At 42.6% G+C, this 221,659-nt stretch overlaps 10 protein-coding genes across 13 annotated transcripts in view; 6 read left to right on the plus strand and 4 right to left on the minus strand.

The window, feature by feature from the left end:
• LOC142398399 (uncharacterized) overlaps positions 1 to 1,836 on the plus strand; it is a 4,834-nt gene extending 2,998 nt beyond the window's left edge. For both annotated transcript variants that reach the window (XM_075482376.1, XM_075482377.1), the window contains exon 12: positions 80 to 1,836. In XM_075482376.1, coding sequence (XP_075338491.1) covers positions 80 to 315 — 236 coding nt within the window. In that variant the 3' untranslated portion in view covers positions 316 to 1,836. The remainder of the gene's footprint in view (positions 1 to 79) is intronic.
• Positions 1,837 to 4,275: 2,439 nt separating this feature from the next.
• LOC142399301 (glutamate decarboxylase 1-like) lies at positions 4,276 to 19,404 on the plus strand. Its single transcript, XM_075483893.1, has 17 exons — positions 4,276 to 4,453; positions 5,352 to 5,455; positions 7,334 to 7,390; positions 8,808 to 8,939; positions 9,791 to 10,033; positions 11,176 to 11,266; positions 14,627 to 14,739; positions 14,923 to 15,038; positions 15,338 to 15,417; positions 15,535 to 15,589; positions 15,682 to 15,798; positions 15,887 to 15,951; positions 16,050 to 16,128; positions 16,383 to 16,532; positions 16,639 to 16,746; positions 17,341 to 17,430; positions 17,557 to 19,404. The coding sequence occupies exons 2-17, from the start codon at positions 5,380 to 5,382 to the stop codon at positions 17,728 to 17,730; spliced, it is 1,746 nt and encodes a 581-aa protein (XP_075340008.1). The 5' UTR covers positions 4,276 to 4,453; positions 5,352 to 5,379; the 3' UTR covers positions 17,731 to 19,404.
• A 2,843-nt stretch (positions 19,405 to 22,247) lies between these two features.
• Positions 22,248 to 27,351, plus strand: LOC142399303 (Golgi reassembly-stacking protein 2-like). The gene is made up of 10 exons (XM_075483896.1): positions 22,248 to 22,423; positions 23,154 to 23,234; positions 23,340 to 23,543; positions 23,627 to 23,713; positions 23,820 to 23,950; positions 24,060 to 24,192; positions 25,304 to 25,427; positions 25,518 to 25,625; positions 25,801 to 25,938; positions 26,143 to 27,351. The coding sequence occupies exons 1-10, from the start codon at positions 22,361 to 22,363 to the stop codon at positions 26,373 to 26,375; spliced, it is 1,302 nt and encodes a 433-aa protein (XP_075340011.1). The 5' UTR covers positions 22,248 to 22,360; the 3' UTR covers positions 26,376 to 27,351.
• Positions 27,352 to 28,507: 1,156 nt separating this feature from the next.
• LOC142399302 (serine/threonine-protein kinase tousled-like 1-B) lies at positions 28,508 to 40,128 on the minus strand. Of its 2 annotated transcripts, XM_075483894.1 has the most exons (22): positions 39,731 to 40,128; positions 37,949 to 38,070; positions 37,289 to 37,357; positions 37,079 to 37,117; positions 36,882 to 36,957; positions 36,740 to 36,783; positions 36,571 to 36,660; positions 36,381 to 36,461; positions 36,189 to 36,281; positions 35,946 to 36,056; positions 34,806 to 34,942; positions 34,500 to 34,691; positions 34,337 to 34,403; positions 34,065 to 34,162; positions 33,459 to 33,540; positions 33,266 to 33,357; positions 32,852 to 32,941; positions 32,093 to 32,262; positions 31,868 to 32,003; positions 31,558 to 31,669; positions 31,343 to 31,450; positions 28,508 to 30,708 (listed from the first exon to the last, which is right to left on the minus strand). In XM_075483894.1, exons 1-22 carry the CDS (start codon positions 39,855 to 39,857, stop codon positions 30,559 to 30,561), a joined length of 2,286 nt encoding a protein of 761 aa, XP_075340009.1. In that variant the 5' UTR covers positions 39,858 to 40,128; the 3' UTR covers positions 28,508 to 30,558. The 2 variants fall into 2 exon arrangements, with proteins under 2 accessions (XP_075340009.1, XP_075340010.1); XM_075483895.1 differs by lacking the exon at positions 37,079 to 37,117.
• A 2,996-nt stretch (positions 40,129 to 43,124) lies between these two features.
• On the minus strand, positions 43,125 to 64,860 carry LOC142399536 (unconventional myosin-VIIb-like). The gene is made up of 49 exons (XM_075484261.1): positions 64,849 to 64,860; positions 64,516 to 64,617; positions 64,272 to 64,424; positions 64,010 to 64,078; positions 63,800 to 63,915; positions 63,577 to 63,704; positions 63,345 to 63,487; positions 62,933 to 63,046; positions 62,666 to 62,819; positions 62,087 to 62,163; positions 61,860 to 61,979; positions 61,495 to 61,634; positions 61,188 to 61,398; positions 60,959 to 61,094; positions 60,709 to 60,875; positions 58,109 to 58,249; positions 57,694 to 57,852; positions 57,437 to 57,529; positions 56,465 to 56,559; positions 56,180 to 56,264; positions 55,988 to 56,089; positions 55,763 to 55,876; positions 55,211 to 55,399; positions 54,854 to 55,120; positions 54,601 to 54,756; positions 54,450 to 54,512; positions 54,227 to 54,351; positions 53,990 to 54,116; positions 52,817 to 52,936; positions 52,549 to 52,722; positions 52,192 to 52,419; positions 51,119 to 51,286; positions 50,776 to 50,893; positions 49,960 to 50,086; positions 49,695 to 49,861; positions 49,420 to 49,601; positions 48,029 to 48,135; positions 47,800 to 47,954; positions 47,373 to 47,526; positions 47,067 to 47,222; positions 46,096 to 46,201; positions 45,553 to 45,666; positions 45,229 to 45,316; positions 45,041 to 45,147; positions 44,764 to 44,949; positions 44,523 to 44,639; positions 44,365 to 44,448; positions 43,389 to 43,508; positions 43,125 to 43,250 (listed from the first exon to the last, which is right to left on the minus strand). The coding sequence occupies exons 1-49, from the start codon at positions 64,858 to 64,860 to the stop codon at positions 43,125 to 43,127; spliced, it is 6,462 nt and encodes a 2,153-aa protein (XP_075340376.1).
• Positions 64,861 to 66,403: 1,543 nt separating this feature from the next.
• dis3l2 (DIS3 like 3'-5' exoribonuclease 2) lies at positions 66,404 to 77,744 on the minus strand. 2 transcript variants are annotated; one of them, XM_075483898.1, is made up of 22 exons: positions 77,660 to 77,744; positions 76,335 to 76,483; positions 75,696 to 76,148; positions 75,457 to 75,587; positions 75,206 to 75,259; positions 74,966 to 75,067; positions 74,661 to 74,844; positions 73,850 to 73,914; positions 73,271 to 73,500; positions 73,014 to 73,187; positions 72,853 to 72,932; positions 72,657 to 72,769; positions 72,415 to 72,522; positions 72,085 to 72,318; positions 70,467 to 70,546; positions 70,175 to 70,358; positions 69,878 to 69,964; positions 69,649 to 69,796; positions 69,307 to 69,437; positions 68,861 to 68,965; positions 68,493 to 68,597; positions 66,404 to 68,349 (listed from the first exon to the last, which is right to left on the minus strand). In XM_075483898.1, exons 2-22 carry the CDS (start codon positions 76,456 to 76,458, stop codon positions 68,248 to 68,250), a joined length of 2,994 nt encoding a protein of 997 aa, XP_075340013.1. In that variant the 5' UTR covers positions 76,459 to 76,483; positions 77,660 to 77,744; the 3' UTR covers positions 66,404 to 68,247. The 2 variants fall into 2 exon arrangements, with proteins under 2 accessions (XP_075340013.1, XP_075340012.1); XM_075483897.1 differs by having other exon boundaries at positions 75,696 to 76,483.
• An 8,601-nt stretch (positions 77,745 to 86,345) lies between these two features.
• On the plus strand, positions 86,346 to 178,282 carry gpr158b (G protein-coupled receptor 158b). The gene is made up of 13 exons (XM_075483899.1): positions 86,346 to 87,758; positions 94,758 to 94,863; positions 133,222 to 133,324; positions 140,618 to 140,835; positions 142,906 to 142,974; positions 149,510 to 149,619; positions 152,403 to 152,641; positions 158,932 to 159,070; positions 164,849 to 164,954; positions 169,422 to 169,568; positions 169,860 to 170,103; positions 170,615 to 171,171; positions 174,330 to 178,282. Exons 1-13 carry the CDS (start codon positions 86,899 to 86,901, stop codon positions 175,302 to 175,304), a joined length of 3,873 nt encoding a protein of 1,290 aa, XP_075340014.1. The 5' UTR covers positions 86,346 to 86,898; the 3' UTR covers positions 175,305 to 178,282.
• Positions 178,283 to 181,529: 3,247 nt separating this feature from the next.
• Positions 181,530 to 191,342, plus strand: LOC142399306 (annexin A13-like). The gene is made up of 11 exons (XM_075483900.1): positions 181,530 to 181,655; positions 182,404 to 182,479; positions 183,110 to 183,204; positions 183,295 to 183,465; positions 185,142 to 185,175; positions 185,467 to 185,546; positions 186,028 to 186,096; positions 187,363 to 187,464; positions 187,610 to 187,685; positions 187,783 to 187,895; positions 190,101 to 191,342. Exons 1-11 carry the CDS (start codon positions 181,641 to 181,643, stop codon positions 190,218 to 190,220), a joined length of 951 nt encoding a protein of 316 aa, XP_075340015.1. The 5' UTR covers positions 181,530 to 181,640; the 3' UTR covers positions 190,221 to 191,342.
• Positions 191,343 to 195,534: 4,192 nt separating this feature from the next.
• Positions 195,535 to 199,490, minus strand: LOC142399537 (uncharacterized). The gene is made up of 6 exons (XM_075484263.1): positions 198,659 to 199,490; positions 198,350 to 198,555; positions 197,884 to 198,054; positions 197,599 to 197,751; positions 197,248 to 197,314; positions 195,535 to 197,108 (listed from the first exon to the last, which is right to left on the minus strand). Exons 1-6 carry the CDS (start codon positions 199,320 to 199,322, stop codon positions 195,535 to 195,537), a joined length of 2,835 nt encoding a protein of 944 aa, XP_075340378.1. The 5' UTR covers positions 199,323 to 199,490.
• A 6,324-nt stretch (positions 199,491 to 205,814) lies between these two features.
• Positions 205,815 to 221,236, plus strand: LOC142399309 (amyloid beta A4 precursor protein-binding family B member 1-interacting protein-like). Its single transcript, XM_075483903.1, has 13 exons — positions 205,815 to 205,851; positions 208,293 to 208,352; positions 211,475 to 211,559; positions 215,382 to 215,587; positions 215,682 to 215,753; positions 215,841 to 216,000; positions 216,082 to 216,203; positions 216,300 to 216,374; positions 216,459 to 216,602; positions 218,456 to 218,566; positions 220,063 to 220,161; positions 220,256 to 220,331; positions 220,460 to 221,236. The coding sequence occupies exons 2-13, from the start codon at positions 208,293 to 208,295 to the stop codon at positions 220,597 to 220,599; spliced, it is 1,350 nt and encodes a 449-aa protein (XP_075340018.1). The 5' UTR covers positions 205,815 to 205,851; the 3' UTR covers positions 220,600 to 221,236.
• The last annotated feature ends 423 nt before the right edge of the window (positions 221,237 to 221,659 follow it).

The raw sequence follows: 221,659 nt of genomic DNA on the forward strand, positions 1-221,659 counted from the left end.
ACAAGAGGTTTTCCCAAAAACATTTCTGCTGCCTTTTTCTGCCGGTGCCCTGAGTTTTTCCCCGTGTCCTTTACATTAGAACAAGAGTCAGAGCAGAGCGGCGAGGAGGCTGAAGATGAAGAAGAAGACGACGACTCTGAAAGTGATGAGAAGTCATCTTGTACCTCAAACTCCTCCTCTTCGTCTTGCTCCTCTTCTTCATCAGATGATGATGATGATGATAAGGAGGATGATGATGATGATGATGATGATGGTGATGGTGAAAAGCATATGAGTAGACACAAGCCATGCCCTCCTTCTCACATATCCCCCTAAAACTGTTGTATCAGTGCAACAGGGGCAGTGTTACTTCTGATCTGTTTATATGTGGAAAATTGTATTTATTTGTATCCATAAAGCCATTAAACACAACTGCAGTACTTACAATTAGATCTCAAATAAATTTTCTCTTACGAAAGAAGAAGAATGAGTGCAGTATGAAAACATCTTCTTCCTCTTTCAATTTTGAAGTTTTAAGTATGAGGACATAAGACAACATACCAGCCATGTTGTGTAAGGTTGTAAGTTAAAATCCAGAAGCAGTGTGTGGAAAACTAGGTGCAGCTCATGACTCAGGAGCTCGTTGAATCATTAATCATTTTCTCTCACATTGCTGTGTAAGAAATTTGGTCCACTCTTCTTTACAACGTTGCTTCAGTTCATTGAGGTTTGCAGACATTCGTTGACATATTTGATCAAACAGTCAGATTAAATCTGACTTTTTCAGACATTCTGTTGTAGATCTGCTGCTGTGTTTGGGATCATTGTCCTGTTGATGACCCAGTTTCAGCCAAACTTTAGCTGTCAGACAGATGGCCTCACGTTTGACTCTAGAACACTTTGGTATCCAGAGGAGTTCATGGTGGACTCCATGACTGCAAGGTGTCCAGGTCCTGTACCTGCAGAACAAGCCCAAATCATCAGCCCTCCACCACCGTGCTTGACAGTTGATATGAGGTGTTTGTGCTGATATGCTGTGTTTGGTTTTCTCCAAACGTGCTGCTGTGCATTATGACCAAACATCTCCACTTTGGTCTGCTCTGTCCAAAGGACATTGTTCCATGAGAGAAGAGGACATTGTTTCTTTTTAGAGAGAAGAGGCTTTCTCCTGCAACCCTTCCAAACAAGCCATACTTGCTCAGTCTTCTTTTAATTGTACTAGAATAGAATAGAACAGAATAGAATAGAAAAATACTTTATTCATCCCCCAATGGGGGAAATCGAAACAAAATACTGTCATGAACTTTGTGAACTTTAACATTTCACATGCTAATTAAGGCCTGTAGAGTCTAAGATGTAGCTCTTGGGTTTTTTGCAGTTTTCTCTGAGCATTGCACAGTCTGACCTGAACGTGCTGGGACGTCCACCTCTGGGAAGATTGACAGCTGTCTTGAATGTTTTCCACTTCTCTCTGTAGAATAATGGACTCTAACCTTTCCCAGACTGATAGGCAGCAACAATTGCTCCTCTAAGATCATTGCTGATCATTGCATTGCTGATGTCTTTCCTCCTTGGCATCGTGTTAACACACACCTGAATGCTCCAGCTCAGCAAACTGACAAAACCTCTGCTTTTATAGAGGCGTTCACACTTGATGATGATCAGTTAATCAACTGTATTTTACTATAATACTTACCCTCTTAATCCCTCTGGAAGCAGTGAGAGTGAACTTAGTATTTTACACATCATTTTAGCTATTTTACCTATTTTTTGTTAAACAATTACACAGTGTAACATGTCATGTGTTGCTGTGCATCTAAAGTTGTATTTACTTAAATTTTAAAACCTGTTGAGGACCAGATGATTTTGTCATTACGTTCTGTTATATAAAACCAGAATTGCAAGAGAGTGGACCTTCTTTTCTGTTTGTTCTGTTCTGTAAAGCATTTGGCAGACGCTTTTATCCAAAGCGACTTACAGGCAGGTAGGGTAAGGGGGTCTTGCCTAAGGACCCCTACTGGAGGTAGTACCTTTCATGCAAGGGATAATTTTCACTGTGGACAATGCTGTTGTTCTTGTCTACAGGAAACGTACATTGTTGAAGTGTGAAATTGAATGTTTGTTTGCATGAACCTGCCATCTGCGGAAGAAAATGTTACGAAAGTGACTTCAACCCTTACTCATCTAGTTCTTTGGAAAAACAGTCTGCTAGACAATGTCGATCCTTAGAGCACTGAGAGAGCTGAATTAAAAAAGAATCAGTATCGAGTCGCTAACATCGAGGCCAACACTTTACTCAATAACAAATGCAAATATTTGAGTTATTTTTTTTAAACCAAAATGAACTGACGCTATAATATCGATGCCTTCTAAAATATAGTTTACACTTCAAGTTCTTGGATGTAAGAATAAACACCTCAGGTTAAATATGTAAAAAATGTGCCTCAGAACACAATTTTTTTGCTTTTTAATTATAATAAACCAAAAAAATTCACAACGTAAAAAAATATTGCATTGGCAAGACAATACAAGCAGAGCATGTTGTCAATAAAGACAATGTATAAGAGCTTTGCCAGCATGTAAGGACGCCACGAAACAATGTCTGCCCTCTGTTGTACTGATATCATGTGTCGGTGGGTTGTGACTGGGCTGTGCTTGGGTTATCTAATATATAAGAAAGAAATAATCGTTTAGATGGGTAAGAAATTAGGAAATGGAAAAAAAAAAAAGAGCAACTTAAATACCTGAACAGATTGATAAAAAGATAAACAGGCCACTGACAAAAGAACACTAACCATTCAGCTCCTAAAACACCAGATATGTCAGTTATTAGGTGGTGGAAGCGGCTAAAGGAGAGATGACCGCAAATACAAACGATCGTTTTCAACTGCTTTTCTATACCGTCTAATGCTTCATTTCTGCTTTGAGTGGATGATCTGTGAACGCTGTGTTAACGGTTTCCACTGACCCAACACCCGTTATTGTGTGTACAAATACTATGGGACACATTGTTATTCTAAGTTTTTACCATCAGCAGATTTTACTCTCGGAACCTGGCTCATCTACTCAATTCTTAAGTTACGTGAACTCAGTGTCTGCAGGGATATCAGCCAATGTGCAAAGCGAGGCTGGGTACTGGGGACATTTGCTCTGTTCGTTCACGACGGTTTTTGGAAACTAATATTTAATAAACTAGTGCAGGAATGTTGCGTGCATGCTCATAACAAGGATTTCCGCCATCGCAGGTTTGACGGGTGCTCTCTAATCACTTCATGTCACCGGATCCTGCTCCCCTGCAACAGATTAGTGGCATAACAGCAGAACGGGAGAATCCGCTGCAACACATTTCTCAGCGCTCAGAGTTCATGTTATAGTTGTGAAATTTCACAGAAGAATGGAATTTTCAGCAGGAATTTTTGTTTTACCAGACCCACCTACACAAAGTGGCTGAAACCTAACTTACCGATGAAATGTCTCTGGCAGTTTAACAAGTGCAACTTGTTTCAGTGCACCTGTTCATACAGTCTTTTGAATTCACTCGTGAATTGTGAAACAAATGCAAAGCACACTTTAAAGGTTGTATAATCTCCAGCAGCTGAATGAACATAATGGCTGATCTTCCACTGAATGCACCGGGACACAAGCATGAGGATGATGGGAGGACGCTGAGTAAACACCCACGAGGCTGGATTCCCTTTGATATCTCAGCCTTATTATCTGTGTCACGGCCACAAGGGTGTAGATCATAAAGTATGATGATGTCTCAACCAAAGGTGAACATTAGAGGCCGTATTTATGTGCAGTCCACATGGATGGTACATCTCTCTCTTTCTATTCATGCATTCATCCAAAATGCCTCTGTTTTGAGCCAAACAAAAAGCCCTTACAGAGTTTCCACAGGTCCTTAGGCAGAAGATAAAGAGATGGGTTGATACTCTTGAGTGTGAAGCTGTGGTTACAAAACCTCATGATTCAACTGTCATTTTCTCAAGGTCAGTGTCTATGGCAGCAAATCAGAGCTTGTTTCACATTCTGGTCCACAGCCACCATCCTGTGACGCCCACCCACACCTGGAGGCACACATGTGCACACAGTCAAGGGGTGGATATACGTCACTGGCGCTTTTCTCAGCCTTTTTTTTTCTCCCCTTCCTTTTCTTTTTTTAAACGTTGGCTTCTTAAAGTGAATTGTGGCTGTCAGTGGATAACAGGGAGGAGTCGTCAGGAAAGCAACGCTGTGACTCATGCCTGCGTGAAGTGACCAATGGGCTGCCAGAGCCTGAGATATAAATAACGACTAAAAAATATTCTTGAGGGAGAAAGGGTCACTTGCGCACCGCTGGATGAGGATTTTTCTTTTCTAAGTGCGCTCTGCTGGTATTCCGCCATCGCCGCCACTGGACTATTTCTTGTCGCACCTTTGGGTGGCAATTGTAGCATTTAGAGTTTCTCTGAATCCGACAACCTGTGCGCCGGTAAGGTTTTTCCTCCTTTCATTTCAGCTGCACGTCTTCATTGATTGGCCTCTTATTTCTTCACAGTCAATCGATTAAAGCGCTTGCCTTTCTGGGGGCTGTTTTAAAGGATGCTAAATATAGATATATTATGATCATTTGTGTAGTTTTGATAGATGAGTGGCAGATGAGTGAGAGAACGAATTCATACCATTCAAACCACGATCAGTACTTTGGGATACGTTGCTCAAAAAAAGAACTTAACTGAAATGTTTACTGCTGAAAGTTATTTATGGACATTTTAACTGATTTGAATCAACTTGTAAAACGGCCCCGTGTATCTTTGCGATCTCTTTGCTTTTGTTCCTTAGAAATATCAACTGTTGCGAGAGCCGTGGATTATCACGCCTCAAAGAGCATTTCGGTCAGACGACGCTCTGCTGAAAACTGATAGTTTGGTTAAAATATCACATAGGCCTACATTGTGTTTATTCTCGCAGAATAAACACAATGTCCTACGTATCCGGCTCCACAACAAATTCTGAATATCAACCAATTCATGTTCATGTGTGGAATAGCACCAGGTTCTTTGGGCACTGTGGGGTGTTTAAAGTCTAAATGGCAGAGACGTTTTTAAAAAGGCATTTACATTATCTCCGCAATTGTAAATTCTGATACGCGTCTTAGTTGTGCGTCGTGCTCAATTCGCTGCAAATTGCGCGGCTTAATCCTCTGCCCACCCGCCTGTCCTTTGGAAACGAGTGGACGGGCGACGCGCAGCGACCAAACGTCACTCTCTGATCAAACTGAATGCAGTTATTCAAAATGTTTGTTTTTGGTCTGAATTTGATGCGCTGACACAGAGCCTCCCATGACGCTGGACCTTTTTTGTTGTTGTTGTTGTTGTTGTTGTTCGCAGCTGGAGATAAAAAAAAAACAGAGGAGCTATGGCCACGTCTGAACCGACAGCCACCGGCGGGGACCAGGACCCCAACTCTGCGAATTTAAGACCTCCGTCATCAAGTAGGTCCTCACACTCATCTTGTTGTTAATGACACTGCGATGCTGTTATCGATCCCCAAGAGAAATCCTCGTCTACAGAGCGGATCTCCGTTTCTGTCACTTGGTGCCTTGCTCAAAGACACTTCTGCAGTTTGATCCAGTGCCAGCACAAAGGGCTTAAACCCAGTTTCACCCCCACACGCCCCTCTTTTAGCCTCTGTCTGCCTCTCTCTCTCTCTGTCTCTCTCTCTCTCTCCGTCTGCCCCCTCCCTCTGTGTTTGATAGCAGCAGTCTAGCCCGGGCCATTTGCTGCGTGGACTCCGTCGTTAATCATTCCGGTTAAAAACAGAGCCATCACAGCTGCCTGCCGCTGTCTGGCGGATCAGCAGCGCGCGCCACGCAGCGGAACCTGGCTCCCAAAGATGCGCCAATAAAGCATTAGTATTTAAAAGGCTTTCCCTATGTTTCTTTTTTTTTTTTTTTTTTAATTCTAAACCACCCTTTGAAAATACCTTCTCGATTCGAATGTTTCGGGGATCGAGATCCTTAGAATATTTCAGTCGTTTAAAAAAAACAAAAAAACATCTATATTTATTCACGTTTACTTCCGTGAATATTTTCAGAATGATTTCTTGATCTTCAATTTTAGGCATATGTTTTTTTTAAAGCTTCTCTTCAAAAAATTGCCATCCCTCCCTTTTTTAAAATTCTTTTTAGAAATAATGACTAAGCCATTAAGGCTAAACGAACCTGCGGGTTAATCAGTCATTTTGGGCCTTTGTCGCATACTCAAAATCGACTCCATCAGAGCTCACTTGAGCAGCCATCTGCACTGCAACGCAGGGAAATAATAACAGGGTGTTGTCCTCTAACGTCAAAAGAAAACACCCCTCGGGGCCAGTGTGATGTATGTATTCCTTTTTTATCGAATAAAGTGTATTTGGGGTCTTTTATTTGTCTCTTGTATGTCTCTAAAGATTCTTTTTTTTTTTAAATAATCATTTCAAAGTTGAATTTGTACCATGAAGGTTTCCATTAAAAGAAATGTTTGTTTTGTCTGACTTGCCGGAGTATCTGCCGCTGCTGTTGCCATTATCTCTCTGCCACGCTCCATCTCTCCACGCCTGCAGGCTTGTTCTGTCTGTGCGTGCGTGTTCGTGCGTGTTCGTCTGAGTGGGTTTCTGTGTTGGCCTCGGTACCTCGAGCTGTCTCTCTCAGAATGAGATTGCTTCAGTAGATTTAAATACTTGTTGTTTTTGTTTTTATGAGTTCTCCATCACCTGCATTCGCCGCCTCGCCTCCGACTCCGCCGCCTTGGGCTCTGCACCGTGTTCCCGCCGGCTGCTGCTTCATCTCTGCTGTCGCATGTCCACGCTCGCGTCTTGTCCGTGTATGCATGATGCGTATGTGAGAGCGAGAGATGTGCTTTATAATACGTTTCTGCTTCCAGACCACAGACATTACCAGCACGGTGCAGTCACATAACCTACTGTGTTTCACTCAATTAATTCTTGCCTTCCTCCGTGAGCTCATTTCACGGGTGTTAATTCCAGTCCGCCCCTTGGCTGGGTGTGTGTGAGCCGGCGTGGATTTGGCTCGTGGGCCACAGTCGGTCCCTATTGATTAAACTCAAATCGGAAATGTGATAAGAATCATCTCCCCATAATCAGAAGTAGTGATGGTACAGTGGATGAATTATTGGAGGGAGGTAAAAAAAAATTAAATGTAATAAAAATCTGGTTTAAAGAAAAACAAAAACGAGTTTTCTGACGCGCTCACCTGGCCAAGAGCCGTCCGCTTCCATCACGCTTCCACCGCTCAGTGTGCTCCATCATCCGCCTCTCCACCCTGTTCCGCGACCTCAAACACAGACAACTCAAACGTTCATTCTGTTTTTAGCCTACGAATATGCGTGGATGCACGGATGCACGCGGAAACTGGGGATGAAGATCTGTGGTAAGTTTCTTTTGGTTTTGGACACATTTCTCATTTTCCGGACACAATCTCGCCGCTTTGCAGGGTGGCACACCGTCACCTGTGTGAGAACTCATCGCGGCTGTGACGTTCATTTGACCATTTTTTTTTCTTTTTCTGTAACCATTATCGTCCCTATCTCGGGGCCTTCTGGAACAGGCCGTGATGTGAACAGAGCTGGCCCATCCCCAACTGTCACAATGCGTTTCCATCCTCTAAAGGTCAGCGGACATTAGACCGTGGGTGTAGTGATGAGAGCCCTCCAGACTGCCCCCTAACCCCCCCACGTCCTTTCCCATTTCAGCACCAAGACAGAAAAATCTTCAGGACAAGCCTGGAAAAAAATGAAATTCATTTGAAATATTTGACCTCGTATTTTTTTTCCCCCCATTTTAAAGAATCCTGTTTCAGTGCCTCGGAAAATAAAAGCCAAGCCCGTGTTTGACAGCATATGGATTTGGAGCTGCACGTGGAGATGAATGTCATGTAGATACTGTATCCACCGGCGTGTTATTGACCCGTTTGTCCCGGCACAAATCACTTTAAAGGCCCGAAGAAGTCTGATATTGCCGCTTTTAGAGAACGAGCTTCAGCCTTTGATTGGTTAAATGACATTTTAATGGCCGGGGGGGTGGAAGTGGAGTGGAAAATGTTATGGAGGATACGGCGGGTGGAGAGTCTCAAATATCGATTATGAATATGTCTATTGCATGTAATGAGCAAGAGGTTATTGGCTTATTTTCCCTTCGAAAATATGAGGCATGACATTTCACAGCTGATCAGGGTTTCTGACTTCTATGATGTTGCGCATGATTAGGCCCAATGGCGTTGTTCTGCAGATATCCAGACGGATAAGTTGTGGATTATAAAACATTTTGACCTTCCAGAGGCGGGACCGCTTCGGGGCTCTGTGCATCCTTCATTAAATCTTCTTTATAGGATGTATATTTAGCGGCTGTGTGGCTCTGTCACCGCAGGCTGTTCTGGTCACTGAGGCGATCAGAGCGTTCCGGGACAACAGGGACTGGGTGTTCCCTGACAGGGGGTCTGGGGTTGTGATGTCACAGGGTGAGGAGAGCCCCCCGCTCACATGGGCCCTGGTATTTGGCCTATTTAAGTTTGGCCCCCTCACCAGAGAGCATTTCAGATGTATTAAGTATTCAGGGCATTATGATAGGATAACAGACCTTTTTGTTTTTGTTTTCGAACACTGTCTGTAGGTCACTCAGCACGAAATATTTAGGCATATAGCCTAGCTCTCAATACCTCTTTTATTTCCCCAGCGAACGTTATTATTATTATAATTTTTTTTAGATCCATATTTTTCTTTTTCTTTTTGTGTGAGAGGGGATGGAAGTGTTTGGCGGTAATTCGTTCTCTTCGCCCTGTAACACCTTAGGGTTCCTGCAGAAGAACAACAGCCTGGACGACAAAGGGAGGCTCGCGGGCCAGAAGAACCTGCTCTCGTGCGACAACAGCGACCCGCGCTTCCGCCACACCGAGACCGACTTCTCCAACCTGTTCGCCCGAGGTGAGAACTGAATTCTTGGCCGACTCAAACGAGGCCTATAGGCTACGCTGCCGAGGAATGAGCTTGTGGTCGTTTTCGCAAATCATTTGGCCTCCTTGCGATAGTAGAGTTGTGCACTGTGGACGCCATTAACTATAAGGTCCTCATTTCTAATTAAATATGGCTGACTTTGATCTAAAAGACCTCACAGAAATAGAAAAGCAGTGCTATTTTTTTGTAATTGTCACGTTAATTGGTAAAATTCTGCTCAATAACGAAGCTACATGAAGCAGTAAATAAACATGTGTTACGAATCAGTTTTATAAAGTTTTATATGCTATATATATTAATTATTCTTGTGTGTAAAGATGAACCTTAGTTAATTTCAGTAATAACAGTCGTGTTTCACGTCAAAATGGCGACTGTGAAAACTGTCTGCTCAATGAAACTCAGCCTTCTGGAAGATTCCGGCTTTGCACTTAGCCTACAGCTAATTGACTGTAATTATATCAAAGAGACAGGGAACGGAGAATTGAAAGGAAAAACAGTTGTATTTGATTTGATTATCTATTTAAATTTAACAATGCTGCAATTTTGCTGCCAAAATCTGCCATAGGAAGAAAAAGCTAAATGTAGCTTGTAGGCTAACTATTCTAGGTGGAATATTTCATTGTTCGACGCAAATGAAGAAAATTTTGAAGAAAAATTGTTGAGGAAAAAAAAATTAAAAAAGGAAAGTGGACTTATTATTGTCTAAATCCCTAAACATCTGATAAACAGTATCAAAAGTAAGCCATACACGCAGAAGGACGCCAACATTTTTTACTTCCTTACTAAGCTTCATTTCAACTTCCTTTCCCCTCGCGCTTTAGACCTGCTGCCGGCCAAAAATGGAGAAGAGCCTACCATTCAGTTTTTGCTGGAGGTGGTTGACATTCTCACCAACTACGTCAAGAAAACTTTCGAACGCTCCACCAAGGTGCTGGACTTCCACCACCCTCACCAGCTCCTGGAGGGCATGGAGGGATTCAACCTGGAGCTGTCCGATCAACCCGAGTCGCTAGAGCAGATCCTGGTGGACTGCAGGGACACGCTGAAATATGGCGTCCGGACAGGTAAGCATGCAGCGACACCCCGCTGAGCCGGCAGTATCATTTTCAAAGGTGTTACCTGAATTACCCCCGGGGGGGGGGGGCGGACGGACGGGACGGGTCAGACACAGGCTATTATGATATTGGGATTCAATAATTGAACATATTAACATTTGCAATTACATTTCTATTTGCTCACGCAAATATAGAATAGAAATATAGAGACGCACGCTATTCTTAAAAATTGTAGTGCGCCTATGTAAATGCAACAATATCAAATAAGCCCCCCCCCCCCCCCTCGGAGAGCGCAGGCTACAGCCTATTAAGATGACCACCTTATTTATTACCCCCTGGTAATTCAGTTGACATCCTCCTCTTCTCCCCCCCACGACTTATTAAACCAAGTGTCGCCTGAGGGGATCTGATCAAGGGGCTGTTTCAAGCTGTTAAAAACGACAACGCTCAAACTGTCCCCTGGGTTTACAGAGCCCTCGTTTGCCAGAGGTGTCTTCATCCCCAAACCATTTTCTTCTCTACTTTAAAAAATAAATAAAAAAAAACAAAACATTTCGAGGTTTCATTTCATTATTGTCAGGAATGACCGGAGGAGCTGTCCGTGGTGCTGAAAGAGTGAAAAACTTTCCTCTGGCTTGTTAGAAACGCTGTCGGCTTGTTCAACGGAATCGCACTAATAGATTTCGTTGTTACGGTAGTTTTATATCTTATGCGCACAAGACATCTGTTTATCATGGAAAGAATTACTGTATAATACTAGATCCACAGATTACATATATCCATGACTGTATCTTGGCTCCAGGCTCACTGTGGCTGCTTGTGCACGCACCTTAGAGTCTAAATGGCTGTCATATAGCTGTTACAAATGTAATTATGGCATAGCGAGCCTGCTATGTCAGATCCCTCAGGTACCATGACTGACCGAAGAAATACAGAATGAAATGTGCAGTGAAATGAAGAGCATTTTTACTCTGTATTTTTATTTATTTATTCTATCATAACCACAATCACATTCAGGAGGTCACATTTAGTGTCCAGGGCATTATGGTCATTGTGTCATTAAAAAAAAGAAAAAGTACTTTTTTGTACTCAGGACAAACAACTGTATAAAATGTGATACACTCTTTGAATATAGCCTTTTATTTCTTTAGGCCACCCTCGCTTCTTCAACCAACTATCTTCTGGTTTGGACATCATTGGTCTGGCTGGCGAGTGGCTCACCTCAACCGCAAACACCAACATGTAAGTAATGCAGTTCGCAGGTCACATGTTTGCTTGAGCAGGACACAGTGATCCATACATATGTCTGGAGGGGACAATTTAGATTTCCTGTTTGTAGGCCACCGGAAATAGCCTCCAGTCAAAATAATATTTGGGTACATCGGCAAGTGTTTGTCTTGTTCCCCTGAGCTCCATTCACTCTGGTCCCAACAATCACAGAGGCCAGTTATATAAAGTGCTTCGTTTGTCCTGTAAGGACCGTGTATTGACAGATGCTGGACTGCCACTGTGCTGTACTGTAAATCGGAGCCAGCCAAGCCCCCAGGGGTGGTTAGATTGCATATTGATCTCAGGTCACACTTACACGGTGGCCCAGTCTGATAGAGGGCATGAAACCACCTCTGCTTCACACACTCTCAACACAAAAGTACATCCACACAAATTCTGCAGGCACATACTGTAAATAAGCAGTTACTCTGTGTTAAGATCACCAAAACAGAATCAGGAACATCAGGGCAGTAGTCGTGTATGACATCACAGTAGTGACTGCAAGTACATGCGTCAATTCGTCACTCTCGGTGGATAGATTAATTAATATGTCATTTAATTTAGTAATTGTCAAAAACCCAAGAAAATCATGTGATTGTTGGTCTTCAGGTACCTAAAAACATTTTTTTGTATAAACAACCAGCCTACCACTAATGTGCAACTAATAATAATTGAATCTGATGTAAATTTTTGTAATGACATGATTGTCGTATGATGTAATCTAATTTATAATAAAATAGAAAATAGAGAAAATAAAATCCCCCAAATACTTTCCTAAAAAGCAGACTAACAACCCAAAGCCAATTTACTTTATGTCAAATAAAGACATGCAGCATTATCTATTTGACACATGGATCAACTTACTGTGTTTTATGGTAAAGAGATGAATAAAGACAAGACATCAAACAGCAGGAGTCAAAATTGTCGGGACAGATTAGCTTTTGATAGACGGCACAGAAATTGGCTCAGTGGTAATCTGTTTCAGACACCAGGTTACTTAACTGGATATCTGAGTAAAAATTATGTAGCAAAATGCAAATGTGCTGTACAAAAGGGTAAAACAGAACAAACAGTGGACAGCTGAGGGAAAGATTAGCTGTGAGGATAATAAACGAAAAAACTGAAAAGAACTCAGACACTTAATCTGTCCCGTTTCATACACTTTAGCTTGAGAAACCACTCCCTCTCAGATAAACTTTCCCATCTCATCTCCTGGTTGGAAGAAAGCCCCAAGAGACAGGACCATTGACTTCCCACACTCGAACACACTTCCATAAAGACACTCACACATTCACACACCAGCTCTGGCTGTCCCAGATACTGAAGCAAAGGTTTCCAGTCCATTGACTGCAGCCTCATTGTGAGCTGGTCTTAGCAGATAGGCCAGCTGGGCCCCACACTGACACACAATGTCTTCGGGCTGCGCAGAAAACCCTGTTACATCGGGGAAACTGGCTGCTGCAGATCCCCGCAGAGTGCTCATTCTGTCTCTATTGTCCCCCGAGGGTACGGACTGACTCAGAGGTCTTTTGAGGGGCTGAAAGCGGAGTGTGGTTTAGGGTCAGAGGGTTAGTCATATACAGACACACTAACACACACACACACACACACACACACACACACACACACACACACTGAGTGCCCTTGATGATGATAATAAGGGCATTTAGGGGCCTACTCTGGAGACAGGCAGGTGACTGAGGGGTAATTTTCACCCTGAAAAGACCAATGATTGGCTCTGATTGTGATAATGATCACCATTATTGTCATTACAGCGTGAAATGACTTGGGGAAAAAGGAGAATTTTAAAAAGGCTCACTGGTTTTGTCCTTTTTTTTTCCTGCTGTGGCTCAGTTTTTAGAGGAAAAAAAAGCGAGATAAACATGTTAGATATATCCGTCTGCTTTATGTGGAACACAATTCCAAAATATCAAAGAACACTAGCCCGATAAGAGCCTCAAAACGGAGATGTTTTGTCTTTTATTTTTATATATTTTTCCCTTTGTTGTTGTAGATCATAGTCAAAGCCCAGAAGTCATCATTAGCTCTGGTGCATTGAGTAAAGCCAATGGTCTAAATCACATCGAGCTCATGTTTTAGCCATCACAACGACCAATTATACAAGAAAATGTCACTCATTTTTCTGAATCCCCTCCTTTTTAATTCAATTTCCTGTCTTCGTTTACGGCTTTTTTTTCTTTTCTTTTCTCTGCCTTCTTTCAGCTGCTATTTATTCCATTTCTTGTCCTGTTTCTGTACACTTTGCTCTGTACGCACTGCATCCGTATCACCCAGTCCTCTTCCTTTGTTGTCCTCTGTCACAGCTTTCTACAGCACAGTGTTTCCCTGCACATCCCCCCTCCTCAGAGCTTTTGCTTTCCTCCCTTTCTGCCCCAAAAAAAAAGTGCTGCAGTCCTTGTTCAGATATTTATCTGCGAGTAAAACAGGGAGGAATCAAAGTGGAGCAGAGAGTATTCTGTCATTGATTTAGGCGTTGACGGAGCTCCAGTGGTGGAAGTGGATGAGTGTTGTGTAACTGGCCTCATTGCAGGCAGGGTAAACAGGAATCAGTCCTAAGGGTGCATGTAGGAGATGGCTTGTCAGTTAGCAAAGACTTAACTATAGCTGTCTCTCTGTTTAACCTACTTTAGCCTCTCCTGGAGTTTAGCTCTTTTGTTTTCTGTGGAGCTGTCTGTCATCTTATATTTTACTAACTGACAGAGAGGTGCACACATCAAGCATTAAAATCACCAGCTCTTCTTTGGGATTATTCTTCTTGTGTCACAAAGACAATCTCTTTTTTTTTTGTCTTTTAATCTTCCCTTTTTCAGTCTTTTAATGAGATAATGACATTCACTGATACTGACTCCACATTTTCTGTACTTTGGGGCCAACAGAAGCTGCTATCTCTGTAAAAACCTCCTTTCTGACTCTTTCTTCCACACATCCGCACACACTCCACACATTCAAGTCCTCTAAGCCATCACATCGGCCCCATTCAGACTCACCGCTGAGATTGGCAGGATTGACAGATAGCCATCAGGGCTTTGTGTGCTTTAATTAAACTACTCAGTGATTTTTAGAAGGCATTTGAATATGAATGTTTGCTGGTTGACTCCTATCGGGCACTTTTTAATTAGCCCCGTCAGCTCCGTGTTCTGTGGATGGAATTACAGGAAGGCTAATGAAAAGAAATCATTGACTGTTTATGTGTGCACTGCTGTGTCCGCGTTTCTGCCGTTTGATAGGCTGCCTAAAAGTTTTTGTGTGCCTTCATTCGTCGAATGTGGGAATGACGAGCTGTACTCATAAACTGAAAATATGATTTGGCAGGTTCACCTATGAGATTGCTCCAGTGTTTGTGTTGATGGAGCAGCTGACTCTGAAGAAGATGAGAGAGATGATTGGCTGGCCAGGCGGAGAAGGAGACGGCCTCTTTTCACCCGGTCAGTTCCCAGAAAATCACTGAATCGGTGAAAGCCGAACGTGTCTGTTTATAATGGATGCTGCCAACGTCACCAGCATAATGATGAGTTGTTTTTGGGATTGTGATGATAACATATGGGTGAACGCTGCCATGAGGTGGTGATGATGTGTGTGGTGATGATGTGTCTCTGTCTGCTTGATAGGGGGCGCTATCTCCAACATGTACAGCGTGATGATCGCACGCTACAAGTATTTCCCTGAAGTCAAGACCAAGGGCATGTCTGCTGCTCCCCGTCTTGTCCTTTTCACATCCGAACATGTAAATGACTACGAACACCCACACTCAAACACACACGTCAGGATATTCTGATTAAATAAATGCCACGTTTTTACTGGCTATTGATTCATTAAAAGTCTATCATCTAACTGTAAGTCTATTCAAATCAGTACAATGGCCATCTTCACAGCTACTTTTGTTTTATGAGAATTGCACACTTGGCAACTTTACAGCTAACAAGACTAAACTCAATTAGCAATTATCTCACAAAATGTTCACCCTCTTTGAACGTAGCCGTTCAATTAGAGATCAAATATTTATGAAATGTGTTTTCCCCGCAGAGCCATTACTCTATAAAAAAGGCCGGTGCTGCTCTGGGCTTCGGGAGTGACAACGTGATCTTGCTCAGCACAGATGAAAGGTTTGTAAGGGATTCCTCGATTAACCTTAAAGCCTGAATCAGAGCAGAAAGCATATGAAAATACTGTGCGGAAAACATGAAAAAAATTGTGAGTTCTCGCTGTACTTCACGTTTTAGAGGGAGAGTCATACCTGCAGATCTGGAGGCTAAAATCATTGATGCGAAACAGAAGGTCGGTGTCTGTTTTTCTCTTACTTGTTTTTGTATCTCAGTATTTTTCTCTTTAACTAAGATTTCTCCCTTCTGTTGTGTGTGATTCTGCAGGGTTATGTGCCATTATTTGTCAATGCCACAGGTGGTTCCACTGTTTACGGTGCATTTGATCCCATCAATGAGATCGCCGACATCTGTGAGAAGTACAACCTATGGCTCCATGTTGATGTGAGTAGACACTGCTTGGTTGTAGTAGTGGCTATTCTGTGTCGCTCCGTGCAGAGCCCTTTCTAAGAGTTCTCCATTCTCTCCTCAGGGTGCCTGGGGCGGTGGACTTCTGATGTCTAGGAAGCATCGCCATAAGCTTAATGGAATTGAGAGGTAAGCGCATGAGAACACATGACACGGAGTGTGGGGTCACTCTGAAGAAGCTTTCCGTTGAACTACATCAGGGTATCAACATGTTTTAAACCTCGCAGGGCCAACTCTGTCACATGGAACCCTCACAAGATGATGGGCGTCCCTCTGCAGTGTTCAGCAATCCTGGTCAGAGAGAAGGTACAAGAAAACTCCTTTAACTTTAACCTAAACTTACCCTTATCTGTAGCCAAGCTATTCGGTTATAGACTTACATCAGGGGGGTTCTCCTTAGCTCTGTTTATATCTACATTATGGTATGATTAAATCCTCATATCCATTCCAGTTTTTATGGTACCTGCAGTCAGTGAAATATTCAAATAAAACTAGACCACTGTATAAGAAAGGAGTTGAAAGTAAATGTTAAAAAGGTTGTAATTCATGTCTTTCTGTAGGGAATCCTGGCGGGCTGTAACTCAATGTGCGCCGGCTACCTGTTCCAACCAGACAAACAGTATGACACCACTTATGACACAGGTGACAAGGCAATCCAGTGTGGCCGGCATGTTGACATATTTAAGTTCTGGCTCATGTGGAAAGCCAAGGTGAGATTGGCAGAGAGTTCTCAAGATCACATGATTAAACAAGGCTGGGTCTGCTTACAGTGTTTTTCTGTCATTAACACTATCTGACTGACTGTTTGTCCTGCAGGGCACCATTGGATTTGAGCAGCACATTGACAAGTGTTTGGACCTCTCTCAGTACCTGTACAACAAGATTAAGAACAGGGAGGGATATGAGATGGTGTTTGATGGAGTGGTAAGCTTTCCTAATTTTTCTGAAGTTAATTGAATATGGTCCTTAATGGAAACTATCTTTAAAGGCTAGTTAAAGCAACTCTAGCAGTTTGTGAAACGTTAAAACTATGTGCTTCTGACTCGTTTTGAAGCACACTGACCTTTCTTATGCACATGCCCAGGCCTGAAACTGCTCTAAAGGACCTGAGGCCTGAGATTTATGACTCTGGTTTCCAGCCCTGCACCTCACCGATTTACTTTATGCTCTCTTAAAATTGTTGTGGGCTTTTGAGGCCATCTTTGTAGCCTCTACAACATGACAATAAACTCATGTGTATGGCTGTACATGTGCAGGGCTCATACAGAGATTTGTTTTTAATGACAGTGGTGTTGCATCTCACAACTGTAGGAGGCAACCAAAGAGCAGAAAATCTGCCAAATTGTTGAGTGTTACTTTAACAAATTTAATGCTCCAGCCCCCCCGCGACCCGACAGTTGGATTAAGCGGTATAGAAAATGGATGGATGGATACTTTTTATCTTTCTCTGTTTTTGGTGAAGATGAAAAAACAATCGCACAATACCCGTGTGTTGACTGTGTTTGTTTGCACCTGCAGCCTCAGCACACCAACGTTTGCTTCTGGTACATTCCACCCAGCTTGAGGGGAATGCCTGACGGCGATGAGAGGCGAGAAAAACTCCACAGGGTATGACTTGCAGCTTTCAAGCTATTTTATTTAAATTTTTTTTTTTTTTTAACAAATTATCGTTATTCATAGCAGGCCACCTTTAGGAACGCTCGACTCTGAGTTGTTGCTTTTTTATACCATCAGGTGGCACCAAAGATCAAGGCCATGATGATGGAGACAGGGACCACCATGGTGGGCTACCAGCCCCAGGGCAACAAAGTAAACTTCTTCCGTATGGTCGTGTCCAATCTTGCCGCCACCCAGTCTGACATTGACTTCCTCATTGATGAGATTGAGAGGCTGGGTCAGGACCTGTAGAGGTCTTCGCCATCATCGCTCTGAAGACCAGACATAACTAATAAAGTCTTACATCTCTTATATTTTACTGGTTAATGCCACTGAGGCGAAACATTCACAGTGCTGCGGACAGAGAGATGATACATTTGAATTCCTTTCCATCCAGCAGGTCTTTGCCTGAAGCATTCTAAATGTTTCTGTAGAGCTCCTTCTGTAGACAAAATATAAAAAGAGTATCGGAATACTCCAGGTACAACAAACATTCTCTAATGTGTGTGCATGTTGTGAAATACGTGTGTCTGTCTGTGTGTGCGTGTGATCCAGTTTCTCGTCTGATGATGTTTGTCTTTTAATGTCACTGTGTGTGCCAGAGTGAGCGGGTATGAATACGCTAAATCACAGAAATGGGAAAAAAGCACAGAATAGCACAAAATATTTAGAGTATCAAGTTATTCTGCTTTATCATACATTTGCTACTCACAATTGAATCACTGGTGCTTTTTAGATGTACATACATATATTTAATCTCAGTCAACCAACCTATTTGTGCTAAATCAGTGTCCAAAACCCTGAAGCAGTGTGTGTGCAGGTGTGCATGTAACACACTGACTGTGTCCTGTCATATATTTAAGGCTAGTGCACCCAGTGTAGATTACAAACGAGTTAAGCTGAGAGGATTTAGAATCCTCTGCCAACAGAGCTTCAGTCTGCGACATTTTTCCTCATAGAAGATTATTTGTAAGATTCAGACTGATGAAGTCTTCAGATATCCGGAGCCTGTGACAACCTTTGACTTGTGAAACGCTGGTTCGTTGTCTGTTCCACGCAATCATGCAGTACCTATAAGTTAGTATAAGATAGATTGAATATTAATATTTGAATATAGATGAACAAATATTTATTGCATTTCCACTGTTTGCGGATTCAGGTATTTTACTGTAAATGTATCTTTATGTGTATTACATAGTAATACATTTGTAAATGTAGTCACAAGAATGGAGTTGAATTTATTTAGTGATTTTTGACTGCCAAAGAAAGAGAGTCGGGAACAGAGCAATCCATTGTCTTTTGAGTAAAACTTCTTATAGATTCTAGGTGTTTGTAAACTGTTACTATTGAACTTCGAACACGATGCAATTTCTACAGTTTGTTTATTTCTGTGGTTGTGAGTCTTTTTGACTGAATGTTTGGAGATGACCGATTGGCCTTCTGGTGAGATTAATTAAGAGTGAATCTATATAATGCTCTGGCTGTTGTGCCGGTCTTTTATTTTAGCAAGAAGCACAAGGATGTGAGAATGTACTCTCCTCTGGGGACTGAGAAGAAAGTAATGTATCCGTGTGAATCCTAACTGTAATATAGTATATTCATTGTAATACATATTACTTGTATTCTCAGTGTTACAGGGACCCAGTGGATATCTTGTATAAAGGTTCCTGTATGTGTCTTTGCACAGTGTTCACCTTTCTTTCTTCCATTGTAAATGGATGTGTATTAAGATAAATCTGTGGTAATTAGGGACCATATGTGAATGGCACAACTACATAGATTATATTTAAGGTTATCTGTATACTATATGTGACCAGTCTGGGTTTTGATGAGGCTAATTCTAAGTAGCTTCATTCAGTAGGCACTTTAACAGAATTATACCATCATGAAAAAAATATTGAATAAAGTCTATTAAAGGGGAAAAAACGAGTCTGAATTATTGACACATTCACACACACTCTCAGAGAAATGTCCTGCTTTGGCTGCTCAAAAAGTCCATATGAAAAATTAAAATTTTCATTTTTCTCTATTGACTGAACACACACATATACATATATTATGGCCCTCAGCCTTATAATCCTTAAAGGCTTTGCTAGGCCCCCCATCTGTGTGGCAGAGTGGCCTGACACCTTGCTCTCCATGTCCTCTCATTTTCCCCAGGCTCATTTGCACTTGTCTTCCCGAGAAGCTTGAGGCATTTTGGCACCATTATGTGTCACCAGCTCCACCTGGTGGTGACTCTGTGCCCTCACAATCCAGGAAGATGATAAATCTTTAGGAAAAAGGCTTGAGAAGAGGGTTCCATAAACCTACAAATACATAGAAGCAAGTCTCCTCTGGATTCCACCTGTGCATAGAAATTTGCCGGTCACTGAGCATTCATTCATTCATCTGGTAAAAGTGGCCCTGGAGGCGTTAAGAGTTAATCACTTGATCATGAGAAATGGTGCATGGAAGTGAAGTGCACATGAAAAATATGAATTTAAAGATGCTTATTTTACTTTGTTTTAGTGTCTTTTGCTTACCACTGAAATGACGATATTGTTTTGCATTTGGTTTGAATTACTAGATCGCATAAGTAATGCTACTGATTCGGCCTGTGTCTGTATATGTGGAAACACTCATTTGTAAAGATTTTTCTCTTTAAGTTTTGAATGAATGAACTGCGGACAGATGACTCCAACACAGTTGTGTTTTAGCAGGCTGTTATGGGGAGAGTTAGAATAACTTGACGTAATTGTTTATTTTTTTAAACCTTTTTTATGGTGTAAAAATCTCACAAAACTTTTATGACTTTTGGCCCACTCTTCTAAACAACGTTGCTTCAGTTCATTGAAGTTTGCAGGCACATGTTTATGCACTGCCCTGTTAAGGTCCCACCACAGCACTTCAGTCAGGCTGAGGTCTGGACTCTGACTGGACCACTGAAACACCTTGATTCTTTTCTTTTTCAGACATTCTGTTGAAGATCGGCTGCTGTGTTTGGGATCATCGTCCTGTTGATGACCCAGTTTCAGCCAAGCTTTATCTGTCAGACTGATGGCCTCACATTTGACTCTAGAATACTTTGGTCTGCAGAGGAGTTCATGGTGGACTCCATTACTGCAAGGTGTCCAGGTCCTGTACCTGCAGAACAAGCCCAAATCATCAGCCCTCCACCACCGTGCTTGACAGTTGGTATGAGGTGTTTGTGCTGATATGCTGTGTTTGGTTTTCTCCAAACGTGCTGCTGTGCATTATGATCAAACATCTCCACTTTGGTCTGCTCTGTCCAAAGGACATTGTTCCAGAAGTCTTGTGGTTTGTTCAGATGTAACTTTACAAACCTAAGCTGTGCTGCCATGTTGTTTTTAGAGACAAAAGGCTTTGTCCTGCAGCCCTTCCAAACAAGCCATCCATGTTCAGTCTTTTTCTAACTGTACTTTTGTGAACTTTAACATTTAACATGCTAACTGAGGCCTGTCATTAACACTGTCTGACTGACTCTTTGTCCTGCAGGGCACTATTGGATTTGAGCAGCACATTGACAAGTGCTCGATTCTTTCATTGGAAGCTCAAGAACAAGCTGGAGAAATCTCAAGTTAAATATGCATTTATTGGTGGTCACATGTGAAGTATAGCAGCGCTGGGCTCGGAGGGACAGAGCTCTCGCAGGAAATCCGTCAGACCGAACCCCGATTCCCGGAAACATTTCATATTTATATGAACCTTTATTTCCCAGAGGTTGGACTTACACTCAACAGAGTATAATTGGACATGAGCAGGTTAAACACCGTCTTAGTCATGTTCTTTGGATAAGCCAAACAATGTGTGTGTGAATGTTGCTTTAAGCGTGCATCTGCTTTCCCAGACTCTTTATCTGACCCAGTTATTTAGTCCCGCTATGTCACCTTGAAGAAAAACCCAAGAGACGTAGCTCTTGTTTTGTTTTTTTTTTGCAGTTTCTCTGGGCATTGCACAGTCTGACCTTGGGGTGAACTTGCTGGGATGTCCACTCCTGAGAAGATTGACTACTGCCTTCAATGTGTTCCACTTGTGAGTAATATTTCACCATGTAGAATGATGGCCTCCACTGTTTGAAAATGGGCTTCCCAGATTGATGGACAGCAACAATTGCTTATCTAACATCATTGCTGGTGTCTTTCCTCCTTGGCATTGTGTTAACACACACCTGAATGCTCCAGACCAGCAAACTGACAAAACCAGTTCATCAAGTGTATTTAATGGCTGCTACTTATCCTCTTTATTCTTCTGGAAACAGTAAGGGTTGACTTAGTTGTTCACAAACTTCTTCTGCATAACAGTTTAGTAATCAATAATCATCAATAATCACACAGTGTGAGCCTAACATGGCAAGTAGCCTACTCGTTAAACGAGTTATTTGTCTTAATGGGTTTTTGTTTCCCTTCACTGTCAGTGGTAACCATAGTGTTAATAGTAGTTAATAGTATATTTCACCAGCGGAGGACACAAATTGGTCCCCTGAACTTGTTAAAAGCTTCGTGAAGAGAACCATATCTCAACAGAAAATGAGGGTAAGGTGCTTAAACGACGATTCTAACGAGCAACTTCATAAAAGTGAGCGCAGTTCACTCACATTAGGTTTAGTGTGTTATTTCAGAGTGGAAGAATATTATTCTACAATTTCATGCCTCGTTTTGAAATAATAGTGTTACTTCTTTGACGTTAATGAACCATCGAAAACCAACAGGAATTCGAAAACTTCGAATAGGCGTTATTTCCTGCCACGTAATGGCGCATGCGCATCGCAAGGCTAGTCATTTGGCGACGTGTACCCGGTGTGTGGAAGTGCTCAGGTATCTGACTTCTGCCGGGTAACAGGCTGCCAGAACATCCTCAAAAGCCTCAGAAGAGCAAAACCATGGGAGGATCACAAAGCGTGGAGATACCGGGTGGAGGCTCAGAGGGCTACCACGTTCTGCGGGTGAGTTTTTAAAGCATCTCTAGCCTGCTGTTAGCTTAGCATCAGGTCAGAGGCGGAGGAGTCCCAGCTCGGTTTGTTGACGAGAGGCCGGGGATGAGTCTTGCGGCCTCCGGGTGGAAAACAAACGCAATGCCAGGGAACTGCTGTGAACTTTGGAAATATGTCAGTGCCCCGTACCTTTTCAAATGTCCGCTTGTGTTAAGTGTTTGCCACTTGTCAGCATCAGTGGTGCTAAAGCTACGTAGCTGTAGCCTGCTGAATGACAGCTGCCGTGCTGAGTGTAGTAATACATCCATTATCGGACGCTTACACTATATACACCCTGCTGCTTTTAGTTTATTTTGTGGAATATGAGGGCTCTGGTGTGAGGCCAACTCTTTGTAATTGATGTCTCTGGTATAGTCTATCAAATTTGAATTATAGGCAAATTTAAGCTACGTTAAAGCTAAACGGGGCAACAGTGAAGACGTATGTATCTGTAAGCGGACTGATCCTGTCAGTTTTACAGTAACGTTCACCAGTGACACTCGAATGCGTTTGTAAGACTAAAACCTATAAGGGTTTTAGTTAAAGGTTTTTTAAAACCTAAAACTAAGGTAAGGCTCAGTTATTTCTGCCTGTCAACACATCCTGTTTACAAGAAATTTACAAGAGATGTGTAAGAAGTTGTTAAGGGCAACGGTTTGTGTTGGAGTCCAGCAGCTCAGGGTGTCTCTCACCTTTGTTTCAGGTTCAGGAGAACTCACCTGGACACCGCGCAGGACTGGAGCCTTTCTTTGACTTCATCGTCTCCATAAATAACACCAGGCTGGTAAGAAATGGGAGCAAGTTCATGGAGTGGGACTAATTCTGAGCCGTGTGGAGTTCTCCATCCGAGGTTAGCGCGCTCTTTCATCTCTGTCCCGTTTCCCTGCAGAACAAGGACAACGACACCTTGAAGGACTTGCTCAAAGCCAGCGTGGAGAAACCAGTCAAGATGCTGGTTTACTCTTCAAAAACCCTGGAGCTGCGTGAGTGCACGGTGACCCCCAGCAACTTGTGGGGTGGTCAGGGCTTGCTCGGCGTCTCAATTCGCTTCTGCAGCTTCGAAGGAGCCAATGAGAACGTGTGGCATGTGCTGGTAGGTAGCCACACAGGCCCATTTGTACTTTTATTGTCTCCGTCCGTGTCGTACGACAGCAGTTTGTTTCCGCTTCGCAACAGGAAGTGGAGCCCAACTCCCCGGCGGCCCTCGCTGGCCTGCGGCCGCACACCGACTACATCATCGGAGCCGATACCGTCATGAATGAGGTTGGTTATCCTCAGCGTTCGTCTCCTTTTTGCCTCCCAGTTGTGGCCACGATCACGTGTCTGATGCTTTTTCCAACTTCTACGCCTCTCTTTTGACAATCTGCAGTCGGAGGACTTGTTCTCTCTGATCGAGAGCCACGAGGGAAAGGGCCTGAAGCTCTACGTGTACAACACAGACACCGACAACTGCAGAGAGGTGGTCATCACGCCACACAGTGCGTGGGGAGGGGAGGGCAGGTAGTGACACACTTAATTCTCCTTCGAATAGCATGTACTTCGAGAAATAAATGCTCTTAACTGTTTTCAGTTGGTAATATCTTAAATGGGCTTTCCCTCCACTTCTCAGCCTCGGATGTGGGATTGGCTACGGATACCTCCACAGAATTCCCACTCGGCCTTTTGAGGAGGGGAAGAAGATAAGCTTCCCCGGAGGTTCTCCCAGCGAGCCCATCTGTCCGCTCAAAGATGGATTCACCGAGGTCAGGACAGACACACTGCACACGCTCTTTACCTGTCATCCTGGCGGTACGATAACCTTTGGGGAAAAATATCCCAGTTTAGTGGTCCTGCAAATCCCGGGTTTCTAGAATGCGTTTCTTTGAGAAGTCTGAGTAAGAAACAAAAAGCTTTTCCCCATTGAACACGATCGGTTTAATTTTATGATATAAAGGAACGCATGAAAAGTTTAAAATAAAAAGAGGGGATTACGATCAAGTAAATGATTGAATTCTTCTAAATGGATTTAAAGTCCTGTAAGTGAGCTTTTAGTCGAGGTCTTTTGGAGACATGTTCCATACGCTCCTCTTTCAGACCAAGTTCTGATTTGATTTTAACTGTTATTTCATTGCTGATTCATACGAGAAGCAGGAGCACAGGCTCATGTCTTTACCAACACACACATACACACACACACTGTGCTTTTCCTCCCTACAGCCACGGAACACCAGAAAGCCAGAAGTAGGCTAAATCTAATTCGAACACTGAAAAAGTTGGATTTTGCAGAAAATTAGTACTTCTCTGCTCTGCTAATGTTAGGAGGCTAACTAGCTGATGATCGCTAGTTAGTTAGCGATGCTATCTGCCTTGATAGAATATTCATTTGACCAATGCTAGCTACAGATGTTCATTTTAGGACAAAGTTACCTTGAATTTGGTGTAGAGTGATGGGTGGCAGCCGCTGTTCCGGGCACGTCTTGCGTGTGGGTTTAACTTCCTTCTACAAAACATGTTGTTTTATTCCATTGTTATCCCAAAAAAACCCCACTTGTTTTGACACGTCGTGTTCCTCTGCTCTTTCACACTACCTGTTGGAATCGTGCACTTTCTGCCTTTGACAAATCATGGAGAGAAAAACGGCTTGTACCACAGGAACGGTGTGATAAATTATTTTAGTGGTTTTGAAACTGTGACTTTTTAAAAAAAACAATCAAAACAAAACAAAAATCTCTTTACTCCACTGCTAAATAAGTGTGTCCTCATTCTGAATGCAGCACATCGGACCGGTACACAGACAAAGAGCTTGAAGTCACATCTGAGTGGATATGACATTAACAGCATCTTGCGCTCCTTCTTCATACTTTCCCTCTCCAGGTCCAGCTTTCGGCCGTGACCCCTCCTTCCTCTGCACCAGCCGTTCCCTCCGGCCTTGAAGATTCACTTTCCAGCCTGTCAATCAGCTCGGCTCCGCCCCCCATGCCCAGTGAGCTGCAGACAGGTACCACTGTGCATTTATTACAGTAATCCCATCTTTTGTGTACTTTGCATCTTCCCTGCTAACGTGTTTTGCTCCTCCCCTCCCCTCCAGGATTGCCCACTGTCCCTCTCCTGCCCACCACCACCAACCCCTCGCTCAGCCCGCTCACCCCCCTGAATCCTGCTGCCACCAGCTTCAACCCAGCCACCACGCTACCAGGTGAGACATTTCTCAAACAATTGGACAGTTTTGTGTCTCTGTGTACCTGCTACGCATTGGTATTCAGCTTCTTTCTTTTCTATAATCCCACACTCTGATTACATGGTTCCTGTTATTGCCACTCTTTCCTGTCTCCAGTTTTGATCGACCTTCACTTTGTGTTGCATAATTCCAGGTCTGATCCCCCTCCCAGCTGGATTACCGCCACTCCCTAACCTTCCCAACCTTCCCAACCTGAACCTGCCACTCCCAGACCTCAGCGCAGTGTCACTAGCAGGCATCACCCTCCCACCAGTAGCAGCAGGGACGACAGGTGAGTAACCAGCCCAGCTGTGCCACCTCCATTCTGCTAACTTTGTGCAAGAGCTTTTTGAGACGGTCAGCAGGATCTGGGCGCAGCCACAGATTCCGCCCGACATTTTTCTCCAAGGCGTATAAATTGTGTGTGAATGTTGCATCACTGCAAAGTTTGTTCGGAATGAGTCTTAGTAAAAATAAATAAATGTGTCTTCTTCAGTGCCATCTCTGGCTTCACTGCCGCCCCTGAACCTGCCGGGTCTTACCCCGTTTGCCTCCCTGCCCACCACGATGCCCTCCCAGCTGCCTCCTCTGCTCTCTCAGGGCGTGGCGCCCCTCTTGCCCACCGCCGCTCCAGCCTCGGTCACAGTCACCGCAGCCTCCACAGAAGCCGACTCCTCGAAGGCCACGGAACCGCCAGCCGCCACGGAAACAACGCTAGCGTCATCGTAACGTGGGGAGGAAGGTTCCCCCCACCCATCAAACTTAAACACACCTGGTTTCTCTCTTTCTCCCATCTGTCTTTCTGTGTTTTTCTATTTATTTGGCCAAGAAAGAGCACGCAGACAGATGCAACACTTCAGACACGGTTACGAGAGATGAAGGATATGAAGAAAGGAGGACGGTTGGAGATTGGTCTGTCCGGATTGTCACAAAGCAGAGGAACCGCACTGCAGCTCGTCTAAGCTGCTGTATGACGGAGACGAGGTGACGTCTTCACTTTGTAGTTAGCTTCGCACTTCTGCAGTCACAACGAGGCAGAACTTTCTTAGGATTTTCTCTTTTCTGATCTGACAAACCTGTTTTTTTTTTTTTTTTTTTTGTTTAGTTTTTTTTTTATTAAACACATAACCAGTGTATCTTAATGGTTCTGGACAATAAACAGAATTTACTGATTCGCCTCCATCATGAAATTGTACACAAGCAAAGAAAACTCCTGCACTGCTGTATCAAACAAAGGAAACTGTAGATTCTGTCTTATTGTCCAGCTCCAACGTGTAACTTCTTGGTTTTTTTTTTTTATTAGCTGATAGACCCTCTGACCAGTAGACCGATTGGATTAACATGTAATAATTTTTGTTCACGTCTAAGTACGTCTCCTCCCCAGTGAATGAATCCGCATTATTTTGCACCACATTTGTGTTGAAATGATTACTCCCTTTGTATGTCGCCATGTATACGCAGAACTCTATAATACACCAGTTCCAACAGCCAGAGGTTTATATGTACTCGAGACACTGAGCAGTGTGTGCTTGCTGTTGGGTGAAATGTGGGTGATCTGTTACTTTATGCACACCTTTCCCCCCCAGGCATGGCCAAAGTGAAATGGTTGGCAGACTTGCGGTATGGCCACAAGGTGTCTCTGTAAAACTTCCTGAAAAACAACTACAGGCTGCACAGTGCGAGCAATAAAGCCAAATGAATTTTACAGGTTGTGTCGGTGTGCTGTCTACTGTTTGTTTCTTTTGTACTCTTGAACTGTGCTTTATTATTTTAGTTTACACCGGAAAAAGAACAGGGAGGAAAAGCACACCACAGCTTAAAAAAAGAAAAGAAAAAAAAGTTGGTAAATCTTGTTCAAACTTAATTGGGAGCTTTAATAAATATACCAGTGAAGACATTTGTTTAATATAGCAGAAGGGGCTGAAAACATGACTGGCTCTGGGTGTTTCAAACTACGTCCAATTATGGTTTCACATGACATGACAAATACAAAAAAGTCATTTGGGGTTTACCGTGTCTTTAAATCTGGTAAATACATAACATGACATATTATATTGTGTCGTTCGACAAAAACAAAGCCTAAGTGCAGAAGAAGGGTGTGCAAAGTCCAGCCTCACAGCTTCCATGGGACTTAAGAGGGTAAGCAGCAGCCAGGAGCTGTTGATCAAATCCTCTTAAATGATCTGATCATCATCAGTGTGAGGATCTCTGTAAAAGAAAAAGTTTGGGCAGTTTGCCGGTCTGGAGCATTCAGGTGTGTGTTAACACGATGCCAAGGTGGAAGGACATCAGCAATGATCTTAGAGGAGCAACTGTTGCTGCCCATCAATCTGGGAAGGGTTATAAGACCATTTCCAAACTATTTGGACAGCTCTTTATTTTCCCAGGAGTGGACGTCCCACCATAGTTTAACCCCCGAGGTCCGACTGTGCAACGCTCAGAGAACCTGCAATAAAAACCCCAAGAGCTGCATCTCAGACGCTCCAGGCCTCAGCATGTTAAAGTTCATGATGGTACAATTAGAAAAAGACAGAACAAGTATGGCTTGTTCAACAGGATGTCTGAAAAAGAAAAGAATCAAGGTGACCCAGTCAGAGCCCAGACCTCAGCCTGACTGATGCTGATGTGAGACCTGAGGGGAACTGTATGGGCAGACCAATGACCTGAAGCAACATTGTAAAGAAGAGCAGATCACACTGACAACATAATGAAAATAATTACTTCAAGTGGTTGCAGCTAAAGCAGGTTTTACAAGCTGTAGAATAAACGACACGGTGTAATACGTTGGATGCATTTCCCTCCTGAGACCTGGTGAGGGTCAAATGGATGCTTTATTTTGACACATAAAGCCTCAGAATGAATAAGTGTACTTATTAACTTTATTTTTCAGTAGCGCTCCAATATGTTGCAACAAAGAGCCTAAGACTAAGAGGTGTATAAATGATTTAGGCATGTCTTCTCATGTTTCTGTTCACCAACACGAGTGTCATCAGCTTCCTCTGCCCTCCACCTCGTTTCAGTGAGGTTGCATAACACTCCGAAGGAAGTGCGGCTCGCGCTGCGGGAGTTTCAGCCTGTAAGGCGGCCTTTATTGCATGCAAATGACACAGCCGACATGGGGGGGGGGGGCAGCTGTGCTCCAGTCGTTGTCAATGGTGTGATCGGTGTGCTCTACACTAGCTCCGAGTTCTACCACCAAAAAAAAAAAAAAAAAAAAAAAAAAAAAAAAAAAAAAAAAAAAATCAGCTGGGATGTTTATTTTACGCCTCAGTGGATCAGAGTTCACCGCAGGGCAATTTCTCTGAGTGGTGCCATACTTCAGCTGTTTCAGGCCGGTCTGTCGTGCAGTTAGTTCATCTGATGAGCAAACTAAATGTGCAAAAGGGGAAAATAAACTGTGAAACGCTCCTACTTGTCTTTTTTTTTTTTTTTGTTTGTTTCTCCCCCGACCTCCCACCACAGAATATTTGTTTCTTTTCACGGGTGTGCTTCGGGCGGAGCGTTTCAAACGGCTTCAAACGTCACAACATCATACAGGTAAGTGTTTTATTTACAGGATGACAACATTTGGATATGTCCACTTGAAATCCAGAGGGTTAAATTACGTAGCAAACTCAGCTAACCTGAAGCATGCCCCTTTCTCTGCTGGCATCAGCGAAGCACGGTGGGACTTTTACACGTCTGTCGGACTTTTCCCACTTGAGTAAACAAAAAATGTGTGTCGGCGTTGGGTGAAGGTTGCCGGGGGGGACGCATCGCATCCCTCCCCTTGGAAGTGGGGCAGGCTCCGGAGATGTCCTCTTGACACAGTTCAAGTATGCACAGACACAGGATGAGAATCATTCACGTTTACAAACTAAAAGCAACATTTATAGCAGCAAACTGACAGCTTTCGGGAGGAAACAAATCAAACGGAGCAAACTGAGACTCAGGAAAAGCTGCATTATTATATATTTGCTTGTGAGTAATGTCTCCTGCACATGAAATGTACAATGGATTTGGTGCCCCACCCCCCACGACAGGTTTTGCAATACAGTAACAGCGTTTCGAGCCGGTACTTATACGTCCAACATCAGCGCGTCGGATTGCAACACGCTGCTCTCAAACCTTCTGACTCTTGCCAGAAGCAACAGCAGAAGCGTCGAGACAGGCCCGCAGACCTGAAATGCTTTCCATTTGAACGGCGAGGCCACTGTGGTACTTCAAGCCAAATCTGAGACCAGACCAACATGACCTGGATCGGAAGTGCAAGTCCAGCGAGTCGAGTCCCATCGCGGTTACGTCACTTTTGAATGAATCCCTCCGGCGTGCAGAGTTGAGTTCGAAATGCCAATGAGATGCAAAACCATTATTTTCTGCCTCATGTGACATACAGACACTCATCTCCTCACCCCCCTGCTGGCCTTAGTTCTACTAAGTAAAAAGAGTGCGATGGTGACTTTGTGTTGACACAGCATGAAGTATATCATGACTTGTGTTCGTGTGTGTTTGTGGAGCTACAAGGAGTGGGTTTGGACAGTGCATCTATGCTGCTGTGGTGTCTGCTAAGGGCTCATTTCACTTTCATTGCCTTTTCTTACTCCAAACAAAGCCGTGTCTCTTTTATCGTCCCGTGTCCCCTTCTTCTTTTCAGTCCTTAAATTTTCGCCACGTCCCTTCTTTCACTCGGTCGAGTTCGAGGGCATAACTCGGTAAACGCAGTGGGAGCATCCTCCTTCCACTTCCTCTCTCTTCCATCTAATTTTCTTTCCATTTTATCCTCTTTTTTTTTTCTTTTTGTTAAGCCATTTGATCCATTTTTGGGGAACAGCTTGGGTGAAAAAACAAACCAAAAAGACATCCACGTTCGTTATCCTTCCATTCCGTTTATCCTGCTTAAATATTGACCTGAGGGTCCCGTCGGTGTCGTGAGTCAGAAGGAGGGGAGCGAGGAGGTGGAGGACTGCAGGGAGCCGGAAGAGTTTGTACGTCTCATGTGAGGGAGGAGGTAGGAGTCCGAACACAGCTGGTGAACGTCGAACCGGTCCTCCTTACGATAGGCCAGACACCGGCGGATGAACGCCTGCGGGACACAGTCGATATCTTAGGTACAAACATCTTTTAAAACCGCTAACAACCAACTATGTATGCTATTATGTTGCCAATTATCTGCCAGAAGGTAAGTAACCGTTTTTTTTTGAGCAGGCCGGTCAGATTTCTTTGCTCGGCCATCATGTGCCTCTGTTATGAGCAACCTGCAGGCTGTCCGGCAGCTTCACCTCCGCGCTCTAAACGTTCCATCTTCTATGTTCCGTCCACACGACCCCATGGACCGACATACTAAAAAACCCGTTCATGACATTTTCCGAATCATTTCAGAAATGACACCACCCCTATTTACGTCTAGTTTTACTCAAACTAACGCAGTCGTTTTTTAACCAATGTAAACGCACTGAAAGTTTAATCTCCCCAAAGATACAACATCCTTCACGCCTCTAAACACAGGCATCTAGAACTAGGTTTTGTGGATTTTTCTTAGAATGGTCAGTAAATCCATTTCAGCACAGTTATTCTGTTTATTTAATATAGGTGCATTTTTTCTTTTTTACTTTTTACATCATTGATAAATGACATGTAGAACACGTCAGATCCCATTTGCATCCCAGCGCAGCAGCTGAATACAGTAAAACTGTCGTCTGGCTGCGAGTGAATGTTACCTTGGCCTCGGTGCTGGCCTGTGGCTTCGCTGGAAACTGGACCTCTGTGGCTTTAAGGATGGTGTTTTCCTGGAGGATGTCCTGCTGTGACTGATTGTGACCAAACGGCTGCAAAAACAAAACATAAAGTCATCCACGGGTCTGAGTCTTTCACAAAGAGAGAGAAAAAAAACCTGAACACAGATGGGACGGCACACGCAGTCCTACTGTTGTACCTTGCGTCCATAGAGGCATTGGAAGAAGATCACTCCCACAGACCAGACGTCCACCTTGTTGGAGATTTTGGGTGGTTCCTTCCCAACGACAAAACACTCTGGAGGGAGGTACCTGAGCACGCACACACACAGAAAACGCCATCCATGTTACTCCTTCTACGTTATAAAAAGTAACTCAGACTTTTTCCTTTGTGTGCAGAGAAAGGGAAGGAAGTTGGCGCCAACAGATTTAGATAATAATACCTTTACTACAGGAGATTTACTGCTAAGATGGCTTTAGCCGGCAAGAAAGGTGTTTTGTGTGTCTCACCAGTAGGTGCCTGCCCCCTGGGACGTGAGGTCCATCCCGTCCACACCGTAGTTGTCGTCGTCCATTATCTTCGACAAGCCAAAATCTGTGATTTTGATCTCTCCGCATGCGGTGCCATCCACCAACAAGATGTTACCTGAGCCACACGGGGGAGTCAGAGTCAGTGAGCGCTTCGACAGACAGGGAGACCGACTCGAGAAAACTCTGGTGGAACGTGTGACACACCTGGTTTGAGGTCATAGTGGATGATGGGAGGTTTGATTTCGTTGAGGTAGCGCAGCGCGCTGACGATCTGCATGACAATGGAGCGCGCCTCCTTCTCAGACATCAGCTTGTTTTGCTTCAGGTAGAAGTCCAGGTCGTTTCCTTCACAGAACTCCAAGACTGTACAGAACCTGATGAAAAAAACGGGCACGTTGGCGGTTACGTACGGGGGCAAAAAGATCGACTGGAGGAGCTGAAAGCAGACAATCTGAGTTGGGGGGTGTTTGCGTGAGTGTGCGGGCTTTTCCAACTCGCCTTCAGTGCTGGAAAGACTCGCTGGTTAGTCATGTTCTGTATGTGAGCTGCTCACAGGCAAACTCAACATACTCAAAAAATGACTAGATCCATGCAATTATGTTGACGAATATAAAGTCTTTTCAAACTGGGCGTGTAAAATTGTTTGACTCGTCCTTTACTTTCTTTAGACCGTTCGTGTTTAGTTTGAACTAAGAGACAACTCACACTGTCAGGACTAAATGAGACATTCCTCTGTGAACTGCTTTTGTAAATCCAATAACCTAGCCACAAGTCTCGAGTTGAAGCACAAACATATCACGCTGGATGTGAGCATTCAACTGGGTCGGGCCTTTGCGGAGCTTTGACACCTACAGATGTGTACCGAGCCAATTCAAACCCAACACCCGTGAAGCCTTTCAGCTCGGTGCTGGGAGAGGAACAACCTCAGGATGTGCAAGCTGGCAGAGGTCAGAAGTGACTCACGTGTCGGTATCCAGGGAGAAGTAGTCGTACAGTTTGACTATTCTGGGATGGTCCAGCTGCTTGTGTATCCGGTACTCTCTGCATGCATGCCTGCAAAGGAAGAAGAGTCAACTCAGTGTGTGTGTGAGGAAAGAAACATTTCATCCCGACATCAACGTGCGTCTTGGGTGATCCGATCAAAAGTGGACAGCTGGAAGTGTGTCAGTTCGTACCAGGGATTAGTATGCATCTCACCCTTCTGCTGATTGCAGACACACGCTTAATAAAAGCGATTAGAAAGACCAAACAAAGAAAAAAGTCCAGCCCAGGTCCAACAGCACAAAGAAATGTGGCCTGAGCGACCGGCTCTCAAATATGTCCACTTGTGATGGAGTTACCCAGGACCTGCGACCTCTGTGTGTGCTTAAGACCTACTTGTGGTAGTTCTCCTTTTTCTCCTCTCTCCAGTTCTTGTTGAGCTGGTGGATTTTAACAGCTGCGTAGCGCTGCTCAAACAGGTCAAAAGCCTAAAGGGGGGGGAAAGAAAGCACACAATGCACACTCCGTCTTCAAATGTGCTCCGTGCACAGCGAAAGGGCAAAAGTAAGTCTGGGCATGCGCACAATACCTTATAGACTTCACTGAAGCCGCCCCTGCCCAGCAAGTGCAGCAGCAGGTACCTCTCATTCAGAGTCGGATGGTCTTTGAAACTGTGAGGAGGACATTTTGGTGAAAATCCAAACCGCTGTACGTTACGGGGACATAAGTTGACCTGGTGATGCATTTAAACCCACATTAGGTGCGGCGTGCAGCTTAAAACAAAGTGTTGTGGGGCATCGTGCACTAATGCTCAACAACTGACTGTAAACTTGCAGAATAAGTTTATTTGAAGTCTGTTGAGTCCTGTTAAAACTGAGTTTAAAAAATAAAATTAAAAATCAAAAATGTATTTCTCCAGTCAGCTTGTGCTTGTTCAGGGCGGGGGACTGGATCAAAGAGAAGTTTCAGCGCAAGCTTTTTATTTATTTATTTTTTTTAATTAAAATGAGTTGAAAATGAAAAATCCATCATCCACAGTCCCGTCGACTCCTGATCGGCTCTCTTGGTAGAAAAAAAAAAAGTGTCTCATCAAGGCCTAAAATATCAGCTTTCTCTAAATAATTTTTCTGAAAACTATATATAAAAAAAAAACAAAAAAAAAAACGTGCTTATAGCTTGACTAACGTGCACTTACGCTGAGCTGTCCTCGTTGTTTATCCTCTTCAGCTCTCTGATGTGGAGGTTCCTGACCCGCTCCAACCGCTCCAGCTCTGCTTGGATCTCAGCTTCCTCCTGGAATCATATGAATTCTAGTCAAATATCTGCAGAGATTCAAGACTCCAAATGATTGTAATAAAAGGAAAAGCATGAGCGTGTACGTCTTTGCTTTGATCAGTGATAATTCACGAGTTAATTCGATAATGAGATAATTCGCTCATTTACTGGTTTAAGTTTTAAGCCACTGACCTTTTTCAAGTGTCCAAGGCGAAGCTTGAAGATTTCTTCCTGCTCGTGGTACTCGGCGAGGGTCAGTCTGTCAAAACGTGGAAATCAAAGTCTCCTGACTGAACAAAAAACGAGCATTTTGGAGGGACCCACTGACGACGTGCAGTTATTGGACTTTACTCACAGCTGAGGCAGGGAAGGCTTCAGGAAGGGGTCGGAATCGTTGCCGTTGACCACCTTAGCTTTGCGCTGCTTGGGTTCAGATGTGGAGGCCACAGAGAGGGAGGGAGACGCGGGGTTCGGAGGCTTCCTCTTCGCAAGCAGCTTCCTCTGCCGCTCGATGTCCTCCCTCTGCTGGTTGATGCTCTCCTGTTGCCTACGTGGTGGAAATCACACGGAAGGAGAATGACGGGGGTCAGCTGGTCGTATGCAAAAGCGGACAAACAGCCAATCCAAACAAAAAATAAACACACTGCTCATGGGTACCGACTTGATCAGGTTCTGGAATGCATATCCGTCTGTCCACTGCTCCGTGTAGGATGCACCATGTCTGACGGTGGTGAAGTGACCCAGACGGAGGCGATCCTGCATGCTCTTCTCACGACACGACTGCTTCTCCTGTGTGCTCTGAGGAGGAAACCAGGCAGGCACAATAAGGAGGAAGGTTCATCAGCAGCACGAGACAGGAGAAGATGTTTCCCTTTCAGCGGGAGAGAAACAGTATCGCCTGATATTACTGAACCGGGTTAGGTAGCTAATACGCTAAGTTCTACCACCGTGTCTCTGTGTGCAACTTCAACCCAAAGCCTGGAGACCTGAGGTCGACAGATGGCTGAGGTGAGGAGGGTCAGAAACGCGGACTCTTTCAGCAACAGTGGCTCAAAGCCAAGAAAGATATGCCCGTGAATCTCAACATACCGTCTACTTTGGAATCGAGTGTAACACATACTGTACTGTGCCAAAGTTGTGAGCCATCTTTGTTTCTTTATATCTTCCAATCAAGCAGCCAGGTGTTTTTTTAAATGTTCTCCAGGCTTTTTGAAGGTTTTTCAGCTTCACTTTGGACATTTCACTCACTCACTTTCATTTCAGTACTCGTACTTGAGCATTTCTAAGCCACTTAACACCGACGCTCAATCATCAAAAAGGCACCAAACTCAAGAGAGGAACCGGTGTTGTGTCAACACGTACAAGGAAACATCATTAAATGAATAAATCTTTATTACTTTGTTACTAGCAGCCTGATGCAAAGGAACATAATTTGTTCCCACTTCTTCAGTTGCATCTACAAAAAATACCAAAGATAAAGTTTGACAGGATTCCTTCGAGAAGCCTGGAGAACTATCCCAGGGTTCAGACTGTGCTGAAGAATAAAAGGTGCTTAAACCAAATATTGACTTTCAGGCTTGTTTGAATTGTATGAACTGAAAAAGCATCCATCTTTCCACGTTTTTTTTTTTTTTTTTTTTTTAATGGATCACAGCAACTCTTTTCGGTTTTCGTGGCAAATCTATAAAGAAATGAGGGGCAGCTCGAGACTTCGGCGCAGTACTGCAAGCTGTGTGACACCAAATATAAGAAATACACCTACCGAATGCGAAAGAGTTGTGCAGAAATACAAAATACACACCTTCTCTATGAGCAGCTTCTTGCTCATGGTGATGCACTTGTTCAGTCTCTCCTTGTATTTCTCCAGAAGTTTCTGCTGTTCATCGATCTGCCTCCGCAGGTCACAGTTAGCCTGTTTAAAAAAAAAAAAAAACAACTGAAACTTATATGCATCGATTTAAACTGAACACAAACTTAGCCTGACAACCTGCAGAGCAGCTAACCGCTGTCCTCGCCCGCTGAAGGACACAGAAGCAGAACTCACCCTGAGGAGGTCATCTATTCGTCCTTCCTTCTTTTCCAGGTCCAAGCTCTTGTTGCTCTCCAGCGCAGCGAGTTTCAGGCCCGTCAGATCCGTCTACGACAGCAACACAGACAATTTACGCTAACAGCTTTTTCTCACCAACGTGTAAAAACGGTGCCCTGAGTGTGCGATTTCTCTGCGGGGACCCAGTACCTGCACGAGTTTGCTTAAGGAGGCTTTGAGGTTGTGCTCCCCGAAACACAGACTGGTGGGAGAGGAGCTGTTCTGCCGGATCTGCAGACACAAAACGGTTCAATTAAACCTCATCGGAAACATTCAGAGACTCTCTCGCCCACTCGTCGGAAACCCCAGCGCGAGGATCAGTCCTCGCCGAAATACTTACGATTGAGCCTGGAGCGGAGTGCGAGCTCTGCGGAGAGCGGCGAGCTGATGGGAGGCCTCGAACCGGACTGGAACCATTTCCACCCTGGAACTTTGCAGAGAGGGTAAACTTAATAATCTCAGTTAAAAAGATCAGAGTCGTAACGAGGAGCAGTAGCAGCGGTACTCACGTCAAAATAGTCGCTGATCTTTGGCCCACGTGTTGAAGTCTTCCCTGCAGAAAGGAAAACAACATATATATATATATATATTTCAGAATGCGATATAAGGGATTGATATGTACCTGAATCGCACTGGTTTAATCCAACACACCTTGACTGCTCTCAGAATAGGTGTCAGCTTTCCTTTTCCTCCCCCTGGACGACTCGGAGTGCTTCTTCTCTGGGGTCTGGGAATCGATAGGAAATAAGAGGAGGGAAAAAAACACAAAAACAAGCATGAATCCCTGGTGTTTTATCTAACAGAGCAGAAAGCAGCGCTAGTGTTCAGCAGGAAGAAAGAGTACATACTGAGTAGGCAGGGGAGCTCCCTCTTTTCAAATCAGAGTTCTAGGATGGGAGGAAGAGGAAGAGGTGGAGGCAGTGGGAGAGACAGAAAGAAGAGTGGGCAGAGAAAGAAAGAAACACTGATAATATGTTCAAGAGCCTGACAACACTTTCCTGCAAGTATATGTGCTGTAAACGCTTTTATATTCTAATTTGTCTGGATGTGCGTTTTACCTCCGACTCCTTGTCACTAGATGAGCCCAGACTTCCGTAGCTGTGGTTAGAGGATTCATTGGCCAGACCCTACACAAAGAATGCAAACATGAGTGAGAGAATAAAACAGGTAAAGAGGCAGCGCAGGTGAGCCGAGCCGAACCAGTAACCTCATTACACTCAGGTAAACCAACACTGGATAAAGGCTGGAAGTGTGTCAGGAATGCAGATCCTCAGTTCATAGGCGTGCCACTTGGCCCGTTTCCAACGCATGAACATTTCCAGGAACACAGAATCCTTTTTTAGGAAAACAGGAACCTTAACCTGCTTTTCCAATCACGGGAAGCAGGGGTCGTTTTTTTTTTTTAAACTTTTCGGCATAAAGGAGCTCCACCTTGGGAGTAGTACTTTCAGACAAGTACCTATAGCAATGGAACTAATTACTCATGAACATGATCTTCAAGGCTTCTTGGTTGTTTCTGGTCTCGGTGCTGATTAGAGCTTGAGATTGGCATCTCTCGTTACAGACATCTGAACCAATCTGTCAAGCAGCTCCGGTTGAGAGTGATAATGAAGAGACACGAATGCATAAATGGACGTTTTCACTCACGAGGCTCTTTGGGTTTTGCATGCATGTCGCACCTCAAAATGGAGGCTTTTGTTTTTCTGTGCTGCCGTTACCTTAGCACCTCCACTGGTGCTCCCAGTGCTTCCTACTGTGTTGCCGCTGACAGCTCCTGTGAACCTGGCCTCCAGCAGCTCCTGTCTCCTGGGGTCCAGGCTGTGCAGCTCGTCCATGGGGCCTGGCACGAGGACAGGAGTATTGTAAGATAAGACACCAGCTAGAGAAGTGCAAGGGGTCAGAGTGAAATAGATTCCCCGTCACCAAAATTACTAGAAAATAATGAGACCACTAATAAATAAATAAATAAAAATAGGGTATTTTAACAGAGAAGTAGAGGGTTGATCAAATAATTGGCTTTGAGAATTTAGTGGAAGATGCAGCAGATTAGCGACACGGTATTTCCAAACTAAGCACATAGTCACTTTCCCACAGAGGAGCCAGAAAGAGACAGTCGTGGCCGGATGAAGAGAGCCTACCGGTTTGCCTGCACAAAAATCTTCACTACCTACAGTATTACTTCGAGGTCATTGCTGCCACAATGACCTCACCGCACAACGCTGCTCAAGTCTAAAACATTCTGAGAGATAAAGGGAGAAGAAACCCCAAGGACGGGAAACAGTAACACAAGATTTTTTATTTTCTTTAGCAAAGCCAAAATTTGCCCTACCACAGATTCGGGCATTTCGGGCAACTGTGTCTAAAGCAAAAGCTGCATCAGTGATTTTTACACTCCTCAAAAAGGCTATTCAGGCCGGGCAAGAGCCTTGTTTTACATCTAAACAACATTCAGACACCTCCGTGGCAAACCTTGGAGCTGAAAATCAGACCACTGACACCCGTGACTCTCAGACATGAGGAAGATTACTCATATGTGCTGTCCGACTGGGCCTTTTTCTAAAGCCAACACAGGTCTCCCTCTGCTCCCCACTGACTGTTGTGAGTGGTTGTGTCCTTATCGGACATTTCCTGGCTGTCATCTTTACATAGCCTCTGGCAACGGGGGGGGGGGGGGGGGGGGGGGCAGGCCTTAAAAGGCAGAATGGGCATTATGAAACCCTTGAGCAGAAAAAAACCCAGAACAGTGAGGTTAAACCAGGACAAAGGACAGATTGATTTGTAAGAGACAGAGCTTAATACTGCAATATTAGTGTCAGAGCACAGTGATCACGTGCGTTCTGAGTTGCATTGTTGAAAGAAATTCTCGTTATGGTACTTGCTGCGCAGATTTCGTTTGAAACCACCCTTCCATCACCATCGGGACCTGAATACTCTAACAGATCATGTCCTGTTACTAGTGGATCACAACCAGCTGCTGCCCATTATCACTGTTTAGCCACACCACAACTCACTGCCAGTTACTTTATGTCAACATGCCGAAAAACAGGATGCATCCAAACTCGTAAAAAGTCGAATTCACGGCCTATTTTCAAGTTTATAAGAGCGGGGGAATGTGCTGTAATGCGTCCATGAATGCATGCAGAGCTACGTTGTTTATCTGTTAGATGTCAGGAGGCGAATGTTACAAACTGCTACAAAAACAGTCTTATCGCATCACCGGGCGCTGGCAAACAGAAATCGAGTCGCCCGACAGTCGCTCAAACACAACAACAAGCTAGCGCAGCCTTTGTGCAAACATGATAGCTTTCTGCTACTTAGTCTGGCCGTAAACTGAACTGACAGCTGACGTTTGGTTTCCAATTCACGGCATCAGTGAACTTGACATCCATTTTTACTTAAACAAGCGTTAGCTCGAGAAGGCCAAGATGGTCCCTTTCTTCTAAAAAGGACACACTTTAAGGTGAACGGGAGTAGGTCGCGCACTTGGTGGGCTGATGTACCTTCCTTGCTCTTTGCGGTCGCCGTTATATGTTGTTGAGAAATCGTTGGGGACGAGGAGAGCTGCGACCAAGATGGCGTCGCCTCCAAACTTCCACCACCACTTCCACTGTTACTTTGGACACTCATGAAGCCACTTTACCGCCGAGAGGAGCCAGCGTACATAGTGCCTGCCGCGGAAATCCCAAACTTGCGTCCATCGTTTGACACCTGCTGTAGTCAAACAGGCCTGTAGACGTGAGTTAGTCCGTTTTTCTGTTCCTAGACGTCTCGCATTTTGTGACCCGTGCGAGCCCTGCGGAGGAGCGGCTTCTTGAAACGGATCCAACGTAACCTTTGCATGATGACCGCACCGCGCGCCTGTCAGCATCCAGTTCGCGAGCGGAGCTTTGATTCTAGTTGTAGGCGAGGCTATCGCGAGGCTGGCGCTCACCTAGCAGCGCGAAGGGGGAGGGGGAGGGGAGGGGAGGGGAGTGGAGGGCAGGGGGCGGGGGCTTCTTTTCGAAACAGACGAAGCAGACACTGATCTGGGATCATTTTACCCTCCTCTAAAGTAGCTTTGGGTTCACCGAGAGGCACCACTCTGCGTCGAACTGAGAACAGCCCGAAAAAACAACAAACAACAAACACCCCGAAAAAAAATGGCCGAAAGTTCATGTCTGCACGAGGAGAGCGAAGGAATAAGCAAGCACACATTTATATTTAAATCCACAAACACTTCTGGATACGCCGACACATTCATGTACAGTAAACAGACTTGCACACTCCTGCAAGTTTATAACGCATAGTTAATCTATATGTTATTGAACTTCGACAGAATAGCGCGTGCTTGTACGCGTGCACTAACGCGTGTGGAAACGTGTGTTTGGTTGGGCTGTCGACTTGATGTGCTGTTTTGCTTTTGGGCTTTTTTGTGTGTGTGTCTTGAAATACAAGTTGCAGGGAGGGGGTGCAGGTGGGAGGATAGTGATGTGGTCTGGGCTATAGGGTCTTTTGTTCCAAATTTGGTGCAGTGCATCAAAATGTCTTTGCCATCTTGTAGGGCACCGCACGCACAAAAGTCTCTCCCTCACTTGAACATTCAACTTGGCCTACATCTTACATGCATCCCCGTCTTATTTTGCTTTTTTTTAAAAAACAAAAAACATTGTAACTTACAAGCTTTGTGAAGAGTCAACTATTTTTTTTTTAATCTCTATGAAGGGAATATTTTTATTGTCATAGTTGTAAACTTAATTGCTGCTGTAGTCTAACTGTTTCAGATAAATGTCCAAATCGATGGTAAACACAAAGTAAAAAAAGCTTTTTGTCTGGCAAACCTTTCACATCTCTTGCAGTCAAAATGCATCAGGGGAACAGACAGAGGTGCAAACGATCACACTGCATCTCGTGTGCACCTGCCCATGGTAACCTGATTTTTTTTTTTTTTTTTTGGTGGCAGGGTTTCCATGGTAACAGAGCAATAGTCCTGACAGGCAGCAAGAAATATTGTATAAGCAGTCTACTACGGTACACTGCGATACAACACACCGTGCACACACACGCGCTCTCACTGTCACAGTCAACCCGAGTTTGTGACGTAACCTCAGACACGAAACTGGAGTTGTGTTGTGAGGAAAATGGGTGATGGGTAACTGATATTTAAGAAGCAGTCGGGACATTCCAGTTGTGTCAAACGCCTGATGGAAAACTGGAAGTGTTGGCTGACATTTTGGAAAACAGCCTCCGGCCAAGAGACGGCTGCAGTCAACAGCCACAATGTCCTTTTATATAATAATAAAAGTTTTGAAAGACCGTGGTACAGTTGCAGGGCTGCAAGCCAGCATTCAGCAACGTACAGTAGCCTAAGTGGCAGAGAGGGACACATGCTTTCTTATAAGTGTATCTTTTTGGTGTCACAGGAAAATCATTCATTTATTTTGCATAGTGTACTGATGTCAGCTTCTTTGAACTTGAAAGAAAAAAAGACTGACTTCTTGGAATTTTTCAGATGGAAAATGCATGTTCACTTGTAATATTGACATTTAAAGAATGCTTGGTGACATTTGACAAAATCTCTTATTCATGAATGAATTTTTCTGAACATATATAATGTTGGAAAGACAAATCAATTTAATGACTAACTGCTTTGAAAAAAAGAAAACCCATATTGCGTCATTTAATTTTCAGTGAGTATTTGCGTCACAAAGAAACACTAGCAACAGTAAACCTGCACACTAAATATACCTGCTACTGAAAAATATAATCAGTGACATCTAGTATTTAACGGGCTGAACAGGAAAAAAAAAAAAGGGAAACGGGCATTTTGACATGAATAAGAATCCCAGTGGTGCATAGATCTTATTGTATTTACTGCAGATGCATGCTGTACTTGATGTAATAACCATGACAGGAAAAACCACCTCTGGGAAGTGTAACTCAAGACCAAAGGTAACACTGTGACATTTAACCACATTGTGTCCAGATATCACAAAACTACATCAGCTTAAGTGACTGTGGAACAAAAGCAACATTAAAAAAAAAAAAAAAAACTGGAATCGACCAGAACAGTTTGATGAGAGCTCATTGCAGCTGGCCTCCGCCACCAAACCCTCTTTCCATTTCCCATCACCGACGCCATCATCATCTTACAAACAGCAAGAACAAGTTCTGCTTGAGGAACACATAGCTATTTCCTTGCTTATTTGTTAATATTATTGAATATGAACTGCTAATATTACTGGAGTCGTAGGCCCACCCTCAGAGGGGAAAATCTAAAAGAAATGTCAGTCGAAATAGTTGAAAACCTATTTTATTTTCAGGAAAAACCCGAGCATCAGTGTGAGTGGGGTATTTGGCTTATTTTAGGGCAGAGTCATATCATTTTCCAGTTGATTTGGTCTTCGTCTGTGCAGCGTATAGATGACTGCAACAACAAACGTTGCAAAGGGTCACCATGTCGACATCATGTGGAGGAGCAATTAAAACACAATTTCATGCACACCTTGAAAAACACCACAAAGACTGCAGATGTCCTGAGTTGAGACATGCTGAACTCTTCATTTCGAGATCGAAGGGACTTGACATACTTTTTCAGAATCAGTAAAATCAGAAACAGAAATATAATCAGTGTTTTTAAGTGTAGCAGCTACTGATGCTCACTTTTGAACACCTTAAGAAAAATGACGTGGAGCTAGACACTGAAGTTTAATATGGACAGCAGATGAATCTCAGTATGGGTTCTCGCAAAGGTAAAAGGTAACAACTGTAAATCGAGACACAAAATAACGAAAATATTGCACTTACAACTTTGGATACAACTATTATTTTAATAGGAGGAACTTAATTTAATCCTTACAAACGCATTAATGCAAAGATACTGAGCAAGAGTGCACGTAAATCAGAACAGTTTGTAAATCAGAATGGCATGGTCCGTATTTTGCTGAAGCCCCTGGAAAACATCTGGTTCTTTGGTCGAAAGGCCTGCTTGTGGCCCTCATACATCTTAACATACGATCTAATGAGGTCCTCCATCGCGTGAGCCTGCGGAGAAAGAAATAGTTGTTATTGCAAATCAGTTTTCTCAAATGATCCAACTTAAATGTATGAACGTGGACGGGAATGGTCTGAAAGAAACGCTTGGACTTCACACGGAGCCACACGAAGGAGGAAGCCACCCACCTGTGTGGTTTCACAAACAAAGATGAAGCCCTTCACCAGGGTGCGGATGGTCATCTGGAAGAAGTTACCTTCACTGAGGTACTCTGTGATGCGGCTGAATTCGTGCAACACCAGCAGCTCCTGCATGGTTTTCAGTACAATACAGTAACGTTCCATTAGGATACAATCATTTGTTACCAGTAACAGGAATAAATTAACAGCCAAAATGGAACTGTTTACGTCCAGAGAACACAATAAGAGTGCTCATACATTCATATGAATAAGACGGTAAACTGTCTCATTCTTAACAGCTCATAAAATGAGGTTAATACAACCCCAGATGAACAATAACATGTCATTATTTATCTATTTAACAAAAACTAAATGAAATATGCAGAAGCAGTGTGTGAAAAACCGAGTACAGCCCTTGATTCACAAGCTTGTTGAACCACTGCTCAAAGCAATATTTTGAAGTAACCGTTGTAAGTGTCACTTTGTAGAGGAGGATGTTTGGCCTACTCTTCTTTACAATGTTGTTTTGGTTCATCGATCAGTTTGAGGTCTGGGCAACACCTTAATTATTTTCGTCTTTTTTTTTTAGCCATCCTGCCCTCCACAGGTCCGGGGGCTTGTGGCCTGGGCAGCAACAGTTGCTGCTCTGAGACCGATCAGTTATTCACATGCGTTTGATTAGAGGCACCTGGCTGTTTCTAACAACCCTAATTCCTCTGACAGCAGTCAGATGGGTACTTGTGTTTTCACACATGGTGTAGTTTTGTTGGTGTAATACGTCATATGGTTTTTGTTCATCTGGCCTTGCATTTATATAATCTTAAAACCTTGTAAGGATCGGGTCATTTTTTTAATCGCATGTAAAACTTTAAATCTGACAGAAGGTGTACTTTTGTTTTTCACAAGCCTTTACACCTCCCACCGATAAAGAACAGAGCAAGCTATGTAATGGAAAAAGAAAATGGAAGGTTAATTATTATCATACCTTTGTTCCTGGATCTATAAAGGTGACACCTTTCTTGCTGATGGCAATCAAAACTGGATTTGGGTAGCTGGAGTCACATGTTTGCTGCAAATGAAATGAGATTATGAATGAGTGTTGTTAGTTTCCAACGTGGCCATCCCTTCAGCCAGGTAACTCACTTTGACTTCGAAGAAGGCGCAGCCGAAAGTTGGCCAGCTTGAAATGGTTCTCAGGAAGGCGATCTTGGCCTCTTGCACTGTGATGCCACTCTGCTTGTTGTATGAGGAGATGATGTGCTGCACGGAGAGGAATGAACACGGGGAGAAAAACGCTCAGCGGAGCTACTTACTCCTCATTTCAATTCTCTGAAATCAGGAATTAAACGTTTCCGTTGAACCTCCCTACAGTTCCCTCTGTTACCTTCTTCCACTCTTCAGGAGACATGCTGTTTAGCTCGTCGGCAGGAACCAGATTATCCAGCATTCTGGGGATCATGACAAACTGCGACCTGTCGGAGTCCACCGCGACTCTGAAAAGCAGGCCGCCCAGGTGGAACATGTCCTCTCTGGTGCAATTGTGGAATCCCCGCAGGTACCTGGGCAGCTCCTGCGTGGAAGCAAATCAAAGGCGTCGTGACCATTGTGCATCTCAAATATCCAGCAGAAGAGAGAGCATGATTGTGAGCCCTGGCAGATACCTGTGGGAAATGGAAAGTGAGATCTGCGACGTGGTCTTTTCCCGGAGTCACATTGAACCACAGCTTCCTTTTAAACATCACCAGGCTCGGCACGTTGGCCTGAATGACTGCCATTAAAGATTTGAATTAGAAATATGGACAGCACAGACTTTGAAAAATAATCAGGAGTGCCAGCATAGTTGTATTACCTTCCTTCCCTTTTTTTGTTTTTTTAGGCACTTCTGAAGGCTGCCTTACATTGTCAAAGAAATACTGCTGCTCATCCAGGCTCATCATCTACAACATATGACACAGGACAGAAGTTTATCATCTCTATGTGGCTTCGAATATCCCAGTCAGTAACAAACTCGAATCCTTCGGATACTTTGGGCCTTCGTGTTTACGGTATCCGAACCAAACTAGAAAATGTCCCCTCATTCCTCAGAAAGCAATGCATCGAACTACATGTTCACGCAACAATACAACAACCGACTTAAGAATGTGGAAACGAGAGAAACTTGACATGGCCGCACCTTCTGTAGTGTTTTCACATACAGGCCGTATCCTTCAGGTGAGGTGAGACTGAGCTGAGAGGCAATGCTGCAGCGCAGGTCTTTGACTGTGGTTGTGGATGTCACCTCGAACAACTGCAAGGTCAAGAAAATCACAAGATAACGTCTCATAATATGTGACTCAAAGGAACCGTGTGACTGTCATGTGACAATTCACTAATTAGCTTCTGTGAAGAATGTTGAATAAGACGATGGAGTCTCCTGCGAGTGTGGTTAAATGTGTAGCTGAACACACAGTCAGACCTGCCAGCTTCGTATTTAGGATATGAGATCATAAACAGCCATGTGGAAAGGACAGTAAGCCCTCTTTCAGTTCTAAGGTTTCACACATCAGGACGTGATATTCAAAAAGACTTGATTTAATATGAAGTAAAGGAAAAACAAAAACAGACAGAAACTGTTTGGTTTGGTTCAAACACCCACCTATTACTAAACAAAACTGAGCTGACAAAGCGCTAACTTACTACTCAGCATAGAATAATGATTTAAAGTGTTGTTTCTTACATCATCCGTGTCATTTGGGAAATGGACTTTATAGAAGATCTGAGTGCTGTTCTGTTGGATGGCGTCCACTTCTGCTTGATAGGGAGGAAACTTCCTGGGTTCCCGACTGAGGAGGCAAAGTACTCAGATTCATTTTTTTGGACAACCACACTCACAAAAGATATAACCCTGAGGTAAAGTTTTGGGACATCCGAAATATCAGACCACATCGATTAAGATGATTTAGGAAAAATAAATAAATAAATAAAAAAAAAAGTAAAACCATGTTTCCAAAACTAAATGCACTAATCTGTAAGACATCAAGCCCTGTTTCTAACTGAAAGGAGCAGAAAAGCAAGACCATTAATGTTGATTCTGAGACCGTCACGTTTTTTTTATGGCTTGCATTGCCAACATTTTACAACCTCAGAGCAAAGAAGTTGCAGTGGTACAGAAAATACATACAGTATATTTAGTTGGACTTTTTGGACTATTCTTTCAGGGAGTCTGTTTGGACCCAGTACATTTAATGTTTTGCTTCGTAAAGATCATTTCATTTGTTAATATTCACCCATTTATGCATTTTAGGCCTGCAACACATTCCATAAATAAAAGATGGGACAACGAATCTTCTGTAATGTGGCCATTTTTCTCGAAACACTTAAAAAGCCTTGAAGATACCGACTGATGAATGGTTTCAGGTGTTATTTTTATCTCGTTTTAAGAAATAACAACCTGTGGAATGAGTTGCATTCCGTTTTTTTTTTGTTTGTTTTTTTACTGGTGACCAAAGGAAAGCCCAATTAATCTACACCAACTTAATGGTGCACCTGGAATACCCAACAAACCTACATACAACCACTAATGCCATCACTCATCACTGTCTGATAATCAGCATCATCATCAGCCATAAATGAACAAACCTCTTTTTCAAACTCGTCCCATGCGCTCTGTTATTTCTCCTCACTTCTTATTTCTGTCTCCGGCCTTACCTGCAAATCTCCTGCATCCTCTGCAGGCATTCGGCTGAGAGCGTGCCTCTCGGCCGCGATTCCAGGAAGCGCTGAAAGTGTATCTTCAAATTGGGACTGGGTGGGAACAAGCCCGTACACAGCCACATCAGCTGCCACCCACGCTCCAAACTCAACCTGAGGGATAGGGATGAGGAGCGGAAAAGAAATAATTTAAAAAAAAAAAAAAAAAAAAAAAAAAAGGATGGAAGGTTAGATGTGCCAGCCACTGATTTAGTGTGAGTTTAATTTTCATCTTTCAGTACAGCTGCGCAGACTAAAGAGCACCTGTTGCCGTTGCTGGTCATCTGTCTCATAATCTGACAGTAGATTTCATCCTGCAGGACTGGGTGCTTGGTGGGAGGACCAAAGATCTGGTTAGTCAGCTCTATCGGGCTGCGAGCCTGTTTGATGGGGTAGTCACCCATGTACTTCAGGATAGGTGGCAGCCATGGTCAAGCACTCACAACAGATGTGTGAAAATTAGGCCCGAGTCTGTGGAAGGGCTCTTTCTTCTAAAACTTACATTTAACAGAATTAACTGGAGGACAACACAGCATCTTTTGAGACGGTGAGACCCTTTTCCTCTAAAGTATCTTTGTCAATCTGAGGCAACAGAATTCACAGTAGCTCATTTCTCTGTGCAAAAATCAATCCTCGAATGCAAGTAATACTTTACAAAGTGACTCAAAGCAGCATTATTTTAAAAGGATATCGGTGAAGGCGTTGCAGGCCAGTAAGCTGAGTTCCGGGTTCTCTACCACGGTCTTGAGGAGTGGCTGTTTGAGAGGTTCCCTGGAACAAGCCCACAGCTTCTCCCTGTTGCCCCCTCTGCTTGCACCCTGTCGACCACCTTCTTTACCAGGAGGCCTAAGACACATATTATTAGATAGATATTCAATATTTGAGAAGTTCCATGTTTTCACAAAGAGTTTAGTTTTTACCTGAAATACTCAAGTGCAAACTCTTTCAAGGAAACGGGAGCCATTGTCTCCTCCGTGGGGAGATTACTCGTGAGTGCGGTTTTCTTCTGCCTCGGACTGAGCAGTTCCTGAAGGACGAGAAGCACTGTATCAGTTTCACCACAAGGGAGAGCTCGTGTAAACCAACAGAAACACCTGAGCATCTGACGGTGGAGTACTTTGGTGTTTGTTCATATCTGCAGCTCTCTGTGGAACTGAGTGAAGTCACAACATCGTAAGCTGATAAGGGACGTTTTCATCTGATCCTCACCAGGTCTTAAAATGAGGTAAATACAACCTTAGATAAACAAGATGTGTCATTTTTCATGGAACAAAAACTAATAAATACAGAACAGTGTAAGCACACCCCATGATTCAGAAGGATATACAGTAGAACCACCGTTAGCAGCAATAATTCAAAGTAATAATTTTTTTGTATGAAGTTCAAGTCTCTCACATCACTGTGGAGGATTTTTGGTCTACTCTAATTTCATTTCAGCTAATTGAGCATTGCAGACATCCGTTAATGCAAGGTGTTCAAGTCCTGTGGCTGCAGAACAAGCCCAAATCATCAGCCCTCCACCACCGTGCTTGACAGTTGGTATGAGGTGTTTGTGCTGATATGCTGTGTTTGGGTTTCTCCAAACGTGCTGCTGTGCATTATGACCAAACATCTCCACTTTGGTCTGCTCTGTCCAAAGGACATTGTTCCAGAAGTCTTGTGGTTTGTTCAGATATTAATTTTCAAACCCAAGCTGTGCTGCCATGTTGTTTTTAGAGAGAAGAGGCCTTCTCCTGCAACTCTTCCAAACAAGCCATACTTGTTCAGTCTTTTTCTAACTGTGCTGTCAAGAACTTTAACATTTAACATGCAAACTGTGGCCTGGAGAGTCTGAGATGTAGCTTTTTGCAGTCTCTCTGAGCGTTGCACAGTCTGACCTCGGGGTGAACTTTCTGGGATTTCCACTTCTGGGAAGACTGAAAACAATATTGAATGTTTTCCACTTGTGGATAATCTTTCTCACTGTAGAATGATGGACTTGAAATAGTCTGGAAATGGCCTAGAGGTGCTCACACTGATGATGATCAGATAATTAAGAGTATTTGATTAGCAGCTCCTGGCTGCTTCTTATCCTCTTTATTCCTATGGGGGCTGTCAGGGTTGACTTAGTTTTTCACACACTGCTTCTGTATTTTCAGCTTAGGTTTTGTCACCTAATGACAGTGTAATTTGTCCTGCATTGTTCATGTGACAGGATGGCTTTTTATGTCCTGACATGTAAAAGCTGAGGGTGTACTTGCTTTTGTCAGATGACTGCATCTTCTAGAGGAAATAAAACGTAAATCTATAAGACATTTAAATGTAACGCTACCAGCATTTCCTCAGTGGGCATGCTAAGAGTTGGCAGAAACTGCAATACGCTCTTATCGACTGCGCCGCTGCTCCCGCTTCGCCAGTTCATTGCTCTGATCCACTTGGCATCTGGCGAGTATTCATCATCTTTCTCCATCACCAGCAATTCACCTCGTTTACAAATGAGGTACATCGGGTCCTCTGTGGCAGGAAAGAGAGGAAGGAGTGCTTTAGCTTGTGAGAGTTTACTACAGGTGTATACAGGAGTATACTACAGGTGCTACAGGCACTTACCGGGTTTACTGAAATCATGCTGAGCCACTGCATACACTGAGCGTCGCATGAGCCCTTTCAAATTACTCTCAATCCGATCTGCCATGTCCACAGCTTCCGTACACTTCAGGTCAAACTCTCCTCGGACTGTGGTCAAACTCACATACTGGGCACTGAAATGGCCGTCACTAGACAGATGACAAACGGTTCATATGTATGGGACTCTTGAAAACATGATCAAATTGGTTTGACCAAAAAAAAAAAAAAGAAAAAAAACTACCCTTACCTCACTAGTCGGACGTTCTTTACCTCCAGGTAAGGAATCTCCAGGAGGCTCCTGTCTTTTCTTTCCATGAAGACAATACTGCTCCAGTTAACAGCCACAACAAACCTGCTTTTGGGCAAAGGCGGTCCTGTGGACAAATGGGATAATGAAAGTGTTTTATTGGCCGCTCTGTGTGGTTTAAAACCCATTCATTCATTTCCTGCCACTTATTTCCAGGCCTGGGTTGCAGGGGCAACAATCTGAGTGGAGATAACCAGAGTTTCCTCTCCCCAGCCAGCTCTTCTGAGCGAGCACTGAGGCTTTCCCAAGTCAAACGAGAGATATCTATTCTCTCAAGCGAGTCCTGGGTCTGCCCTGAAGATCAGGCAATCAACCCTAAGTCTATCCGGAGTGACCGAGCTGCTCAGCCTAAGGGTGAAGCTGGCTAATCTTAAGAGAAAGCTCATTTTGGTCTTTTTGTCACTACCCACATGCTTGTACCCATAGGTGAAGACTGAAACATAGCTTGGCAGCTTTGCCTTTTGACTCGGCTCCGTTCACCACGACAGACTTGTACAGCATCCGCATCACTGCAGGCGCTGCCCAAATCCGCTTGTCATTCCTGAACAAAACCTCAAAGAAACTTCTCCATTTCATCTCGCTGCCAGCCCAAAGAAAGAAATCCTCCCTTTTCAGACTGAGGATCACGGTCTCCATTACAGTATATTTTTATGGTCTGACTGTATGTGGTATTCAGATGGACGAAAAAAAAGTCAGCAATTTTCCTTTGATAATGAGGAAAGAAAAAAATCCGAAAAAAGCCGTGTTTCGACTGACCTGATATCATTGTAACTTCGTAAAACTTTGAAAACTCGAGTGGCCACTTCTGTCGGGCGATGTCGACCAGTACTCCTTTCACCTTTTCCGCGCTCCGCTTCCCAGTGATATACTGCTCCTGCAAGAGCAAAATCTCCCAATAATCACCAGATACCTCAGTTTAGTACTACTCACATTGCACTGAAATTACGCAGGTAAACACGAGATCATGTTCACACACAGTTAGATATGCTCACTGGAACTGAAGGGATTCTGAGGAGTGTATTGTTTAAAACACCCCCAGCGTCCTTAGGCTCTAGCCATATTCATAACAGACAAACAGGGGCTCCTTTTTTTCCTTTACCTCTGCAAGTTCGTCTGTGACGAGTTGGATCCATTTCGACATAGATTTGTTCTCAATAAGTGTGGTGGCGATGCACTCCTGAACCACCATCCGGACGTTCTCCATGTTGTGCCCTGGGCCAAACTGGATGTAGTGGTGCATCGCTGCCAGCTGGACATAATCATCCTCCTGAGAGACACAGATCAGTCTGAATTCATTCATTTGTTTTGGATTACACATTGATATCATCCAAGATGCAGCATAAGAAAATGTGTGCTGGAACCTTTAAAGAAGCAAAATATCTGGGGAACATCCAGCTAAGGTGGAACATTAGCACCCGATGGATGTATTGCTAGCTTCTTTTTACCTTTTAAGAACATTTCTCGTCACTGCAACCAGGAATTCCCACCTCAAATTTCTCTAAAAGTCCATTTTTTCTAGGTTGAAATCTATACAATGGAGAAAAAGTCTTTTTGGAAATGATCAAGCTACGGCCAGTTTTTCAGAAAAACCTTTTTTTGACATTAAGATTATTTATTATTGATTACATAATGCCACTTTTGTGTGTAAATCGTTTGTTATCTTTTTTCTGAATTTCTTTGTTAAATGTATCTGTTGGATTTTATTATTTATTTATGTAAAGCACTTTGGTCAACCCAGGTTGTTATAAGGTGCTATATAGATAAACGTGACCTTGACCGTTACATAAGCTTTTGGTCGCAAAATCAACACACTCATGACACTTGCCAATGTTTGATACAAAAACTCTGATCGGGACACAGAAGAAGAGCTGCTTCAGGGACTTGAGCTGGGATGCATTTGCTTGGAGCAGATATGACAAGGAGAATGTGTTTTTCTGGGAGTGACAGTGCTTGAAAAAAGGCTATTGTCATGACCTTTGGGCTGTTTACATAAAGTGTTTAAGCATCTTTATTTGCGCCACATGCTATTCCACCAACAGTTTAAAGTAGCTGCCCCAACACCTCGGTCATAATGTTGGAAATGCTTATAAAAGCAACACCGAGTTTTGCAACAACGAAGACGTAGTTAACTTTTAACAAATCAAACAATGACATGTCGCTCCAGAGCCTCACCTTCTCACTGGTGTAATCTCCAGATTTGACCCCCTTGATAACCTGCTTGTAGATAAGATCTGTGCTGACGGGGTCTTTGGAGCAGTTGTGCCAGGGTGTAAACAGCTCCTTGCGGATGGAGAGTCTCCAAGGGGTGTCCTTCTCTTCATTGCCTTGCCTCCTCATCTCCTGCTCGCACTGAGACACAGCATCCAGCACGTGCTTCCCGCAGCTGCTCAGAGACCACATCTGGACACAAAAAGACCCGTCAAATTGGCAGCCTGTCAGTGCTGAACTTTAGCGCCGACCATCAGCAGTGAGAAACCGGACAGAATGACCAAAAAAAGATGTGATCTGAAATAGGAGGCCATTACTCACCTTGTCAAAGAGGCTGATGTACAGGGAGAACCCGTAGGTGTCTTTGAGTCCAATTTTGTCAGCCACAGCCTGGCAGACTTCGGCTGAGGTGGAGGCTGAATCCAGGGGTAAAGTGACTGTTCTGTCGTTGGTAAGTGTCACAGACACGTCTATGGGCTGTCTCTTACTGGCGGCCTGTCAGTAACGGGGATTTAAGGACTAGAGTTAATGATGATTGAAAATAATCTGTCTCCCAGCTAATATCCTCAACAAGAAACATCATCATTACCTGCAGCTCGACCCAACAGGGCAACTCTTTTCTCTCTCCGTTGGCTATTATCCGGTGGAAGCGCTCGACGCAATATTCTCTGTAACCTGCTTGGCCGTTGCGAAGAAAATTCTCCAAATACTGTGGAACAGACAAGAGCAGGACGGAGTCAAGATGATGGCCCTTAGCTTGATAACAAAGTGTGATATTTAGAGTGTCAGACTTGTTGGACAGCATTACTTTAGCAAAAAAGTTTAAAGATGGTGTATCTTTATGGTTTTCCAGAATCTTAAAAAAATAGCTATTGCTCTATAGTTGGTATTTTGGGATTTGACCAATAAAATTGTCGGTCATAGCTGATCAGTGGTGGGATACACTGCCGGACCACTGTAAAAGTAAGGGCATTTAGCAACACAGAGTCACAGGCGCCGTTTAGAAAGCAGTGAACAAGGAAATAAAAATCACTCTGTGTAGCATTCGCATATGAAATCTTTGAGGTTTCAGTTATTTAAAGGGATAGTTCGCCTCTTTTGACATGAAGTTGTATGACATCTTTTGTTGAACGATTTTTTGATGCAAATGTATTACTCTTTTGAACGCATATTGTTTTTAGAAGCAAAACGCTTTATTTTTGTGGCCCCAGCCAACTAGCTGGACTACCTTCGTCAACGCCAAAACGAGGCTGGAACTCGGCTCACAGGACGCAGCAGGGGGTAAGTTCATATGTTCATAAATGATGTTGCTATTATGGGATGTCATACAGCTTCATGTCAAAAGAGGCGAACTATCCCTTTAAGCTGGTGACAGTTTGCTCCTGTGGCCCTGCTCTGGGTAGTTCTTAGCTACACTCCCCCGTCAGAATCCCTGCACGATTCTCCAAACTAATAGCGCTCTAACTGCCTCCTGCACAACCTCCTTGCTCCTTTGCACAACTACACCTAAAAAGAAACAACCAAACAAAAACAAAAAGAAACTACACGTATCACGGCGCATGTTCTTTGGAGCGAATCTTGCCATCTACACCTTTAACAACATTCAGCCAGTGTGTTTGTTCTCATCTTTATCTTATTTTGATCATAGTGACGAATCAGGAGGGAGGGTTGCAGTAGAGAAGAAGAGTCAGTGTTTTTTTATCATGTCTCAATAATCACTTGTGATGAAAGCACCATTACTGATTGACTTCTTTAGGCTGACCTTCATGAAGAGGTCTGTTGGAGGGAAGATCCCCAGGCAGATGGAGAGCAGAGTCCAGCCTTGCAGGGAGCTCCTCCTGTTCTTGTTGTTCACCAGCTGCTTGCAGATCTGACAGTAGATCTCATCCCTGCACATTAAGAGAGGCGTGGAAGCAAGAGAAAAATAAATAAATATTACCCCTTCGTCGCAAGCAGACCGTTCATCCCTTTCTATGTTTGAGGAGACACTCATTGTTACCGTATGCCTCGTCTCGACAGAGCATGTCCGATAATGACGTGAAGTTTTTCCAGGGTCGTAAGGGGTCGGTCCAGCGTTGGACCCTCTCCAACCAAAATGTCCTCGTCCTCTGTCAAATTATCTGTCTGGTTAGGATGACAACAATAAAAAAACAATGAGAACATAGTGTGCACATTATGAATGAACAGAGAAATAATGACTGAATGAGGACTATTGTAGCAACCTCTTCGGGAATAGCTGAGGCTCTTCTGAGTCCACTGAGCCTTTTCTTGTTCTTCCTCATTTTCTGTTCGGAATTGACATGGCAATTAGAGGTTAAGTAAAGACAGTCACTTTGGCACAGGGCTTAAAATGATTACTTTCCAGTGGTTTACCTGGTCCAGTCCCACCAGGTGGCTCAGCCTCCGGCCCCGCCTGTGAGGCGCAGGACGGGAAATGGTGCTCGATTGCTGTGAGATAGAGTCCGGTGATTTTGGCTCCGGTAAGTCCCCCATGTAACGCAAAATGATCCAAAATACAGTCAGGCATGCCTGGAAGAGTGAGAGGAGACAGAAAATATGAAACACAAGTCTTTAGCACAGACAGTTTAAGAGCTGCTTCGCTGTGTCCGTCTCTCGGTCCTCTCACCAGTGCATCACCCTCGTCATCGTGGTGCAGGAGGGGCTCCCTGAGTCTCTGAGTGGTGTGCTTGTGGCTTTGCATGCCCTGGAAGTGCTTGATGCTGAACTGGTAGAATGAAAACTGGTCAGTCTCGTCATCAAACTCATCCTCATCCTCATCCTCATCCTCATCTTCATCCACTGAAGGGGTTGGGGTAGTTGACACAGAAGCCGGAGTAACGATAATCTTGTACTCTGAGGTTACAGGGATTTTCTTCTCTGGCTCTGGAGTAGTCTTAAGAGGTGAAAATAGACTTTGCATTAGAAATGATCATACGGTAGAAAAAATGTAAGACACAGGAAAACGGCAAAAATATCATCCTACCTTAAATGATGTTTCTTCTTCTACCACCTCCACAAAAGATGTGATTTCATGCGAATCACTTGCTGAATCCAGGCCATCGAGTGGCTCTGGTTCTTTAGCAGCTTGCTGGGCAACGACTGCTTCTAGTCGCCTCTGAAGTTCCAAGGCAATCTCATCCTCCTCTTCTGTCTCCACCTGATCAAGAAGGGCCTGCCGCGGGTTTCAAACAATAAAAAAAAGAAGGATGAAAAGGGTTGCATGTTCAGAAGAACCAGTTGTATTGTCCTTTTTTCCCCCCTCCTCTCAGCGCTTTTCATCAAAGGCCCCGACAGAACAGCAATCTGTGGGAATTTGTGGAAGCAACTGTTCTTATTTGTGCTCAAGGTTTTTGCGGAAGTGGACAGTCGGGAGCCTCGCAAATGAAAAAAAAAGAAGAAGGTGTATTATCAGGAAGATTTTTAGAGGAGTTGCCTCCATTTTGTCATTTTCGCTTTGATTGCTTTGGGCGGATTGCACCCGCTGTGTGTGAACATATTGCAAAAAGGTTTTGCATCATTGGAATTTAAGACTCACATCTGCGGTCATCGTTGCAGCTGCTGCGGTGGTCAGGACTCCGCTGGTGTAACCCCGAGGTTTAACTGCCCTCCTCTTTTGCTTCCAGTCTTTTCTTGCCAAGTAGCCTCGTACCTACATCCAGATGATCAATGGAATGTTGGAACATATCACATTGCAAGTTTACTGTTCTTTTTTTAGAGAAAACACTACGCAATGTTGAACAAGAATATCTGAAGATCATGCCTGGGTCTGTATGGTGAGTGCTGCCGCTCGCTGTCTCTGGTACTGTAACTGAAGCTTCCGACCACGGACCTTCGATACCAGCCGTTCAAAACACTGCTGAACCTAGATGGAGCAGGCGGGGAGAAACTTTATAGCAACTGAGACACCTTAAACATCAGTGTTTGTGTTACCAAAGCCTATAAAGCATCACACCTTTCTTTGATCTTTGTTCACTTTGTAAGCTCTCCAATTCCGCTGCAACACCGCAGCTGCCCTCCTCTTCTCCAGGAAAGACTTCCTGAAAAATGTATTAACACCATCAAACTATATCTATAGACCATCTCTTCCCTTTATGTGCACATGTGGCAATAAAACAACGCTATCTGCAGTTATGGTATCGTGATATGCGTATCAGTTATTACGTGGTGTGATAAGGTCTGAAATATTATATGGTTCCCATTCAAAACTATTCGACTCTTCTCACGGCAGAAACTGCACCTGTCTTTTTGTCCAAGCAGGACCCTCTGGATCACCATGGCAACCCTGCTCAGTTCTTCTTCCCGCAGCCATTCCAGAGCAGTGTCATGGGCTTCCTGATTAACACACACACACACAAAAAAAAGACCATTTTCTTTTTTAGTTTTTCTCTGAATTTTTACACCATAAAGTTCCAAGATTGGCACCTTCCAAATCAAAGCAACTACACCGGAGTAATAGTTCACTGCGTAAACTAACAGAGAGAAGATAACGTCGGCTTCCTTATATTGATTCCACTTCAGTAGTTCCAGTTTATGCAGTTTACCTCTGATTTACGGTAATGTTCTCATAACCATAACACTTTGTGCCTTAAAGGGATAGTTCGCCTCTTTTGACATGAAGCGGTATGACATCCCATACTAGCAATATCATTTATGAACATTGACTTACCCCCTGCTGCGTCCTGTGAGCCGAGTTCCGGCCTCGTTTTGGCGTTGACGAAGGTAGTCCAGCTAGTTGGCTGGGGCCACAAAAATAAAGCGTTTTGGTTCTCAAAATAATATGCGTTCAAAAGAGTAATACATTTGCATCACAAAATCGTTCATCCAGAAAAAGTCAGACCTCACAATCGCTTGGCGCTATTTTCTCTCTACCTTCGTATCACTGCGGAAAATAGCGATAAGCGATTGTGAGCTCTGACTTTTTCTGGATGAACGATTTTGTGATGCAAATGTATTACTCTTTTGAACGCATATTGTTTTGAGAACCAAAACGCTTTATTTTTGTGGCCCCAACCAGCTAGCCGGACTACCTTCGTCAACGCCAAAACGAGGCTGGAACTCGGCTCACAGGACGCAGCAGGGGGTAAGTCAAATTTAGTAAATGATATTGCTAGTATGGGATGTCATACAGCTTCATGTCAAAAGAGGCAAACTATCCCTTCAAGAGGAGCAAGAATACAAAAAGTGATGAAATTGTATGTGTATTTCGCACCCTCAGGAAAATTTGGGCCCTGCCTATCTTCCACTCGTCCTGTCCTTTGATCACAGCCTGGCAGATGGCTTCACAACAGTCCGCAGCTTTTTTCTGTGGGGACAGTAAAGTATTTTTTTCTGTCAGCATGTAGAGAGGCAAATAAAACTTCAGATCTTCAGTAATAGTACCAAATTGAGTATGAAACCAAATTAAATCAAATTGAAAAAAAAAAAAAAAAAAAAAAAAAGTCAAGAATTTTAAGATCAGGACTTAACAGTTTTGGGGTCGCAGTCGGTGGTCTTCAGGAGCACCCTGTACCGCTTCAGGAAGTCCTCGAAGGTGTGTCGGACAGGATATCCCAGCTTCCTGATGCGGATGGTGTCGATCATGCCGGAGTACCTCAGCTGGCGCATGCACAACTCTCTGTCAAACACCTGAAGGAGAACAGATCAATGTAGCTGGGAATATTCTTGTTCGGATCACGGCAACCAATCGAATTGATCAGTAATTTTCATTCTCATGAGGTTTTCTGGAACCCAAAAAGCTTTACGCAAACGCCACTGCGAATGCATGGAGCGAGGTTTCGCTTCAACTTTCACCTCCTTTGTTCACGGTACATGAATGCTCAACACACACAGCGACCACAGTTTGTTGCCGTAGCCTTCTGTGCTGCAGTGCTTGCTCATTCACCTCAGACTGCTTTTCACTGTTGGGTTTGAAGCAGCGGATGAAGAAGGGCTGGCAGGCCGATAGAGTCTTCATGAGGGAGTCCAGAGACATGCGGAACTGACCGCTCAGGGTTGGCAGTTGCTTTCGTTTGTCAATATTTACCTGCAGAGACGACAGGGAGAAGAAGGAGCTCGTGATGCCAAGTCAAAAGTAGAAGAACAGTTACCGGAGAATGAAACTAAATGAGATGTTACGGAGGCATTTGTGTTGAAATCAACAACTTTTGTAAAATTTCAAACTTTTCATTTCAATTTATTCTAATTCCAAAAGACTATTTAATGTCTTGTTCATAAATCTATCCATTGAATAACTGTTTAACCACATTTATGACAACTTTTGTGCTCTGACAAATATTATAAGCTAAATGAGACACAGTAAGTGAGACACTGAAACACATTTTTAGACATTTTTGAATCCACGTTAAAAACATTTCTTTTCTCATGTGTCTATGCATGAAATCTGCACGATATCTTTTAATTTATCTGGACTGTTGCTTGTTTTTAAATTCATTTAAATTATTTTCATTGTTTCTCTTTATATTCTTTTATGTATTTTTAATGCTTCTTACACTCCCTGCTGCAATGCTCTTATTTTATGTGAAGCACTTTGAATTGTTTTGTGCATGAAGTGTGCTATACAAATAAATTTGATTTGATTTGATTTGACATAACAGCTTTATCCAGGTTCAACACCCAGCTGGGGCCTTTCTGTGTGGAGTTTGCATGTTCTCCCCGTGTATGCGTGGGTTCTCTCCGGGTACTCCGGCTTCCTCCCACTGTCCAAAAAAGTCATGCATGTTAGGTTAATTGGCATCTCTAAATTGTCCTTAGGAGTGAGTGTGAGCGTGCATGGTTGTTTGTCTCGTTTGTCTCTATGTGGCCCTGCGATGGACTGGCGGCCTGTCCAGGGTGTACCCCGCCTCTCATCCATTGACTGCTGGGATAGGCTCCAGCCCCCCCGCGACCCGACCGATGGATTTAGCGGTATAGATAATGGATGGATGGATGGATAACAGGTTATTTCTGCAAGACTTTGTTTGGTGGACAGGACATTTCTTTATGAAAGTAAGGAAGGTTTCATGGTTTATATAATATTCAGCTGTTTTTATAAATGGAAGGATCGTTCCCTCCTCTGAGTGATGGACAAGTCTGCCAGCCCCAGTGAATGAGCAGAATAGGCTGGAAAAGCACAGACACTTACCATCTTTTAAATCTTTGCAAAAGTGATGACAAGCAGTAAAATATCCCACAAGTTTGACACATCTCCTGAAGGACTCGGCTAATCAGCAGCAGAATACAGTGCTGTGACAAAAGTCTTTATCCATCCCTCATTTCTTTATATTTTGCTTCCAGGGAACCAGATCTTATTGAAATGTTTTAAAATGGTGCTTTATGGTGCAATAGTTCCCCAAACTTTCTGAGATTCTTTCAAAGATTTTTTTCTTTTCTTTTGAACATTGGCTGCTTTTATTTTCGGTCCATTTCCCTGACCATTTTCATACCTATGAATCATTCAAACATAAAAAAGGGATGAATCAGTGTTGCATCCACACATAACAGACAACTTAGCAAAAAAACTATTTAAAATTGAACCATCAAGGCACTTTGTTACAAAGACACATAATTTGTTCCCATTTCTTTAGTTGCATCTTTGAAAAATACTAAAGACATTTGAAAGACATAAAATATATTTTTTTCCACCAACAAGGTGATTCCCAAAGAGCTATTAGCTGAAAACATGTCATATATCAGCATGGTGTGCATTGAGACCTTAATACATCTCAGAAAACTGAACAAGTGGAGGACAAAAAAAGAAATGTCAGGCCTAAAAAAAACTATCTACAGCAGATGTACAGTATCTGAAACATGTCCTTAAGAAAAAAAAAAAAAAGGGCCCTGAGATGATCCACCTGCTGTCAGAAATGGTCTCCATGGAAGGGTGGCTGTCAGGAAGCCATTCTTAAGGAAGGGAAGCAGGGAGAAAAGGCTGAGGTATGCCAAATGACACAAGAAGTGGACTGAAAATCAGTGGCAACAGGTCTGATGGAGGGATGAATCCTCCCCAGAGCCCAGACCTCAACATTACTGAAGCAGTGTGGGATCATTTTGACAGAGAAGGGAACAAAAGGCAGCCCACATCCAAAGAAGAGCTTTGAATGTCCTTCAAGAAGCCTGGAGAACTATTCCTGAAGACTGCTTAAAAGAAATGACAGAAAGCTTATCTAAGAGGGTTCAGGCTGTGTTGGAGAATAAAGGCCCTCGGACCAAATATCAACTTTCAAGCTTATTAGAATTGCACAAATCCTGCTCTTACCCTATACACTGTTAGATCGAAAACTTACGAAAATCCTAAATTCTATCATTTTTTATCTGTTCCAGTTGCTATTCTTTTTTTGTTTTTGAAAATGTTTTGAAAAAGATTTTCACATTTTTTGTCATAGAGCTGTCTTTACAGGCCGGTTTCTGCCCGTCACATCACATACAATCCATTCTTTAAGATCCCTGCATATCATAATGATAAGACAAGAGGAACAGGAGGTACAAGAGGATATACATTCATACCCGTAGAGAGCTCCTGGGCGTCATGATGATCCTGGTGTTCTGCGGGACACTCAGTCCATTGGTTGAATGGTTAGTCCCGAATATCTGACGCAGCAGCTTATTGGTGGACGTGTCGATCATCTTGATGATGTCATAACTGACGTCATCTCTGTTCTTTTCAAGGAATCCTTAGTAGTAAAAAAAAAGAGCAACATTATATTCCTGGCCACTTTTAGAAAAGATTCGTATGAATTGCAGGTTGTTTGTGTACCATTGGTGTTGTAGTAAACAATGCCGGCAAAGTGGCGGATTCCAAAATCTGTGTCGTGTTCACTCTTAGAGGCGATGTAGATCTCGTTTTCGGGGTGTTGATGGTTCATCTTGGTCAGCAGAGTGAGATCTGAACCCTGCAACACAGCAAAAGTGAAATTGGTAACAAAATTAAAAAAAAGAAAACTGCCTTCCAAGTCAGGCTTTGACGGGAAAAGTTGACAGCCCACCTTTGGAAAATGGGTCTCCTCATCGATCAGAGAGAGCAGGTTGCAGGGTATCCCAGCCAGGAGATCGAGGATGTTCTGGTTGTCACTGAACTTGATGTTATTCCACACGATGTCCTCTTTCAGGTACTCCTCTTGCTCAAGCTTGAAGATGTGGCTGACGAAGAACTGCTGCAGCTTTTCGTTGGCAAAATTAATGCACAGCTGCTCAAAACTGTAAAACAGAGAGCGACACGTATGCGCTGGAATCACTGCAGCTGTCTGGCTGTGACACAGTGAGCCTCAAGGATGTGAAGAGCAGTCCTCTGACCTGTTTGTGTAAAAGTTCTCAAAGCCGAAGATATCGAGCAGGCCGATGGACAGGAAGGACGATTTGTTGTTGGCCACCTTCTTGTAGATGACGCCGTTGATTCTCCCAACAATCCATATGAATAGCTTATTGTAGATCGCCTAAGAGAACAGTAAAAAAGCAACAGTTATTCACAGAAAACTGCAGAAAATCAAAGTAAACTGCTGGGTGACTGTGTCAAGTTTACAAGCACTAATCAGGGGCAACAAATGGCCTCAAGCTCTGAGATCGTTTCTTATGAAATGATTGCGTAGTTTAATCCCGGGTCAGAAACCAATAAGGAAACACTAAACATGGATTTCCTATCACTGGCTCGGCGTCATTACCTTAACGAAGGCGTCTCTGCAGTCAGCCGCCTGTTCTGAGTTCAGAGGTTTGGTCACTCTTTCTTTGTTGGTCATAAAGGAGCGATGGGTCAAACTTGTCGCCAAGGAAGACTTGTTAACCTGGGAAGTGGGACACATAAATAATGACAATCGTAAAAATAATTTAAAAAATAAATGATATTCAACGGAAGGTACATATTCTGTGCGGAATATCTGTGGACACCCACCTGCAAAAGTGACGCTGCGAAGGTGAAATGTTCCGACTTGCAGACGTCACTGGTTTCCAGGTTGTTTTGGGTGGAGGCTGATTGGAGCACAAGAACATAAACAACAGCAGATGCCGTGACCCAGAAAAATGTTCATTTTAAACGCAGCAGTGTACAATGTCACGTGGAGTTTTAGAATTAGGAGGAAAGTAGAAGCATCTGAGAGGTTAAAGGTTCAGGTGAATTGTGCTTGGGAGGTTTTGCTGAAAATGGTACAAAAACAGTGGAAAAGACACTGAAACTGGGAATTTTCATTTGTTTCATTCTTTCTCGTTTTGAATTGGATGCGAGCCACATTTCAGAGAAGACACGGGACAGGGTTTCTTCTTCTAACTGCACTCACGCACCAAGAAGATTATTGCTGATGTAGTTCTGAAACTGAAACGTTTTCCTGTCGGTCGTAAAGTATGATATGAGCTGTGCAATGGGGTTTCGCAATATACAACTGAAATAAGCAAAGTCTTCCCTGAAATCGGACACAGTCTGAAGAGCAGGACGTTTTGAAAACTGCTCCATTCATCGTAATCTTAATCCACTCACCCTCAAAGCTGACGTTTCCCAGGTGTAATAAAGCCGCAAGCAGTTGGAGGATCTCCTGAAACTGTACTTCTGAGAAAGTCAGGGTTTTCATCGCCGAACGAATCCGGCTGAAGTCTTTAGCATCGTCCCTTCCCTCACAGTCGATGCAGCCGCCCTTCAGCAAGACAACAGATCACATTTTGATCGTTTGCAACAGGTGAAGAATACATAACCTGCTTAGGTTTATAAATGTGCCAAAAATGTCTTGCAGATAGCCGCTCGTCATACTTTAACAAGGAAGTTATACTCCTTGGCATTCCCGACTCCCAGAACTCTCTTTTCCTCTTGTGGGATTCCTGCCAGCATGCAGTAAAATATGTGGTAGTTTCGCTCCTCCGGAGACTGAGGTTGTAGGAAAAAAAGAAAGGATTATGGTAAGAAAGAGATAAACCAAAGAAGTTTGAAACTCTTCTGTTGAGTGGATGTTAACAAACACAGTTTTGAGGGATGTTCCACACAGCCAGTATGCTCACCTCCTTTTATATTAATTGCATCGACAGTTACAAAACTGATAAAACACTAACTGTGTACCTCTTTAAATAAACCTGCAGCAGCTATTCTGGGATTTTCATAGGTTTAGAGTACAGACCACCCAGAGCAGAGAAAGGAACTCTGTTTTGTTTGGACAGGGTGGCCTCACCTGATGGCAGACGCGGGACTTCTCCAGAAGATACTGCTCCACGCGAGCACCTTCGATCACTCCACTTTTGTTGAAGAAGATCTCCAGATATTTCCCAAAACGGCTGGAGTTGTCGTTGCGGACCGTTTTGGCATTTCCAAAAGCTGCGAGGGGCAACGAATGGAGTCATTTTCACCAGAAATAAGTGCCAGTAGACTAGGTGAAGCATATTGAATGAACAGCTCTGTGGTACCTTCAAGAATGGGGTTGGACTCCAGGATCTGCTTTTCAATCTTCTGTTGAGAGAGCTCCCCGCTGATCGCTGCCAAGTACTGCAGGATCAGTTTGGTGCTCTCCGTTTTCCCCGCTCCTGACTCCCCACTGAAAAAGAGGAAAGAGGAAAAAATAAAGTCACCCAATGGCTCCACAGAATGGACCAGTGGGATGGATTTCATTCAAGCCGATGTAATTCTGACCTAATGATGCAGCACTGGTTTTTGAGTTGGCGTGTCATGTTAAAGTAGCAGGATTCAGCGATGGCAAAGATGTGAGGGGGGAGCTGTCCAAGCTTTCGACCGCGATATAACTTCATCTGTAGAACAGCAGGATGTATGCATGAACAGCTTGTTCAGAGACTCAGCTTCTGATGAACGCTGATACAAACCGTCGCTTCTGCAGAGGCTTACCTGTTCACCTGAATATATCGGATAGTCCTGGTATGGATTCATTGCCACCAGCACGGAGCCTGTGTAGGTCTACAGAACCAGCAAAGTTGTTGAGTTAGCTTTTCATGACTGTCTGTTTTCAATCTAATGCAGATAATACTGGGATAGGCAAACCAACTACAGCAACCCCGACAGTGGCAACATGAAATCAATAAAACGGCTGCTTGTCACATTCCAGCAGGACGAATGTCTACAGTATTTCCCTAAGTGAGAGTGGACTTACATAGATGCTCCCTTGTTTGTATCTGAGCAGCAGGTTCCTGAGGAGGGCAGCCTCCGTCATGTCCCCGAGTTTGATCATGTCGTCCACCCCCTCCACCGATGTGGGGTGCATGATCCTGAGAGAGGCCTCCTGCTCCGGGAACAGCGTCTGCTCCTGGGAAGAGTGGAGAAGGAAACACACTCAGCAGTGTAAGGCAGGCACCAACCATCTGCAGTTTTCTTAATGAACGGTTAGGGGCCTTTACATTTCCTTCATCGTCCACCAGCAGCCGCCGACCCGACTGCGTTTCTTTGACCCTGGCTCCAATGGGTACACCGATGTCTGAGTCCAGCCAAACCCACTCCCCCTAAGGACCCGGACACATATGACACATATTGTTCATAACTTCATTGACATCTTTTTCTTTATTAAATACTTCTCAAAGTCCATAAGTGATCATAGCACTTGGTATCATTTCATGCCAATTACCTAAAAGAATTACAGCAGAAAAACTACAGAATTTCCCCAAAAGCAATCTTCACGTCAAAAAATTCCACTCATAACTCAGTCAGTATTAAGACACTTATGTCAGTCTTACCTTTCTCAGCATCTCCAATTATTTTCTTTTCTTCTCGCTAAAAAGTCAATCTGAATGAGTTGCCGTATCAACCCCATAAAAAGAGAAAAGAGTGAGCTCAGTGTTTAGTATTTGCTTTGTAATGTAATTCCTTACAACTGACATAACCCACTGTTGTGTTGTCACAAAGGTAACATGTTTTAAGCAGCACCAATTCTAACCGTACATAGAACAACAGAATTACCCAACAATCTTTATGTCCGTGATCCTCATTTAGTCCTCTGACTTGGCTCTGTCTTGACGTCGAACAGTCTGACTCAGTGAGGCAGCAGAAAACTCACCTGTCCTATTGGTGAGATTTTATGGCGCTTTGACTTTGGACTCGCTGTGACGGAGAGGAAATTAAATGTGCTCAGAGGTGTAAGGCCACCTTATTTCTTTAAGGAGTTATCTTTCTGTAGGCATTCATTGGATTATGGCTTTTGGGAAATTTGCCAACTTGAAATGATCTCTTATGGAATTGGTTCCAATGTTTGAATCCCCCATCGTTTTTCACGGCAATGGACTGATGTGCAACCTGATCATCAAAAGCAATCCAGTACAGATGTTTAAGTAAATGGCTGAAACCATGTTAGAACATAAGCAGAACGCCACATCAGTAAATATTAAAGTTGAATAATACTTAATGTAAAAACCTTGACTCGAATTTACCCGGGTCAGAGTTTTGTAATGAATTTATGTGCAGCCTTTGGACCCAAATCGGAGGAGAGCTATATAAGAAAGCTGAGCGTCTCTCTGCCTCTGCAATAAAGATATAAACACGAGATTAGTTTACACGAAGGGTAGGAAGGCGACATTTCGCTCATAAAAGGCTTCATTATATGCGTGACAAGTTATGATTCAATCTGTTTTCCAATATGATATAAGGTAGTCGTGGATCCCTCAAGTTCGGCTTTGTTTGCTTTAACAGGAAATACCTGCACTACATTTAAAACAGCAGTAACCGTGTAGGTTTAAAGTCCTAACAGTGGACCTGGCCGGGATGGAAGACACTGCTGATTATTCATTTACATCAGCGTGTTCAGAGCTGATAAGGAAGTTACTGTAAGGTGGTCAAAGTGGAGAATGGAAAACCCTTCTAAACAAACACATCATCACCTCATCAGCACGCCACCACCGGGTGGTCCAAAGGGAGGGCGCCTCAGCGCCACTGTGGCGTGGTTAGATTCTCAAATAAATGACATCACAACGTGGCATCGACGTGAGTCTCCCGCTTACGCGTGAAAATGTGGATTCAGGGAGCATTAAACTGTGTTACCACTGTGGTCTGACGGGACCAGTGTTTTTTTTTTTTTTTAAATTAGTATTTATTATTGAAATATGACAATGTCCATTTCTAGAAAAATAATAACCCAGCAGTCATGTCAATTTAAATGATAAAATGTTTTCTAAACTAAGTCATAGTTGCAATCAGCTGATAAAACAGTGATTCAGTGTGTGTCATTATCAGTTTCAGCCTGCTGGGGGGGTTGGTTGGTTTATTACTAATAAATGAAAGACACTCCTTGGCAACAAAAACAGCTCATCTGTTTATTCGCCACATAAAGTAAACAGAAAAGGGCAGGTCACATAAGGAGGGTTAGAGCTTTTTTTTTTTTTTTTTTTCCCCCCCCATCCCTGTGACTCAATCAAAAAGGCAGATATGTGTGAAGCAGTTCTCAGGTGATAAAAAAACTAAACAAAACAACAACAATTTGGGTTATTACGTGTATTTTTCTTACAACAGCTGTTTGGGAGCTCTGAATGAATACAGTACAGCACGGACCGCCCATTACAGGTGACAATAACACTTTGCAAAATGAATTTTTTTCTTTTAAGAACTCAATTATACTCTTTTACCCCCCCAAACATATAACACGACCTGCTGTCCGTCACTACAGTTTTGTGCGATGGTTTAAAACCAATCAAAGATTGTGTCATTTCACAAAACCATGTGCTGTCCTTTAACTAGTAGGTGGGCGGGGCTTAAATGAAGTGACACAGTCTTGAAAACAGAGGCAAAAGAAGCCACCGTAGCACGGCAGAATCAGACAGGTGACATCGACTCATATTCAGCCCTGGTTTAATGCAGACACTTGGCTAAATAAAGGCTGGAATTCACTTCCAATTCTAATGAGGTCCATCGAGCCTTTATGCTGCACAAATCAAACCTGAAACCTGAGCATGAAAAAAAAAAACAAAAAAAAACAAGAACACACAAAAGGCAAGTGGAAGTACTCTGAAGCAAATTAGCAAAACCACAAAATTCATAACGACCTCAAGGCCTCCGACCATTTCGAGCAGCGGCTCACGCTCGTGTTTCACGTTTCGTATTAAAAACAACTCCAGCTGACAAGCACTTAAACTTTGGCATGACTTGTGCGATAAATACAGAAAACACGAAGCTTCGCTTGGACCGGGAGATTATGGCGGACTCACCAGACCTTCTGGTAAGAACGGAAGTAAAAGAAACCACCTGTGAGCTGCGCTGCAGAATGTTTGCCTGAAGAGGCAAACGCTCCGAAACACACCCACTTACGCCCCTAAGGTCAGGAGGTCGCTGTTACTTAGCCTCTCTGTGAGTGTTAATGCACCTGTTCAGAGTTCTACTGAAAGCTCCAGTGGGAAGCAGCTGGACTCCTCGGTGGTTGAAGGCGTCTCAGCTCTGCTCACGGCCTCGGAGGAGCTTCAGACGTCTTACAAATCAGAACCGAGGAAGAGCCGAGCATTAAAGTTCCAGATGCTTTCAACTGAAGCCGTTCAGGTCACACCGATGATTAAGAATCTCCAAACGTACGACTTGTTTTAAGCGTGTTGCATGTTAAAGTTACAGCAACTAAAGAGTAAAAGAGAAAAAACACAAGTCTTTTCTCGGTGTCATGTTAGGAATCCAGTCGCTAACATTAAATTAAAAAAAATGTTAAAAATCAGATTTACCGCATCTGGCGCAACAGTTATGTCACATCAAAACCGACCTCATCAGGTCAATAAATCAACAGCAAAAATCAAAACTCACTGCTGCTTTGAGTTTCTTCACCTTCAGACCAGAGTCGAAGCTCACACTGAATGACGGGCTGAGAAGTGACATTTTAAAACAACGTAACAGATCATTTATGTTTGGTTAGGTTTAGTAAAAGAATTAAAATAAGGTTTCTAATGTGTGTTTTGGTCATTTGCTGTGAATCTGTTAAGAATACGAAGAAGCAAACCTTCAACAGACTTCCACTCAGGATGGGAACTCGGTGAGGTGTGACTCTGATCTGACTGGTGATTCTCGCGATCATTCGGCACTACTCCTAAACTACGTGTCAGTTAGGATTCTAATCATCAACAAAAGAAAATGTGCAATTCCAAATATACATCAAAGCGTTTTTGTTTTTTTTAGGCTCTCCCGTCCTCGGGCTTCTTGAGCACCGCGCTGTATTTCATAGGAGCTTCGTCCGCTTTGAGCTGCACCTCCACCAGAGAAAAGATGCAGATCACCTGGGAACAGAAATGAGAAACTCGGATTATTTTGGTTTTGGAATAAATTTTTTTTTTTTTTTACTAGAAATGATACCTGAAATTCCATAATACCAGTCACCAAAAAAAAAAAAAAAAAAAGTGTCAGAGCTAGTGGGTCTCACCTGTTCTACAGGGGGATTCTCCAGGTCCTCTGGGAGCCAGACCAGAGTCAGCTCAGATTTCTTCCCCACTTTACGATGATGGAAAGAAGCCAGGCCTGATATAGACTGCAAGCAGAGACCAGTGTTTATTACACTTTCAGCAAAACGAAACATATCCCTCTGCTGGCGTTTTGGTTTTGTTTTGTACTGTAACAAAGTCTCTCCTCAGACGGGTCTTTTCACCCTCCTCAGTCAGGTTTTTGTGGCTGAACTGAAAGTAATCTACAGTCATGATCGCGGCTGAAACGAATGGAAGTCTAACCTGAAACTGATGCCTGTGGGTGTTCAGAAATCAATACCATCAATCAAACTGTTGAAGTGTAGCTGACCTTGCAGTAGATCCGTTTCTGCACTCCGTATCGGAGAACCAGCACATCGAAGGACTGATCCAGCACCCCCATCACCATGGCCTCAGAGTCCAGCGGGCCACACTCCTGCAGGGGCAGACCAACAAAGCGTCCATCCAACACTTAGAAAGTATTGCTTTGGCTCATATTGCATTTTAGGATTTCAGTTGACTAGAACTCTCAGTTTAAGTTCAGGATGCTGCTGGTTGAAATGCCCCTTTACGTTTGCTTTTTGAGATAAAAGTCTAAATAGGAGCCACAGCTTCTCTATACACCTGCATTTCAGAAATAGTGACTCGTTGAGCATATGGTGTAAAAATCCTTTGTTGAAATCATGGTCGAATGTGTCTTTTTTTTTTTTAAACATCGATTTCTCTTCTTTTTTTTTGGTTTTTAAGATGTTCGTGTTTGGTGACCGGCTTGCTCACCTTTACAAACACTCCAAAGAAGAGCTCCGAGCTGAGCTCCTGGACTCTCTTGGACACAGTCTTCCTGTCGTTACAGTGGGACGACTGTTTCTCAACTTTCCCCGAGGACAGCCCGATGTGAGGCCCACATTCTGCATACAGATATTCAGCCGACGCAAATGAGTAACCAGAACAACACCGAGGGGCGCGAACAATACGTCAGCTGAGAACTGAGGCCGCTTTGTTCTTTTCTTCATTTCTACTGTCAACGCACACGTCTCTCAGCACAACAGAAACTCTGTCCTTTGATTAAAAGGCATATCTTTGCATGTCCAAGAGCTCTTTGTGGAAAAAGGTACGTACTCAGCGAGGATGCCAGCAGCCGGTGCACTATGATGTCAGCATAGCGTCTGATGGGCGACGTGAAGTGTGTGTAGAGGGGAACGTTGAGGGCATAGTGCTTATAGTGCTGTTCGCCCTTCAGCGCGCCCGAACAGAAGTACAACGCCATCTGTAAAACAATGGTGATGCAGATTAAATATCCAAACTAAAACCATTCAAAGGGTTTCTGAACCGCGGAATCAGTCGTTACCTGCATGGGTCGGGAGCACATGTGGGTGAGCACCTCTTTCCTGGCACTGGAATACTCATCGTTACCGAGAAGCGTGTTGAGACTCGTCTGTTTGGTGAAGAAGCAGAAACGACATCAGCTCGTTAACAGCGGAGCTTCAGATGCATCCAGTGGAGAGAAATCACAGTGAATATTAATAATAACAGACTGCAGCGTTTGAAGAAACTCCTCAAAGCTTTAACAAAGTTAGCTCAAATCAAATTGAATCTTTAAATGCTTTATGACAGATTAGACACTCGCGGCCACATCTTCACTGACGTGCAACGTTCCCGCAGAAGACAAGTCGATGTCGATTCCCAGCTGGCTGCACAGCTCCTGCAGCTCATCCACCATCTTGGCTTTGGGTGGCGGGTGGCGCCGGAGCAGGGCCAGCTCGGGGAATTTGCGATATATGTGGTTCGCCGTGGCAATGTTAGCCAGCAACATGAACTCCTCCACCAATCTATGGAGCAGATTGAAGGACATGAAGAAGAGCGAGGGGGAATTCAGGAATACATTTCATTAGAAGAAGAAGAAAAAGAAAAGAACAGACTGAACAGAAATGACTCACTTGTTACTGTCTCTGTACTGGTAAACATAGCAGCCTTGAGGCATCATCGACTCTTTGTCCAGGGTGAAAGAAAGTTTAAGCTAAAAGAACAAACAAAGAAATAATTTAAGAAACTGGCCCAGGTAAGAAGATGTCAGATCACGTGGTCTTTTTACGTTGGGGCCATGATCGAAGTTAAACGGTGAAGAAATCTCAATTTAAAACTCGAGGTTAATTTGTCGTACTGTCCAGCTTTGTCCCGTTTTCCCCCTTTTGTTCAGACTTATCCCGTTTTTACAACAAACATAATTAACATAAAGTCGTGCGTTTACCCTCGGTGGCTACAGTGTATTCGGAGCCACTCTGTAACTATGACAACATGAAGAAGGGATGCCGATACACTATCCGGCAGGCTGGGTTGGATAACAATTTCTGATGACCTCAGATCATGCTCATGGAGGCTGTCGGGCACTGATTGGATAGTTTTAGTCTAACTGAGAAACAGTTCTTGAAGAGGTGAAGTAAAAGATGGAGTCCCACTTTGTCTTTCTCTTAAAGGACTTAAAAGCAAGAATTTCAGCTCGAACTAGGGGTGCGCGATCTGACGATATAAAATCGTGACTGGCGAGGAAGAGTGGAGAATCGCAGGCGATCTACCAAATTAGAGAAACCGTATAGATCGCCTTTGCCAATCAGCGCAATAATTATTATTATTTTTTTTAATGCTGGTGTATGGTGTGTGTCCCCGTTAAAAGACACGGATACAGATGTCCAGTTTGTGGTGGATTTATTTGGCTGTGGTTCTTCTGGCATTTACACACAATAAACCCAGGGTGTACAGGCTAATGTTAGGTGAAAACAGCAAAGGGAAAATTACAAGCTGTTCACTGCTGCATCGGGAGGAGAAACGAAACTTTACAGCAACATCGTCTCACGCACAGGTGCGGTACATTCAGGAACATCGGAACGTCTATGGTGCGTTCACGAACGTTGGACGTATGAAAACTCACCGTAAAACACAATATAAACTAGAAATGCACTCAGAGAGTGCAGACCTCCGCCAGGTCGCGCCACCTTGTGGCAGGTCGCAAGATTGCAGCACGAACAGACGAACATCCAGACAGACAACCAACAGACTCGGGCGATCACATAACCTCCTTGGCGGAGGTAATTAATGTATTTAACTGAAAATAACCAAACAACATGGGCTTTCTAACAGGTGGAGTCAAGTCGTCATCAGTGGTTCGTTTTTCTAGTTCCGGTTGCTTCACTCTCACTGTGTCAGATGTCATTAATTAGATCATTATTTTTCATCTTGAATTGGCTTACAGTTGAATTACAATGTGTTGATTGCCAAATTCTTTCTTTTACTCCTTAGCTCTTCTGTGGTTCAGCATGTCGACTTAACTCTACTGTAATTGGTCTTTCTTTTTTTTTTTTTTGGATGGAAGATCGTGATAAAAAATCGAAATCGTGATTTTATGCAAAAAAATCGTGATACAACATTTTTTCCATATCGCCCACCCCTAGCTCGAACTGACAAGAATTTTAACTGCAACAAAGTGCCTTTACAGAGTTTTACTCCCTGATTTGAACCGCAGGAAAAAACGTTGAACGTGGTTGTGGCAGCAGTTCTAACCTGGTCTAGCCGCAGGGCTCCTCCTGAGAAGCGCTGAGCTCGGAGGTGCTTGGCAATAGAGTGCAGATTGAGCACAGCTTGGTGGATCTCGTCAATAGGGTGCACGGGGTCCACAGGCGGAAGCTCCTCGGGGGAGAATAACTTCTCTGGGGCCTCGATCATGCTCTGAGCATGGTCGTAACTTAGCTTCACGCAGGAGCGGATGACTGAGCGGCCAAACCACTCGCTCAGGATCTGTGGGGTGGAGAGGAAACCAGGTCATTCCAACCGTGCTACATCACCCTTCGGAATCCACTCCGACACACCCACATGTGGCTTATGTGAACGTACCTTTCCCTCAGGCGTGATTTTCCAGATGACAGAGAAGGTGAGTCTGTCGGTGAGAGGGTTCAGGCTGCACAGCTCCTCACACAGCAGCCGGGGCAACATGGGAATCACCTGAAGAGGAACAGAACGCAACACATTCAGGACTAAAGAGATACAACTCAGAGGCTGATCTACAAAGACATCAACAGTTGATGAGCGCTGATATGATGAAACTCGCTTGACTTGAGGATTTCAGGATGACTCACCTTTTGAACCATGTACACACTGGTTGCTCTTTGGCTGGCAGTGGCATCCAGAAAGTTGCCTTCTTCCACAAAGTAACTCACATCAGCAATGTGAACTCCAACTTCAAAGTTACCTGTGTGGCAAATATACAGTTAGTCTTGTACATATGTTTCCATACATCAGAACCATTCATCTATACTTATTACAGCCATTTACCATCTGGGAACCGTTTGCAGGACAGGGCATCGTCCAGATCTCTGGCTGTCGCAGGATCAATTGTGAAGATACACTCTTTCCTAAACATCAGATAGAGAGCTACATATAAAAAACTGTTTGGAAATTAAATAGTAAGCAACTCAAAAGGGTTCAACTCGAACCTGAGATCTCTCCTCCGGCTCATCTCCTCGGGTGGAATGACCCAGGGCAGGTTCTTCGGAAGACAGTCCAACACTTCGTCAGAGAACTCAGAAAAATCAACGTCGTACTCTATCAGGATGCCATCAGTCTCTGGTTCAATCTCTCCGGCTTGGCCCAGCGTTTTAGCGAGCAAACTGAGGGAGAACGATCAGAGAATCAGCGCGGCTGTCCAACAACAACAAACGGTTTCCTCTAATGCTTCACATGTGACGCTCACCCTTCTGCAAAGTTGCTGTCGGCTGCCCAGTTGACGATCCGACAGATGAACAAGGTGTTGGTGTAGTCTCCGGGGCGGGAACAGAAATCTTCGGGACAGTCTGCGAGGGGAACATTAATGCGCGGCACCCGGTGGTCGACGGGGGAGAACATGGCAAAGGGTTTATCTGGTAGGAACTTCAGGAAGCCCGTCACAGCTCGCGAGTGTTTCTTCTCAACAATGTAAACCACCTGGAGGAAAAAACGAGGAGGGATTCAAAGTGAAATCTTTTTTTCTTTAGAGACAATTCGCCACTAAAGAACAAAACACAGCGCTGGTGATCTAAGGAAACAAGCCGGGAGCAGAAACGTGTTATGACCCATGAGGGCTTTATCTGGACTGAATCAAACGCTTTCTCTTAACGCTCACTGGACTGAAGAGGTCTTTATCGCTTGCTTGGTGAAGTGCAGCAAACCTTTTTTTTTTTTGCCTTTGCCTGTCGGCGCTTTACTTTGAGCAGAAAGCATGCAGCTCTGTGGTTATTTTCTGAGTAATACTTGAGGGAAAAAGAAAGAGAAGTGGGAAAGAAAAACAGCTCACTTTAGCAGTCTTTTGGAGAATTCCTCCACTGGAACGTGGTGTTGAGGAGTCTTCCAGATGTTCCGCTAATACCGCAAAGGGGAAGGAAAAGATTAAGATGTATCTATTGAGTTTCTGTGTATTGATAGATCTACAGAAGACCAAGTAGGAAAAACTCAAACGGACACTCAACTGATCTTTTTGAAATAGAGCAGCATCAAAAAGGTGTTATTTTTTACTATTTTTCCCCAAAACAGACACAAAATGTTTATTTGTCCTCATTGACGGCGCAGCCCCATCTCTGCCTGCCACAAGGTGAGCTGAAGACAGCTTACAACTTTTCCTCATTGTTGCCAACTTTGTCCTCATTAAAAACAAAGTTTGAAGCGGCATTGGACAAACCGCGGCCACATTTAGTTGGAGGGTGCTGAACGGCCCCGTGAGCACGAGCAACGAGCATCAAAACACAGATTTAATCCTCTGAGATTCAATCAGACGCCGCTGAATCTGTACGATAAGTGGGTGCTGGTGAACATGCAGCACTATCGCTTTTTATTCAGATTAACTGAGAGAACATGAACATGTACTGAAGCACACTGCAAGAGGGCAGAGATGGTAGCAAAGAAGCCGATTAACTGCACTAAGTCAGTTAAATGCCTGGTGACATCATCAACATCATAATCAGAAATTTGAAAGGAAAACACCGTTTCCTGCAGGCTACGATATATTTAGCTGAAAATCCTGGGATATAATATTTCGCCCCTATTGCCCCGCCCTAATTCCTGCGTTATGCTTTGCGCCGGCCGCTGCCGTCCCTCCATCTTCACAGTACCTGCGCTGGCAAGCGACATGCTCCGATATTTGCTGACGAGTTCCTCCTGGTCGCTGCACTGGTCCTCCGTGGCAACGCCGCGACGCGGCGCGTGGTTCGTCTTCTTCTGAGCCGTTTGCGCCGTGCGTTCCACCTGAGTGTCCGACCCGCTGGCGCCTTCACAGTCGGTGTCAGATCTCACCACCTACAGACACACGGCCTCGTCATTAACTGACGCATTTACCACGAATTTGGCTTCAGATTTCATTTTTCGTTAAAATGCATCTATAGTTTAATACTGAAGGTACAGACTGAAAAGTGTTTACCTTCCACTGCTCCCGAGGGAGTATCTGCACCACCACGACGTCTCCGTTCAGCGCTCTGTTGCGGGCCACAATGCCATCAAGGAATATGTCCCGCGCGTCATCCTGAGGGCGGAAAAAGAAAGAAAGCTCGTTTCCTGCCCGTTTTCGACTTTGGATACCAACATTTTTCGAGAGGGACACCATTTTGTAACGTGCCCGGGGAAGTTTTTGGACTGAGGCCATGAGGACAAACTAACTTACGGGAGATGGGATGAAAGCTTCGTGGTATTTCTTGGGGTTGATTCTCAACTGCCCCTGTAGAGGAAATACGTGAGAGTTACACTGACCCGACTGGCTCATAGTTGGGTGAAAAAGAAAGCACACCAAAGGTTGGCTATAAAACTGTTTATCTTAACACATGATGTCATGTAATCAGAGCTGACAAGAGCTAAAGACAAACTTCAGATTAAAGCGGAAAACTTCCAGCCATCAAAGAGCTCATTGGTTCATACCTGAACGAGCTCTCCTCTCTTGAGGCCATGGGACACCTCCTCGGAGGTCATGTAGGGTTCGAAAACTTGTTTCTTTGATCCTCTTCCTCCTTTGTTCTTGCTCTTGTCGGCAGGAGAATTGGCACTTGAAGCTGAAAAAGACACAACTCAGTGATGCACTGACCTCACGAAGCGTATTATCGTGTGTAGATTCTCTGAGATGAAAAAAAAAAAAAGAACAAAACGAACCAACAACTTACTTCTGGGCTGCTGTAGTTTTTTGTCTTTACCGTGAGGAGATTTGGGCCTTGCTATCTGCGTCTCGACGCCACATTTTAATACCCCCTCTCTGTTTTTTTCCTCATCGGGTTGCTTTGGCGGGACTTTTTTCTTTGACTTCTTCGACTTCTCCTCGCTTGAACTGGCTTTCTTTGGAGATTGCGGAAGCCCCGGAAGTAATTCGGCCTCTTTCAAGGCAACATCTCTGCTGGCGTCCTTGTTTTTCTTATGCGGCTTCTGGTGTTTCTTTGCAACATTAGGCTTTGTCGAACCAAGTTCCTCTCCCGATTCAATATCTCCATCCTGGCTGGTGGTGGTGTCCCTTCTCTGTCCATGCCGCTGCCTGTCAGACACACCTTGCTTCCTTTCGCACTCCTGCTGAGCATTGCGAGTGCTTAGTTTCTCCATGTATAATGACAGCGAACTCTCCCCTCCTTTATTTTTCACAGAGGACAGGGAGAAGTCAGTCGAATTGGAGAGATCATTAGGCACCTGGTCCCTCATTTGTTGTTGCATATTAAGCCCGTCGCTCTGGACTCCGAGCACTGGGCCGGGACCGTTTCCCTCTCTTTGGAACGACAAGTCCTTTGCATATTGCTCCAAATACACACTGAACTTACTGCTGTGGTGCTGGCTAAGAAGCCTGGCGTAGGCATCTTTCTGAGGAGGAGTGCTTGACTGACCCTGGCCGCGCCTCGGCTCTCGATTCAAGTTAGCCTTCGGGGACTGACGGGGGGGATCCATGAGGGAATCCTCAAAGGTGCCGTCCCTGTACCAGGACAAAGCAAACACAGTGAATGCTACCATTAAACAGCAGTGCAAAGGAGCCACCACTTCATGTTGCCGAGGACAAAAACACCTCAACAGGGAGAGAAACAAGCCAACCAACAACCTCGAAGACGTACTGTACTTGTGGTTGTTTTGCATCTCCAGTTTTAGCTCTTTTAATTTTCTTTGTATCACAATGTGGTCACTTTGCACTTCGTCTGGAATTTCTTTTTGTTGTTTTCGTGTGCTGGTTTGGTAATTGCTGCCCTCTTTGGTCATTTTGCACCTCATTATGTTCACTTTCTGGCCCAACTCCAGTTGTCATACAGCTGTGCTTCTTTTGTATCACACGTTTCTTAGTTTCAATCCTTTTACTTCTAATTTTTGTCCACTTAGTTTTTAACTTTGGTTAAATCCATTTTGGATACTTTGTGCCTCGTGTGTCATGCCATGGTTGCTGTCCTGTTGTTAATTTTTATGTCTCAGTTTTTTTTTTTTTCCACTTCTTCTATAACAAAAATCCTGCTCCCATTTTTAACTGCCTATTTCTCTCTGATATAAGACATGGGAGCCTCATGGGTACATGCTCAGTGTACCTGTTAAGTCATGTCATAGGACTCATAACTCTCCGGCCGGAAACGTAGTTTTATTGTAGTGACAAGGTTTATAATTCAAAGTATATAGGTATATAGATAGATATATAAAACAAAGTCATTGTCTAACGTTCGTTTCGAGAAAAATTAAAACTACACGTTTGCCGGTTTGGTTCAAAGTAGTCTTTAAGTGACATAATTTATTTTGAATAATATTCAGCTTTAAACTGTCTTAGAATCAAATACATGTCTGGATATTTTACCATATCAATTAAGCTTAAGTTCATTGTTGACCGAGTATCATTTCACGGGAACTCAAAGGTCACGTGATTACATCATCTTCACTTTTTACATTTCGCCAAGCTGTAAATACCTTTCGATGCTTTCCCCTGCTAGCAGTTAACGAACGTTTGCTAACAATTATTAGCAGCTCATGACAAAACACCCGCTAGCTACTTCCAACGGCAAGTGCAGGCTTAACGTTGACTAAAAAAAATATCCAGTCACACAGACCGCGGCACACTTCGTCATAAACTGTTCAAAAAGACTGTAAACACTGCCAACATAAAAAATTAAAATATCACCTGTTTCACTGAGATTCAAGTTGTGTAAGGCTATGTAATGTGTAGCTCACAGCAAACTGCAGCCATATACCTCCTTCGTTGTCATTGGCAGTTGCAAATATGCTGCCTTTGTGGACTGTCGGAATATGTAGTTTTACTGAAATCTCAGGAAAAAATGCAATTCAAGTGTAGATATGAGGTGACAATGGATTCAGGGTGGGGAAGTTCCGGACAACTTGTAATATGGGTTGTAATTATATCACAGTAAAAATACGTTTTTCATATCTAAAAAACAGACACGAAACTGATTGTGTGTATATCGTTGGACTCATGTATCTTTGTGTAAAGCAACACACCCAAACGGGTCAGTGAATCAGCATGGCTTCTGTCGTCACCTCAGTATCAGCAGCTGTAAGATTTTTCTGCACAACCAGTTGACACAGATCCACCGCTAGATGGCATCAGAGACAACGCTGTATTATTTGATTAGAGAGTGACGTCGTGCCGTGCAGGTCAGTTGGTGTAAACATGTCAACCTGTGCTCTGAAGAAAGCAAACATGTCGTAAGGAATATATTTGTGTGTGAGTGATGCCTTGGTGTGAGAGTGTGGAAGCACGTGTAACTTCACAAGATAGACATCTAAGTTTTCACCACTGTATCATAAGCTGGAAATCCCTTGTTTCTCTTGACAAGTTGATTCCACGCCTGGCTGTTCCTGTTGGCGTTGCTTCAAAAGTACAAGACAAATTCTGAAGGCTTTCCACTAGGAAGTGCTTTTTTGAGACAAAACAAACAAGGTGGTCTGCGTGCAGTCAGGTGTGACATTGCTCAACTTGATTGGATGTCTGAATTTCTTGCAGCACACACACACACACATATGTGCTCAGAGACTCAGACATCTTCAGTGATGGAGATATTTTGAAAGTTTACGTGATTTATAAGAATGCAGTATGTCTGTCATCTGTCATCTCACTCAAAGAGGACACAAGATAGCAAATAGTTAAAAAAAAAAGAAAAAAAAAGCATTACTTCAACATTACTTACTTTGAATTTTTTTTATTTTTTTTTCCCACAGGAGCCTGGACTGTTTGTGAAACAAAGAAGATGGGTCTGGATTATCATTATGAATTCATTAAGTTCCTCATTCTGTTTAGGTTTGAACAGCTGGGTGTCATCAGCATAAGAGACATGAAGAGCATGAAGAGACAAACTATTCATGACCAAAGGAGACTTACCCAGTCTAGAAGCCAGGCCCTGAGCTTTGAGGGAAGCTAGAGAAGATACACATTCACTAATGGAAGAATATTTCTCTTTGATGAACCAAAAGGAGTGCTGGGTCTGGCAGACTCAGCAGACTGGCAGAAATATACACTGACATTTCGTGCTATACTGGTACACTATACACTCCAATCGTCTGGTGCATTGTGCTGATATTTGTTGTTTTCATCCTCTTAACGTTAGCCTCTTGGGAAATGATTAAGTGACAGTTTTCGAGAGCCTTTCATGTTTATCACACAACTGCAGCTCATCTGGCAGACAAAACATTACATTGACTGAATATATATATATTGAACTTGTTGTTCAATTTGATTTTACAGATTTTGGTTCGGATGGGCAAAAGACTGTTTTGCACTCCAAGTGAAATAACGCTTAAATCATTCATCATCTTCCTTATTTTCCATTTCCTTTCCCACCTGTCCTCTTCCTCCTGGTCTGCATCATTCTTCAGTGCCTCTGATGCTTTACAGGCCATCCTGAGGCGACCGGGCAATGGAAGAAATGAAAATAGCCGTTTCTTTCACTGCATGAAACACAGCATGAGAATCTATACAAACCAAAGTAAAAAAAAAAACATATATTTCCCATTTGACAGCTTCTACATGTCCGTCAGCACAGATGGAGGGTGGTTTTAATACCAGGTGATACAGTTATAACAGTAAAATGCATCTGTGAAATCAGGACAAAAACTCCATGATTCACACCTTTAAAAATGTACATTCTCTACACCGTGTAGGTGTGAAATTGGATCGCGACGGATGGCTTGATATAATTTGAGGAACATTTCAAACATTGGAATTTAGATTCTCAGTTTTCTTCCTGAGATTTGGGGCTTCAAGCACATATTCTCTAATAAATGTCTTTTCAGTACATCTCCTTAATTAGGGGCGTTTCACGGTAAACACCCTCAAAACATATGTCGAGTCGGTCATTTTCAAATTTGATTACACCTTTCATCTTCACTAGTTTCAGCTACGGCTCGCTGCATGGGTTGCGGCAGTAAAGGCAGACTCCTGAATGTGGGGAAAAGAAAAAAAAAAGCACCACTGGAAATGCGCCTTTCCTCCAAAGCCTTTTTTTTTTTTTACCCCCCCTCTTTTACCCGGATCTGAAAAAACTAAAGCAACCTCTGGGAGAACAGAGAGCGTGGGTGAAAGAACGGCTGGTACACCAGCCTCCACCACTGTTGCAGATGTATGGACCCAAGTTGTAAACCATGCAGATGAAGCAGCAAACTCGTATCAAATATTCATCAGACCAGGGGAGGCAGTGCAGCTTGTAAGAGGAGATAGAATAGGGAGCGGGAGCAGTCACTTTGTACGCTCTTTTCGTCTCCTTTGCGCCGTTGCTGTGAACACCACACAGCATATACACCTTTCTTTTCATGTGGTTTGCCGGCTGCTGGGTTATTCAAGCAAATCTGCAGAGTGACTGCAAGTATTAATGATGATTTGTGTCACGTACCTGTACTTTCAATTCAGCATAGTCTATTCTGTCACCAGTTATCAATCTGTCCATTAACCCCTGCCTTTAAGCAACACTTTTTCGTGTGTTTTCTTTGTGTGTGTGTGTGAGTGTGTGAGTGGTGTAGCCTGTCACTCTTGATCTAGTTGTAGATTTGCAAGACCAGACAAGCTACCGTCCTCACCACTTTCTGAAGCACACAGCATGGTGAGATTTCTGCGTCGTCACCTTCCAGTGCCATGGCAACGGCCTGCGAGTCACCCCGTGCGAGCAGCACTCTTTAATGCCCATTTACAGTCAGGGGCTGACTCCTCATCAGCCCTACAGAATGTCAGAAGGACATGTGTGCACGAGGTGTTACGCACGGGTAGAAATGATCCTGTCATGGTCTTCGTGATCAACGGCAGATGTATCCATGATGTGCCTGGGCAGCAAAAGACAGCAGACAGGATTGGCTATCATCACTCATAGGAATGACTGACCATCACATTGACACATACTTTGTCATCGCTTTAAAGCTGCAGTCTGCAACTCTTTTTCAAGCACAATGCCTGGAACTGTCCGGGGATTCTGAAAGTAGTACATTAAATACCCCAATACAAAAAAAATGAGTTCTCTAGCTCCCCTATATGTCCCGCTAGGTCCCTCCAAAGCCAGCAGGTTTGTTTACAAAATTGCAGACCGGACCGGTAAAAGGTAACCAATCAGGTTTACAAGCTGGGCTCTGCTGCCTGTCAATCACCGATTGTGCACGCGCGATACAAGGTAGGCTCGTCCCCATGCTTATTTATCTAGACTATTGAACTTCATTACGGGCTTGTCTACTTACTGTGTCTTCCATGATCGCAAATGACAGGTGAGTTGATGAATGAGGAGTCGTGTAAGCGCATCTGGCGTGCACGTCTACGTGCACGAGTTCTCATGTGTTTTGATGAGGCGGGACAGGAAGTTGAATAACTTTTTATTTTTCGGTTAAAAAATAAGCATTTCTTGCATTTTGCGACTACGGAGGTCACCGTTTTCAACTTCAAACGTTCTGATAGATCATGTAAACTCTTAAAATGCCAAAAAGTAGGACTTTACGTATGACAACAACAAATCCTGCAGACTGCAGCTTTAACTCTGCCTACATGTGTAACATGTGCACTGTAAGGAAATTGTTCTCATACTCACTAGATTTTTTAATAAGAGACAATTCAATGGTTTGGGAAACAGGTCTGATAAAAGGAGAGCTTTTGTGAGCCATAGCAACATTTTTAGACCCCACTCTGCTCTTTCAAAGGTTCTAAGTCAAAAAGAGAATTCAGTGATTTGCGAAACTCTTAAACCGATATTTTATTGGAATGTGAAAATCATAGCTGTTGAAAGTGAGACGTTTACTTTGCTCATCTTGAATTCGACGGCAGCAACACGTCCCAAGAAAGTTGGGACGGGGAAAAAAACTGGACTGAAAAAGTAAGCCGGAGAAAAAAAAAAAAAAACAGCTGGAGGAACATCTTACAACTAAGTATTTTACCTGGCAACAGGTCAGCAACATGATTGGGTGTAAAAAGAGCATCTTAGAGAGGCAGAATCTCTCAGAAGTAAAGATAGGCAAAGGTGGAGCAATCTGCAAAAAACTGCATCTACACATTGTGGAGCAAATTAAAAAAAAAAGTCTCTCAATGTCAAAATGTAAAGACTCTGAATATCATATCCTCCACAGTACATAACATGAAAAGATTCAGAGAATTTGAAGGCATCTCTGTGTGTAAAGGACATGGGTGAGAATTAAAACTGGATGCCTGTGGTGTTCCGGCCCTCAGGCAGCACTGCATTAAACTCTGCATTGCCTGTGAACACACTTCACTGTGCCACCCACAAATGCACATTAAAGTTTGATCATGCAAAGCTAAAAGCTCATTTGATATAGACTCAGGCAAAGTGGAAAACTGTTCTGTGGTCACACAAATCACAATTATCAGTGCATTTGAGGTGTCTACTGGCATTATAGCTTATACAGTTACTTGTTCCACTGTTTCAAAAAAGCGAGAGCACACCATCTGTTACTTAGTGCTGGCTGAGTCCACGCCATTATTATGGCATTTTTAAATCAATCAACTGACACAGACAGTCTAATCAAACCAAAGTTAAACCCTCTTGGAATTAAAACATTTTACTCACACATCAGGACATGATAAAAAAAAAGAAAATCATCAGGTATTCACCAGGTCTTTAGATGAAGTAAACTCAACCTCAGGTGAACAACAACACTTTAGAAATGACACTGTGTCATTATTTATTGAACAAAAACTATGCCAAAATGTATGACAAACTAACTCAACCCTATGATTCATTCGCTTGTAGAAATACTACCAGCAGCGATAACTTGAATAAATTATTTTCTTTTTGATGTTGTCAGACTCACACATCATGGTGGAGGAATTTTGGCCCACTCCTCTGTACATCATTGCTGCAGTTCACTGAGGTTTGCAGCTTTCATCTTTGCACATCTCTCCTAAGGTCCTGCAGCAGCATCTCAGGCTGAGGTCTGGACTCAGACTGGGTCACTGCGACACCTTGATTCTTTTCTTTTTCAAACACTCTGTTGTAGATTTTCTGCTGTGTTTGGGATCATTGTTCTATTGATGACCCAGTTTCAGCCAAGCTTTATCTGTCAGACAGATGGCCTCACATTTGAGTCTAGAATACTTTGGTATCCAGAGGAGTTCATGGTGGACTCAGTGACTGCAAGGTGTCCAGGTCCTGTGGCTGCAGAACAAGCCCAAATCATCAACCCTCCACCACCGTGCTTGACAGTTGGTATGAGGTGTTTGTGCTGATATGCTGTGTTTGCTTTTCTTCAAACATGGTGCTGTGCATTATAACCAATAGAGTTATGAGATGCATCTCTTGGATGTTTACTGTGTTCGGAGCATTGTACGGTCGGAATTTCCTGGGATGTCCTCTCCCGAGTAAGGGGATCAGGTGGTCCCCTGTCCTTTTTCTCTGAAACTGAGATGATGTCCCACATTTTGGTTAAGGCTATTTTTCACAAGTTAACACAGCATAACTTATTTACTGTCATCCATTTGCCTTTATTTCCAGATTAATTTTCACATGGGTGAGAACACAACATGAAGCGACATAGCACATGCGAGTCACAGAAACGTAAGACTCAAAATGAAATGTGACAATCTATGGATGTCTTCCTGTTGAAACCCAGAGATGATTGTCAGACAAGGTAACAGCAGTTGAAATGACCTGCATTTACCACACTGTGCAGCACTCCAAATCATACAGGTCAGCAGAGAATAGTTCTAAACTTGGACCAGTCATTTTTTCAGATTAAGAGGTTGATTTAAAAAAAAGATACGGCACATTTAGAAAATAGGAATTTAGGAGTGCAACCAGACTGCTGGTGGGACTTTGGAAAGTTGCATTAAAATATATATATTTGTTGAATTCATACATTATTAAAGGTCTAATCTATAATATCCATATTCTCTTAAGTGTGTTTACATTTTAAGCTGGACATGATTTTAAAAAATTTGACTATCTCTCATTATTGGTAACATGTCCCACATTACCCAACACGGACATAATATTTGTTCCACATAGTTTTGTTGGGATCTAGTCATCTTACTCCTGAGAAGATTGACAACTGTTTTGAATGTTTTCCACTTGTGAATAATCGAATAATGGACTCCAAATAGTTTGGAAATGTCCTCATAACCGTTCCCAGATTGATGGGCAGCAACATTTGCTTCTCTAAGATCATTGCTGATGTCTTTGCTTCCTTGTCATTGTGTTAACACACCTGAATGCTCCAGACATAGGGTAACATCGAAGTTTTTGTTCATCTCAGGTTGTATTTACCTCATTCTAAGCCCTTGTAAGGACCAGATGATTTTTTCTGTGAATGTACAATAAACACATAGATAAATCCTAGGTAATTACATTACATGGTAAGGAAAATGATTTGAGACAAACATTTAGCCTGCACTTGTCTATTTTGGGAGTGTGAGCAAGACTCTGAATGCATGAGGCCACCTGAAGCTTTTAAATTCATCTTTCCTGTGACCACATCATAAGTGGGCTGTATAAAGAGGAGTATGGGTGGCTCTGTAAGGGAGAATTGAACTAAATTGAACTTACTTCCTGCTCTCGGTGAAGGAGGACGCATTTTCTCTCTGCTCCCAACCCTCCCTTTTTTTTCCCCTGCTTCAGTGTGTCTGGATCTTGTCTTTTTGTGTTTTTGGAGCATCTCTTTACATATCAGACGAACTCAAGAATGATGGATCTGGTCAGCTGGTCTCTCACTGTTATTGATCAAATTTTCTCTAATGCAAAGTTGGGGAAAGGAGAACCCTCATGCCCCGACGGGACATTCTTCGCTGGATACTCAATGGACTCCTGGGGGAAATGGAGAATTCTGTATCTAGCGATGCTGTACGCCGAGGACGTCGAAGATGTCTATATATTTGGATTTATGATACTCGGGTTCCTGCTATTTGGAGTTGGAGGATACCTGGTATTTCACAAAATTAAGAGAACGTGGAAAGCATTCGAGGGGGTCACAAGAGCAATAAACGCTCAGACTGAGATGCTACATGAGCTGAATCGGAAGCTGGATGCGCGCGCGCAGGCCGGCTGAGATTCCTGGGCTCAGAAGAGAAATGGATTAAAACTGGGAGTAAAGTTGATTGATTACTTGGACCGGGCGGAAATGGTCTACATTCCACAATTCGGCTGATCGGATTTCGCCATGAGACGCACCAGCAGAAACTTAAAGATAGACGGCACAATCAGTAGTCTGTCTGAACCAAAAACAAAAATTGTTTCCACAGGAGTCCCCTTCCTGAGACTCCTGTGGAAACTCTTTGGACTAGCTGACATACTCACATCACTGTCAAGGACAAATACCTGATAAAAGTTTAGCACAGACTTACGTGCACACACCCACATGCACACTGAATAACACACGCAACTCCTACACCACACCTCCTTCACTGTTTCCCAATTCTTGATATGAATGTTTTCCTTCTTTGTGCTGAGATTTCTCTCCTCCTCTCCCCAATGTGTTATTTCCTCTCTCATTCTACCCCTATCTCATTAACACTTCACTAAGAGGAAAACTTAGTTATATTCAAATGGTTTATCTTATTAATGAAAACTTAGTCATATTCAAATGGTTTATTAAGACCTATTATCACTGTATAAACCTTTATATTTCCTCTCAGATGAAAGTTTTTTACCCAAGTCCCCTTTAATTTAATTTATGGACAATTGAACGGCTTCTTAAATGCTCCCTCTAAAAAGAAAGCTTATCCATGTTTCTGATCTTATTAATGCTTCACTAGGAGGCGAACTTAGTCATATTCATATATTGAAGATCTGTTATCATTTATTATACCAACCGTTCTGTTATTAGCTATATTTTTTGAATGCTTCCTCTTAGAGGAAAGTTTATCCATGTTTGTTAGCTTTTGTTAGTTTACTCAAATTACCTGCTCTGTATTTCTGTGTTGTATTTTTTTTTCTGTGTTGTATTTTTTATGTCTTTATGTAAAGCACATTGAGTTGCCTGTGGTATGAAATGCGCTATATAAATAAAGATTGATTGATTGATAAATCTGTGCGCTTGTGAAATCCAGTCGCTTGCACATTTGCTTGAGCTTACAATTTACAGCAATGACGATGGACTTCACCATCCCAAAATCCTTCCTGATACGACCCAATTATGCATTCACCACCTTTAACATGTCTTGGGTTCTCCTTTCACTTGTTAGCCTGTCACTCCATGCCGTTCTACTTTATGCTTTCTTTTTTCTTTTTTTTTTTTGTAGATTGAGTCTAATCGCCAGCTTCCACCTCCTTCCTTGGTAAACACGTCTCTTCTTCATCACCAGCGCCGCCCTCGCTTTTCTTTCTCACAGGCGCTACTTTCAGCACCGGACAGCTCTCGTCGTTTCCCACGCTCCTCCCACCTCCTGCAGACAGGCAGTGAGAAACAACCACACACGCCGGTGGGCGACACTTCAAACGGCCTATTAGGGGTTTTATTGGGAGGGGCAGAACTTCAAGAACAATTTGCTCCGTTCCTCGTCATCTTACTCCTCTTTTATGGATTCTCCGTGCAGATGTAAGAAGAAACACTGCAGCTCTGGATTGTCGCTGTATTGGCTGTGAATGGAATGGAGAGGGAGACTGGAGAGGAGTCAGTGTAGCTTTCACCTGAGTTAGGTGGTTGGATGGGAGGGGGGGTTTCTGGGTAGCTTTTTTTTTTTTTGCATTTTCTGAAGCGAAACAGAGGTGAGTGCTCCCTCTGGCGCGGACGCAACATGTTCGGATGAAAAGTGGGGATCCCTATCCCTCTCAGCAACACCATGGCTATAAAATCCAGGACATTCTGTGGCGTGCGCTTTTTAAAGTGTTTCTAATCGCCTGCAGAAGCAGCTGAAAGAGAGCGGCTTTGGTAATGAGCGCCACACTTTGCCAAGTGCCCACGGTCTCCCCTCTGCGCCTGTGAGAAGGAATGATGGCTCTCATAGTCGTCCCCCTGCTTCTGCACACAGGGCTCGTTTTGGGATCAAACTACGGTTATGTGGAGTGGTCGGATAATGACCGAGACGAGAAGCACCCACCAGTGCTTAGCACCCAAAACATTCACAGGGAGCCGCCCCATCACCCGACCTACTACCCGGTACCAGCAACAGAGCGCACAGTGGTTGCGCACAAAATTGAGGAGGACTTGCCCAGGGTGGTGACCGCGTTCCTGCACACCGGGGACTCCTCTGCGCTGAGGCAGGTCAACTGTTCGCGGAGGTACGAGTTGAGCAGCCTGCGGGGCGGCCTCCACGTCGCCTCCCACTACTCGCTGCACAGCATTCTGGATACCGTGACGCATGCCACAAACTTCCTGAATATGATCCTGCAAGCCAACAGGTCCCGCGAGCAAACCGTTCGCAGGGACATCCATTGGTACCAAGCGCTGGTTCAGAGCATCCTCGAAGGGGACCCCAAAATCCACAAGGCGGTGGTGACCCTACACACGAACGCGCCAACGCTGGGCCCCCACGTTTTCCTCCAGGCGACGAGGACCGAGAATGAGGTGGTGTTGCAGGACTTCTCCAGCTCTGCGCACCGTCAGCTGAGCGGCAGGAGCCCGGAGACTGACTGGTTTAATGACTTCAGGGATGGCAGGAGGCCTCACCTGCATAGAAGAGTTCCGGAGGGATCGGATTCCAGTGGTGGAAACTACTTTCTGAACAAAAACCAAATCAAGTGGTCGGCACCGTTCCTGGAGTGTGAACACGGGGCGTTTGTGCCTTACTGGCTGCTCACCTTGTCGGCCGGCTTCTATGGACTGAGGAGCAACTCGGCGCCAGAGTTCAGGTGAGTGAGGAGGGAGTGAAACTGGAAGGAAGATGCTACTGTTCTCTCTCACAACACCTTTAAATGATGGAATCGCATGTGCTTTCTCAGCTGTTTTATTTGGTTAAAAAACAGAAACGACACTAAACGATTTTCAATAACAGTCTGGCTTTAAAACATTTTTTTTTTTTGTAATTTTGTAATCTTTTTTTCAGATGAAGTAGAGGAAAAGGTTATGAAGTCAAAAAACAATCCCAGTTCGTACTTATTTGCCCCTTTCATTTAGTTTAAATGTTTTGTCCTGATTGAAAGTTTTGAACACTCTCTGCTCTGTGGAGAGATACATTATCATCCTGTAAAATATCCCTCTGTGCATTTTACTGTGGAGGTAATGAGTGCCATCTCTGCTCGTCCTTTACCTGATATCAACTTCATATCACCAATGATTAATGATAAGCCCAAAGCTTGCTTTCTTCAGGCAGTCATCTTTGTATGTTTCATTGGACATGAACCAAACAAAACTTCCAGCATCATCTCCATGTTGAGTTCAGATTCACAATTCATCACTGAATATCCCTTTCCTCCAATCATCCACAGTCTATGATTGCTTCTCGCCCACCATAACCTTCTTTTCTGTGTAAGTCGATGGTTTAGGTTTAGTTTCCTCCACTTTGGTGACAGTAATAGGTTAATAATAGGTTGACCTGTATGTTTCCCTTTTATAATCTTCCCATTTTGTTTGTTCTTTTTGAGACACAGCTTATGTCATCTTTTGCCAAACTCCAACCTGAAATACTTTCATGGAGGAGTTTTATAATCCTTTCCATTGTTTCTACTGACAGCTCTCTTGTTTAGTGTCAGTCAGCCAAGTGCGACAGCTGGTTAACCTCTGCAAACACTCTCTTTTAGCTGCAGACCCATTTGTAAAGTCAGACTTGTGAAGTAACTTGTTTTAGAAATAACAATTGCAAGACTCATTCAATATATCTCTATATCTTGATCCAAAAAAGGCATACAATTAAAAAAATGTCATGGATTTTTTAGTATACAAAGCTAGAATGTCCATCTTTTAAGATTCTATTTATTTTACAAAATAAAAAAGCTGTATAAACATCCTCCAAGTGCGGTAATTACATCAGGGATGATTGATGAGGTTCAATAGAATAACTTAATAGAATAATAATAGCAATAAACAATAGAATAGCAGTAAAGGCATTTAATGAGTCATGAGACTTTATGAAACCCGCAGAACTGTAACCCATCTGTTGGAACCAGATGGAGTAAAAGCATCTTCCCAGCTATGAATATAGACCTTTCTCATTTATTAAGCGTGCCTGTCAAACACAGCTGTACATTTTTACTGCCGCAGCCTATAATCTAATGAATACTGCCAGCTTTACACAATGTGTTTCTGATGGGTTGTATGCAGGCTGGATGTGGTTGGAGGGTGGGGGTAGCACTTAGGTGCACAAAAACACCCAAGGATCTCATATTTCAAGCTCCCACTCAAAGAGTGTCTTGAAATGATCAATGCAGCCATGAATAAACAATGAAATATCAACTAAAGCCACTGCTGGTTGCACCAGTCTCAGTAAACTTGTTTCGCTCATGTGTCAGTTTCAGTTTCTGTTTATATTGATAGCATATAATTGAAAAATTCAAAGTTGTGTTTTCATCTTTTAAAAGAACATAACACAGTACTGTGCAAAAGTCTCCCCTCATTTCTTTATCCTTTGCTTCCAAGCAGCCAGACTTTCTTGTAATCTTTTAAAGTGGTCTTGAGCAATAGTTCTCCAGGCTTTCTGAAGCTCTTTTAAAGTTTTTCTTTGAACATTGACGGCTTTTTCACAAATTTTCCGTCCATGACTTGAACCTGATCCCTTCCAGGTGAAGCATTAAAAAAGGCCCCTAATTTAAGGGATGAACCAGTGTTGTGTCAGAAAACAGACAACATAGCAAAGAATGAAATTAAAATGATTCTCATAGCGGCCTGTTGCAAAGACATATAATTTGGTCCACTTTCTTTAGTTGCATCTATAACAAATATAGAAGATAACAGCAGATGAACTGTATCTGAAAGAGATGTTCTTAAGAAATAAGAAAGACCTGACACAGAACCTGAGAGATGCATCTGGACCTTCAGCGGATCCATCTACTGTTAACTGAAGCCTCATCAGAAATGGGCTCCATGGAAGGGTGGCTGTCAAGAAGCCATTCTTCAGGAAGGGAAACAGGGAGAAAAGGCTGAGGTATGCCAAATGACACAAGAAGTGGACTGAAAATCAGTGGCAACAGGTCTTATGGAGGGATGAATCCTCCCTTGTATATACTGTATTTCCATTATGTTTGCATGTTTTTCAATAAGTCACTTAATTTATTTTCCATTTTCCTGGAAATATGTAGAGAAATTAGGTGTGACTCAAGTCTTTTACACTGTACTGTGTGTTTTCTTCTTCTTTGAGACTTAAACTGACCTGAAATTAACGACTACTTGGCCTCTTACTATAACCTGTACCCTAACTTCATAAATATATATGTAATTTGGTGACTTGATTTTGCCCCAAAAGGGAGAGAGGTCACTACAATATGATAATTTTTGTCCCCACAACATGAGTGGTACAAGTCTACACACACTGTGTTTCACACTCACAGTGTGTAGTTGCAGCTCCAGTGACATGCTGAATAAAATCTTAACTGTAACCAGAGAATACCCAAGATAAACCGACTCTGGACACAATCAGACGTCTACAGGCTGCCTGCACTGTGTCATGTGTGTCATTTGCGATTCAGCCTGGCATCCGTCCACCTGGTGGATGTGTCCCCGAGCGAAGGGCTGCATCATTACTTGCTCCAGGGACGGTCACTGTTGGAGCCTCACGGCATGACCAAGAGCTGCTTTGGATTTTTAAGGGACTTAATTTGCTATAACTGCACAGCAACCAGATATGACAGAGATGGCTGACGATAGCAGGGTATCCGGTTGAATCAGTATCATCACAGTTTTAGTCTTCTGAGAAATCTGACACGCAAGTAATACAGCAGCTCAGAGGTCAAGCATCTCTCCTGTAGGGCACACACAGTTTCATTTTGCCATTCCAGCAGAATCTGTCTGCTTTACGTATTACAACAAATGATGGGTTATTACCCAAAGAAAACCAACGACATGATGGGGGTGTTTAACCAGCTGAGAGAAATCAAAGACCTGCTTATGTTTGTTGCTTGAGGCATCTGAAAATATTAAGTTTGATTAAGTTAATTAAATCGATAGCTTAAATGATTATGACATTTTACAACTCACAGTGAGTTTTTGGCATTCAGAAGCAAAGAAGTCATCTCATGCATTAAATCCAATTTGCGAAGTTGCATTCTGGTATAAATAAAGCGCAGAGCAGCAATAAATCAACTGAACTGTCAGTACGAAGCGACATTTTCATTGGCTAATTTTTAAGAATGAAAGCGTTTTGCCATATGTTAACAAATAAAAAGCCCCCCAAAAATTGTTTGCTTTTAGTGATGTTGTTTAGCATCTATCGGAATTGGCCGTGAGGTCAGCAGCCAGAGCCAAGTGCAGTCAGGTTGGGACAAAACACAACAAAGAGAGAGTGTACATTGTACACATTTAACCAAGTGTAAATACAGCTGCTGCTACAAAAGCAGATGCATGTAGCTCTCCTTCGCACTCCATTTTCTCTCACATCTGAAGTTTTGCTGCGTCCTCCACCAAACTCAGTCCTGTGAAGAGATTTGTAAGAATAGAAAGCTACCTGGCTCTGGCAAGAAAGCCCAAGTCAGTGGCGAGTTCCACCATGTACTTCTCCACCTTGCATCAGCCTGCCTCCACATCCTGTTTCTCATCTCTTTTTGTGCTACTCTCTCAGTCTCTTCAAGTTTGAAACATGAGGATTTTACATTGAGGTTTTGTGAGCCTCATCAGAATGTAAGTGACAGTTTCAGGTTTGAAGCCGAACGGGGAGGTAATGAGAAAGGAAGGGCGACTGCCTTGAGGCGCTGCGCCGAACAGATTACTTTGCATTCAGTAGGGAAATTCAAGCTGATATGACTGTTTCTTTTAGTCTGTCAGGGCAAGCTGTGCACTTGCTTTTGGGTGCAACAAGCAACAATTTAACATCTGTGAGAAACACAATAAGGCTGAGACAGATAGAACAAAAAAAATCATTGTGAAGGATACAGACACCTCACCCCAGGCTGGATTATGCAGAGAATAACATGGAGGTAATGATGGCAGTGGTGAACAGTAGTCAGAGGCGACTTGATGTCTGATCAAAAATTCATAACATGCTTATCCTGTTGCATACAGCATAGCTTCACTTTGCTTCTAGATACTTAAAACCCTTCTCTTGTGTCAGCTTGCAATTGATGGTTCCCAAACACAATATCTAACACATCTCTGTCACTTGAAGGAGTCAACGCATAGTCCTCCCTGTCTCTGTTTCTGTCTGTTTCTGTGTTTTATGAGAGGCAGTGGCCAAAGCTTCTCTCTGTGATTGTTTGTTCCACTTCCCAGCAGGCAGATGGAGGTAACAGGTGTCAGGCTCCAACAAAACAAAGGATAGACAGAATGTGTGTGAGTGCGCAGCCTTTCTTTTAGGGGAGAAATAGACAGGAGAGGGTAATCAAAAAAGGCTCTTTTACATGTATGTGTATGTGATGAGATAGAGAGAGAGAGAGAGACATGGACAGATATAGAAACCGGGCTGGGCTCCAATCACAGCAGGATAGCTGAAGTGAACTTAGTTCCGTCAGATTAATTCCTGGCCAGAGCTCCTCTCATGCTGTACTGGAGGAGCAACACTCAACAGTATTTAACCTTATCCACTTCCCAGCGTGGATCTGATGACTCACCACTGCATCGGACATCAACAAGAATTCATAAATTCACCTTCTTGTTTCAGTGTCCAAGCAGCATGAAAGCTAAAAGATAAAGTTCCACCAAACAGGACCGAGCTGCAGATAACAAACCACGCGTGTAAAAGCTGCAGAATCACCTGCTTATCTTGGGATTTTCTGAAGTTTCCTTTTTTGTCAACAAATCTAATGAAAAGACCCTAAAAAAACTATGCAGTACATATTTTTTTTTCTGTCTATCAGGTGAAAATATTTTCTCAAGGCATATACCAACATAAAAAAATCTGAGCCGTTGGCTGACATTTCTTTTGGCCTTCTGCGGGTTTTTGAAAGTTAGGATTGCTAACATACTTAACTAGTGACAGTGTCCTTAGTTTGGAAAATGCCATAATACAACATGTGAACAAAGCTTGCTTTGTGGGTACTTTTCAAACAGGTGGCTCTAACACGAATAAAGGCAAACACAACAGGTCGTGCACCTACTGGCAGTGCCAGCGACAACATTTGGCTACGACTGTAGCTCTACCTTTCAGAATTTGTGACATTCTGACCTCTGATATTACATACTACAGTGAAGGCAACAATTTTGTTTTTAAAACAAGCAATATCAATGCCAGATTAAAAAAAAAAAATAGAAACATTTAAAAAAAAATGCAGCTTCTAATAAGCTACCACTTCCACTACTAAGGGAAAGTGGTGTGCTGTATTCCACCCTCAACACCTGTCACACAGGTATTCATAGTATCCTGCATGTACTTTGATTTTGGAACTGTGAATGCACTAGAAAAACAGCACCATTTACCTTTTAACTGCTAAAATGTCTTTATAGTGACAGGAGGAGACAAATGAAATGAGGAAAAAAGGTATGGAAATTACTTTAAAGCATTATCATTTGCATTAGACGCTAAATGATTTGGCTACCATTGCACAAATTGTTTTAATTTGAGATTGTAAGATTTCCCTCAAGGAAATAGTAAATAGATATAATTACTGCCGATGGCTACAACAGAAACCTAACTGGCCCACTGAGATTGGTGTGCAACACAATAACATAAAGAAGACTACAAACCATGGGCTGTGCCCAATTTTCACTGTGAGTCTCATCTCCTGCCTTTTCCACCGCTGACTTAGGGGTTTTTATACTTATCGTTGTTGTTAAGTCCTGTTTTGAATAAATTAAGTAGAGAGTTAGTAGAAGCAGAACAGGCTCCAACAATCTAGTATATCCTCATTGGTTGAAACTGTTCCTTTTGCAAGGATTATCTATTAAAAAAATCAATCATGTGAAATTAAAGGAACTTTTACACATTTATATTACATTAGTACATAAACACATTCAATTTACATTAGATTTAGAGTGTACTGTTAGGGATAAAAACAGACAGATCAAACAGACGGCTCATCCTCAATCTTGAAGATTTTAAACTTCAACATGCTTATACTGTCATCGTCATTTTGGGGACTTTATCGATGGTTCGTTTGAATCCATTGGGATTTGGTATTTGAGTTGGGATTATCGAAGAGCAGAGAGGATTAAGTTCAACACAGATTTCTTGTTTGTGGCATAACCAAAACCTCAACAACAAGATGAAGCAACACACCGAACACATCTAATGTTGAGGCAGATTAATCAAGGAAAACATCCGCAGCACTTTTAAGAGTTTGCACCTTAGAGGCTACTGACGGCATTTTAATAGTGTGTCATACAATTACAAGCTTATTTCCACAAAAAGTAGAACTTACACAAAACACAACCTGCACATCCCACAACTGTTTCAAACACATTTGACCTGACTTCCCGTGAGCATTGTTCTGCATTCTGCTTCATTCTCTGCCTCTGTGTCATCCTCTGGCCTCTTCACTTTCACTTCCTTCCTGCCTCACTTTACTTCATCAACATGTTGGACCTTCATTTCATTAACTGACCCCCAACATCTTTTCATTTCCACTTTTCTCTTTCTTTTGAAAGGTAATTCATTTTCCTTTTATGACTGGTAACATTTGCCTGCTTCTGCACTGGTGATTTTTACCTTTTTGTTTTCTCCCCATAATTCAGTCACTTGATAATTTCCATGACCTTTTCCCTCTCTGCCTCCCTCTCCGTCCTTCTCTCCTACTGTTCTGCCTCTTACCCTCCATCTTCCCCTCTGACAGGGGTGTTGTTCGTGTCGATGTGAACCTGCAGGATGTGGACATTGATCAGTGCTCCAACACAGGCTGGTTTGCTGGGACTCATCGATGTAATCTCACAAGCATGGAGGTATGGTCTTACAACCATTACGAATCAGCAATAAAAAAAAAAAAGTATCATTATACTGCTTGTATGTATTTTGCAGTCGTGGTGTGATATGAGTGAAATGAGAGAACTATACTCAGTCAAATATTTAGATTCAGTAAGCCCCAACATGTATCTTTCAAACTAACTTGAGGCTTGAGGAGCACATTTGACTGAGGTCTTCCTGCTTCATAACAATTTGTTTCTCTCATTTTGTGGAGAGCATCAGTAAACTGTGAAAGTAAAGCTGTACAAAGTACAAAGTAAGGGGTACGAGTTAGATAAGGCTAAGCTGAAAAGTAACAATAGAAACAAAAAGAATTCAAACAAACGAAGTGAAAATGATGAAATTTTACCATACCAGACAGTAACAATGCTAACATGCTAATGTTAGCAACCCAGTCTGACAGCAAAACCTGCACAGAAACGGATTAGAGAGGGCCACAGCGTTAATGAAACAGTCATTTTGTGAAACAAACAAGTCACAAAACAACTGTTGCATAATGTTTAACAGGCAGATTTGATGTGGATGACAGTCAGAGGAGCCGAGTTCAAGTTCCACTCTGTGCACTGATGTTTTAACGTAGCTTCACTTTCGAATGTCATTTTTGCATTCAGTGGCTGTTTGGTTTTGCTTGCTGCTTTGCTTTGATTTTACACATTACAAACTTCTTGATGATGGTTGGCGTTCGAGATAAACGGTTAGAGTCTGGAAATGATCATTGCTTTAAACAAAGTACTGAAAACAGACACCACACTAATGTATTGTGCCAAAATGTCCTTTTCCTGGGCCTGTCGTGTTTTCATTACTATGGAAACAAAGTCTTCTGTTTCGTGACTTTTTCAAATTTTTTGGGGATTGTTCAGCAGACATGCTTTGCATGTTTGCCATCTTTTGCACACAAGCATTTATATAGTAAAACAGGATGGTTTTGCACATATTAAGTCACACCAAATTTTATGGCAATCCAGTAAAATGATGACACATGTCAGTCTCCAATGCACCTCTGGACTTGAGGCTGAAATATTTTATTACTTAATTATTCCTCTGCAAAAGTATGTTTTCTGGTGTGTGTGTGTGTAGCCATTTTTTATTTCAATCCATCCAATAGTTTTACTTAAAAGCTAAAATGGTATCCCCAGGATGTCACTGGAAGGAAAATCCTGGAACCCTCTCTGCCACTCATTTTACCAGTGTGGTCTTAAAAAGTCCGGCACAAAAATACATGACCATCAGCTCCACAATTCTTTCTTTTCCTCTCTGGACCATAATGGTGAACTGATCAACAGAATGACTGTGCTACACAAAGACCAACATTTCCTGCAGTTGGGATAATGTGTGGGAAAAGTAAACACACACCGCGCTAAACGTTTGTGGACTTTATCCTTCAGGGTTATTGTCTGAAATGATGAGGGTTGTTGTGGTGGTGTGCGTGAACAGTATTTGTTATCAGTGTGGTTACTTTGATGAAACTAGCCGCAGACATACACCATGCTTCCTAACTTTGAGTGATAGCTGCAGAGCGAGGAGATGGATGTGCGTTTTGTGTCAGTTAGAGTGCTGTTTGCATGTAAGATGGCTCTCCTGTGCCTTTCGCCCATGTCCTTGCCGATGTGTTAGTTTTTAATGGGATGTTTTGCAGGGAATCTCTGGGACTCCAGCAGGGGAGAGTGGCTGCTCAGGCTTGCGTGGCATGTTGTTGGCATTATTATGTATAATACATGCAGTGTAATGACTTGCAGCAGTATGACATGAATAATTGACCATGCTTTTTGTCTGTGGGCCTCCCCCTCTCTTACTATGTCATGGGGAGGGGTGGTGGGCTCCATGTTTGTCTGCATGTAACCCTCTGCATTGTTCCATTCTCTCCCATGGCTGCTGTCTGGTTCAATCTGATTGGTGTTGTTGAGTGTACTGTACGTCTGTTCAGATGTGTGCGCAGATGGCGTTGTGTCTTATGTTATCATCACCGTGATGGACAGAGATAGCCTTTTACATACCAAGACTATTCTAGGCCGTCCGTGTCTAAGCACTGGCAATGAAATGCTTTGAATAATCCTGTGTGTGTGTTCAGTCTGTACGTATTAGGATTCTGCACATGTGCAAGTTTGCCTTCTTCTCTCTGTGAAAACATTGTTTTTCTAAACCTTGTGAATAAACTTAGACCTAAAACAATCTGGACTCACACTTTGGGGATGATCATTATGGAGTTTACCACTAATTACCTTTCTCTGATTAAATTCTTTCACAGTCCATCTATGGTCAAGCACATCCAATGATTCACTGCTGTCTTCAGCCAGCAGTGTTATTTGTCTCTGGCCGTATGAAATGCAGCCGTGTGGGTAGCAGAAATGAAGGCACTGAAAAACAGCAGAGAATTAAAACTTTATTTCAAAGTAACAAAAATGGTTTGTTAGAGGAATGGAGTCATCGAATAGAGCAATACTTTTCTTGCTGGTATTTGAAGGCTTATATAGACCGTTCTACTAACAATCTCTTTTGAATCTAAGTCCATTTTAAAATGAGTGCAGTTCAGGAGAGAATGAACAATCTTTTAGTTGATCAAACAATAACCTCTAGGGCGGAGAAAATCGATAAGGGTCAGTCTGTGGACAGTAAGAATCAGGCGCGAGCTGAAGTAGTTCACAATAATTCAAAACGAAATGTTGAAGGTGAGATGGCAAGCTGTGCAGGGGCGTTAGAGCTAAGTGTAAATCGAGTGTAAATTTGAAATTCACAGTAGAATATGCCCTCTTTTGCATTTTAGTTTCCCTCAACCAATCAAAATGTGGTTAAAACACCATTAAAGGATAAAACCGTTTTATTGACATTGGGCCCTTGATTTCACATTATAGCATGATGTTCTACTCACCCCTGCTTGTTGTTGAACATTTGGAGCTGTTCCGAAGATATTCGAGAGTCGTCTGGCTGCTCTCTTGAGATATTCGGCCATGAAACGGTTTCCTATGGGCAACGTTATACAGGCACAAACTATGCTTTTTATAATTTATTAATTACTGTACACTAGCACTGATAACGTGGAGGTGCGTCGCTTACTTACTACTTAAATCCGGGTTATTGTAATTTTGATTTTTTTGTCGTAAAGTGGGTGTTACTGACGTCATCGTCGTGCTACTGCCACAGACAGCCCACAGACCTGCTGCCTATTTATTCATTCGGCTAAAATTCAAAATTAGTAACCCGGATTTTTTTAAGTAAGCGACGCACCTCCACCTTATCAGTGCTGGTGTAGAGTAATTAATAAATTATAAACAGCATAGTTTGTGCCTGTATAAGCTTGCCCATAGGAAACCGTTTCATGGCCGAATATCTCAAGAGAGCAGCCAGACGCCTCGCGAATATCTTTGGAACAGCTCCAAATGTTCAACAACAAGCAGGGGTGAGTAGAACATCATGTTATAATGTGAAATCAAGGGCCCAATGTCAAAAAACCGGTCTTATCCTTTAAGTCATTGCCTGGGAATTCACATGCTGCTTTGCGCGCGATTTCATTCACACTGCAAGGGCAGCATGGAAACCACCGCCCTTATTTTTGCCTGTGTTAGGGAACCAATCACAGAACGGGGGGGGGGGGGGGGGGGGGCAGCAAGACGATGACGATGTCAGCCTTAGAAAGTGTTTTAAGTAGCTTAGAACGCAAGTTTACTTTTATTTTTCTTCTTCTTCCTCGTCAAATTTCTGTCGTTCTACATACGTCATCTGGTATAAGTGATACAATTGGCTATGAATCGCGCGCAAAGCAGCATGGGAAGAACCAGACGCCATTTGATAGACATTCGTAGCGCCCAATAAACGACTCTAGGCATTCGTAAACCACGCCTCAAATACGAGAAAATGCACACCTAGTTCCCAGACCACCATCTCATCGAGATGTGGACGCGTCAGCCAGGCTAAGTATGTCACACAATTGAGTTGAATTCGGTTTTTTCTTTAGCGCTAGTGTCCAAAAATGAACAGTATCTTCAACCAGCAACGGGCCACAGACCGGAACTGGAATCCAGGCTGGCTCTGACAAGGACCTTAGCCTCCATATGTGGTTTAAATGAATACTTTATTCCCTTCAAAGATAGGGATAAAGATAAAAAATGAATTAAAGAAAATATTCTATGTACAAAATGCTGGACATCCATCCCTTGCATGTCACTTTGATCTCAAAATGGTAACTGCTTCAGGCTATATTTTAGGCCTTTAAACTTTTGTCCAAAAACGTTTTGGTTTGTGCAGAATCTGCATTCTTTTATATATCCACACTCTATGGTACTGATGCAAGCTACTAAAAACAGCAGTTAAAATAGCAACATAACCAATGCTAACAGATTCCCAATGGCAATCTGAACATTTAAGTTGGCCATCATGCTAGTTAACAGTGTTAGTAATGCGACTGTAGCATTTGCTGAATAGCATTAAGTGCAACATGGCTTCTCAGTGGAGCTTTGAAGCAGAAATCCTGTTCTGAGGTACCATCACTGTCATCACTAAAAACTGGAAGTAATAGAGCTGTCATCATTTTGATAAGGAAAAATATCATCTAGGGTGTAATCCAACAGCATGCTGTAAAACAAGCAGAAAAATAAGCTCTTTACCTTTGAGTTAATGTTTCATGAAGACGGCTGAATGCGACTGATAAACAGCAAGCGTGCGGCTGTATAAAACTGTCAAGTGGTTTGTCAATGTTTTTGTGAATGTGAAATGTTCCGTCTCTTGTTTCTGCCTCTGCCCTCCCATTTGTCATTTTGCGCCGACTCTTTCTTTGGCGCTCCACTGCTTTCATTCCTTTTCCCAGCTCGCTCACCGCTCGATGGGATCGGTTGCTTAGTTCTGCTGTTTAGCCAATCTATTGCCCGTACTTTAGTGGGGTTCTTTCGGGACCTTACCTCCATTTTCTCGTTCAAATCAAAGCTTGAACACATTGAAGTTTGGAAACGTTCAGGAGAAAAAAAAAAACAATATTTGGCTGAAAAAACGGTATCTCAGTACCTCACAGAGACAACATCAAGCAGGGGGAAAAAAGTGCTTTTGGTGCCAGTATCTTAAGTTTCTGAGTTTAGCTAAATGCAGTTTTTTGGGAAATGAGCTGTGAAAAGTCAATGTGAGGCTCATTGCTTTCTCTTCCCAGCACAAGCATACCCTGAGGCTTAGTCCTGGAGAAAGATAATAATAAGGCTCTTGTAACGTAATTGAGCATCATGTGATCTCCAGAACGAGTTGTGCTTCCCTTGACATCGTAACCGCCTCAGTTATCAGTTTGTAGTTTCTCAACCGTACTATTAAGACTGCATTTTTTTATGTGCATTTACATGGTGGAGAAATATGAATAAACATGCAATAGGTCCAAATATAAATACAAATCACAGTACTATGATTATCCGATTGCAGCAGGAATTCAAACCTCTTTTAGTCTGTTTGCTTGTGAGTATATAGATCTGCAATCTGCCCTCCTCAGAGAGGAGCTGGCTTACATCGGCCTCGACTGACTCGGCTGAAGCTCTGACCTTGTGTAGATTTATGAGACTCTTTTAAAGGCAACTTTGCTCATCTTTTGGTGTTGGGGAGGTAGTAAAACTGGGGCTTTATAAGAGATTTATTTCTTCATCCGACAGGAGACTGATGAGAGATCTGCAAGCTGTAAACAAAAACCGTGACTTATGTGTTGATGTTACATGATTTAAACTGTGAGGCAATCAGAAACTGTTCCTCCAGTTTGCCGTCCAGTTTTTTGGTTGCTTCTGGTTGCTTGTTATGCCTCAGATGTTATGAAGAACAAACGTGTCGACCAACTTGTAGTAAAATTGCTGCAAAACAATCCGTCCCACTGGCAGTTTGCAAAATTGTCACAGCACAAATTGAGATGGTAGTAATATTTCATATAAGTTTATTATTGTATTCATTTTCGAGGACAAGACTTATGTCTTTAATCTGCACTGACAAGAAGATAGTTGCGAAAAGGCCAACAGTCTCATTGCATTTCATGAAAACACATTTTATTGCCCAGGAGACATGAATTAATCTCCCATCAGACCCCTTACTTTGATATTTTTCTTCAATCTTTACTCATATTCTTACTTTGTCTTTCACTCATTGTTTGGTTCAATTTAGGCAGGTTACCTGGTCAGGGTTCGGAAAATATCACGGCTCGCCTTAACAGTTTCAGTATCTTAAACCTTGATACAGTTAACGAGGATTTGATTTGTAAAGATATAGTGGTGTGATGATGTTCTGAAGAGGCAGTTCAGGCTTGATTCCTCTGTGTGCTCCATTCTCTGGCTCTGTGTTTGGGTGACTCACATCTACTGTTTTTTTTTTTTTATCTTTTTTTCTACCATGCTGCCTTTATGTAGCAACTTGATCGATGAGCAGAAAGAATCCTCTGGAACTGCTCCTTGAAACCGTTCCTTGCAGCTCTTGTCTGGAGTTCTTGTCTCTGTTCTGTTTAGTATTTTTCAACTTTTGACTTCTTAGGGCGTGAAAATGTCTGCATTTGTGAATACTTTATATATTTCTATTTCTTATTTTCACATAGTGATGTGCTGTTAGCCTTTGAACACCTATGATGGTCCACTCGACATGGAGTGAGAGAAACCTATATGGATAGCTGCTTTCATGAAACCTGCTTAATCTGTACTCATGAACTCAGTGTTGTGGCAGCACAACCCTGTCATATTTCCAGCATGCAAGATGGGGCCATTTTCCCAAAGCCCGTGGCAAAGTCTCAGACTTTGGGGTTGATTTTCAGTCATATTGTTAATGGAAATCCTAAAAATATGAACAGAAGGGCTTCTTTTCGTTATTGAAGACAATTCACCCCTCATCCGAAAGACTTTTGGGGAGATTCAAGCTTAGTCACACATGCACAGGGGTGTCCTCTGGTGTTGGTGCCTGTACACACCGACTGCAATATGAGACTATGACAGCAAATGCAACAAATGTCACTCTGGTGGGTTTGGCCAGGTCCCCTGATGGGTCTGAAATACACAGAAGCATCCTTTGGTGTCTGTTCCTGATGTCGGCACGGCTGCACAGCAGCAGCAAAAGTCACAAACATGAAGTGTTTTCTTATGAAAAATCGACATGGTCCTCATACAGAGGTAGGAGAGGGCGGTAGAGAAAAGTCACACACAAAACACATGACTTGAGTCGGAGACCTTCAAGTTCAAGCTGTTTTTTTTTTTTTTTAAATGTCCTCGTTTTCATTCAACTCTCGTTATTGTTTGTTAGGTTTAAGCATCAATCAGTTAGGTCCAGTTTGAAATGAAGGTTGCTGTGGGCTTTGAATTATAATGTCCAACATGTCAATCCACTGCTTGACATACTGACAGCATATTCTAAACCGTTTCCTGATGTTTACTCGGCTCGTTGAAAACCGATGCTTAAAAAAAATGGCCACACATGAGAAGGGGCTCTGCAGCTGTGCATGTTAATACAAGTGATTCCGTGGTGTGTGGTACAAAGCGAGTGAACTGTGAGGGTTTTCTTTTTAAGAAAATAAATCACAGTTTCGAGGCTAAAAAGCATATCCCAAAGAGAAGGGATAATACTAGAGTCCACACTGCTTTGCTTTTCCCAAGATAAGAAGCTCTCTAAGAAGGTTAAAGGGCTCCAAGTCAAGGCTTACGTTTCACTTCTGTTTATTGTGATTAAAGTTTTTGCTACACCCAGTGGTTTTATAAGGTCTTAGAGTGGACTTTTAAAACCTATCTCACTGTGTGGACAACTTTTTGCTGTGCAATACTTTAAAAAATGACGCTGGGTGTCACAAAAACATTGATATTTTGTATCCATCCACAGAAATACCACTAAATTAGCTCATTTAAAAAGAACTTTAAACCTTTCTTTAATTTTTTTCTTCACATTCTCAGAGCACTCCATAGATTCATCACTTTATTACTTTTGTGTCCCACCGGATTTATTGCTAATGTTTTGGAATAGAGTACTGCAGCATCTCTCAGGTTAACTACGCTCATTATGTCTTGGTTTCAGTGAAGAGCACCATCAAAACACCAGCGTAAACCTTTAAGTTGTCAGTTCCACATGTGGCTGAGTGCGATTCTTCTCCTTCTTGGTCTTTTTCCTGGTCTGCCCAGATACAGTAAAGCTAGGATGTGTCACCATGAACCAAATACAAGACTTCATGCATTATGGATATTCAGACGTAGGGGAAGCATCTTACATAAGGATCCACTGCTTATATAATTAGATGAAGACTTGAGGATGATGATTTGTGTGGGTAATTTGCCACTGGATGCATCTAAGCAGGCTTATGGACTTTCATTATTTTATTTAGCTTGTTTTTTGTTTTTTTATAAGTAAAAAGGAGATGTATGCAGTTTCTTTGCATGTGTTGTTGCCTGTATGCATGTGTTTTTTTTAACCAGTCGTGTGAAACATGCTGCTGGAGATAAAGGGCTTCAAAGGCAGAGCTCTGCTAATGAGTGTAAACTGCTGTGACAGCCAAAGAGGGTTACCCCTTCTGTCTCTCCTCTGGGCTTTCTCTTCATTTTTCACAGCACTTCTTTGTCTCCCTTTCCCTACCTTGTCCTCACGCTCTATTAATGTCTCCACACATTCTCTCAAATTTCTCCATATCTTGGTTTCTCTTGTACTCCATTGTTTTCGATTTTCCTTCCTCTGACACCCCCACTTCTTATCTGTGTCTCCATTTCCTAGAACCCAATCGTCTCCTCAGAGAGATTATCACCCCATCTGCCAACATGCCATTCTCTTGTTTTTGTCGGCTTAACACATGAAATAATTGTATGAACTGCAAGCAGTAATTGAGGAGCTGCCTCTTCCCATGTGGACACTTAAAATCTCTGCAGTCTTTTATTTATGGGTTTACCTTTATGATGACAGGGGGTGCTCAGTTCTGAGTAATGGGAAGAGCATCACCACTCTGTCTGGCTGCAGCTCAATTTCGATTCAAAGGGTTGTTGGAGCCCCCGTATTCTGAAAAAGTAATTAGATGTGGCCCTTCTTTGCTCTGTTGCAGGGTAAAATAAACTGTAGGGGCTTAAGAAAAGCACATGAATATAAATCTTTATTTATGCCTCTGTGCGAGCACTTAGGAATCCTCATTGTAACTGGATTAGACGATGATTTAACCACAAGGCTGAAAGTCAGTATAAATACTGTATGTAAGTGAAGGAATACAGTATAAATGAATAAGACTGTTGTAGATGTTAATAGAGAAGGATGTTTAGTTGTGCTGGATATGGAGTTCGTCCAATGTCATACCATCTTTGTCAGGAAAAGCAGTAAGGCTCCTTTTTTAAGCTTATTTTTAGTGATTTTTAAAGGTTTACTTAATAATCAGAAGAGACAAACAAACTAAATAACCCTTTCTCTCTCTTTTCCTGTTTAACCATCCTTTCTGTGTTTTGTTCTGCCAGCGGCTCTCCATCTCTCCTTAGAGGAGTGAAGCTCTTCGGCTATAGACTGAAATGTTTTGTAGGTTTGGCTCATCTTTACACCATCTGGCAATGGATGTGTGCGTACTTATTTCGTAATCTAAGAGACCGTTGGTGTTTATATTCAAAGCTGCATGAAACAGTCAGTGAAAATGTAATCAAGCAATCCCACTAATTTAAAGTTCTCCTCTGCTAAAATTCAAGTTTAAAGACGCAGCTCTGATATTGCTGAAGGGGAAGTTGCATCAGCAGTATACGGCCACACGCTGGCTCATACGTTTCTGTTGTACTAAACACTCTGTTGAAGTATTTAGTTTAAAATAAATAAAGGAGTTTGTTCGACGTTGAAATGCTTTAAATCACGCGGGCTTTCTTAAACTAGCGTCACGGGTCTTTGGTGGATTGATCCAGAGCCTTCAGCAGAGCCTGCATAAATGTGCTACACCACTGTGAGCAACGGTAACTCCAGTTTTATGAGAAGGCAGGGAGCTAAATAACTAAATTACCTTTCCATGCTTTTAAATGAAATCACCGCTACAGATAGAAGAAAATGAGGACTGTGAGGGAGATGATGTGTACGACTGCTGAACACATTGAGTCCATACATGCACTGGCAGGGCTTTAAAAGCAAGGACAAGGCCCAAAACAGCAAGCATGACTACTGGTTGTGCTCGCATGAACAGGTCTGATACGGTTTACAGCCAGTTACATTTTACACTTGTGTTCCACAAGGATGTTATTTTTTAGAAAAGCACCATGCTTTGTAGATATAGAATCACAACTGTTCGGATCTGCATCTTTAATGGGATACTTGTTGGTGTGGTGGTTAGCACGGTCGCCTCACGGTAAAAAGGTTCCTGGTTTGAATCTCGGCTTGCAGTTGCAGTTTGGTATTTTCCCCTCACATGTGGGTTCTCTCTGGATACTCCTACCATACAAAAAAAATGCATGTTAGGTCAGTCGGTGATTCTAACTTGGCCCCAGGTGTGAGTGTGCATGGTTGTTTGTCTCTGTTGGTTCTGTGATGGATTGGCGACCCGTCCACGGTGCACCTTGCCTTTGGTGCTGTGGCGAAACAAAAATGGATGGTTGGAAAGCTTGTCAAAGACAAAAGATATCCGGCTACAGCATATACTCTACGTTAATCTGGCGTACAAGCAGATTTTTTTTCCATCACATACTTTCAGTCGTGTGCAGCACATATTGATTTAAGAAATCTGACAATGGATGTCACAAAGGAAATTCTTCAAATATTACTGCCTTACAACAACTTAACTGTTTGACTCTTAAAGCTTTATTGTATCTGTTGTACTTTACTTTCAGGTTTTAGCAGATGCTGGTGTTATATTCCATTGTAAAGGGACCTTTGTAAGGCTTTCATGCTTGAACTTTTAGATGTTTTTTAAATTTGAAACTCTTGACAATCTCGTTTTTTCCTGTTATCTTTTTATCCTGCACGCCCACCCTCAATTTTCTCTGCTGGTATTATTGTGCAAAAGATGAGCTTTCGAACAGATTTTGGATACATTTGGAAATATTTTTCACCATGTGAATATATGATTAGATCTATTTAAAAAAACAGGATTTAGGTGCCTCATGCATATCCACAAATGTACATTGATTATGTCAAGGTCTTCATATGTTTTCAATTTTGTAATTTAACTTGTGTCAAATTTGAATTAAGGAAGAATAAGAAGGACAAGGATGCCTCTAATTTGGAGAGGAGAATGATGACGGTGAGAATGAGTAGTGACAGCAGCGAGGGACAGTCATTGGGAAGGTTTCATTCTCGACAGACAAACACTATTCCCTCTCTAATCTACAGCCTGCAGCTTAGCAGCAATATGCAGGAGCCTGTCTAGTCGGCTACAGCAGTTGGATCTTAATTGACTGAGGCCTCCCAGTTGAGCCCATGTGGGGAGCTGGAGACCACCCACCCAGATGTCTGTGCGGGAGAACTGAGGGGTCCATCTCAAAAGTCTTAAAATGCCAGTTGAGACTTGCATTTCACTCCTGACACATTTCCTTCGGCTGCACATTAGTGGTGAATATTTTGCTCACGTAGCTAACTAAAATATAAATCACAACCTTGAATTCTATCATTGCTGTTTCCTCAGCTAATGTCCTTAAAGGAAACGAAAAAAAAAAAATCACTCACATCACTCAGCTCAGCCCTCCTGACGACTCTGCAACTGCGACAAGCCCTGAAATCAATAACTGGCTATATATCCCAGTTTTGCCTCAAAGACTGAAGGAGAAATTCCAGACATCCTTAAGCCCAAGTTCTCCTCTCCTCAAACATACAATGTTTCAGTGGTCGGTATAGTCTTCTGAAACAACAGCAGGCATCTTCCCTACCCCGGGGACAGAGTGATTGTAATGCTTTTAGGGTTTGATGCTTTCAGTGTATTTATAGCTCTCTGAGGGATGCTGAGTGCTCTCTCTATGCCTCTTTTTGTCTCTTGCCAACTCTCATCATGGTGTCGTGTTCACAGCTTTGTAGCAAACTGCACGGAGAGAAAACGGAAGCAGGTACCACAGGCTGCAGTCCAAACATGAGGGTGCTCTGTGGGAACGTTAAAAGATGATTCATTTTCAGATTTCAGGCTGCTTTTGTGAGAAGAAATTGCAATCACTTCCACGGGAAGTATGTTTTACGCCATCCAATCTATCAGGAGATATTGTTGCTGATGCTTCTGTCATGCTACATCTTAAGGTTTAGTTAGGAGAACAGATTTGATGATGAACAGGTAAGAGTATCATTTTGTCCATTAGTTTCTTGGAATTAGATCAGACAGTTACTCTGGGGGATTGGTTAGCTGCCATTGACTGAAAGCTGGAAGCATAGTTGACCTTATTTGTGTTAAGTTTGGCTCTGGTGTAAAGTTAGCTTTATGCAAATTAAGCTATACTCAAGATGTTTACATTGAGCTCTTTGATATGTATTTACATCGGTATAACATTCTATCAGTAGAAAAAGCAGTCAGTCAGTCAGACATTTACATGCACAGTTCACTATGATTACAGCTCAATATAGCCAGCTGAATATAGATTTTGCTGCCATTTGGGGACAGTCTCTGAGTTGCGGGCTGCTCTTGGCTCTTTACCTCTGCTCTGCTTTGGAAAAGACAGAAGTCAAAGTGGACAAAGGTCTGCTATATAGAGTCGTCAACTGTGCGTTGTTAACTTCCTGGAGGACTGTGATGTCTGTCCGTCCAAGTTGAAAAAATGGCCATATGCACGTGTTACACTTCCCCTTCCTTCAAAGGGGAATAGTGAAGAACAGACACAAGACACAATGTTACTGTCATCACGTCCAGTGTTGTAATGCAATTTTTCATAAGAACAATGGGCCTCATGCAAGAACCGTTCGTACGCACAGATTTGTTCTTAAATAGTCCGTACGAGTGATTTAAGAGAATTTGCGCATTCACCAATCTTTTCGTATTTTACGTTTTCTTTCAGGTACGAACAGAATTTACGAGTGATCCAGAGCTGTCGTAGGAGTTTCGTAAAATAGTCCACTGTTATTCAAATCACGTTTGCTTGACTAATGGATTGTATATTTTATTACTTTGAAGAAAACATAAATAAACATACATTATACCCCATACTGATGCTGACATTATTCTGTTTGACTTGAATTGTGCACTAATTGAAGGTTCATTTGAATCTGTATATAACAAGGTCAATGGGAAGCGTAACCAGCGGCTGTCTTGCTACTTTTGGATGCCTTAGCGCATCAGGCTCTTGGAAGAGACCGTGTGGAGAGACGAATGGCTGACATCGCGATTAAGATTGCCAAGTACTGTGCTGCTACAAATATGCAGCTTGCTAGAGCCAAAACTCCAGAGAAAAACACGCCGATCAAACCCAATTCCACCACACATCCAGGTCCTCACCCCCCTTGGATTTTTGGGGATACAGGTCGTTTAGGCCATTGGCGTTTAGGCCGCAGTTGTTTAGGCCGACAGAGGAGTCGTTTAGGCCACAGGGAGCAGTCGTTTAGGCCCCCCTGCAGTCGTTTAGGCCAGGCTACCTGAGCAGCTGAAATCTTTATTACATCTAGCAAGAAAACTATGGTGAGTAAAACTTAGGTGAAGCTGCACATACTCAAGCCAACATTGTTACTCTAAACAGATTTAACTTCAACCTTATTTCATAAAACAGAGAGAACATGAGTACAGACATAAAATATATGAATAAGCAAAGAGTTTACCTTCAAAGGGGAATAGTGAAGAACAGACACAAGACACGATGTTACTGTCGTCACGTCCAGTGGACGAGCAGCAGCAACACGTTTCCCCTTCGCTAACTCAGACATAATCAAATGAGACTCGATCAGCAGGTAAGACTCTCAAAACAAACTTTGAAGAAATTACTCTAAGAAAACAATGTACAATGAAAAAATAACTAAATAATATTCCAGTATTGGCATTTTAAACACGTTATTGTTTTAATGCATTTTTCTACCGCTCTGTCATTGCAAGACCGGAGTAGCTGATCATGGATCACTCGATTATGGCCCTGTCACACTGTTGCGTATGAGAGAAGCATATGAGTTGCGTATGAAAATTATCACTCATACGCTGGTATACGCTGACATACGCCAGGGGAACGTTAGGCATAGGTTGTATACGTTTCAAGCACGCTGGCATACGTTGGCATACGCTGAGGCAGAAATACATTTTTGAACATGCTCAAAACTTTTGTGCGTATGGTTAATACGCTAAACATACGCTAGGCATACGCTGAATACGCTAGAGGTACGACATAGGTACGTTACTGATAGGTCGAGAACGCTGGACATAAATTGCCATATGTTGGCATGAAGGTGTACCGTACAGCTAGCGTATTTATAGCCTCCGCCCGTCTGCCGCCTCCATCTCCGCCAGACGGGCGGAGATGGAGGCGGCAGGCAACCGACGATTCACGGGAGCGGTCAGGATGAGGAGTTGGGGATCTTGATCGCTCAGAAGCATGTAACTCATCAGCCGCAGGTGCATCAGGCATTTCAACAGGTTTGGGTGAGAATGATTCTTGTGTTTTTTTGCCTTTTCCTCAGCCCAGGGCCCGGGCAATCGACGATTGCTTCTTGGGAGGCATGATCAAGATGAATGTCTCGAGAGATGTTGATAGCGCGTCGTCTACTGCAATAATGGAGCAAATGTGGAAAGGCTGCTGATATAGGCGCGTTGAAACGTACGCTGGGCATGCGCAGTTCATATGCTACTCATACACTAGTCATTTTTTATTTTCAAGGACTTTTCGTGCATATGAAAATTATATTATTAATTTTCATACGCAACTCATACGCTTCTCTCATACGCAACAGTGTGACAGGGCCTTTAGCAAATCAGTGTGCTAATGCTATCACAAGTTCTCTTCTACTAAGACACACATAACAATGTGTTCTTGCTTCTCTCCAGGCACCACCATGAATGAAAACAAAACACTTTTTAACCAAGTAGTATATTCTTTCTTTGTGTTCAATAGTAAACATATTTATAACCATTACACACAGACTTTGCCTTGAAGTTACCTGAATAGTTATTTAAAGTTATAAAATTGGGATTTTATTAGCTCAGGAGGAAGAGCAGTCGCCTTCTAATTGGAAGGACGATGGTTTGACTCCCGGCTTCTCTGGGCCGCATGTCGAAGTGCCCTTGTGCAAGATGCTGAACCCCTACTGATGTGTGAATACATAGAACAAGTGTAGCGTGCTGTTGTTCTAGAATGCGCTGCTGAGGGTGGCAGCACGTTGGAGTAGCTCTGTACCTCACATAGAGATTTTTCTTTTTTTCTAAATTTCATTCCTGTTATTTCTTGGAAGAAATTGCATTTTTTGGACAACTGTTCCTTCCTGCCTTGGATGCTGTGCAGCTGGATTAATTTTTCCCAATACTTTTGTATATTTTACTCTTTTGTCATGATGCATCACCATAGCAACAAGGTGGTTTACAACAGGGAGCAGCTGAATAACATTGGAAAAGCAGAAATAATTCGACAACTGAAGCCAGAAATCCCACTGGAATTGAAAAGGAGGCGTCGTGGATGCAGAGCAGGAGCAAAGAGGAGAGAAAGAAAGAAGAAGTTCAAACCATCTCTGCCATCCTGCATCATGGGAAATGTAAGATCGTTAGCTAACAAGTTGGATGAACTTTTAGCCTTGATAAGGACTCAGCAAGAATATCGGGAATGTAGCATTATGTGTTTTACTGAGACATGGCTACAGGATCATATACCCGACTCCAGCGTCTCTCTGCCGGGCTTCCTGACTGTACGAGCAGATCGAGATTTAAAGAGTAGCAGGAAAAGGAAAGGGGGTGGATTGGCTGTGCTTGTCAACAACAGATGGTGTCACCCAGGACATGTTACTGTGAAGAGTCGTATCTGCAGTCCTGACATTGAACTATTGGCAGTAAGTTTTCGTCCATATTATTTGCCAAGAGAGTTCACCAGTGTTGTTTTGGTGGCTGTTTACATTCCACCCTCAGCTGTTGCCGACACTGCATGTGATGTCATCAGTTCCGTTGTTGCTAAGATACAGACTCAACACCCCAATTCTTTTGTGGCAATATCTGGTGATTTTAATCATGCCTCACTCTCTGCTACACTGCCAACTTTTCAACAGTTTGTCAGCTGCTCTACCAGAGAAAACAAGACATTGGATTTGTTTTACACAAATGTCAAGGATTCATACATTTCCAAATCAAGACCTCCCCTGGGTAAATCAGATCACAACCTTGTTTTTCTCTGTTCAGCATATAAACCCCTTGTCCAGAGACTACCTGTCACAAAAGGGACTGTTAGAAAGTGGTCAGAGGAAGCTGAAGAAGCCTTACAGGGTTGTTTTGATGCAACCGATTGGATTTCTCTTTGTAAGCCACATGGAGAGGACATTAATGCCATGACTGAGTGTGTGACTGACTATATAAACTTCTGTGTGGACAACACCATCCCCACCAGAACAGTGAGATGCTTCCCAAATAACAAACCCTGGATCACCAGTGAGCTAAAGGAACTATTGAACAGGAAAAAAAGAGCCTTTAGGGAGCGAGACAGGGAGTTACTGAGGAGTATACAGAAGCAGCTCAAAGTCAAGATCAGAGAGAGCAAGGAGGTGTATAGAAAGAAGCTTGAGAGTAAACTGCAGAGGAACAATATCAGAGATGTGTGGTCAGGAATGAAGAAGATCACAGGCCTCAAGCAGAGGGAGGATCGGATGGATGGAAGTCTGGACAGAGCAAATGAGCTGAACACATTCTTCAACAGATTCAGTTCAGGAACAAGCTCACCATCCTCCCCTCCTGTTCCCAGCCAAAGAGACATCCCACCCTCCTCTGACCCACAGCTTTCCTGTAACATCTCCACCTCCACCTCAGTCATGGATTCTTCTGCTTCCACTAGTTTGTCATCAACCCAATCAGGAGATGCTGCTGTCCCCTTTGCCTCCCCCTCCCACTTTTCTGTTTCTAGAAGTCAGGTGAAGAGGCAGTTGGAGAGACTGAACCGGAACAAGGCTGCAGGTCCAGATGGTGTCAGCCCCCGAGTCCTGAAGGCCTGTGCAGAGCAGCTCTGTGGGATTCTGCAACACCTTTTCAACCTTAGCTTGACCCAAGAGAAGGTACCACTGTTGTGGAAGACATCCTGTCTGGTTCCGGTACCAAAGAAAACTCACCCTTCAGACATCAATGACTACAGACCTGTTGCCCTGACATCCCACATCATGAAGGTCCTGGAGAGACTCCTGTTGACCCACCTGTGTAAGCAAACCAGCACATATCAGGACCCCCTGCAGTTTGCTTATCGCCATGGAGTTGGAGTTGAAGACGCTATCATACACCTGCTTCAACAAACCCACTGTCATCTGGATAAAGCAGGCAGCACTGTGAGGATCATGTTCTTTGATTTCTCCAGTGCATTTAACACAATCCAGCCTGATCTGCTTCGTCTGAAACTCCAGAAGACTCAAGTCAGACTCCTGTCATCTACAGAAATATTCAGATGACTCTGCAGTTGTCGGGTGTATCAGTGATGGACAAGAAGCTGAGTACAGAGAGCTGGTGGACCGCTTTGTGGCATGGTGTGGGAACAATCATCTCATCTTGAATGTTAACAAAACAAAGGAGATGATTGTAGATTTCAGGAGAAACAAGGTCAGATCAAACCCTGTTTCCATCATGGGAGAAGAAGTGGAGGTGGTTGAGGAATATAAATACCTTGGTGTTCATGTGGACAACAGACTGGACTGGAGACACAACAGTGAAGCCATCTACAAGAAAGGACAGAGCAGACTGTACTTCTTGAGGAAGCTAAGGTCCTTCAAGGTTTGCAACAAGATGTTGCAGATCTTCTACAAGTCTGTTGTTGAGAGCGTCATTTCCTCTTGCGTCATCTGTTGGGGCAGGAGCATCAGAACCAGGGACCTAAAAAGACTCAACAACCTGATAAAGAAGGCTGGTTCTGTTCTGGGGACGACTGTGGAACCTCTGGAGACAATAATGCAAAGAAGGATTTTGCATAAAATCAAGAGAATTATGGACAACCCTGAACATCCTCTCCATGAGACTGTTATCAGAAAACAGAGTCTCTTCAGTCAAAGGCTTCTTCAGTTTGGATGCAAAACGGACCGCTACAGGAAATCTTTCCTGCCCACAGCCATCAACATCTATAATAACTCTTTGATTTAATTGAGCTACATCAACATTTAATTTCCCTCTGGGATAAATAAAGTATTTTTGAATTGAATTGAATTTGAATTAATGGGTGAATGTGGCATAATGTGAAAGCGCCATGAGTGGTCAGCTAGACCATGATACAAGCACGGTCCATTTACCATTAGAGCAGAACTGAAGATGCTTTAAATGACTGCAAGTTGAGACGCAGTCTTAATGGGCTGGTTTCCAATCACAATTTCTTGTAAATTTTAGCATCTAACAAGAATCCAGAAGAATATGTGAATGAGAGCAGCATTATTGGGAATTAAGCTGTCTTGATCTACATTCTATTTATTACTGTTACACAAAAAGATGAACATGGTCCCTTGTTGCAATTCTTTGTTGTTAGCCACTTCTTCAATTCAATTCAATTAAAAAATACTGTATGCTGAACAAAATTTATAGAGCATGTTTACAGCGCCTAGGCCAGTCTAGTGAGTTTATTGAGTCTAGTTGAGCTTAAACATGCATAGGGATTTAATCTCCAACATTCATTTTAAAAGTCGTACTGATACAACAATTATCTTTTTATCTAGTGTTGTGTAAATGTGTAAATTAAAGATTGTAAAAATTCTCCAGATGGCATTTGCGTAAGCCGCTATAAATTTATGAAATTTGAATTGTTTTAAATGGAGAAAATTCACTCTTCCTTTGTTCCCATTTTGAGTTGCTGCTAACTTGGTTCTTCCTTCAGAATTCCTCTCTGTCTGACTGCCGTCTACTGCAGGTGAAAATATTAAGTACTCTTACGTAATTCAGGCAACCATACTTTTCAAGAGCAAAGTGAGGAAAGGTGTGACAGATGAGGCCCCCCAGCAGTCTGGGAATATAGCAGCTTAACTATGGGATGTTTCATGGTCACCTGAGCCATCTCTAACTATGAGCTTTATCAAAAAGGAAAGTTTTGAAGGCAGAAAGGGTGTCTGCTTCCCGGACATTTACTGGCAGCTGGTTCCACAGAGAGGGGCCTGATAACTGAAGGCTCTGCCTCCCATTCTACTTTTAGAAACTCTGGGAACCTCAAGTAAACCTGCAATTTGGGAACGAAGTGCTCTATTAGGAAAATATCTAACAATGAGATCTTTAAGATATGATGGAGCTCGAGCTTTATATGTGAGGAGAAGAATCTTAAATTCCATTCTGAATTTAACAGGGAGGCAATGAAGAGAAGCTAAAGCTGGAGAAATATGATCTCTCCTGTTAGTTCTCATCAGAACTCTGGCTGCAGCATTTTGGATCAGCTGAAGGCTTTTCAGAGAATATGTGGGACAGCCCAATAATAAAGAATTACAGTTCTGTCAGAACCACTCTCGTCAAAACGAGACGAGAACAGAGATGAATTTCAGAAGCTTATTCTGAATGCATACAATTTATGTTTGGCGGTATGGCTCTGTTCGGAGGAAGTTCCCGACTTTCCCATGAGCTCCATGGAAGCCAAGACAGGGAACAGCAGCATCCTCAGGTGGAGTGCCTTCCATTTGCTGTAAAGGCAACAAACCCCCTAGAACAGAGCAAGCAACAATGAACAACAGTATGACATTGTTTGGCAATGAGAGTCGGTGGAGCAGGGGAGGTGGTGGGTGCAAGCAGAGAGCAAAAAAAAGCAGTGACAGCAAACCAAGTTTAAATGAAGTGCCCCAAATGCTAGCATCCAATTGCGAGCATCAGTTGATTACCCATTGAGCGCAGCTGGCCATAAGGGTTGGGTCGGCGTCAGCCAATAGGCAAAGGGCGCGTTGACTACGTGGTCTGCCAGAACTAACGCGATGCTCCATTTCTGTCAGAACCACTCTCGTCAAAACGAGACGAGAACAGAGATGAATTTCAGAAGCTTATTCTGAATGCATACAATTTATGTTTGGCGGTATGGCTCTGTTCGGAGGAAGTTCCCGACTTTCCCATGAGCTCCATGGAAGCCAAGACAGGGAACAGCAGCATCCTCAGGTGGAGTGCCTTCCATTTGCTGTAAAGGCAACAAACCCCCCCCAAACAGACCATACTGAAATGCAGCCAGCCAATTGGATTGTTGGACCAGGGTGTCCTACAACCCCCCAAGTGACCATACCGGAACGCAGCCATCCAATTGATAAGTTGGAACCAGGGTATCCTACCCCCCCCAACGATTTATTAGCTACCAACGTGTGACACCATTATGATTAGTAGTAGTATATTACAAAATAATTATTAAACCGCGACTAAGCTTGACGTTAAAAAGGTGGAACTGCCGTGGGCTCACATTACCACAGACTGAAATGTGATGCGAGTATTTAATTGGGGCAAGCATTGAACTCAACCACTTAGGTACACCATAAAAATATATTCGGTCTCCACAGCAGCGACAGCGCTTTGCGGCAGGGCAAAGCAGAGCAAGATCCAAGCAAAGCAGCAAGATCCAAGCAAGCAGAACAGGATCCAAGCAAGCAGAGCAACATCCAAGCAAGCAGAGCAAGATCCAAGCAAGCAGAACAGGATCCAAGCAAGCAGAGCAACATCCGATCCAAGACAGCAAAACGAGAGCCAAGCAAGCAGAACAAGATCCAAGCAAAGCACCATCCAAGCAAAGCAGAGCAAGATCCGATCCAAGAACAGCAAAACGAGATCCAAGCAAAGCAGAGCAACATCCAAGCAAAGCAGAGCCTTAACGCACTTCACCTGACCACCTAGGAAGTTAAAGTCACCGTGAGCGTGCATATTTTCCTATCCACACAATTAAAAAGCCATAAAGCATGACACAATGACCTCTGTCATTGCTGTTCGTGCCATCAATTCCGGGAGCGGTTTTAATGATTTGACTTCATCCCAAATTTATTTGCGATCTTAATCAGCATCTTTCATGCAAAGTTAAGCCCTCCAGTGGCTCTTGTTTTATTTAACAGAGGCACAGCTGCACAATTTTTTTTTTTTTTTTTTAAATATACCGGTAGGCAGCTATTCTAAGTGGAAAAACCTTTCAATGACCCATTGAAAACTACCTTCCCAACAGCACAAACTCCAGCTAGCTGAAACTTTAGGTTATTTACATAACCCCGGTTCTCTGAGTAATATGAGTGAGATGTCTCACTATGGGATGCACGCCCCCGCTGCAGACCTCAGAAGCATCAATCTCATTACGCCAATCCTGATTGGCTGGTGAAACGTGTCCGTCCGCACCAGGTAGTCCCACCTACCTTAAATACCTCCTGCGGACGGCACCACGTCATTCAAGATAAGCACCTCTTCTCACTCGCCCAAGCAAGAAGGGTTGTCTGGTGAGACATCTCACTCATATTACTCAGAGAACCGGGGTTATGTAAATAACCTAAAGTTCTCTTTCATAATATTTCGCTCGATGTCTCACTATGGGATATGGTTGCTCCCGTATTGCCAGACAAGCTTATCCAGCGTCCACCAACCCATAGGGATAAGTACACTGTTCCAATCAGGACAGCAAAACCGCTCTAGCCACGCACGGAGCGGAGACGTCCAGCATATAGAAACGGACAAAAGTGAGAGGCGAGGACCAACTCGCTGCAGCACAAACGTCCTGAACAGTGACTCCCCTGAATAAGGCCCAGGATGCGGCCAAGCCCCGAGTCGAGTGCGCTCGCAGGCCCACAGGTGGCTGCAAACCCTGACTCGTATAAGCCAAAGCAATCGCCTCCACCACCCAGTGGGATAGACGCTGCTTTGTGACAGGTTTCCCCTTATGAGGGTTAGCCCAGGAGACGAACAGCTGATCGCTCCTCCTGAAACCCCTCGTCCTGTCCATATAAGTGCTCACTGCACGGACCGGACATAACGCATGCGACATCTGCTCACCTGGTGAGGCAGCAAAAGCCACAAGGTCAATAGGAGAACATGAGCCCACCACCTTAGGCACAAAGGCCGGGTTGGGCTTCAAAATTATCCTCACATCCCCCGGAAAGAGCTGAGCGCATGAGGGATGCACTGAGAGCGCATGGATGTCACTGACCCGTTTAGCCGAAGCCAAAGCCAGCAACAACACTGTCTTGAGAGACACGTGTTTCAAGTCTGCCCCCTCCAGTGGTTCAAAGGGAGGGCCCTTAAGCCCTTTCAGGACCACGGCCAGATCCCATGGTGGTACCAGCGGTCTGGACACGGGGAGAAGCCTGCGCGCTCCCTTCATAAAGCAGCAAACCAGCGGGTGCTGGCTCGCTGTTAGCTTCCCGAAACCCACGTGACAGGCGGCGATAGCCGCCAAGTACACTTTAACCGTGGAGAAAGCTTTTCCTTTGTCAATCAGGTCCTGCAAGAATGACAATATCACTCCTACTGGACACTGAAAAGGAATGTGGCCATTTCTGTGACACCACCCCTCAAACACTCTCCACTTACAGTCATACAGAGACCTAGTGGAGGAGGCTCGAGCGTTTTGTATAGTGGAAATCACCCGCTGTGAAAGACCCACAGCTGACAGATTTAGCCACTCAGGGGCCAGGCCCACAGTGCCAGGCGCTCTGGGTGCGGGTGGAAGACCGCTCCCCCCCCCTGTGATAGCAGGTCCCTGCGAAGCGGGAGCTGCCAGGGCTGAGCGCACATCAGCTGATATATCTCCACTAACCAATGCATCGCAGGCCAATGCGGAGCTATCAAAATCAGTGCGTGGCCGTGCTCCCTCACTCTGGACAGAGTGGGGGGTATCAAGGCCAGGGGGGGGAATGCGTAAAGACGCTCGCGCGGCCAGGCGTGCGCTAGTGCGTCTATGCCGAGGGGAGCATCCATGCTGCGGAGAGAGTAAAACAGCGCGCACTGCGTGTTGTCTCTCGATGCGAACAGATCCACCACGGCCCGGCCGAAACGTGCCCATATCTGTTCCACAATCTCCGGGTGCAGAGTCCACTCCCCGTATACCGGCGCGCCCCTGGACAACAGGTCCGCACCCGTGTTCAGGACTCCCGGGACGTGCGTCGCTCTCAGGGAGAGGAGACGACCACAGCTCCACAGGATCAGTCTGCGTGCCAGCATATGCAACTGACGGGAGCGTAATCCCCCCTGACGGTTGATATACGCCACCGTAGTCGTATTGTCCGTCCTCACCAGGACATGGTGACCCATGAGAGACGGAAGGAAATGTTTCAGGGAGAGGAACACCGCTGAAAGTTCCAGAAAATTTATGTGAGAGCGCTGGAGATCCACACTCCAGCGGCCCCTCACAGACCGGCCCTCGTGAATTCCGCCCCAACCTGTCAGGCTGGCGTCCGTAGTGACCACTTTCCTGGACAGGACGGAACCCATGGGCACCCCGTGGGTCAGAAAGGACGGGACCCGCCAGTGGCGCAGTGCCCTGGCACACCCCGGTGTGACCAGCACTCTCCGTGCGCCATGACGCACGGGATCCAGCCCGCATGAGGCCACCCAGAGCTGGAATTCCCTCATGTGGAGCCGGCCAAGATGGACTACGAGTATGGCAGACGCCATCAGCCCGAGTAACCGCAGACATAATCTGAACTGAACAGATTTGCCTGGACGGAAGAGCGCGAGACATGCCCTGAAAGCTTTCACTCGGTCCCCCGAGAGACGCGCTGTGAAAGTCACCGAGTCCAGGGATAATCCCAGAAAGATTATGCCCTGTGCCGGGGACAGCATGCTCTTTTCCGCGTTTATCACGAAACCCAGATCGGATAGGTGTCGTATGAGAATACGCGTGTGCGCCCTGGCCTCCTGCTCCGATTGTGCCAACAGCAGCCAATCGTCCAGATATGTGGCCAAGCGGATGCCCTGCCGTCTCAGCGGGGCTATTGCCGCTTCCGTGCACCGCACAAACACCCTCGGGCTTAAGGACAGACCGAAAGGGAGCACGCGGTACTCGTAACAGATCCCCTGGAAAGCAAATCTCAGATACTTTCTGTGGGGAGGATATATCGGGATGTGGAAATACGCGTCTTTCAGATCGACAGAAGTGAACCAGTCGTTCTGTCTCACAAGACGCAGCAGGGATGCGTGTGTTAGCATCCTGAACTTGTATTTCCTGAGATATTTGTTCAGAGCACGTAGATCCAGGATAGGGCGAATTCCGCTCCCCCCCCGTTTGGGGACCAGAAAATACCTGGAGTAAAAACCGCTCTGACACTGTGCGGGAGGTACGACACAGATTGCTCCTTTGTTTAACAGTGAGAGGATTTCCTCCTGTAAAACACGAGCTGACTCTCCCTGAGCCTGGGAGTATATTATACCGGCGAATCGCGGGGGAACAGCGGCGAACTGCAGCCTGTAGCCCCTCGAGATCGTCTTTACCACCCAGGGTGAGGCTGCGAGAGCGGCCCATCGCTCCCATCTGGGGGAGAGAGTGGACACACACCGCAGCCCCTCCGCCGTGAGAGGCCCCAGCCGCGGTGCGACGGCGCCCTCTCCTGGCGGAACAGTGACATGACCCCCGGGTGACGCTGCGCGTTTCTGCCCGGGAGGACAGAGCAGCGGCCGGGCCCACACACCCCTCGCCCCGGGGAAAGCCGTGGCTTTTCGCCGAGGGGGGACAGCGGGCGTCACCACCACGCTGCTTATTTTGATATTTTGTTTGGCTTTTGTTAGCTGAGCCCTCGGCCTTCGGCCTGGATGCTGCAGCGGGACACATTTTATTTTCTTTACAGAAATGTGTGTGCTTGTGCGTGCTTGTGGACATGAGAGAGGGGCAACTGCTGAACCCTCCGCCGTCAAATGTCCGTCTCCCCCGGTCTGCTCTGGCACGGTCCGTGGCAGCCGGGAGACGGGGGCGTGGTGGGCCTCCGGGAGCACGCTCAAAAGCCGAACAGGTGGAGCTGGTGAACGGGGAACATCCAGCTGCATCACCGGTGAAGAGAGGGGCGATCAGGCCGCTCTCTTCTTCTTCCTGGCCTGGTTGAAGACAGCTTGCACGGGCTGTGCCGGCGGAGCTGCAGCCGGGACCAAGGGCTTCCTGGGCCAGCCGGCCCGAGCGGGCGGGGGGCCCGGGGCGAGCTGGGGTTTCGTCTGTTTGGGCGTTTTAAACTGCGAAACCTGGGAAGCGGCCTGTGTGAAGCTTTTACGCTGCACAGTCGGAGAGGGAGCCGGGGACTTTCGAGGGAGGCAGAGCCGGAGAGCTTCATCCTCCTTCTTTTTGGCTTCACACCGCCGTTGCATCGAGTCCAACGCGGAGCCGAAAATCCCCTCCGGGACAATGGGCATGTCCAGGACGTCTCTCTGTCTGACAGGTTGGCGAGGTTGAGCCACCTCGCTCGTTCCTGCAGAACCATCGTCCCCAGCGCTTTTCTCGTGGCCCGGACCGCGCAGCGTTGGACACGGAGACACAGGTCGGTGATGACCGGTATCTCCTCCCACGTAGCTGGGTCCTGAGTTTGCCCAAAATCCTCACACAACTCAGCCTGGTAAGCCGTGAGCAGGGAGAGGACATTGAGCGCTCTGGCCGAAAGCGCCACCGCCTTGTAAGCCTTTTCAGTCAGGGCTGACTGAAAACGGTCGGACTTGGACGGCAGACTGGGGCTCCGGGAGGACACCGCTGACAGCCGGGGGTGAAGGTGGGCTGCAACGAGTGGCTCCATCGGAGGCATGCGGAGCAGACCCAGGCTCTCCATCGCCTCACAGTCGAGGGACGAGGCCCCGGGAATCGGGCTCCTGCTGCTGTATGGGCGGTCTCTCCATGAGCGCGCCACCTCATCCAGCAGCTCTGGGAAGACGGGGAGAAGTTGCTTCGTCGCGCTCTTGGCCAAGGGCAATTTCTTCCCCTCGTAGCGGGATCTGGAGGTCTCAGCTACGACAGCAGGCCAGGGGATGCAAAGCCGGGCAGCAGCGCGTTTGCACACGTCGAGCATGTCCGAGCTGGCGAGGGGAGAAGCTGGTGTGCTGCTCTCATCTCCATCCCGAGAGGCGACGGAGGCCGTGGGCTGTGCAGCCCGGGCCGGAGTGATGAAGATGTCTTCCTCGTCTTCATCCTCTGATATGAGGAGGTCCGAGGCGGCATCTTCATCGTCCCCATAGTCCAACAATAGGACGTCTTCCTCCTGCGGGGGATCCGCGGCTAGGTCGAGCTGGGAGCCCCAGCTGGCGCTAGCCTCCGGTACCGCCACCGCAACAACCCCTCTCTCCTCTCCACCCTCGACGGCGGCGCCGTCGGAAGGGAGATAGGGGTCATGTCCAGACAAGCTAGCTTGGCGGGCTAGCCGTCTGCGGAGACTCTTGATGGTGAACACCGCACAGTGTTGACACGAGCCGGGGACGTCGATAGCCAGCCGGGCGTGTTGCAGCCCCAGGCAGCTCGAGCAGACCTGGTGTGGATCTTTACTCGATATCTTGTTCCCACAGCGACAGGGACGGGCCCCGGAGTCTCCGTGCCCTCTGGTGTGAGGGGTTTTGTCCTCCATTCCTCGCGAGCTGGTGTGCAGGCAGGGAGTTGAGGCAGTTAACTGGTGTGCTAACTGTGAAGCCGAGAGGATAGCTGGTGTGCTAACGCTCGGGACTCGAACAGCCGTGGTGAGGCGCCGAGGACAGTGCTGGCCAAGCCGTGGAGAGGCGAGGAAAGCACTGAGTTCGATCTGGTGTGACCGACGAAGCAAAATGTATCCAAGGCTAGGTAGCGCCCGGCGACAGAAGCTGAGTAAGATCCGTCTGCGGACAGTTAAGCTAGCTAGCCAGAGGACGCGAGATATGCTCCGAGTGAGAAGAGGTGTTTGAATGACGTGGTGCCGTCCGCAGGAGGTATTTAAGGTAGGTGGGACTACCTGGTGCGGACGGACACGTTTCACCAGCCAATCAGGATTGGCGTAATGAGATTGATGCTTCTGAGGTCTGCAGCGGGGGCGTGCATCCCATAGTGAGACATCGAGCGAAATATTATGAAAGAGAACATCAGCTTATAGCAAGTTTAAGTAAAAATATACTGAAAATCTAGCTGTGGCAAGATGACACGTAGCATGGCAATTTGCATCAACAGGGCATCACAATGGCTTTAGTAAGCAGAGAAACAGGATGCCATTTATTTCAAACTTCCAAGAAGACCGGCAGCCTCCAAAATGACAAAATGAGAAGAGGCAAGTGCTTCCTAACACGAGCATATCACATGCATAAGTCGTATACAAATTCCCAGAGCGACACTCAGTATTTGCAAGCAAGAAACTAAAGGGAAGAAAGAGAAGCCTCCAGTGTTTCCTGCAACATGTTTCTCAGAGGTTCATCTTGCACCAGTACTTACTGGACAGATTGCTCTTTTATCAGTTCACAGCTGAAATCAGCTTTTACAGGCTGCTTCTCACAGAAGGAAAAAGGACAACGCTCCTCCTGAAGGGATAAAGGCTCGTGTATACTTCGCAGCAGTGTGTCGCAGTGAGCTTGTCGCAGACACGACGCAGTTTTTTTTTTTTTTTTTTTTTTTTTTTTTTTGCCTTGAAGCGCTGTCTGCGCTATGTTAATCCCACGCCACAACGCAAGAGGGACAATCACGAACAAGCTAGGATTGTGGGTGTTACGGTTACGGAGGTCATTCAACAACAATGCGACTGGACGAATGCGCACTTTGATTGAGATGCAGGTGATCGATCTAGAAATAGAGAAATATTGCTACTACTGGAGCTGGCAGAGAGGGAAAGAATCGTCACGGTTAGCAACCCGGAAATACGCATAGTGTAGAGCGGATGTAGAGTTGACCAATCAGAGGCCTCCTTCTCTCCTCCCTGCGGCGATATCTGCGGTGAGTTACAATTTTGAGGAGGTGCACCAGAATGTCTGCGTAGGGGGGGGCATGTCTGTGTTAACTGCGACACACACGCAGACGACCTTGTTTCCGAGTATAAATCAGGCTTAGTTGTGGCATCAACCGTGGGGACGATGGTTGAAATGTTTTGATGTCATGCAAATTAGCATGCCATTTGCTGCGCAAGAGCCAATCACAATCAGGCTGGTGTTACGCGAAGTGGCCGGACGCTTGTCCACAAAGCATCACAAACATATGCTGTAGAACTGCTACAGATGTCAGATCCTTTAAATCATCGAGTGCATCACTGATCTCAAGTGCCATCTTGTGTTTATGCTCAAGCCTTTAAACACAAAACTGTTGGACGCATTGTGCCTGAAATTGTCCCCTAAATGGCCCCAAAGAACGAGTGAGGACGGCAGGGATTGTTTGGACGGGAAGCACAAAGCCGTTGGCCAGTACGTATGATTCTCTTAGTATATGAGCATCGCAGCTCACACAGCAGTGCTCAGGAGAGCAGTATGTATCCTTATGATATGGTGTTATTTGTAGCTTAGAGGACTGCTTTATAGAGCATAAGACTAGCTATCTTATTGTCAGTTATAGAGCGTTAAATAAAGGATTCCTGTTAGAGGCAATAGCTGTGTTTTACTGGACAAGTCTCTTTAAAATCGCTCTATATGAGCGTCTGTAGAGACCTCCACTGTTTAAAAATTTATAATTCCCAGAGCTCATTTACCAGTTGAATAATTATTCAAAGGTAGTTCAGTCAGCCAAGTACACTTAGGCTCCATAGTTAACGATAGCCTAGCTAAATCGCCTCTTACTGCTGCTTTTGTTAAGCAAAAATGCAGCTAAGTAGTGATGTTTCACTGTAGGTCTCTGGAGGTTGTTATACGACAAAGTGCATTCCTATAGCAAACAGGGTAGCATCCTGACGTTCTTCTCTTCAGGATCAAAACCTTTCAGGGCCTATCAACGATGAGCCGAATTAATACAAGCAGAACATACATGAGCAATAATAATCACAGTGGATCTACATGAGATCAATTCGACCACAGCCACAGTTGGGCTTCATTCACAAAATGCTTTAGTATCCATCCATTCTTCATCCATTGAGCATGGGATTCAGTTCATGACACCGTGGTCATTCAGCAGCCGAACAGCTCTGACTTTGCATTCTCCATGCACAGAATTGATTCTCCCTCCACTGAGTTCACAGTGAAACCCTGAAAACTTGTCAATGAATCTCTGATTTTATTATAAAAGCACTCACTTCACTTTACCTGGCAGCTTGCATTCAATACAGTGGAAAAAAATAAAAATAAAATAGACTTGCTTGCTGGTGGATAAACGAGCAATGCTGTAGCTAGCAACTGAGAGGAGGAACTAGTCCAAACAATGTTTCCGACATTGACCGAGGAAAGGCAATAGTTGTTAATCCGCTGACTCACATCACCTCCCACTGTATCCACAGGCACAAGCACTCACACCCGACACGACAGGTGACGCCGCACCCATGCAGACAATGCCGATCAACAGCGTGTGCGCCAGAGGCGCGCGCTCCACCTTAGAGCATCACCGCGAGGATCCACGGACCAATAGTCACGCAAAATCATGTGAATCGGTGTAAAATAAGCCGCGTGTCTAACCGCGGCAAGCCCTGCCACGTACAGGAGCCCGCCGCGGCCTACCTTGACTCTGACTGCGGCGCGCTGTGACAGCTCGCCCGGTGTCGCGTCTTGGCTCGGCTGAATGTCCTCCACGCGTCCATCTCATCTCAGCCGAATCTCAGCCGAATCTCCGACTCCGCCGGCAGCGGGGATCCATGCCGGACGACAGGGTAAGCAGCACAATAATAATACTAGCATCGGCGCGTATGCTAATCGGAGTTACGTCTTGTAAGCAGAAGCAAAACTTTTTGCTCCTACGCGGGGAGCTGCTGTGGAAGCTGCAAGCAGAGAGCAAAAAAAAGCAGTGACAGCAAACCAAGTTTAAATGAAGTGCCCCAAATGCTAGCATCCAATTGCGAGCATCAGTTGATTACCCATTGAGCGCAGCTGGCCATAAGGGTTGGGTCGGCGTCAGCCAATAGGCAAAGGGCGCGTTGACTACGTGGTCTGCCAGAACTAACGCGATGCTCCATTTGTCCAATATAGAAGTAACAAATGCATGGAGCAGTTTTTCTGCATCACTCTGAGACAAGATGTTCCTGATTTTAACAATATTACGAAGGTGAAAGAAGTTAGTCCTAGAAAACTGATTTATATGTGCGTCAAATGATAAATTCTGATCAAAAATAACTCCAAGGTTCCGCACTGTAGTACGAGAAGCCCAGAAAATACCATCTAGAGTAATTGTATAGCTAGACAATTTCTCCCTGAAGTGCTCAGGTCCAAAGATAACGACTTCAGCTTTGTCTGAGTTTAGAAGCAGACAGTTCTGAGTCACCCAGGTCTTTATGTCTTTAAAGCCCAATTCGCACGGGATAAGTATTACCCATGGACCCCCCGTAATTCGGAATAATTAAGGAGAATGTCTGAGTTCTTAGTCCTGTGCGAATGCGCCATGTCCGTGATTTGTGGGGTAATAATTCCGCCGCGAATTACCTACTGTATTTCGGCGAAACACACACGTCCTGTGGTAATTTAAGTCCCGTCTGAACGCACACCTGTGTTCAACCTATGTGTACAACCAGGTACAACGGGGCAAAACAGGAAGTTACGACAATTACGGAATAGCCGGTCATGATGTCTGTGATTTCAGTAAATTACAGACTTTTGCTTGTCCCGTCCGAATGCGCCACAAAAAATTACAGAGGTGCGGGGGTAGTTGCGAATTACCAGTGATCCATAGGTAATACTTATCCCGTGCGAATTGGGCTTAAGACATGCTTGTAGTCTGACCAACCTACTGGGTTCACCTGGTTCAACTAACCAATTGGTATTGAAATTGGTATAAAACAGTTAAAACATCCATCCATTTTCTATACCCGCTGAATCCGTCGGGTCGCTGGAGCCTATCCCAGCAGTCATTGGGCAGGAGGCGATATACACCCTGGACAGGCCACCAGTCCATCACAGGGCCACACACACTCACACCTATGGACAATTTTTTTAGAAACACCAATTAACCTAACATGCATGTTTTTGGATAGTGGGAGGAAGCCAGAGTACATGGAGAGAACCCACACATACATGGGGAGAACATGCAAACTCCACACAGAAAGGCCCCAGCTGGGAGTTGAACCTGGAACCTTGTTGCTGTGAGGCAACAGTGCCAACCACCACACCACCGTGCAGCCCAAGTTAAAATGTTGTTTTATAAAATTCTAAACTAGTATTCAGAGTTACTTGTTCTTTAATTCAGTTAGTATATTAAAAAACGTTTGCAGTTTATGTAAATGAATAAAAGCAAAGTGAACTCTGCCAAACAAGTGTTATAGAAAAAAAGATCCAAATTAAGATCTAAATCTAAAATGCTTTTTTTTACTTTGATCCTGCAGTCTGATGAAGGTAATCCATCAGCCCGTGACATGTCAAACGACCGTTTTACAGCCCTTTCATATCGACTGAGGAAAAATGAGGCCGGCCTCGGAACCGCTTAATTCCCTGCCCTTAGATGTGCGCGTTTGTGTGTTGCTGCTCGGGTGATTATAATTTCGCTGGGAAAAAGCAGCACTGGTGATGGAAGACACATGGAGCTGTGTGCTGCTGAGGCAGTTTGGAGGTGCACGCTGACATTAATCTAAGTTTCATAGCCGACATCAATCTCCCGTGCTGCATTTATGTTTTCTGGGTCTGAATTGTAACTAGTTTTATAGAACTATGAGCACAAACGGAAGGTGTGTTGATTGAAACAAGAGTTGATCGTGTCACAGTGTGTAAACAATTTTTCACTTGCATTTCATTTTACATGAAACATACCAAATTTATTCTCTGAAACCACATCAGACATCTCGTGTCTAAACATGAGCAGGTAACTATTTTACGTACGTATTCGTTGTGCTTTAAAACTAGCTGGCGAAGCACAGATGCTTCCGCTAAACGCATCAATTTGGATGCATGGAGGCCAATAAAAGTCTAAAATAAGCATCATATTTAATCTTTGCCCACCTCGCAGTCCCTGGGTATGACTCAATAATGAGTCCTCTGTTCTTGTGGAGTAAGCTAAAGATAAAGACATGGTGCATACATAGAGATATTTTTCTATTTTAAGGCAAACTTTCATAAAATCACGTTCGCCAATATATTTTTGGATAAAGCGCTCAAATGCTGTAATTTTTGTCTGAAGCGTCAACATCTTCAAGAAACAATTTACAATTTTAATTTGAACAAAATATTGATGAACACGGGGGTAAAGTCATTCGTCAGGTCTGAGTGAGATCTGCACTCGAAATTCAGCGAGACAATTTGGTTTGTTACTTTGACAGCAGTGGCGGCGTTAGCTTAGCTCACCCTCAAACCCTCATAGAAAGCAAAGCAGCTGCAAAGCCACAGCTTACTGATTCCAGGTGCAAACCCCCAAAGTGTGGTGCAGCATCATGTTCATCAGTCTCAAAACCCATCTCCATACAACCACATGCACCGACTTGTTACCCGCTGTTTCCAAATAGCAAAGATGGTTCTGTCTCATGTGTAATTCCGTTCACACCGAGGGCATTTCAGAAGTGGGACACAACATCCCTTCGCTGTCACTACCTTGTACTCCCAAAACTCCTGTATTAAGTGCCGAGCCTCTTGGTGGTTCTGAAGCACGCTACGCAGCCTCAGGTGGAAACACAAGCGTTTAGAATGGTGGTGATTAAGGCTAGCAGCCACGTCAGAGCTGATGAACTACGTCCGGTGGAAACCAGGGGTAACATCCGTACCATTATGGCTCCTGATAAATATAGTCACGCGAAAAGTAAATTTAACCCTCTTGGAATTCTATGGGGTTTTTTTTACGCATCAGGACATACATCATTTTGTCCTTGCTAGGTCTTGAAATTACATAAATAGAACCTCAGATTTACAACAACACATGACACATTATACTGTGTCAATATTCATCGAACAAAATCCACACCAAAATGCAGAAGCCACGTGTGAAAAACTAAGTCCATCCTCACTGCTTCCACAGGAATTAAGAGGGTAAGTAGCTGCCAGGTGCTGATGATCAGCTGGACTTGATTAACTGATCATCAGTAAGTGTGAGCACCTCTATGAAAGCAATTTTGTCACATAGCTGCTCTGGAGCATCCGGGTGTGTGTTAATGCAATGCCAAGGAGGAAAGACACCAGTAATGAAGCCAGAGAAGCAACTGTAGCCCGCAACCTAATCTGGAAAATTCAGTGATGTTTTGGTCAAAGTGAACTTCCATAGGAATAATGTGCTCGTGAGTGTGTGTACCTGCATTATTACAGATGTGTCTATGTGTGTGACATGAACCATCACGTAGCAAATGTGTGTAAATTTGATTGGCAAAGCCCTGTATATACACATGAAACTGGGTGGCAGACCACCAGTTATGGCCGATGAAGCTGCAAACTGGATCAATCTGGTCACAAGCCATTCAGTTTGACATCTATTTCTCTGTGTGTCTGTATCTGCCCGCAGGGAGTCCTTATCCCCTCCAGTCAGACAGGCAGAGACACTTTGGCCAAGACCAAGATTAATTCTATTAGAAAGAAATAATGAAAAAAAAAGTCCCATCATTGTCCCTTCCTGTGTTTTGTAGACTTTGATTTCACAGTTGGGTTTATCTTCTGAGAGGGAAGACACACATATAAACACTTAAAGGTTATCTTCAACAAGGCATGGACTGCAGCTTGCTCATACTCGGTTTGTTAATCAATGCCAGCTGGGTTGCTATTCATATTGTGTCCACAAATTATGAGAGTGCTTTCATGCTAATGGCAACTTCTTGAAACCGTTGAAGGACTTTGTCCCTCAAAGAAGCACCACGCAGTTGTGTTAACCGTTGCAGCATTTGGAGATAGTATCCACAAACCGTGAAAGATGACTCATCTTCCCACTGGACAATAGCATAAATAAATCTGGCTATGAAACAAAACCCCTACTGTGCTGTGAGTGTACCCAGCTTCACTGTGCACTTGAATTTATTTCTTAATTCCTAATGATTTCAGTCGGAAAGAGAAGTCTTCATTCGTATATCCAAGCGGAAGCCTTAACTTCAGTCATGGATTTTTCTTGTGTCCACACTACAGAAACTGTGGCTGATTGAAGTTCATAGAACTTCTTTTATCTTAGGATCTTGTTTAGTTTCTACTTCAAAAAGGGAGTTTTCCTTGCAAGAGTGGGACTATCTGTGAAGCAGCTGCATGACTAGACAAAAAGACATAGCTCTATGATGATTGATTGAATGTTCAAGCGATACACTTGAAACAGCCATTATAAAAAATGTAAATGTTGGTTAAAAATAAAGTTCAACTTTTTTTTTTTCTTTTGCTCAAATCCTCCCAGTTCACTTTTCAAAGGAGCACCTGCAAACTTGTGTCATTCAGTCTGTACCTGACAGTATGAGATAAATGAGGGGGAAAAAAAGAGGTTGAATCTCAGGGGTGTGAGGATCACATACTTTGTTAAAAAAAATTGAAATCTTGGATACATCATAACTCCTTCCAGGCCTGCTTGTCATTACAGGTGCAACACCGAAACACAGATTTATTGCATTGGTTTACTCTGCCAAACATTTATACTTCAGGTCAGACATTTATACTCTCTGCAGCACATCTTTCTTGTTGCTTCCCAGTTTAGAGATACGGGGCTGTTTGTCAGCTTCGAAAAACAGCTTATCTGTGCAGAAGTTCAGCAGGGATGTTTGGCATGCACAGCTCTTCCAGGTCATGAAAACATGAAAAATAGAATGTTGGCTAGGGAGAGTGCCTCTGAAATACCACAAGGATACTTTTAACATTACATTTTTGTGTTCTTTGATCGGAAGCAATAACCAAAAGACTTTTATTTTTATGCTGTTTTGAAAATCAGTGACTGAGTCGTCGGGTATAAATACAGTTCTTTAGCTATCCACAGCAGCCATTCCCAAGGAAGTACACCATTTTCACTCCGCATGCAATTAAATGAACTATTCATGAATGTTCATGTGAAATTTATTGGAGCAAGTATGTGCCATGAGTGCCATGAGTGTACAGTTTCTCTGCTGGTGCCTTTGTGTGTGTTTAAGTGCGTCTTGGCTCCAGATGGTCTGTAAGCCCATGCAGCGCCCACGGTTGTCAGCTCAAGCTGGAATTATAAGGCTGCACGTAAATTTGTGAAAACAGCCCTCAATATTTTGTTTAGATATTAATCAGATTCCTTATTACTTGGCAAAGCTGACTAACATGTTTATAAGTGGGGCGCCTGCTGCTTTACGCTGGAGAGGAGCGTGTCAGAGAGTGTAGTAGAATCAGCGACATGACTGAAACAAGTTCATGAACCGAGACCAAACACTTCAGTGGGCCTGAGAAAGAGCATAATTATCAGTACGAGGAACAATTTTTACTCAAACCGAGGCCTTTTTATGACATGAAATTGATTTTTCCTTTTAGTGATAGAGTAGTCTGTAAACCACTGTTGCCCTTGTGCATTACTCGGTCCTAACCCTGCTTTCACTTGAGACCCTGACTCTCTATGAATAAGACATGTTAAAGTTTATAGAAGAGCCAAAATTTCTAAAGAAAATATTAAGGAATGTAAAAAAATGACCCACATTTTAGGAACTCTAGTTTCAATTTTATTCCACTCGATACCCATTCATTTTAACAGAATAAATGTGTTCAAAGTTTGGATTATTAACAGATTTGGAATTTTATCGAAATAAAAGGAATTAAATGAGTTGTAATGAGAATGTCAAAATTGTTGCTAAATACTGTTTGTTGAACAAGTAGCCCATTAAATGACTTTTCATTTTAGCTTAATGATGCTGTGTACCGCAGGGCTCCAGATTGACTTAAATGCACCCAAATTATTCCAGGGATTTTAGTGTTACAACGAGACATTTTAATGGTAAGCATTTGTGTCATATAATGTAATATCCCATACACATTGACAGTTATGCAAATTATTTGTAAACAGGAGTAAAACTACAGGTAAATGTCCTAACTCTTGTTGGGGTTTATGCTCTTTTTCAAGAGGATGTGATTTACATTTTGTAGAATGCATTTCTCCATTGGCCAATTTGTAAGCAACGTTGAATTTGATCATCATCTCGGACTTCTCACTGCTTCGATTTACTACTCACTCGTGCTGTAATGCTGCGGGGAGGGAGAGCACTTTGTTTGTGAGAAGAGAAGATTTTCGGATGCCTCTTTTTTTAAAAAAAGAGAGATGAAGACACCATGAGACTTCAACCGGGACGCTTTAATACAATTGTCAATTCTTAATCAGTTCTTGTCCAGTAGTTCATGTCAAAAACTTACTGACTTATATCGAGCAGTGAGATGTCCCTGTGATTACCTAACTGATCATAAATCTTTGCTACAGAAGAAGCCTCCCCTGTATCCTCTGTTCCATATGTGCTGCCAGAGATAGTAACTCAGGCTTTCTCCACATGTCTCTGTACCCAGACATGGAGTTAACACATGAGCAAAATTAAATCATCACACAATCAAACCCACATCATGACAGATGATGACAGATTTTTTTCTTTCAGTGTTTCATTTCTGAATGTTAACACTTTTACCAGTCATGCTTTGCAGTAGATGCAGTGCCATTGGCCATTTTCCCGCACATAGGCTACAGAAAATAAGCTGACCAGTCTTTACGAAATGCACATATTTTGACCATTTTGTTTTTGGTTAGCCGTCTTGTGAGGGGGACAGGAGAGATGGATGGTTTTATGGTTACCTGCCTGATGGTGTAAATTCCAGGCTGGAGCTTTCAGGACTGGGTCTGAATGTGTGGAATTGGAAACATGGCATTGATCCTAAAGAAAAAGCTATCATTTATTCTCCTCATCATCAGTATAGATATCTGTAGATAGCATCTGTTTTAATTTCACCAGGTGCTAGCATTTTTTCACTCTCGGAAAGTAGCCTAGATGTTGCAGTTTCAAAAGCACACACATTGTTGTAGAAGAGAATGTGGGGTAGAGCCAGTCAGAGGTAATATTTTTGCCTTCTCTCCCTTTGATTGGCTCTGACCTTGATACTCTTCCTCTACCAACTGGCAATATTAAGATGAAAATCTGTTCTGTCCCTATTTTAAGCTTAAGTTTGACTGCAGGAATCTGTTCTTATATTTATGTAGATATACATACATATATATATGTACTGTATATGTATATACTGTATATTTCTACAAGGTCTTTCCATTCATTCTCAGTTTTAGGGTGGTTTTGCCATCTGACAACAGAATAAAAAAAAAACGTGAAAGAGAGCAGTTTTATTGAGAATTCGGCTGTATTTGGTGGAGCATATATCAGTATAACTGTTCAGAATTTGTACAACACTGCCTTAACCACCACAAAAAAAACAGATCTTTATTCAATTCAGTCAAATCAATAAAATCCAATTCGATTTATTTGTTAGGAAGTTTTCAAAAGACGCTATACATAATAGAAAAGCTTCTCCTTCTTCATAGCCCTATTTTCCGTTAAGAACCAGTTCCCGTGCAGTGAAGTTATCCCATCAAGTGATTCGGGAAAAAAAAATCAGTTCTTGTGATTGAAACACGCCCGCTTTCACTCTGCAGGCAACCTTTCTTTTGTTAAGGGGGATCTTTGAGGAATGTTATATTCATAACTCTGTCTTTGGGCTGCGCGGCCGTGTGGTGGTTAGCACCGGTCAAATCCCAGCCGGGACCTTTCTGTGTGGAGTTTGCATCTTCTCCCCGTGTATGCGTGGGTTCTCTCCAGGTACCACGGTTTCCTCCCACTGTCCAAAAACATGCATGTTAGGTTAATTGCTGTCTCTAAATTGTCCTTCGGTGTGAGTCTGAGCGTGTGATGGACAGGCAACCTGTCCAGGGTGCACCCCGCCTCTCGCCCAATGACAGCCGGGATAGGCTCCAGGCCCCCTGCGACCCTAAATTGGATTAAGCGGGTATTGAAAATGGATGGATGGAACTGTTTTCATAGAGTAAAATTAAATTAAACTAAGAATTACCATTTCACTTCCACACACTTCCACACATGTGCAAACAGAGCTGAGCCAACTGAGTGAGCATCTTCTTTTTCCTCTCGTTTTTCCAGTTTTTATTATTTCCTGAGGAATATTGCATATCAATAGAGTGAGGTAAATTGTTATTTCACACATCTCAGCTTGTTCGGAAGCTGGGGTCAAAACGCATGGTCACACAGGCCACTTGTGCTCCAAGAGCAGACAGGCTTCTTCGGCATCTTGCTGAAAAAGCTCATCAGCACGGTGCTAGCATGAACACCCAACCTTCTTATTAACAACCCAGAACCATGAACAATACCCCACTTTTTCTCTCACACAACTCTCTACTTTGATATGCTTGTTGGTTATGTATATAAAGGCAATGCTAATTTCTTTTTATAAATTTCCAACTGTCTTTTCTCTGCACTTTTCCTTCCAGTGCACCCCCATCGGCGGCCATGGATTTGTGCTGGACAAGTACAAGTGCCAGTGCAGGAGAGGATTTTACCATCCGAGCAGGGTGGCACTCAATGGATTTAAAAGTAGGTTACCAATCCTTTTGTATTATAAAACTGCATTTTGCAGTTGGCTGTCAGATCAAAACTTTGCATCTTTCAAAAAAAAAAAAAAGAATGTACAAGAATGTGTACAAAAGAATGTACTTTGTACATGTACATTATTTTTTACAAGTATGTAAAAAAAAAAGAAAGAAAAATAGGGAAACAACTGCCCTTTTTTGCAGCTGACAGCTACACTTTTTGTCTGACATGCTTGTAACAGCTTTAAATGGTATCCAGCTTGTGAGGCCATGAAACGTAAAGCTTATTGTGTTTGCTGTTTGACATTTATGTAATAAATGTTTGCGATGACGATGTTATGGATTCAGCTAGGACCAACAAGATGCATTTGAATTATGGTCCTGTTGAATCTTGGTGGATTTTATTACCATGAGGGTATCATCAATCTTTATTTGAAATTTTATCGGTTACTATGCCCTTCAGTTTGCTCAGTTGCATGGGGCAGATGGAGGAATGCCAATGCACACTCATTTTACTTCACACAAAAGGCTATTTGTAAGGGGAAAATGTGTGTGAACCTCACACATTCTTCACCTTGCCTACACATGTTTTTAGTGTAATTTAACCCTATATGGTGACATTTCAGTGAAAATAAAATTACAATAAAAAATAAAAAAAATTAGACAATTTCAGTCCAATAGTACAGAATAGTCATTTTTTCCTGATTTAGTTTCTTATCTTCACTCTTTCAGATATACACTTATTTAATTGTAAGCGATATAAATGCATCACGGTCATTCGTAATGGCCACGGAAGACCTTGCTACTGACTCTTTAAAAAGAGAGCCTGTGTTGGGAGATCATTTTGATTTTTTTGTCACCCAACAAAAAACATTAGCACAGAAAGCTTGCACACCGAGTCTGGTGCATTTTATTCATCTATCCGTTTCTTATACTGGCAGTAAGAATATTTTGTTATTCTAAGAAGGACATTGCATCTATATATGTCCACTTCTTCTTCAAGAACTGTGTTTATCTTATAATATTGGACTGAAAATGCAGACTTCGTGTACAAAGATCTTTTCATTTTTTGGTTTATTGTGCTAGCAATGAACACGTTAACTATCGCCTTTGACAGAATTCTATGCACAGTTATTGATTAAGTGGAGAAATCGAAAGCTCCACACAGCTGCCATGCCATGCTACGGTAAGCAACGGCTGGACGGCTGCAGCTCAGGGGAGCGGCTTAGTGAACAGTAAGTTGTTACAGCCTGTTCTACACGTCTTACAACTGCCACTTGCAGTCTGTGGATATACAGTTCAGTGCACACAAAACCAATAATCTGCTTCTCACCATTGTGGATTTCAAGATTATCCCTAACCCGATGCTCCCGATCGTGCTTTGGATTTGATTGTCTATATTTTGACACCTTGGGTTCCAGTATCCTCTGGGCAGAAAACTCAGCCCTGATGAGCAAGATAATCAAACGGCTGCGGTGGTTCTCTGTCCCGACTCCAACAATGCAACACCCAGGGAGGTTAATATGCTAAGCTGGAGCTTTATTATAATGCAGTGTGACGAGGCCTGTAGTCAAAAGGCTCGGTAGCGGAAGAGACTCATTTTCCAAACCCCATGCAGACCACCTCATTAAAAATCACACTGGCTCAGAATGGGTCACAGTTGCCTGCGACCCTGATTTCCCCTCCAGGAGCCTGACTTTAATTATTCGTGCATACTCCAGAAACAGATCAAAGTAGAAGCAGATTTTATAGTGTTCCATGGCAACAGACCAAAAGAACAGATTTCACTGGGGAGAAATGATGTAGACAGAGATTTTTCACTGTTGCTCTTAAGCAGAGGTACGTATAGAATCCTCTACATCTTACTCACAGTCTCTTGTGAGTTAGGGTTTATTTTGAAGTCTTTTTGCAACAAAGTGAGTTCTGAAGCAGCTTTGATGAGGGCATGCAGAGTTGAGGATGGCTGCGTAACTGAAGGTGAGCAAAAAAAGAAAAATCTACACTCATAACAAAAGCCATTAGAAAAATGTGGGGGAGCCTTAAAGACCGGTAACCACTACTCACATGAAAAGCCTTCCTCTCCAATTATGAAGTCTCCCGTGGATCACGGCTGTTAGTTCAATGGGTTGGAACTGCTTCATGCGTGTGATGACCGGCCCCAGAGAGACGTGGTGTCACTGTGAGCATCTGGTCCCACGTGAGAGGTGTGAAGCTGAACAACTTCAGATGTACGGCTGATGGGTTTCCTCAGTCTTCTCTCCGCTTAGTTTGACCAAGATTGACCAATTCATGCAAACACAATTTAGATATAGATATAGACAGATAATGTCCCAAGTTCTAATAATGTTCTAACAACCATCGTTTTTGCTGCGATTTTCTACGTCTAATGAGGAAATAGTAGAACTCTAAGTCTGTACAATGCCATCTCATGACAGATTGTCAAATACTTTTGTCAGTTGAAGAAACAAAGAATAACAGTTTACAGATAAAGGCTAAAAACAAATTGTACAATAGCTTCATTTTCCACAGTCAGGTCTCCACTGCAATGTGGCTCCTGTTGCGGCTGAAGACGTGATGACGCTGACGCCTCGCGGCACGCTGAGGCCGACAGTTGACAGTCTGTCTTGAAGAGGAAATAAAATTCCAAGAGAGAAGGAGGAGGCAGAGTTGCCCTTTGCCTTTTCAGCAACCTTGTGCACTATTCTTTCCCTTTTGTAACTTCTGCGATGGCCTGCTTTTATTTTTACTTTGCTCCCACACTCCAACGGTTAGGTTCAGGGTTATAAAACTATTCATTGTCACAAACCACATAGTTTAATACTCGTCGGTCTCAGTTCCTGACGCAAACCCGACACAAGACAACTGCCGACCAAAAATTGCCATTTCACAATTTCCAAGCCTGAATTGAACTATGCAAAGATGTTTGGACAAACGCTCCTATTTTACGATTTCACTTTGTTGTTATCAGTGAAGTGAAGTGTTCCAGTCCAGGACAGCAGTGCTTTGGTCTGTCATGTCTTCTTCCTATCTTTCCCTTCTGTGTTTTCTTTCTCTTGTCTCTTGTACACCTGCCTGTGTCTCTTCTTGTTTATCTGTGTGTCCCTGTCAATCTTTTTCATCGCTTTCTTTTTCATTTTGTTGCTTGCTTGTGTCTCTGCTGTTTTCTCTCCCTCCCTTTCTGTGTTTTCCCGTCTGAGTTCTGTCTCTGCCCTGGTCGGCCTGGCTTGTATCTCACGACCCCTCGTTTCTGTGAGCACATCGTCTCGTCTCTGCCTCAGTTCTTTGTCAGTTCATCTGTTCACCACCACGATTGTCTCCATTTGCTGTTCAGCATTTCTTTTATGTTTCTGGGCATCCTTTTGGATTTTCTTTTGGTTTTCTCATCTGATTTACTATTTTGGATTTTACATATCAGTGGGGTGCACTATGGAGAAATTTAAATCGTAGCCAGGCTTTCTTTGTGTTAGCCTGGCTTTATAAAACCTAATACTTGATTCAGAGGTGACAAAAGTAATAGGTAAGAGGCTCTTAAGCTTTCACCTTCATCCTCAAGAAGTGCACTTTGCACTGACACTGTCCCATAATATCATGGAAATCTCCTCCATCCCTGATTAAATTTGTTGACTGAAGTGGCCACATTTCAACAACACCTCAATTCACCAACCAGTTTATTTTATGGTTATGGTTGATATATAGATTTTTTTGTCATTGTTTGACAACCCAACAGCTGCATAAACAATGAACAATGAAACAATGAAAACAATGAAACACAATTTTATCCTAAACTCTAAACATAAATTGTTCCAGAGCAGGTTATTAGTTCAACCTAAGTTACTAGGTTAAAAGAGATCCAACTTTATGCCAATTACAAACTCAGATTTTAGGCTCTTCATAATTCCCTAAACTGCTAATCTGGTTTTGTAGTACACCTGTCTGGATAATGGATCTATTTTTAGTTACCCTGTTACTCTTTTGTTTAATCCACCTGCCTTTCTGCAGAGATTGCAAAAGTACACACAGTGTTTACTTGAGTAGAAGTACATGTATCGCTGTATCAAATCAAATTTATTTGTATAGCACATTTCATGTACAAAACAATTCAAAGTGCTTCACATAAAATAAAAGCGTTGCAGCAGGGAATGGAAGAAGCATTAAAAATACATTAGAGAATATAAAGAGAAACAAATAAAATAATTAAATAAATTTAAAAACAAGCAACAGTCTAGATAAGGTAAAAGATATCGTGCAGATTTCATGCATGGACACATGAGAAAAGAAATGTTTTTAACCTGGATTTAAAAATGTCTACATTTGGTGAAAGTTTAATCTCCACTGGCAGTTTTTTCCACCCTAACCCTAACCCTTTGAAGGATGGTTCAGTGCAAATCTAACTCAAAACACTTTCATGTAATTCAATGAACATTGTTCAGTCACGAAGAGTCGTTGTTAGAGCTGAACTTAAAGAGTTAACTTAAAAAAAGGCCATGCACGAGGACTGCCTGCTGCTCTGAATCTGCTCAGTCTGCAAACCCAACCACGAGTTCCCAACCAAGAAATCCAACATCTTGTGACATTCTCATTCATCCTCTCCCATCTGCGTTGTTTTCTGTGTTGGAGTCGGTGCAAAATCCCCAAACAGACACAGAATGGGCCAGTCGACTGGCCTCCTGTCAGCTCCCCTTCGTGAGTTAGCAAGCTTCCTGCCCAATTCCAACGATGGCAACTCCCAGGATTCTTCTTTTTGGCCGATATGGTTAGGCCTTAAGACAGCTCCAACATGAAAACAAAGCCCCTGACAATAACAGGAGACTTCCTGGAATTTTTACCTTCTAACCTCTTACTGCCGGACTCAGCTCTAGACCTGGACCTCCACTGAAGTCAGCCAACACAAAGACAACCTGCTCTCGTTTTCTGTCGAGCACTCAGAGTCTTTTTTATCTCAACCTTTCTTTAGCTTTTGACCTAAGCAGTTTTTAGCTTCTGTCATTCTCTCTGTCAGCCTTTGTGTTCAAACATCTAATAAAGCTTTTTGTTCATTACTTTATTTCTTAAAGGGACACTGTGTAATTTCTTCCCCCATCTAGAGGTGCAATTTTATTTTGCAAAGTCGAATTAATTTGCTTTCTAGCGCCTCGCGTTTTCAAATGTGCGTTGCAACTTGTTGAACTACGGCAGGCGGTATGTGTCAAGATTCTCTTTTTCGCTTTTTTGGCGACGAGGATCCCTTCTCCTGTGGCATGGCATAACTATGGTCTTCCATTGCAAACAAGTGCAGGCCGTTCAGGCTGGTTTATACCAGAGAATGTCTAATGGCGTAGACTGGCTCTGTTTATACCTGCGTGCAAACGTGACGTCAAAATGACGTCATTTCCGCTTGCAGGCCTGGCGGGAAAACACGATTCGAAGTGCTTTATGTCCCTCTCGGCACTTCGTCGTTTTTCATAGACCGGAAGGACATGGCAGCCTCCATAGAGCTTGCCCGCTCTATGTAGATACAGACAAGTTATTCTTCACTCAGGAGGATAAGTGAGATTGTTGACAGAGATAATTTTACATCAATGAGGACTATTTATGAATGAATATGTTGATTTGAGCTAATAAATGACATAATATATTACACAGTGTCCCTTTAAGTAACAGAGTAAGATGGCCATGTGTGTCAAAATGTCAACAATCAGGCTACAACATGACATACTCAAGTCTATTCTCCAAAATTTTTTTGCTTTGCTTTATATTGTATGTGCTGTGAAGACAAAGTGCGACTGACAGGTGATGATTTTGGCGACATGTTGCACCTTGAGATCTGACTGGGTGAAGTGGGGACAGTCCAGTGTACATCCAAATAAGCACTAGATGCAAATGACAAGTCCTCATCATAGGTTTTGACAGCTTTCAGCCAAAGAGGCTGAGTTCTTATTTTATGGAAATGCAAACAGCTGTTAATATTTACAACGCACAGCTGATGGCTGTAAGTCATGCTGAAAACACCTCCTGAGATATCACTGGTGAGTTTTATTTGAAAAGTAGTTTTTGAACCCTTTTCACTCACTTGTCCATCTCTGAAACAGCTGTCAGTGTGTGTCAGCGTGTAAAAAAACCCATTGTTCGCTTTGTTAGGTTGTTCAGAGTTGAATTAAAGACAATATTATTATTATAGGCATTATTTTCCCAAACTAATGCTTCACTTGTGATTTTCTTGTGTCATTTTCTTCACATAGAATATTATACATATTTAACTTTGCAGGCTGCATGTTGCCAACAAGAACATTCTGGGACATTGTAAAGGGGGTAGTTGAATATATACGGGTGGAAAAATGGAAATCTTTGCACGTGATTTAGGAATGATGTAGTTTTGGCCACAGACACCTTCTTGCTTTTCTTGAGATTTTTTCTCAGACCTTAAATACCTCATTAATTGAATCACATTGTTGAATTGTTGTATTGTTCTGCTGGCAGCTGAACTAGAAACTTAGTAACATCAGGGGCAGAAAAGAATTTGGAGAAAAGGAAACACTGGCAATGAAAAACGGACTCAAGTATGATGGATGCAGATGTATCAGGTAAAGACAATAAACTGTGTATCACTTTCAAAGATCATCTGCTGCTCACATAAAATAATGTTGTTGTTTTTTGTCATCCTCACTCTTTCTCTAAACCTTGACCAATGTTGTCATGATCTCAGTATTTTCAGCCCATTCTCTGGTTGTAATTTCCCCTGAAGCGTTCGGTGTAACTTCATTAATGTGTGCATATACTGTATGAGCTCTGGGACTCACAGATTAAGAACTATATGTATAGTATCATCTGTGATGTCTTCACGTTATCGATTGAATTCACATATCCAAGGAAGCAGTTCTGAAAAATGTGAGCACTCACAACTAAGAAGATGGAATGAACTATCTACAGAGAAAACTGATTAACCACATCAAAGTGTGTCACACACTGGTATAAGGACAATTAACCATGACAGAGTGATGAAGAGGACAGTGTCACCACACTTTATCCTCCTTCCTGTCATTATTACCTCCTCAGCCTAATTAAAAGCTGTATTGTTGTAATTATCACCCCAAGGCTCTTTGATTTATTGAACCAATGATCCTCATTCCTTCAAACTGACTAACTGAGCAATCTAAGAGAAGTCATCGTGGTGCAGCTAAATGCAGATTAAATGTGGGGATAATCCTTAAAAACACTACAGTAAATCAGGGTGATTTTGCTGCGATCAGATATGATCATTTCAGAGTGAATATACCCAACATTTAGAGTGGAAAATAACAAAGTGTCCTCACCTCCGCAGGTTCGGGTAAAGAGCAGGGCTCTCACAAAGACGAGAGCTCTGACCTGTCCAACAAGTGCCTGCCGTGCCGCGAGGGCTGCCCCTACTGCCAGGACGACACACCCTGCCTGGTGCAGGCGGACGGCGTTCTGCGGCTCGCCGTGGCCTCCTTCCAGGGTCTGTGCATGATGCTGGACCTGGCGAGCATGGTGGCGGTTTACCACTTCAGGAGGAACAAGGTGAGGACGGAGAGGGTCACAGTGGAAGAATGCTGGATGCATTCGCAAAGCTTTGTAAATAATGTCCTACGTGGCTCTGCTTAGATTCTTTTGTCTGGAGATGTTTTGTGGGTCAGAGTTTTCTAAATGTTCAGAAGAAGTTTAAAAGAGCAAAGAACACCTCTGTCCTACAAATATTCTCCTGTCCCTTTTTAAATGGCAGAAGGCTAATCCGACCATACCCAAACGACAAGCCGACAATGAATTGCATTTCAGTTTTGGAAGCTTGACCTATTCTAACGACTATACTTCAGACAATCTAAGCTTCTCATGCTTTATCTGCTTTGGCATCCGAAAAGAAAATGCCTCTCATGTATTCTCCCTCCATGCAGAAGTGGAGAGCAAAATGACAAAATTTGAATCTCTTTCAACACTTTTCACTGACATTTAGTGGAAATGTCACGTGACGGTCTAACTGCAAAAATTTTCGTAAACTAATAAAACCCTGTTTTTTTCGGAGCCTCTCTTGAAGTTTATATGTGTGTAAACAGAGTTGTGTTTCAACACTGCTGTGTCTTCATCCGAGGGTCAGTTCAGGCAAGCAAATACAGTCAAACTAAAACAAGTCAAATATGCTAATTTGTTTAAGAAGGTTCCGAACTGAGTGAAATGACCTTATGTCTTCTATAATATTGTCTGTTATAAAGTTCAACTGGTTTTCCGGTATCTGATGCACACCCGTTTTAGGTTGACTATGTTCGCCTGCATCACTTCTGTGTCCACCTACACACCACCGAAACATTGGTCTGTTTGCACAGTTAAAAGCCCAATAATTAATCAGTTAGCTCCAGCCTTCTGTTATTCCCAGCATGGTATTTGCACTGTAATACGGAGGAAGGAACAAGGGTTGGGGGGTTACATTTGAGATCAGCAATCACAATTAGACTTCCTGAAATGTCAGTTGCTGCGCTGTGACTCATCAACCCCCTACCGGAAAAGTGCCAAAACCCATTATGGACAGTCCAAACTGACTAATTGCAGATTAAATCTAGATACTAGTGCATGCAGCAAAAGGAAATACATTTTTAGAAAAGATGTATTTGAGGCTTTGCTCTCAAACTAAGGGACTAAAGGTCTATGATTTGTGTACTGTTTCAGTGTATAACTTAGACTACAGACGAGTACTGAGACTTTAATTCATTTAATTCCTTTCTAAATTCTCGCCCTTTCACACGGCATTTGCTACATATTACTCCATTTCACAGCAGCGCAAATGCACTTAACAAGGCACAACAAGGCGCTAACCCGAGCCAAGAAAAGACACTGAAGTTGACTTATTATTAACCAATTATTGTTTTATCTTAATCTGCTTTGACATGATTAACAACAAGCACATATTTCATACTTCATTTGAATCCTTACATTTTAACCGCAATGTTGCTGCATATGATAAAACTCTGCCGATAAAAGTGAAATAAAAACTGTATGAGATCCTCTAGCTATAACCAGCCCTCAGGCACAACACAGCAAGAACTTTCCCAGGTGAGCTATATATAGACATTTGTTGTTGTTGCCTCCAAGTCTTCCAGATTCCTGTATTTCACAAGAAATGTCCCCGGAGGCTTTTAGATTTACACAACAGACGTGAAGAAAGGGCTTCTCTTCTGGGAGGTCATGTGGGTAATTAAATGCAACCCAGAAAAGTTCTGCTGTCAGCCACAGATTCAAGGAAATACAACACAGAAATTTTAAAAAAGATATATTCTGTTTGAAGGAGGTAACTATTTAGGTATCTTTTGTTGTTGTTGTTTTCAATGAAATGCATGTTGGTGCTCATTATTGCAATTCATCTGAACAAATAGCGATGTTACTGTTAGCCCAAAACAACGCACCTGCACAGAGAGTACATGCATTTACAGATGCTTATAGGCTGTCATCAGCCTTGTTCTCCTGTTACTGTCTCTCTCTGTGTTGCAGCTATCTGATGTCTGTCTCATGAGATCAGATGGATCATTTTTCTGTAACACACCAGTACATCACCTCCTCCCATCATAGTTTGATTAACTTTTGCTTCTCCTTCTTCTTTAATAGTGCATCCGTACATCTGGACTCATTCTGCTGGAAGCCATCTTGTTTGGGGCGTTACTTCTCTACTTCCCAGTAAGTTTCTGTTTAGAGCTCACTGTCCATGGCACCCACAAAGTTATCATCGTATGGACTTCCAGTTGCTTATGGTTACTGTATTTGAGGTCTTATCACTGATTTATATTTACCGTTCTCCTGCTAACGGCAGTCCGCACCAAAAATTGACCTCCTAATCACTGACTCTTTGGTACCATTTCCAGTGGACGTGCACCTATTGATTTTTGTAATGAGGTGTGTGTTTAAAAAACAAGAACAGCTGACTGTGACTGTGAAGAGTGTGCAGGCGGGTCTGTCTCTGTAGACATCTGCTCGACCCATCAAAACTCAAGTAGGTACAGCTATTGTGAAACGGAGAATGTGAAACTGTGCAGTTCCATTTGTGTATGCATATTGTACTTCCTGCACAATTTTTTCTAAAGCTATTTCTGTGGTGTTTTTGCAGGAGTGTTGCCAACTGTTTAGAAGAAAGCAGCAGTGAGTCACAATGACCAATGTGGCAAACATAATGCGCAGTACTGGAGGGGTGCTGGTTATAAAGACCACATGATGCTTTCTTAGAGAAAAAACTATTGTGTACATTAAGTATGTAATCGAACACACATTGCTTTGTCATCCAGTACTGATATACTAATATTTCACTGCAATGAGCACTAGCCTCAAGAGGAAGAATTTTACTGATTTTTCTTACATATTTCAAGCATACTTACAGTCTCTCCATTTCTATAGAAAATACTACTTTCTCTTCATCCCTTACCATGAAAAGATATTCGGAATAGTGATGGTTTTGCTTAAAGGGGACATATTATGGAAGAAACGCTAACGCTTTCTGTGCTTCAGAACTCATATGTGGGTGACTTAAGTCAACACCAGCTCAAAGACTCCAAAAAGATACAACTATTGCATTGGTGGATTTATATGTCATGCATCTTGCTCAGAGTAGAACTGTTCAGCCTCCTCGTCTTTCATCTTCACTGAACTTCAAGTTCAAGTCATGCTGCATTCGCTGTACCTCAGAAGAGGGAAGTCTTGCTCTTTTGCTCTTACTTTTTTGCTATGAGTCTTATATGTCTTATATTTCATGTCCCCCACTTCTTTTTTAAAAATTTGTTTTTATTTCCCAATCGAAAATTTGTCGAGAGACTTGGCAAAACGAAAGACTAAACAGGAACATAAAACATGACAAAAATGCAAATCGTGACGTTGAATAAGAAAATCGACAAATAGAAAAAATTAGTTATGTAATGAATGAAAAATTGAGCATCAGAGAATAAAGTTTTAACACAGTTTACAGTCACACTGACATTCCTGAAGTCCAGTAAGTGTGAATATTGGATTTTTGGAAAGTTTTGACTCAGATGGAGAGGATCTGACCATCAGAGAAGAACTTTTAAGCCATCTTACTTGACTTTTAACAATTGCACCGGTCCTGCTGATGAGACTGCCCACAAATAAAACTATGCCTAAGGTTTGACGTTAAACATTAGGATTATTATATGTAATACGATGACGCAGGAGATATTCGATACTAATTTTATTCTGGAAAAAAAAGTCATATTTGCATTCAGTACAATAACCAGCATCTTCCTATCATAATAAGGTAAAAATGGCTGCCTTCTTAAGTTGCATTTTGCTGTTGTACAACAATTGTCTGGACAATGATAGAGAGAAAGAAATCACAGTTGGTGTGCAAGTACACTATGAGTGTGTCTTATTTTGTGTTTGCCTTTGCCAGCCTTTGTGTTGTGTGAGTGGGTGGGTGTCATTGTGCAGTGTATATGTGTGTGTATCTGAACTTGTGCGCACAGCCCACAGTGCACCTGGAGTGCTGAATAAGAAGCCCATCTTTAGAAGGGAAACAGATGGAGGAAACCTGTGTTCGATGTAGCAGGAAGATCTGATGAAGCCAGGGAATTCACTCCCTTCAAATACTCGTGCAGACTGCCATCAGTGAGCCACTGGTCTCCTCAAACACAAAGCCTGAAGGCTGGATGCTGGCCATTTGTAGACAGAAAAACAAATTCAATATCCGTGGAGAAGAAAGGGCTGCGGAGAGCTCATTTGACTCTTGCGATGAAGGTTCTGTTATTATCTGCTATTAGTGTTGTCATGAGCAGTAAATTGGGGGCAAAATGGAAGACCTGCGATTGGGTTTGTTGCATCCTTATGTGCATCCACTCATCCTTTCCCCGGTTTACCCCAAGGATATCTCCACTCCCAAATATAGCTCCCCAAAAATATCCTGCCACTCTCTTATGTTCGCACACTCACTCCTTCTCTGTCTGCCCATCTGTTTCTGCATTTAACAACACCTTCACTGCTAGTCTCTACCTTTTCCCTGCCCCCATACACAAACCCCCCTGTTTTCCCCTCATAACCTCCTCTGCATTTTCTTTTTCCATCTCACCTTTGTGTCTATTGTCTTGCACAGACTCAACATTTGCTGCTGCCACTGGTTTCTTTCTTTCTTTCTTTTTTCTTTAATGTCACCACAAGCCTCCTCAGCTGCAGCTGTACCACTCTGGTGCTCAATACATTTTTAAACAGTCCATCAAGTTCTAGCACAACTTGTTTTAAAAATACCTCTGCTGATTAATTGATGGAGGAGGCATTGGAGGTTGGATGCACACCAAGATGGCTGCCTTCACTTCTAGACGATATATAAAGAGTGGCTTCTCATTTCATTCCTTCACATGAGTAGCACTGCAGAAAGGGTGTGATGCTCTTTCTGACTGCCCATACCCGCGTGCGTTTGTGAGAGTAGGCAGAATGGGGGAGGAATCATGAATACGTTTTAGATGGCTTTACAGTTTCTTATTTTTCAGTGTCCATGTGCATCTGTGCATGGATTTCTGGATTGGTATTTGTGTGGTTGTACAATTCTCCATGTGGGTGTAAGAAGCTGTGTACTCTTGTTTGCAGAGGTGTTTTATTGTTTCGGCCTGTCATGTAGATCAGAGGGCTCAGAGGGAGATGAGATGGAGGCAAACAGATGAAGGTGTCTGGCAGTATGCTAATCCTTAACCCGGGTTAGCATGAGAGCTGTGGGGACAGGGGACAAAACGAAGAAAGTCGTCGACACAGGGGAGAAAAAGCAATTGCCTGCTGAATAATTACGGGTTGTTCACATTTGGTCTATTTTTTGGTCTTTCGCTGTCTCTCTCTGTTCCTTACACTTTTGTGTACTTGTCAGCTCTGTTGGCACTAGAGCCAGCGGGCTTCAGTCTTTTAATTATACAATGACCACGCTTCTCAAAAATGTTTCTTTGTTCTCAACAGTGAAAGAAACACTTAAAGGGATAGTTCGCCTCTTTTGACATGAAGCTGTATGACATCCCATATTAGCAATATCATTTATGAACATTGACTTACCCCCTGCTGCGTCCTGTACAATGGAAGTTGAAAACGCATTATCCTCATGCGATTCATGTGGCTTTTAGATGGTTCCAGGAAGTCATTGGCGGACAATTTGAATGCATAGAAATGGATGGAAAGAACTGGGATTTTTGGTCATTTCGTTATCAAAAATACTTCCGTCTACATTGTTTATATTTTAAAAGTGTGTTTGAAATGTTGAGAGATTCATTTTTGGTTGCCAAAAAATGGAATTTCTTTTTATAACACAAACCTGTGTGTGTTCCACTTACCTGCTGCTATCAGGTATGTTGAGACCTGTGGCTGCAGCAGCTTTGGCTTTGTGTGTCAGTTCTTTTCCTGAATCGGGTGCTGTGACACGTGTCTTTATACAAGAGCGGAACAGAGAGTGGTCTCGCTGAAGGCTGAAAAGAGGGATGTTGTGACAGTTTAACGGCACACTAAAACACAACTTGACAGAATGGGTGAAATATATCTCACCAAGATGATAATGAGGAGGAAATAAGCTGTAGATTAGTTCACTGCTCATGTTCCTGTGACATTAGCTCTGAATCATCTTGCGAGTCGGTTTTCCTTGTAACCTCGTCAATAGCTGGATAATACATTGTCACATTTCATCATTTCGCCAGTGTGCCATGGTCTCCATGCTGCATTCCTGCACATGTAGCTAACAAAGACTCTAGCGTGCATTGTATTCAGACTCTCAATAACACATTAGTTTCCATTGTCTCCTAAAGCACCAGACTGTCACAGCCTCAGGGTGGGCTGAAATGGTCACAGATGCTTATTTTCAGTGGAAAAGAGGTTACAGGTGCTGTTGTTACTCTTAATTATTCAGCATAGCTGCTCTCTCATGAATGCCAACACGCCAAAGGAGAGCAGACGACTGTTATTCTTAAGGTATGCATTCATGTGGCTTGCCGTGCAGTTCTATGCATGAGGTTTGAAGGTTGAAAAACTATGATCTTTATCTGTTGATGACTGCAAAGCACACTTACAAGTGTGTTGTCCAGGAGGCGTTATACTTCATTCCACTGCCGTCAAGCGAGAGCTAAGCCTTGCATCTGACTTTATTGGAATTTAAGACTTCATCGCACAGCTCTAATGTATAGGCAGAAAATATATTAGAAAAAATGGGGGTGAAATTATCTTTTGAGTAACTGGAATGTTCCACGTTGGATGGTTGAACAGCTTTACTCTCAATTGTTGGCGGTATGACCAATCTGTGGGTGCGTGGCTTACTCAGCTGTTACAGTGGCTTGCATAATTATTCCCCCTGCTTGGTGTTTTTTATTTTGTTTTGTTGCATTACAACCTGTGATTTAGAAATATGTTTTGGAGGGGTTACTGGGAAAAATCCACAGAAAATAGTCAAAATATTAAAGTGAAATGAAAAAGAAAAAAATGGTAAGGAGGAGCATTTTTCCATCTGTGTGCCCCTGTAAAGTTTCTGTTTTAGCGATGAGTATAAAAAAGAAATAGGATGGATTTTTCAATGATAAAATCCATCCTGTTGTCGGCAGAGTTCCGGTGTAAAACTTCTGCGTGTTATTACGGAATGAAGCTGCAGTTTCCTTCAGTCTCTTTCCCGCTTTTTGAATCCAACTTCAGCTGCAGAACTCCTTTAAAGGTGCCTCCGGCTGTTCTTAAACAGTCTAAAGCATCAGAAAATAATAACAAATTCAACGAATGTGTGGATGATTGTTAATCTTGCTCCCACAGGTAGTGCTGCCTCAACATGGGCGTCATGTTTCACTGAACGTCTTAGAGATGGTCTTTCATCCTGAAAAGTTTGTAAAGTTTGCTTGGAGCCTTAACAGTGGAACTACCAAAATAAAAGTACCCAAATCAGTTACGTGGTACCTACAGAAAAAAGCTCAGCAGCTCATGCAAAATATCTAACATGCCAGAAATTTGGCCAGAGACCTCGCAAATCGCGTCTTTGTCACATTCACACATTTTTCAGAGATTTTCCTGAGATCTGGGCCTTTTGTGACCTCCAACATTTATCTGCCATGTGAAAAAAATCTTGTGTTGTGTACCTGGCTTTGGTCAGTCTGGGTGAGAAAGGAAGAGGGCCAGAATCAGAGTTTAGTCAGCCAACATCCTTATGAATACAGGTTGCCTTCCTTCAGTTTGTCCTTGCTACAACAGAGTAGAGACTGGGCCACCAATTCAAACACATATAGATGTGAGTAGGCTTTCCTATATCAGACAGGAGTCAATCTATTCAGTGCTCTCCAAATATCCACCGAGCAAGGCTTGGAGGTTTTTCTATTATCTTGCCAACAAACTGACAAATAACAACCATCGCATATCTCCACCCTGGCTTGGCTTTAGGGGAAGAAAAAAGCTTTGTTTAGATTTACGATAACCACTTAAAAAAGCAAAATTAGGTTTAGTCAGGAAGGGGTCATACTTAAATGGTGTGGGGATGTGTATCAATTAAGTGGTTGATACGCTTTTTCTGCTTCCACGGAGATGAGCACAGGCATCTTTGGAGCAGAATGTTGGACTGAGTCCAAGGATGTTGGACTCAGGTCATTGCAGATTTGACATGTAGCGTCCTGCTGAGCAGCACACTAATGAAACGAAATGCAGCTCTAATAGAAGTGCAAATGAAAACTCTGATCTCTACAGCTTGGCATGCAAGTGCTGTCTCTTCAGCCTCTGTGGCAGCCTAGTTTACAGTCGAGATAGAAGTGAGAAAAAAAAGAGAAAAAGAAAAACTTCACATCAAGCAGAAAATGATAGGGCAATAATTTATGAACCGTCAACAGATTCAAAGCTTTATTTCAAACCTCACAGAGTAAAGATAACCAGAAGCATAAAAAATACATGCAGCGTCAGTTTGAAAATAAGATAGTCACCCCAACGAGAAATAGAATGAGCTAAATCAAACTCACACCAAATGTGTCCTGGCACCTTACATATGAGCAACATACCGCATGCAGCCAGTGGGAGCTCTGGAGGCGGGAGATATCAGCGAGGCCAAATCTGCCTGGAGCTCTGCTCTGCTTCTCTCATGCTGGAGACGTACCTCATTCTTTTACGGTGAACATGAGAGGAATGTAATGTGTGTGACTATTCACTTGCAAGAAAAACAAAGACAGCAAAGCATAATCGGTGTGTCCCGGCATGTGTTTGTGCCAACGCTAACCCTGCTGTACCTCTGCAGGTGATGATCCTATACTTCAATCCCAGTGTGTTCCGATGTATCCTCCTGAGGTGGGTTCGCCTCCTTGGTTTCGCCGTCATGTACGGCACTGTGATCCTCAAGCTGTACAGGTACCGTGCCATTTTTATTTATCTTTTTATTTCTCTGAATTATCCCTGTTAATAATGTCAAACTGAGAGCACAGACCAAAAATATGAAAACCCTTTCATCCCTTTTCTGGCCTCCTATCCTCTCATGGCCTCCTCTCTTTTCCTCCCCTCCTTTTCTCAGGGGTTAACCTCTCTCAATTTCAATAATTCAGCCCCCTCAGCCTGCATGCAGAATTGTGTGGAGCCTTGCCCATGAGCAGATTTGATTTTCACATCAGGTCTGATATTTCTTTGTCTGCCTGCTGAAGTGCTCGTACCACACACACGCACTCTGGCTTCCGGCTCTCCAGCAAGTGTTACCAAGATTGGAGAACAAGGTCGAAGGCCGGCCAGAGTGTTCTCTTGGCCAAATTACCAATTTGTTGTTTAGTTTCTGAGCTCAATGGGTGGGAAGTGTGCCTCGGGGGCCAAGCTCTTGCTGCCTGGTCTCGCTGAATATCAGAGATGAGATAGATTTGTCACAGTCCAGAGAGACTGCAAATGATGAGCACAGAAAATGGAGAAAGGGCTGCTTTCCAATAGCATGACTGTTGATGCTGATATTTATATATTTATAGGCTATGTTTGCCCATATGTACAATAATAACATCACTACTCTCTACTACTCCATGCTGCATTTTTTATTTGATTTACAAATGCTAAGTAGCCAGTATAGACGAGGCAACCCCAGTTTCCCCAATTTAAAGGACAAGACCGTTTTTTTGACATTGGGCCCTTGATTTCACATTATAACATGATGTTCTACTCACCCCTGCTTGTTGTTGGTAATTTGGAGCTGTTCCGAAGATATTCGAGAGGCGTCTGGCTGCTCTCTTGAGATATTCGGCCATGAAACGGTTTCCTATGGGCAACGTTATACAGGCACAAACTATGCTTTTTATAATTTATTAATTACTGTACACTAGCACTGATAACGTGGAGGTGCGTCGCTTACTTAAAAAAATCCGGGTTACTGTAATTTTGAATTTTTGAATAAATAAAGTGGGTGTTACTGACGTCATCGTCGTGCTACTACCACAGACAGCCCACAGACCTGCTGCCTATTTATTCATTCGGCTAAAATTCAAAATTACAGTAACCCGGATTTTTTTAAGTAAGCGACGCACCTCCATGTTATCAGTGCTAGTGTACAGTAATTAATAAATTATAAACAGCATAGTTTGTGCCTGTATAACGTTGCCCATAGGAAACCGTTTCATGGCCGAATATCTCAAGAGAGCAGCCAGACGCCTCGCGAATATCTTCGGAACAGCTCCAAATTACCTACAACAAGCAGGGGTGAGTAGAACATCATGTTATAATGTGAAATCAAGGGCCCAATGTCAAAAAAACGGTCTTGTCCTTTAAAGAAATGCGTCAGATGCTTTGTAGCTTATTAGTCCATAAACTGCTGGAAACTTAGGACACCAGTTGCTCTCCTTTAGGAGAGGAATGTTGCTGCATCCTTGTTAGATTCAGGATTCAAGCTGCTCAATAGTCCTTGGTCCTCTTTGTCATTAATTTGTCGTTCATGATGCATCAAATGTTTACAGTTTGTAAAAAGTCTGGACCGCATGAAGGTCAGTCCAGCACCCGGACTCTTTTACTTCGAAGCTGTGCTGTTGTAATAAACGCAGTATGTGGTTTAGCATTGTCTTTCTGAATTATGCAAGGCCTTGCCTGAAAAACATGTTGTCTGGATGAGAGCATATGTTGCTCTAAAACATGTAAATACCTTTCAACATTGATGGTGTCTTTTCAGATGTACAAGTTGCCAGTTCCATAGGCACCAATGCACCCCCATACCATCAGAGATGCAGGCTATTGAACTGAGCACTGATGACAAGTCAAATGGTACCGCTCCTCTTTAGTCTGGTGGATGTGGCATCCATGATTTCCAAAAATAGTTTCTGGATCATCCTCACATGGGGCTTCTTCTTTCTATGATAGGGCTTAACCTGCATTTGTGGGTGTCACAGTAAACTGTGTTCACAGATAAAGATTTCTGGAAGAGTTCCTGATTCCATGCAGTGATTTCAGTGACAGAATCGTGTCTTTTTTTTTAATGCATCGCCACAGCAGAGCCCGAAGATCATGGGCATCAAGTATTGATTTTCGACAGTGTCCCTTGCACACGAGATGTCTTCGGATTCTCTAAATCCTTATATCATGTTATTTTCTGTAGATGATGGCATATTCAAAGTCTTTGCAACTTTATATTGAGGGACATTATTCTAAAATTGCTTTATAGTTTGTAAAAAATGCATTTTTTTTTGCAGATGGCTGAACCTCTGCCCGTCGTTACTTCTGAGAGACTCTGCCTCTCAGAGGTGCTGTTTTTATACCCATTCATGTTACTGACCATCAGGTTATTATTGAGAATATTGTTATTTGCAACACATTTCTTTTTAGAATCACTTACTTTTCCAGCCTTTTGCTGCCCTTCTCCCAACTTTTTTGAGCCGTGTCGCTGCCATCAAATTCAAACTGAGCTTTTTCCATTAAATAGTAAAATGTCTCACTTTCAACATCTAACATGTTTTCTATCTTCTTTTGTGAATGAAATCTTGTTTTATGACATTTACAAATCACTGCATCCGGTTTTGGTAACATTTTACAGGGTCTCAACATCATCAAAATTGGGCTTGTAGAAAGAAAGCAATTTTGTGTGCGTTCTGTCAAACATTTAAGTTACCATTCACCTTACAAACTGAAACATTTGCTACATATTTCCCTTTTTTCCTCCCACTCATTCCCCAACCCAGGGTTTTGAAGGTGTTCTTGTCGCGCACGGCCCAGAGGATGCCATACATGACCAGCTGGCGCGTCCTGCGGCTGCTAGCGGTCATTCTGTTGGTGGTGCTGTGGTTCCTGGTGGCCTGGACCTCGGCTGTTTGTCAGAACCCTGAGCTGAGTCAGGCTCTTATTGCCGCAGGCCTCACCCCAGAGGGACTGCAGTTCAGCATGTGTCTGCTGGACAGATGGGACTACATGATGGCAGTCGGTGAGTGCGGGGCTCCTGTGTTTTCTCAACTTGCATCTACCTGATGTGTGAAGAGGACTTTAAAAGCTATCTGGAGAAGAAATGGTGTTGGTTGAGGAATGTGCTACTTGCCACTCAAGGGTCATTTGTTTGGATTTAGGTTCCTTGGATGAGTTTTAAGATTTCAAAATTTATTTTAACAAAGCCTGGTACCACTTGTGATTCTGTCATTGTTTAAATTGCAGTGAAAAGCAGTTATTTAAACCAAAGTTTGAATTCTTCTTCCACAAGCTGCTTTCAGTAGAGGTCACCACAGCAAATCATCTTCCATTTCCTCATCTCCTCCACCTTATCCCCCATTATGGCAACCAGCTGGAAGTTCAGCACAACCTTAAATCTTCTTCTTGGCCTTTTTCAGTCTTGTTTCCTCCCAATACACCAAGTGACTCTCCAGCACACGTCTTTCTTTGCCGAACTTCAGTTTGTGTAAAGATTGTGTAAAGTGTAAAAATACCCTTAAGAGATACTGAGGATGGGTAACTATGGACCTCTGGAAAAAAAAAAAAACATTACAAAAAAGCAACTAGGAAAAAGAAAAAGGGAAAAAGAAAGAGGGAAAAAAGAGAGAATGAAGTAAAAAACCAAATAAAGTGAATAATTTATAACAATAAATGATTTTACATTATTTATTTTGAAATATGCTGAAAGATATTGACCGACAGGCAAAGCTTCGGACGGGCTAGTTTCAGCTCTATTTCTGGAATTTTGACGAGTGACAACACTTCTAATTTGAGATATTATCCATCCATCTGCTATACTTACTATATCTTACAGAGGGTCTGTCTAAAGTACAGTTATGTGAAAAGGGGAGTTTACCCCAAGTTTCACATAGCAGTGGTTAATAAAAAATCGGATCCTTACCAGGTCTTAAAATTAGTCAAATACAACCTCAGATGACATTTTACACCATGTCCTCATTTATTGAACAAAAACTAAGCCAAAATGCAGAAGCAGTGTGTGACAGTACACCCTGAGGCGGAATTCACACAGATGTGATACGTCAACGGGGGTTGAGCTTGGCATTTGGAATTGTAACGACAATAAGTCACGACATCAGAAACAGGATTACTCGGGTGATTTGATTGGCTGGCACCTCTGTTGTTGCTATGCTCAACTTTCCACCACAACCTCCAACCTGCAAAGTGAATCAGAAATTAGACTGTCGCCGTCTGGCACATGTACGTGTGAATCCTTCCCTACTGCTTCCAGAGGAATTAAGAGGGTAAGTAGCAGCCAGGCGCTGCTAATCAAACACACTTGTTTAATTGCTCATCATTAACGGGAGGACTCTATAAAAGCAGAGGTTTTGTTAGTTTGCTGGGCTGGAGCATTCAGGTGTGCGTTAACACGATGCCAAGGAGGAAAGAAGAAGTCAGAAATTGTCGTAGAGAAACAATTGTTGCTGCCCATCTTTCTGGGAAGGGTCACAAGGCATTTGCAGACTATTTGGAGTCCATCATTCTACAGAGAGAGAGATTATTCACAAATCGAAAACATTCAAGACAGCTGCCAGTGTTCCCAGCAAGTTTACCCCAAGGTCGGACTGTAAAATGCAAACTGCAAAAACCCCAAGAGCTTACATCTCAGCCTCTATCTGTGATGTAAGACATATTTACTGAGGTCTCGTTTTCTAAAGTAGAGCACTGTACATGGAATTTAATGCAATGCATTCTGCTTAAGGGTCAGTGGTTTTAAGTCCTGAGGCTCCAGTGTCAAATCTGGTGGAAAGCTTCTGTCCACAAAAAAGAGAGGAAAAAAAAATCCCCCAACCTTAAAGGGATAGTTCGCCTCTTTTGACATGAAGCTGTATGACATCCCATATTAGCAATATTGTTTATGAACATTGACTTACCCCCTGCTGCGTCCTGTGAGCCGAGTTCCAGCCTCGTTTTGGCGAAAAGTTTGACGAAGGTAGTTCGGCTAGTTTTCTGGGGTGTAAAAAATAAAGCGTTTTGCTTCTCAAAACAATATGCGTTCAAAAGAGTAATACATTTGCATCACAAAATTGTTCTCCAAGAAAAAGTCTATTTTCTCTCCCTTCGTATCCCTTCGTGCAGACCGAAGTGCAGACTGAGCAGTCCCCTGCTTCCGAGCAGCAAACACTGCAACAGGCGCGGCTGTCGGCAGCACGCAGTGATACGAAGGGAGAGAAAATAGCGCCAAGCGATTGTGAGGTCTGACTTTTTCCTGCACAACGATTTTGTGATTGTAAATGTATTACTCTTTTGAACGCATATTGTTTTGAGAAGCAAAACGCTTTATTTTTTTAAAAAACTAGCTGGACTACTTTCGTCAACGCAAAAACGAGGCTGGAACTCGGCTCTCCTTTCTGATACTTTTTAGATGATGATACCAAAACCAAAAGACTTACAAACAAATTAAGAGGTCTGTCTAAGTTCTTAAACTGGATCCTGAAATTTCCAGCAAGTCTTAAGAAATATGTATCTTTGTTGAACTGTGATTAACAACTGAATTAAACAAGTGCGTGCCAAAGAAATCTTGGATCTGATATACATGTTACAAACTTCTCTGCTCTGATGCATTTCCTGTTGGAGATAAATAGAGCTACTTATAAGAAAGACATTAAATGTTCCAAAATGCACTGCTTACTTGCCAGAAGCCGTAACAATTCTCTCGTAGGTCTGTCATTTAGACATAAGACATTTTTACTCTTTATGTTTATATAAAAAAAAATACATCTATTTATGGATTTTAATTATCTTGTTCCCAGTTTTATGTATCTGTCCCCACACAAGCAGTTTGACAAATGGCCCTTCATGTTAACAATGGGATAATCAAGATGGAGGACCCTTTTGTTCCAGTCACTCGGACACCCACCAGCTTTAAAGCAGAATACGCCAGCCATTTACCAAAAGCGTGCCTCAAGGGAGCTTTCACAACATGAGCCTTTCTATGAATGAAAATCTCTCCCACAAATAAATGGTGTAATGTAGTGAGGGACAGCACACATCATATGAAACCGACTGCTCACTAAACTGCTTTTTTACAGTGATTATTGTTGCTAAACTCAACCCAGATTTCAGGCTTAAAACATGCTGATACTTAATACTAATTCTTAATACAAGTTCAAAGCAGACCTTAGGAACAGGATCTGCAGTCGCCGGCTTTAAATGATTGTTAGCGGACAATGATGTGTCCTCTTCATAAAGCACTCCAGTTGTGCACCGACAGCAAAAACTATTTAACTATAAGTACAGACATTTAGTTAGTGAACAGACGGTAGCTCTGTGGCCAGTGAGTAACTTCAGGGGTAGAATGAATCTCTATCTTTGGCCCACTTTGTTGTGGTGCACATGGTTACCACGGTGAGTACAAATTGCATATTTGGATATGGCTCTTCTGGTGCAACTACTGAACCTTTAGTTAAAAAAAAAAATTATCAAGGGAAATATAATCCTGGAACTGCCTCTAAAGTAGTCTCTTTATGACCCGAATGCATACCTTTCTCCTAATAGCACACAAAAGCGACAACAATGCTAAGAAGTTACTGTGGCTCGGCTATCCCTGAAGGCCCAGATGTCCTTGAATGTGCGTTACAGTACAGCCTCTGAAATGACAGATTCTCAAAGCTGGAGGCAGTGATGTGCGTGTCACTGGAGCCAGTCTGACAGCGGGAGGGGGGTGGGGGGGGGGGGGGGGGGGTAATCCTGTTTGGAAAGAGGAAAAGGATGGATCCCAAAGAGAGGCTTGGTCTGCCTCTGAAAACTGACAGACGGGCAGATGAAGTGAGTGGAAGTGGCAGGAAAAGGGAAGAAAGGAGCCTGTGAAGTATGAAGCTTACAGGGATGTAGCCGACGATGCAGAGAGAGTTTTCCACCAACAGAACTTGAGAGGAGGAGAAGAGGACTGTGGGTGGGGGCTAAGGACACTCTGGAGATGGGACAGATGAGCAGGAGCTACAGTGTGCATGTGTGTGTCTCTGTGTGACTTCTTCTTACAAACACAACTTTGAAGGAAAGTAAAAACGCAGGAGAATCCCTTTGGCTGTGCCCCTGCAAGTGTGTGTGGACGAGATAGGAAATGTGGGAGCCCTGCCGGTGGCTCTGACAGCCTGGGGGGAACACACACACACGCTGATTTGCTGCTGAAGCTGCACTCAAGGACAGGAAGCACCCGTCAAAGCTGCTTTGGAGGACTTAAAGATGCAGCATGCCATGCTTGTGAAAAGTAGTCGAATTGCCTTTCTACGTTTTTGCTTGATAACGATAACAATAAGCAATTTATATGTATCTGGAATAATCTGCATTAGTAAGAATTTTTTTCTATTCCCACATGCATGCAGCTCTCAATGCATCCCAAATCAGGGTTAAATACTGTGTAATTGGTTATAATTTATCAACTAGTTCTACTCATGAATATTTATGTTCTGCGATCAGGGAAAAGACTTAACATAGTTATTGGTGCTACTTCCTGTCTGCAACCAAAAACAACTAACCTTGTATTGATGTTATCAGAGGATGGCCTGATGTGTGAACATCATGAGGAAGTTTTATGAACAGCACATGGAAACTAAAGTTATCTTCTATTGGAAACCAAATTTTTTCATCTGCAGCTTTTGCTTCATTCCAGAGAAGATATTGGACGGACTCAGGGCATCGTTTTCAAACCTTTAAATGTACAAACTCCGAGGAGATTCTCTTCTCCTCGTTCTAAGATCATTACAGTTGCTAAGTTCCATGAAATTTCACGAGACAATCTATTCAGATGGTATTGAACTACCTCTGTCTACTTAAAAAATCTTTCAATATATAGCTTCCTTTTTTTTTTAGAGTACATCTTCCCTGGGAGCCGCGTGATTTAGGTGAGATTAGATGTTAGCGGGAAGGTGTCAACACCCTGTCAGGGAAGCAGCTGCTCAGTGGGGGGAAATATTGCACACAGGGTGATGGTCTTGCAAAAATAAAGAGACAGAAGAGTTTGAAAGAAAGAATTAGATGTCACCAAACACTTTTAGCTGCAAGTGCGAAAAAGAGTTGAGCATCACCTTCTTGATTCCTATTTGCTTTATACCACAAGTGCACACTGTGCAGAAATGGCAGTAAATTTTTCAGTGGATTTAAAGCAGTATACTTCAAGCCATGATAAATTCAATTTACTGTTAAATTCACATCCCACACGTAATTTGACAGTTCACCCTACCAGTTATCAAATAACGGTAGGGAACTGTAATTTTTCAGTATAAAACTATTGTTTCTGATACATACACCACCCACCCCCTCTCACTGATACAATGAGCGTAGTAAGTCGCTGGAATTATGATAATCCTTGTCTCGCAAAGTGGTGCATTTAAATTGATGTTCTTTTCCTCAAGGAAGTTTGGTAATAAGAAGCTGAAATTGGGAAACTTCACCAGCCTTAAAGCAACAGAGGGAACACAAATAGGTTCACTATTCTCATTGCTGGCACGAAATTGGAAATGTACTGGTGGTGTAGTGGTGTTGCAGTAATTTGTCAGTTTTCTTTTTTTTTTTACTCCAAAAGCTGATTTTGGTTTTCTACTTTTTAATTTTTTTTTTAGTGGGGATTCAATTTAAAAAAGTAATATAACAGAATTAGATTATTTTTGCTTATGTAATAAATAGTAACATATTAAAAGAAACTGTTAATGTACTTAAAACCTACAGTTATCGTACTGCCTAAACATGTCAAAACTACAGTAGTACGTACTGCTCAAATAAATTGAAGTAACTAGTAAAGTAACAGTTATGTTAGCAGTCAGTAACAGTTAGCAAAGTAACAGTTATGTACTCGGCTGATAGTATTTTACTGTCATTATGCAGTGAACATCTTTACAGTGACAAAGAATAACAATATTGCGTATAATTTTGGTGCAGACACTTTAAAAGAAATTAAATCAGCACTTGGATGAACAGTTCAAAATTCTGATAAATAAACATCTTTTCTCTCTTTAAGAGTAGAAATGAAACAGTTGCTCGAACCTCAATCAAGACCAGATCCTTGTGGCGTCTTATTCATTCTGTTTTGAAGAAAAATCAACAATGTATCAATCTTCTCATTTCACTCCTGAAATTAGTTTATTTCTCAAAATGTAGAGCTGTTACATGAACAGTTTGTGTGGACATGGTACATTGATCTCTTAAAGCGAATATCGGCCACTTGTGAAGCACTTCATTTAAAATAAACTTGCTCTCTGGGTAGACCAAGAAGTAAATGACGGTGACACCTTTGAATCAAGTGAAACTTTACAGCCTTCTCTATTTGTGTTTCAGCTGAGTTCCTGTTTCTCCTGTGGGGCGTTTACTTGTGCTATGCCGTCCGCACCGTCCCCTCGGCTTTCCACGAGCCGCGCTACATTGCTGTGGCCATCTACAATGAGCTCCTCATATCAGCCATCTTCCACATCATCAGGTGGGTGGAGAAAAAGGGATGGGCGCAGGTATGAGTTGCTATGACCAGTAAGAGCGTGAGACAGAAATGTGGTTAGTGATCTAAGTATTTCTTTGTGTATAATGATGATGAGAGAAAAAGGACAGGCAGATTTATGAAACAGCTAAGAAATTAGAACAATGAGGTATCTAAGTCAGACTTGATGAAATCTCAGTGACAATAATTAAAAAATTATACAAACAAGGGCAATGGGCTCACTGACTTTGAACAGTATAACCTGTTGTTTCAACATCATAGGGATATTTGCATGTTTGAGCAGGCGTTACAAGTACACAACATGTCAGATGAAAGAGAGAATTTACCTACTCCCTTCATCAGGGAAATGAACAGTGTCAGCAGAGCATTGGAAGCCAGTTAAATGAGGTGAATAAAAAATGTCCTCCTCGGGCAGACACGCAGCAGAGACGTACTGTGACAGAGTCTAAAATAAACCCTCTCTGCCACACTGCTTTGTCTCTGTTCCTGCCTGTCTGTGTCTCACAGAGGTGGAGAGCATCTATTTGAGTAAATGGCCTTTTTTAAATTAAGTTATTGTCGAGCCAGAGGTTTTAGAACATGAATAATGGCAAAATAATCTTTCCTTGCTTATTTATTGGATTTTGACAATGGGCTGTCCTAATTGCCGAATTTTTGTATTTATATAACATTGAGTTCTAATGGTGCAGTGGTAAGCCAATTGTGTGCCAATACAGTCTGAGCATCTCTGCGTGGAGTTTGCATTGTCTTGTGTGGAATTTTCTCTGGATACTCCAGCTTCCTCCCACAGTCTCATCAGAATGTGTCATAGCTTCATTGGTAAACAACGCTAAACGTAAAAGTTTCACAGTAAAAGCTTAACACTGTTTCTGGACCTTCATTGTGACAACACATTTTGGACATGTCATCAAACAGAACTGTCCAAAAAACAAAAACAACAACAAAAAACAGCCTCATAAGTTGTTGTTTGTGCAGGCAGAAACAACCTATGATAACGTTCCGAGAATATGCGACCAATAGTGGTCCTAAGAGCAATTGCGTCAATGCAATGGCGCCCGTTATGGAGAAAGTGGCATAGAACAAGAGATGTATTTCATTCTTAAATAAGACTTTTTTTAATCCTAACCAAGTAACATTGTTGCCTTAAATCAACCAATTGAGAGACAGTGCCAATGTAACATATTGTGTTGACACCAAGGACACCAAACCAAAAGGCATCCATAACAATGGCATTGCAAAAGAATGAATTTTAGCCTCAGTCATGCCTAACCCCAACCCAGTAGTTTTGATTTCTAACCCTAACCCTAACCCTAACTCTATGGGATGTGATGCCTAAATCTAACCAAGAAAGGACAGATGCGTGTTATATTAATTGGATTTCTAGATTGGCTGCTGGTGTAAGTTTGAGCCTGCATGGTTTATGTTGGTTGTCTCTGTACTGGCTCTGTGATGGATAGATGACCTTTAAATAGTGTACCCTGCTTCTCGCCATATGACAGTTGTGTGCGGCTCCAGCCACCCAACGACCCAGAACGAAATAAAGCGGGTATAGAAGATGAATAGAATCATGTGTTCACACTTGTGTCAACCAATTATGTTTAGTGGGAAGGGAATTGCTAGATGTGGTGAAATCACAAATCCATGACTCAATAAGTCCCGGCTGCTCTATAGAGCCCTTTATTACCTTTAGGCTCTTGGATTTACAGCCTTTTTTCCTCTTCTAACAACTATTTTTTTTACAGACTCGCCAGTCTAATGTCTTATTTGAAGAGTAAGCTGAAAAATATATTTTGAAAAAAAGTATTCTGACATGGATGCAGTGGAGCTTTTTTGCTGCCTTGGGCTAGTCTTTCAAATCCATCCACTCCACAGAGCTGACTTATGGACTGGAAACAGAGTTGACTACTCTGTCTGGTATCAGCCATGACCTTTTGGAAACCCATGAAGTATATTCTGCATGCACATGATTATTGCATTGTAGAACACAAGAGATGGGAATGATTTTGTAAACCATACTAAAAATGATTATGAGAAATCAGCTTGATATTGATACACTATTGTGCAACTCTAAACTCTGGTGTTCCTCCGAGGAGTTCATCTGCAGCCACGTAGTTTGTGTATGCTTGTGGTTTAATATGAGGGTCTTGAGGATCTTAACTGAAAAAACATCAGTGATCGCAAAATTGTGAAACTTATGATATAGATGTTTTCCGAAGACAAACGATGTATTTTCAGTCCAACTGCAGCAGGGATAAAACTGGGGTTTTATGAAGTGCCTGCAGTCGCTTAGGGCAAGAAATTTCATCAGTCACACATTTTCCAATAAAACTGCTCATGATTGAATATTCTTTCATTTAGGCGTCAGTCTATCGGGCTCAGTGGAACGAGAAGAAAAAATTCCATCCTCTTAATCTTTAGAGAAATCCACAAATCCACCAGGTACATCTTCATAGGTGTGACTATTATGAATTATCTTCATCAACTGGGGAATTCAGTAATACAGTGTGAGCTTTGAGTATTTCACCCTGTTAACTGACAGAGCCAATGTTCTGCTGCAGTCTACTGATAAAACTGGATTATAGTCGATGAAAACATAACATTATTCTTATGGAAAATGATGTGAAATCTTATTTGAAATAATAATGGCATTTATGTCAAATGAGCCACTTTAGTGGATCTTTAAACACTGCCCACCATTTCAAAAGCAAGAAGTTTGTTGCAGGTGCTGAGGGATATTCCTCTGCACACATTACAGATGCTGCCCAAGTGATTGCATCAGTTCATCCGTCGTGTTGTCTGGCTTTGATTCCCTCTGGTGAATTGGTGCCAAAATGCTGTTCCTTGTAAGAGTCTCCAAGGTGATGGATGGCTGATGATTCAGGCTTGTTTTGGAGACACAGGACCTGGACACTCCTCTGTATATCAAAGTATTTTAGAGATTGAGGCCAATCTCTCTGACAGCTAAACACAGCAGCAAATTATAAACAGAATGACTGAAAAAGAAAAGAATCAAGGTGTTGCAATGATCCAGTCAAAGTCCAGACATCAGCCCGATTGAAATACCTCTTTGGTGCCTAACGAGAGCTGCGAAGAAACAAACGACGCAAACCTCAATGAACTTTAGGAACGCTGTAAAATGTGGACCAAAATCCCACCAACGGTGCGGCAGCTGTAGCTCAGGAGGAAGAGCAGTCGCCTACCAATGGTAGGTCGGTGGTTCAACTCCCACCACATGTCTTAGTGTCCTTGGGCAAGACACGGAATCCCACGTTGCCTACCGTTGTGTCCATTAGTGTATGAATGTGGGTAAATGCGTTGAAGAAGGCACTGCACGCCCTGGAAATATAATAAGACGTGCTGTACGGGTGAATGTGGCATGTAGTGTTAAAACACGACTGATTGGTGAGACCAGAAATCTGCTATATAAGTACAGTCCATTTAACAATGTGATAAAAATACAGAAAACAATTATTCAAGATGTTGCTGCTGAAAGTGGTTGTACGAACTGTTGAATCGTGGGGCGGAGCTATTTTTTCACATCTAAGTTTTGTTTTAGTTTTTTGTCTCATAAATGATAACAGTGCATTATTTCAGGTGCTGTTGGTCACCTGAGGTTATATTTACCTCATTTTAAGGCCACAGTAAGAATCCCTATTTTAGCAAGGCTATAGGCTATAGAAGCAGAACTCTTAGAAATGATAGACATGAAGAGAAGAGAGAAAAGTAACAGCTCCAGAGAATGAACTCCACCCAATTAAATGACCTCCACTCAGTCTGCAGCAGGAGTATCCACTCCGTGAGGGGATTTCTTCAGAAAAAGGTGCCGTGGTGTAGGATTTCTTCTCATGTTTGACAGGATGTAGTCAAATTGTTCACTGTGCTCACAATGGTCTGCAAGATAGCTTATATAACATAAAAGTGTTTCCCTCGTAGTCATTGAAAACTTCACAAAGCCTGGTTTGACAGCTTCTTGGCATAAATTAGAAAAGTGTAAAACAAACAAAGCTTAATACTTAATACTAACCACCCAGCCTTTTGGGTTTATTCAGTCTGACATGTAAATGTTCAGACTGAAGCAGCAATCAGATCTCCGAGGTCTATGTCTGTAGAATATGGGTTACTGTCCATAAACAGTGTTTATTACACTGGGGCAACTGACCAATCAGAGCAGATTGGGCCTCCTGAGATGGCCACAACAAAGCACTGCAGACAGAGGAGTGAAAATAGGTTATTTGAACATCAATGAATGTGAACGCCTTCTATTAGACCCCTGAATCACATAAAACTGTTAATGAGAATGATATTAGCTCTGCCAGTTAATCATTTGAAGAGGAAATGGGAACCTCATTCTTCATCTTAAGTATCTCTAGTAATCATTCTCACAGAGAATTCAGAGAGAGAAATCATTCTCACCACAAACATATGCCTGACCGAACCAAGCTTTACAAAACATACTGTGAAGTCTATTTTTAGATGTATTTAGTGTTTTCGGGTCTGTTGAAGTATTGTAATTAAGACTGTGCCATGCGGTACTTTAAATTATCACTCTCTGGAACAGTCCAACTAGAGAACATGCATTGATTGATGAGCCTGAATGATTGGAAGGGCCAGCAAAACATCTGGCATACAGGAAATCTTTGCAGATGTTTTCTGGAAAATCACTCACATTTGACATGCCACCAGTTGCACAGAGCAGTTAGATCTGTATGGGGGAACACGATAGAAACAAAGCTGTTGGCAAAGCTGTTGGCATCTTTACATAATACAACTATGCAGATGACACTCAAATCTCCATGTCACTGACGGCAGGAGAACACGGGCCTGTAGATACATTGTGTCACTGCATCGAACAGATCAGTGTGTGGATGCTAAACAATTTTCTCCAGCTAAACTCAGACAAAACTTAAATCATTGTCTGTGGACTTAGAGAGACTGATCCATGCGTTTGTCTCCAGCAGGTTAGACTGCTGTAACGGCCTACTCACTGGGCTCTCTAAACGGGCTGTAAGACAGCTGCAGTACATCCAGAACGCTGCTGCTCGAGTCCTGACTAGAACCAGGAAATACGACCATATTAGTCCAGTGCTCAGGTCTCTGCACTGGCTTCCTGTCGCTCAGAGAATAGACTTTACAGTCTTCCAGAAGATGTGAGACAGGCCTCAACTCTGACAATGTTTAGATCCAGGCTGAAAACAGTTTTATTTAGCTGTGCATATGGAAGTATTTTATCTGCACTCTTCGCTTTTAATTTAATTAAGTAATGATTATTTTTTATGTTTTATGGAATGATTTTATTTGCCTTCTTGTGATTTTATGTAGCTGTAAAGCACTTTGAATTGCCTTGTGTACGAATTGTGCTCTACAAATAAATTTGCCTTGCCTGCCTACGTAACCAAGAAGCTCCATCAGAATTAGATTAAACTAAAATTTAAAAAGGCAGGACATTGTCAGGATTTTAGACCCTGTGAATGTCACACAGTCTGGGCTTTTTGTGTACTTCACTGTGTTTTAAAATATGTTTAAGGCCACTTGCTGTCGTGTGTTCACTTTTTGTGGCTGCATTTAAGCCTTCACTGCTTTGAGCTGGTTCTGTTATAGAGATTTTTTTCTCGAGCCAAGAAATTTCACCGAAGGCTATTATCACTATCTACAATTGTCTAAGACTGAGCACATTTCATAGATTTTTGTCCTTTCTCTCAGTTCAGACATTTGATAATTAAGATAACAAAAAAACAAACTTCTTCTCTTAACATCCTCCTGCAGGTTCTCTCTGGTGCCGGGACTACACCCCGACTGGATGCTCATGCTGTTCTTTGCGCACACTCATCTGACTGTAACTGTAACTCTGGGCTTGCTGCTAATTCCAAAGGTAACAGTGTCACTTAAAGCTGATACCGAACACATGGCATCGTAGATACATGCCAAACCTTTATTCTAGTCGATGGTGGAAATGCTTAGAGGCAGGCAGTGAGGAAAACAGAACAGAGAGGTGAGAGACAACAAAGCAAATACCAAGATATGTCTAAGTCGCCATGTGTGTCACAGGAAGCATGTGTGCAGATAAGTGAAAGCCAGGGGAAATGAAGACACAGCTAACACAATACAGACTTTAATGCACCTCACCAGTTAGTTTTCTCATTTTGTCAACTCCTCTGACCTGAGCTTCTACAGTACGATGCAAAAGACTTGAGCTGACCCTCATTTCTTTAGATTCTGCCAGAAAAACAGGAAATACCTGCAGAGGTGTATGGGAATGTGCACAAACATAAATGGGAACACAGCATATAAGGCTAAAAGAGAGTTTGCACAATTCTAATGAGTTTAAAAGTCAAAATTTGCTGTGAGCTCCTTTATTCTTCAACACAGTCTGAACCCTCTTAGACAAGCTTTCTGTCATTTCTTTAAAGGGGAACTCCGGGGCATTTGAAGCGTGTTTCCATTGCTAGAGGTTGTCAAATAATGATAGTATGACACAGAGAGGTGCGTATCTGTGCTCCCTGTGTGAAGATCGCTCTGTCCGCACAGCATGTCATGCGAGGCTAATACGTGGTGGCTAAGGGGCAAGCGCTAACCCTTCCACGTAAAACAACAACTTGCACACTGCAGAAACGTCACACCACTTTATAAACCATCCGACAATAAAGTCACAAGCCTTACCATCAAAACCATATGCATGGTTCTCACATTACTGGCATGGGGACGTTACAAAACAACTTTATAAACAGCATGTCACTCACCGGCTGGTTGTAGGCTCGCGCATGTGAAAGCCCAAAAGAGTCGATGGAGAATAATCCCATATACAAAACAATTATCTTCTCTAGAAAAACTGCGTTCAAGTATTTAAAACATTACAACAATACATGCCCAGTAATATTCTTGTAATGTTTTAAATACTTGAACGCAGTTTTTCTAGAGAATATAATTGTTTTGTATATGGGATTATTCTCCATCGACTCTTCTGGGCTTTCACATGCGCGAGCCTACAACCAGCCGGTGAGTTACATGCTGTTTATAAAGTTGTTTTGTAACGTCCCCATGCCAGTAATGTGAGAACCATGCATATGGTTTTGATGGTAAGGCTTGTGACTTTATTGTCGGATGGGTTATAAAGTGGTGTGACGTTTCTGCAGTGTGCAAGTTGTTGTTTTACGTGGAAGGGTTAGCGCTTGCCCCTTAGCCACCACGTATTAGCCTCGCATGACATGCTGTGCGGACAGAGCGATCTTCACACAGGGAGCGCAGATCTGCACCTCTCTGTGTCATACTGTCATTATTTGACAACCTCTAGCAATGGAAACACGCTTCAAATGCCCCGGAGTTCCCCTTTAAGGAGCCTTCAGGAACAGTTCTCCAGGCTCCTTGAAGGACATTCCAAAGCTCTTCTTTGGATGTCGGCTGCCTTTTGTTCCCTTCTGTCAACATGATCCCACACTGCTTCAGTAATGTTGAGGCTCTGGGCTCTGGGGAGGAGTCATCCCTCCATAAGACCTGCTGCCACTGATTTTCAGTCCACTTCTTGTGTCATTTGGCACATCTCAGCCTTTTCTCTCCGTTTCCCTTCCTTAAGAATGGCGGCTTGACAGCCACCCTTCCATGGAGACCATTGCTGATGAGGCTTTGCCCAGCTGTATCTCTCAGGTCCTGACAGTGCGCTCAGTATAGCCCTGGAGCTCACACCAAACTGATTAAAAAAAGAATACTCGACTGGCAGTTTTATCTCAAATACTTACATCTCCTTGTCTGCAGATTGATCATAGACTGATCAGTCTGATCCCTCTTAAGCACAATATTGTTGTGAGTGATATGCTGACTGGCCCAACTTATTAAAACAGGCACTGCAGAAACAGGAACCTAACAGCCACTGGCCAATTAACACCCCAACATAATAAAATCCACTGCATAATTCCTCCATCACATATTGGCTCCATTAGCTCTGGATTTATAGAAATAGGAATTCTGAAAGATGAAAAAGTAAAGAACACCAATTATAAGTCAGATTTCCTTGTCAGAATATACAGTGTTAAACAAAGTACTGGTGGAGAGTAAATGGAGCATTATTAGCTCTTTTATTTCTTATGTTAAGTGATCTATATAAGAAATGATAAGATTTGATTTTAATGGCAAAAAAAATTCAGCTTCGCACATTTGAGGTACAGCGAATGCAGCACCAGCTGAAGCTGTAGTTAGACCAAGACAAACAGAAAGAGGACAACTTTGTGCAGTGACTCAATTCCATCTGCAGATCAAAACAGCTCACAGAATGTCACATTCTCAGATATATGGGGTCCAAAACAAAATTCCTGGTTTGTCTTTTTTCAGAGTTTTTGAGTTGGCAGGGACTTGAGACCCCCAAATCTATGCTCTGTCACGTTTGATTGTGGTGTGATGATGCGTGGCGTGAGGAATGTAGGACACGGATGCAGATATTAAAAAAAAAAAAAAAAAAAAAACTTGATTTATTTTACAAAACAAAAAGCACGGCTGAACTGTGAAAAAAAAAAAAAACTTGACTACAACTATGAACACAAAAGAACAAACCTGACATGGACAAACTTGACTTGAAGCACGGTGACTATCATGAGGGACGGTGACGATCTGGCCCTGATGCATGAGAAACCTGGAAATTTAATACTGAGGGAGTGATTGGTGAGTGAGTGCAGCTGTGGGGACAAACACAGGTTTTGTGAATGAAGGTGATGGCAGGGCAACAGAAACTATGGGGAACATGGAAAAACTAAAGACTCAACCTGAGCATGAAAACTAAGACATGTGAGAAACCTAAAAGATGGCAAAACTAAAAAGGAACTAAAAACATGACAAAAACTCAGACATGACAGCTCTCAAGCCCAGAAAAAATGGCATTCCCTTTTCTAAATGAATTCAGTTGGATGCAGTTTTCAAAGAAAAATCCACTTTCACTCTCTCACAGTAACCGTTGTTATTTTTATAGGTCAGATAGGCCTGTAGAGCACAAGACATAATTACAGAAGAAAAGAACTGAAATGCTTTGTTTTTTCCCTTTTATGTTATCCAGCAGAGCACACTGAAGGGAGATACGCATATATACTTAATGTGGTAGCAAAGACTTAACTGCAGTACATGAACTGAGTGCAAAATAGATTTAACACTGTCTAAATGAGCTTGTTTTTAAGTTCAAATTGATTTTTCTTAAAAAAACATTTGACGTGCTCAAAAAGTGTTACAGCCTGCCCCGAATTTAATGTTGCTATATGGTAAATGCTGCTTTTTTTCATGAGGTTGCGCCTATTTAAGGAGATTTCCTTAGAGGCTTCTGTTGCTCTGTAACTTGTATGCGCAGGTATAAACTTTATTAATCATCTTAAGTTCATTTTACATTAGCAGCCTCATTCACTATCATTACAATAAACTCAATCAGACTGTAAGTAGTTATTGTAGTTTAGCTAATTTCTCCCACGGGTGTCTTTAAGGCATTCTCATGCTGGATGAGAAATGTAATACATCATCAGCGCTCTCTGTTCTTTCCTTCTTTCTTAATTAGGCACCTCAGAAGTGCACCTCAGTGGAGTATACTGGAATAATTAAACACAACGGGAGGACCTTCATTTCATACGGCATCTGTTCCTCAGACAGGCTAAATATTCGGTCTCTCTCTGTCCCCAGATGTGTTATTCAAACAAGTTGAATCAAGTTAAGGTCAAATCAAAACTGTTAATTGTGTTATATTAATCATCCAAACTTATATCACCTGTTTTTTTCTGTTCTTTGGAATTCAAATGAGGATATTAGAGCCTGCAAGCAGTGAACTGCAAACATTTGAATTAGTTTTAAATAGTGTGCATAGTTGTATGGAATGAAAATAATGAATAACTGCAGGAGACTTGAGAATTAAACGGATTTAAAACTGCTGCCACCGAAATAATCATTATCAGAAACTTGTATTCTTAAACTCGTTTCGGTTTGGAAAACTTTGTCTTGTTGCTGTTGGATTTGACCTCCAGCAGTCCAACAGATGGACATTGACGTGAACGAAAAAAAAAACCTCTGGTAAAATGGGAGTAAACATAATGGAGTGGAGATTATTGACTGCAACAATCAATAACAATATTAAATTAATCACATAAATCTGATTTTCAGTTTGTATTTTTTGTATAAAAAAGAGCCAGTAATTGAAGATTAACACAAATTCTAACATTGTATTTTCATCAATAGCTATTTTGCTGCAGGAAAACTCAGATGAGGCCAATATATTCACTCAATAGTGCATAAATATAAATAAAAATCAACTGCTTTACTACCCCTCTTCCCTGTGGGCTCAGTGATGTCATTGTTTAACCTTTCTCTCCATCTGTTTTAGTTCCTGTCCAAAGGCACTCAGGCCAGAGATGATATTGCCACTGAGGCCTATGAGGAGGAGCTAGACATGGGAAGATCTGGTTCTTACCTCAACAACAGCATCACCTCAGCTTGGAGTGAGCACAGCTTGGACCCTGAGGATATACGGGTATGGCAACATATAGAATCACGGCCACAAATATATTTGTAGATTTCTAATGCTGTTATATCCGAGCAACAATAGGAGCTGTAACAGAGGAGACGGATTGCTATAAACCACCGTCTACGTGTCACGTGAGCTTCTGTTAGTGGGACAGAAAAATAACTTGTTTCAAGGAGAAATGGATTTGTCTCATGGAGCATTTAATCAGTTTTGACCTACCCAAAGAAGCACATAATATGTTATTTCAACTTGAAAATGAACAAAATATGATTTCACATGAATTATTCCCTCATATAGGATGAGTTGAAAAAGCTGTATTCCCAGTTGGAAGTCTACAAACGAAAGAAGATGCTCGCCAACAACCCTCACCTTCAGAAGAAGCGCAACTCAAAGAAAGGCCTGGGTCGCACCCTGATGAGGCGGATAACAGAGATCCCAGAGACCATGCACATACACCGCCAGTGCAGCCGCGACGACGGCAGCGAGCACGGCAGCAACCGCAGCACACTGAGGAGGAACCCGTTTGAGCCGACGCATCACGGTAAGAGCTGAGCTCGACCTGCGTGCTCGGATCAGGGCGATTGGAAAATACTCACTTTCACCAAATAGGACCAAATGAGGATTTTCTTTTTGAGACTGTTTAAACTCAATAAGATATTTGGAAACTCCAGCCCAGTCTCACCAGAAAACACTGTTGTTCCTTGTCCTCTGTCGTGGATATGTACAGATACATAGTCTATGGCTTTCGACTGCGTTCTCTCGCACCCACCCACACCCCCTGCCTCACATCTCCAGCAGAAAGCCTCCCGCTGTGATGTGCTCGTCTGAACAGCATGTGCAGAGAAAAGTCGACCAAATTTTCAGCACTTCTTCCTGGAAATCTCCAGTGTTCATGTGTGAAAATGCTTTTTCCCAGACCAATATAAAGATGCTGTCAGGCTTTTTTCCCCCTCTAGGAATGAATCAATAATAATAATAAAACAATCTTATCTTGAAATAAGAAGAAAACCTGCTCTGCTTTCACACTAGTCTTTTGATCAATCTCTCCTCAGCAAAACCTCGAGACGACTCCCTGAGGAACAAAGTCATGGGCTTGACGAAGTCACTCAGCTATGACCACGTTTGCGACCAGGATGCCGAAAGTGGAAGCCAGACGGGCTCAGTTACAGGAGACAAGACGACTCCCGTTGGAAATGCTGGAGAGGGATCTCTTCTGGGCTCTCTCATTGGCCGCAGGCATGCAAAGAAGCAGCTGGAACCGGCTGGAACTCCACCGAGGCTGGAATCAGCTGAGTCCACCGAGTCCGTTCCACTCTTCTGGAAATCAGCCAGCGCTCACAACCTAACCCATGAGAAGAAACCCGTGCATCTGCGGACCTCCATCATGCAGAAGTCCCTGAGTGTGATTGCAAGCGCCAAAGAGAAGATGCCAGGACTCACCAACAAGACTCAGAGCGTGGAGGACGCCAGTAAGAAGGGACAGAAGGGACAGGACGGGATGATGCTGTCAGGGGTGGATGAGACACCTGAACATTTCCCAAAGATGATCATCAGCCAGTCTGTGGAGTACTCCAAAACCCCCATGAAGATGGGCATAATGAAACAACAGGTACTTGTGTACAGAATGACAGTGTTTGTAGAAAGCGACTGATGCATTATAAGCAGATTAGCTTCATTAACAGAGAAATAATCAGCAGTCATTTTCATAAAAGGATTCATAGATTACTCAGCAGAAAAGTCTTTTTTTTTCTTTTTTTTGTAGTTACATTAAAATACTGCATTAAAGTAGTTAAATTAATTCTTATTCTGAAAGCTTAAAGTTTATAGAATTGACTATAGAATTAATAATTAAAGACATTTGCGTTCTATCGTGAAGATAAGACAGAGCTGGGGAATGAGATTCAGCACAAGAACAGAACGATATGACCTCTTATCGAATCTGTATTTCTAGCGCAATTAGGGATCATTACCATTACATCTGTCTCAAACAAATAAGAATGTTATCACCTTTTCTACTTTGTTACTAGTGCAGCTAATTTAGCTCAAATGAAATCTTTGGCACCCTCCCCCTCATTCACTGGGTAAAACTGTTTTAGCCAAATTACATAAGATTAGAACAAAGATACACTTAAAGGGTCTATAAAAACATTCAGTGTAATGTGAATAATGAATATATACTTTAATGGTTGTATTATGAGCACGGTCAGGTTCCTTTTGAGCTCCATTTCTATCCCAACTTGAGGCAAATAAACACATTTACATCCTGCTCATGTGGGAGGATAAGCAGACACTCATCCTTATACCACCTTTTTTTTGTTTACGCTTTTCCTGTCCAGCATCATGGCAAGCAGAATAGTAATCTGAATACCGTGCTGTGCCAAAAACATTTGCTTTGCCAAGGGAGGCTTTATGAATATGAAGCTCCCCTTGATGCCCAAGTACTGCCTAATTTATTTTTGTTCAAATGCATTATACATATTAATGCCAAATCTGATGGGGGGACAAGGGAAAGAGGGAGAGCAAAGAAAAAGAAAGGGAAACGAGACAGAGATACAAAGAAATTATATGAGAAGACGCTGATAAAAACAAGACAAAACTTGACAACTAGCTGCTACATCTGTAGAAGGTCTAAACAGAAAACATCCTACAGGGAAACCAGGTGAATAATAATCAGGAGCACCTGCAGGAAGACAAACTGTGGGGGAAAAAAACACAAACAGCAACAACACCAGCAGCAAGCACACGGTACATAAATGTGGATACTAATAGTTTGAAACCATAGGACAACATAGCAACCGTATGATAAGCATGTGACTGAGTAAATGTGTGTGTGTGTGTGGGGGGGGGGGGGTTTATTACATGAATTGTGCTCAATCATGAATGCAGAAGGCCAGCGCTGCCAGTGAATAGCTGCAATAGGCACCCCCATTTCCCTGGGACCCACCAGGGCAGGAGGGCTCCATGTCCACCAGGTCTGAGGCCTGCATCGATAGCATCCAGGGAACCACTGCACACCCAGGAAAGCCCCCACCTGCCCCATCCCTTTCTCAAAGTACAAAATCGATAATTGTTTGGAAAGATCAAAGTTTCCTAAGATATGAGCTCACATCCAGTTTGGCCAGATCATGACCAATTTCTATTGGCTGTGAGGATCAAATACTTTCAGAATGCATTTCGATGAGGACTGATAATGTTAATAAGCAAAAGTTTTATTGTCAAACAGGCATTTGTAATAGAGAATTTTTGTCAGCTTGTCTCCAAAGAGAAGCAACATTGTATGAGCAGTAAGAGCAGTAAACTGAGTCTAAATGCCGGTGGTGACAGATGAGGAAACCAGATGAGGAGAAAATGGGGACGAATAGTTCAAAATGACAGCAGTATTTGAAAGCTAGGGCTAAAGGTTGATAGGCTCAGGGAAGCTGAGGAAAGGTCATTAAATGAGAGTACTGATGCAGAGATTGAGGATAGAATTATTTCAGCAATTTGGGAAAGCAGAAGTAACACAGTCACTGTTTTCCCAAATAATAAGGGTTAGGCTAACCCTAACCTGCAGACCAATCTGTGGCACTGCAGAACTCCGTGCTGCAACAACCTTTATGAAAATTGTCAGGTGGCCTCTAATTAATGCAGAAGAGTCAGACGGCCCATCGTTGGACCATCAGCTGTTTACTGCATGACTTCAGTCCTTTATACTCACACGCATCATGCTGTTGGAAAGTTAAGATGACGGTGATTTGTTGGATGCAAAGCATCTTATGTAACGATGGCCACAGCAGACACGTCAACGCCAGCAACAATCAAAACAAAAATTACACTACTGAGGCAACTCACCTATAAAGCCTTCTGGTAATCCGCTGATTAACTTTTTCCTGATTTAAAAAAAAACAAAACTGTTTTTTGTTTTTTGTTTTTTTATTGACAAGGGTAATGATAATTCCACTCACAAGAAATTGTTTTGTCAGTATCTCTCCACAGATTGCTGCAGCATAATGAGCCGGCAGCTGTGTCTAATCTTTCAGAAGTTCTCTCAGAAGTTTGGTTCACCGCAGCCGGCTGTGGTCTGATCCTGTTTTCCAGCTAATAGTTTACACAATAGTCATCTACGAGGATATGTTTACTAAAGAAAAAAAATTCAAATGGGCTTTTTTTTCTTTCAAACATCTGTTACTCACTTCCACTAACTCTCAGTGGTTCTGAGAGGGAAAATCTAGAAGTAAGGAGCCTTTCAAAGGAGCCCAAAATGAAGCATTTGCTTGTAGAACAGGTCTCTATTTCCTTTGAGTATGCCATGGATGGGTGTTTCAGGACTGCTTTACCAGAGGTGACAAAGGACTGATCCTGCTAAGAGACAGACAAATGGTGCTGAAAAAAGAAACCTGCTTGGTGGAGGTAAAAATATCCATCATATCAGCTATAAGATACAGGAAATCAGCATTAAAACCTCTGCTGGCACATCTGGAGCACATGAACCCCATAATGAGGAAAACTGCAGCAGAGTATGAAATCACATGAAAGAGCTACAGGGAGGGTATCCGTAATGATCTAAAACAGCCCTCATGCCCCCTATAAAGTAATGGGTGAACTGTTTATCTTAACACCTTCATTGCATAATAAGCCAAAATCATGGCTCTAGATTTTTTCCTGCTTTTTTAAGATTCTTTTATGAAATATGATGGATTCAGTTAAACCTAACATTGAAAAATAAAAAGTGATTTGCCTTCCTTATAGTTAGCCGATTAACTGATTGATCTGCTCTTTATGTAACAGGTGAGTGGGAGCCAGCCATCCATTTGCTCTGAGACTGGGAGGAACCTTTATGACGTTTCTGAGGTTTGTCCCTGGGAGCTGGAAGAAGCTCAGACCCCCTCTGAGACAAAGAGCCAGAAGCACGTGTCCATTGCTCCTGGAGAAACCATCACGGGCCGGCGGGGCAGCAGCAGCTCGGGAACCGCCAAAGCCAGTCGGTCCCAGCAGAGGCAGAAAACCGGGCAATCGCCCTCCAACAAACGCCGCTCCAAAGATAAAGGGGGAGAAAGGGAAGAAGGGAGGGAAACGAGGAAATCCCGGCCCCCCAGGTCACCTCTCCCCCTCAAGCCGGATGTGTGCCCCTGGGAGTTTGATGAGCAGCCTATGCAGGGAGGAGATTCAGATTCCATCTCTCCTGACCGAATCCGAAGGAAGAAAAGCGTCACACCCACTGATGGAAAACCAAAAACGCTCCACTCGGACCACTCCAGGTCCACAGGGAGCCTCCTACAGCCTCCGTCTCTCATGGTGGAAATCTGCCCCTGGGATTGCAGCAGCCCACCCTCACCTAAGCAGGAGAAGAAATGCAACAGTCCCTCCACACACAAGAAGAAACGGAAAGGCTCCTCATCATCCAACCACAGGTCCGAGAAGGAGAAAGGGAGGGAGAAGAGCAGAGAGAGACGGAGCTCGTCCAGCAAGCCGCCTTCAGAGAGGAGGCGGGTGAGCCAGTCGTCTGAGTGTGGCGGCTCGGTTTCAGAGCGGCGGAGAAGCTCAACGAGAGACGCAGAGGTGACAGAGATCAGGAGGTTGGAGGTTTCCTCCCGGGAGACCGAGCGCTCGCACAGCAGCTCGGCTCAGACTAAAACATCACCTGAGAAGAAGAAAGAGAGCTCTTTGCGCACTAGTTACAAGCCTGCAGTCGTCAGCAGCGCAAAAATGGTTGATGTGTGCCCCTGGGACTTTCCAGAGCAAGACTCAGGCGAGAGGGCATGATAACTGGTGTGTGGATTTGATCTTTTTGTACTCACAGACTGAGAGCGCAGAGAACAAAGCAAAGATTGTATATATTAAGAGGGCTTCTCTGGGTCACCTTTGTGAAAAGGATATTGAAGGAAAGAACCATTTATCCCGCTGTCCAAACACGACCACTTGCACACCACCAAACATCTCATTGTTACATTGCAGTGAATGCAACCTTGAGGTCACTTTCAAATACTTTTTTTTCTTTCTGCACTTTTGCTTGCACATTGCATAGTTTGTATGTTTCATCACATTTAATACAACAAGGACATTTGTAAAGATTCATATCTGTATTTACCAGCAGAGCAGACAATCGTTCATCCCAAAACCCAGCGAGTTCTTGACCTGAGCTCACTGAAAAGAGTATATTTTCTGTTAGTTACTGCTGATACTACAACTCTGTATAAACTGCGAATGATAGCAGAATGCAGTGATGTGAAAATTGAAATAATATTTTATTCACAGTAGAACACAATACAAAACATGCTTGCTCATCTTGATATTGATGGAAGCAGCAAATGTCACAGAAGCTGGGAGAAGGTGATGTTTACCACTCTGACGCATCCTCTCTTCTTTTAACGACAGCTTCTAAACATCCAGGAACTGCAGAGACCATTTACTGGATCTTTGGGAAACAAAAGTTGTCCCATTCTTGTCTGAAATAAGATTCTAGCTGCTCAAGATGTTATAGGTGCAATGTCTTGCTGAAATGTGCAAGGCCTTCCCTAAAAAAAAGGCTTCTGGATGGGAGCAAATGTTGCCCTAAAACCTGTGGGTACCATTCCGCATGGATGGCGCCTTTCCAGACGAGCAAGTTGCCAGTTCTAAAGGCATGAATGTACCTCCATACCATCAGATATGCAGGCTTATGATCAGAGTGCCAGCAACAAGCCGGATGGTCCCTCTCCTCTTCAGTCCAGAGGATGTGATCCATGATTTCAAAAAAGAATTTCAAATTTCGATTTGTCCGACACACAGCACACTTTCCCACTTTGCCTCAGTCCCTTTTAAATGAGCCTTGGCCCAGAGAAGACAGCAGCTTGTCTGGATCATGTTCACATATGGCTTCTTCTTCTGATGATACAGCTTTAACCACCATTTGTGGATGTCAGACTGAACGGTGTTCACACACAATGATTTATTAATATCCTGAGAATTATGCAGTGATTTCCATGACAGAATCATGCATGTCTTTAATGCATTGCTGCCTGAGGCATCCAGTGTTAATTTGTAGACGCTGCTTTTTGCAGATTGCCTCTGAGAGACTCTACCTCTCTAAGCTGCTCTTTTAGAGCCAGTCATGTTACTGCACTGTTGACAATTGAACTAATTAGTTGCAACATGCTCCTCCAGCTCTTTGCTTACTCACTTACTTTTCAGCTTTTTGTTGCTCCTGTCCCAACTTTTCCCGAGATGTGTTGCTGTCATCACATTAAAGATGAGCTACAGTAATATTTTTCATAATAATAAAATGTCTCACTTTGAACATTTTTCCTATGTTCTACTGTGAATAAAATGCATGTTTACAAGAGTTGAAAATCATTTTCTTTTTCTTTTCATTTAACACGGCGTCCCAACTTTTTGGGAGCAGGGGTTATACGTGAAGCTGCAAGTCAGTTTCGACTTGGAGTACGAGTTGCTGAAAACAAACGGGGGAATAAAGGCCTTAGGAATAAAGGTGATACAGTGTGAGCTTTGAGAAGCTGGACCAAAGCCCCAGACACAGCCTTACCTTTAGGCCAAATTGAATATTCATGGCACGAACATATCTGTCGGTTTAGAGAAACATGGGAAAAACAAAGGATGGCACCACAGCTAAAAACTGTTCAGTAAAGTTCTCAGTATACAGTGTGTTTTTCTGAAAAAAAAAACAAAGAAAAAAAAAAACAAGCCGTCGCATGTGGCAAACTATCAAGCATCAAATGACTAAATGTTTACTGGTCAACTTGTACTCAGATATGACAGTGGAACTTTTGATGTCGTGGCCTACAGTATTTGTCTACTTATATTACACATGATGCTTTTTGAAATGATGTGCATTGCTTTTCAACAGTGTACACATGCATTCCAAATGGCAGACAGTCGTGGCTGAGCAACACCGAAATATCCAGGAGGTGGATATTTGTTTACTGTTTGCTCCTTTTGGCCTGCGTCAGACAGTCCTTCATCACAGGCTGGCGTGTATCTGCACATGCACCGAAAACACACAACCGAGTCTTTCAAGGACCAAAAAAAAAAACATGAGCCTGCCTATAGTGGATGATGTGAATAATACATCCCATCCGCTACTTGCCCATTTTCTCTGCCTGAATGCACCCTCCTTCAAATCACACATTGGATGGCTAAAAACACTTAAATGACCCGAGCTCCACTCTGTCTCTCTGGCAGAACACGAGTAATTTATCATTCCGGCATCATCTCCAACGACAACAACAGCATTCAGCCTTTCTGTGCTGTGATCAGCCACACACCACCCACAACTCAAACAGTGCTATCACACACACACACACACACTAGTCAGCTGGGCTTCATTACGGCTGTGTGTGCATGGCAGTGAGAGTTTGGGGACCACTTAAATTCACCTGAAAGTATAAAACAGGCTACTCATTGCATACGGCATAGTAAACACTTAAATGAGGCTTTCTAGCACTTGGGGTTTTTCAGATATAGATGTATTTAATGTAAGCTGAATGTGAAACATTTGATAAATAAACATGAACCACTGCTCTATAATGTTCACAACGCTTCTTTCTCTCTGATGGTTTGAGGCTGTTTGAGGGGAAATGCCATCATTTCCCCCACTACGTGTATTTTATGCTTGTTATATGGTAAAGTTACAAACTGCTGTAGCATCCACATGGGATTATTTATACTGTACCTTCATATCGTGTTGCATGTACATACGGTAAATAATGTTCTCAATCATGAATTAAATATTTCTATAAAATCCACCTCGTGTTCCTGTTCATTGGTACACCGCTGCCACCGTGTGGAGAAAGAGGGTTATTACCGTGTGTTGACCGTACTCCACATTTCCTCAGGTGAGCCCAGCGAGCACTTAGTGGACTCCAGTTTCCATTAAGTTTAAATTTAATGATGGAATTTGATTAAAAAAAAAGGCATTTTGATCACCAAACTCGCAGAAGAACAGCGCTCCAAAGCTGTGTGCGAAAGTCTTGAGCCACGCCTCATTTCTTAACAGAAATAGACAAATAATGTAGTAATTTACTTAACAAAAAAAAAAACATAAATAGAAATACATTCTATTAAGCAAAAACATATTGTACAATTCTAACCCTTTGTACAATTCTTCAACTCAGCCTGAACCCTCTTAGACAAGCTTTCTGTTATTTCTTTAAGTAGTCTTCAGGAATAGCTCTCCAGGTTTCTTGAAGGACATCCCAAAGCTCTTCTTTGGATGTCGGCTGCCTTTTGTTCCGTTCTCTGTCAAGATGATCCCAGACTGCTTCAATAATGTTGAGGTCCGGGCTCTGGGGAGGATTCATCCTTCCATAAGACCTCTTGACAGCCACCCTTCCATGGAGACCATTGCTGCTGAGGCCTCAGTGAACAGTAGATGGATCAACTGAAGGTCCAGATGCATCTCTCAGGTCTTTGCTGGATTTTTTTCTTCTTTCTTAAGGACATTCCTTTCAGATACTGTTCCTGCTATAGATAGGTTTTTGGACCTGAGACTTCTTCTTCTGTCCTCCACTTGTCCAGTCTATGGACACACTTCAGACCATACTGAGATGTGCCAACTTTTCAGCTAATAGCTCTTTAGGATTCGCCTTGTTGGTGCAAAAATATACTACTTAATGTCTGTCAGACTGTGTTGTCTTTGGCATCCCGAACAAATGCAACTGTAGAAATGGAAGTTGTCTGTTACACGTACACACAACACTATTTCATTCCTTGAGTTATGTTCTTTTTTATCCATGAATGATTCATACATCGGTTTTAAGTGTCCAGTGTCCAAAGAAAAACTTTAAAAGACCTTCACATAGCCCGTCAGACTATTGCTGAAGACCACTTTAAAAAGATTAGAAGAAAGTCTGGCTGCTTGGAAGCAAAATATAAGGACCTAAGCAGATAACCAAAACATTTGTACAGCAGCGTATCCAAGTGTTCTTTTAACATTTTGTATTTAATTAAGTTCCTTTTATGCTACATTTTCTCCCACTCCTATACATCTCAGACTTTCTTCCTTTTAATATACTTATTCTGTTAGCACTGACACAGCTTTTCATTATGTTTTCATGATAAACTTATAATTAGCAGAGTATTTCTGCACTGGAAAATCCCTGTTTTTCAGATGTGAATCCTCCTACAATGAGATAGCATGACAACGTCTGTCAAAAATAATGTGTATAGGTGTATTAATGTTTAGTGTAGACGCAGAGTATATTCCATGGAACTGCTATTGCAAGAGCTGTTGTATTTGAGCTCTCTGCCACAAAAGCATTCAAAAGAGTTTAGTACATCCCTGTGTGATGCTAACTAAAGGTCATGTGATTTCAAAGTGTATCAACTCCCTAAATCTTGTTTTTAAATAAAAATAATTTTAAAAAAAATCATGACCCCAAAGCAGAAATTCATAAAGTGAACATATCTGTGATCAGTAAAACCTTTGGAGTTTTGGACATATATGCTTAGCCTGTTCATATGTCAGCACAATGGCTCCTTACTCTTAAGAGTCTCTGGAAGAGCTTACAAACAACGACCACGAGACTCCATGAAGATCATAATAAAGATGGAAAATGATTGTGCAGTTAAAAAAAAATGTATAGGAACACATTTGCAGCAGTAAGAGGGAGGGATGAGGAGCTACAGATAGCTACACTAATATGCGCTGCAGTGGCCAATCTTATTACATGGCCTTTGTTTCAACGTCAGCTCAGACAGACTGAAGGACACTGCGTAACATCCGCCTTCATGGACAGCATCCAAGAAAAGGCTGTTTACTCTGCAGCACAAAACAGCCTGATACATGAGATTTAAGTAAAGCACTGTGGCTCAGATGGGTTCCAGCCTGTCTGGTGTGAACAGACAGGGGCCAACACAGTGAATGTTTGGCCCTGACAGTAAAGCACAAATGTCGTAAAGTGACGCTCTGGGGCTGCATGAGTTCAAAATAGGTGCTTATCCATGAATGCTTGGGTGACCAGATGACTTCCAGCCTGCAGACACAAAATTCATGATCATCAAAGAAAAAATATCCAATAAATATAATGGTGCATTTAAGCCATTTATGCATGGATTTACCTGTATTAAACAATAAAATGTAGGATAAAAGTAGTCTAAAGTTAAAGTGCACACTATTTATTATTTTGTGAATTAATTCAACGAAGCTCCTGAAGAATATTTGCCTTTGAAATATGTGAAAGGTTTAGACAAAGTGCAACATAACAGTCATGTTAAAAATAAAAAGATACGCTGTCTTTCAATTTATTAATTATCTGATCATCATCAGTAAGTATGAGCGCCTCTATAAAAGCAGAGGTTTTGTCAGTTTGCTGGGCTGAAGCATTCAGGTGTGCCAAGGTGGAAAGACATCAGCAATTATCTTAGAGGAGCAATTGTTGCTGCCCAGCAATCTGGGAAGGGTTCTAAGGTAATTTCCAAATAATTTATAGTCCATTATTCTACAGAGAGAGAGATTATTCAGAAGTGGAAAACATTCAAGACAGCTGTCAATCTTCCCAACAGTGGACGTTCCAGCAAGTTCACCCCAAGGTCAGACTGTGCAACGCTCTGAGAAACTGCAATAAAAAAAAACAAGAGATACATCTCAGACTCTCCAGGCCTCAGTTAGCATGTTAAATGTTAAAGTTCATGACAGCACAGTTAGAAAAAGACTGAACAAGGGTTGCAGGAGAAAGCCACTTCTCTCTAAAAACAACATGGCAGCACAGCTTAGGTTTGCAAAGTTACATCTGAACAAACCACAAGACTTCTGGAACAATGTCCTTTGGACAGAGCAGACCAAAGTGGAGATGTTTGGTTATAATGACTCAGTTACAAACAGGCAACACGGCACCAAACTGCAGTCAGGCTCAAAACATGTGCAAATGTCGCACATGGAAAAAATAAATAAATAAATACTTTGGTAAATAAACACCAGCTAGTCAGTGCCAACCGCTGTTATCTCTGGTGCCTCCACCTGACCGCGCTCCATCCGCGGTGACGTCACCTCCGCCGCAGCGGACGGGGCTGAGCCCCTGCAGGAGCAGCCCATCCCGCATCCACCAGCACACACGCCAGGCAGCTCCAATCCGTCACCTCACAGCGGGGATAATCGTGACGAACATGGGCAACGTGCAGGTAAGAAAAGCGATTCTTTTTTTTTTTTTAACTCGAACTACAGCTCCCAAACACACTGTGAACGCGTTCATTCCATTTAAAGGCGCCGTTTTAAAGCTGAAAAGTTTGCAGCATTGAAGTCATAGAAATCAGCAGGGAGGAGAAGCTCACCGAAGTGTCAGAGAGTGACACAGACAACGTCCAAATGGACTTAAATGTTGTTACTTTTTTTCGGGAGATGAAAAGGAGACTTTTTGAGTGAATTGGCTGCGCGCAGGCCGCCTGCGTCGCCGCTGGCGCAGTTAACTCGTGCGCAGGGAGTGTGTCCTGGTGGGGCCCAGGAGGCAGCAGAGGGGGGAAACAGGGGACTTCTCAGCAGTCAGATCGATAAGGCCGCATTGTGTTCAGCTTAGGGCAGGAGAGGAGAGGAGAGGAGAGGAGAGGAGAGGAGAGGAGAGGAGAGGAGAGGAGAGGAGAGGAGAGGAGAGGAGAGTGTCTGCTGCTCCATGACTCAGCGATCACACACAGGCGGCACCCAGCCCCAGACTTAAATGCCAGGATGCAACACAGAGCTAATCCTTTACACAACCTCGCCCTGTAGTCTGGCTTCAGAGCATAACAACTGAAGCTTTATATCAGCCTATTAACCAGTCTATGATTAAAGATTTAACTTCCTCACTCCTTGTTTACTTTTAGGTCTTAGTGAAATGCTATAGATCTGATTGTTAATAATAATGTTCATTCTTATTGCCCATGTCTTGTTCTCTAGCCCACCATAGTCCCATTTGAGGAATTTGATGTCACAGCTGATATAAAAGCTATTCGAAAAGGATGCAAAGGGTTAGGTAAGTACACACATTTTCCAGGTGTAGCTTTGCATTATGCTCTTTCTCTTAGATACAAATTCCTGTGATCTTTTAAAGTGGTCTTGAGCAGTAGTTTTCCAGACCTTAAAAGCTTTTCTTTGGACTTTGGCTGCTTTTTCACTCATTTTCAGTCCAGCTGACTGTTTTCAGTTTTTGTTCATCAAAACCACTTAACTCTGGCCTCTGAATCCTTCAGGCATCAAAAAGGGACCCAACTCAAGGGATGAACAAGTGTTGTGTCGGAACATAACAGAAACAACTTAGCAAAGACCCGAATTTAAATGACATCTTTTGGCAATTTGTCACAAGCAGCCCAATTTCCTCAGCCCCATCTATGAAAAATACCAAAGAGAACACCGTTTGACAGACATATCAGGGTATTTTTGTACCTAAAGGTGATTCCCAACAAAGATGTTGATGAAATTGAAATTCTGCATATCTCAGCATGGAGTGCAGTTTGTCCTAAAAAATTGAGGAAACTGGACAAGTGGAGGACAAGAGAAGATGTAGCAGGCCTTAAAAACTATGTTTGTTAAGCCTTTTTGCTGTGATGGAAAAAAAAACGTCTTAAATCAAACCATTATGATGATCATTTCTTTTGTTTTCCAGGCACAGATGAAGAGGCCATTATTCAAATCCTGGCCAATCGCTCTGCAACGCAGCGCGTGGAAATCAAACAAGCCTACTTTGAAAAGTATGATGACGTGAGTACCCGCCCACCTGCCTGTCTTTGTTTTCTTTTGCACACACACACACACACACACTGATCCTTTGAGCTCTGTGTTATTTTTCAGGAGCTGGAGGAAGTCCTGAAGAAGGAGCTGACAGGTAGTTTCGAGAAAGCCACCATTGCCATGTTGGACGCTCCTCAAGTCTACTTCGCCAAGGAGCTGAAGAAGGCCATGAAAGGGGCAGGCACGGACGAAGCCGTGCTGGTCGAGATCTTGTGCACCGCCACAAACCAGGTGTGTTGATTGGCGGTACTTGAAGGTTAATCACGGACCGGTGCATTGTGCCTCTGCTTTCGTTCACTCTGGAACTCGGAGCTGCGGAGCTGAGGCTCAAGTCACAAAACGATGGTGGGAGATTTGACTTGACTGCATCTGTCAAAATGCAATGTCTTTCTCTTTGGAAAACCACGAGGACATTTTCAGTCACACGGCTTGGAAGTCTTTGTTTAACTTGAGTTAATCTCTTCGCTGCTGTTCAGAGTTGAAGCTCTGAACAGCAGCGAAGTTTCAATAAACTCAGGTTAACACCCTACAGTATTTCTTTTAGACACACGAATGCTTTAATAGAAGTTAAGTTAACTGCGAGCACTGTGGCCAGCACTTAGTATGAGTTTTATTTAAAAGGGAAGTTTTAAGCTGAATCTTAAAAAAGTAGCCTCCTGAACCCAACCTGCGAGTTGATTCCACAAGAGAGGAGCCTCATAACTGGAAGCTCTGCCTCCCATTCTACTTTCAAAGACTCCAGGCACCACTGGTTAGTCTGCTCTTTGAAATTGAAGCGCTCAGTTGAAAAAAAAACATGGTAATATGAGGTCTTTAAGACATAATAGAGTTCAATTATCGGGGTGAGGACCCCGGATGTCTGGGAGGGGCTCAGAGTACAGTTGACATGTGGAGGTGTTCTGGTCATAATGTCAGGGCAGACACAGGTTCCTGTTGGAGAGATTACGGTTGGCGTATAGGAACACCTCAGTTCAATGACTATAAAGTCTATTAATTTCTAATAAGATGGATGGATGGCTGGTTGGTCCCCTTGGGTAAGACACTGTACAAACTCACACTGCCCCAATATGTTTATTGGTGTGTGATTTTAGAGAAAAAGTGTTGCATTCTGTATATAGATCATACGTACACACACACACACGAGAAATTCATGTAAGGCATCTTTTAGAACCAAGACAAGGTTAAAAAGGAGTTATTTCAATGTGGATTATTTAATGTACCATTTTGTATGTGAGAGGAATTCTTGATTCTGGATTTCACATGCAGCTAGGAAGGATAAATGAGAGGCTAAAGCTGGAGAAATAATAATCTTTTGCAAGTTCTTGCTTCCGCCTTTTGGATTAGCTAAAGGCTTTTCAGAGAACTATCTGCTCATTCTAATAAGGTTACATGTATGTGACCTCCCTGATTTCATCTGGCATAGATACCATGAAAGTCATCAGCTTAGCAATGGAAATGTATGCGGTCCAAGCACAGAACCCTGTGGAACTCCATAACTATCACTGGAATGTGGAAGACTCATCATTTACATGAACAAACTAGAGTTTATGTTAACCAGTTTAAAGCGGTTACATCCATCCCAGTGACATGTTTGATTCTCTGTAATAAAATGCATATAAAAGTGATGATGTCATTTTGTGAATGGAATAGCAAGCCTTACGAATGCATCAAAGCTAGAACACCAGACAAAACTTTAGTCTGTAGAGAAGAGTTTATGAATGCCATGGTTGAGAGCAGCGCTGCATTTTGTTGTCAGAATACGGAACAGGTCATATTTGGGCCTTGAAGTTTCGGAGAAAAGAAGAAAAAAAAAGACTGTGAGATGAGCATCCTTGTTTCTCAGATGTAATTGTGAGATGATGCAAGATGTTCACTCTACTGAGCTCCATTTTCATTTTCCCCCACAGGACATCTTGAGCTACAAGGAGGCATATGTTCAGGGTATGTTTTCCTCTTGCTAAGTCATAAAAAAGCAATCTGATGTTATTTTTTTTCCTAGAAAATGTGGCCTGTTAACCAAACTGGGAAATTCTTCTTCAATTATGTCATCATGGTTCAATGACTCACTTGCCCCTGTCATTCTGTCTGACTTGATCCATGTTGAGGTCAAATTTCACTCAGTATAAAATCTGTCGTGGGGATTTCCACATAGGTATTGAAAACCTGTTTGTGAGTTTGTGAGAAGAGTTTGATCAGCACCAGACTGAACTAATTATGTATCTCCCCCTGCAGTGCTTGAGCATGACCTGGAGACGGATATTGAGGATGATACCAGTGGAGACGTGAGGAACCTGTTGATGTCACTGCTGCAGGTAGAAAACTGATGAATATTTCCAACCACTTTCTGCACTTTTAGCACAGCTGCTTGAATCTGGAAGGAAGCTTTGAGGAGAAACAGAAATGAGCTTTTTTTTTTTCTCCCATAATGACTCGCAGAATTGTGTTGTGCTCGCCCACTCGGACATTTGTCAAATTGTTTGGCATGTTTAGGCCTTTATGCCATCTCCAGCTCTTTCCCTGCCGCCCCCACCCTTTTCTGCTTCCTCTCTTTTTCCTTCCTCTGAAAAAACAGACAAATAGTGTGACTCATGTTCCACAGCAATGCCATTCCAATGAGCTTTAGTGGTCTTCAGATATTTCCCATTAATGTGGAACAGATGATTGTTATCCCATAAATGTTTAATGTTATTTTTGTAATCCAGTCTCTTTGGTTGAGCTTGGCAAGATTTTTCCCTCACGCTCTCGGCTCGCCCACTCTGAACCTCACACTGCTCTCTCGTGTTTCTATTACAGGCGAGCAGAGATGAGGGCTACGAGGTGGATGAAGCTTTAGCCGAACAAGATGCTGCTTCTTTGTTTGAGGTGTGTTCTCAGACAGGGGCTGTGCTGAATAATTCCTCCAAATTATGGGCCAATGCAAGTTAATGCTGTTCTTCATTTAGTTATGCAAATGTCCACATATTGATATCATAGCTTTTTTTTTTTTTAATGGTGTGCTGCAGCTTTTATTACAGCATTGTAATATCATCATCTGGAAATGTACAGCTAATGAATCAAATTTCATGTTTCACGTTTTCAGAACGTACTAAATAACAAACAAGCTCACTGTTAACAACTTTGATGTTAGCATTTAGCTCAAAACACAACTTTCTTCCTCAGTTAAACCTCACAGAGCTACTGTCATGGCTGTTGCTACTTGTCAGAAAGAGACTGCATGGTCACCATCCAAAATGTAATAACCAAAGCTAGATAAGTAATACATACATACATAAAGCTTTAGGACGAGGTTGGCTACGGTAATCTAAATTCACCAATTTATTCTAGTCAAGATGTTTTTGCCTTGTGGTGCACTGATAAAGATACATTAGCATGTTTGTTGACATGCTAACGCTAATGCTTCTCGTTAAAATTTGTAGAATGTATGATAATATTCGTCTAAAGTTAAAGTGCACACTATTTATTATTTTGTGAATTAATTCAATAAAGCTGCTGCAGAATATTTGCTTTTAAAATATGTGAAAAGTTTAGACAAAGTGCAACAAACAGTCATGTTAAAAAAAAAAAATACACTGTCTTTCAATTTATTAATTATCTGATCATCATCAGTTAGTGTGAGCACCTCTATAAAAGGAGAAGTTTTGTCATTTTGCTGACAATTCTTCTCTTCTTATTCTAGTCAAGTTAACAAACATGCTAACGTTTTTGCCTTGTGGTGCACTGATAAAGATACATTAGCCTGTTTATTGACATGCTAATGCTAATGACATTAGTCAACCTCATCCTGAAGCTTTATAAGTGTACTGCCCACTACTGGGTATTCAAAGGTGGAATATTTGATTTTGCTTTATCATCACAGACACACAAATATACCAGAAAAATGCATCCTTTTTAAACACTTAAGAAATTTCCTTAAATCCCTTCCGCAGTTCCATTCATCATTGTAACACAGAGGAAGCACAGTTCTAGCTTGCAGCAGTTCACTTAAAATTTCTTACTATTTCTGTGAGAAATGATGACCAAAAGTGTGAAATAGACACTTATTCTCACTCAAATGTAATCAAATGTCATCCATTTTGATTTCCAATACTGAAAACTGAAACAAATGTTGTTCGCCCTTGTATTGACCAGGCAGGAGAGGGCAGGTTCGGCACAGACGAGTCAACCTTCACCTACATCCTGACACACAGGAACTACCTGCAGCTTCAGGCCACCTTTAAGGCCTATGAGTCGGTACGTACGAATAAAGTGTTACAGGGGAAAAAAATACTTTTGTAGTTTTCATATTGCTGAATTGTTTTGGTTTTTTTTGGCACTCTTGTTATTCATATTTATATTATTAAGTGGCTCGATTGTGGATTAATTTGTTTTTCTTCAGCTTTCGGGAACAGACATTTTGGACACCATTGACTCTGAGGCCACAGGAACTCTTAAGGACTGCTACATTGCCCTTGGTAAGGAGGAGCATGCTCATGCAAAAGTCACTTAAATCTCAAATCTGTTATCAGTTCTTTCACTAACACCTGCTGTAATCCTGTGTGCGATTTATAGTGAGGTGTGCTAAGAACCCCCAGCTGTATTTTGCCAGACGTCTCAATGCCGCGATGAAGGGATTGGGCACGGATGAGGACACACTTATTCGCATCATCGTAGGCCGCTCTGAGGCAAGTGTGTTTCCAGGTCTCAGTGTGTAATTATGCTCTTGAGATGGTATTACAGGCATTATTGTGAAACCACAGGTCTACGTTACACAATAGCCAGCCTCAGAAACGGTGTAATTGAAACATTTTTAAAAACAACAAAATTCTGAAATATGCTTCTTGTATTCCAAATATAATTCACAACTAAAAGGTTTATTGAAAACAAAACTGAATGACATTAATGAGGGCTTAATGAGATCCTGTTAGTGCTTTGGTAAACCTTTACAATGAGCCAGCAGGCTCGACTGCAGGATCTTTACCCCCAAAGTGGACTGCAAGCATCATCAATGCACCTGTGCATTTCCTGCTGTGACTACTGACTAGAACGGTGTTGGAACTGTCCACTCATTTAATATACCACCGAGTACTGAGTCAGGCTTCTTGTAATGATGTTCAAAATATAGACCCTAACATTTCATCTCCTACACAGTGCACCTCAAACCACATACCAGAAGTCGTGCACAGAAGCTGTCCACTCTTATTGCCCTTTAGTTCCCTGAGAAGCGAACTGCACAGGCTATTCCACTATATTAAGTAAGATTGCAAATGTAGAATGCAGAAAAGTTCAGCTCAGAGAGCACTGTGAACTGTGTCAGGAAAAACTGATAAATGCTTTTTTACTTCAAGTAAGTTGAGTAGCAGGATGATCGTGGTTCATCTCCCTTGAGATCCTGAGTAAGAAAAGAAAATAGTGCTAGAGTGCTTAGTTATACGGCTTACACACGTCTTAGTCGTAGGATTGAATGTTTTTGAGTTAAGATTTTCTAATATCCTGAGGAAAACAAGCTATTGCTAACATTAAGACTAGCCTATTAGAAAGCTAATCTTGCTATCTTAGAAATGCTGACTGTCAGCTATCTGTGCTAGAATAACAGATATCTCAGGTGATGGGGAGACCCCTTCGTGCATGGAAAGAGTCTTGTGACTATCGTTGATGCTGCAGGATATGACATGAATAGATGAATTATGTTGTTGTGATTTTCTTAACTATTGAGCGTACCTGAACACAGTAACTTCTCAGACATCCCAACACTGAAACGGCTCCTCTGCCTGAGCCATTGGAGTTTAAAGAATGACTGATGAAATACATACATGAACCATATTTAAAAAATTCTATTTGTTTATTCTTAACTGTGAACATTTTAGGGGATACGTACAGCTCACTTTTGAAATATTTGTGCACGAGCCACAACGATGAGGCCACCATAGCTCCAAACACAGATATTAACAAACAGCTGTTTTGTTTTGACATATTTATTAGCTTTTTGTGGGTAATACATTCATATCAATCAATCTTTATTTGTGTAGTATTTTTCATTCAAAATTTGTAGCACAGAGGGCTTTACAGAAGTAGTAAAAGCAACAAAGATATAATAAAACAGCCGCACCGGTCTGAAGTTTAGGAGTTAATAGGAGAGCAGCGTCTGAAGACCTGAGATGCTCTAGGACGTTCATAAACCAAAAGCAAATCGGATAAATATTTTGGACTATAACTATAACCATTAAGAGCTATTAAGAGAACAGTAAAAGGATCTCAAATTCCATCCGGAAACGCACAGGAAGCAAATGCAGAGAAAACTGGTGTAATATGTGCTCTTTCTTTCTTTCTCTAACTGTAACGGATCAATGTTCTTTGTAGAAAAGGAAAGAAAGAAGAGCATTATCATCTTTATCTATATATTATATTTAATCGGGGCATTAAAGGTTATTATGTAGTTACAGCCACAGTCCATGCCATTGTAGGTAGATATAGGAAAACCAAAAATAGTTTGGGTCATGCAGCTTTTTGTCAGTTTTGTGGCATGAGATGCTAATTCTGGTTGTTAACCAACACCAGCAGACCTGTGCGGTTTATGCGACACCAAATTGGGAATATCTGGCATTAAGATATCAAGCTGTACTCAGGTAGTGTAGAGCTGTTGTGCTGAACAGATGTCACAGATGTTCTTAATAAAGTGGTCGGTGGTCCAAAAAGTTGAGTTTACCAGAAACGGAGACCTGTGCACACATTCATTCATTTTTTATTCTTTTGATCTGCGGCTTGCTAAAACTGTTTTTAAAAAGAGAAAAAAAAAACAGTCAAAGAAGAGCTTAGTTATCAGCAGGTTAAATGGTCTTTTTATGAATGTCAACTTCAAGAGGGTTTACAGTTTGATCTTCAACCCACAGATTGACTTGGAGACAGTGAAGGACATGTACCTGGAGAAGTACGATGTCACTCTGAAAGATGCCCTGGACTCTGAGTGTGGCGGAGACTTTAAGCGCCTTCTCATCGAGATCCTGCACTGAAGCATTTTTACCTTTCTCTCATTGGCCCTACTTAACCATGACATGCTACATGACCCGGTCATTCCTCTGTGCTTACCCTTCGCACAGGGGGTCACTCATTCACTCTTGCCTTTCTCACTCTCAGAGACACTCAGCTCTCTTTGCAGCACGGACCAAAAAAAAACAACTTAATGTTTTACAGTTCAGTGTTTGACACGTGGTGAACTTGCAGTTTTTTAACACATACTTTTTTTGTCAAGAACATGATCTCAGTGAAACGTCTTTACACTTTTAGACCATCTTTCAGTGGAGGTGCATTGAGTATTTGTCGTCATTTTAACAACTTTATGGTAGCCTTATAGAACTGTTACTTACAGAACTGTTACGGAGGTTCATAACATCATGGCATCCTACTTACATCTTATCCAAAGAGATATGAGTGAACTCCTTTTAGTCATTTGGGGTTTTTTCGATCAAAGTTCACCATTTGAAGCTTATTTAACACCTCTAAACATAAAGCATGTAAAGCTTTCTATCGTCTGTCGTCCGCTAACTTCACTGCTAGCCTCAAACACATCTGTCATAGAATTAGAACGATGCACAATTTACTTTCTGTTGCAACACTTAAGTGCCGAATTATCATTTGTAATCCCCTATATATGAATACCTTAAAGTAATTTATTATATATGACAGTAGTACAACCTTTTTATCAAAGGCTCACATGCTTTAAGAATTCAATTCTGGCTTTATGTAGTCAGAACCCTTTATGCTAATAGGGGTTTTTAATTTTTCCTTTTTTTTTTCCCTAATCACAGCCCGCAAGCTGCCTTGCCCTCACATTTGGAGACACCGTTTGGTCATTTCCTGTTGTTTTTCAGTGACTGTATTGTAATATTGTGGAATTGTTTGTTATTGGAATTGTAATCCCTAAAGTGCAATCTATGAAAATAGTCACACTGTGTGTAATCAGATATTTAAGCTCTGACTAATTTTATTTCAAACTAAAATGAATAGTAATTAGTATAATATACTGTTATATTGTCACATAGCAACTCTGTCAGCAGATACATTTAAAGGACATTTGCTATCTTTACAAGTACACGGTATATATGAAGTGTTAATAAATTTTAACTCCACCAGAATTGATTTATTTCATATTTCTTCCTGTAGAGGGCAGTGTTGTGCCATTTGTCTGTGCTTACATTTTAGAAGAATGGAAATGTTTGATCAAATCATGGCTTTTAAATCATATGTGGTTGAAAATGTTCAAACATGTATAGCCCATAATATTTTGTGATTTACCACACTGTATTGAGCATTATGATCATTTCAAATTGTAGGTGTCGGGATTTCCTGAAATTGTTACTATTCTATATTATTTGTGTTGGTGGCCTATAATTCAAGGCTACCCACCGGTTGGTTTCTATAGCATTTACCTAAAAACAGTTACTTCGGAGCACAAAAACTGTGGGACATCTCTGGATAAGTTCAAAGTGGGAAGAAAAGTTCAAAACAAGCGTGAACAGTTTCCAGATGTGCTGACACCATCGGTCGAATTTCTCACCTTTGCATCGGTTGGGCTTCTTTCTCAAGACTTCTCACGGCTTCTTTAATGATCCTCGTTCGTCTCATTGTCAAGGCTCTGAGTGCACCTGCTCTCTGCACATTCACCTCCCAGCTGCCTGTGGAGGTTTAGAGTCCACGCATTTATGGACACAAGCTTGATGTGCGTAACTGTCACTTTAAAAAGAAATAAGGGACTTTCAGTGACTGATGGGGCAGGGGGAGCAACACAATACTAAAGAACAAACTAAACATCTTTTACAGAAATAACATCCCCACACATATAGTTCATACCCAGTTAAAAATACATATGTTTTTTTTTTTTTTTTTCCTCCATCTGTACTCTATTACCCACAGTACTAATGTGCTTGGCCCAGTGCTCATACCAGGCAGAGCTCCGCCGTCTGTGCGTTGGGGCTCTGACCTTTTTCCCTAAAATATTTTTCCCTCTCAGACTACTATAACTCATCCAGCCAGTCACTCACTACCCTGGAGGAGGATTCAGTTTGTCACATGACGTGCTCTCTTTCTGTTGTCTGGTTATTCTCTTTGGCCTCCCATCTTTGATTTTGACAAAATTCGAGCATGCTTTGTAGAAAAAGCTCATGACCCATGTTGCACGTGTTTTATTCATGGTAACGCTTTGGTCAAGAAACTTTGAGCGAGAGAAACTTTGACCTCGAGGCTCCAAACCTACATAATAATGTCACTGATCCCTGAAGAGTTATGATTTATTAACTAGTCTACAGCACACACAAACCTGGAAGTTATGACTTCAAAGAAACCAAATAATGACATCAAGTGTTCTGCTGGTTTTCATATAAAATGCCCAGGATCAGAGTTTGCTTTTTGATCTTGTGCCAAAGCGGTAAAGTACTCTAAGACTAACTGGTGGAAAGAAGGAAGGCCATTAGCAAGTTATCTGCCCTGCTAATATAATTCCAACTGTTCAAGTTCATGATAAAGGACCTCTTTCCTTTGATGAGTAATAGGAAACACCTGCTGGCTTCTACCAGGAGCAAATATGTTTGATTTAGTCTCCACATTTCTGAGGCCCGATGTGAGAGGCGCACACAAGCTAATCAGCTCACCTTGTTTGAGAAATTTGGGGTGAAGCTTGCTTTGTTCAAATAAGAGCATTCCTGGCAGTAGAGGAAACTTTTCTTAGATCATATCAGATTTTATTGATGTTTCACTATTAGAATTCTAATTCGTCTTAAATTTGCTGAAGAATAGCCGTGGATATTTACTGGATAATAACTGTACTAACTCTGCTAAAGCAATTTTAACAAGCAGCAGTGTCCTATAAATTGACACTATTCCTGCTTCTCCTCTTGAGAGTGCTCTCACTTTGGAAAATCAGAGACAAATTCTCAAAGGGGGAAGCCAAGCTAAATGCTCATTTTACACAAATGTAAAAAATTCATAGCAGTTCAGCGAATAGCTATATTGTGGATTTTTATAACACACGTCTTGCATGAGACAGCAAGAGCATCTGTGTTGCGATCTCCATGTGGCAACGTAAGCCATGTCCATGGACACAGTCTGTGTAACTGTATGATGCAGAAGTGAGGAGGCATAAAAAAAATATAGCTTTTAGCTCAGCACGCCCCTCAGGAAACCGTATTCTCCAAACTGCAAGTGTTCAGACTGCTGTCTACTGGAGATAATCCCTGACAATTTATAACTACTTTATACTACACGACTTAATAAAAATGATACATTTTAAAAACAGTCTCAAGCGATGCAACTAAGCATTTATGCTATGTTAGCCAAGATTAGCCACCATGAGCTTTGTCATATGAAGCCATTGTGAAGCTATAGTCTGAAGCTAGAAGCCCTACATGTGCTGCAATTAGCATAGCAGTGTGTCATCATTAAGGATTCTAATTTCCACAAGTAAGAGGAAAAAAAGTTGCTTTGTCTTGTAACCATTACTTTTAAATAAATAAAAAAAATATGAGTGCACTTCATGCTACACAAAGCAGAGTCCATACACGGTTGCACCACAGTAATAAAATCTGGAAAAACAAAACTTTTTATTGGGTTTACAGGAAAAGAAAAATTCAAATATACACTTTATTGTAGATTACTTTGGGTTAACACTACCTAGGTGCGAAAGCTTTAATATTTAAATAAGTAGTTTAATTGCTGCAAGACCTTAGTGACTCTCTTGAAGTCTATATGTGCAAGGTGGTCATTAAACAAGGCATGCAGAAGATATTCACAAAAGAAAATGGTGGCTAACATGAAACATATGCTCTTAAAAACCACAACTTTTGAATGCAAACCAGCCCCAGCAGAAAATGCTATAGTCGCAATTGGAATGATCTGAATGTCCTTTGGCATCAGCAGAGTAACTGAATTATATAAACAAAAGACGAGCAAATGAGAAACATGACATTTTGAACACCATGAAAAGCAGACAGCTCAAGTATGAGAAATTATTTCCATAAAGATGCAGTCAAATAATAGCTTTTTAGAGCCATTAATGCACTAATGATTCTTAACCATTAAAATATGACTGATGTGTAATCTTTCATACCTTTTAAGTACTCCACGGTTGATTTAAAATGGCTGTCAGAGTGAAATAAACTAAAGGTTTCTCACGTCAAAATCAATCAGAAATAAGCAGAGAGTTACTATTGTTAAGGTGTGTTCACAGGAGGATGGATTTCCAGGAGATAAGAGTGCTGGTAACCAGCTACACCAACAACTACTCTACTACAATATTGTTGCAGTACTACATAGGTAGAAGGAAACAGCTGGATTTTGCCCTGACTTTTGGAGCTTTACAGGGAACTTAGGTTTCCTGATGTTTGGTGTGTAACGCTGCACAGGGGAAGGCGCAGTATGGTGCTTACTGCAGTTTGGAGGATTTATGGTTCGCTGCATACAAAGAACACTCCTGTTCTTGATTGGCAGCCATCAAAGAAGCACTTGATGTGGGGCTTATCGTCTGAAATCAATCTTTTGAAAATGCTACAGAAAAAAAAACAACCAACGACTCAGTCAGAAGCTTTTAAAACACAACTATATATTTCCCAGTTGGATATAAAGTTGCAGTCTGGAGATAGCTTTACTCATCAGAGTCATAGGGAGCAGGAGAAGCCATATAGTCTCGAATTTTTTTAAAAAAAAGAATCACAAAGCGTGTTGGTGCTTATTTACTAGCTTTTGGACAGAATTAACAAACTGGACCTTTGGTGATTAGATAGTCTTAAAGATGCTGGTGTATTTATTTTGTTACTTATGGAAAAGTCAGCTTAGACGTTTCTTTGTTTCTTTCCCATCTGGAACCAAGAGAGTGACATTAGATCATTGCATAAATGGCTTAATATCTGGTCTTCTGAACTTGAGAACACATACTGATCAGCTACAACATTAAAAACCAAGATCCAAAAATGTCTGTGACCAATTGAGGCACAGGACCTGTGGGATGATCCGTGGTGTTTGGTGCCAGAACTTTGGCAGCAGACTGTTTGGGATGACATTTGCTCTACTGTTGTGTTCCTTTAGCCGTTCCTAAACAGTTTTTTTTTGTAGAGTGGTGAGGTACACTGTCCTCCAAGGGAAGCTTTGCCTGATTAGGAATGTAGAAACAATGCTTAGGCTGGTAGCGCAAGTGAACATGACACCCTCGTGAATGCCAAAGACCCAAGCTTTCCCAGCAGAACTCTGTATGGTAATGACACGATCATTTTCAGTGGCTTTTAATGTTGTGGCTGGCTCTATGAAGAAGCAGCATAGCAAAGTTTTGTCTTCCTCTCATCATGCTGCCACCCAGAGGACTGACACCCCACTTCCTGTTTGATGGCTGATGTGGTTGACCCGTCCACGCACACAGTCCAGTAAGAAAAAAACAGCCGTGCCATTATGAACCTGAAAGGATGCCCGAAGACTCACGCTGGCCCACTGGCTGCCTTCAGGCATTTGGCCAGCCACCTGCTGGGCTAAGGGGACCGGCCGCTGCCCCTCGACCTCGCCACCCACTCCTGACCTTTCGGAATAACTTCGCCTGAGCAGGGTCACCTTGACCAAATTGCAGGAGTGAATGAGTTTGAGGTCCAGAGCTATACTGGCTGTGCCACTCTCCCTGAAGACAAAATCCCATCTCTGATCTGTAGATCCCTTCCCCAGAAGCCCCATCTGGGACACCTTTGGACTGATCTGGTGGAAGAACAAAGGCTTGTTTCGAACGGCTCCTGAGGGAAGGCCGTTGTTGGCCACGGAGGCAGACAGAGAGGAGGAAATGGCAGCTGGGACCCAAAACAAACTCAGAAGACTGATGCCCGTCTCGTCACCGAAGAAGCGAACGTTGCACTGAGCAGGAGAGAGGATCTCAAAGCCAATGGTGTCCCCAGGGCTGACATTAGCGGCTCCAGCCAGAGATATAGACGTATCCCGGTAGTGGACGCCTGGCTTGAAGACACGGAACAACTCCATTGCAGATCCATTATGGTTTAGATATGCCAGAAGCTGAAAGCCCTCTGTGACACACGCCTGGCCCATAGAATACAGCGCCTGCTGGAACACAAAGCGCACCGTGCCGCTCTCTGCAAAGCGGATCCCACGGCCGTCATGGGTCAGCCCCACTACGTAAGGGTCAGAGGTGGAGGTGGTCTGGAAGACTGGGCGATAGTTTGTGTGATAATGAGCAGAAACCATCGCCTGTGCTGTCATTGCAACAGCCCCGGTGTCATGAGAAAGCCAGAGGAGGCTGAGCGGAGGTGCGGAGGGGTCGTACAGCTGCAGACCTTCACTGCTTTGGTTACAGTGTTGGCTGGCGCTCCGGAGGAAGAGGGATATGATGTGACCTGGGGACACCTCTGCCACCCCGCTGATGCTGACGCTTTGAAGGGACCTCCGCTCCCGCTGCTCCACCCGCACGCCACTCAGGTCGTGGCCCTCCGAGCCATCTGTGTTGTTAACGCGCAGACACACTTGGATGAAGCTGCGGCAGCCGTGACTCACTGCCAGATCCTCGTCCAGCCACACCAGACCGTGCTGCCTCAGTACCAGCTGCCCGTCCTCAGCTGAAACCAGACCCTCATTGCCTCTTCCTTGGATGTGAAGCTGCAGGCTGGAGAAAGCGTGAGTCAAGGCACGGCCTTTGGCACCCTGCAGACTCACGTCGCCGGACCATGACAGAGACAGCGCGCTGTCGCCGGCAGCAGGACCAGAGCAGATGGCGTCTGTGATAAAGGTGCAGGGGGAAATCCCAGGTTCCCCGTCACACTCGTTGCAGGCCTGACACTCGTCCATGTCAGAGTTGAAGAAGTAGCCATGGCTACACATTCCAGAGTTGGCGTCTCGTATGGTCATACCGTGGCACCTGAATCCACCTGGGGAGACAAGATGGAAGGAGTGGACTAAGCAAATCTATAGTCTAAAATTAAAATAACAAAAGAGGGCAAGAAGAGAGAAAGAAGTGAACAAATACAAGCTTTAATATTTTCACAATTACAAAGTATGTCATAGTACCTGGAGTGTTGAAACACTTCTGTTGATCGCCACACAAATTGGCTACTTCGAGACATTCATCTCTATCCTGCAACGACGACCAAACTGTCACTTTTAGTCACTTACAGAAATGAGAAGACAGTGGACCCACAAGCTTTCTCCGTCCTTCCAAAGTCATTTTAATCCCTCTTACTTGTTTAGTCATCAAAAAGCTTCTTAATTGTTTTTAAAAAAAAATACATTTGGTATTGCTCACCACAGAATAAGGGTTGTTTGTTTTTTTTCTCTCTAAAGCATTAGGCTGTCAAATCAAAATGTTGTCCCCCACAGTAAGCTAAAAAGAACACTATTCCAAAAAACTGAAATGCTAACCTGGCAGATCCTGTCTGCATGGACTGAGCATTGGGCCACAAGGAAGAAACCCGGAGGACAGACGGTGCATTTTTCACAGCGAGGACTGCCGCTGCTGTAGCTGCAGTACTCCTCAGGGCCACAGCTGCCACAGGCCTGCTGGGGCCGACCCACCTGATCGCAGCAAACATCATGGTACTGAGAGATGTACTGAACAGTAGTGACCATGTACTGTTACAGGTACTGTACTGAGCTGTCAGATGTAAGAGTTTTTCACAAGTTATTTGAAGTAGACTTGCAGCTCACCTCCATGACGCTGGCCTCCACATCCACTTTGTGCAAAGAAAGCGCCTGTTGTGTTTGGTGGGCTCCAACATGCCCACTCAATGTTTCCATGTGACTGTCCAGGTCCCCCTGGAGGTTCTGGAAAGATGTCTGTTTGATACTGTCCATCAGTACGTTGTACTGGGCTTTTACCTGGAATTAAGGGGGGGGGGGTAACATTTAAACAGTTCCAGCATAATCATGCAATTCAAAGTACATTGCATACAAATTGAAGTACAAAGTGTTTGGTTGTTATGTGCCTTCTTTTATCTTGATTGCGGTAATTCACAGTACATCCTCTCCCTGTGATCCGCACATGGATTCGGACTTATGCAGGAAGTTCAGTTGTAATCAAAATAACACTTTTCTAGATTAGGGGCTTGTTCTGCCCAGTAACTAAACAGCCAGTTATTACGGTCCTCCTCATCATCAATCACAGCAGCCATACTTGCTCCATCTGCTCATACATCCTCCTCTGTTGCTCCATTATCTCCCTCTGCTGGCTGACCAGCGTCCCCTGCTGCTCACTGAGGAGGCTCTGCAGCTCCTTGACCTCGTTCTGCTGGTCCCGGAGGGCCTCAACCAGCCTCTCCTGGCTCTTGGAGAGCTGCAGCTGCAGGACAAGAGCATCTTCTGAGGGAACCTCATTTGAGCCTAAGGCAAAGACAGAAAACTATAGCTGAGATTAAGTGTCTTTTTTCACACCGATAAAGCTTTATTTGAGCTATAAATCCATCACCCGCAGAGTGACACTGACCTGGCTTCATGTCACATGTCAGCTGTATCCAAGCTCCACGATCCGAGCTCGAGTCCGGGAGCTCACCCAGAAACTGTGCAGCTCTGTCCGTCACGTGCACAGGTGAATAGTTCTCTCTCCCGTCGTCTCCTGTATGCGCATTGCAACCGTCTCCGACGCACGGTGTCTGCTTCTGGCGCATCCGCGAGGAGAGTTTACATCCAATCCCCTTGCAGTCCCGCGTTACACTATCATCACTCGTGGGGTGATGAGAGACGGTAGTCGGACAACTGCCACCGGCGCAGCCCGGATGAAATACCTCCGCCGTGATGGTCCTCGGGTTCGTCCTCCTGGTGCCATCTGTGCCAGCGCGCTGCGTAATACCTCCATGCTGAGGCTGGGTGATGGTGTAGGACTGCAGAGGCGCGCTCTGGACACGGTGCTGGCTAAAATGAGCATCTTGCTGATAACTCGGATAAGCATGTTCCGTCCTGGATTGTGCGGAGTGATGTGGCTGCCGTCGGGACGTGGATGTTTCCGCGCGCCCCTGGCAGTGCGCTCCAACGCACGATCTGCTCCAGTTCTGTCCAGGAAAGCAGCGCGGCCCCCGACACACCTCAGAGACGCTCCCCGTGGTGAGCGCAGTGATGACAAAGAGTAACGAAAATGCAGAAATAGTCGCCATGTTGCAGTCCAAAGCAGATCAAATGTAAACAGGCCACAAAGAAATGGTGCCCCTTTAATCCCTCAGTTTTGTGGACCCTGTTTGATCGTCATATTAGCCACCGTGTATGTACCTGCAACTCATCTTGACTGCACAACTCCTCAGCTTGCTTCCACGCGCCTCTCTGCCCCCTTTGAGGATAGCTACGTCTCGCTCACATGTGGCGCTCACTGCTTCTAATTGGCAACAGGTTTTGCTCCTAGTCTTGAATTAACCCATAGCTTTCCCGGACATACCACTCTGCGGAGTCACCGTTCCTACTGGAGGGGTGCATGTGGGGGATATTTGGATGCTATTTATACTCTCACACCTGAGGTAAATCCGGAGCAGTTTTTGTATGTAGTGTCTGGAAGTTCATGGAAAACCCAACATTGACCAGTGAAAATTTCAAGAACTTACTTTATAGTTCTTCAAATGTAACATATTTCTTTCGGTGGAAAAGCCAATCTTCTCTTTTTTTCCTGAGTGTTATTTCCTTTCCTTTCTTTTATTTGGATGACAGGATCAGCCCTGTCTGAATTAAAAACTCCCCAAACTGTAAAAGACACCAAGGCTTTCATCTTCTCTCCAGACCTGAATGAGAGCGCTATGGTGGGACTTTTTAAAACCCAACCCTCTCATACTGACATGCCAAAGCCAAAGAGCCTCTCCTGTAAAATGTAAACTTTATTTCACTTTAATGCCACTCTCATCTCCCCTCCCTGACCCCACATGGCTTTGATTAGAGCTTTAAACCACATTAGAGACACTTAAATGTTTCATTTTCCTCTCTCGTTTTTAATGGCATTTCATTTACACGCTCACTCCCACTGAATATGCGTAAGCTGGTATGTCCTGTAAAGTGCAACTACTACAGTAATTACAAATCACTAAGAAGTGCTTCTAAACAGCCACATAAGTATACTGAGATGGAAAATCCGGGCTTTCTTTAAAGACTTTCAGCTGAATTTGCAGTTTTATTGCACACACAGGCACGCACACACAGGCCATATCAGGGGTGCTCTGAGGCCACACGTGAGTCTGGATTTGGTAGGTATCAGTAGTTAAAGTAACTAAAAGTCAGAGACACATGCGGGTATCCAACTGCTGCAGTTTTTACATTATTTGTTTTCACACATTCCTTGTCAGTTCACTCTGAACTGTTGATAGCTCGACTTTTAAAGCCAGAGTCATATTGTAGTCTGCTATTTGCTTATACATAGCTCTCTATGAATGTTTCACACATCCATTTTTTTTGTACGCTTATTTTTTTTAATTTATTGCTAACTTTGTTCTATTAATGACAGTTTAACAGTAGTGTTTCTCAAGTGGTTCTGTTCGGTGTTGGTTTTATCTGGACCTTCAGTTGATCCATCTGCTGTTCACTGAGGCCTCATCAGAAATGGTCTCCATGGAACTGTGGCGGTCAAGAAAGCCATTCTCAAGGAGGGGAAACGGAGAGAAAAGGCTGAGCTGTGCCAAATGACACAAGAAGTGGACTGAAAATCAGTGGCAACAGGTCTGATGGAGGGATGAATCCTCCCCAGAGCCCGGACCTCAACATTATTGAAGCAGTGTGGGATCATGTTGACAGAGAACGGAACAAAAGGCAGCCAACATCCAAAGAAGAACTTTGAATGTCCCTTAAGAAGCCTGGAGACCTATTTATTTTTGGTTCTGTTTTTCACAAAGGATACATTGCAACATATGGTTGGGCAGAAAGGAGGAAAAAGATATGATGACAGGCATCGGTTTCATCCTGTCACAACCACTTTACATCAGGCAAAGGCTTGTGTCCCCACGTGAAAACAACAAATATGTTCTCTATCAATCTTTTCAGATTGGTTCTGTGTAGACACTGGTGTTGGTAATGTGGCTAATGTGTAATTTTTGTGATGTCATCTCTGAAAGGGTCTCCCTCTGTTGCAAGTAATATTCTTATGTATGCCCTTATGTATGAGCAAGGCTGCTCAGTTTCTCCATTGATAAAATAACTTCACAACTCTACAACATAAAAATTCATAAAAAAAAAGCATGTAGAATATAGCATATACTTTGTTGTCTACAGTAGTAGATCAACCCTCATCTTACTTTGAAGCTCCCAGCTCTCTGAAGTGACGTAGACGCAGCTTTAGCTGCAGAGAAGCTATCAGGCTTGTGTTGATAATAATAAACTCCTGGACTATTTTCAAACTTCCAAATGCATCGTTTGGTGAGTACAGACCATATTTGTACTACTGTAGAAGTTTGGTGTCATGGCATGTGATTTTAGTGTGGTAATTTTGGAGATACGGACCAGGATCCATTAACCCTTGTACGAAGCTATTCGGGATAACTCAGTAACTCAGCTGATGTTCAGCCAATATGAAAAAACTGCGGGTGGGCTACTTGGCTGGATATCACGGTTCAAATGACCCCAGGTTGAATCTACTCCGGAGTATCACTTTAAGCTGCATTACCTCAAGTCACGTGCATTTAAAGTTTCCGCCACACGGGTGTCTTCAGTTATGCTGACTGAAATCAACTTATTTATGTAAGGCTCATTTAATCGCACACGTGCTTCACATTAGAGAAGGAGGCAATATAAACATAAACATATCAATTGGATTTAAGAATAAAGAAAACATAATCAGATTGCAGAAAACTGAATCAGGCTAACTTGTTCCAGATGACCTGAGAGGTCTGTGTGACTCTTACCAAATCAGAGTAACAGTCCTTCAGCTGAAACGATCATGTCGGTCGTTTGTTCAGGCCCTTAAATCTCTGAAAATCCTTCAGCTGATCCAAAATGCTGTAGCCAGAGTTCTGATGAGAACTAACAGGAGAGATCATATTGCTCCAGTTTTAGCTTCTCTTCATTGGCTCCCTGTTAAATTCAGAATAGAATTTAAGATTCTTCTCCTCACATATAAAGCTCTTAATGACCGAGCTCCATCATATCTTAAAGATCTCATTGTAAGATATTTTCCTGACAGAGCACTTCGTTCCCAAACTGCAGGTTTACTTGAGGTTCCCAGAGTTTCTAAAAGTAGAATGGGAGGCAGAGCCTTCAGTTATCAGGCCCCTCTATTGTGGAATAAGCTGCCAGTAAATGTCTGGGAAGCAGACACCCTTTCCACTTTTAAAACTAGGCTTTAAACTTTCCTTTTTGATAAAGCTTATAGTTAGGGATGGCTCAAGTTACCCTGAAACATCCCATAGTTAAGCTGCTATAGGCCCAGACTGCTGGGGGGCCTCATCTGTCACACCAACCTCATTTTACTCTCTTTTTCCCCTGTTCAATTTCTTAAATGACATTATGTATATGTGACATTATTGTGGTCATTAACTTGTGTTTCCCTGTTCCAACAGGTATCCTTTGAATGGTGTTACAGGCATCTTCTAATAAGCCATGTAACTTGCAATGATCCAAGGTTTTGAACAGGTGTGTGGCCACAGCGTGCACATCTTATGTTGCTCACAGTGGTCCTCAGTGTGCTCAGAGAGCTTGTGTGTATGCCCAGACACATGAAAAATTAGAGGGAACATTGGTTAGGGTTGTAAATGGATCATGGTTAAGGCAAAAATACAGTATTTTCACAAGGCAGCGTGGACATCATGGACATCCTTTTTACCCTTCACGCACAGTTGCTCTCATGACCACTGGAGGTTGCATATTCTTTAAACATATGAATAGTCCACATTTACCAGCATGCACGACAAACCCAACGCCATTTTAACACATTGATTTTGTTGAAAAACCAATCAACAGAGTCCAACAATACCAATGTTGTATTGCAAACTGAAGATACAAGAGAGACAGATATTAACCGACACTCCAGCCAATCAGTTCATCCAACACGATATCAACATCAAAATTGTCTCTTCAGCCGTCTCCCCAATAAAGGATACAAGACAGCCAGGTGTTCTGATCGATGACCAGTCGTCCTTCTCTGACTATCTTGCATTTGTCTTTCAGACATGTCATATCAGACCATATCTGACTCAGTATGCCACCAAACACTTGGAACAGACTATGTATGGTCAACGCAGTCTGATGGCACTGTAAAACATGTGTGTTGGTCCATGGCAAATATGTAGTAATTTCACAATACCGGCTTAAAAATAGTTCAGTGGCTACATTTTCCTTCCTCAGTCCTCTACTGGGATACAGCTCCTGTTGCATCATTGATGACATTTCCACTCTTGTTGCTGAGTGATGATATTGACATTTGCGATGTGTAAAGACAACAGTTGCCATTCCTGATGAAGAAAATGGTGACATATTAGCAGCGGGCTGTGGGCGTTAAACTCCTGATTTAAACATGAGGTCACTGGTTTAACACAAACTCCAGACAGAAAGGCCACAGATCTGAGTTGGAAATTGTAAACAATTATGTACCCTAAGTTGTTAGTTAATGGTGATAAACACAGGTTCAGAATTTTTACCTGAAGGATCATTTCTGTGTATTACAGGGTAGTTTCCTGAGAACTGTGCCTCTTGGTACAGAAATGAAACTAAAGTCTAACTCAGTCACACAGGCTTATGCTCCCTCTCTCGACCACTGTGTTCCTCTCAGAAATGCCTGGTGCTGCCATCCCTTTTGCACCAGGCAGTCTCAATCCAAACAGTTTTTGTTTGTTTCCGCAATAGTGAAACCAGAACTGGGGCATCTCTCCCTACCTTTAGAAGTTACTTTGCACTTCTGTAACTGCTCTACTTCAAATCAAATCAATTCAGTTTAACTCACATAGCGCCAAATTACAACAAGGCACTTAAATAATACAGTCCAATTCAAGCCAATTGGAGTTCAATTCATTGTAATCATAATCCGATTAATTAATTTCAAAATAATCCAATTATATAGAACCAATTGAAAAACAATTTCCTAGCTAAAAAATCCAACAGATTACACCAAAACTTGTCTTCAGTCCAACCTCCCGTCCTGAGCGTGCCTGAGGCGACTGTGGAGAGAAACGACTCCCTTTGAACAGGAAGAAACCTCTGGCAGAACCAGACTCAGGAAGGGTGGCCATCCGCCTCCACCAGCTGGGGTTTGAGAAGACAGAAAAGAGGGGGGGGGTGAAACACCGCAACAGCATTCAAAGGATACCTGTTGGAACAAGGAAACACAAGTGACCACAATAATGTCACATGTACATAATGTCATTAGATAAATGAAAAGGAGGGGGGGGGGGGAGCAAAGTGAGGAAAGGTGTGACAGATGAGGCCCCCCAGCAGCCCAGCTTAACTATGGGATGTTTCAGGCTCACCTGAACGATCCCTAACTTTAAGCTTTATCAAAAAGGAAAGTTTTGAAGGCAGAGAGGAGAGGGTGTGTGCTTCCCGGACATTTACTGGCAGCTTGTTCCAAAGAGAGGGGCCTGATAACTGAAGGCTCTGCCTCCCATTCTACTTTTAGAAACTCTGGGAACCTCAAGTAAACCTGCAGTTTGGGAACGAAGTGCTCTGTTAGGAAAATATATGTGAGGAGAAGAATCTTAAATTCTATTCTGAATTTAACAGGGAGCCAATGAAGAGAAGCTAAAACTGGAGAAATATGATCTCTCCTGTTAGTTCTCATCAGAACTCTGGCTGCAGCATTTTGGATCAACTGAAGGCTTTTCAGAGAATATGTGGGACAGCCCAATAATAAAGAATTACAGTAGTCCAATATAGAAGTAACAAATGTATGGACTAGTTTTTCTGCATCACTCTAAGACAAGATGTTCCTGATTTTAACAATATTAGATGAAAGAAGGCAGTCCTAGAAAACTGATTTATATGTGCGTCAAATGATAAATTCTGATCAAAAATAACTCCAAGGTTCCTCACTGTAGAACTAGAAGCCAAGGAAATACCATCTAGAGTAACTATATAGCTAGACAATTTCTCCCTGAAGTGCTCAGGTCCAAAGATAACGACTTCAGTTTTGTCTGAATTTAGAAGCAGACAGTTCTGAGTCATCCAGGTCTTTATGTCTTTAAGACATGCTTGTAGTCTTGTTGTAGTCTTCTGACATTTACATAGACTTAAAAAGGGGGCAACCTTCCTTTCCGTACAGAAGCTTGAATGTTATTTACTTGCAAGTCGTTTTTGATAAAAGCATTTGCTAAATGACTAAATGTAAGTTGTGCAATATTGTCCTAACAAAAGCTCAAAGTTAAACAGGACCGGGGGATATCAATCAGTTATGTGCTATAACCACTAAAAAAAGTTTTATTTAAACATGATCGGGTAAAGCAACAGTAAGGCTCTGCTGTGGCAGTGGAGGGCTGTGAGCCAAGACGGGGTGAGTATTGCATCAGTCCCAGTGTAGCAAGGCAGCATGTGTCTGCAAAATAATTAGAAAAATAAACCTCACTCTAAGAATTTGATATATTTCCTGATCTCTCAGGAAGTTCAGCTGATATCTGCAAAGCCAGTTCCGACAAAGTCACGCGTGCATGTGGTTACTCTATAAAGTGACCTGTGCCGGTTTTAGTTCTCACACACCCAGTGGGGCTTCCATGTGTCAAAGAGGCAGAAGAGGTAAGAACTTTAAGAAATGCAGATGACATTGTTTTTTTTTTTGTAAGTTAATAGATCAATGAAACACAAATGTGTTGCTGTTAATTTAGAACTGTCACGATGCGTGCAAAAGCATAGAAAAAACTACTTTCTGCCTTTAAAACAGCAACAGTTCTTCTCAGCATGCAGCTGTTTCAGTGTCTTGTATCACTTTGTGTTGTCTTCACAATGTTGGCCTTGTTTCTGAAGAAAGTTCTTTGTGTCTCTGGCTGTATATCTGGACTCGCTGTCATGTTGTTGTCAGGGATTTTTGGACTCATCCCCCATTCTTGATGGATTTGCACTCTGGATAAGAATCTAAGTAGCTTGAGTACATAAACACTGTGTATTCATCTTTCCTGATAAAACCTTTAAGAGTTAAACAGCTTCAGCTGATTTTTACATTTTTTTTTAAAGACAAACACGTTCTCTCACAGCAAGCCGGTGCAACTGAGCACAAAACAGCAACAAGTTCTCGACCACAAGAAGTGAAAAAAAAAACATGTCAGTTTACTGTCAGCAGGCAATGTATTGTAATTCCTTTTCATGCGTGTACATCTCGTTTTTTTTCTTCTGCTCTTCATGTCTCACGTTTTGTTGATGTGCGAGACCACAGTGGCAGTGACACTTGGTGAGGGCATTGCTATTTAAAAGCAGCTGCAGTGTAGAAATTCATGAGTGGATGAGCACAAGGCCAGTAACTGCAAACAGAGTAGTCATCGTAATTAATATTGAAAACAGCTATTCTGTAGGAGCCAGTGTTAGTGTACACGAGACAGAAGTCCGAACAGAGTGCTGTTCACATGTGCGAGGCAGAAGCCCTGACGTCACAAAGGTAGAAAGTACACTGAAGCAATCCACATATTTCGCTTTCATATGGAAACAATACTCAGCCCACAACAATCCTCTCCTCTCTTCCCCTTTTACAACACGATGCCGTAATGGATGGCCTGTTTAGGTTAAGCATAAACACAGCAGAAAACCGAACAGCGCAGGCAGAACTGTGTGCCATGTGTATTTGTTCAAAGGATGTTCCCAGAAAAAAGTTGCATGGTTTCAGTCAAATTCAGCAAAAACCTCGATGTGTAATTTGTGAGTTTGAACCTTTGTTTGTCCATTTTCAGTGTGTCCACTGTTCACCTGAATTGTATTCAGAAAATATAAAAAAATATGTACAATTTTCTGCCAGCAACACAATTTAAAAAAGGTTGTATGACATCAGACTTGCTTTTAATACTCATTTGATGCCGTTTTTTTGTATTTTTGCTAAGAAATCAGCAGTCTGTGGATCCGTGCTGCTTTGGATGCGAAGAAAAGTTTTCTGCATGATCTTACATGATCTTTACTCCTTAGTAAAAGGACAGTGCCACCATACAAACAAAGACATAATATCAATGTGAAATATCATTGCAAAACTATAATGTGTATAACTATAAAGGAAACTTAGTCACTGCACAAAGTCAGTGCAAAGTCAATGGAAGACAAAAGTGTCTGCAAATCTTACTATATTTACTGCCTATGTATTTGCTGTTTCCTTTGTATATATTTACTCTTTCGGGTTTCTCTGAAGGCTGTGTTCTGGTTTTGTAATCTATTGTTATTCATAACCACACAAAGCTGTGAGACTGTGTGTGTTGGCATAAGCGGAGAGCTCATTCTTCAGCTCATTTTTTAAGGCGATCCACATGAAAGATGTACTTTCTTTATGTATTTTTTATCCTAAAGTTGGCAAGAGGCTGCCAGCATGTGGAAAAACCCTGAGCCCGAGTTTGGTTTGAAGGCAGTTTTCCAACTCAGTGAAGCCTTTTGCAGGGATGATCAACTAAGTGCAAAGAATATGATGAACTTCAGTGAATTTATTTGTACTTGACAGATTTGAAAATAAATGAGTGTGGACCTGAAAAGACAGAAGACGTCTTAGATGTCCAGCTAAGCAGTTCCAACTACTTTAATCCAGTTTATTGACTACATTCATGCAACTTTGTTGTTCACGGCCAGACCAACAAAACCATTTGAAGCTGCCACAAACAGTAATGAAGCTGCCGAGGGTTGCTTGAGACCTTGATTATATTTAGAAACAGCTATATTAGTTATTTTTTTAACTTGAGTGATTCAGCTTTGCATATTGTTTATCTCTTTCAGTTGTGACAGCAAGATCCTAATTGTGTACATGTGCAAACAGTGTTTGCAGGCTTGTACCACAAGAATGTCAACTGTTTCTGTTTTTCCGTTTGTTTGTTTGTTTGTTTGTTTTTGCCAACAAACAGAACTGAAACATCGGAAGCATGAAACTGAATTTAAACTGAACTGAAAAGTTTTCAGTTCCCTGTGCTTGCTGTTTTTGTTTCTAAAATGGAATACATCATCTTCTTTTTCCCCGATGCTGCTGCTTAAATCTAAATTTCTTGTGCTTCTGTTGGAAGATGGACGACATAGATGCCATGTTCAGTCACCTGCTCGGAGAGATGGATCATCTCTCTCATGTGAGTATTTTTTTTAAAAGAAGGCAAAAAGTGGTGCTAAGAGCTGAGTGCTAATGACAAACATGTTAGCAGGTGCATGTTTAGCTCGTGTGTTTAGCCTGTGTTCATCATTTAGCATGTTAGCATGTAGATCAGAACTAAATACAAACTACAGTTGGGATGAATGGGAATGTCTGTAGCTTTGTGGGTTCAGCGGTACATTAAAATTTGCAGCTGTAGTATAGCTAGCTTGTCCAGTTTTATAACAAAGGCTCAAATATTGTAAAATATTCACATAAAGTGTCACATTTGATTTGAAACACTGCTGATTTGACCTGTAGTGCTGATGAGGAGGAAGTGTGATTGGAGCAACATGATCTTATGGAAAAGCTCATAAATTGTATGCCACTTTGGGCACTTTTGTCATTTATATGTATTTTAGGCTTTAGATGTACCATTAAAATAAGAAGCCAAATGGTTAGGATTAGGATAAAGAACCAGGGCAAGGTTTATTCCTTTCACAGTATAAGGCTGTTGGTTTCTGCAAAGCAGGAGGAGGCTGGGCAAAGACAACAAAGCTTTTTGAAGTTACTCACTTTCTAATATGTTTAAGAAATTGTAATCAACCGGTACCACTGAGGTCAAATTAAAGGGATAGTTCGCCTCTTTTGACATGAAGCTGTATGACATCCCATATTAGCAATATCATTTATGAACATTTTCTTACCCCCTGCTGTGTCCTGTGAGCCGAGTTCCAGCCGAGTTTTGGCGTTGACGAAGGTAGTCCGGCTAGTTGGCTGGGGTTTAAAAAATAAGGTGTCTTGCTTCTCAAAACAAAATGAGTTCAAAAGAGTATTTGCATTTGCATCACAAAATCTTTATCCAGAAAAAGTCAGACCTCACAATGGCTTGGAGCTATTTCTCTCTCCCTTCGTATCACTGCGTGCTGTGTAAACTGTGCAGACCGAAGTGCAGACCGAGCAGTCCCCTGCTTCCGAGCAGTAAACACCGTGTCGGCAGGTAGCTGTACGCATTGATATGAAGGGAGGCAAAAATAGTGCCAAGCGATCGTGAGGTCTGACTTTTTCTGGATAAAGATTTTGTGATGCAAATGCAAATACTCTTTTGAACTCATATTGTTTTGAGAAGCAAGACACCTTATTTTTGCGACCCCAGCCAACTAGCCGGACTACCTTCGTCAACGCCAAAACTCGGCTGGAACTCGGCTCACAGGACGCAGCAGGGGGTAAGAAGATGTTCATAAATGATATTGCTAATATGGGATGTCATACAGCTTCATGTCAAAAGAGGCGAACTATCCTTTTAAGGTCTTGAAGAACAAGAAAGCTTGATGAGAGAACTACTTGTTGGTTTGCTAGAAAGGCAAATCAAAACCTACACATGACCGTGCAAATGTGACGATCATTGAAGAGTCGTAAAAAGATTTAGCGAAGATCTACACAAGCCTGTTGAATTTTAGAAACAAGTGTTGTGAACAGATGATGTAAAAAAGAACTTTTTAGCCACAACAAGCAAAGTTTGGAGAAAAGGGGTGCGGGATTTCATGGGAAAAAAAATGCAGTTTGGATTGGTTCCGTCATGATTTGGGCTTGTTCTGTATCCACTGGTACAGGAAACATTTTACTGGTAAAATAAAGTGAAGAATAGATCCAATAATACAACAAATAAAATAAAATATGACATGAAACATAGCTGAAGATAAAGAGTAATGACCCTTAAAACGTGTCAATATCCATCGTGTAAGTTTAAGGCTTTTCCATGGCCCCCATAGTCCCATACCCTAAACATTGTTCAGATCTGTAAACGCAAAAAAGCACAGAGAAGAATCCTCTCAAAGAAGATTTGGCTGCAAAGAGTTTTTAAGCTGGGATACTTGCCAAATTGTCTATGGCTTAGCTTTTCATTCAAATAGACATTTTGATCAGGGCTGCCCAAACTTCGTCATGCCACCATATTTGTTCACCAGTTGTACTAAAAAAAAATTTAACCGGTGGTCCCCTAAAACATTAGGCTCATTTGTAATCCTGTTTCGAAGGCCAAATGATCGAGAAGCCTTGAGAGACACGACATGTAATCACAATTCATGCTAAGGAAGCTATGAATGTCAGAAATCTATTCCTGCATTTCTCGGATACCTTTACCAAAAAGGTAACCAACAGATCAACCTTGCCTTTCTTACAGCCACAACAGTAAGATCTCTGAAAACACTTTGGACAAAGTATACTGTAATGGTTCTCAGAATGTTCACATTCTTTCTGAAAACCAGACCAGATGAGCTGAGATTCTGGCACCTTCTGTACTGAATGCTTCCACACGCACGCTGGAAATAGGAACAGGTCATGAGAAGAGAATCAGACAAATCACTTGATATTTTTCTTTATCTGGACATTATCTGATTACACCAGGCAGTATTTGTGTTGAGACTGAGCATCATGTAGAATATGAAGTTATTGTGTCTGGGTTGGACCTTGGACAGCAGATTTCCTTTAAGCACACATAAGCAGCTCATTATCCATCTGCAGCTCGCCAAGTAAAACATCGCATACTTCTAACTCCTGCAAGCTCTGCCTGAGGCATATCCACCGTAATCACTGTTCATTTCCAATTCCTCCATATAAGCTGTAAAAAATTGGATCAGTCTATGTTGAGTATACAACAAATATACCAGAATTACTCTATTTGACACTTGTCTTCTTTTTGGAAAGTCGTTGCCACAACAAACCATCTTGAGTCAGCAAGAAAAGCATTTTGATTCAAGCATGGACAAACAAAATGATTTCCCTTATGGATTTAATTCAGTTATTTCACTACACTACTGCCCAGGGGCCAGGAGGCATATTGGAGTGTTTGGTATCCCAGGCCAAAAAATCGTGGAAGTGTCACCTCCAGCATGATGACACATATTCTCAGACACAATAAATCAGGGTTGAACTGCATGCGGGCAGGCATATTTGCATATTTACAGTTTGTTCTGTTTATTGGATGCAATTTTAGCCTGTGGATGCACAGTACGTGAGTGATTAGCATGAAACAGTTAAACTCTTTAGCTCTGCCACATTAAATTATGATTTCTCGGTGTGGGGAAAGCCCACTGATTTTTTTATAACTTCACTTCCCTGCAGAGTTTAACATCTACAGACGACAGATCGGGCGAGGAGGCTGATTCCCAAAAGAGGACCATGTCCATTGGTTTCACTGACCTGAACGGTTAGTACTCGTTCATTCAAATGATACTTGTCCAACGCAGGTAACAGCAAATCCTTTCTTCAGTCAATCAGTCTTGAAAAAAACAAGAGTCAAACTGCCCGGGCAAAGGTGGAGAAGATATGCAACAGACTTTCAAGAGATAAGACGAAAGATGGAGGGGTCTTGTTTTGTCTCGTGCCAGAAAGTCATTGCGACCTTTGGAAAATAATTGGAGGTTATCATTTCAAGAAAAGTAGGATGTGTAGGAAGTTGGGACAGAAATAAAACCAACTAAAAATGCATAATGGTGTTAAAACCTCATCAAATACAATGGTGCATTTATGGCAAATTAAGTATTTTAAGATCTATCTAAATTAGATCCAATTAATACATAAGACCGGTTGGGTTTGCCTTTGAGACACACCTGATAAAGCTCTGAAATGGTGTTGAAGAGTGAGGATTATTTTCATGAAAAAGGCACACAATACCATTAACAATTAAAACTATGAAAGATAAATGGGGAGAAAATTCTCAGAGTGTGATCAGATTTCTTTCTTTATTCAGAGTGGAGGACACATAAGGAGGATTATACCTTGAAGGAGATATCAATCATGCTCTAAGGCCCCAAAGACAAGTTTTTTCTTTCAAGACAAATGAACAGACATGAAACACACATGAAAGACCCCCAAAAAGCTAAGTGCACATTGGCCCTGGAGATTACGCTGCCCGTAATCGAATGCAGATTATTCAAAGTTAACTTTAGCTGGCTGAGGCCGGCAACAGCAAGTTTTATAGAAGACAAGACAAAGCAACAAAAAACTTAAATGTCAAAGGAGTATAGGTGAAAACAAAGATGACAGCTGCACTGAGCAATCTTCATTGTTTAACACTCAGATTTACTACACCCCACCACAAAGCACACTTCTTTCCACTTTGACTTCTTTGCTTTCCACAGCAGAGCAAAGCCAAAGAACCAACAACAGTATCAACAAAACTAAGAGCAGCCCATAACCAGTGTTGTATAAAGTACTGAAATCTCACACTCAAGTAAAAGTATAGCTACCCCTCCAAAATATGACTTTGGTAAAAGTCCAAGTCACTGACTGAAATGTTACTTGAGTTAAAGTCTTAAAGTATCCGAAACGTCTTGTACTTAAGTATGAGAATTACTGTAAAAATAGATGTACTTAAGTAATGTAATGAAAAGCATAAGTAAAAACTAAAGGCAAATGAAGTTTGAATGACATTTTTTATATTTTGGTAAACTTTGAAGGTCAAATACACTTAAAATCTACACACAACCAAGTGCAGGCAAAATTTAGACAGAAAATACAAACTTTGTGAACCTTAAAGTTTTTCTTAGTCAAGTAAGGTCAGTGCTGAAAATGAGGCGTACATTACACCATTAAGAAAAAAATGAAACAAAGGAGGCTGCTACTGTTATTGCCATCATTATAAACAAAATTTAAAGAAAAAAATAGGAGAAAACTGAAGCTTATCTGGCATCTGAAGAGGGAGTCCAGTTTGAAACCCCTTTGGTAAACCTTTCTAAAAAATAAATAAAATAACTCAGTACAGAAAATGCGGCCAACATCACCTAGAAAAAAAGCTGTTACGATTACTGTACTTCACAAGCTATAGGAGGTGCACACACAACCGCTCATTATACAAAAGAAAAAAAGAATTGGGAGGGAACTGCAGCTTATCTGGCATCTGAAGAGGAAGAGCTTTTTTGTAAAACTACCTTAAAACCTAAAAAAGGGGAGTTTCTGTAAGATAGAATTTCCACGTCTTTGGGCAGGCATAACATGATTGGGGTCAAAACACCATTTTCTTTTCTCTCTCTCTTTTTTTTTTTGTAACGTGTAACTAAACCGAACAATGAAAACGTATTGGAGTAAAAGTATGCAATTAAGTTCGGAAATATAGTAAAGTAAAAGTGAAAGTTGTCAAAAAATTTTAAACTTCAGGAAAGTACAAAGTATTCCAAAATATACTTAAGTACAGTAGTGAAGTATTTTTACTTCGTTTCTATACAACACTGCCCATAACACAGATATTTGTGAGACTGCCCCAAGTGCCACAAAAGGAGATCAACTTTAGATGTGTGTTTGCAGAAGATGCGACAAATATCTCTGCAAAGGTAGAATAGAGCTTGGACCTAACTGCCGCTCTGAAGAGGTGTGTAGCTACACATTGTGGATCTCAGAGTTCTGAATGCAAATAATTTGGTGTGGACTCTTTACCCTTTAGGTACAGGAAAGATAGGAGCTGTGTTAAAGTAGGTGAGAACAACCTTTTTATCAACAAGTTCTATAATTGAAGCAATCATGTAAATAATTTGTTCATACCGTCATATTAATATGACACATAAAGGTACCCTTTAAAGTATTGTTGCCTATTAGCAGCAGATGGAAATAATGACACATTTGAGTGAATCCACATTAGATCAGACTTAAGTCTTTCATAGTATAAGCCAACATTTCAAAAGGAGGCAGGTAAGGTGGGAGGGACCATTTTGCTGGTTGCTTTGCTTACATGAACACAACAAAACTTCCTGGTTTGGTTTAGCCTCTAACTTCTCTTGGTTAGGGTTAGAAAATGATCGTTGTTAGGGCTAAAATGCATTCTTTTTATGTCGTGACTGTACGTTCATGGATGTCAGTTTTACAATTCACACGCAGTCATTCACACGACCACTAGATGTTGCACACTCTTTAAACGTAAATAAAGAGCGTTTCAGTCTGCATTAACAAAACGCCCCATGGGAAGGTATTTACCTATTCTTTCTGCTCAATAAGAAGCATGTAGGCACCAGTTTTTCTTAAAACTCTTTTGTGATGGGGTACCAGTTAGCTCAATGGGTTGAGCAGGCATCCCACATACAGAAGCTTAAGCTCCTCGACGCATCCGTCCCTGGTTTGAGTCCAGTCTCGGGGCCCTTTTCTGCATGCCCTTCCCCCCTCGCGCTCTCTGTCCCTTTTCCTGTCAAGCAACTTTACAATAAAGGCTACTAGTGCCGAAAAAATCCTTTTGAAAATAAAAAAAGTGAAATTTTAGCGTATCAGATTTAAAGGCTACTAAATCAAATACATTTTATGAATGTTTAAAATAATTTATTATGTATATTGGTTTATATATTGGTTTGCCAAAATATACAACTATGAAAGTCCTTTAGCTAAATATTAGCCTGAAATTTTAAGCTAGCTTTTTTTTCTAAAAGATAATAGCCTAGGTTGTGGGCCAACGTGAGCCAAATGTTGTGGGTTGAATTGAGCTAGGTTGGAAGAACTGCAAGGAAGGAGCAACAATTGTGAAAATGGAAAAGGACTGGTTTTGCATTCCAGACATCATGCTTATGTTGATTTAGGCAATAGTTTTTGATGATGTCCCTTACCCACTGAGTTGCACCAACTCACCCGTTGTGAAACTTGAGGTCATGTTTTCAGAACCCTTTGCATGAAATTTGGTTGGATATTTTCATTGTGCTTGAGGCCCATATTACTTATATGGGCCAAAAAAAGATAATCTTGTCTAAAATATACATAGTAAGAACAGCTTGTTGATAGGTAGCCTATATACATTTTTAGTACATGGCTTGCAATGTTATAAAGAATTTAAGTTTGCTTGTACTTCTCTGCAGAATTCTTTTCACCTTGTCTGTGGAAACTAAAAGTGGCAGGGCAACAGCAGGCCACCTATACCTAAGTAGCGTTAGCTTAAATGCAGCTCTTTCCTTTGACAGTTATACTGCCAGCTGCAGGATTAAACCTATGATCTCGACAAGCCTGCTTTACTAACTCTAACTCTTAAAGTCACAACTGCCACCTTGCCTCTTAATAGAGTCTCTTAATGAACTGGAGGACCATGACCTGGATGCTTTGGTGGCTGACCTGAGATCAAAATCATCCGTGCAAGAATCCTCCACAAATGAAGGAAACAGCTGCCTTACGGCTAATCAGACCTCACCACCTGCCATGACACAAGAATTCAAACCAGCAGTCGCTCTTCCTACGTCTACCACAGAATCATCCAGGTTGATGAAAACGGTAAGACCCCAAAATTTGCCACTGTTCATGGAGATAAAGTTGCAATTTCTTGGGAGCAGAAAAATATAATTTGTCCTTTCTTATTTCTTTCAAGAACGAACCCCAAACAAAGGCAGAGAAAATTAAACTGGCCTTGGAGAAGCTGAAAGAAGCCAAAGTGAGGAAGGTAAAGTCGTCAGTGGAGTCCAGGTGTCATACTTACTTCACCATGCACTAGCACAGTTTAAGTAACCGAGACTCCTGCCCCTGTTAGTTGATAATAAAGGTGCTGATGAGTGACAACAGCTCCAAAACTCTGATGGTGGATGAGAGGCAGACGGTCCGAGAGGTTTTGGACAACCTGTTTGAGAAGACGTACTGTGAGTGCAACATCGACTGGAGCCTATGTGAGACCAACCCTGAGCTGCAGATTGGTGAGATTACTCCACCACACACACAAAAATGTTAAGTAAGGCCAGGCACACATCATAAACTATTTATATCACATCATTCAGAAAGAGGCTTCGAGGATCATGAATATCTAGTGGAATCCCTGTCTGGTTGGACTCGCCACAGTGAAAACAAAATCTATTTTGTGTCAAGGCCCCAAAAGTATGTGATGTTCACAGACCCTCAAGTGAGTAATGAAGACCAATTTTCTTCATGTCAAAGTTTGACTGCATGGTGTTATTCTCAACAAGTTCAAATCACGCTTTATGTTTTCAACATGAAGCTGTTTTACTTGTGGAAAAAGAAGAAAGCTTGTATGAGTGAGGTAAACAGCCAAGGCAAAGAGCTCCTAATTAAGGTCAGTTACAGTAATCCAGCAGAATGTCAGTGAAATCACTACAGACTCAGTTGTATGCGTCATCTTTCTCTTCTGATTCTGCAGGAGCATTTTGGAGGTTCTACTCTGATTGTCCCTGATCTTGAGGGCACGCTTTACCTAAAAGAAGATGGGAAGAAGGTTTGGAAACCTCGCTACTTTGTGCTTCGGGCCTCGGGCATCTATTATGTACCCAAAGGAAAAACAAAGGTATGGGGGGGTGGTCAGCATGCAGTTTTGTTTTTGTTCCCTGAAGTAATTTTGCTCCTTTGTCCTTGGTACAAAAGAAAAAGATTCTTTATTTACAGTTCAATCATAATATCTGAGGAAAATGACTGACAGGAATTAGTAGTGTATTTTTTTTGCAGAAAACAATAATATTTGGGCTATTTGACATAATATATTCTCATGATCTTTGAATGATTTTAAGATACTGATGGACAAAAACATTGGCAGATTTGCAAAAGCTATACATTTTGAAATTACCTTCTTAAAAAAGTTTTATAAAGAATTGTCTGACATATTCCATCAGTCATTTTGCTTAAACAAACAGTTTTGGCCAATATGTTGAAAATTTTATAGGATAACATGCTAAAAACTGTTTGCTTGATATGACGCTACAGTTAGCAGCTACGCTTAGCATAATATTTAGAGGATAGAAACAGCTAGCTTGTTTACTCTGCTAAGATTTAATGAAACAAAATACTTCCAAATCTTCCAAAAAATTAACATGATTACGATTCACTACTATGAATAGCTTAGTCAAAAATAAGGAAACATTTATGTTTCAAGTTTCTAAATTCTCCAATTATTTTTAGGCTAACTTGGATAGCCAAGGAATTCACTAATTCCTAACTTGCAGTGAAAGAACAACCTGTCTCATTTATATGATTTTAAGTTGTCAGAATCAAACAGAACACTTTAATACTTTACATGACAAGTCAGCTTACAGTAAGTGGTTCTATAGCTGATTTTTTTGTTTCGATATCCACTGCTAACTGGATGTGTTTTGGTAAACTAAGCTGACCAGCTGCTGAAGTACTGTATTAAAGACACACATATAGTGTCTTTTTGATGTATACAAGTGTATATAAATAATGTCAAGTTTTTCATGCTGATGCTTTAAGTCAAAATTGTTAAATTGTGGAGGATTTATTCAAAATAGAATAATTGAATAAAAACAACACTTCCACCACCAGCATAGAGGCAGTCCATAGACAAAGAGCTAAGAAAGCTGTGTCTCTATGAAGTCCCTAAAAACAAAAGCAAAGCGGCAAAAAGAGGAGGTGGAGAAATTAAGATGGACAGTGTGAATTAGGTCGTCCCAGCTTTTAAAGAAAAACATCTCATCCCGTCACTGAATCCAAGCTGGAAAACATTGTCAATGCAGACAAACTTAAAAATTGATGCAGGGGAAACTGTGGAGGGCAGATGTGTAACTTACAGAAACCATCTAAGGACACATGGATGAAGCAGACAAAGAGAAAAAGAAAAGGGAATTGGACTCTGCGGGATAAAATCAACAAAGACACAAAAACTATTGGCACGCGATAAACAGAGAAGGACATCATTGGACGCAGAGTTGGAGAGAAGAGTTGTTGAAAGTCTGTAAACTAAGTAAGCAAGACGTTTCAAAGAGTCAAAAGGAAAAAAAGAGAAGAGGCAGAACAAAAGTTTTCTTCTGCTGGTCACCTCCACTGCCAGGAAGTTAGACTTCTCTCTCTGTGAAGTCAAATGTGTGAACATGATGTGGATCTGCTTGGAATGAAAAAAACATGAAAAGAATGTAGAAATGCTTTTGAGAAAAAAATAGAAACTTGTGTATTCAGTGGAGCTTGACTCAGATCTCTCTTTTAGAATTAGATAAAGACGATGACTTTGCAAGGAACCATTTCCTTCCAAGTGTTATCAGTTTTAACACTTACCAGTGTCACTTTAGGACTTTTGGGAGCATTCGCCTATTCATATTCATTAAGAAACAACTGCCTGGTTTCGCAACAAGTGTCCCACAACGCACATATTATATTGTGTTTTAAAACCTTTTTTTTTTGTGTGTGTTTCAGTCCTCCACCGATCTGGCCCGTTTCATTCATTTTGAAAAAGTCAACGTCTACACCACAAGCGACTACAAGCAGAAATACAGAGCTCCCACCAACTTCTGCTTCATCCTAAAGGTCAGCCATGGTTTAAGGAGGTGAAGCCGTGAAAGAGCAGTTTCTCATACACCTTTTTGCTTTTTCACACTGCAATAAAAAGGGAACCCCACGGAAAAGGGAATCCCTACGAACCACAAAATCCCCATAAAGAGGGATATCCCGCTCGTAGACTGAGGATGGATGAGGAGAAAATATTTCAGATATTCACGTGTCAATATTTCAACCTATGTATTTCAAACATCTTTCAGACACATTTAGCTGTTTCCCATTTTGGCCTCCTCTCAAGCCTTTGCTGTGCCGAAGTTTCCACATTCTGCAACATGAGTGATTGTCTGCAGGGACGACGTAGCAGCGGCTTTCACCGACCGGCAGCTCCAGTGAGCATAAGTGCCGCACAATTTCTCAAGGATAGAAACTCCCAGTAGCCAAGGAGTATATGTTGGAAAAAAAAGCCAAATCAATAATGCTCATTGTAGCGAATGATCATTCGAAGGAAAAATGTTGTCATCCCCACTTAAGGGGGTTTCAGAGAATCTTTTCTTTTGCCTTAGTTGCCTCAGTTCACACATGGGCATGTAAATGTGTTCTAAGGCTTCTTGAAGGCACACAGAGAAAGAGGAAGGAAGTGAGCCAAACAAAGAGCAGAGGGTCATTCAGCTCATACAACTCTGACCTGAAACTGTGTCAAGATCGAGGTGGCAACATTGTGGTGGAGGTTGATCTTCCAGAATAGCAAGAGTGGGCAGGTGGTGGTGCTGCTTGCAGGGTATGTAGACTCATTTCTCATCTGAAATGAGTTTTTTTGTAGTTAAAAGCAGTTGTCGCTGGGTTTTAGACCTCGCCAACAACATAGCGTGAGGGTTAGGGGCTTTGTGATACTGAGCTGGAGTAGATGAGAGGCATAACTGCACAGCTGCAGTCTCACTGTGCAACAGGTAAAGATCAAATTCACAAAAAATGTCATCTGCAAAGAGAGCAAAGTTGTGTTTTCAGTTTGAAAAACAAGTTCCTGTGAACTCTGAGGATATGAACAGAGAAGCAAGCGTGATAATAAAGGTAATGATGATGAAAACAGGTCTAACTCACTGTCTTTATGGAATACTCAGTCCAGTCCTTACTTTTAAATTATGCATGCATCATAGACTGCAGGGTAGTTGCAATTTGGTATGCTCTGCCCTCTGTTGGCTGTTCTGTGTACTACAAAAGTGAAAAAAACAAAAAAAAAAAAACAGGAAAAAGCATTTATTATTTAATCGTAAGGCCTAACGTTCAGGTTGGGGGACGAAAAATAGATTGTGTAAATGGCTCTGAACGAGATTCATACAAGTGAGAGATGGTGGGGTCTGCCACCACACACAGCTGAATCTGCATTATGGGACAGAGCAGGTTACAGGTTTTCCAGGCCTTGGGTCCTCACTGAGAACTAAAAGTCAGGATATCGCGCCTCGCCTCTCAGGTCCTTTCACTCACTCGTCTGTAGCTGAACGCTCTCTCCATCGTCACTCTTCTCTCAGCATCCCTGCATCCAGAAGGAGTCTCCCTACATCCGGTTCCTGTGCTGCGATGACGAGCACACGCTGCTGCTTTGGGTCAACTCCATCCGAATAGCCAAGGTGAGACCCACCACTGCGTGTAACACCAGTCTGATCTGCATTTTATCACTGGCGATGAGTTTAAAAGCTGTGTGTCCACTGTGTGGGTATATAGTACGGCACTGTGCTCCACAAGAACTATCAAGCTGCGGTGAAGAGAGCGTCCACTCTGCAAACTCTGCAGTCTGCAGGTAAAATATTTGATTTTAAACAGCATGGAATACCCAAATGCCTTTCCTCAAGTTCTAGTATGTATCTGAACTCTGAATCTACATCTCTGGATTTCACACTCATATTTTTTGTTTGTTTGTTTTTCTAGACCGATCAAATGGCGACACCCGCCTGGCCAGCCCACACCCAAGTGGTTCTCCACCCAAATCCGCAAATGTTGAAAACTACCCATACGAACCGCCACCGGACTTCATCCCTCCTCCTCCTCCTGGACACACACAAGTTTGAGACATGAAGTCATGCGAAAAAGGAAGGACGCCCTCTGTCAATTCTAAGAGTTTATGAATCAGGATGTGATAAGAACAAAATAAATAAAAAAATACCGATATCAGGTTCTGTTGGTGCAGATTCTTGGTCAACCAGGCCGAGAGCTTGAGTAATAAGGGCAACTGAACTTCAGCTTCTGGATTCTTCAAGACGTTTCACCTCTCACCTCTTCAGAACTGAAGATGCCCTTTCGAATTTGAGGTGAGACGTCGTCAAGAATAAGAGAAAAAAGTAAAGTCCAGCTATTACAAAAAGTTGTGTGTCAGAAAACTAACAACACTCTGTGATGATTCAGTTGCTTTTAGAAGCATCTTCAGCAGCAATAAGTTGAAGTAATCATTTTCTACATGATGTTATCGCTCACATTGTTGGGGAGAAAACTTGCCCACTATTCTTTACAACAATGCTTTGGTTCTTTGAGGTTTCTCTTAATGTCCCACCACAGCATCTCAGTCAGGCTGAGGTCTGGACTCTGACTGGGTCACTGCGACACCTCGATTCTTTTATCTTTCAGACATTCTGTTGTAGATCTGCTGCTGTGTTTGGGATCATTTTCCTGTTGATGACCCAGTTTCAGCCAAACTTTAGCTGTCAGACAGATGGCCTCATGTTTAGACTCTAGAATACTTTGGTATACAGAGGAGTTCATGGTGGACTCCATGACTGCAAGGTGTCCAGGTCCTGTACCTGCAGAACAAGCCCAAATCATCAGCCCTCCACCACCGTGCTTGACAGTTGGTATGAGGTGTTTGTGCTGATATGCTGTGTTTGGTTTTCTCCAAACGTGCCGCTGTGCATTATGACCAAACATCTCCACTTTGGTCTGCTCTGTCCAAAGGACATTGTTCCAGAAGTCTTGTGGTTTGTTCAGATGTAACTTTACAAACCTAAGCTGTGCTGCCATGTTGTTTTTAGAGAGAAGAGGCTTTCTCCTGCAACCCTTCCAAACAAGCCATCCATGTTCAGTCTTTTTCTAACTCTGCTGTCATGAACTTTAACATTTAAAATGCTAACTGAGGCC

Source organism: Odontesthes bonariensis, chromosome 14, assembly GCF_027942865.1.
Source record: "Odontesthes bonariensis isolate fOdoBon6 chromosome 14, fOdoBon6.hap1, whole genome shotgun sequence".
NCBI classification, from domain to species: Eukaryota; Metazoa; Chordata; class Actinopteri; order Atheriniformes; family Atherinopsidae; genus Odontesthes; species Odontesthes bonariensis.

Coding starts and splice junctions, on each gene's coding strand:
- gpr158b (XM_075483899.1), top strand. CDS start 86,899: ATGATGGCTCTCATAGTCGTCCCCCTGCTTCTGCACACAGGGCTCGTT. Junction 94,864..133,221: donor GTAATCTCACAAGCATGGAG/GTATGGTCTTAC, acceptor TTTTCCTTCCAG/TGCACCCCCATCGGCGGCCA. Junction 169,569..169,859: donor TGGACCCTGAGGATATACGG/GTATGGCAACAT, acceptor TCCCTCATATAG/GATGAGTTGAAAAAGCTGTA.
- LOC142399302 (XM_075483894.1), bottom strand. CDS start 39,857: ATGAGTGTCCAAAGTAACAGTGGAAGTGGTGGTGGAAGTTTGGAGGCG. Junction 36,282..36,380: donor CCTTAAGCAAACTCGTGCAG/GTACTGGGTCCC, acceptor TTGCTGTCGTAG/ACGGATCTGACGGGCCTGAA. Junction 33,358..33,458: donor GCTTCAGTGAAGTCTATAAG/GTATTGTGCGCA, acceptor CCCCCCCTTTAG/GCTTTTGACCTGTTTGAGCA.
- LOC142399301 (XM_075483893.1), top strand. CDS start 5,380: ATGGCCACGTCTGAACCGACAGCCACCGGCGGGGACCAGGACCCCAAC. Junction 10,034..11,175: donor GAAATATGGCGTCCGGACAG/GTAAGCATGCAG, acceptor TTATTTCTTTAG/GCCACCCTCGCTTCTTCAAC. Junction 15,799..15,886: donor ACCTATGGCTCCATGTTGAT/GTGAGTAGACAC, acceptor TTCTCTCCTCAG/GGTGCCTGGGGCGGTGGACT.
- LOC142399537 (XM_075484263.1), bottom strand. CDS start 199,322: ATGGCGACTATTTCTGCATTTTCGTTACTCTTTGTCATCACTGCGCTC. Junction 197,752..197,883: donor TGGAGGCCAGCGTCATGGAG/GTGAGCTGCAAG, acceptor TGCTGCGATCAG/GTGGGTCGGCCCCAGCAGGC. Junction 197,109..197,247: donor GAAGTGTTTCAACACTCCAG/GTACTATGACAT, acceptor TTGTCTCCCCAG/GTGGATTCAGGTGCCACGGT.
- LOC142399306 (XM_075483900.1), top strand. Junction 185,547..186,027: donor TGTTGATGTCACTGCTGCAG/GTAGAAAACTGA, acceptor TTTCTATTACAG/GCGAGCAGAGATGAGGGCTA. Junction 187,896..190,100: donor TCATCGTAGGCCGCTCTGAG/GCAAGTGTGTTT, acceptor TTCAACCCACAG/ATTGACTTGGAGACAGTGAA.
- LOC142399309 (XM_075483903.1), top strand. CDS start 208,293: ATGGACGACATAGATGCCATGTTCAGTCACCTGCTCGGAGAGATGGAT. Junction 220,162..220,255: donor ACTCCATCCGAATAGCCAAG/GTGAGACCCACC, acceptor GTGGGTATATAG/TACGGCACTGTGCTCCACAA. Junction 220,332..220,459: donor GCAAACTCTGCAGTCTGCAG/GTAAAATATTTG, acceptor TTGTTTTTCTAG/ACCGATCAAATGGCGACACC.
- LOC142399536 (XM_075484261.1), bottom strand. Junction 56,560..57,436: donor GGGCCCAAATTTTCCTGAGG/GTGCGAAATACA, acceptor TGTGTTAATCAG/GAAGCCCATGACACTGCTCT. Junction 54,757..54,853: donor ATGACGAGGGTGATGCACTG/GTGAGAGGACCG, acceptor TCACTCTTCCAG/GCATGCCTGACTGTATTTTG.
- LOC142399303 (XM_075483896.1), top strand. CDS start 22,361: ATGGGAGGATCACAAAGCGTGGAGATACCGGGTGGAGGCTCAGAGGGC. Junction 23,714..23,819: donor CCGATACCGTCATGAATGAG/GTTGGTTATCCT, acceptor GACAATCTGCAG/TCGGAGGACTTGTTCTCTCT. Junction 24,193..25,303: donor TCAAAGATGGATTCACCGAG/GTCAGGACAGAC, acceptor TTCCCTCTCCAG/GTCCAGCTTTCGGCCGTGAC.
- dis3l2 (XM_075483897.1), bottom strand. CDS start 76,458: ATGGATCCCCCCCGTCAGTCCCCGAAGGCTAACTTGAATCGAGAGCCG. Junction 69,965..70,174: donor CTTCTGCGGGAACGTTGCAC/GTCAGTGAAGAT, acceptor TTCACCAAACAG/ACGAGTCTCAACACGCTTCT. Junction 68,350..68,492: donor AGAATCCCCCTGTAGAACAG/GTGAGACCCACT, acceptor TTCTGTTCCCAG/GTGATCTGCATCTTTTCTCT.